Raw genomic sequence first — 288,358 nt, 5'->3', positions numbered from 1 at the left:
TTATAATAATCTGTTGTTTGATAAACCCAAAGAGTCCAGCCATTGGGATAAAAACTCCCTCTTGGATAAAAACTGCTGGGATAATTGGAAGTTAGTATGGAAGAAACTTAGATTAGACCAACACCTCACACCCTTTACCAAGATAAGATCCAAATGGTTACAGGACTTAGACATAAAAAACAATACTATAAGCAAATTAGAAGATCAAGGACTAGTTTACCTGTCAGATCTATGGAAAGGGGAGCAGTTTATGACTAAGGAAGAGTTGGAGAACACCACCAAAAATCAATTAGATGATTTCGATTACATTAAATTAAAAAGCTTTTGCACAGATAAAACCACTGTAACCAAGATCAAAAGAAATGTAGTAAATTGGGAAACAATCTTTACAACTAATGATTCTGACAAAGGACTCATTTCTAAAATATACAGAGAACTGAGTCATATTTTTAAAACAAAAAGCCATTCCCCAAATGACAAATGTTCAAAGGATATGCAAAGGCAATTTACAGATGAGGAGATCAAAGCAATCCATAGCCATATGAAAAATTGCTCTAAATCATTAATTATTAGAGAAATGCAAATTAAAGCTTCTCTGAGGTACCACCTCACACCTCTCAGATTGGACAATATGACCAGAAAGGATAATGATCATTGTTGGAAGGGATGTGGGAAATCTGGGACACTAATACATTGTTGGTGGAGCTGTGAACTCATCCAACCCTTCTGGAGAACTATTTAGAACTACGACCAAAGGGCAACAAAAATTTGCATTCCCTTTGACCCAGAAATACCACTACTGGGTCTATATCCTGAAGAAATGATGAAAAAGGGTAAAAACATTACTTGTACAAAAATATTTATAGTAGCCCTGTTTGTAGTGGCAAAGAATTGGAAATCCAGTAAATGTCCTTCAATTGGGGAATGGCTTAGCAAACTGTGGTATATGTATATCATGGAACACTATTGCTCTATTAGAAAGCAGGAGGGATGGGATTTCAGGGAAGCCTGAAGGGATTTGCATGAACTGATGCTGAGTGAGATGAGCAGAACCAGAAAAACACTGTATACCCTAACAGCAACATGGGAGTGATGATCAACATTGAAGGACTCACTCATTCTATCAGTGCAACAATAAGGAGCAATTTTGGGCTGTCTGCAAAGGAGAGTGTCATCTGTATCCAGATAAGCAGCTGTGGAGTTTGAACAAAGTTCAAGGACTATTCCCTTTAATTTAGAAAAACACAGATATCTTATTGTCTGATCTTGTTACCTCTTAGACTTCTTGTCTCTTCTCTAGGGATTTGATTTCTCTCTCATCACACCCAATTTGGATCAAGGTACAGCATGGAAACAAAGTAAAGACTGACAGATTGCTTTCTGTGGGGGGGGAGGGAAGTAAGATTGGGGGGAAAATTGTAAAACTCAAATAATATCTTTAATAAAAATTAATTTAAAAAAGTGACTCTCATTTAGCTCTGACAGGTTTTTTGTTTTTTGTTTTTTGTTTTAAACACAAGGTGTTGACCTTTTCCTATTAAAGGGCTTCTTGTCCTCTTTTCAAAGCCTCTTGAGGGCAGGAAGTCTACATTTACTAAATTTAAAGTCTCAATTAACCTAAGTTGAATATAGCCTTCAATCAATATTAGGTTAACAAAAACTTAGCTCACCGCTGAAATCATTTCACAAACTTTGCCACTTACAAACTTTCAAATGGTATAAGGGGATAGGCTCAGATTTCAACTTCAACAATTACTTAAAATTAGACCCTTTCAAGCAAATAAATTCAAAACCCAAACTAAAAGGAGTAACATTTAACTCAGGTAACTCTAACTATTTCAAATCTGAATTCACACACACACACACACACAGGCACAAAAACACACAGAAACAATTCTTTTGTATAAAGGTTTAAAATTTATCAAAGTGAGATTGTTGGATACCCTGAATCAAGTCTCAGGATATAGAAACATTTTCCCACCTCTCCAGGCCAGTAGAGAGATGTGAAAATGTCCCATTGATGTTTAAATACACATGTGCACACATATTATATTATTTTTTGAATGTACCAATTAAGACCAGTCAAAAAATAACTTTTAGAATCAATCAGAATTTCTTGAGGAACCTCATATATATTCATTAAGATTTTGAAGTAGCCAATCAATAGTTAAAATTGAATACATTAAGTAACTTTATAAAGTTCAAATCCAGTTACTCTTTTACAGAGATATTAGTTATCAGTACAGACTTAATTAAAAGATGAAATCCGAATTTCCTAGTCCCAGAAAAAAATTATCCTCCCCCCCTTTTTTTTCTTAACCAGGAGGCTTCTCAATCAACCTGCCCATTTCCCCTTACCTCTCCCAAGAGTGGGACTTTCTCAGCCCAGCTAAATGGGGCTTGGAATTGATAAACACTGCGTGTAGCCTAAAGAAAACATGGTCCCTACCCACAATGGGGCTAAAACAAGTTTTGGGGGGATCTTAACCTTCCTTCAGTCAAGTATGCATTCCATCTGAGACATAAGTTTGAGTTTCAAAGTTTTAAAAAGGAAGATTTCCCTTCTTCCTCCACACTCCCTCTGCAGAGGGTGGGGGCAGCAGAGGAGAGAAAGAGAGAAAAATAAAGTTCCAACCGAAGATAATTTCCAGGAGCTCAGGTGTTTTGCTTTTGTCAAATCTAACTCCTTCCAAGGAGCAAGCACACAACTGGGGATTGGGGTTGGGGGGGGATGCTCTTTCCTCCATCAATTTATAGGTAGGCAGACATGTTAATTGGATATATGCCAAATGTCCTTCCTTAACAACCCTCACTCTACAGTAGGATATAAACCAAACACACCTCAGAACTGCCTATACCAATTGGTCTGAACAATATAGGGCAGGCCCACACCAGGGCTACTGTGAAACACCACATGGGATCAATTTAGCTGACTCCCCACAAAATTCAACCTTTTTCCATTTTCAGGAAAAAGGGAAACACAGGAGGAAGGCTAAGTCCAATAATTTTTCTACTTTTCTAAAAAGCTAGGACCTAAAAAAGGGGTGTGCTTCTCACCTATGGAGCTCAATCCAATTTTCCAAGGCTAGGCAGAGTATCCTGGCTGACTCGCCATTATGTAGCTACTGGCTACTAGAGTTTGGTTCTTCCTATGAGGAATCTTTATTTAGACTCCAGAAAACAAGGATGGAAAGACAATAAAAATTTATTAAATAAGTTACAACACATAGGAAGGGATAGGTAGAGGAGGAGGAGGAGGAGGAGGAGGAGGAGGAGGAGGAGGAGGAGGAGGAGGAGGAGGAGGAGGAGGAGGAGAGAGAGAGAGAGAGAGAGAGAGAGAGAGAGAGAGAGAGAGAGAGAGAGAGAGAAATGAAAGAACAGCTAAGAAGCATTGGCTGGGCCAACAGATCAGAGAAGACTGCAGTCTGTCATATGGATTTAATGTATTCTTATTAAGATCATAAGACCTAGGGCTGGTAGAAATCTTACATTTTAAAACCGAAGAAAACAATGTCTAGATAAGACAGGTGTCTTGTCCAGATTCTTAATATTTATGTTCTGGACCTGTGATTTCATCAATACCCTGTGAAGGAAGGGATTCTATTCACCAATTTAGACTGGCAATTACTTTGCAAGTTACTGTCATAGTTGCTTGAGGCAACTAATCTAGATGTTTTTCAAGTCAAATATTATTATAATTTGTTGAAAGCAGGACTTGAACCCAGGTCTAGCACTCTTTGGCACAATTTCTCATTTTGATATAGATAGATAGATAGATAGATAGATATAGATATAGATAATATAGATATAGATATATGATTCTATTAAATTTAATATAAGTAACTGATGTATCCACATTGGTATAAGCTGTGAACTACCTGGAGTACCTATGTAGACAACCAACAGCTTGCAAACCACCTTAGAAGAAAATGAATTTGAAGAGCCATCACCCTTAAATGGCACATTTATTTCCTTTCCTATGAATGTGCAAAGACAAAATTATATATACACATTTTAAACAGAAAATAAACATTCATACTAATCGATGTTTTTCAGTTCAAGTATTATTATCAAAAGAATGTTCAGATGTCAAAATGAGTAGCTATGTGTTTGAATTCAAACATTAAAACACACTATATCTCAAAGTGTTTGCTTGGAATTGTTTTTACTAAGCTTTCCAGAAGCAATAAGGTAAGTCTAGTAATAAGGCAAATCTTGACTGGAATGTTATGATTATTGCTGTGAATTAGGTTGGAAATATTTCTGAGAAGTATATAACCCATTTATTTTTTCCCAAAAGTATAATTAAATTTGCAATAAAACAGAATTTAAGTATAAAATCTATCTAACTTGGACCCTACCCTTGAATCAAAGCAGTTAGCACAGTGTCTAATACATAGTAGATACGCTATCCAAAATAATTATTGAGGATCAAAGGATCTATTTTAAGACAGTTTCAACTATAATGTTATCTCATAACTTTTTCCCTAAAGATAATATATAATACTGGTGTTCTAGTGCATATAAGTCCATAAAATATATTTATGCTAAATCATATTCAAGATTTTCTCTCAATTAACTATTTCCTTTCTAATCTTAGCTGCATTGGTTTTCTGCAAAAAAAATTTATATTTTATATAATCATATCTTCTGTGGAGTTTTTTAAATCCCTATTTTTAGTCATGTAATATTCCCCTATCCAATCTAAAAGTCAGTTTCTTTTCTGTTTCTCTAATTTGCTTAACATGTCTCCTTTTTTTTTGTTTAAAATATTTATTCATTTGGATTTTATCCTGGTATATTGTGTGAGATATTGATCTACATCCAGTTTTTATTAAATTCTATTTTTTGAGTAGTTTTGTAGTAAATTCTAATCTCAGAGTTTCTGAGTGTATGAAACATCAGAATACTAAGTTCATCTTCTACTGTATGTTGTGTACTTAATATGTTCCACTTATTAACTATCCTGTTTCTTATTCAGTACCAAATTGTTTTGCTGATTGCTGCTTTGAAATATAGTTTGAGATTTGTTGCAACCAATTCCTTACTTCTCACTCTTTTTTATTATTTTCCTTGGAATTCTTTTGTTCCTTCAGATAAATTTCATTATTATTTTTTCAAGCTCTATAGAATAATCTTTTGATAGTTTTTAAATTTGGTATGGCACTAAATAAGTAAATTAATTTAATTAGTTTTGTCATTTTTATTTTGACAGTACTTCCATGAGCAATTAATATTTCTTCACTTATTTCTGTAAAGAGAACTTTATATCTGTATTCCCATGGTTCCTATGTATCTTGGTAGGTAGACTCCCATATATATTTATCTATTCTAAAGGGGTTTTTAATATAGCATATATCTTTCTGTCTCTCTTCTTACTGTATTTTGTTGGTAATATACAGAAAATCTTATGATTTATTAGATATACCGCCTGTTTGAAGCAGTTGCTTATTATTCCACTTAAATTTTAGTTGAGTGTAGAGTTCTCTAAGTAAATCAGATGTAGATCACACATCACATGCAAAATTGTTTCTTTGCCCAGGTTTATTCCCTTGATTTTTTCCCTTGCAATAATTTGCATTTTCATTTCTATCTCAAATAGTAGTGGTAAAGATGGGCATCCTATCTTTATCCTTTATCTTCTCTGTGATCTACCATTGTCAGGACTTTGCAAGAATGGTAATGTGAAGGGCTGGTTAACTCATGTGGTTCTGACTAGTGTGGGATTCCATACTAACACTAAGATTGTGCAGGAGAGTGACAGGAAGCTTTGGAAGAGCAGTTCCCTTCAAATATCATTGGCAGTGTGTGATGGAAACAAAATCAGAAAAATTTTGTAGAGGAATTTGAATTCAATGATTTTTAAAAGTCCCTTTCAGTTCCTGGATCCCTTTTAAACCTTAAATTAAAAAATTTGTTATTCCAGTTTAAACCCTGACTCAACTATGAAACTTACACCATCCAAGTAGTACATCTGCCCTCACAAGTTACTTTTTTAAAAAGAAAGATTTTATTTATTTTGATTTTTACAATTTTTTCCCCTATTCTTACTTCCCACCCCCCCCCAGAAGGCAGTCTAGTCTTTACATTGTCTTTGGACTTTGTTCAAACTCCACAGTTCTTTATCTGGATATAGATGGTAATTTCCAATGCAGACAGCCCAAAACTGTCCCTGATTGTTGCACTGATGGAATGATCAAGTCCATCAAGGTTGATCATCACCCCCATGTTGCTGTCAAGGTGTACAATGTTTTTCTGGTTCTGCTCATTGTGCTCAACATCAGTTCTTGCAAATCCTTCCAGGCTTCCCTGAATTCCCATCCCTCCTGATTTCTAATAGAACAATAGTGTTCCATGACATACATATACCACAGTTTGTTAAGCCATTCCCCAATTCAATGACATTCCCTTAATTTCCAATTCTTTGCCACCACAAACAGGGCTGCTATGAATATTTTTGTACAAGTGATGTTTTCACCTTTTTTCATCATCTCTTCAGGGTATAGACCCAGTAGTGGTATTGCTGGATCAAAGGGTATGCACATTTTTGTTGCCCTTTGGGCATAATTCCAAATTGCTCTTCAGAAAGATTGGATAAATTCACAGCTCCACCAACAATGTATTAGTGTTCCAGATTTCCCACATCCCTTCCAACATTGATCATACAAGTTATTTTTTAAAGAAACCTTTAAATTTATATTTTATTCTAAATGACTGAACCTCGAGGCATTAATAAGCCAATAAATTAATGAGCGAAAAATATTGCTTAATTTGTAGTAAATATCATGGAAATAAATGAACTAAAAGTATACCAAATGTATCACTCCACAATTTAAGGGCTTGAACAGGCAAGAAAAGCGATCCTTTGTCATATTAAATAGCAAGTGGGCTTAATCTTGTTCAACATCTACTTTGGTAACAATTACCCAAAACTTAACCTTGTCATGATGTAGAACACACCATTTTCAAACTATTCTCAAATATCCTTAGAGAAATCCTCAGAGAAGAGCTCCAATCACAAAATATGGAATGATATGTTTTTCAATGGCAAAATGATGTGCATTTCTGGTTTTCTTTAGATTTATAATTATAGTTCTGTTGACTTGGTATTCCATGATTTGCTACCAGATAACATCATTGGGAGAATAATTGTGTTTAAAGAGATGGACTTTTGCAGGGGTATGCAGTTTGGGATTGTTGAAAGCACTGCATAATTTCCCAAATGCAATCCAGTTCACCCTTTTCCTCCTACTTTCAATTCTGGGCTCATAATTCATCTGCAGCACTTGTCTAAGATATGCATGCATGGTGGTTGTAAACAGGCTTCAGCAGGTTATCAAGGATAAATTGCATGTAAGAAATTAAATGAAAGACATCACATATGTATGCATATATGTATATATGACTAAAAAAAAAGGAGAGAGGCATTGTGTGTCAAGAACAAAAGATAACAGATGGTTTACTAAAGGGTAAGCTTGGACTTTGAGATACAAGAACAAAAAAGAGGAAGACTTCTTGTCTAGTACACTGACTAAATTTGTTAAAATGAGGGCATTTATGGTAAAACAGAAAAGAATATAAATAGAATAATGAATTAACAAATATGTACTAACCCATTTACTTTTACTGTGCTCAGCATTAAGAATACAAAGAAAAAATTTAAACAGTCCCCTGTATTCAAGGAATTAATGGGAGACAGGTGTATATAAATGAATGTTAACAAGAAATACATAGAGTAGATTAAAATTAACCTTAAAGGAGTACAAACAGCTAGAAGGATCAAGAAAGGCTTCATGGAGGTTAAGATAGTATTTTGACCTGAGTCTTGCAGTCACAAATACTCGAAGTGAAGAAGAGGAGACAAAACATTCTAGAGTTGAGGGATAGCCAGTATGTAGGCACAAAGACAGAAAATGGAACTTTGTGTTTGAGGAATAGAAAATAAGCCATTATAAAATAACTAAACTGAAGACTGCATGGAAGTTGACATATGTATGAAAATACTGGAAATAAAGTTAGGGCTAAGTGGTGAATGAGTCAAAAATATCAAAAAGAAGAGTTTATATTTAATTCTAGAGATGAAAATGGGATGCCACTGGAGTTTAATGAGATGGAAGAGGGTGGGGATGATAGGTTCAGGTGTGTGCTTTATCACTTTTGCAACTGTGTGGTACAGATTAGACAAGACAGAGAATCCAAATAGGATGCTATTATAAAAACCCAGGTTGTGGCTGTTTAAGTGGGGAGAAGAGGACTTTAAAGAAGAAATTTGTAAGGAAAGAAATGTCAAGAGTTGGCAACAGATTGAATATGTTGAATGAGTAAGAGTGAAGAATCAAAGATAGGTGACTACAAGGGAAATAAGAGAGGAGTTTAGAAGAGAGGTGAGTTTGGGGCTTAAAGATTACAAGTTCTGTTTTTGGACATGTGAGTTTGAGATGTCTAAGGGACATAAGACTAGCAAAGTAAAGATAAAATAGTACTGATGGTAGCACCACTATAAAATGGAGGTCTTTATAATTTAAATATAGCCAAGCATACACCATTAAGAACACTGGAATAGAATTAGAGAACTCTGCATGCCTGCTTTTAAGCAACTATAATGTCAGATAGCAGCAAAAATAAATAATTTATAAATAAATTGATAGAGGATACTATTAAGTTTAACACTTTGTCCCTAACAAATCTGTTTTTGTTCTCTTTACTTTTTTCTCCTGTCTTAATATAAACACAATCCATTCAACATCATTATATTTCAGAGTTTATACAGATCAGCAGGGAAGTTATGTGATTAATCTCATTGTGCTATATTTTTCTTGGACATTTTATAAACTTGTAAATTTGGACATTAGTAAACTTGTACATTTAATTTTTATCATTTTTCACTTGTAATTAATCATTATTCCAGAATGTAAAGAACATTTTTTAGGAATAATAATGGTACCTAGCATTCATTATGGTGCATTGAAGTTTACAAAGCACTTTACAAATTTTATCTTATATGATCTTCTAAACAACCTCATGAGATAGTGTCATACATTTTACAGATAAAGAAACTGAGCTCTAGAGAGGTTAAAAAGTGTACACAAGGACAGTATAGCTGGTAAGCATCTGAAATAGGATTTGAGTGCAAGTCTTTCTTTTTTTGGTTTGTTATGTAAATACTATTTTATTTTTGTCCACTTGTAAAGATAATTTTCAACATTCATTTTTATAAGATTTTGAGTTCCAATTTTTTTTGGAGAAGAAGTAGAAGAAAAAGAAAAAGCCACAACAAAAAAGTGAAAGTAGTATGCTTCATTCAGACTCATTTGTTCTTTTTCTGGATATGAATTTAATTTTTGATCATGAGTCTTTTGGAATTGTCTTGGATCATTGTATACCTAAGAAGAGCTAAGTCAAAATCAAAGTTGATCATTACACAATGCTGTTTTTAATGTGTACAATGTTCTCCTGGTTCTGCTCCCTTCATTCATCATCAGTTTATGTGGGTTTTTCCAGCTTTTTCTGAAATCCACCTGTTCATCCCTATAGCACAGTAGTATTCCATGATATCCATATACCACAACTTGTTCAACCATTTCCCATTTGATGGAATCCCCTCAATTTCCATTTCTTTGCCAGAACAAAGAAGTGCTATAAATATTTTTGTGCCTGTGCATCCTTTCCCCTTTTTGTGATCTCTTTAGGATACAGACCTAGTAATGATATTGTTAGATCAAAGGGTATGAACAGTCTGATTGACCTTTGGGTAAAGTTCCAAATTGTTCTCCATAATGGATCAATCAATTCACAACTCTACCAACAAAGTATTAGAGTTACAATTTTCTCAAATCTCCAACATTTATCATTTTTGTTTTCTGTCATATTGTTTTGATAGGTGTAAGGTAGTACCTCAGAGTTGTTTTAATTTGCATTTCTCTAATCAATAACAATTTGGAGCATTTTTTCATATGATTATAGATAATTTTAATTTCTTCACCTGAAAACAGCTTGTTCCTATCTTTTGATCATTTATCAATTGGGGAATGTCATGTATCCTTATAAATTTAACTATAATTTCAAGAAATGAGACCTTTATCAGAAACCTAGACTGTAAGAATTATTTCCCAGTTTTCTACTTTCCTTCCAATCTTGGTTGTATTGGTTTTATTTGTGTAAGAACTCTTCAATTTAATGTAATCAAAATTATCCATTTTGCATTTCATAATATTCTCTATCTTTTGTTTGGTCACAATTCTTCCCTTGTCCGTAGATCTGCCAAGTAAACTGTTCCTTGCTCTCCTAATTTACTTATGGTTTCACCCTTTATCTCTAAATTATGTACCCATTTTGACTTTATCTTGGTATAGGATGTGAAATGTTGGTCTATGCCTAATTTCTGCCATACTATTTTCATTTTCCCAGCAATATTTTGTCAAATAGAGAGTTCTTATCCCAGAAGCTGGAGTCTTTGAGTTTATCAAACATTAGATTATGAAAGTCATTTACTACTGTTTCTATAGTACTTAATCTATTCCACTGATTTATCACTCTATTTCCTAGTCTGTACCAGACAATTTTGATGACTGCCACTTCATAATATACTGTTAGATTTGTTATGCATCTAAATTCACCAATTTAGCACACCTTCCTTTGCATTTTTTCATTAATTCTCTTGATGTTCTTAACCTTTTGTTCCTATAGATGAATTTTCTTACTATTATTTTCTAGTACTATAAATAATTTTTGATAGCTTGATTGGTATGGCACTGAAAAATAAATTAATCTCTTGTGTTTTTAATGGGAACAGATGCTTCATTTTGTCAAAAGCTTTTTCTACAGCCATTGAGATAATCACATTATTTATTAGTTTTATTATTGATATAGTCAATTATACCAATAGTTTCCCTAATATTGAACCAGTCCTTCATTCCTAGTTTATTATTGCTGCAATCTTTTTGCTAATATTTTATTTAAAATTTTTGCATCAAAATTCATTAGGAATATTGTTCTATAATTGTCTTTGTTTTGAATCTTTCTGGTTTAGTATTAGCATATTTGTTTCATAAAAGTAAATGGTATACTCAGCCATTTTTCAAATAGTTTATATAGTATTGGAATCAATTGTTCTAGATTTGAACTCAGGTCCTCTTGACTCCAGGGCCAACACTCTATCCATTGTGTCATTTAGCTGCCCCCACAATACCTCTTTCTGAAATGGGGTTATTTTATTTGTTCTTCCGTTAATCTAGGCAATTTATATTTTTGTACATATTCTTCCATTTCATATAGATTATTAGATTTATTAGATTGTAGTTGAACAAAATAGCTAAGATTTATTACTTTGATTTCCTCTTCACTGATGGTGAATTCATCCTTTTCATTTTTGATACTTGTAATTTGGTTTTCCTTTCTTTTTTTAAATTAAATTAACCAAAGGTTTATCTATTTTAAGGTTTTTCCATAAAACTATCTCTTAATTTTATTTATTAGTTCAATCATTTTCTTATTTTCAATTTTGTTAATTTCTTCTTTGATTTTCAGAATTTCTAATTTAATGTTTAACTGGGGATTTTAAATTTTTTTCCATAGTTTTTAAATTGCATGCCCAATTCATTGATCTGCTTTTTTCTTGATTTTATTAAAGTAAGCATTTAGAGACATAAAATTTCCCCTAGGTACTGCTTTGGCTGTATCCCATGAATTTTTCTATGTTGTCTCTTTATTGTCATTCTGTTTGACAAAATTGTTGATTCTATGATTTGTTGTTTGATTCATTCATTCTTTAGGATTAGATTATTTTGTTTCCAGTTAATTTTAAATCTGACTTGACTCTTTATTATATACAATGTAATCATGAATCTAAAAAATGTGCATCTAATATTTCTGTCTTTCCTCATTTTATTATGAGGTTTTTATGACCTAATACATGGTCAATGTTTGTGTGTCATGTATTGCTAAGAAAAAGAGATGTATCATATCTAACTTTTCTGAAATTCTATTCACTTCCTTAACTCCTTTCTTGTTTATTTTGTTGCTAGATTTATCTAGTTCTAAGAGAGAGAGAGAGAGAGAGAGAGAGAGAGAGAGAGAGAGAGAGAGAGACTGAGGTCCCTTACAAGTATAGTTTTGTCGTCCATTTCTTCCTGTAACTCATTTAACTTTGTCTCAAGAATTTGGAGGATATATTACTTGGTGCATTTATGTTTAGAATTCATATTAGTTCATTGTCTATGGTGCCTTTAGGAAGATGTGGTTTCTTTCCCTCTCTCTTTTGATTAGATTTGATTTTGCTTTTGCTTTTTTTAAATTTTATTTATTATTCCATTTATATGCAAAGATAGTTTTTTGTTTTTGTTTTTTTTTTTAGTTTTTTTTGCAAGGCAATGGGGTTAAGTGGCTTGCCCAAGGCCACACAGCTAGGTAATTATTAAGTGTCTGAGACCGGATTTGAACCCAGGTACTCCTGACTCCAGGGCGGGTGCTTTATCCACTGCGCCACCTAGCCACCCCTGCTTTGTCTTAAATTAAGATCACGACACTTGCTTTTTTTAACTTCAGCTAAAGCATTGCTCTGTGTGTCTCTGCTGCTTCAAATCTAAATCTGTTTCTTTTTTTATATTACAATATGATTGGTATGGCATTTCACATAATCCCACACACACACAAAGAAAGAGAAACCTAAAGAAAAATAAAGTGAGAGAAAGAAAAAGTGTGCTTCATTCTGTATTCATTTTCAATCAGCTATGTCTTTGGGATGGATAGCATTCTTTATCATAAGTCCATCAGAGAAATTGCTTCAATTTTTTCCCCCATATGTGCTATTGCTAACTTGTATTCCCTCCATCCTGTTCCTCTCCACCTCCATTTATTCTATTCTCTCTCTCCTTTCACCCTGTCCCTCCACAAAAATGTGTTGTATCTGACTACCTTTGCCCTTGATCTCCCCTCTCTTCTATCACCTACAACCCCCTTCCTCTGTCCCTTTTCTCCTATCCCTTCCTCTTCTATTTTCCTCTAGAGCAAGATAGATTTCAATACCCAATTGAGTATGTATGTTATTTCCTTTCTGAGCCACTTCCAAGTGAAAGCTCACTCACTCCCCCTCATCTTTTCCCTTTCCACTCCATTGCAAAAGTTTTTTCTTGCCTCTTTTTATGTGAAATAACTTACCCCATTCTATTGCTCCTTTCCCTTTCTCCCAGTACATTCCTTTCTCATCCATTAACTCCATCTTTATAAAATATTATCCTTCATATTCAGCTCTCTCTTGTGCCTTGTCTATTTACTCCTTCTAACTGCCATCATAAATGAGAAAGTTCATATGGTTTATCAATATCATCTTCCCATGCTAGAATACAAGTAGTTCAACATCATTAAATCCCTCATAATTTGCCTTTCCTGTCTACCCTCTCTATGCATCACCTGAGCCCTGAATTTGAAAATCACATTCAGTTCTAGATATTTCAACAGGAAAGTATGAAAGTCTCTTATTTCATTGAATATACATCTTTCCTTTAAAAAAGTATTGTTCAGTTTTGCTTGATAGCTGATTCTTGGTTGTAATCCAAGCTCTATTGCCTTCCTGAATATTATATATTCCAAGTCCTATAAGCCCTAAATATAGAAGCTACTCTTTCAGGAGGTGATTAGTGGATTCCATCTATTTCTATTTTATTCTCTGCTTCTAGGATATCAGGGAAATATTCCTGGATTCTTTCTTTCCTTATTTCTTTTTTTTTGGGGGGGGGGGGGCTTGCAAGACAATGGGGTTAAGTAATTTACCCAAGTCATATAGCTGGGTAATTATTAAGTGTCTGAGGCCAAATTTGAACTCAGGTCCTCCTGACTCAGGGCTGTTGCTCTATCCACTGCACCACTTAGCTGCCCTCCTGGATTTTCTTGAAAAATGAAGTCCAGGCTCTTTTCCTGATAATGACTTTCAGGTAGCCCAGTAATTTTTGAGTTATCTCTCCTGAATCTGTTTTCCAGGTCAGTTGTTTTTCCAATGAGATAGTTCACATTTTCTTCTAGTTTTTCATTCTTTTGGCTTTGTTTTATTGTTTCCTGATTTCTCACAAAGTCATCAGCATCCCTTAGCTCCATTCTACATTTGAAAGAATTATTTTCTTCAGAGAGTTTTTGTATCTCCTTTTCCATCTGTTCAATTCTGTTTTTTTAAAGGCATTCTTCTCTTCATTGACCTCACTGTCCTCTTCAATGACCTCACTGACATTTTGAACTGATTTTTCCATTTGACCTAAACTGGTTTTTAAGATGTTAGTTTCTTCATTTTTTTTTTTGTATCTCTTTCATCAAGCTGCTGATTTGGTTTTCATGATTTTCCTGCATCACTCTCATTTCTCGTCCCAATTCTTCCTCTACCTCCCTTACTTGATTTTGAGCTCTTCCATAGCCTGAGACCAATTCATTTTTTTAAGTTTGTTTGTTTTTTTTGCAAGGCAATGGGGTTAAGTGACTTTGTCCAAGGCCACACAGCTAGGTAATTATTAAGTGTCTGAGGCCAGATTTGAACTCAGGTACTCCTGACTCCAGGGCCAGTGCTCTATCCACTGTACCACCTAGCTTCCCCCAATTCATTTTTTTTAAGGCTTTGGATACAAAAGCTTTGACTTTGCTATCTTCTGAGTGTTTATTTTGATCAAAAATGGGACCAAAGTAATTGTCTATGTTCAGATTTTTTTTCTTCTGTAGTTTGCTCATTTCCCCAGCCTGTGATTTGATTTTAACTCTTTGCTAAGGCAGAGGGTGGAGGGTGGAGAATGCACTTTCCCAAGTTTTTGAGGATTTTTGTAGCTGTTTCCAGGGACACCCCCCATGTACCTCAATTCCTTCAAGGTCTTATGAGAGTCTCTAACTCTTCTGGTCTGTGTTTGTGGTATGTGGTCTGTGGATGACCACAAGCCCTCCCCTATGCCCTGGAACTGTGAGGAGGGTCCCTGTTCTGCTATGGCAGTAAAGCTCCTTTTCTTGAAACTGGGAACTACAACCTGGATCTGAATGTGGGCAAAACAACAGAGTCTCCTTCTCAGAAATAACAAAGGGATCTCTGCAGTCTCCCCTGACTCCCTTTACTGTCCATGGGCTGAGCTACCAGCTACCAGTTTGCTCCCTCCCCAGTGCTCCCTAAGACTGCTCCTGTTTCCTGGGGCAAGATCTGGACTAAGGCCTGTGTTGGACTGGGCTCTGTGCTCACTCTGGTGTGGCAGAGTTTTCCCTCTGACCTTCCAAGCTGTCCTTGACAATCTCTGGAAACCACATTGCTAAGGACCCAGGCACTGTGAGGGATCCAGGCACCCCATTGTCTTTTCCTGGATGACTAAAGCCTCTTTGTTCTGGGACCCAGGCAGTGCTGTGTAACAGACAGGTATAATAGGCCTTTCCCAGGATCTTCCAAGTTGTCTTGGGCTTGAAAATTGTTTCACTAAGTCTTTCTATGGGTTCCGTCACTCTAGAATTTGGTTGGAATCATTATTTAAAGGTATTTGGAGTGATCTGAGGGAGAAATACCGGGATTTCCTGTCTTCACTCTGCCATATTGGCTCTGCCCCTTGTCTGGGATACTGTTTTTTAATCTACTTTATGGGAGAATTTGTCCATTCGTATTCACAGTCTTGATTACTGAGTGTTTTCCTCCATCTTATTTTTCCCTTATTAATATTTCTTTCTTTCTCCTTTCACCATATCCTTCCTTTTGCTTCTGACCACCAACTTCCTCAATCTGCCCTCTCTTCTATCACCTCCTCCCACCTTTTTCCTTTCTCCTTCCCCACTTACTTCCCTCTAGGGCAAGACAGATTTTTTTTGGCTTTTTTACAAGGCAATGGAGTTCATTGACTTGCCCAAAATCACACAGCTAGATAATTATTAATTATCTAAGGCTGGATTTGGACTCAAGTCTTCCTGACTCCAGAGCTAGTACTCTATTCACTGCACCACCTAGTTGCCCCTGTAGGATAGATTTCTTTACTCAGCTGTGTATATAAGTTATTCCCTCATTGAATCAAACCTGATAAAAGTAAGAGTCAAACAATTTTCTTACCCCCCCTTCTTTCTTCTACTGTAATAGGTCTTTCATGCCTCTTTATGTGATATACTTTATTCCATTGTGCCTCCCCCTTTCCTTTTCTCTCAGGCCAATACTTTTTTCACCCCGTAATTAGTTTTTTTAATCATCAAATCTAAAGCAATTTATACCCACAGTTTCTGTCTAGGTATGCTACTTACAGCTGCCCTAATAGAGTTACAGTGCTTATGAATTACAAGTATCATCTTCCCATGTAGGGGTGTAAACAGCTTAGCCTTATTGAATATCATGTTTTGTTTTGTTTTTCCTGCTTTTTTATGCTTCTCTTGAGTCTTATATTTGAAGATGAAATCTCTAGCTCTGGGCTTTTCATCAGGAAAGCTTGAAAGACCCCTCTTTCACTGAATAGTCATCTTTTCCCCTAATGCTCAATTTTGCTTGAAATCAAACCACTTTTACATTCTGGAATTTCATATTCCAAGCTCTCCACTTCTTTAATGTAGAAGTTGCTAAATCCTGTGTAATCCTGACTGTGAACCCTTGATATTTTAATTGTTTCTTTCTGGTTTCTTGCAGTATTTTCTCCTTGACCTTATAGTTCTGAAATTTGACTAAAAGATTTCTAGGAGTTTTCATTTTGGAAACTCTTTCAGGAAATGATTTATAAATTCTTCCAATGACTATTTTATGTGATATATTTTATTCCATTGTACTATTTTACTCCCTGGTTCTAGGATATCAGGGAAATTTTCCTTGATAATTTCTTGAAAGATGCTATCTAGGCTTTTTTTTTAAATCATGGCTTTCAGGTAGTCCAATAATTCTTAAATTGTCTCTTCTGGATCTAGTTTCCATGTCAGTTCTTTTTCCAATGAAGTATTTTACATTTTCTTCTATTTTTTCATTATTTTGACTTTTCTTGACTTTGATTTCTCATAGTTTTCTGCTTCCCCTTGCCCAATTCTAATTTTTTTAAGGAATTATTTTCTTCGGTTAATTTTTTTTATCTCCTTTTCTATTTGGCCTATTCTACTTTTAAAATAGTTGTTTTCTTCATTGAATTTTTTCCCCTTTGGTCAATTCTATTTTTTTTAATTGTTTTTTCGGTCAGCGTTTGTGTTTTCTTTTCCAAATTGTTGACTCTTGTTTTCATAATTCTCCTGCATAACATTTCTTTTCCCAATTTTTCTTCTCTCTCTCTCTAACTTGATTTTTTTAAATTCTTTTTGAGTTTTTCCAAGAGGGGTTTTTAGATTTGAGACCAATTTATAATCCACTTTGAGGCTTCAAATGTGGGCATTTTGACATTATTGTCCACTTATTAGTGTGTTTTGATTTTCCCTGTCACCATAGTAGCTTTTCATGGTCAAGGCTCTTTTTTAATTTTTTGCTTATTTTTAAAAGTTGACCTCTGCTCCTGAAGTACAAGATGCACTGTTCCAAGATTCTTGCTCTGGAGATCAGGTACCTTGTCCCTAGATTTCTGTACTAGGGCTTCTGAAGCTAGCAATTCATCCACTGTGCTAGGGTGGTCCATTCCAGTCACACCTGTTGGGTCCTGGGTTCTGGGGCTGGCAATTTGCCTGGTACACTGGGACTGGAAGCCTCACAGTTGGCCTGCTATTCCACTGACCTGCTAAGTTGGTAACATGGGACCTCAGTTGCTGATCTGTGCTGTGGCTAAGGATCTCCCACTGGCTTGCCAGGATGCTGTCCTGGATTGCAATCTACTTCTAACCAAATGTGACATCCATTTCCTGAAGCCCTTCTAAATTATCTTAGTCTAGAAAATTGCTTTATTCTGTCTTTTTATGGATTCTGTCACTCCAGAATTCTTTTAGAGGCTTGATTTAATGTTCTTTCTTAAAGAAGCTGGGGAGAGCTTGGACAATTTCCTGGCTTCAATCTGCCATCTTCTGAACTCATATCTTCTTAATACCAAGTCCAGGATTCTACTCAGCATGTTTCCTACCTGAATAATATTTAAATAATACTTAAAATATGAAAGTTATAACCAATAGAGGCTACATGACCTTAAAGTTATGAAGATCTGGATTTAGATCCTATTTGTGATGAATGACTTTATGTCCCTCAACGAGTTTCTTCATTGCTCAGTGTTCCCTATAGCAGAGAAATCATAGATCTGGTTCTGTCCTGCACCTCTCAAAATAAAATAAATACACTTTAAAATATTGCTTTTTTTTGGCATCTGGATTACATGAAATTCCCATCCTGGGGCTACAAAAATAAAAACAGTGATGTTTCATGTGTCCATATAAATAGGAATAAACTTGAATAAGGCTAATAAAAAGTGATTTGTACATGCAGTCATCTTGTTCTTAGAAGCAAATGGCATGTTGCTATCCAGGATAGTTCTCAGCATCATAAAATACAAATTTGTCATTGAAAAGACTTTTCTTCTTCCTTCTAAGCCTACTTTTTTCCTTCCTTCTTTCCTTTCTTCCGGTTTCCTTCTTTCTCACAAAGACAAGGAAAAAATCTATAAATGAAGAATTTAGTAAATTTTGGAGAAAAGTATTGAGAAGAAAAAGTTTCAGAAGAAAATAGAAGGAATGAAGAAATAATGGAATTGGACAACAATGTTGAAATGTAAAGAGGTAGGTGAGATACTGGTAAAAGATATAGCAAGACAGAGAGCAATAGAGTAAACAAAAAAATTTACTCAGAAATAAAATGGAAAACTATTAAGCATACTGCCACAAGATTTAGAAGCCACAATTATTTGTGTGTGATTCTTAGTTTACAAAATACATGCAAATAATAAAACCAGAAGAGAAGTAATTCTATTATTTGTAATTGATAAAAGAATCAAATCAATTCTAGCACTGAGCTCTTCAGAGATGGCTTAGTTGGACTCACACAGGCTGGAACATTTGCTTCTTCCCTATACTATACTCAGCCAATCAAGTTTGTAGATTCATTCCTGGAGAAGCCTGACCTCTAATTAGGGGAATTAAGCTCCCCATTTTCAAACTCATAGTCATTAACAAAGCCCATCCTAATGTGCTGGAGATGATCCTAATTATATAAAAAATTTTGATTCACATATAGGGCCCCCAAAGGTAGAGGCTGGTAGAATAGGTACTCAATGTACATTTACAAGCAGTTATGAAGCAAGTAATTTATTCTTGTTATAGAAAAGAAAGCTAAGCATAAAAGAATCACAGCATACAGTAACAGAATGATTATAACAGAATTCAGTAATAATTTATAATCATTATTATTAAAATACTGTTAATTAAGCCTTTTACATTTCACCTGGGCTGAAGCACCACCCAATCAAATAGCCAAGGTTGTTTGTGAGCAAGACTCACCTCACCCCTCTAGCCCTGATCTGATGCTTCTGTATGTACCCTCTTAGCCAACCTGGCCTACCCTTCCACCATAAATGGGGCAGGATCACTGTTTATCTCACATCTCAATGGAGCCCTGCCCCAGAATCTGCTCCATTGCTAAGCTTCCCTAAAAAGAGATCTCTTTCATTTCCTGGTCCCTTAGGCTTTCTTCAGGACAATTAAGACCCCTGGCTTCCCCCATCCCTCAGGTTCCCAATTCTCTACCTGCTCATGCCTACTATGAAGTGGGCTTCCTGAACTGAACTCATTATCTTTTTCTTAAAACCCTCCCCATTCCTAACTTCTTCATTACTGATAAAGGCACTATCATCCTCCTAATCACCCAAGCTTACAATATTACTCAACTCCTCATTCACACACCAGTATGACAATCCTATCAGTTCTACCTCTGTAATATCTCATATATACATGTATATATACATATATATGTTTTATATACATATATTTATATATACATATGTGTATGCATATACCATTTTCTCTTCTCTGACACTGTTATCAGGGTGCCAAAAGCCCTCATCAACTTATACCTACACTATTATATTAGCTTTCTGATTGACCTCTCAATTTCAGTTCATCCTCCCTTCAGCTATCAAAGTGATCTTCCTAAAATTCAGGTCTGACCATGTTACTCCTCATTTCAGTAAACTCTGGTGGTTCCCAATTGTCTCTGGGATCAAATATAAAATCCTTTATTAGGTTTTTAAAGCCTTTTGTTACTAGGTCTCTTCCTATCTTTCCATTCTTACATCATATTCACTTCCATATACTTTACAACCCACTAACACTGACCTCTTTGCTGTCTCTTGCATAGGGCATTTTATGCCCAAGTCTATGCATTTTCACTGACTGTCTCCCATGTCTAAATTCTTTCCCTGGTGACTTCCCTTAATTCCTTCAAGTATCAGCTAAAATTCCACTTTCTGTAATATGTCTTGCCCAGTCCTCCTTAATATTAGTGCCTTCTCTCTGAGATTACCCCAGTTACCCTATAAATAAATGTCTTGTTTCTATATAGTAGGTGTTTAATAAGTGTTTGCTAACTTGACTTTGAATCTTAAACTATCAATAGACCTCTTTTGGACTACTGACCCTCTAACTGGACTCAATAATTAATAGTTAACATCCCTCTATACTTATTCTATTCCAGTGACCCTGAACCCACTGCTACCAATGTAAAAAAATCTTCATTTCCCATTCTTGGTTTGACTGTGCCTCAGACCTATCCATCTCAAAACTGTCTTTCCAATGTGCCACTCCAGATCTCCCTCCTCATTCCACAGTGCTCTCTGAAATGCCTGCTCTATGATTAAGAAACTTTTCACATTAAGCTTTGTTCTTTTTTAAGTCTTTTTGGTTTCTAGCCCTTGCTGAGGCAGGGCTCTTTGCTGATAATATTGCTTCCCTCATTACTCGTTATAACACTATCTATATTTTCTCTCATAGCCTCTGACTCGTTGATCATATAAAGGAATCAAAATATTACTTGTTCCTTATTGTTATTTGAAATCTGTCTCCCAATTACCTTTTCTAAGCAATCTTTTTTAAGATTTATGCTACCTAAATTTATCATTCAATGCAGATCTTGATAGCCATTATGTGTGGCATCACAGGGCATTCTCCTTCCTTCCTCCACATGTTTAGTGGCTGGCTCATTATGCTTCTTTTTTCTCCATCCTCTGCCCTCATTCTAGTGGACTTCCACAGACATATTGAAAGAACTTCAAATTCTCCAGGTCTCTATCTCTATTAATTCCTCTGACCTACTCTTCCAATCCACAGAAATTGTTGTATCCTTGACTTTGCCATCACTTACAAGTATTGGTCTTTCAGGTTCATAAACTCTGAAATTTCTTTATTTGATTTTATCTTCTATCATTCCATGTGTCTATCTTACAACCTTTACCCCTTTGATCTCCATTTTCTCTGTCCCTCAACTTATTTTAACCTTTTTCTATAATTAATCATACCTTGCCATACTCCAGTTCTAGATTATAATCACCCACCTCCTCTATTCTTATTCACATGCTGCTGAATGAAATTAGAAAAATTCCTAAAATTATGCTGATTGGACCCACTACAGATGTACATGTGGAATCCCAACTGAGCCCTCACTGCATCAAGGCAAATATTGATTTGCTATTCAAGCCTACTACAGCACTTTTCTCACTATCTTCTCAACTGAAGACCATTTGCCAAAACTCCCCTTTATCTCCTTAGTTCTTCATCTCATTTCCTTCAGACATCTTCTACTATCTTCTCATTCACCCAAGTCTCAGATAAAGAGATGGACTTTCTCCTTGTCAAGAGAAATTCATGTAGATGAGCCCTTTATCCCATTCCCACCTCCCCAGCTTCTCCAGCAACTTTCCCACCATCACTCCTAGTATATCTCATTCTCTATTAACTCTTTCTCTACTGTAAACAAATATAGGCCTTTCTCTCATTTTTTTAAAATGAGTATCATAAAATTTGTTGAAGGAAGAATTCATCTTTTGACAAGATGTGCCATACAGTGATTTAAATACCTAACAATATTATGTTATTCACATTTCTACAGACTTAATAAGTGATGCTTAATGGTCTTTCCAATTTTCCTCCTTGAATAAGTTTTTCCTCTCTTGTCCCTAACTGTTTTAAAAACATAATACTAGAAGAAAAGGGAACCAATTCCAAACACAGTACCTAAGAATGAGGTCTTAGGAGTGGGTCTAAAATTGGGTAGATATTTGTGGTTCTTTTATAGGTCCCCTTGTGGTGAAGGTTTTCATACTGCAGAAGGTACTGGCTCTTGAGGCTGGTGCAGATGGTCAGCCATTCATGCTTCCGCTGGACCCAGACTATGTGTTGTACTGGACTGGATTGCAGGTGGGGGGCAAGGTGTCCAGCCAAGACAGGATGTACTGAGACATACATCTTGGAAGTGCAGCTAAGTGTGAGTTCTCTCTCATTCTTTACAAAAAGAATAAGTCTTTCTTGCTAGCTACTATCCTATATCTGTCTAAGAACTTAGGAAATCTACTATCCTCCACTTCCCCTCTTACTTTTTTTAACCCTTTAAAATTTGGCCTCTGATCTCATAATTTAACTGAAAATTTCCTTTCCAAATTTAACTATATATATATATATATATATATATATATATATATATATATATATATATATATATATCTTTACTGCCAAATCTAATGGCTTTTTTTCTCAGTTATTATTCTTCTTGACCTCTCAGAAGCATCTGACATGATTGATCAACTTCTTCTGAATCCCATTGTACCTTGTTACTTCCCCACTTCTTCCTTATACCTCTTAGTCAATCATGTGATTATTAAAATGTGTTCTGCCATAAAAAAATTGACCTTGAAAGGCATTCACTTTTTATATTTTCATCAAGGATACCCTAAAAAGGTGCATAGAACATTCTAATAAAGATTTTATGATGATGGGAAAATATATATGTATCTCTGTTTGCTGAAGTTGTTTAAGACATCACTAATCTTTTCTGAGGGGGAGGTGGGGGGAGGATGTTAACAATACCTCCAGTACTCTTTTTATTCTTTTATAATCTTTTATTCTCCAAGCTATCTTAAAAATCATTTCCTGAGTGATTTTAAAATTACCCTGCTGCAAGTATTGAAGTCTGTATTTTTTACCATTCTTTCTGATTTCATTTTCTTGAATGCCATTTTCACTTCACAGAATCAGCTTTGGAAGAAAACTTAGAGGCCATATAATCTAACTGAGAAAAGGATTCTCTTCTATAACATACCTGACAAATGACAGGTTTAAAAAGCTCAAGTGAGAAGCAACTCAGCACCTTCTGAATCAGTGCATTTCCCTTTTATATAGTGCTAATTGTTAAGATACTTTTGCTAATTAAACCCAAATTTGCTTTCTTGTAACTTCTACCTATTCATACCTCCAACTAATTAGCCCTTTCACCTAATTTCATTTGATTTGGTCAAGCAGCAAAAGTCTAATTCTCTTTCCACATGATAGCCTTTCAAATACTTAAAGACAGAAAGCATGTCTTCCCTAAGTCTTCTTTTCTGTAGTCAAAGAAAAACAAGTTCCTTCAATAAATTTTCACTATAATTGAATGTGAGACAAGATCACTATAAAAACACTGGTAAATCCATTTTATTTCATTTGTTTGTTGCCATTCATAGTTTCATCTAAAATCCTCTCAGAATAAGAAAATCAATGACCATTATGACCGACTGTAAGATCAATGATCAATAGCAATGATACTGTCAAAGAAAAAAAAAAACCTGGCTGCCTATTACAAAAGGAAAAAGTAGCATAGACCAAGGAGTCAGTAGATATCGGTTATAGTTCTGACTTGGCTACTAAATAAGCATGTGATCTTGGGCAAGTATATCAATTTCTTAGGGCTTTGGTTCCTTATTTATAAAATATATATTGAACTAGTTGATTTTTAGATTTCTTCTACCTTCAAAATTCTGCAATATTTTATTCTCATATTCATGATTTTTTTCATTTTTTTTTTTTTTAGGTTTTCACAAGGCAAATGGAGTTAAGTGGCTTGCCCAAGGCCACACAGCTAGGTAATTATTAAGTGTCTATGAGACCAGATTTGAACCCAGGTACTCCTGACTCCAGGGCCAGTGCTTTATCCACTGCGCCACCTAGCTGCCCCCATATTCATGATTTTAATAAAAAATAAAGCAACTGGGAAGATTTGTGTAAGAACATTTCACTGGGATAAAATGCAGAACACAGGTCAAAGTGTTCTGACAACCATTTTTATTGCTGCAAAAATCTTGTGGAAAAAAAAACTTGCATCTTTAGAAATGTAAGTTTTAATGCATATTGCAAAAAACAAGGTCAATTTGACCAAATTATGCCAGAATGCCACCACATACTACATGCATGATTTTATAACAGGGTGATTAAAAATAAAAATCTAATGAATAAAAATAGAAACATTCCTTATAACCATTTTTTAGGATAGAAATTGCTACAAAATTAGGCAATGAATTGATGATGAAGGGTTTTGTAGAAAAATATTCTTTTTAAAGCATATGGTTGAGTAGATCACCTCTGAGGTTTCTGGAAGAGATTCTGAGATTCTGTGAAATAAGCATTATGAAAATATCAAAAGAATTTCTCCCCAAAGAGAAATTTGTACATCTTAACAGCCTGATTTTGCTTTTTCTATCCCCACCTCCTCTCTAACAAGTCTCTTTTCAACACAGTTCAACAGAAATAAAATAACAAAATCTGACAGAAACTTCACATCTGAAATCAAATGAAACAAAAAGCATTGTGTGCAATTCAACTCAATAACAAGGTGGCCTTTCCATATTGGTGCAGAAATTGTAGCTCTAGTTGCTCTCAGTAAGAATGTAGCTTGGATGGGAGAAAATGCTAGCATTTTCCCATGAAAAAAATCTCTGAAGGGAAATAGAGTGGAACCAAATTTCATAGCTCAAAGAAAGAAAGCTGTTATGGATAAGTACTAAATTAATCTTCAAACACCTGTAACACCTGCAGAGAAACATATAATATCACAACAATATCATAACAGATGTGGAGGTTATTTTGGTTCCAGCAATCCAAATAGGAAAAATTTTCTGTGGTTTTGGTGGTATAGATTTTCTGCACCCTAGTCCAGATCAAATTGCCCAAATACAATAAATAGAATGAGAATGAACAAATACAGGAATCTTTTCAAATTCTGAGTGTTAAGAATATGAACCCCTGGGTTTTTTTTAAGAGAAAAGAATAATTATTGATGCTTTGTAAAATCGTCCTTTGTAATTTAATAAGGACTGTTAAAATGTGACTATAGGAAGTATAGAAGGATTAGCAACAGAAACTTCTGTACCTGGAAATCCCAAAATAGCAGTAACTACTTATACAGATCAAATAACCATCCTGTAGCTACTGAAGACATCATCCTATGCAATCAAGTCATCTGATATTAGTGCATCTGCTTTCACCTCAGAGGATGGAATACCACACAGGGTAACAGCAAACTTCTCCAAAAGGAGCTTCAGACTTGGGAGATCACAAATGGGCAAACACCATATGACCTTTACAGATCTTGAAAGAATTTGCTTAAACATACATCTTCTCAGCCTTCAATAGGAGGAGAGAAATAATCCAGTCTCTAGGATATGTGCCCCCCCCCCCCCCCCGCTGGAGTGACATTCAAGAAAATCATTGGAAACCTACAGCCAGAGCTTAAAGAGCTGCCCAGCTAAGACATCTTCCTTTGCCACTCATGTTATCATTTTGACAACCTGCCAATTGAAAACTGAATGTGGCATGCAGTGAATCCCCAAGAGAACACAGAGCCAGTAAAGCCGACAGTCACTGCCACACAGTGACTGCTTTACTCAGAAAACAGCGGGCAGACTTGGCGCTTAACTCCCTAACAACATTCTGTCTCTGAGACACTTCCCCCATCCCCATGAAAACTGTTCCAAATGTGGATACTGTTTCCTTGCATTTCTAACAACAGAAGTTTGTGCCAGCCAAAGGACGTGTTGACACATGTCACGTCAGAATGTCAAATCAGGTTGACTGTCTCCAGCCTTGTGCTCTTATCTGAATACCAGCCAAAAATAGAATGTTAGTGCATCCTTGAAGATGGGCACCCACAAACCTTAGGGACTCTAGGATTTGCGGCTGGTTTTATGTCATTTTTACTAGCAGCTATGGCAATACATCTAATGAGGGGGATGATTTGGAAATTAAAATATACAATACCAGGGTTAGGAAGAATAATGTCAAATTTTACATTGAAAATTTACCCTATGAGTTTGAAGTAGGGTGGTGATGATGATGAATTTCAATGCAAAGAGTTGGTATAACTTCTCTGGGTTAAAAAGCAGACTTCCTTGACAGATTCAGACTATTCTCTTCCATAGTATGAGTGATCATTTTTATTCATTGAATTTCTTCATCTATATGTTGGGGGTCAATCAAAGGAGCTTCCTAATAAGCTTCATGAACTTATACAAGATGGTTGATCTTCTATGAGGACTTTCACTGGATATGATATAAAATCTATAGAGGTTGAAGCCATGCCCACTGACAACTTCTTTAAGAGAACTGGGACATGTTTACTAAGACTATATTAAAGATGAAGATATCTCTTTAAGTCTAATGGGTAGGGAATGAATTAGTTGGCTCTTGTAGATCAGAGGTAACCTTTGTATTGGGTCTATAACAAAGGAAATCATTTGCAGAATTGGTTATTTTAGTATTCTGTTTAAGATATTTCCCCTAAACAGCAGATCCTGAGGCAGCTGAGCACAGAACAAAAGTGCAACAGAGCTAAGAGAGGTTCCAAGTCCTGGAAGGAACAAATCTATACATAAGTATTCAGGGTAACAAGGTACTGCCCTGTACCTGACTATATATAATATAGGACAGTCTTTTATTCATCTCCCAGTTAGAATGCAGCAAACACAAAGGATTCACAGTTGCCCATAAACAATTGGTACAATTCTTCTCCCTCTTTTGGGAGTCCTACCTTCTTTCCACTCCAGAGCTCACAGTGTCACTTGTAGTTTAGACACCTCTTAAAACAGAAATAAGCTTGAAGTTGCTAGAGAGGCAACCCCTTTCCTCTGTTATTCTGATGAGTTCCTTCTTCCCTCTAGAGACAAATATAGCTATCTAGCCTCAGAATAATACCCAAAGGGCCTAGAAGAAAAGTACCCACTAGGAAGAAAAAGAGCCTATAACCCTCCCCCCTCCATTAGATCTGTACCATCCAAATAGCTCATAGTAGTAAGTGAAAGGTAAATTCCAGTTCTTTTGCTTACCATATCATGGATCAGTTCCTTGTTATCCCTTTAGCTCCAAAGTCACGTGCTTGGTCCTCAGTCTAGAAACTCTTCTTAAATTATATCTTTTGGGTATAAATCACATTCATTTCCCACCCTTCCACTCAAACTGAACCCCCCATTTTGACCAAAAAAATTAAATGTGAGTAAAAATATCAATTATATAACTTACTGGGACAATGTGCTATATTAATAGCACCTGTTCTCTGCTGTAAGGGAAGAGAGATGGTTCCTCTAGAATCATCACTGGTTTTTTTTTTCACAATTCGAGGTTTATTTCCTCTTAGAGATGCTAGAAATTTGTTAGGAATTTGTATTATTATGGTCATTTTGTCTAGTATTCTGATTATTTTACCTTGAATCAACTCATACCAGTCTTCCAACTTTTTTCTGAATTCTTATCAATCACTTCATATATATATATATATATATATATATATATGATAATATTCTTTACATTCATAGACAATAGTTTCAACTTTTCACTAAACAATGGACATTTTGTTTCTCATTATTTGCTGTTGCAGAGAACAGCCTTTTATTCATCTCCATGCTATTAACATCCTGTTATACATTAAATCTTTTTCTGACTTTGACTTCCTAAGATTATATGCTTAGTAGAATTTTTAATTCAAAGGACATGAACTGTTTAGTTAACTTGTCTTACATAACTCTGAATTAAAATATAGAATTTTAGACCATATCATTATTAGACCAAATCAATTATTAGACCATAAATCAAAATGTTTATCTTTTCATAGCATCTCAAACATTGACCATTCTATTTCTGAAAAATCTTAGTCAATTAACATGGTACAATATAAAATCTCGGGATTGTTTTAATTTGTGTTTCTCTTAGTGATCTGGAACAGCTTTTCATGTGACAATCTAGGAACACTTGATATTCCTCCAGAAGGGTGGATTTTCAGGAAATCTCAACTCTCTTTCAGAAGTAGAAGTTCAGCAATTTCCACTACTCAGTCAATATGATTTCCCCTCACCATAGCTATACTGTTCTGATACATTATGTGACTGGCTCTCACAAATAGATTCAGGAATCCAGGGTTCAGAAACTCTCCTCTCAGGTTTTTAAAGTCAGAGCCCATTCAACAGCTATGGTATTTTTCTCCAAGGCAAATATTATCAGAGTAGAAAATGGACATATATATCAGTTTTTCCTCAACAGGATCCAAGTTTACTCCTAGCTCTTCTAACCCTCTTATCTGTATTCAACTCTCTAATGATCTTTCTGGAAAGGGACAACTGCAACTACAGGACTCCACTGCTCCTCTTTATAGATACAACAAAAAGGACAATACTCTAATCCATAACAATCCAAGTCAACTGATCCCCAATTCATAAGATTGAGATACATTTTTTTTCCTCAGTGTAAATAGGTTATGTCCCAGTAGGTATCACTACTTTGCCATGAGACTGTCGAATGAAATGTATATCTTAGCTGTGGAAAGATAAAAACAAAATCCCCAAAACTCAGTATCCTTTAAGCACATTAAAATGAATCCTCTACATTGTCCTTCCACCTAGGTAAATATTTAAGTCCCCCCCCCAAAAAAAACAGGGTGTCTTTAGGGATAATTGTCTATATCCTCAATTCTGGCTTGAATTCTTGTTGAACTGCTCATCTAATATAGCAGTTACCTTCTTTCCTAAATGCCTTACATCACTCCCAAGGAATCAGTTCATGTGCCAGGCAATGGGGGATATAATGAGAGACAAAAGACAGTCCTCAGGGAGCTCACAATCTAATGGGGGAAACAAAAACCAAACAAATATTCACAAAAAAAGCTAAATACAGGATAAATAGGAAATAATTAAAAATGGAAAGGACTAGAATTAAGAAGGATTAGGAAAGACTTCCTGTAGAAAGTGGAATTTAGTTGGGACTTGAAGGAATCCAGGAAATACAAGTGAGGAAGGAGAGCATTTTAGTCATGGAGGTCTGTCAGGGGAAATGGTCAGAATCAGGAGATGGAGTGAATGAATTAATGAATGTAATGTATAAGAAGGTGAGAAAGGTAAGGTGGAAGAGGAGGTTAATGAAAGGTTTTGAATGCAAGGTTATCTCTGTAATACACCCATAATTAATATAAGGCAGGAAAATGAAGTGGGTATTTGATGAACAGCAAGTAGTCTGGGTAGTTGGAACTCAGGTAATATGTAAGGCAGTAATGAGAAATAAAAAGAGAAGGAAAGACAGGTAGAGATCACACCATGAAATACCATTCTAAGAAACTTAGAATTATTTAGTAAGAAACATGCCATCATTAGTGTTCTCCATCCAGGCAGTGAAGTCAAGGGGAGTGGGAGGATGAGTGGTGGTTGTTAAATTTAAGTTCTCTATTAATTTGGATTAAGGACCACACTGTCCTGCTTACTAGATTTCAGAGGAAATTTTTTTTAAAAACCTGTAAAAAGAGAAAAGGAAATTAGAAAAGGAAGAAGGGAGTTTTTTTTAATGTAGAGAAAGGAAGAAAGGAAAGAAGAAACAGAATAGTATGAAACATTATGGTGTTCTAATAATCATCACCAAATAATTGACTATAAAATTAAGCATCACTATGGAGTGTGAGAAATCTACTCTCTGTCTTCCCCCTCTCATATTAGAAAGAGCAGATAACTCATAGATCACTCCTATCTTTACCTGGAGAAGAGACTTTCTCCTCTAATCCCTCCTAACTCCTTTCCTCTCATCTTGATGGACAGGGAAATGCCTAGTCTTCTAGACCCACTACAATGCTTTCCTAGTTAACTGAACCCACCTTAACAATGATAATGAAATTTTAGGCTTCTTTAAACTTGAGAAGGTAAACATCCTAAAGTCAACATGGAATCTTGTTCTTGTGGGTTTAAAAGGATTATAAAAATTATAATAAAATTAATCCATGATCACTCCAGGTTGCCTCAGTGATCATCAAGGAAGAATATAGGATCTAAGTTTATATAGTTTGTAAAACACAAAACTTCCTTACACTCTCCTCTCCTAACCTGCACACTCTGATCACAAGCAAAAATACATCTGCACAACAGAGATAATCCTTTAAATGAATCAAGCAAACAACATATCATATATTACAATGAGGAAGTAGTTTAATAGGGAGATAGGAATAATCTGAAAATTCCATTTTAGGAATGGGAGGTGGGGAGGAAAGGAGTAAAAGAAGATGGATAGGGGACAGAGCCTATATCACAACTGGAGATCATTCATAAATGCTTAGGGCTTATCTCCTGTTATGGTCAATGCTGATAATGCTGCCTCTGGCAGGGTATGAAGCATCTGGACATGCTGTGTGCTGGCCATTTTAATTTGACTCCTCTATTGCACCTCCCTCTCAGTCTCTTCTCCCCAGCCCTGCCTGAATCAAATTGCTTTTCCCAGTCCAAGATCCACTTTTTCAGCAAACTCTGTAAATTATAAGATATCCTATTACCCAATCTCCAAATTCCCCATGATCCTTTCATGATGGCAGCAAACTTAATATCAAAAGTTCTCATGGGAAAAGTAGAATCTTCCCATTTCTTTTAAGAGTGTTCTTCCAGAAGACTCACAAGAATCCCAAGCCTAAACAATGCAAAAGTCTGATATCCCCAACAATGTCACATCCATTTATATTATTTCATTTTTTAAATATTTCAAATAATCTATGTTCCCATCAATGTGAATATTCCCTCCAATGATGAAATCTGTCTATGTCTGCCCATTCTGTATAATTCTTGTCCATGTTCTCCTGTAAATTCTTCCTGGATGATCCATTCTCTTTTTTTTAGGTTTTTTTTTTTGCAAGGCAAATGGGGGTTAAGTGGCTTGCCCAAGGCCACACAGCTAGGTAATTTTTTTTTAAGTGTCTGAGACCGGATTTGAACCCAGGTACTCCTGACTCCAAGGCCGGTGCTTTATCCACTACGCCACCTAGCCGCCCCCTGGATGATCCATTCTATATGCCCTCCTTTGCTCTCTTGGCATTGCATAGATACCAACTGACCACATGGACTACATCAGTAATCCCCTCCTCTTGCTATAAGACAATACTATCTTGCTATAAAATTTTCTTTTTTATATGTATGAACACATACATATACATATTTTCCTTACCTTTTAGAACTCCATATAAACTTACATCATTTAGAAAAATCATTCTACAAAATGAACAACAGGAAAGTAAGTGAAAAGATGGAATAATTTGATCCAAAGTTGTGAAATAGGATGTAGAAAAAATTCTGTTTCCCAGGATTTCTTCTTCCCTGCACCATCTCCCCTCTACTACAGCACTGCAGTAAGACTTAGGCTTTCCAGCAGTATCTTTAAATATGCAGTCTTTCTTCTCTATATCTTAAGAACTTAGCCATAGATTTCATATAATATCTTGGACTACTGTAAAGAGTTGATTTTGTAGTAGTGAGGGAAGGTCCTTTCAAATTACATGCCCAAATCATACTACTTTGTCTACATGTAATGCTAGTCTTATCAAACTATTTTCTTTTCCCCAGATCTTCATGCCAATCAGAGTAACTAAAAAAAAAAAAAGATATTTGAAAAATAAACCTGTCCTTTCCACCTCCCCAAAAATGTTTTTATTTGAAACTTTGGAGACTGAATTGTGTAAAGGAAAGAGCACTCATCAATGAGTTAAAAGACCTGAGGTCATTCCAAGCTCTCATTTCCTGGTAACTTCTGGGACTCTATTCCCTGAATAATGAGGAGTTTTTATTAAATTAAAAAAAAGAATCTGAGATCTTTTCTAACTTTCACAAACTTGAATTCAAGTTTGAATCAGCAAGCTAAAGTTAAAACAGTTTGGGGGTTCATATTTAAGATAGCCTTGAGATGAAAAAGGAAAATTATGAGAAATTTACGTTAAATTTCTATTATCAGGAAAAGGAGGTCTATAGACCATATGAATGACCAGTCAAAGAAGGGGGGAAGTGGACATCCTCCATTGTTATCTCATATATCAAAAGCAGAAACTGTTAACATCATCTTTTCCTGATTTTTCATTTTTTTAAGTGACAGAGCTTTAGACATGACCTTGCACTGCCACCATCAGGACAATTCAGGGTCTGCTACATTTTACAGCAAGATTTCCATACCAGCTATATCCCTAGAATAGTACAATCCACTAACCATTTCTAACTTAAAATAGAAGAAAAATAAAAAGAATAAAACACTTTTAAGGGTTAGGACAAGTGCGTGTACTGAACACCAGATTGATTTGGTTGGTAAGAACTTTTCATTTTAATTGAAGCTATCTACATCCTGTGACCTTGGGGAAGGTCACCTGAACTCTTTAATTCCATTTCCCAGCTGTAAAAGAAAAATATCCACCATAGACCAACCTTATACATGCTACATATACAGAATAATAGCTTTTATTTATATAATCCAATGTTACAAAGAATTTTATAGCAAACACAGTATTTTATTTTATAAAATTTTAATGTGTAGAAAATATTAAACAGCAGAAAAATAAATTGTTAAATGGGGATATTAGAAAAACTGCATTTCCAGTTACCAGGGCAAGGGAAATCACTAATCACAGTCCATCTAGATCAAGTGCTATTAAACTTCTTTAATAGTTTATGGACCTTTTTAGCAGTATGATGAAGTTCATGGACATCTCAAAATGATGTTTTTAAAAGCACAAAATAAGACATTCAGTGATTAAAAAGGAAATAATTCTATTGAAATTCAGTTCTGAAAAAAAAAATTAAGTGCATTGGCTCCAAATAAGAACTTTTGATTGGGCTAGATAGAGAAAAAGGTAGAGAAAGTAGGAAGAAGATACAAAAAATTTAGATCAAAAGTTATGGTTATGATCTTCCCTTTAGGATGTGAAAATAAGAATTTCATCAAATAATTGAAGAGGGGGAAGCCAAGAAATTTTTACAATTAATTTTTTTTGGTAAGACAATGGAGTTAAGTGACTTGCCCAGGGTCACACAGCTAGGTAATTATTAAGTGTCTGAGGTCGAATTTGAACTCAGGTCCTGACTCCAGGGCCTGTGCTCTATATTCTGTGCCACCTAGCTGCCCCCACAATGAAATTTCTTTAAGAAACTTAGTAGGAAAACCAAAGAAATGAATACACCCTCTACCAAGCACCCCCTCCAAAGTTTCCAATACAATAAACAAAAAAGTTGGAGTAAAACAGAGGAGAAACCAAACTTCTCTAGAGGAAAAGAGTAACTATACAAAAACAACTGGAACTTCAGAAAATAGAAAGAAATAATTTACCAGAACTCTCTTGAGTAGCTGAATTTCATAATCCTTAAAAAAAATGAAATTGGACCTCTAGCTCAAAGGGTCTCAGTTTCCCGAGGAAATTGCTAAGGATGAAGAAGAATACCATCTTAAAAAACAACCTATAAATATTTATTAAATGTTTACTTATGTGTGTTGTGTTGGAAATACAAAGAAAGATAAAAGATATTCCCCTGCTAATAGAACAAAAGAAATACATCATTGAGCTCATTCATTTTATAGAAGACTACATAAACAGACAGGATCTGAAACAAGGAATTTCTCCACTTGTTTCCACATTCTGGGGTTGAGGGACTTCTCCTGATGTGGATTGTTTAAGAAGGCAGAGTGAAAGTAGCACAAAATAGGGATCTGAGAATAATAAACTGAGAGCTCAGCCTAAAGCCAGCATTTATAGTAAGTGACTGCTTAAAGAAAAGGACAATGAATTAATAATCAATTAAATAGGGATAGCTAAGTGGTGCAGAGGATAGAGCATCAGTCCTGGAGTCAGGAGAACCTGAGTTTATATCCTATGTCAGTTATTTAATAATTACCTAACTGTGTGACCCTGAGCATGTCGCTTAACCCCACTGCCTCACAAAAAAATAAATAAACGGACGAATAAATAAATAAATAATCAATTAAACAAGATTTATTAAGTGATAATTATGAGGCAGGTACTATTAAGCTAAGTGCTAGAAGAAAAGCAAAAATACACTTACACAAAAACTGACCATGTACTAGGACATTAAAAACCTAATGACCAATTGCAGAAAGGCAGAAATAGTGAATACATCTTTCTCAGATCACAATGCAATTAAAAATCATATGTAATACTGGGCCAGGGAGATATAGACCTAGAACTAATGAGAAACTAAATAATTTAACCTCATTTTAAAGAATGAGTGGATCAAGCAACAAATTATAGAAAGAATTAATTATTTTATCCTAGATAATGACAATAATGATAGAACATACCAAAACCTATGAGATACACTCAAGGAGGCTGTCAGGGGATATATTATATCTTTAAATGTTTACATGAATAAATTAGAGAAAGAAGAAATCAATGAACTAAATATGAAACTAAAAAATTTAGAGAAAGAACAAATTAAACCCCCCCATTAAATACCAAATTAGAAATTCTAAAAAATTAAAGGAGAAATTAATAAAATCAAAATCAAGAAAACTATTGAACTAATAAATAAAACTAAGAGCTGGTTTTATGAAAAAACTAATAAAATTGATAGCCCTCTGGTCAATTTGATTAAAAAAAAGAAAGAAGAAAACCAAATTGTTAGTATCATAAATGAAAAAGGTGAACTCACCACCAATGAGGAAGAAATTAAAGTAATAATTTGAAATTATTTTGCCCAACTCTATGCCAATAAATTTGACAATCTAAGTGAAATTGACAAATATTTACAAAAATATAAGTTGCCCAGATTAAAGGAAGAGGAAATTTAAAAATTAAATAACCCTATCTCAGAAAAAGAAATTCAACAAGCCATTCATTACTGAACTCCCTAAGAAAAAAATCTCCAGGGCCAGATGGATTCACAAGTGAATTCTATAAACATTTAAAGAATAATTGATTCCAATTCTATATAAACTCTTTGGAAAAACAGGTGAAGATGGAACTCTGCCTAACTCTTTCTATAATACCAATATGGTGCTGATACCTAAACCAGGAAGAGTTAAAACAGAGAAAGAAAATTATAGACCTATCTCCCTGATGAATATAGATGCAAAAATCTTAAATAAAATCTTAGCAAAATGATTACAACAAGTTACCACTAGGATAATACATTATGATCAAGTAGGATTTATTCCAGGAATGCAAGATTGGTTCAAAATTAGGAAAAACTGTTAGTATAATTAATTATATCAATAACATACTTATCAGAAATCATATGATCATATCAACAGATACTGAAAAAGTTTTTGATAAAATATAGCACCCATTCCTACTAAAAACACTAGAGAGTGTAGGAATAAATGGTTTGTTCCTTAGAATAATAAACAGTATCTACAAGAAACCATCAACAAGCATTATATGCTTGAGGATAGGCTTGAGGCATTCCCAATAAAATCAGGGGTGAAACAAGGATGCCTGTTATCACCACTACTATTCAATATTGTTATTAGAAATGTTAGCCTCAGCAATAAGTAAAGAAAAAGAAATTGAAGGAATTAGAATTGGGAAGAAAGAGACAAAACTCTCACTCTTTGTAGATGACCTAGAGAATTCCAAAAAGTCATCTAAAAAACTACTAGAAATAATTAGCAACTTTAGCAAAGTAGCAAGATATAAAATAAACCCTCATAAATCCTCAACATTTCTATATATGACTAGCAAGATACAACACAAAGAGCTAGAAAGAGAAGTCACATTCAGAGTAACCACAGACAAAATAAAATACCTGGGAATCTACTTACCAAGGCAGACTCAAAAACTTTTTAAAAATAATTACAAAACTCTTCTCACACAATAAAATCAGATTTAAATACCTGGACAAACATCAACTGTTCATGGATAGGTCAAGCTAATATAATAAAAATGACAATTCTACCAAAACTAAACTACTTGTTTAGCGCCCTACCAATCAAAATTCCAAAAAATTATTTTAATGAGTTAGAAAAAGTTGTAAGTAAATTTACATGGAAAAATAAAGTCAAGAATTTCCAGGGATTCAATGAAAAAAAGTGCAAAAGGAGGTGGTTTAAGCTTACCAGATCTAAAATTATATTAAAGCATCAATCCTCAAAACTGTCTGGTATTGGCTAAGAAATAGAGTCGTGGGGGCGGCTAGGTGGCATAGTGGATACAGCACCGGCCTTGGAGTCAGGAGTACCTGGGTTCAAATCCAGTCTCAGACACTTAATAATTATTACCTAGCTGTGTGGCCTTGGGCAAGCCACTTAACCCCATTGGCCTTCCCAAAAACCTAAAAAAAAAAAAAAAAATAGAGTGGTGGATCAGTGGAATAGACTAGGTGCAACAGCAGGAAATGATTTAAGTAATCTGCTGTTTAATAAACCCAAAGAGTCCAGCTATTGGGATAAAAATTCTCTCTTTGATAAAAACTGTTGGGAAAATTGGTAGTATGGAAGAAACTTAGATTAGACCAACACCTCACACCCTATACCAAGATATAAGATCCAAATGGATACAGGATTTAGACATAAAAAAACATTATTATAAGCAAACTAGAAGATCAAGGAGTAGTTTACCTGTCATATCTATGGAAGGAGAAACAGTTTATGACCAAGGAAGAGATAGAGAAACAAACTAGATAACTTTGACTACATTAAATTTAAAAGCCTTTGCACAGACAAAACCACTGTAACCAATATCAAAAGAAATGCAGTAAATTGGGAAACAATTTTTGCAACTAGTATTTCTGACAAAGGACTCATAGAACTGAGTCAAATTTTCAAAAAAAAACCAAGCTATTCCCTAATTGACAAATGGTCAAAGGATATGCCAAGGCAATTTACAGCCAAGGAAATCAAAGCAATCCATAGTCATATGAAAAATTACTCCAAATCATTACTTATTAGAGAAATGCAATTTAAAGCATCTCTGAGATACCACCTCACACCTCTTAGACTGGCCAATATGACCAGAAAGGACAATGATCAATGTTGGAAAGGATGTAGGAAATCTGGGACACTAATACATTGTTGGTGGAGCTGTGAACTCATCTAACCTTTCTGGAAAGCAATTTTGGATTATGCCCAAAGGGCAACAAAAATGTGCATGCCCTTTGATCAAGCAATACCACTACTAGGTTTATACCATGAAGAGATGATAAAAAAGGGTAAAATATACAAAAATATTTATAGCAGCCCTGCTTGTGGTGGCAAAAAATTGGAAATTAAGTGAATGTCCTTCATTTGGGGAATGGCTTAACAAACTGTGGTATTTGTATGTCATGGACCACTATTGCTCTATTAGAAACCAGGAGGGATGAGAATTCAGGGAAGCCTGGAGGGATTTGCATGAACTGATGCTGAGCGAGATGAGCAGAACCAGAAAAACATTGTACACCCTAACAGCAACAGGGGAGTGATGATTAACCCTGATGACTTGCTCATCCCTTCAGTGCAACAACCCAGGACCATTTTGAGCTATGTGCAATGGAGAATGCCATCTGTATCCAGAGAAATAATTATGGACTTTGAATAAAGACCAAAAACTATTACTGTCAAATTAAGAAAAAAAGTATTATATTATTATGTAATCTTACTATCTCATACCTTTATTTTTCTTCCTTAAGAGTATGATTTCTCTGCCCTCACATTCAACTGAGATCAATGTATACATGGAACCAATGTAAACACTAACAGATTGCCTTCTGTGGGGGGCGGGGGGGGGGGGGAGGGAAGCAAGAATGGGGGGAAAATCGTAAAACTCAAAATAAATAAAATCTTTTTTTTTTTTTTAGGTTTTTGCAAGGCAATGGGGTTAAGTGGCTTGCCCAAGGCCAGACAGCTAGGTAATTATTAAGTGTCTGAGGCTGGATTTGAACTCAGGTCCTCCTGACTCCAGGGTTGGTGCTCTATCCACTGCGCCATCTTAGCCACCCCTAAAATCTTTCTTAAAAAAAAAAGCAAAAATAAGTCCCAGTGTAACTCTCTGAGATGCCTCTACAAATACAAAATAACTCTGTCCCTGTAGGAATAGAAGGGATTCGGTCCCAATGCTGAGTCCAGTTTCAAAATACATCTCAGATGTGGTCCCAGGCAATCCCTCACCTACAGACCACCAGACTACAGGGAGAATGTGAGATCAAAACCCAGCTACTCCATCCAGGAGTGAGACAGGGTAGCAACTTCCAAACTGCATCAAGGGCAGGACCTATACAACAATGGGAGGCAGATACTTATCCTAGCAAAATCTTAATTCAAGAACTGAAGCTAATGGGGGGAAAAGTACTAGAATGAAGAAATATTGTTTAGGTTAAAAGAATCCCAAGAAAAAATTCTTAGAGGAAGTCAATGATTCCAAAACAATTATAAGTAGGGCTTCAGGGGATAAAGGTGAATTGGCCACAAGACCTCCTAGAGTGAATGGAAGACCTGGAAGATTTTTTTAAAAAATGAACTAAGAGGGGGTGGCTAAGTGATGCAGTGTGGATACAGCACCTACCTTGGAGTCAGGAGTACCTAAATTCAGATTCAGCTTCAGACACTAAATAATTACCTAGCTGCATGGCCTTGGGCAATCCACTTAACCCCATCGCCTTGCAAAAAAATCTAAAAAAAAAATGAACTGAGATACTTGAAAAGAAAATAGATTAGAGAAAAAAAAATGGAAAAGAAGGTATAAACAAGACCCAAAAGCAAGTGAACATAGTTAATCATTTAGATAGTAAATGAACATTTCCTAAGCACTTAAAATTACCATGTTAGTCCCTGGAAAAGGGATTAAATAAAACCAAAATATTTCCTACTCTCCAGGAATTCACATTCTAGCAAGGGAGACAATATGTAAATAACTAAGTACATGCAAATTTTATATAAAGTCAATGGAATATCATCTTGATGCTGGGAAAATGCAGTTGGCTAAAGGTTTGGGTAAAACATGAAAGAATTCATGTGAAAAATAGACTGACCCAGAAATTTTAAGGACAACAATGTTTATATGGCTGTTAGATAGAATATATGAGGTATAACAGAAGCTAAGGGAAAGAAAGCATTAAAGGCAGTTGGAAGCAGCTGCATCAATAAAAGTGGCCCTGAGAAGAAGAGCAAGAAAGGTATAGGAGCATGGAAGGTTATCTGGGGATCATGCTTCTCAAGAGCAGGCTAGTTTTACCAGAAGACAAGCCATCAGGGGATAGGCAATACGGAAGAGTATAGGGGCAGGAGAATTTGGTGGATCACACTCCCCAGTAGTGAGTTGCAACTCAACTGAGGAGTGAGTGAGCAGGGCAGGGGCAAGAAGATGATATAATTAGGTATGTGTTGATGGGGGCAGTAACTCAGAAGCAGAGATGAGGAAAGGAAGAATATATAGATGAGGGGTAGTAGCTCAAGGACTTAATCCTTTCTGGCTAAGGCAGGAATCTCCTTTTTTTTGTTTATAAGAGCTTGGTTTGTGCTTGAGGACAGGGATTTACTAGGAATTCTTGCCTACAGTACTTTACTAAAAGTTCATTGACATCATCTCATAACTTGGACAATGAGATTGGAGGGAGGAGGTGATCAGTGTCAATGTAAGGTACATGGTCAGTGCAGAGGTAACATTTTAATTATAAGACATATTTTTCTGTCCAATATTTTACCTACTTCATTCCAAAAGGGGAAACTACAGACAGGGGGAAGATGGGGTAGAAAAGGGATCTGAGCAGAGCCATGAAGGAAACCAAAGAAGCAAAGAGCATCTCCAGCGTGAAAGTCCGTACAAAGACATGGACAGGGGAAATGGGCTGCTGTGTGTGTGAGAAATAGAAAATAAGCCAGTGAAGCTTGATCATTGATGACAGGGGGAAAAAACTCACAACTGGCCCAGAAGTAGCAGAGAAATTCAAATCTTGTTATTCACAAACCTACAAAATTCATCATGGGTCCACAAAGCACAAACAGTTCACATAAACAACATACATCTAGGAAAGAATTTAGGTACAAGCCTAGGAAACCACATAGGAAAGAACTTGGAGAAAGAAGGGAGAAGGAAATGACAGGGAACTCGAGAGAGGAAAGAAGAAAAGCTTAGTTCATCATAAATAGGGCCACATGAAGCTGGGGCCATATTGCTCCAGCAGCATAGGTCAAATACATGGTTCTAACTTAGACAGAAAAAGTGACCATCCTGCCAAAAAATGAAAAGAAAAAATGAAATAAGTGAGATCTCTACTCCAGAGGACCTTACTTAAATACATTTTCATGGTGGGTGGAACAAGGGTGGTATTTGGGGAGTGGTTTAACACCTGGCTCCAAGTATTCTCCAATTGAAACTGATTTCCTTTTCTTATTTATTGAAGCTGATTTCTTTTTTTCTTCTTCTGCTTCTTCTTCTTAGGCGTCATATCCTTATATATGGGTGTTATGTGTATGTGAGAAATGTAGGGTGTTGGTCTTCACAGGGTGTGGAGGGGAGCCCTTAGGAAATCCATTACAAAGGGGGAACATCACAGCCAATCACAAAACTAGAAGAGTTTTCCTAATCCCATTCCAGGGATACCAAACCCCAAACCAGTTGTCAAGAGTGACCTAGAGATCTTGACCTAATGCTACTGAGTTTGCACAATTAGCTAATTGAATATTAACTCACACACCCCCTGTGACAATTGGGGTTCTTTAGCATATCATGTGTAGTATGATGTGGGGAGGATCATATTAGGGGCATATCATGGAATGGGTAGACCTTTTAGATTGTAATTCAAACTCTGAGAGCCTATGAACATCCAAGAGGGAGGGGAAGGAGTTTCTGAAGACCATTAAATTACCTGATTTTCAAGACTAATTCATGCCTCACGCCTAGGAGTGAGGTACCTGTATCTTGTAAGATGTATCTTGCAAGATTTGTGTATAAAATGTACAATTTTGTCTCACTCTAGCAGGTTTTTCTTTTCATTCATTTATAACAGTGTAGAGGAATATAATTTTTGGTCACATATTTTTTAAGATATTTTAAGGTTTGGGGACTAAAGTTTTTAAAAATTTCTATTTATTTTTTAATCTGGAATTAATTGTCCTATGCAGTTTTCATTTATGATTTCCTCAAATGTAGTTCTGAAAAAAAACTGGCTTTAAAAAAGCCTATTATGATTCAAATGGAAATATCTGACTAAACCTTTAAACCCAAATCACTCTAGTTTTCATTGAATGGCCAATAATAGGCTCCAGCTTAAGTTACTCAGTTTGGGATTTAATGGTTTAGAGAGTGCAAATAGCAATTATTTTCTGTTCCCCCAGAAACTCTGTGGATCTTTCCTTCCCAGAGGCATAATTTTTGTGATGGTAGATTAGGCAATCTTTTCTCAATTCTTACCTAGTCCTTAGACATAGAATGGGCATTATCTTAGAAAAACTGAGACCTGGAAAAGACTTTAAAGTTATAAAACTCAGATTCATCTACTGCATCCCAGGCCTTCACTAGTACTTAACTTTTGTCTTGCCATTGAACTTCAAAAACTGAAGAAGAGAGAGTGAAGCTAATATCTTTTCTCAGTTCTGCTTCACTTAAATTTAATTCATGTGCATGTCAAGACATTACCCTGGTGATATCATTGGTTCTTTTCAAGGAAAAAAGGACAACCACCAACAACAATTGAGTAATAGAGTGACATGGTTGAATCTGTGCTTTCAAAAGTTCATTTTGGCAGGTGAGTGTTGGATGGAATGGAAATTTGAGGCAGGGAGACTAATTACAAAACTATTGTAATAGCCTAGGCAAGAGATGATGGCAATTAGGTAACACAATGGATAGAATGCTAGCCCTAAATTCAAATCTGACTTCAGATATTTATTAGGGGTGTGACCCTAGGCAAGTTCCTTAAACCTGTTTGCCTCAGTTTTCTAAGCTTTAAAATCAGCTGGAAAGGAATGGTAAAGCACTCCAGTATCTTTGCCAAGAAAACCCCAAAATGAGTCACAAAAATTTAGACATGACCAAAACAAAGGCAAGGGGTAATGAAGTCCTGAACTAAGGAGGTAGCTATCTGAGTAGAGAAAGAGGTATTATACAACATAAATGTGAAAGAAGTGACAATAAGGTGGATATTTTAGATGAATGAGAATGAGAATTTGAGGATAATGAGGTTGCAAGTCAGAGTAGCTAAGAGTGATGCCAGGGAAAAAAACGTAGAGGGATAAAAGTTTGGTGGAACATAAAAGAATTCATGTAAAAGATGAACTGACAGAAATTTTTAAGGCTAAAAAGGTTTTAAAATTACTGAAGTCAAAGGAGAGGAGACAAAGGGAATAAAAGCAGCTGAGAGTGACTGATCACCTGAGGAATGAACAGCTGGTCAGTCAGACAATAAAATGGGGGGGGGGAGGGTAAGAGATAGAAACAGCTACCAACGGGCAGCTGGGCTGGTGAGAACAGCAACTTCATCTGTAAGGGCTGGACTTATATAGGGAAGTAGTATGTACTGCAAAAAGGTGGGGAGAGAGTTTGAGGCGATTCTCATCTTTAGTGGATTTACATCTCAGAAGGGGCTGAGGTATTTCCCACCCCCTACCTAGGTACCCTGTTTTCTATGGGAAAGACAAGATTTTACATTCCATTAGGGTCTCTGTGTCCCACAATGGGGCTATTTATCTAGTTAATAATGGAATGTTAATCAGAAACCCACAGAATGTGACCAGGTATGCACAAAAATATCTTCCTCTACCCACAAGGCATGCCAGGTGAGCACAGATAAATCTTTTCTTAATATCTCATTTTCATCAAGAGGATAGTGGAATAGAACAAGTCTGGAAAAGGGAAAGGTTTGAGAGATAATTTTTGTTTTGATCATATTGCATTTAATATGCCTAGTTCAGGGGCAGCTAAGTGGAGCAGTGGATAAAGCACAGGCCCTGGAGTCAGGAGTACCTTTGGTCTTTCTTTTACCCCTCTCTCCTGATTCATTAATTATCGTCCATGTACCAGGTATCGGAGATACAAAGAAAGGCAAAAGATAGTCTTTGTCTTCATGGAGCTCACAATCTACTGGGGAAGACAACAAACACATATGTATGAACAAGTTAAATGTAGAGTAAGGGGCGGCTAGGTGGCATAGTGGATAAACCACCCGCCCTGGAGTCAGGAGTACCTGGGTTCAAATCCAGTCTCAGACACTTAATAATTACCTAGCTGTGTGGCCTTGGGCAAGCCACTTAACCCGTTTGCCTTGCAAAAACCAAAAAAAAAAAATGTAGAATAAATAGAAAATAAGGCACTACAGAGGGATTGGAGAGGCTTCCAATAGAGTCTTCTTTGCTTTCCTCATGACATTGGGATCATGATATTGAGCTTTCTGGGTTCATATTGTTGAGGAACTGACAAACCATTTGATTCCAGAGTGCAAATATAAAAACAGAAAAAAAAATTTATTAGGAAAATTAGAGCAAACAAATCATAGATAGGACTTCTGGCCAAGATGGCGGAGAGAAGACACACAGTTCTAAAGTCTCCTGATCTCTTCCCCATCTATCACATGAAACAAACCTCTTAAAAGAAATCCAAACCAGGAAACCCAGAAAGAAAAGCCAGGAGAGGAAAATCTAGCTCAGGATTTGTCTCCTGCAGCAGCCTTGGCTGAGTACCAGCAGGTGAGTCTGAGCTCCGATGGAAGATCAGCCCGGGATCAGCCAGATCAACAGCTGAATCGGAACGGGGAGTCTGAGGGCCCGAGAGCCAGACCTGCTGGATCAGCGGTGGGGCTGGATGAAGGGAGCTTCGGTCCGCGGGGAAGCAGAGGTGCTGGTGTTGGTGCTGTACCCCTGGAGCTTGGAGAAGGGGCTGCGGGGAGAGGTCTGGTGCAGGAAAGCTGTGGACACCATGCCTGGGCTTCTCAGGTCTGAGAAACTCTGAAGCCACGCCTCCATTGCACTGAGGCCTCTTCTCAAACAAATGCAAATTACTTCTGCCTCAGGCCCAGGTGTGTGAGCAAAAGAACCAGCCCAGCTGAGGAATGACCTCAGGCCAGGGTAAAGCCCACCATTGATTGAAGGCAAAAGAATTCAATAGCTCCAATTCCCTCCCTCAAGCAAAGGGAGAAGGCCTCGCAACCAAGGTCACAGACACTCCAGATAAAGCAACCAGCACCTCCTACTGGCCAGCTGGAGAAACTGCACTCAGTAAAGCCTTTAGAGATCCCAAGCCCAGGTGAACCAGCCCCACCCAACTCAAGGTCTTAGCATAATGAAGAAGGGTCAGTGGAAAGGTGGATCCATAGAAAAATTCCTGGAAGGGAAAGACCCCAACCCAGAGAGAGCTGGAACATCTAAGGAGAATACAATCTGGTCTCCAGCACAGAAAGACTTCCTTGAAGAAATAAGGAAGTTTAAAAATCAACTGGAAAATTTGGGGGAGACAATTAATACCTTACAACAAGAAAACAAAACCTTAGAAAGTAGAATTGGACAATTACAAAATGAGAATAATTCTCTCAGATCCTCAAATGAGCAAATGCAAAAAGAAATTAATTCTCTCAAAACCTCAATTGGTCAAATGGAAAGCTCTTTCAAAAGTAGAATTGACCAATTGGAAAAGGTTAATGAAGAACCCCCCCCCCCAAATAATGGAGTCTACAGAAACTAATGACTCCATGAGACAGCAAGAATCAGTTAAACAAAATCAAAAAATAGAAAAAATAGAAGCAAATGTGAAATACCTCATCAACAAAACCACTGACCTCAAGAATAGATTGAGGAGAGGCAACCTGAAAATTGTAGGACTTCCTGAAAACATTGAAGAGAAAAAAAGCCTGGACTTAATATTACAGGATCTACTGATGGAAAACTGCCCTGACATCATGGAATCGGAGGGCAAAGTAGTTATTGAAAGAGTACATCGATCCCCACCAGAAAAAGATCCTAAAATGAAAACACCAAGGAATGTTGTGGCCAAACTCCAGAACTATCCGATAAAAGAGAAAATCCTGCAAGCAGCCAGAAAGAAACAATTTAAATATCAAGGAGCCACAGTAAGGATCACGCAGGACCTGGCCGCATCAACTTTAAGGGATCGAAGGGCCTGGAACGAGATATTTCGAAGAGCACAGGAGCTTGGAATGCAGCCAAGAATCTACTTTCCTGCAAAGCTGAGCCTTCTTTTCCAGGGAAAAAGATGGACATTTAAGGAAATGGAAGAATTCCAAAAATTTCTGATGAAAAGACCAGAGCTAAACAGAAAATTTGGATATCAAACAGGAGGTTCAAGAGACACATGAGAAGGTTAAAAAAAGGGGGGGGGGCGGTAAAAGGAAAAAAATGCAATCCAGTAAGTTGAAACTGGCTATATCCCAGCATGGAGGGGGGGGGGGAGAGACTCTCATAAATCCTGAGAAATGTAACTCTAACAGAGAGAATATACCTAGCCAGAAATGATGGACATCCATGACCTATCCATGAGACTGATATCTAATGGGATGTAACTGGCTTTAACTCCACTGGGGAGAAAGACTCTAATAACTCTCAGGAGTTTTGACTCTATTCAATAGAATATACTTAACTAGAAGGGATAGAAACTCAGAATTTTCTATGACTTAGATAGAATGATCTAAAAAATAATACACTACCTCCCTAAAAAGGGGCCAGGAGACAGGAGGAGGGAGGGGATTGAATGGGACAAATCTCATTACACTAAGAGGTACAAAAAACCTATGGTAATAGAGGGGAAGAAGGGAGTAGAGGAGAAACACCTGAATCTTCTTCTCATCAGACTTGGCTTAAAGTCAACCTACACATACTCAGTTAACTTATAAAACATCTAACCGTTCAAGTATTAAAAGGGGAAAAGGGGAGGGGGACGGAGAAAGGGAAGGGGAGTGGAGTGGAGGAAATAAGGGGAAATAACAAAAGGAAGGGAAGGGAACAGGGAAAGGGGAAAGAAAGGGGAGGGTGTGATATAGGAGGGCAAACACACCGAAGGGGGTGGTATTCAAAAACAAAATACTGGGGAATATAGATAAAAGAGGGGGAAAGGGGGAAAATACAAACAGAGGGAAGATAGCACAGAGGGCAATAAAGAATTAGTAATCATAACCTTGAATGTGAATGGGATGAACTCTCCCCTAAAACATAAGCAAATAGCAGAGTGGATTAAAAACCAGAACCCTACAATATGCTGCTTACAAGAAACTCATTTGAAGCAGAGAGATACATATAGAGTAAAGGTAAAAGGTTGGAGCAAAATATATTTTGCTTCAGCTGAAGTAAAAAAAAGCAGGGGTAGCAATCCTTATCTCAGACAAAGAAGCAGCAAAAATATGTAGCGTTAAAAGAGATAAGGAAGGAAACTTTATCCTCCTAAAAGGTACCATAGACAATATAAGTCATTTCAATATTGAATATATATGCACCCAATGGGACAGCACCCAAATTCTTAGAGAAGCTGAAACAATTACAGGAAGACATAGACAGCAAAACTCTACTAGTAGGAGACCTCAACCTCCTGCTATCAGATCTAGATAAATCAAATCATAAAACAAACAAGAAAGAAATTAGGGAGGTAAATAGATTGTTAGAAAAATTAGATATGGTAGGCTTATGGAGGAAACTGAATGGGGATAGAAAGGAATATACCTTTCTCTCTGCAGTACATGGAACTTATACAAAAATTGACCATGTACTAGAACATAAAAACCTAATGATCAACTGCAGAAAGGCAGAAATATTGAATACAACTTTCTCAGATCACAATGCAATAAAAGTCATATGCAATACTGGGCCAAGGAGATATAGGCATAGAGCAAATTGGAAACTGAATAACCTCATCTTAAAAAATGAGTGGACCAAAAAACAAATTATAGAAAGAATTAACCATTTTATCCTAGATAATGATAATAATGAAACAACATACCAAAACCTATGGGATTCATTCAAAGCAACTCTCAGGGGATATATTTTAGCTCTAAATGCTTATATAAATAAACTGGAGAAAGAGGAAATCAATGAACTAAACATGCAACTAAAAAAATTAGAGAAAGAACAAATGAAAAATCCCCAAATACCAAATTAGAAATTTTAAAAATTAAAGGAGAAATTAATAAAATTGAAAGCAAAAAACCTACTGAATTAATAAATAAAACCAAAAGTTGATAAACCTCTCATCAATTTGATTAAAAAAAGAAAGAAGAAAACCAAATTGCTGGTATTATAAATGAAAAAGGTGAACTCACCACCAATGAGGAGGAAATTAAAGTGATAATTCAAAATTATTTTGCCCAACTTTATGCCAATAAATTTGATAATCTAAGTGAAATGGATGAATATTTACAAAAATATAAGTTGCCCAGGTTAAATGAAGAAGAGATTAAATACCTGAACAACCCTATCTCAGAAAAAGAAATTCAACAAGCCATTATTGAACTCCCTAAAAAAAAATCTCCAGGGCCTGATGGATTCACAAGTGAATTCTACCAAACATTTAAAGAACAATTGGTTCCAGTCCTATATAAACTCTTTGGAAAAATAGGGAAAGATGGAACTCTGCCTAACTCTTTCTATGAAACCAATATGGTACTGTTACCTAAACCAGGAAGAGTTAAAACAGAGAAAGAAAATTATAGACCTATTTCCCTGATGAATATAGATGCAAAAATCCTAAATAAAATCTTAGCAAAATGACTACAACAAGTCATCACTAGGATAATACATTATCATCAAATAGGATTTATTCCAGGAATGCAGGGTTGGTTCAATATAAGGAAAACTGTTAGTATACTCAATTATATCAATAACAAATCTATCAGAAACCATATGATGATATCAATAGGTGCTGAAAAAGCTTTTGACAAAATACAGCATCCATTCCTATTAAAAACACTAGAGAGTGTAGGGATTAAACAGACTGTTCCTTAAAATAATTAGCAGTATCTATCTGAAACCATCAACAAGCATTATACTCAATGGGGAGAGGCTAGAGGCATTCCTAACAAGATCAGGGGTGAAACAAGGGTGCCCATTATCACCACTACTATTCAATATTGTATTAGAAATGTTAGCATCAGCAATTAGAGAAGAAAAAGAAATTAAAGGAATTAGAATTGGGAAGGAAGAAACAAAACTCTCACTCTTTGCAGATGACATGATGGTTTACCTAGAGAATCCCAAGAAATCATCCAAAAAACTACTGGAAACAATTAGCAATTTTAGCAAAATTGCAGGTTATAAAATAAACCCTCATAAATTCTCAACTTTTCTATATATGTCTAGCAAGAAACAGCAGGAAGAGCTAGAAAGAGAAATCCTATTCAAAGTAACCTCAGACAACATAAAATATCTGAGAGTCTATTTGCCAAGACAGACTCAGAATCTTTTTGAAAACAATTATAAAACACTTCTCACACAAATTAAATCAGATTTAAATAACTGGGCAAATATCAACTGCTCATGGATAGGTAGAGCTAATAGAATAAAAATGACAATTCTACCAAAACTAAACTATCTGTTTAGTGCCCTACCAATCAAAATTCCAAAAAATTACTTTAATGAGTTAGAAAAAATTGTAAGTAAATTCATATGGAGAAATAAAAAGTCAAGAATTGCCAGGAGCTTATTGAAAAAAAATGCAAACGAAGGTGGCTTAGCACTACCCAATCTAAAATTATATTATAAAGCATCAGTCATCAAAACTGTTTGGTATTGGCTAATAAATAGAGTGGTGGACCAGTGGAATAGACTAGGTGTAAAAGCAGGAGAGGATTATAGTAATCTGCTGTTTGATAAACCCAAAGAGTCCCGCCACTGGGATAAAAACTCCCTCTTGGATAAAAACTGCTGGGATAATTGGAAGTTAGTATGGAAGAAACTTAGATTAGACCAACACCTCACGCCCTTTACCAAGATAAGATCCAAATGGTTACAGGACATAGACATAAAAAAACAATATTATAAGCAAATTATAAGATCAAGGACTAGTCTACCTGTCAGATCTATGGAAAGGGGAACAGTTTATGACTAAGGAAGAGTTGGAGAGCATCACTAAAAACCAATTAGATGATTTCGATTACATTAAATTAAAAAGCTTTTGCACAGATAAAACCAATGTAATCAAGATCAAAAGAAAAGTAGTAAATTGGGAAACAATCTTTACAACTAATGATTCTGACAAAGGACTCATTTCTAAAATATACAGAGAACTGAGTCATATTTTTAAAACAAAAAGCCATTCCCGAATTGACAAATGGTCAAAGGATATGCAAAGGCAATTTACAGATAAGGAGATCAAAGCAATCTATAGCCATATGAAAAAATGCTCTAAATCATTAATTATTAGAGAAATGCAAATTAAAGCTTCTCTGAGGTACCACCACACCTCTCAGATTGGCCAGTATGACCAGGAAGGATAATGATCATTGTTGGAAGGGATGTGGGAAATCTGGGACACTATTACACTGTTGGTGGAGCTGTGAACTCATCCAACCCTTCTGGAGAGCTATTTGGAACTATGCCCAAAGGGCAACAAAAATGTGCATACCCTTTGACCCAGCAATACCACTACTGGGTCTATACCCTGAAGAGATGAGGAAAAAGGTAAAAACATTACTTGTACAAAAAATATTTATAGTAGCCCTGTTTGTGGTGGCAAAGAATTGGAAATCCAGTAAATGTCCTTCAATTGGGGAATGGTTTAGCAAACTGTGGTATATGTATATCATGGAACACTATTGCTCTATTAGAAAGCAGGAGGGATGGGATTTCAGGGAAGCCTGAAGGGATTTGCATGAACTGATGCTGAGTGAGATGAGCAGAACCAGAAAAACACTGTACACCCTAACAGCAACATGGGAGTGATGTTCAACCTTGAAGGACTTGCTCATTCCATCAACGCAACAATTGGGAACAATTTTTGGCTGTCTGCAAAGGAGAGTACCATCTGTATCCAGATAAGGAGCTGTGGAGTACAAGGACTATTCCCTTTAATTCAGGGGAAAAAAAAAAACCCAGATGTCTTATTGTCTGATCTCGTTACCTCTGAGAATTCTGTTCTCTTTAAGGATATGATTTCTCTCATCACACCCAATTTGGATCAAGGTACAACATGGAAACAAAGTAAAGACTGACAGAGTGCTATCTGTGGGGTGGGGGTGGGGGAGGGAAGCAAGATTGGGGGAAAATTGTAAAACTCAAATAATATCTTTAATAAAAATTAAAAATTAAAAAATAAAGAAAGTGTACTAGGTCAGGAGTCAAGAAACCTAGGTGTCTGTCCTGAGTCTTGTAATAATCACTATGTGACCTTCTGCAAACTATTTAGTTTTCTAATACTTTGGTTTCCTAACCTGTCATATGAGAACAAGCAATAACTAATTTTGCCTCTAGTTCTGAGGATCAAATGGGCAAAATGGATGTAAAAAGTTTTGAAAAATGCCCTGGAAACATGATTATTATTCATTTTTAAGGATCCAAGATATATATACAACCATGCTAGACCCTGTGTATGATAAGAACAAATTCAAATTTAAAAATGTTTTTGTAGGTCTATAAAAACCCATGAGGAGAAACTAATAAAATTATTTTTGATGCCTAAAAAAAACCAAATCATAGATAAATGGTAGAGTTAAGCATCTTTTAGAGAGTTAAGAATTCTTTGAGTACAGAGACAAAGGGCGGCTAGGTGGTGCAATGGATAAAGCACTGGCCCTGGAGTCAGGAGTACCTGGGTTCAAATCTGGTCTCAGACACTTAATAATGACCTAGCTGTGTGGCCTTGGGCAAGCCACTTAACCCCATTTGCCTTGCAAAAACAAACAAACAAACAAACAAACAAAAAAGAGTACAGAGAAGTGGAGAAAAATGCACAGAAATTAAACTAGGCAGGCCTGCTGCCTGTTGAGCAAGGCACAGGCCAGACAGTCCCACTAGGATCAGTGGAAAGGCAGGGTTTGGGGAGTGGTTAACACGTGGCATAGGAGGATTAAGGTAATGTTTATCAGACACGTGTAACTAGCCTGCCCCCTGGGCAAATGTGTGGCTGAGGTCATTTATCATACACTACTTAAATAGGTGTCCAGAGTGGCTTAGAATAGACAAGGACATTGTGGAGTGTCTGTTGCCAGAAAGAAACATTTTAACAGTGCAGAAAAGATTACAAAAATTTGTTTCCAGTATAAAAGATTACAATATTTCTCTATGGTCACCATTTCCCTGCATCAATCATATTCATTATTTTGCAGTGCACCAATATTCTATTACACTGGTTGTTTTTCAAGATAAATGTAAAGTGTACTTTTCTTAAGTTTCTTTTGCCTTCTGTTATTTACATTTCTAAAATGGCTTAATCTGGTTTTCTTTTAATTTCTCATTGTTGATGAATAATCCTTGATGATTCATACTGTGATTCTTCAATGAGTTGTCTCCTCCTGGTTGCTAGCCCTTCCACCTCTCTCACTTTTCCTCATCTATCTCAGGGATAGGGCAGTGGAGATAGCTACTGCACAATGCTTTGTCCATCACCCCTCTGGTCAGGTCATTTTGTCTAGGTAATTGATTCAAGATTCATAATTTAGCCTTCTTTCTCCCAGATCAAACAGAATATAGGCTCAAAGTAGAAAAAGTACTTCAATAATATTTTCAAGGTAAACAAGAAACATAGATTTAGACATTGTGGAAAAACCTTTTCATAAATTTTATACCACTGTCATTTCAAAGCCCAGGCTTTGAAAAATCTCTCATCTCTTCAATTACTACCACATAAGTTCTAAATGCAGAGAAACTCTTAAGTTGTCCTACTTTCTTTTTTTTAATATTTAATATTTATTCTCATTTTGTACAAATATTTTTTATACATTAATAAAATATTCCTGTTGAAGAGCAAACAAAATACCCCCTCCCCCCAAAAAATATAGACTCGCTTGAGCAATAAAGGGGAGAGAAAAAAATTAAAATTAAAAAAAATAATAGTAATGATTGTAGGTATGGCCAGGTGGCACAGTGGACGGAGCACCAGCCCTGGAGGCAGGAGCACCTGAGCCCATATCCGACCCCATACACCCAACAATCAACCAGCCATGTGACATGCAAGCCACTCCAACCCCACTGCTCTGCAAAAACCAAAAAAAAGAAAAAAAGAAAAAAAAAGACCCAAAATAAAATAAAATAGTAATAATAGTAGGGGTGGCTGGGTGGTGGACACAGCATTGGCCCTTGAGCCAGGAGCACCCAGGTCCAAATCGGACTTCGGACACCCGATTACCCTGCTATGTGAACCCAGGCAGGCCACCCAGTCCCATTTGCCCTGCAACCCCTCCAAAATAATAACAATTAAAAATGTACTTCAGTCTTTGTTCCAATACCAACAACTCTGTTGCAGGTGGATCACATTCTTTATGATAAGTCCATCGCAAAAGTTACTTCCATATTTTTCCAATGTTGCCATTACTGATCGCAACTCCCTCCTTTCGTATTTCTCCACTACCATGTACTACATTTTCTCTCCTTTCACTCTGACTCTACTGCAGGGTAGCTGAGTGGTGCAGCAGACAGATCCCTCATCCTGGGGCCAAGAGGCCCCGAGCTGCCCCCCTACCACCCCTTAGGCCCAGCATCCACCTGGCCCTATGGTCCTGGACAGGCCTTCCAATCCCAGCCCCTTGCAAAAAGTAAAAAAGAAAATGTGTTATATCTGACCACTCTCCCCCCATGGTCCATCCTCTCCTCCATCACTCACATCCCCCCTTCCCCCTGTCCCTGCCCTCTCCTTCTTACTCCAGATGCCTATACCCCATTTCTACCTGCTCTATTAACTGAGAAGGTTCATATGAGTATTATCAGTGTCATTTTTCTATGCAGGAATACATGCAGTTCATCATCATTAAGCCCCTCATATTTTCCCCTTCTCCACTCTCTATGCTTCACCTGAGCCCTGTATTTGAAGATCAAACCTTCTGTTCAGCTCTGGCCATTCCAAAAGGAACATTTGAAATTCCTCTGAGTCATGGAAAGTCCATCTTTTGTCCCTGGAAGAGGACATTCATTTTTGCTGGGTAGTTGATTCTAGGTTGCATTCCAAGCTCTTTTGCCTTCCAGTATATTATATTCTAAGCCCTACGAGCTTCTAATGGAGTTGCTGCCAAGTCCTGTGTGATCCTGGCTGCAGCTCCACAATATTTGAATTGTCCTTCTGGCTGCTTGTAATATTTTCTTTGACTTGGGAGTTCTGGAACTTGGCTGTAATATTCCTAGGAGTTGGTTTTTTGGGGTCTCTTTCTCAGGGGGATGGGTGGATTCTCTCCATTTCTATTTTGCCCTCTGCTTCTAGGATATCAGGGCAATTTTCCTGTAGTAATCCTTTGAAAATGATGTCAAGGCTCTTTTCCTGATCATGACTTTCAGGTATTCCAATATTTTTTAAATTATCTTTCCTAAATCTGTTTTCCATATCAGTTGTTTTTTCAATGAGATGTTTCACATTTTCTTCTGATTTTTCATTTTTTTGGTTTTGAAGTAATGAGTCCTGATTTCTCATAAATTCACCAATCTCCCTGAGTTCTTGTCTGAAGGATTTGTTTTCCTCAGTTTTCTTATCTCTTTTTTCCATCTGGCCAATTTTGCTTTTTAAAGCGTTCTTCTCCTCAATAACTTTTTATTAGGTTTTTTTTTTTTGCAAGGCAAATGGGGTTAAGTGGCTTGCCCAAAGCCACACAGCTAGGCAATTAATAAGTGTCTGAGACCGGATTTGAACTCAGGTATTCCTGACTCCAAGGCCAGTGCTTTATCCACTATACCACCTAGCCTCACTACTCAATAACTTTTTGAACTGTTTTATCCATTTGACGTAAGCTAGTTTTTAGCATGCTATTTTCTTCAGCATTTTTTTGGATTTCCTTGACTAGGCTGCTGACTTCATTTTCATGTTTTTCCTGCATGTCTTTTCTTTTCCCAGTTTTTCTTCTAACTCCCTCATTTGATTTTCAAAGTCGTTTTTGAGCTCTGTCATAGCCTGATCCAAATTTCTGTTTTTCTTGGAGTCTTTAGCTGCAGGAGCTTGTGCTTCTTCATCTTCAGACTGAGTGTTTTGATCCTTCATGGGATCATAATGTACTTCTCAATGGTGTTCCTCTTTTTTCTCTGCTTGCTCATTTTCCCAGCCTAAGCCCGTTTTGGGGGTGCTTCCTGAGCTTTTGGGACACTCCCACAAGGGTCTCAGTGTGTGAGGCTCTGTCCTCCCTCCTGGTCTGTGAATGATCATATGTGCCCCCCCCCTCTGATATGGGGCTGAGGTGGGGGGGGGGCCTGCTGTTCTATGGGGGGGCCTAGACTGCAATCAGGATCTGAATGTGTTCAGAGCCCCAGAGTCCTGTTCCAGGGGCAGAGGACAGAGCTTGGCAGTCTCTCTTCACTCCCCTCCCTCAGCTCAATGGGCTCATGCCCTGGGGGCTCCTTCTTACAGGCTCCGCCTGCTTATGTTTCCTGGATCTGGAATGCAGTGGCTACTGCTGGCTGTGTGCCCTGAGGGCTGGACTTCACATGCTTGTTCTGTCAGAGGACCCCAGCTGTTCCCCCAATTTGTGCCTGGTGCCCCCCCCACCCTGGGGCATAGCTCAGGAAACTCCCCTGCTACTGTGAGCAGTGCCCTGGGGCTGCCTCCAGGTTGCTGAAGTTCTTTCACTCTGGCAGGCCGCCCCTCCAACCCCGAGGAACAGAGCCTTTCTGCTCTTTTCCAAGTTACCTTGAGTAGGAGAACTGCATCACTTGGGTCCCTCTGTGGGTTCTGTCTCTTGAAAATTTAGTTAAAGTCCTTAGTTTCTAAGATTTATGAGAGAGCACCTAAGACAAGATCTGCTCTTGTCGCCATCTTGGCTCCTCCCCCTCAAGTTGTCCTACTTTCTTAGGATAGAGAAGTGAAATCTCCTTTTCTTGATTCAATTAAACAATGACAAGATTTAAAAGCTTAACCACTGACTCCTCCCTCCCCACCAATTATCCTCCATTTTTCTGTGTATTTGCAGATATATGTGCAGAAAGCATTCATACATGCACATGTGGTCTGCTTCTCCTTGAAGAGAGGAACAGTCTCATTTTTGTCTGTTTTCCCAGTTCCTCGATCATTTTAGGTACTTCATAATATGTCAGACTAAGAAAAAAATGAAACATGACAAAAAGACACACAATGCTCAAGATGACACAGCACATAGAAACAGAGAGACCTCTATTTAACCTTGATTCCTGGTTTTGACCAAGTCTCTCTTTAGTAATATCTCAGTCTAGAAGAGAGAGGAGGGTTCGAGAAGAAGAGACAAGATAAGTGTCCACTTAAGTTCCAACCGAAAACATCCCATTCACTATTGTCATGAGTCACATATAAAATGGCACCAAAGGCAAGATCAAGATCAGGGAAAATGGATCAAAAAGGAAGAAAAAAATTTTTTTCCCTTTTACTAAATACAAACATTCAACAAGGATATATACAGTGCAGCTCTCCAGGCCTCCTGCTCAGTGGACATAACCAGAGCAACAACTACAGCCCCCCAAGCAAACAATTCCTCAAATCCAAAGTTATTCCCAGCCCTTGATACCAGTTGATATGATGGTCTTACAGGCATTTATTTTATTTTATCCCCCCTTCCAGGTTTCCCAGACTAAGAGCTAAGAGAGCATTTGGAACCATCAATGGCCCATACATTTTAAGTAGACCCTTAAGTTCCAAGGCTTGGGCAAAATAAATAATGCCAAGGGCAGTCACAAAAATGCTTCCTGTGTGGGGCAACTAGGTGGTGCAGTGGATAGAGCACTGGTCCTGGAGTCAGGAGTACCTGAGTTCAAATCTGACCTCAGACACTTAATAATCATCTAGCTGTGTGGTCTTGGGCAAGCCACTTAACCCCGTTTGCCTTGCAAAAGCCTTAAAATAAAAACTGCTTCCTGTGATATACAAACTATTACAGTGAAACTTCTCACCAGAAAAAAAAAAACTAACCTCACTTAAGAATCACATATGAAACTGAGACAGTGCATGGAATATTTTTTATTGAGATAATAATGTTTTATATCCTATTTCAAGGATTCTTCACTTAAGAATTAGTAGTAAAATCGAGAATATAAAAGTATAATACAAAAGTAATATAGTCATATATACAGTTATATAGTATATAAAATATCAATGAGATTTTTCCATTAATTTATTTAAATTACAAAATTAAAAAATTTTTCTAACCTTTAAATAGATGTTGTACTTGAATTTAGAAGCTCAATATAATTTAAAAGTATCAATAATAGCAGTTTTGTAAGGCCATTACAAAACTACATTAAGCAGTGTATTTTTCCTCCCCTCTGTTTTTATTCTTGTGATATTTAATATAGTCATTGTACAATTCCTTAAATACTTCTCTCACACCAGGCTGTAATGAGGTCCTTAGGAAATGGATGTCCCGTTCAATGCAGAGGTCCAGTATAAGATAAATTCCTTCCTTCAGCAGGTTCTTCACAGCTGGATACAGAGTCACCTAGAAAGAGAAAAACTTTTATTTTTCAAAGTAGAAAACTGGGAAAAGTCAATGCGTGATTTAAAAGAAAATTTACTAAAGACAATATGATCTTAAGTATAGTTTTGCGTACAGTTTAAATTGTTTAATTTTTTAAAAGGGGATGTGGATATGTTTAGAAATTTAGACTGAGTTTTTTAAAAAGAACAATAGAATAATCATCTGGAATTAATTTTCAGAGGACTTGAACTGAGATCACAAAATAAATCTTAAATATTCACCAATAGCAAAAATTATCATAATTTCTAATTGCCAGAAGCACATTTGTCTAAAGTTTTCTACTTTGCCAATCACTACGTAAGTTGTACTCTTTCAGTCAGCTATGGAGCCCTTTTAATAAACAGTACAAAATAATAAATGCGGTAATAAACTGCCAGAAAACTGTTGAATTGAATAATACTTAATAGCCCAAGGGCTGTTTGGTATATACCCCACAAAGTTCAGGTTGAGAGAGGTTGTGCCCTTATTCAGAATTAGGGTTACTTCTTTGGTTCCACTATGAAAACAGGAACTCAGAAATAGGTCCTTGAATTCTAAAACAGAGTATTATAATTTATAAACCAGGTATAATGAATTAGCTTACTACAAGAGGAACAAATGTATGTCATTAATGATATTTTATGCCATAATGAAACTAGAAGACAAAAGGTAGGTGAAGCTAAATGGAAGGACAGCTCCTAGGTTCACCATTTATTTGGTGTCTTCAGGTAATAAAAAAAACATCATTTCATAGGACATTTAGTCACCTAGAATTACAGCATTCATGGTGAACAAAAGGACCACCATGAAGATAATTATAGTTTAGGTCCCTATAGCTTTTGAAGGATTAAAAATAAAGAAATTCTATGAACTACTCAAAAAGACCTTTCAAAGTAAATTAACATATATTTTTATACTTGGTGACTACAATACAAAGCAGGACAAAGGAATGTTAGGGAAAAAGTCTAAAATATGCTGCAGCATGAAGAAAAGGAAGAAACCAAAAGTTTATAGATTATATGTATATTTTTATAGCCACATACAATAATTTTTTTTCTAAGAAGAGAGTTAGGAAATGCTGCACAAAGCACCAAATACCATCTGCAAAACTACATCTTACATAGGAAGCAACTAACTCCTGATTAGATTTCCATCAAATCTGCTGGTTACTGTAAGACAATCAATTTATTTTTTTTCCTTTTTTTTTTAAAAGATTTTTGGCAAGGCAAATGGAGTTAAGTGGCTTACCCAAGGCCACACAGCTAGGTAATTATTAGAGGTCTGATTTGAACCCAGGTACTCCTGACTCCAGGGCTGGTGCTTTATGTACTGCACCACCTAGCCGCCCCAAGACAATCAATTTATAAGAACAAACATCAAAATCAATACCAATCTAGAAAAATAAAAACAAGAAGTTATGAAAGCAATTTTAACAGTTCCAATCTGTCCCCTAATATAAATAAGCTATTGATACAAAAAAATGGATATAGAAATAGACATCAAAACAGACTGTCACTATTTACTAAGGAAGTTTAAATCACCATTATCAGACAAAAGGAGTTTAGAAATTGCCTGTCAACAAATACTTGATAGATAAATGGCAATAAAAAGCAATACTAGTTTGGAAAATAATATTATCTGTAATATTATCTGTAAAATTATCATAACAGAATGAGAACTGGTGGATAGTTGAAAAGGAAAACAAGCTATATCAGATTATACTATAAACTGTTAAGGTGAAAATGGAGAAGTAACAAATGAGAAAAAATATATAACTGCCAAGATTTCTATAATAAACCATTTTCTTCATTACTGAAAGTGGGACTACCACATATGAACTCTTAATATTACATTCTTTGATGTATAAAACCTAAAAGGACTGAATAGAAGGAAGCAGTCAGTACAGGCCAGTTTCTTTCCTCCAACCACCATCATAAACAGCTACTCCAAGGAAGACCTAAAAAGAACCCTGAGCATTTGAAAAAGAAACCTAAGTCAGAGTGGGTCATCTTTCCAATCCCAAATCACAACTCTAACCCATAAAATGAAGAGGAGAAACTGTGGAACAGATTGAGCTAGCTGTGATGTTAAAAAACAAATTGCATCAATAAAAGGTTTTAAAAAATCTACATACTTACCAAGTCAGGGTCTTGATATTTCACTATGGTTATTATTATTAGTGAAATACTAAAAAAAATTAATTTGTTTAGTAGTGCAAAACACTATCTTCCTTTAAAGGACTCCCTGAACAAAATATTTCCCATGTATATGTTAAAAAAGTCAAAAAAGATTTCTTTAAATAACAATGGAACTTTGATTAATAACCCTCTGATTAATAATATCAAGAGACATAAAATAATTGCTAGCTATTATTATTTCCTTTTTTTCCCCCTATCAGCTATTCTGCTTTTGGACTTTTTTTTTAAAACTTCTCCATCATATCTTTCTTCCCCAGGAAATTCTTCATTAGGAAATCTTATTCTTTTTTTTTAAAGGATTTTGCAAGGCAAATAAATGGGGTTAAGTGGCTTGCCCAAGGCCACATGGCTAGGTAATTATTAAGTGTCTGAGCTCAGATTTGAACCCAGGTACTCCTGACTCCAGGGTTGGTGCTTTATCCACTGCACCACCTAGCCACCCCTAGGAAATCTCATCCTTCTGTAAGACTGAATCAGTACTCTGACTGCACCTTCCAACTAGAGGGCAAGGCCAAGGGGTTCATGGGTTCTCACCATTTCCCATCAGTTTCACTGCCCCCAAGTCAAGTATCTTTCCCCTGCTCCTCACAAGCTTCCTTTTAAGCTTCCTTCTGTGTGTTGTCTTCTCCCATTGGATTGTAAGCTCCATGAGGGGAGGGAGCATCTTTCTTTTTATCTAAACAGTATCTACAGCACTTAGCCTAACTGGTACTTAGTAAATGCTTCTTAAATGTTTGTTGATTGTTGATGAATTTGCAAAGTGCTATATAAATATTATGTTCTTTAGTCTACACAACAATCTTAGGAAATAAGTGAAATGATTATCCCATTTTATAGATAAGGAAATTAAATTGAAAAAGGTTAAGTGACTTGCTCAGTCACAGAGCCAGTCAGGGTCACCGGCAGAGTGACCCTTTACAGTTAAGTCTCTGACTTCAAATCAACACTCAGTTCATGATGCCTGTGAACAAGATGTATTTATGCTCCACAAAGTTGTCTGCCACTGTCAGGAAGTGTCCAGTGAAGAGTTCATATGGAGGAAGGCTCCCCTTCCCTGCAAGGGCCTCAAGATCTTCCTATTTAGGTGACATTATGCTGACTACATTAACGCCCACAACACAGCAACAGCTATAAATGAATTCCACAAACACTTGAGAATTCAGCCCATCATCCATATGAAAAAAATCAACCAGATGAAGAATGCCTGTTGTCCAAACTATGATTTTCAGTTGGGAGAAAGCCTACAGAGTTGGTCAATTAATAGATATATCATAATCAGAAAGAAACATGCTGAGCATGGGAAAAAAAACTGAACTTAGGATTATAAAGAGGTTCAATTTATATTGCTCCAAATCTAATGTTACAATGCTACAAATGACACCAAGCCTCTTCCTTCAACAGTGGCCTTTTTTAAAACCAATACTCTTCCATTGAAGCAACAAAGTTGTGAAGCCATCCCACCTCTTTGAGTGCTGTTTTTCAGCCTCCTTTGATGATTCCTCATCCACATCATACCCTCTACCATAGGAGTCTCTCAGGTCTTTTCTTCTACCCCTATACCATTTCACTTGATGATTTCATCACTCCTACGGATTTAATGATCATCTTTATACTGATGATTCTCAAATCTAACACACACACACACACACACACACACACACACACACACACACACACACACCTTTTCTTATTACACTAGTTCCTCAGCTCAAAGGTCACCCTGGTTCATCTGGTTCACAACCCAAAACCTATCCTTGAATCCTCAATACTTCTCATATCTCCCTTCTCCCTTAGCCAATCTGTTGCCAAGACCTATTGATTTCACCTCTGCAATAGTTCTCCTCTTCTCTCCTCTGACACTGTCACCACTGGTGACATTACCTTACTCCTAGACTGCTGGTGGGTATGTCTGCCTCAAGTCTCTCCCCAATTCAAACCACCCACCATCCAGCAATCATCAAAGTCTGACTATATCACTCAATACACTCTAGAGGTTCCTTTTCGCCTCCAGAATCAAATACAAAAATGCTCTATTTAACCTTTATAACATAGCCTCCTCCTATCCTTCCAGTCTTCTTACAGGTCACTCCCAAAGGTACTCTTTGATTCTTGTCTGATCCATGAGTAAGCCTCTCCAATTCTGGACTGCAGGTGTTTCGTTCTGTTTGTACCCCATGTCTAGAATGCTCTCTTTCTCCTTAACTTTGCTTACTGACTTCTCTGGCTTCCTTTAAATCCCAAGTAAAATCTGATCCTGTACTGGAAGCCTTTCCCAACTCCTCTTAATTCTATTGCCTTCCGGCTATTATTTTCCAATGATCCTATAAAGACCTTTCTTTGCATATACTGATTGACATATAGTCTCTCTCCCATTAGATCGTAAGTTCCTTAAGGATGGGGATTGTCTTTTGCTTCTTTTTTGCCTCCCCAATGTTAAGCACAGTGCCTGCCAATTGTAGGTCCTCAATAAATGCTTATTATTTGGGATGGGAAATATCCCAACATCTGAAAAATGGACATTGCAAGTCATCCAAGAGGTAATGGAAAAACTCAATATTATTAAATTGTATGTTAGGCTTTAGCAATTTCATTAAAGTGCTCAATGACTAGATGGGCCCCTATATTAAGAGTTAGGGATGGGGCAGCTAGGTGGTGCAGTGGGAAGAGCACCAGCCCTGGAGTCAGGAGTACCTGAGTTCAAATCCAGCCTCAGACACATAATAATTACTTAGCTTGGGCAAGCCACTTAACCCCACTGCCTTGCAAAAACCAAAAGAGTGAGAGATAACTGATGGCAGTTCCTATGCTGCATGGATACTCAACCATCGAGAAACTTGGACAAAGTTCCTTAGGAAGTTAGGCATTTCTGCTATGTTGGATTTATGGGAGGATATGGATAAAAAGATCTATCACCTGTAGTCCTGGCAGGACTGCTCATATCAGTAAGAGAATATAAACCACTGAATTATCACATTATAAAATATTACACATTCCATAAAAAAATTATAAGATAAGTAGACTCTATACTTTTATGAATATGGGATGAATCCTTAACACCCTGTCCTAGAAATTCTAAATCAGAAGTAACAGGAAGTCATGTCCAACTCCATCTCAGTTATGGCCAAAACTGTCTAAATTCACTACCTAAGGATGGGACAAAAGATGCAGCCTGGTTTAGAAATAAAGTAGAAAACCAACACATTATGGTCCTAGCTTACTAAGCTTTTTCATTTCTCTACCAACTTTAACCTGAACGTTAAATAATAATGAATAGCACTTTTTAAAAGCATTTTTTCCTACATTATCTCATTTGAAGTTAAAAATAGTGAGGAAGACAACAGTACAAGAATTATCATACTCATTTGACAAGAAAACTGCAGTTAAATGACATGCTGCTAGCTAAAACTCCAGACTTCTAGCTTCCAGTGTAGCATTTTCACTACATCATCCTGAGATTTAACTGCAAATTTACATCCACAGTAGGCCAATCCAAAAATCAGAAAGGGAGCTGATGAAATATGCCTGTAATTTTGCTTCAAAATTAGAAAATGCTCTCTGTCATTTTTGACCTGTGCATAAGTGGAATGCAAGTGAGTGTACCTTGCACAAAATAGTTTCTTTAAAAATTCTTTTGAATTGTTGTTGAATCACTAGATAAGTAATAAAAAATCCATAAATAGCTTGAAAATTCTTAGATTAAAAGAACTGAATAAATTATTTATTCTGTAGACTAATAATCTAGAGCAGAAGCTATAAAGCTGAACTAGGGAAAGTAGTTGAAAGTGGCAATAATTTCACTATCTTGCCAACATTACTGCAAGGAAGGATCATTAAAATTTTAATATTCTGTATGTCATGCCTTGCTACTTCTCTGGATTGTGCAAAGTCCTGATTGATTCTCTCACCCTGACCAGCTCTCCACCCCCCAAAAAATTTGAAGAAAAAATTAAAGGAAAGATTTAAACAGCTGCAACTGCTGTCTTGTTTTTAATTACACTTATAAATGTTTTATGGTCTACATGCATAGCAACACTCATCTGGAAAGATTTATGGTTCTCAAGCAGAAAACTCTAATGCATATGGAATTTTCTTCATTACAAAATTAAACAACAAATTAAAGCCCAAATGTGAAATGTGCTGCCAAGGGGGTCTGGAAGCCTGAAGGCTTTGATAACTCCCCAGGCATTCTGGCAGCCTAGATAACAAATTGAGGAGTGAAAGTCAGAAATAAAGAATGAAGCCAAGAAATTGTAGGCTTCTCATGCAAAATATATCCCAGAATAACAGTTAGCAACTCAGAAGTTCAAAATTTTGCTTTTCTCCATTAATTTACCATTAGGTAACTAGGTTTCATCATCTATAAAAAAAAAGGAAGAAAAAATAGCTTTCCTCATAAAAAAAAGCTTGAGTACTAATGACTCAATTACTTAAAAATATTTAGGGCTAAATAAATGCTGAAAAATAATTCTTGGTAAATTTTACTATTGCCCCAGAACTCACTGAAATAACAATAATTTTATGGAATTGCTTTGTGCTATTGCCACATTCACTGCCTATCATTATAACATGTAAAACTACAGTTTCAGTCCCTCTCAGGAATAATCTCACTTGCTGGGGTCAAAGTGGAGCCAGAAAGATGTGAGTTAGGCAGCAGTTAGGTCTTTTTTAGTTTTAGTTTTGTTGGGGTTTTTTTTTGCAAGGCAATGGGGTTAAGTGACTTGCCCAAGACCACACAGCTAGGTAATTATTAAGTGTCTGAGACTGGATTTGAACTCAGGTACTCCTGACTCCAGGGCCAGTGCTCTATCCACTGCGCCACCTAGCCTCCCCCAGTTAGGTCTTTTTAAAACAAGTTTTTTAATTGGTATTTTCTGTTTCTTTCAGCACCAAAGCATCCATGTACCTTTTCCTTTCTCCTTCCCCAAAAATTATTCCACATGACAAATGCTATTTCCTAGGGAGGGGAGGAAAATCAACACAATCAACACACTGAAAAAGTCTGAAAACATGTACAATGCGTAAGATCTGTGGACCTCCCAACTCCAAGGGTATTTCTTCTCATACTTCATTCTAATCCTGCTTAATCTTTAATAATTTTGTTATATTTACTTTTTGATTGTTTGGTGTGCCATTGTTCTATCCATTTTCAAGTCATTGTATTCACCCCCCACATTTCTTACAGCATATAAATATACTACTACATTCATGTACCACAATTTGTTTAAGCCAGTTCCAAATAAATGGGCATCTACTATTTTTTCCTATTTAAAATTTTGGAGGAATTATTCTTAAATAACATTATATTGTTTTTTATATTTTATTTTTGCACTGTTTGAGGTATTAGGACTGTATTTGCTTCATAAAATAATTCTGATAGAGTGCTTTCTTTTTAATTTTTTAAGAATAATTTGTACAGGTACAAACTTTAAAGTTTGACAGAATTTTCTCATATTCCATTGGGATAAGGAACACTTTTCCTTTGGTGATTCCTTCACAATAAGATCTATTTCCTTTTCTGAGGTTGGGTTATTTAAGATGTTTATCTGTTCTTTTGATAGTCTTGGTATTTTATATTTTTCTAAGTATTCCTCAAGATTAAAAGAAATGTAGTAAATGGGAAAACAATTTTTACAACTAGTGTTTCTGACAAAGGACTCATTTTTAAAATATATAGAGAACTGAGTCAAATTTATTAAAAAACAAGCCATTCTCCAATTGATAAATGTTCAAAAGATATGCAAAGGCAATTTACAGAGAGAAAATCAAAGCTATCCATAGTCATATGAAAAACTGCTCCAAATCATTATTGTAATTAGAGAAGTGCAAATTAAAGCATCTCTGAGGTACTACTTCACACCTCTCAGAACAAAAAGGATAGTATCAATATTGGAAGGGATGTGGGAAATCTGGGACACTAATGCATTGTTGGTGGAGCTGTGAACTGATCCACCCTTTCTGGAGAGCAATTTGGTGTTAGGCCCAAAGGGAAATAAAAATGTGCATACCCTTTGATTCAGCAAAACTATGACTGAAGAGATCACGAAAAAGAGTAAAAACATCACTTGTACAAAAGTATTCATAGTAGCTCTATTTGTGGTAGCAAAGAATTGGAAATCAATGGGATGTTCTTCAAGTGGGGAATGGCTGAACAAATTGTAGTATATGTATGTTATGGAACACTATTGTTCCACTAGAAACTAGTGATTTCAGAGAAGCCTAGAAAGACTTGCATGAATTGATGTTGGGCAAAATGAGCAGAATCAGAAGAACACTGTACACCCTAACAGCAACATGGGGGTGATGATCAGCCTTAAAGGACTTTCTCACTCCATCAGTGCAAAAATCAGAAACAATTTTAGGGTATTTGCAAAAGAGAATACCATCTGTATCCAGAGAAAGAATTTAAACAAAGACCAAAGACTATTACCTTCAATTTTTTTTAAAAAATAGTCTTATGTACTACATAATTTTATATCTCTAATATTTTATTTTTTCCTCAAAGATAAGTTTTTTCTCTCAACACATTCGATTTCAATCAATGCATAGCATGGAAACAATGTAAAGATTATCAGATTGCCTTCTGTTGGGGGAGGGGAATGGAGGGGAGGGTGGCGGAAAAAGTGCAAAATTCAAAATCTTATAAAAAAATAGGCAGAAATTACTATTTTTTTATTTTTTCCTCAATTAAAATTTTTAGCATTCATTAACAAAAAAGATTTTGAATTCCAAATTTTTTTCTCCCTTCCTCATCTCTCTTCTTGCTAAGATGGTAAGTAATTTGATATAAGTTACACATACATATTCATCACTGTCTTATGGTTTGTAAAGGAGATATTATTACTATTTCTGCTTTTTTACATTTTTTTACCTCTGTGCCCTAGTACATGGACAATTTTTGTAAAAGTTCCATGTGAGGCTGAAAAATATTTATATTCTTATAAATCAAACAAACACATACACACATACAAAATGTCTCCATATAAATATCACCTAAAATATGTAAAATAATTCTGTTTATTAAAAGTATAGTCATATGTATTAACTTATTTGATATTCACAAATAGCTAATTAAGAAAAGGAAGGATAAGGGGCGGCTAGGTGGCACAGTGGATAGAGCACTGGCCTTGGAGTCAGGAGTACCTGAGTTCAAATCCGGCTTCAGACACTTAATAATTACCTAGCTGTGTGGCCTTGGGCAAGCCACTTAAGCCCCTTGCCTTGCCAAAAAAAAAAAAAGGAAGGATAAACAAAGACCAAAGACTATTACCTTCGATTTAGAAAAAAAAAATTGTTATCTTATTATGTAATTTTGTTATCTCTTATACTTTACTTTTCTTCCTTAAGGATATGATTTTTCTTTCATCATATACAATTTGGATCAATGTATACCATGGAAAAAATGTATAGACTGGCAAATTACCCTCTTGGTTGGGGGGAGGGAAACAAGATTAAGGGAAAAACTGTAAAACTCAAAATCTTTTGAAAAAAAAGGAAAGGTACTTACTACTTGTGTCACCCTGGACATGTGACTTAATCTTGACCACCTCATTTAAAAAAAAAACAGGAAAGGTGGTGGTGATTATTCTCATGCCCTTGGCATGACCTGTGATTTCATTGGTGTAAAGAACTCCCAGGGAAGAAATTCCCTCTATTAAGGCAGCTCACTACCTCCACTAGAATTTAGTCTTAGAGTTGTCTTAGTCTTTGACAGGTTTAATAGGGTCTGTCACAAAGCCACCATGTGTGAGAGAGGCAGGACTTAAACCTAGCTCTCCTGATTCAGGTCAGCTCTCCTATCTACTATGCTTTTTAAAAAAATAAGCATTTATTTACATCATTTATTTTTATATTATCTACCTTTAAAAGTAGAAAAACAGTTCAACAAAACTAACAAACATGTTGAAAAAAAAATCTGACTTTATATACAATGTTTCACATCCACATCCTGCAAAGAATCAAAGGGAAGAGTATTTTCCTATCTCTTCTTTGGGATCAAAGTCAGTTATTATAATTACATACCATTTAGCTTCAATTCTTTTGTTATAGCTTTTTTTTCATTGTTGTTGAAATCACTATGTAAAACTGTCCCATTCTTTTTGCTTTGTTTTGAATTAGTTCATATAAGTCATAATAAGAAAGACAGTTCCTGCCCTCAAGATACATACATTCTAATATAGAAAGACTACAAATAAAAGGAAGCTGAAGTGGAGAGGGTTGAGTGCACTCCTTAAACGTAGGCTGTAACAACAATCAAATGAGAATCTACTCATTTTGGAGGAGAGTATTTCCAATTTGTAGATTCCAAGGCTAGACTGAATTTAAGACAAGCTGGGGGTGTGATAAAAAAAGTCTGAAGTACAGTCAATCATCAGTCTGACACAGGCATGCCCTCAAATCTTAGTTTTATCTCTTCCTATGACTCAGATGCAGCTTCTCCTGACTCTGAGGATGGCTTTCTAGCTATGATGCCAAATTGCCTCCCTACTTCTCACTCTGGTCCTCATCACCTCACTTCAGCAAACATTTAAGTACTTGCTTTGGAAAGAACAGTGTGCCCTCATTTTAGGAGACATAGAGCTTGAGTAAGATACAATGCCCTCATTCAACCTGATGTCTACAAAAACTACATCACAAAATAATACATCAAAAATGCATGGAAAGGGGTGGCTAGGTGGCACAGTGGATAGAGTACCAGCCCTGGAGTCAAGAATACCTGAGTTCAAATCCAGCCTCAGACACTTAATAATTACCTAGTTGTGTGGCCTTAAGCAAGCCACTTTAACCCCATTTGCCTTGCAAAATTCAAAAAAAAAAAAGTGCATAGGAAACATAAAAAAAAACGCTTTTCAATTAGATTCCTGCAGTTATTTAATAATTATTCTCCCTGGCTTCCCATTCTCTTCTTTCTCAATTTATCCTATACAATGCTCACAGATTAATCTTCCTAAAGCACCCTTTTATTGTTTTTTTTCCTTTTCAAGTCAAAAATCTTTACTGACTATCTATATTAATGAATCATGTGATCTCATTGATGTGAGAATTTTTTTTTTATTAGTACAGAATGAAATCCATCTCTGGCTTCTGATCCTGTATAATTCTGGGTCATGTTTTTCCATATGTTTTCTATAAAAGATGTGCTGAAATGTGCTAAATAGTCCTCAAATTCATTACTATTTCATAGATCTCAAAGCAGCATTTAGTTTGTCCACACAGGATGTTCCATAAGTCATTTTTTTTTGCAAGGCAATGGGGTTTAGTGACTTGCCCAAGGTCACACCGTTAGATAATTATTTAGTGGTTGAGGCCAAATTTGAACTCAGGTCCTCCAGACTCCTGGTCTGGTGCTCTATCCATTGCACCACCTAGTTGTCCCATTGTTCCATAAGTCATAATGCAGTTTTAAACTATTAAAATTTAAAACTTCACTAAGACTTTTGAGATGTATAATATCCTTTATTCCTTACGTAACATCTCCCTATTTCATTTTTCATCAAACATTTCCTTTTGGATGTCCCATATAGTATGCACAAAAACCTTGCTTATAATATGCTGCTTCCTACTTACAGCTGCCACATATCTTTTCATTATATCCTAGGTGTTCTAACAGTGTAAATTTTACAAGTTGGAACCATTTAGTATCATCAAGAGAATACTTACATAAAAAGGGCTAAGTTTCATAGCAGGGAGTAGCTTGAAATCCTTAGAAGCTATGTGTTGCTCCTGAAATGCACCTCACTTCCCATCTTTAGTGCTTTTACAAGAGTGATTCCAAGAATGATATACTAATTCAATGTGTTGATCAAACAATTCCATGTCATAATCTGTGATAAAATTTATTCTTCATTCACTTTGTACTTCCTCTGACCATTACTAGTCTAGTCTCTTTAGCAATATCATAGATTAACCTGAGGAGGTCCTACTATTATCCAGGCAAGTCAATACAACCTGCATGATGTCATTTTCAAATAATTTGCTTGGAGAACCTAACTTTCTATAAGCAATTACACTTCCAGATTAATTTTGATTCAATTAATTCTTTGATGGGGGTGGCTAGGTGGTGCAGTGGATAGAGCACTGGCCTTGGAGTCAGGAGTACCTGAGTTCAAATCCGGCCTCAGACAATAATTACCTAGCCGTGTGGCCTTGGGCAAGCCACTTAACCCCACTGCCTTGAAAAAGCTAAAAAAAAAAAAAAAAAAATTAATTCTTTATCCTTGGAGAGTATCTTAAATGAACACATTTCCATGCTTTATGACTGAAATGTTGAACTTATCTCTGTTAACTACTTATTATCATTTGTTGAAGTTATCATCAGTTCCCAACCAGCTGTCTTCCTGGACTTCATTATCTCCAAAAACATCATTTTGTAAGATAAAATCAACTCTCTGAAACTCACATAGAAATTCATTATGTCCCCACACTCAGAAGCCTTTCCTTCCCCATTCTCATTCTCATTTTAGTTTCCTTAAACATGTTTTCTTACCCTATTAGATTGTGAGCTCCTTGAGGGCAGGAACTGTCTTATGTCTTTCTCTACAGGCCAGTGCCCATCATAGAGTAGGATCTTAGCAAATATTCATTCATTCTGCATCTATCTTGAAATCTCATATGATTTTAACATACATACAGCAGATACCATATTGGAATAAAGTCGTTAAGGCTGAGATTTGTTCCACTGAATTAATTAAATGCTTCCTTATTCAACAACAAACACTGTTAGATCTTATCTTCTCTACACTTTTCATAACTCCTCTATACCCATTTTCTTTTCTGTGACTGTGAGAATATAGCCTATAGTAGAAAATCATGCACAATCTTAATTATATTAATTATCTTAAATTCTGTTAGCAATAAAAAGCAGCTCTGGGATGGTCAGAGTTGGTGCCTTTTAAAATGTATTTTTTTAAAAAAAATAGTTTATTCAATCTTTTCATGCATCTTATAATTTTCCCCTCTGTGACATATTAAACCTGGAAAAGAGCAGAAAGGCTCTGCTCCCCAGGGTCAAAGGGGCGGCCTGCCAGAGTGAAAGAACTTCAGCCTCCTGGAGGCAGCCCCAGGGAGCTAGCTGGGAGCCAAGGCTCACAGCAGCAGGTGAGTTTCCTGACCTCCATCCCCAGGGGAGCACCGGGCACAAATTGGGGGAACAGCAGGGGAACCTCTGCCAGAGCAAGCACATGAAGCCCAACCCTCAGGGCACACAGCAAGCAGCGTGGGGTTAAGTGACTTGCCCAAGGTCACACAGCTAGGAAATTATTAAGTGTCTGAGGCTGGATTTAGAGTCAGGTCCTCCTGACTCCGGGGCTGGTGTTCTATCCACTATGCCACCTAGCTGTCCCAATCCAGACTTTTAAAACATGCCATACAGATCTCTTTATCCTAGAAGCTCACTCTGCCCTAGGACTTCACAACTGGAAGCACTTTCTGACTTTTTTGACCTCTCCTACTACTTGTCTGGTTTCTCCAAACACCTCCATTTTAAGGAGGGTGCTCAAGTCAGCCATATTTTCAATCCTCACTTTCACGACTTCCCTCCTGCTTTTCAGCTTCCTCCTATGTTATCTTCATCATTAGAATGCAAAGTACTTGAAGGTAGGAACTATCATGCCTACTGTTAACATTTGTATTCACAGCACTATGCTTGTTGAAGTGACTTGTCAAATGACTTCTATATAGACTTTCCTATTACAACAATTTCATTTATATTCTCATGTTTTTGAGAAAACAACATACTGGGCCTCTGACTGCTCCTTGATATATGGTTATGATATACAGATAAGAAATTTGTAAATTTCTGTTTTGGTAAGGCAATGCGATTGAGTGACTTGCCCAAGGTCACACAGCTAGGTAATTATTAAGTGTCTGAGGCCACATTTGAACTCAGGTCCTCCTGATTCCAGGGCCGGTATAACCATCCACTATGCCACCTAGCTGCCCCCAAAGTTTGTAAATCTTTTATAAAACTTTGGCTGCTTTTTTCATTTCTTAATTCTTAAGTATATTTTCTAAAACATTTCACCTCCTTCCCCAGGTCTACCTTTACAATGTATAAAAGCTTATATATTATGTATAAGTATATTAAACCATATATTAGTTGATTTGGTTTAGAGGAATTGAATGAGTTTTTGATAAAAAATTTCACTAATTCTTCATTTTCTACGATAGTGGCACAAAAGCTAAAATTGCTATCAAGGTCTTATCTGAAATGATGTTTGTTATCCTACATATGATAAAATTAACTCTAGTAACCTATTTAATCACTTCTATAAAGCATCTTTTTCTATTTAGCTGTAATTTCTTTTTTCCTCTAGTTTCATAGGTTGTTGTGAGAATAATTTTACATATAAAATGCTTTCATAAAGGGCAACATGTTAATTAATATTATCCCGATTACTTACTCATTTAAACTTAAGAGTATCAATATGGATGTGGTTTAATTAGTTCTTGGACAAAGTTCATATTTAGATAGCAACAATTAATGTTGTAAATTAATGTTTATACACATTCTAAAAATACTAATATAACACCCTTTCTTTTACATCTTCCACCAGCATCAAAGAAGCAAAAAGCATAGGACAGAAGAAATATTTTTTATCTATTTCGTGGCTTAACATAGTAAAGGAATTCATCATTTAGGAGTCAATATGATGGTGATGATCTACATAATGATCTTGTCTAGTCCTCAGACAGCAGAAAGAATTATCATTAGAACTATAACTGGGGGTGGAGCCAAGATGGCTACATGAAGGGATCGAGTCTTAGGAGCTCTCTGATAAAAACTCATAAACTAAAGACTCTAACTAAACTTTCGAGAGGAGGAACCCACAAAGGGACCCAGTGAGGCAGTTCTCCTACTCAAGGTAACCTGGAAAAGAGCAGAAAGGCCCTGCTCCCCAGAGTCGGAGGGGCGGCCTGCCGGAGGGGTGGCCCACCAGAGCCAAAGAACTTCAGCTTCCCGGAGGCAGCCCCAGCTCACAGCAGCGGGGGAGTCTCCTGAGCTGCACCCCGGGGAGCACCGGGCACAAAGTGGGGGAACAGAGAGGGTCCTCTGCCAGAGCAAGCACGTGGAGCCCAGCCCTCAGGGCACACAGCCAGCAGCCTGGTCTTTCTGCAGCCCAGACCCGGAAACAGAAGCAGGCGGCACTTGTAAGCAGGAGCCCCCAGGGCATGAGCCCGATGAGCTGAGGGAGGGGAGTGAAGAGAGAGAGACTGCAGAGCTCTGTCCTCTGCCTCTGGAACAGGACTCTGGGGCTCTGACCACATTCAGATCCTGATCGCAGTCTAGGCCCCCCTATAGAACAGCAGCGCCCCCCCACCCCAGCCCCGTGGCAGAGGGGGGCGCTTATGGTCATTCACAGACCAGGAGGGAGGACAGAACCTCACACACTGAGACCCTTGTGGGAGTGTCCCAGAAGCTCAGGAAGCACCCCCAAAAGACAGGTTTAGGCTGGGAAAATGAACAAAGAAACAATAGGAAGACCACTGAGAAATATTTTGCAAATGAGCCCAAGAAGGATCAAAATACTCAGTCTGAAGATGAGGAAGCACAAGCTCCTGCATCTAAAGACTCCAAGAAAAAACAGAAATTGGGCTCAGGCTATGATAGAGCTCAAAAAAGACTTTGAAAATCAAATGAGGGAGTTGGAAGAAAAATTGGGAAAAGAAAGGAGAGAGAGATGCAGGAAAAACATGAAAATGAAGTCAGCAGCTTAGTCAAGGAAATCCAAAAAAATGCTGAAGAAAACAGCATGCTAAAAACCAGCTTAGGTCAAATGGATAAAACGGTTCAAAAAGTTATTGAGGAGAAGAATGCTTTAAAAAAGCAAAATTGGCCAGATGGAAAAAGAGATAAGAAAACTCTGAGGAGAACAAATCCTTCAAAGAAAGAATAGAATTCAGGGAGATTGATGAATTTACCAGAAATCAGGAATCAATACTTCAAAACAAAAAAAAAAATGAAAAATTAGAAGAAAATGTGAAATATCTCATTGAAAAACAACTGATATGGAAAACAGACTTAGGAAAGATAATTTAAAAATTATTGGAATACCTGAAAGTCATGATCAGGAAAAGAGCCTTGACATCATTTTCAAAGAATTACTAAGGAAAATTGCCCTGATATTCTAGAAGCAGAGGGCAAAATAGAAATGGAGAGAATCCACCGATCCCCCCAAGAAGAGATCCCAAAAAACCAACCCCCAGGAATATTATAGCCAAGTTCCAGAACTCCCAAGTCAAAGAGAAAATATTACAAGCAGCCAGAAGGACACAGTTCAAATATCGTGGAGCTGCAGTCAGGATCACACAGGACTTAGCAGCAGCTACATTGGAAGCTCATAGGGCTTGGAATACAATATACCGGAAGGCAAAAGAGCTTAGAATGCAGCCAAGAATGAACCACCCAGCAAGGTTGAATGTCCTCTTCCAGGGAAAAAGATGGACTTTCAATGAACCAGGGGAATTTCAAAAGTTCCTTTTGGAATGGCCAGAGCTGAACAGAAGGTTTGATCTTCAGATACAGGACTCAGGTGAAGCATGGAGATTGGAGGAGAGGGGGGAAATATGAGGGACAATGATGATGAACTGCATGTATAGAAAAATGATACTGATAATATTCATATGAACCATCTCAGTTAATAGAGCAGGTAGAGGGAGCTTTTATAGTTGAAGCACAGGAGAAAGCTGAATTCGAAGATAAAATATGGTGTAAAAATGGAGTCAATAAGAAAAAAAAGGGAAATGGAATGGGAGAAAGAAAAAGGAGGGGGGATAGTCCAAGCCATTTCACATAATAAGATTTTTTTTTATTACAATGAGCTATTGCAATGATATGGAAGGGGGGAGGCAAGGGGGAATGAGGGAACCTTTGCTCTCATCAGAGATGGCTAGGAGAAGAAACAGCAAATATACTCAATGGGGTATAGACAACTGGAGTAAGAAGGAGTGGGGAGCAGGGGGAAGGGGTGGGGATGTAAATAAAGGAAGAGAGGATGGACCATGGGGGACAGTGGTCAAATATAACACATTTTCTTTTTTACTTCTTGCAAGGGGCTGGGATTGGAAGGCCTGCCCAGGACCATAGGGCCAGGTAGATTCTGGGCCTAAGGGGTGGTATGGGGGCTCAGGGCTTCTTGGCCCCAGGGCCAGGGATCTGTCTGCTGCGCCACTCAGCGACCCTACAGCAGAGTCAGAATGAAAGGAGAGAGAAAATATAGTACATGGTAGTGGAGAAATAAGAAAGGAGGGAGTTATGATCAGCAATGGCAACGTTGGAAAAATATGGAAGTAACTTTTGTGATGGACTTATCATAAAGAATGTGATCCACTCACGACAGAGTTGATGGTGGTGGAACAAAGACTGAAACACATTTTTTGTTATTATTATTTGGGGGAGGGTGCAGGGCAAGTGGGGCTGGGTGGCCTGCCTGGGGCCACATAGCAGGGTGATCATTGGGTGTCTGGGGCTGGATTCGGACCCAGGTGCTCCTGGCTCAAGGGCCAATGCTCTGTCTGCCACCCAGCCACCCCTACTATTATTACTATTTTATTTTATTTTGGGTCTTTTTTTTTTTTCCCTTCTTTTTGGTTTTTGCAGGGCAGTGGGGATTGGGTGGCTTGCATGTCACATGGCTGGGTGATTATTGGGTTTATGAGGCTGGATATGGACTCAGGTGCTCGTGGCTCCATTGCACCACCTGGCCATACCTACAATTATTACTATTATTTTTTTTAATTTTAATTTTTTTTCTCCCCCCTTTACTTTTTTGCCCAAGCAAGTCTATCTATATTCAATGGGGGGAGGGGTATTTTGTTTACTTGTAAACAAGTATATTTTATTAATGTAAAGAAAAACATTTGTACAAAATGAGAATATAAAATAAATTTTAAAAAAAGACTGAATGGGCTGGCAGAGAATGGCATGTGCCCCAAAACAGGAAGTTCTGATGCCATCTTAGATTGTGGAATCTATCTCACTCTGGAAGTAGAAGAAATATATTTGTTTAGATTTTTCAAGGCAATGGGGTTGAATGGCTTGCTCAAGGCCACATGGCTATATAATTATTGGGTGTCTGAGGTCAGGTTTGGACCCAGGTGCTCCTGACTCCAAGGCCAGTTGCTCTATTCATTGTGTCACCTAGCCACCCCAAGAAATATTTTTTTTAAATGAACTCCCTATAACTGGCCATATGACAGTAAATGTTAAAAGAAAATTTCTTATTTGGAACTATGCCCAAAGGGCAACAAAAATGAGCATACCCTTTGATCCAGCAATAACACTACTGGGTCTATACACGGAAGAGATGATGAAAAAGAGTCAAGATATCACTTGTACAAAAAATATTTACAGCATCCCCGTTTGTGGTGGCAAAGAATTGGAAATCAAGTAAATGTCCTTCAATTGGGGAATGGCTTAGCAAACTGTGGTATATGCATGTCATGGAACACTATTGTTATATTAGAAACCAGGAGGGATGGGAATTCAGGGAAGCCTGGAGGGATTTGCATGAACTGATGCTGAGTGAGATGAGCAGAACCAGAAAAACTGTACACACTATCAGCAACATGGGGCAACAATCCACCTTGATGGACTCGCTCATTCCATCAGTGCAACAATCAGGGACAATTTGGGGCTCTCTGCAGTGGAGAATACCATTTGTATACAGAGAAACAACTGTGGAGTTTGAACAAAGATCAAGGACTACTGGTCCTTTAATTTAGAAAAAAAACTGGTATCTTATTGTCTGATCTTGTTATCTCTTTTACTTTTTGTTTCTTCCTTAAGGATATGATTTCTCTCCTATCACATTCAATTTGGATCAATGTACAACATGGGAACAAAGTAAAGACTGATAGATTGCTTTCTGTGGTGGTGTGGTGGGAGGGAAATAAAATTGGGGGAAAATTGTAAAACTCAAATAAAATCTTTAATAAAAGAAAAAAAAGAACTATAACTGAAGCCTTTTCAAATTGGTACAACTTTTCAGATTTATGCTTTGCTTATATAATCCTAGAAAGCACAGGGTCACCTCTAAGAATGATGGAGTATTAGAAAAGGACTTTGGTGGAAATTTGACATTATCTACTAATAAAGGCCAACCTATTTAGCTTAGCATTAAATACCCTAACCTATCTTTTCAGCATTTTCTCCCACTATCTCCCTTCATAGACCTTCTATTTTATACTAGAGAATATTTCGTTAATCAAAGCATATCTTAAACATTCCTCCCTTCATTCATGCCTTTGTTCACATTCTTCCCTCTGCTTTGATAAATACTTGTTTATATCTCTGAATATGAGAAGTTGGAGAAGAAGAAAGAGGCCATGGGTGTGGAACACTGTTTTACTGTCACATATGGTTAATGGGTTGATTTGTTTGACCAAATTGATTTGTTTTGGAATTTGGGGGGCTTCTTTTGGTTAACCAAAAAATGTCTCATTAAGGGTTAGAATAAATTCTGAATTCAAGGTGATGCAAAGAAAAAACTCAATTTAAACAAAAGAAAAAGACAAATACTTATTAACTGACAAAATCCTTTCCCCATCTCTGTCCCCTAGTTCAACCTCCTCAAGTCTTATCTTTCCTTCAAAGCTCAGATTAATATAACATTGATAATGATCATGATGATGGCAGTGGTTGTAGTGGTGATGATAATATATTCACATTTATATAGTTCTTTAAAGGTTTGCAAAGTACTTTTCTCAGCACAACCCTGAGAGGCAAGTAATGCAAGAATTGTTTTCCACATTTTTACATGAGGAAAATGAGGCTCAAAAAATTTAAATGACTTGCCTATGGGTATACAGTAACTGACAAAGAGGGAAATGATTCATAACTTCAAGTCTAGTCCTCTATACACTACACTATGCTATCTCTCTAAATCACATTGGTTTTTTTTTTTTGTTTGTGACATCAAATCACATTGCTGCTCCATACTGAGAATAAAACACTAGGATCTAGTTCAGACAAACTGCTGTCTAGTCACATCTTCTCATCATGTATTTGTAGAATTGATTTTTGGAAAGCAAATGTAAAGATTTATAATTATCTCTATTAAATTTTAACTTATTAGATCTAACTCAACATTCTAGTCAATCATAATCTCCTAGTGATTCTGTCCCCGATTTTACAGATTAAATAAGGGTGCCATCAATACCTTTATCCAAGTTATTGATTAAGTATGTTAAAAAGAATAGGTCTGGGGCAGCTAGGTGGCACAGTGGATAGAGCACCAGCCCTGAAGTCAGGAGTACCTGAGTTCAAATCTGGCCTCACACTTAATAATTACCTAGCTGTGTGGCCTTGGGCAAGCCACTTAACTCCATTACCCTGCAAAAACTAAAAAAAAAAGAATAGGCCCAAATATGGATCCCTTTTTACTTTACTAGAGATTTCCTTCCATGTTGGACATTAAACCATTAATAGCTACTGTCTGGGTAGAGTCATTATGCACTTCCAAATCTACTTTGTTACCTTCCTATCTAATTTATACCTTCCCATTTTAGACTAGAAGAATAACAGGGTGCTGGTGTCAAATGCAATGCAAAAATCTACAACATTCTCAATATACTAACACTGTCCCAAAAAAGAAATGAATCAATCTAGAATGGACTATACTTGGTGAAATTCCGCTGGCTCTTTATGATCACCATTTCCGTTGCCATCATGATCTCCTTTGCTATCATATTTCCATTGCTATCATATCATTATTTTACTTTAATAATACATTCTAATACTTTGTTAGGAATATATGTCAAGTTTACTGGCATTTAATCTGAAACATTAATGTTTTCATTAAAGAAAAAAAAGTATATTTGCCTTTCTCCATTTTCTTTCTCATGTTCCAAGACCTTTCAAAGATCACTGACAGTGGTTTAGCAATACCACTTGCCAATTCATTTAGTGCCTTCTGATATGGTAACTTGACCTTATCAAAGGAAGCTAGATGCTCTCTTTCTATTGTATTCAATCTGTATAAATCTCAAAGTAAAATATGTATGGATATCTTCCTGAGTCAGAGTTTCAAATTCAAATACAATTGTCATGTTTCTTACAAGTTGGAATTTTGAACACAGGCTTAATGATGGAATGTCCGATGGTGGAGCGGTGAGCAAAGAGTAAAGAAGGGAGTGGAAGTGTGAACAGATGCATGCAAGCAATAGGCACTGGAAAGGGGGAAAAGGGGATCCCAGGAGACTTTTCATTCTAATGAAGCCAAATAAATGGTTTCCAGAAACAATACTATGCTTTTCCTAAGCTATCTTAATATCATTATATGATCGATCAAAACATACCTTTATTCTCCTAAAGACACAGACACTAACTGGTGATATAAAAGGCCTACTGACAATCAGTTATACCAAATATGAAAGTAAAATGGAAACCTGTGTTTATCTTTTTCTACCTCTCTGAAACTTAGTGTCCATTTGTGAAAAGTACCAGGTAAAATAAAGAATTGTAATTCTAAAAATATACATTGCATAAATATCTTTAAAAAAGGGGGTTTAAGTATATCAGTAACCTGACATGAATAAGCAATGTTCTTTAAACCTATCAAATTTCTACTCTTCCCCCTTCCAATAAACTGATCTTTTTTTTTTCCCGAGAGTTTTTAATATAGCAGAAGGAATGGAGGAATTAAAGTCAAGAAAAACCCATGTCCCCAATTCTGATACATCTATTAGTGGTCTGGGCCCCAGTTTCCTGTAAAAGAAAGAGTGATTCCTTGTCTTACTTTTCCTCAAAAATAAGCCCTAGCATGAATTTTTCCAGAATTCTCCTAATATAAGCTCTACCCCCCAAAAAAGCCCAGATAAGCTCATCAGACAGATGCATTTAGTACATCTGTTGCAATTCACAATAGATGATTTGAATTACAAAATAATAATATTAATATATAATCAAATATAAATAAATCTCATTGACATTAATACTTAAAATAAACGATAATGTAAATTATAATTAAGTATCTGTAAATAACCAAGCAAGCACCTTTGGAAAAGAAACAATGTCTACGTGTAAACAGATAAATATGAAATTCATGGCTGAATGATCAACCAGAATACAGACACAATACGTGAATAATGTCTGAACTCGATAATGTCTAGATGGAAAGAAAGCCTCACCTCTAATCATCACTAAGGGTAAGAAAGATAAAACTGAATGTGTTTCAGACATTTATATTCTAGCACCCACAGCTAAAAGGAAGTGGGTCAATTTAATGCTGCCACTTTTCGAGGTGGCCAAAGAGGACTGCTATTCTGGGATTCAGCAGCGCTGGTCTGGGATTCCGACAGTGTTCACCACACTAAAGACACTGAAGAACTTCCTAGCAAAGAGAAGAAAAGATCAAATAATGATTCCCACAGGAATGACTGCCTATCTCCAAACTGTTGATATTGCAATAAGCCATTTAAGGACCATTTGCACATAGAAATCAATGACTACCTAGAAAATAGAATGGAGAAAAATCGGTGTGGAAACTTTGTGAAGCCTAGACTGGACGAGGTTATGACTTGGGTGAAGAATTCATGGAACAATATCTCTGACACCTGTGTTGCAAATGCACTACAAGCAGGTTACATGGACAAGAAGTACTCAATTAAGGAGAGGTCTATTGCTGGACATGAGAGATGGGGGGGCCAATGGTTCTGCAAGAAATGGTCATAAGAAATTCAGGTCTGGAATTAGGGGTTTGGAGAATTATGACAATGTTCCAGAAGAAGATGACATGACTGTATTTGAATACATGTAGATTTCTGTACATGAATAAATGTACATTTTTGAACATTGAAAAAAAAAATTTTTTTTAAAAAATACATCTGAAAATAAGCCCTAATGTGTCTCTGGAGCAAACAAACTTTAAGACTTGGTCTTATTTTGGGAGAAATATGATACCTACTTCATTCACTTGAACATTGTTTGGTTAGTTCAAAGGGAGTATAAATAGCAATTATTTCTGTTCTGGCCAAAAACCCTGAGGGTCTTCCCTCCCAGTTTAATTTTTTTTCTTTTTCAGTAGGCAAACTAGGCCATCTTTTGCCTCATTTCTTACCTAGATTTAAATTCCTGAGTGGATGTTGCCTCAGTTAAACTGAGGCCAAGATCTCCCACTGCATCTGGGATCATCTCCAGTCATCCTCATCTATATCTTGGTCACTGGACTCAGATGACCCTGATGAAGAGAGTGAGACTGATGGCTTTGCCCAGCTCTGTCTCACTTAAATCCAACTCACTTGCAAATTAAGATAGCACCCTCCTGATGTTATTGATCCTCTTCAAGGATGCAGGATAAACAACAACCACCTACCTCCTACGTCTGTGGGAAGCACTTTGAAAACTTTAAAGTATTCCATAAATAATAGCTATTATTATTGTTGTTCATTTACAAAAGTAGCCTTTGAGTCATCTTCCAATGGAAGGTTACAGGTAAAAAAAAACTCTGGATGGATATTTGGTCTTACCTTTTGCAGCTCATTCACATACTGGGCCACCATGAAAGAAGAAAACATTGTAAAGTCTTCAGACTTTGCAGCTATGTGACTATACATTCTTTCTACCAAGCGAGCACATTCCAGTACTGTGGTCAGGTCTTCTGTATTCCCTAGAAATATTAAGACATCACAAAACATTACGGCAAAGTTCTGCATATATCAGTACGTTCTTATTGTCTGATTTTATATATGCACTAATTAACTTAATGTTAATTTAATTTTGGGGATGGGGGGGTGAGGTAGTTGGATTTAAGTCACTTTCCCAGGGTCACACAGCTAGTGTAAAGTGTCTGAGATCAGATTTGAATTTGAATTCTCCTGATCCCAGAGGCAATGTTCTATTCATTGTGCCATCTAGTTGTCCCACTAATGTATTTTTTAGACTGATTACCTAGCCCCCCCTTGAATAAAGAAAAAAATAAAAAGCTAAAAACATGGGTTTCATTTGGAAGTGACTAATAGGGATGAAGTATTAAGACTTTTGAAGGCTGAATCTGTGAGACTATGGCCTAGTCTCCTAAAGAAAAGTAAAAATCTCCATTAGAAATGTGAGTTTGTAAAGCAATGGGGGAAGGGGAAGGGAAGAAAATGGGCATTTCTAGAGCAGCTATTCTATGTCCATGTTTTTTCTCACAAGTAGTAGTTTGTTGATCTTCACAGCAGCTCTGTGAGGCAGAGTGAACAGAACACGGCATTTAATTATTATTTTACAGCTTAGGAAACCGAGGGAAGAGTTAAGGGCCTTGTTCCAGGTCACATAACTAAGAAGTATCTGATGGTGCCTGATCTGAACTCAAGTCTTCCTGGCTGCGAATAGACTCTGGGAAAATTACAGTTTAAGAAAAAAAAAACTGGTTTGTTGATTATCAAATTGACAAGATATTTTAGTGTGCCTTTATTTTCTCTGCTCTTTATTTTCACAACTTTTTTTTTTAGACAGCTATCTGATTCCTAATCAGATTCTGTGAAGAACATGCTTCTACTCCTAAAATCAGAGAAAAGTATGTATGTGTCACCCAGCCCAGGTCTTTGTTAGATATATGAATTCCTTTTACTAAATCCTGAGATCACAAGCTACCAACATTCTTCAAAGAGAGGGAGTTCTTTAAGTACCTCTTCCAAATTCCACCAAGAATGCCAGGGATAGCATGACATCTCACACAGGTGGGTAGGTATCCATCACGTTTCTTTCTCTCCCTATAAAAATCAAAATGACTGTAGGATCTTTCCTGTCATTATTTAAGTTGTTTGAGTTATTTAGCTGTTAGACATACTGTATTCCAAAAAGATCATAAAAAGGGGGAAAGGACCTGCAACATGTAAAAAAAATATTCATAAAAGTTTTTTCTGTGGTGACAAAGAACAGGAAATTGAGGGGATGTCCTTCAATTAGGTAAAGGCTGAATAAATTGAGGTGTACATGAATGAGCCAGGAGCACCCGGGTCCAAATCCAGGAGGTATATGAATGAGATTGAGTACTACTGTTCTGAAAGAAATCAAGACTGGACACACCTCAGAAAAACATGTGAAGACCTGCATGAACTGATGCTGAATGAAATAAGTAGACTCTGGCGAACATTGTACACACTAACAGCTATATCATTAGATGATCAACAATGATAGACTTAGCTCTTCTCAGCTGAACAGTGATCAAAGACAATGCTAAAAGATTTATGATGGAAAATGCCATCCACATCTGGAGAAAGAACTTTGGAGTTTGTATGAAGATTAAATCATGCTATTTTCACTTTTTACAATTTTTTGTTTTTTCTTTCATGTGGCTTTTGACTTTTGTTCTGATTCTTCTTTCACAATATGATTAAAATGATGATATGGCTGACATGATTGTACATGTACAAACTATATCAGATTGACTGGAGAAAGGGGAGAAAAGTTTGGAACTCAAAATCTTACCAAAAAAAATTGAATGTTAAAAATTATCTTTACATGTAACTGAAAAAAAGAAGAAGAGTAAAACCCATGGAGTTTTCATCAAAAATGTACACTCTTTCATACTTTAATAGATCAAATTTACATATGATTGAAAACCTACAAATGGCATTTAAAAAGAAATATATTCAAATTTAGATAAACAAATCTAACTCATCATGACATGGCAGTGATCTTGAATTATCAAACTTAAGTTAACAGAACACAAGTTCTGTTGAGTCTTAGCAGATAGAAATGCTTTTTTTATTTATAAATTGTTTTTTATTAAAGATATTATTTGAGTTTTACAATTTCCCCCCAATCTTACTTCCCTCCCCCCACCCCCCCACAGAAAGCAATCTGTCAGTCTTTACTTTGTTTCCATGTTGTATATTGATCCAAATTGAGTGTGATGAGAGAGAAATCAAGATAGATATGCTTTTAAGAAATCTTTCTATTTATCTTATTTTTAATATATGGAACAAAACAAGTATTTCCATAATATAGTATAATAAAAAAGATGATTACACATGAAATTGCAAATAAAAAAGATGATTACACATGAAACTGCAAATCTATTATGTGTAACTTGCTATTTCTTTTAAATATATAATAAAATTATCATGTAAATTGATTTTTTCCATTTTTTTATTGCCCTAGAGTTGCGTCATTAGACACAAATGTGTTATATGAAAAATCATTTTATATATATTTCTATTCATCAGTTCTTTCTCTGGATGCAGATAGCATCTTCCTTCCTATGTCCTTTGAAGTTAATTTGGGTTTTATAATAGTTGAAACAACTTATTCACTCAAAGTCATTATTAAAACAATATTGCTATTTACTGTGCACAACATTCCCTTGGTTCTACTCATTATGCTTTTCATTATTTTGTGAAAGGCTATGGATGTTTTTCTAAGCTCATCAAGAATTCACAATTTTGCTTAGCAAGCTATCACAATTTTATACAACAACTTGTTCAGTCTTTCCCAATTTTTTCTTTTGCCACCAACAAAGAGAGCTGTTATAAGCATTTTAGAATATATAGATTCATATGTGTATGTTTGTGTTCTTTTTCTATTTCCCCTAATCATCACAGAAATCTAAGTCTGGGGAAGGACTGTTTATCTAATATTCAAAAATCAGCCCAGTCTAGTTGGAAGACTCATCACTAGAAGACTGACCACTAGATGGTATCTTTTGCAGCTACAGCAATTTCTGAAGATCATCTTCTAAAGTAGAGAAACAACTGTTATTTGTATTAATTGAAGAGGTATTCCTCCTATTGATGAATTTATAGATGCATGATGTGAAGCAAGTAGAACCACTCCATTCCAACTTGTATAAGCTGCATTCTTATTTCAGATCCCATGACAAATTTTAAGAGTCTACATCAAATAAGAAATAAACAGTCCTATGCCAGCAGTAAGCCTACATCAGCAGGAAGAAGATTCAATTTGCTCAGATTTTTTTCCTCACATTTACAATCTAAGTTATTATATATTTTTAAATTGCACTCTGAAGATGCCACATATACACATACTGAAATGCATAAACTGCATAACTAAACATCAACTGTGTCTAAAAAAATGAAAATTTGGTAACAGTGCTAGAGTTTCCAAATCTGACTAAAATTGGTTAAAAAGGATAAAGGAAATAGGTAAATAAAAGAAAGTGAGAAATGAATGATATAGGCTGGATACTAAGAGTATGGCACCCAGAGGATACTGAATTAATGCAGTTTATAGGTCAATTTATTTATGTAGAGTAAATATATAAACTCTTAGTGTCACATAACTCACTTATCTAATATTTCTTCTTTTAACTTTTGAAGTATACCGATGTGTACTCATATGGTTATAATGATAGGATGTGGCATATTAAGATAAATGTAAACATTTGAATAAGACACATAAAACTAAAAATTCACTCAAGAAAATAATTTAGGAAAAAAATTAGAAAAATTTATGGTAAATCCATGGTAATCAGACTACTGCAAAACATTCAGTGAACAAAGGCAGAGTCTAATATCATATCTACACCATGTTATAAAATACATGATAACAGAGAAGTTAAAAACTGTAAGGAAAACTTTTACAGATAAATCTTTATTATCTTTGATGTAATGTTTCCTATTTTCCATACACTAACAAGATCCCAGATTCCAAAAGTAATACCACGCTAGAATAAAGTCAAGAACAGTCATAGAAGAGAGTGAGTTGTTGACTGGATAACAATGCCAAAGTATTTGGTAACACTGATTTGTGTTAACCACACTTCTCTATTCCATGGGCAGAAATAATGGATTATGTTAATAATTAGTTTAAAATAATATCTTAAATAATCAAAACTACTAAAATATGAAATAGCTGAGCTCCACATAAATGTATCAGTTCTTTTAAAGCAAGAATTAGTCTTAGTGAGAGATGCAAGCTCCATCTAGTGATGGAACTGATGAAATTGTGGTTTTTCAAGCACAATCTTATTTTGAGAATTCATTCTATAGGGTTTTTTCCATAAGTTATCTAGAGGACTCAAAAAAATCCCAAGTATTATATCATGACACTTAGTAATTCAGTGCATTCTTTCCTAAAATTACAGAAGCACACTAGCTTTCTCATTTAATTACATTAAACGACAATATCTTCAAAAGAAAAAAAGAACAAACTCACAATAAGTATCACTTGGTACAGACAAAGGGAATCTGCCCAAGATTTCCTCTGATTTCTGGGATATTAAATCTGTTTCAGTTTGAACTTATGTTCTGTTGCCCCTAATCTTGTCAAGGGGAGGGGATGAGAGCATCCTTGACAAATGGAGAAGACACTGGCATTTTGGCTTCATCCTTATTCATACTGCACAGACAGAACCCCAGGCTAGTTAGGTTGAACTGTCTCTTAGAACATTCCCATTGGATTCTTCAAGTTCCCTGATGGATCCCCTCTACATCAGGATTTCTAATTTCAGCCTCCACCACTTCCCCATTGCCAAAAGCTGAACTGGTTCCTGAATTTGGGGACTAACTCTTAGATTCAAATAAAATCTGATGAGCACTAATTTAGACTCACCTGGGACCCAGAAACAATGGATAGTGCACTTTCCTTTTAACAATTCATATATACAAAACCATATACCAAATACTATAAATATGTGAAATACCTTTGTCCTTCTGGCGGCCTTCATACATAACTGAAAACACTAGTCTATAAAAACTGTTCAAAAAAGAAGGCAAGGTTTTCAGCATCACCTGCAAAATAAAAGTTCAAAGACTTTAAGCCAACTAATTCATATTTGATTTTAAAATATCTTTTCAATGAAAAGTATATGCTCACTTAAAAGTACAATGCATCTAAGAGTTAAGTAGTGTGCCCCATATGGAATTAGGGAATTACAGATTTTTATAGTATCATTAATTCCTAAAAGTATTTCCATTCAAGTAGGTAGAAACATTTTGTTATAAAACTGGATATCCTAATTAATGGAAAACAAAAATAAAAATTTTGATTCCTTTTTGAGTTGGAAAAGAAAAACTGTTGGTCTTTTTTTAAAATAAGAAAACTGAAACACAGCAATGAAATGACCTCCCAAAGTCACAAAAACAGTTAATGGCAAAACCAAGACTTGGGTCTCCTAACTTCAAGTTTTTAACTACATCCTGATGCCTTATCAAGAGAATCAGACAACTGGAATGATGACAACATTCAAAAGATTTACTGTACCAATAGTTCAAATAACAAATATACAATCAATAACACCTCATCAGATATGGCATTCAAAATCCACCAGCTAAAGAAGTAAGGTACTCCTGAAGAAATATGCCAAGAATTCAAATCTCCACCACCACCACCTTCTTCTCTCAGATACGGATGGAGGTGGTACAGAACTGATCCCAAGAACTCTGAGAACAACAATATTCCCTAACCACTAGCCCTGCTTCCAGCCTGAGTCCCACAGCCATCATTAAGGAGAGAAATCAATACAGAAAAGGTCTGCCACCAACACCAACTAATGATGTCTCCAACTAGCAAAGTTCAAGAGTCCTGGGAATAGCAGCACCCCCTAGATCATTGGTCCTGCTTCTAGACCAATCCTCAAAACCAACAACCTGAGAAATAATACCCTTGGAGACATGTAGCAATTGTTTTTGAAAATGATACAGCCACAGCTGCTGAAAATAAACATCAGACATTGATAAGCAGCTAGGCAGCACAATGGATAGTGCACTGGACCTGGAGATGGGAAAACTTCAGTTCAGATCTGACCTCAGAAGCCTCATGACTGTGTGAGCCTGGGCAAGTATCTTAATCTCTGTCTCAGTTTCCACAACTAAAATAAGGATTATTACAGCACCTACTTCCCAGGATTGTTGTGAGAATCAAATGCGGTAAGCTTCTACTACTTAGAAAGATGCCAAGAATATTTGTTATTGTTTAATCATTTTCCAGCCATGACTGACGACACTTCATGACCCCAATTTGGGGTTTTCTTGGCAGAGACCTTAGTTTTCCATTTCCTTCTCCAGTTCATTTTACTGTTGAGTGTGAAGTGATTTGCCCAGGGTCACAGAGCTAGTAAATGTATGAGGCCAGATTTGAACTCAAGTCTTCTGCCTTCAAGTTTGGTGCTCTACCCATTGTGCTACCCAGTTGTCCCACTCTGACACATGGTTGATGTTTAAGAACTACCTGCTTCCCCTCCCTTCTGATATGAATGAAAATGATACTAACTATGCAGGAGAAGACGTGGTTTTGGACATGGTCAATATGAGGATTGGATTTGTTTCACTATATACATTATTACAATGTTTGTTCCCATCCTCCACCCCCTAGCCCCTGAGGAGGGGGAAGGAAAAAAAAATTTGTCCATTGGAAAGAGAAAGGATTTTTAAAAGACATAAAAAAGAAGCACTTTTCCCCATAGCTTCTTATTTTTTCTCACTGATATTTGCATGCTTATATACATCCTTGTTAGAATGGAACTTCAGACTACAGTATCTACATAATTTTTAAATCTCTGTATTATCCAGCACAATGTATTGAGAGCAGAAAGTGCTTAATAAATAGCAAAGTGAAATTCAATGGAAAACCTTTAGCTCAGGAACACAACGCCTTCAATTTTTCAACTTTGAGTTCATTTCTGAGACCATGTTTTCATGGTGTATTATAAAGTAAACAACACAGCAGTGAAGAGGCCCAACTACAATTTCAAAATGTTTAATATTATGACATATCTATACAAGTTTCATTTGTACCGAGGTACTCCTGACTCCAAGGCCAGTGCTTTATCTACTACGCCACCTAGCCGCCCCTCAATTACTCTTACATCAAGAATTCAAAGAGTACATCTACAAGAGATGCTTCAGTTATTTCTGTATCTTTTTTTTTTTTAGGTTTTTGCAAGGCAAATGGGGTTAAGTGACTTGCCCAAGGCCACACAGATAGGTAATTATTAAGTATCTGAAGCCACATTTGAATTCAGGTCCTCCTGACTCCAGGGCCAGTGCTCTATCCACTGTGCCACCTAGCTACTCTTCTGTATTCTTTTTTATTTCCAAACAAGTTGGGGTTATTATTCAGAGATGTCAAAAAGCTTGCTATGTTAAAGTTTCAAAAGAATTTTTTTAAATTTCAATAGTTCCTTATAAATTTTAAATAAATATGGTATAGAGGCACGAGGTGTCTCAATAAATAGAACACTGGGATGGAGTCAGAAATACCTGAGTTCTACTCCAACCTGAAACACATCCTAGTTATGTTAACCTTAAGCAAGTCATTTATCCTCTGATTACCTAAAATGGATCCATTCAAGAAGGAAATGGCAAACCATTTGAGTATCTCTACCAAGAAAAGCCCAAATGGAGTCAAAAAGAGTGGGACATGACTAAAACAACTCAACAACAATAACAAATATATTGGAAATGTTGCTGGACTGGGAGTCTTGGATTTATCATTTTGTGATCATGAACTAATAACTGCATGTGTTTGGACTCTAGTTTCATAGTATGTAAAATAAAGAACAGATTAAATGATATTTAGTGTCCTCAAGCTCTAAAACTCTATGATACTAAAATAATAATGCTCAAAAAATGTCCTGGTACCTGTCCTCTCCTTACCTTTGAATGACACTGCAGGATGGAAAAGAGTACTTCATGTATCCCTAAGAAGATGCTACTATATTCCTGGGGTTTCAGGTGATCCAAAGGGACTGCCAAAAGAATACTGAATGCCAGGCTGACATGATGTGGATTTTTAATTATGCTTTCTCCTTGACGAAGCAAAGAAGCCACTGTATCTAAAATAGGTACAACAACAGTGAGAAGCAAGGACTGGTCCTGACAAGCTTCTTTGTTTTGAAACTGAAAAGACAAGGAAAAAGAAAGAAAATAAAGCTCCATTTGAAAAAAACAAAGAATTAAAGATAAAAATTTATATAATAAACATAAAAATAAAACCAATATAACAAACTGAAGTAGGTTAATAGGCAAAGAAAAGCCAAGGAGATTGGTAAATAAATTTTAAGGTCCTAAAATATGAATTTCACTCCCTTTGCCATTAATGTGCACTGTCATCATCAGCCTTGGAAAGAAGTGCTTTGCTAGCAAGAGTTAATTTGTCAATCTCTCTCAAAAAAATGAAACGTGAGAGCTTGTCTCAGAACACACAAAACACAAGTTATATTTTCAACAAACAAAAATATGAGAGTTTGTTTACTTTTTACATTTCTCAGAAATTAATTAATGGTGAGAGACAGTAAATTAATATCTTTGGAAATTAGATCAAATATTCAAAGAATCAACTATTGCCTGACCAATCATGGTTTAATTAGAATGAAAATTAATTAGAATCCAACCCAATACTAAGCAGATTAATTCTTTTTAATTTTTGATTTCTACAAGGCACTGAGATTTTGCAAGACCTAAGGTCACACAGTTAAGTAAGTATTAAGTGTTTGAGGCTGGATCTGAAATCAGACCCTCCTGATTCCAGGGATGGTGCTATCCATTGCACTACCTAGCTGCCCCAAGTAGACCAATTCTTATGGTTGAAATGGAAGTTCCAATATCTGTTTTTATAATATAATTTTAGGAATAACTTTCAGAAATAATCAGGACTAAAAAATTATACTATAAATTTTACTGTGAAATTCATCAATGCCATTCTTGGCATCAATGCCAAGGCTTCCAGAGACAGATTAAATTTAAAGATTGCACCAGTAATTCATATTCTAATGGAAATTCAACATAAAGAGACTAGGACAATCTAAGAAAATATATTAAGTTTCTTAGTCCCCTTTTTAAAATCTCCTCCCACCATAAATGAAGAAAGACTTAATAATGTACTTTTTTTCATGATTAGGGTACTCTGCTCTCTTGTATATTAAAAAATTTAAGTGGGGACCAATGAAGGTACAATTTTTATTAATTTCAGGATCTTTAGAAAACAGGAATATTACTTATCCCCAAACTAAACCACAGTAATTTTAGCATAAAATAAGTTGTGATGCATTATGGATCTCTTCAGACTGCCTAAGTGTACTCAAGGATGTCAAACTATGACAATTTTCGTAAGAATTTAAGAATAACTTCTGATCTGAAGCATAAAAGTCCATTTAAAAAAATCTACTTTCTTATACACAGTAAATATTACTAATTCAACTACTATCAATTTCAGCAAAATATTCTACAGTAAGAGTTCACCAAATCCTTGCTTAGTTATGCTGAGTTGGCAACATCAGCAGAAAGACATACTATGTTCATTTTTTGCTATTCTGAATTCACAACCCTGGACACTTTCTTTTCATGGACAGAACTGTGATTTCATAAATGTTAAGCAAGTCACAATATAGAAATGCTCTTCTACCAATGGCAGACCAGCAATTCAAATACAACTTAAAGTTTTAGAAAGTTGCCTGGGAAACTAGGAAGTAAAATAACTAAAGGCACAGTTTCATATGTAATATCTATCAGAGATCTTTCTAACTCCAAGACAAGTCCATGATACCATGCTGCTTATCTTTCAGGTCATTTCATGTTGCCTAATAAATACTAAAGCTTTCTTCCCCCTGCCTTCTTTACCTACTAATGCTATGGATTCAATTCAACACATAATTGAACAACACTTTACACTGTCAGAACACTGCATGTACTTTAGGTAATTAAGTTAGTAAATACTCTTAAAAGTGATCACCTTCATATCACAGTCTCGAGGAATAAATATTATACAAAAGATATAGGCTTTCATCCATATCCAAAGAAGGAACTATAGAGTTTAAATGCTGACCAAAGTTTACTATCTTCAATTTTTAAGTTATCTTATATATTATTACTTTTTCTCTCTAATGGTTTTTTCTGTTTTGATTTGATTCTTCTTTCACAACATGATTAATATGGATCTATGCTTAGCATGGTTATACATGTATAACCTATATTAGTTCGCTTTCTGCCAAGGGGAGAGGGAAGGGCAGGGATGAAGAGAGAAGAATGTGAAACTCAAAATTCTGCAAAAAATGATTGTTGAAAACTAACTTTGCATGTAGCTAAAAAAATAAATTAATAAAATACTAAAAAAAGAAAAAAGAAATAGGTTACATATTTTCTCTGTTTTAACTCATAGAAGAAGATAATTACAAAAAAGGAAAGTATTATTTAAGGGAGGAGTTCTTAACCTCTTCAATGTCCTTCTTTAGAACAATGTTTTTAACTATATAAAATAAAATACCTAAGATTACAAGGAAAACAATAATATAAAAATACAGATATCAAAATATTAAAAAAAAATAAACATACTAAACAAATGACTCCCAGGTTAAGAATCCCTGGCTTAAGGACTACTAAACAATTGTCTCAAACAACAAGATACTTACAGTTAAAGCTGAGATTATTTGAGGGCAAACCACCCAGAAAGATCTTATTTTCTCTCCATTTGAAGGGCATTTGAGTAACAACTTGATCAATTTAATAGCTGACAACATATCCTGAGGCAAAAAAACATCAAAAAGAAGGAAATGAATCTATTTAAAGAAGAAACATTACTAGAATGTCTTTTTAAAAGAACTCCAATATAATACTGATGTCAAGGGAAGTGAATAACACAAATTTCTATGTATTGTGAATGAGTTGTTCTTAATATTATTAAGTTGGTAGGGGCCAAGACATAACCAAACAGTATAATCAAGACTTTAAAAGGTGTTATTATAACAAAAATATTGCATAAATATCCCTTTGAGCTTACATATATTGGTGAAGGATCCCAGGAAATAGAGGGAATAATAAAGATTATAGGACAATGTAAAGAAGAATCAATTTTCTCACAAAATCTGTCAACCATCAATACCCTCATGTAAGTTAGCATTAGTGATTACTATCTACAATACAAAATACAGTAACCTTAAAAGACTTTGAAAAATAAAGGATAAGTAACTTAAGAGAAGGCATTCAGTTTTCATGCTTTGACCATTCCAATATACTAAAAATGACAATACCATCAATACCATAAATTTATGTTATACCAATTAAACTAGCAAAGGAATACTTTGCAGAGCTAGGTCTAACAATAAAATTTATTTGGGGGAGACAAAAGATCTAGAATATAAAAAAAAAGGTAAGGGGGAAATAGTTAATCAGATTTTAGGTTATATAATAAAATAACACTCAAACCATTTGGTAATAGTTAAAAAAGAGAAAAAGTAGTTCAATGGAATAAACTAAATAAGGAAAAAAGAAATAACAATTCATTATAACTGCATTTGAAAAACTTAAAATATTTATGTATGTATGTATGTATGTATATATGTAATATAGAAAAGGATTCCCTACTTGAAAAGAATTACTAAGAAAACCCGAAAGTAGTCTGGTGGAAATTAGGGTCAGACCAACCATATTCCACAATAAATTTTAAATGGTTATTTGTCCTGAATATTAAAGGTAATAATATTTTTTCCTTTATTTTTTTTATTTACATGTTACTATTCTTGGTTAAGAGTAAACATAATACTCCCTCCCCCACAAAAATATTAAACCTCATGAGGAATAAAACCAAAAGATAGAGAAAAAAATGTGTTTCAGTCTGTGTTCTGATACCATCAGCTCGATCTTGGGTGGATCACATTCTTTATCACAAGTCCATCACAGAAGTTACTTCCATATTTTTCCACAGTTGCTGTTGCTGATTGTAATTCCCTCTATCCATTCATCCCCACTACCATCTATTATATTTCCTCTTTCCTTTCACTTTGTCCCTCTTCTAAGATGTACTGTAGGGCAGCTGAGTGGTGGAGCAGACAGAGCACCAGCCCTGGGGTCAAGAGGCCCCAAGTCCACATCCCACCCCAGAGATGCAGCAAACCACCTGGTCTCCTGGTCCCAGACAGGCCACCCAATCCCAACACCTTGCAAAAAGTAAAAAAGAAAATGTGTTATATCTGACTATCCTCTCCTATGATCTACCCTCTCCTCTATCACCCACATCCCCCCACTTCCCTGTTCCCATTCTCTCCTTTGTTCTCTAGATGACTATATCCTATTGAGTGTGTATAGTGTTTACTCTGAGTGATTTCTAATGGGAGTGAAGGTTCCCTTATTGCCCCTCGCCATCCCCCCTTCCAAACCACTGCAAAAGCTCATTGCAAAAAAAATTATCTTTTACATGAACTATGTTAGCCCATTCCACCTCTCCTTTCTCTTACTCTCAGTACAATTTCCCTTTTAGCCATTGACTCCATTTTTACAATAAATTATATCTTCAAATTCAGCTCTCTCTCCTGTGCTTCATCTAGAAAAGCTCCTTCTACCTGCTCTATTAAATGAGAAGGGTCATATGAGTATTATCAGTATCATTTTTCCATGCAGGAATACATGCAGTTCATCATCATCATCATTTAGTCTGTCATAATTTACCCTTCTCATCCACCCTCTCTATGCTTCACCTGAGTCCTGTACTTGAAGATCAAACTTTCTGTTCAGCTCTGGTTGTTTCAACAGGAAGATCTGAAATTCCGCTGTTTCATTGGAAGTTCATCTTTTTCCCCTGGAAGAGGACATTCAGATTTGCTAGACAGTTGATTCTCGGTTGCATTCCAAGCTCTTAGAGCCCTTGATGTAGCTGCTGCTAAGTTCTGTGTGATCCTGACTGCAGCTCCATGATATTTGAATTGTGTCCTGCTGGCTGCGTGAAATATTTTCTCTTTGACTTAGGAGCTCTGCAACTTGGCTATAATATTCCTGGAGGGTTTTTTTTTGGGGGGGGGATCTCTTTCCAGGGGAGATCGGTGGATTTTCTCAATTTCCATTTTACCCTCTGCTTCTAGAATATTGGGGCAATTTTCCTGTAGAAATTCTTTAGAAATGAGATCAAGGCTCTTTTCCTGATCATGACTTTCAGGTATCCTAATAATTTTTAAATTATCTTTTCTGAATCCATTTTCCAGATCAGTTGTTTTTTCAACGAGACATTTCACATTTTCTTCTAATTTTTCATTCTTTTGGTGTTGAACTATTGTGTATTGATTTCTCACAAAGTCAACAGCTTCCTTTAGCTCTATTCTACATCTGAAGGATTTGTTTTCCTCAGAGAGCTTTCTTATCTCCTTTTCCATCTGGCCAATTCTGCTTTTTTAAAGCATTCCTCTCAGTAACTAGTTTTGTGGGGTTTTTTTTAGATTTTTGCAAGGCAATGGGTTAAGTGGCTTGCCCAAGGCCACACAGCTAGGTAATTATTAAGTGTCTGAGGCCAGATTTGAACTTAGGTACTCCTAACTCCAGGGCTGGTGCTCTATCCACTGTGCCACCTAGCTGCCCCCTCAATAACTTTTTGAACTGTTTTATCCATTTGACCTAACCCTCCACTCCAACCAGTGCAAATAATTAAAGAATGGTTAGGGGTAGCAAGGTGGTGTGATGGATGGAACACGGGCCCTAGAGTCAGGAGGACCTGAGTTCAAATCTCACCTCAAACACTTAGTAATTACTTAGCTGTGTGACCTTGGACAAGTCACTTAGCCCCATTTGCCTTGCCAAAGGGGGAAAAAAAACAAATTATTTATAGCAGCTCTTTTTGTAAGGGCCAAGGAAATGGAAATTAAGGAGATGTTCATCAAATGGAGAATGGCCGAATAAGTTATAGTATATGAATGTTGTGGAGTAGTATTGTTCCATAAGAAAACATGAACAGTCAAACTCTAGAAAAGCATAGAATTACACTGATGCTAATGCTGATGCTGAGCAAAGGGAAAAGAACCAAGAGAACATTGCACACATTAAAAACAACACTATAAGTTGATCAAATATGAGGGATACAGCTCTTCTCAGTAGTTCAGAGTTCTAGGACAATTCTGGAAAACCTGTTATAGATAACACCATCCACATCTAGATGAAAAAAATTTAAAACAAAAAAAAATTTGAATAACACTGTATTTATGTATACTATTCTCTTTATGTTTTTCTTTCCTATCCCATGATTTTCTTTCTTTTCCCTTAGTCATAATTCCTCAAAAACAAAATGACGAATATGTAAACATGCTAAACATAAATGTACATGTACAATGTTCAGTAGTCTGCTGCTGAGAGGAGGGAGGGGAATGGAAGGTGGAAGAAAAATGTGTAACTTCTAAATATGCAAATTGCTGAATACTGAAAATTTTTTTATATCATTTAATTAGAAAAATAAAAAATATCAATAAAAAAGCTTTCTGCCTGGAAAAAATAAAACAACTAAGTGAAGATGTCATAATGGGAAACAAATTCTTTATATCTAATATCTGATTAAGAGTGTAATATCCAAATGCTTCTTCTCAATAGACAAATAGTCAAAGGATAGAATTAAACAGGTCTCAAAAGAACTGCAAACTATCAACAACCACATGAATGTTCTAAAGTCGATATAATAAGAGATAATAAGAATAATAAGAGAAAATGCAAGCCAAAACAACACTGAGGTTCCATATCACACACAGTAAATTGGAAAGAATGATAAAAGATGAGAATAGTATAGGTTGGAACATCTGTGGAAAGATAGGCAGGACTAATGTATTTTTGGTAGAGTTATGAATTAACACAATCATATTGGAAAGAAATTTGGAATTATGCAAAGTGAGTGAATTTCTACCCTTTGACCCAAAGAGTGTACTAATGGGTATGCCCCAAGGAGGTAATATATACATCAAAATATTTACAGCAACACTTTTTGTGGAAACAAAGAACTGGAAACAAAGTAGATCTGTCAGTCGAAGAATGGCTAAACAAATCATGGCAAATGAATTCGATGGAATATTTCTGTGTTATAAAAAACAATGAACACAATTATTACAAAGAAGCATGGAAAGACATATAAATTGATGCAGAATGAAGTAAGTGGAACAAGGAAACCAACCTATACAATGACTTCAACAATGTGAATGAAAGGTATAACAAAAAATAATCAAAACTGAATACTAGCCCCTCCAAAAAGATAAAAGAGGGGGTGGCTAGGTGGCGCAGTGGACAGAGCACCAGTCCTGGAGTCAGGAGTATCTGAGTTCAAATCTAGCCTCAGACACTTAATAATTTACATAGCTGTGTGGCCTTGGTCAAGCTACTTAACCCCCATTTGCCTTGCAAAAACCTAAAACAAAAAAAAAAGATATAAGAACATCCACAATTTTTTTGCATAAGTAGAGAACAATGGATATGGAAAAAACTATATATGTATATATATATATATATATATATATATATATAGAGAGAGAGAGAGAGAGAGAGAGAGAGAGAGAGCTATCTGATGTTTGTTTGTAGTTTAAAAACTCTTTCACTATAAGGAATGATTCTCGGGGTAGCTGGGAGAGAGAAATACTAAGGGAAATGTAAGTGATGTTAAAGCAAAGTGATATTGGTCAAAAAAAAAATATTGAAAACCAGTACAAGAAAGCAGGATTCAAAAGTAATAAAACATAGTGACCTAGTTTTGTTGAATCTAAGAAAATAAACTATTGGGAGGACTCTAAGAACTGTTAGGAAAATCAGAAAGAAATATGTACAGTTCAGTTAAGTTGCTGCAAAGAATTAATAATCAAAAAAAAGATAGCGATCACAAAAGATAAAACAAATGAATTTCATCATTACTTTTAATCAGACCTATGAGCTCTCAAAAAGGAATTTCTTCAACCAGTGAAGATCTATACTTGCTCTAAAACTTAGTCTCAAGTTATTTGAAGCATTGAGAGGTAAAGGATAATGATCAGGATAATGATCAGGCTAATGCAACCCACATGTGTCAAAGTCAAACACCTTAGAAACAGAAAAAAGAATCACTCACATTTATATCTGGTTTCCAAATGTTACTGATCTCTAGGCCATGGAGTATATGCTGCATTATCATCTGGAATTCTTCAGTGGTAACTTCAACTAGTAAATGGTTGAACAATGCCACCATAAGAGGTTCTATATCCTCATTGACCTGTATTCCAGGATCTGCAGAACAGAGAAAGAAAAATCCATCACTTGTCAGAAGAAAAACTATCATAACTTTAAAGTTTATCAGAATTTGGGGGGTTTTTTTAATTCTGAAGAGGAAAAATGCTTTTTTCCTCTATTAATATGTTCAGGAAAAAACCTAAACAAATTTATGAAGTAGTCAAGTGATTCCAAGGGATCTTCTTTTTATACCATCCACCCTGCCCATTCAGAGATGTAGACCTCTATTGTTCTCACCTTCCTCCCCCATTAACCCCTCATAACTATGTGAATTTAAATGTTTCCTCTCTGTGGGATATTTTTCACTTTATCCTAATCTCTAATAGCTGAATTACAGGCTGGAGGTGACCCTTCGAGGACCCCTAAAATCATTTCTGCAAAGTTGGTTCACGTAGACTTTTTTTTTTTGGTTTTTGCAAGGCAAATGGGGTTAAGTGGCTTGCCCAAGGCCACACAGCAAGGTAATTATTAAGTGTCTGAAACCGGATTTGAACCCAGGTACTCCTGACTCCAAGGCCGGTGCTTTATCCACTATGCCACCTAGCCACCCCTCATGTAGACATTTAAAAAAAAAAGAACCAGTACAATTCTTTATTTAAAAAAAAAATAAAGGGGGCAGCTAGGTGGCATAGTGGATAGAGCACCAGCCCTGGAGTCAGGAGGACATGAGTTCAAATCTAGCCTCAGACATTTAATAATTACCTAGCTGTGTGACTTTGACCAAGTTACTTAACCTCATTGCCTTGCAAATCCCCCCCCCAAAAAAAGTCTACTAAATTGTATCCTCATTGTAGATCAAGTTTCACTTCTGTGTTCTGGTTCTATGTGACTGAATTAGTTGTATAACCTTGAGCACAGTATTTAACTATCTACACCTCAATTTTGTCATCTGTAAAATGGAGGAAAGAAGGGAATGGGAAAAATAATTTTGAAGATCCTATCTATAAGTCTGATAGGTTACAGACAGCTCCATCTTGAAAGGCCTGGCTCTGGACATATTAAAAACCTCAATTTTAAAACTAGAATGATCTTAAGAAACTCACACTTCATCACCCTCATTTGACAGAAAACTGAATCACTTGCCTAAGACCATGTGACCAGACAGTGACAGAACTCCTGATGTATAGATAGGGATATTCCCAAAAACCATTCAATTTCTGACTCCTTCAGAAGTGAGGAGAGAAAAGGGGAAGGGGGAAAATCTCACAAAACAAAGGTACTAGATGGTCTAGTGACTAGAGTGCTGGGTCTGGAGTAAAAAAAAAAAATCTGAGTTCATAGAAAGATACAGCAGAAAGAGCTAGAAAGAGAAATTACATTCAAAGTAACCTCAGACAAAATAAAATACCTGGGAGTCTATCTGGCAAGGCAGACTCAAAAACTCTTTGAAAACAATTACAAAACTCTTCTCACGCAAATAAAATCAGATTTAAATACCTGTGCAAACATCAACTGTTCATGGATAGGTCAAGCTAATATAATAAAAATGACAATTCTACCAAAACTAAACTACTTGTTTAGTGCTCTACCAATCAAAACTCCAAAAAACTACTTTAATGAGTTAGAAAAAGTTATAAGTTAATTTATATGGAGAAATAAAAAGTCAAGATTTTCCAGGGATTCAATAAAAAAAAAGTGCAAAAGAAGGCAGCTTAGCCTTACCAGATCTAAAACTATACTATAAAGCATCAGTCCTCAAAACTGTCTGGTACTGGCTAAGAAATAGAGTCATGGATCAGTGGAATAAATTAGGTGCAATAGTAGGAAATGATTATAGTAATCTGCTGTTTGATAAACCCAAAGAGTCCAGCTATTAGGATAAAAACTCTCTCTTTGATAAAAACTGTTGGGAAAATTGGAAGTTAGTATGGAAGAAACTTGGATTAGACCAACACTTCACACCCTATACCAAGATAAGATCAAAATGGATAAAAGATTTAAACATAAAAAAACAATATTATAAGCAAACTAGAAGATCAAGAAGTAGTTTACTTGTCAGATCAATGGAAAGGGGAACAGTTTATGACTAAGGAAGAGATGGAGAACATCATCAAAAATAAACTAGATGATTTCGATTACATTAAATTAAAAAGCTTTTTCACAGACAAAATTAAGAGTCACTAAGATCAAAAGAAATGCAGGGAATTGGGAAACAATTTTTGCAACTAGCATTTCTGACAAAGGACTCATTTCTAAAATATACAGAGAACTGAGCCACATTTTCAAAAAAAAAAGCCATTCCCCAATTGACAAATGGTCAAAGGATATGCAAGGGCAATTTACAGCTGAGGAAATCAAAGCGATCCATAGTCATATGAAAAACTGCTCCAAATCATTACTTATTAGAGAAATGCAAATTAAAGCATCTCTGAGATTAAAGCACCTCTCAGACTGGCCATTATGAAAGAGGGTGAAAACATCACTTGTACCAAAATATTCAGAGCAGCCCTGTTTGTGGTAGCAAAGAATTGGAAATTAAGTAAACGTCCTCCAATCAGGGAATGGTTTAACAAACTGTGGTGTATGTATGTCATGGAACACTACTGTTCTATTAGAAACCAGGAGGGATGGGAATTCAAGGAAGCCTGGAAGGATTTGCATAAACTGATGCTGAGCAAGATGAGCAAAACCAGATAAACACTGTACAGCTTAACAGCAACATGGGGGTGATGATCAACCTTGATAGACTTGGTCATCCCTGAAGGGCAACACCAGGGACAATTTTGGGCTATCTGCAATGGAAAATATCATCTGCATCCAGGAAAAGAATTATGGACTTTGAACAAAGACCAAAGACTATTACCGTCAAATTAGGGGAAAAAAAAGTTATATAGGGGAGGGAAGCACGAATGGGGGGAAAAATTGTAAAACTCAAAAAAGGGGGGGGGGGAACTAGGTGGTGCAGTGAATAGAGCCCTGGAGTCAGGAGTACCTGAGTTCAAATCCAGCCTCAGACACTTAATAATTACCTAGCTATGTGGCCTTGGGCAAGCTATTTAACCTCATTTGCCTTGCAAAAACCTTAAAAAAAAGAGAAGAGAAGAGAAGAGAAGAGAAGAGAAGAGAAGAGAAGAGAAGAGAAGAGAAGAGAAGAGAAGAGAAGAGAAGAGAAGAGAAGAGAAGAGAAGAGAGAAGAGAAGAGAAGAGAAGAGAGAAGAGAAGAGAAGAGAAGAGAAGACAAATCTGAAGAGAAAAAAATCTGAGTTCAAATATAGCTAGTTTTGACCATGGGCAAATCACTTAACCTCTGCCTCAACTTCTTTATCTGTTAAGTGGGGATAATAATAGCACCTACCTCCTTGGATTGCTGTGGAAAAATAAATTACTTTTGTAATGCTTTTAGGATCTTGAGAAGGAGCAGTAGACAGAACAGTGGACCTGTAGTCCGGAAAATCTGAATTCAAATCCAGCCTCAGATACTTACTAGCTGTGTGAACCTAGGCAAGTCACTTCACCCTATTTGCCTCAGTTTCCTTATCTATAAAATGATCTTGAGAAGGTATTTTTAAGCCAAGAAAACCCCAAGTGGGGTCACAAAGCGTCAGACACAACTGAAACAACTTACCACAAAAAAAATCTATGCTTTGTCTGATCTAAAGGGTTGAGGAGAGGTTTCAGACTAAGGCCTACTAGACCTTTGGTTTATAGAACTGATAAAGCCAGTCTAAAGAAGCCTAAGAAGAAACCAACTTTGGTTCAAATTCACTGTTTTCTCCTGGATTTCTGGGGTTAGATCAGAAACATACTGACTATTGGAAACAGGGCAGGGAAATCAAAACTGCTTGTCTTACTGCATTCTCCTGTCATCCTGTATATGGGCATTGGAAAGAAACAGATCAGACTACTCATTGGGCAGGACTTTCAAGATTATTTTGCCCATTCCTTCCTTCCCTTCATTTTACAGATGAGAAAATGGAGGTGTAGATGGTTAAGAGCTGTGCTCAAGATTATACAACTGGTCCAGTTAACTAGAACCAGAAGAAAGAAGTGATACTTGGTCTACAATGAGGATACAATCCAGTTGATTTTATTTTTTTTTAAAAAAAGAATCCTACTGGTTCATTTTTTTCAGTCTACTTGGACCAACTTTGCAGAACATTCAAAAGACAAATCACCCTTCACATTTTCACAGCCTGAAAACATATCTACACTACTGATACTTATAAATACAAACCAATCATTCTAAACCACTTCCAGATACTCCAACTGCTCCTGAAATCATACACTAACAAAGTGCTCTTGTTGTGGCATATACACACACATACACACACCCAGACCAAACATCCAAAGATTTCCTCTGTTTAAAAAAAAAAAAGGAAAAAAGAAAAAGGAAAGATGGACTATTTTTAATTATCTGAAAACTCATGGTATGACTTTTTTTATACTTAAGTATGATCTGAAGATATGAATCACCTCTTAAGGAATAGCTATTATCTTTCTTCTTAAGACATTAAAAGTGAAGTTGATAGTATCAAAATGCAAAAATAATCCTAGAAACTTCCTGTTGAAAGGAAACTGAAAGGATAATAAAACCAACTACAAATAAATCCATTCTGGAATGTTCCTTACAGATAACCAATGAATTGTATACTTCCAATAGAGAAGTATTCTCACAAGTCAATCCACTCTATTTTTAAATCTCTTAAATATTTTTTAAAGGAGTTCTTCCTTATATGAAACTAAAATCAACTTCCTGTTAGATTACCATCTGAGGCAACATGGTGCTTGAGTTTACATCTCACCTCTAATACTCCCTGGGGGGCCACAGACAAGACACTTCATGTATCTGTGCCTCAGTTTCCTTAAAAATCTGTAAAATAAGGGTGTTGGATTAGCTATTTTTGCTGGCATCTATGGTCCCTTCCAGCTCAAGGACTATGTTCCTAGGACCCAATTCTCTGGAGACACACAAGACTAACACTCTTTTTCAGATAATGACTCTCCAAATCTCTGCAGACAATGATCATATTTCAGTTCTACTCCATGCTAAGCATCTCCTTCTGACATGGTTTCCAAGACTACCACGTTCCTGACCACACTCCTCTGAACACAGATTCCAGTTTGTCAATGTCTCACTTAAACAGAGTGCCCAGAACTAAATGAAAATTCCACATGTGATTTAAATGGCAGACAATTTACTAGAACAATAATCTCCCTTGATCTGAACATTCTAATGGAGCTTGAGATCACATTAGCTTTTTCAGCAACCAATCAAGAGTTTTGAGTACTACTGAGTCCAGGGAACTATGAGGTTAAGGCTAAAAAAATGGCAAGGATAAGGTTCTGCATTTAACAAAGGGCAGAGGAAGCAGTACTTCAGATACTATTCTGACAGGCAATCCATTTCAGATCCCTATCACACACCTTAACAAATGACCAAATTTTAGCTCTATTAGAAGATGAATGTCTTTCCTAGGGTAAGTGATATAAAAGCACACAGTAAAGAGATATCAAAGCATTTTAAATTAACTTACAACTGAACTGGAACTACAGAGAGGCTTTTGAAGCCTGGGATAATACTAGTGCTATTCAGGCCACAATACTCAAACTCTGGCTTTGGGCCCAGACAGTCCAGGTGGCTTCATTTTCAAGACTGTAACATTTACTTGTTCATATAGTCCTGCCTTGAATTTGAAGCAAAGTTTTGTACCATCAATAGATAAATCAGAAAAGATATGGGCTCACAGGCTAGGAATTTGTCACCTGGGAGAAAGAAAGCTATACCTTTACTGTAAGAGCTACATTAGATTTAATGATCTTATCTGCCCTACCCTCTACCTCTAAGTGATGGCATAAATAACTAAATACAAATTACAGTTTTTCCTTATTTGTAGATAAATTACTTCCTATCAACAATTATTAGCTTTAAGAAAACCTAATAAATCACTACAGAACATCATGGCCAGAATGCTTTATGAAGTTCTACTTAATACTTCTAATTCAAGGATTATTAACCTGGGATTCATTAACTTTTAAAAAAATATTTTCATAACTGCATTTTAAAAATTAGTTTCCTTTGGAATCCTATGTACTTTATTTTATGGATTTAAAAGTATTATCCTGAGACTAGGGGAAGGTTGTTCCCCAGGAATAACACTTAAAAATAGGTGATTGGTCAAATATTATTACAATAGAGTTTCATGGCTATGGTTAGCTTTTGTTACCAGTAGTAAGAGTTTACATTTATATAACTTATAGGTTTAAAAAAATGTTTGTTTCACAAGAAGGAAGCAAAGTAGATAATGCAAGCAATAACAGATCACTTTTCCAGACAAGGAAACTTAAGAGAGATTAAACCTGGCTCAGGTCACATAGCTAAGTGTCAGACTCTTGAATGGAACCATGGTCTCCCAATCTTAAATCAAAAGTTCTCTATACCACACAGTGAGTGGTATCTCTCTATAGAAAGGTCATCATTCAGAGCAACCTTATACAGAGTATGCCAGTATTAAGAAACATCTAAAACATACTTGTCTTTTCTCGGAAGAGTGTGGAAAAAAAAGAGCCATCACTAGTGAAATGGAACAAGTGGAATTGGGTGGATGGGTAGCTGGACATTAAGAAAGAAAAGAAAGCAGTAGACTTCAAAATTGTACTTAGTTAAATATTAAACAAAAGGCCCAGAAACATCTGTTCACTATACTTCAAGGTATATAATACAAAATTAGCTGAAGGAAAAAAAAGCAACATACCAGCAAGTACTCTTTTTATGGAATGAAATATGGGAACAAAAACTGTATCCTTGCTAGGATGCAACTCCCGAGTCGAAGAGAACAGTATCAAGAACTGCAAGGCTAACTTGAAGGACTGGTCATTTGCTGCCAGACTTGGCAATTCTGTCAATATCTGAGAATAAACTTCTCTATACAAAGCAGTATGGGAAAGCAGCATGCTGTCTTTGGTTTCTGAACATGTTGCATCACTGGCCCTGGACTTATGATGGCCCAGTTCAACTTCAAGAAGGGTAGTAACAGATGAAATGAAAACTGAAGGAAGGAGCCAGTTTTTGTTCTCTGAGCAATGCCGGATGAATACTCCGGTATGGAGGATGGCTTGCTGCAACAAATCAGACAGCCTACTGGAAAACTTCTGCTCCACATAACAATTCAAAATTTGGCACAATTTAGTTAAAGAAACCAAAAGAAGCTGTCCGCTTAAGGAATCTAGGTTTTCCAATGGCTGGTCTGAGGTTGTTTCCTTGTATACTGGGCAATTTGAGAGAAATGCTAAGATTTTCTCAAAATTGAGGACAAGACTCAGCTTCAACTGAATGGTCACTTCAAAAAAATGTCCTAAGAAAGTCCCTACTACATGGAGGAACTCCAACCAGGAAGGTGTGTCCACATCAATGAGAAATCTCTTGTTCAAATTAAACAATGAAGTCAATATGACCTCAAATATATCACTAGCATACATGATTTTAAACATGAAACGGGCATTTTTGCCCTTTTGTAAATAATTAAGAAGCTGATAACAAGTCATCAGATATTTGAGATTCCCTATAGAGAAGCAAGAGCTATCAGCTTTGGTGCTGGTTGCCATGGACAGCAACAGAAGAAAACAATGTACATGATGTGATGGCAAGAGAGAGTCCAGTTTTAGAACAGAAAAAAATTCCAATATATCCATGATTCTTTCTAGTTGGTCTCCCTTCAAAATGATGGGAAAGTCTGTTTTTGCTAATATCAGTAAGTTCTGAGCAACTTTTTCCTTTGATTCCAAAGGTTCATGTCCATCTTTTTCAGATTTCTTTTCCCACTGCATTATAAGTCTGTGATCCTTTTCAAAAAGCCAGGGTAACTGTTGATTTAGGAGTTTCTTGTCATTATGGTCACCAGAAAACAGAATCCTAGTGCTTCTCTCAATTACACAGCTTAAGAAAGCAGCATGGAGGGATTGCATTTCTGGAAAAAGGGGACTGTAAAACAAAGCTTGGGATAGCTGTCCAATTGTGAGAGATGATTCTTCCTCTACTAAGCCTTCCTGGGTTTTAGAAGTAGGCAAAGTCCTGAGCAGTACATTGGCTATATAGGTCACATCATCTGAAGAGAGATAGGAAATAAGAATTGTAAGATTTGACACAATCAAATGCCAGTGTGCAACTGGGTAAGAAGAAGCATCCAGTGTCCCTATTTGGTGATTCCACATAGTTATCTCCCCTCGTTTCATGTTTTTTTTGCCAGAATGGAGAATGAAGGCAGCATCATCCCTTAAAGTTTGGAGGTCTCTGTCAGACTGGAAGCTCACTCTCATTAAAGTCCTTTTCATTTTCTGCACATACAGCAGTTCTAGGCAATATCTGCTAGTGAAGGCAAATGGATTGGTAAGTTCTTGCACCTTTTCCCACTGCTTCACATTGATACCTTCAAGGAAGGAAAAGAGGTTCAAGCTCTCCAAGGAAATGTCTGTGCCAGCCCCCACCATGGGGACATATTGCCTGCAGTTCAAACTAAGCATAGTGTCGATTTCTGCCCATGTATAGGACAGCAGGAGAACAGAATCTCTGGCCTTCTCCAGCCACAAATCAAGCTTTGAAGTCTGGGACTGGTAATTCTTTAGAAGGTCAAGCAGAGGTTGAATGACCTCTCGAAGCATCTTCTCCATCACCTGCTGAGTGCACTTAACAACAGAGAGTGGAGTGCCAGCATCCAGACATCTCATGTTGAACAAGATCCCATGCAGCAGTAAACTCAAGGACAGCAACTTAAGGGCCATGTCAGAATCATCCTTCACATAAGGCAGCACTAACGTGTGGCACTTCTCGAGCAAAAGGGACCAAGTATCCAGGATCTGACTTGGAGGTAACTCCATGAGACAATCCCGAAGCACTATTGTCAGGTTCAGAGTCAACATGGGCTGCCTCAGATGCTCAGCAGCTGGTCGACAAATCACACCCAGAACTTCTTCAAACAACCGAGGTACCTGTCGGAGTTTGGCATAAGTCTGGAACAGTGCATTGATAAGGGTTTCCTGAGATTTCTTGGTTCGAGGTTCAGTTACTTCTGCATCGATCCAGGCTGAAGCCACTAGGTCATCTAGATCTGGCTCCACAATCAGATGGTTCAAGGAGATCAAAGTCTTGAGACATCGGAACCATGCTGGCACAGAGGCCTGTGAATGTTTTATCAGAAGCTCGGCAAGTCGGCGGTAAAACTGGAACTGAATTTCCTGGTGCCGGATCCGGTCAGTAGCCACATTGTAGACATTATTGCTAGCCACCAAGTTCAGGAGTTGTTCTACAACCAAGAGTTCAGTAGTCCAGTCTGACTGAGAAAGGGCCTCTACCTGTTCATCAGGCAGGCATGAAATCCTCAGGCAGTCAAAAAGTTTAGGAAGTAAATGGAAACAAATGAGTTGATTTTCTTCCTTAGAGTAAGAATCCAGAAAGAGTTTATATAGTAAAGACACTGAGTTAGCCACAACAGTTACATGGAGAGATGGTTCACAGGAGCCCACTTCAACCAGTTTGCTGATCACGGTGTTGGTTGGGGTCAGGATATTTTTAATAGCCTCCTTCTTCTTGTCCTTTGGTTGCTCTTTCAATAGGAGCTCTTCTTTGTAAGAGGACAACAATTCTGGCTGAAAGATTCCACCTCGAATGACCAATTCAATCTGATTCCGAACTTCCCTACTCAGGTATTGCCGCACACGGCCTTGGTCACATTGTGCCCAGGTACCAACAGAAAGCAAGTGCCTTAAGACAAGGCACGGCTGGAATAAGTGCCCAAGCACTTCCCCAAACACACGGTTTGGATTGACTTGCTGACGCTGGATCAGAAGATACTGACTAAAGGCCAAGTGAAGGACTTCAAACAACTGGCATATAAAGGTTCCTTCTGGATGTCGACATGCCAGCCAGCACAATTCATTTAATAATTCCAGCATCAGCTCATGCTTGGCTGTGTAAACGACAGCAAGACCAGGTGTAGAGAGAATACCTTGGCAGCAGCTCAACACAGCACACACATATCTTTGAGCAACAGAAGCAGAGAACTCAGCTATTCTTTCATTTATAATCTGAAGAGGAAAATAACAATAATGATAACAATAAAACAATATCCCATTGGCACTTCCCTAATGGCACAAAAGTACAACATGAGGATAACATAAAGCCATCCTGACAACTACCTAACTCATTTTATAATGGGGACTAGACTTTTTCTTCAAAACACTTTTTAAGATCACATCTAAAACATAAAAAAATAAGTCAAAGCATACTGTATAAATGGGGATCTTTTTCTCATCATCATGCCCAAAAGTCACTCCAAGTGACTTGTGAAATTAACAAAACTAAAGCCCATTTTGCATTTGTTTTGGTCATTATGCAAAAAAGGTCAAGCTTTGGCTTACAAAAAGACCCGTGGCTATCTTCCCATATCCAAATTTCAGTCAATTATCTATAAAAAATCACAGCAACCCTGGGAGGTGGATGCTGTTATTATTCCCATTTTACAGATGAGGAAACTGAGGCAGGCAGCAGTAAGATGACTTGCTCAGAGTTACACAACAAATAAATGTCTGAAACTGAAATTGTACTTGATCAAGACATACTGACTCCAAGCCTGGTACTCATTCCATTTCTAAGGACTTCACTTTCCTTCTCTGTAAAATGAGGTGACTTGATAGCTAAACTTCCCCTAACTTTAATAGTCTATGAGGATCACAGCCCAGTCGATATAACTCTCAGTCTTAATTTTTTATCTTCTATCTACTCTGTATTTGGCCTGCATTTATTTTTCATAAGTAGTTTCCCCCTTAAAAATGTAGAAGGTAAACTACTTATGAGCATGGGCTATTTTCCTCTCTTTCTCTGTATCCCCCAGAGTCTAACTTAGCACAGTGTCTGACTTTTAAATATTTAATAAATGCTTACTGAATGACTTTCTTTGTGGGGGGGGGGGATTTTTGCAAGGCAATAAGGTTAAGTGACTTGTCCAAGGTCACATGGCTAAGTAAGAATTAAGTGTCTGAGGTCACATTTGAATTCAGGTCCTCCTGACTCCAGGGCTGGTGTTCTATCTACTGTGCCACCTAGCCACCCTTATAAATTGACTTTCAAACAGAAAATCATTTCACACTATCTTGAGAAGTGAGACAGCAGCAACTGGGTGCTGGGGGAAAGCAAAGTTACCTTAGCTAAGGAAAAATGGAGATTTACTGTCTTTCCATTCTTGATAAGATTCTGTAATTTTCTGCTGCGCAGGATGTTATCCAGGTAGATCCAAAGTCTTTCAACAATGTCCTCTTTCAGATCAAGTTTTTTCTTGTAATATGTAACCAGACTGTGTCTTGCCCAATCAAGTAATACCTACATTTGAAGGGAATTAATTTTATTTAAAAAATATTACTTTACTAAGGGGAAAAATGATGACATATAATATTTATAACATAATGTAAGAAACTTGGTTTAAGAAATTTTTAAATCAATTTTTATTTAAGCTCAAATTTATCTGTCTTAGAAAAACCACTTTTCTTAACTCAACTCTGGTAATAAAGGTACCAAGAGAACATACTTCATTTATCTAAAAAAAGTAATAAAGGAAAAAATCCCTCTGAACTATTTTCTCTTTCAAAGAAAGCTGAGGGGGAAAAAATAATGCTGAAGCCCTTACATTTTTCATCATTAAATTACATTTCATTTCAAAAGAACAGTAAAGTTGCAGGGGAATTATCAGACTTCAAGGCAGATAAAGGTAAAACAAACTGCACCTATAAAATAAGATTTATTCACCACTAACAAAAAATTGAAGGAATATTTCTAATGAGATAATAAATATGAGGAATAGGATGAATTGAGATAAGTACTATGGAAGGACAACCACCGGAGCCAGGCACAGTTCTCTTGGGTGTTCCTATTAAGGATCCATTTTTATTTCACTGTTACTTAAGGGAAAGGAATAAGAAGTTATTAAGGACTTATGCTATAACATTACTCAAGATTCAGGAGTTCTCCTAAAGAATTCTAAGATTTTATTTGTCCATTATTTGCCTTCCTTTCCCAACCATCTATCTATGTTAGGCCAGGTTTTCTTCATATAAATTACTAAAGGAACACTGCAATAGTTTGTACAAGCAGGTATGAGAATCTTTTTTTTTTTTTAGGTTTTTGCAAGGCAAATGGGGTTAAGTGGCTTGCCCAAGGCCACACAGCTAGGTAATTATTAAGTGTCTGAGACGGAATTTGAACCCAGGTACTCCTGACTCCAGGGCCAGTGCTTTATCCACTGTGCCACCTAGCCTCCCCTAGGTGTGAGAATCTTGTTAACTTCTATTAATAAGCCAGATATTAAAGAGATTTGCAAAAATGTGTAAAACACTTCTACTCTTCACAATTTTTTCTTTTAGAAAATGCTTATTTTGTATAAAATATTAATTGTATTAACATGTAAAGGGTTTATTATTGTCATTTAAAATGAATTAATAAACCTCTTTTAAAATTTATTAGTCTTAATTTCTAAAAACAGCAAAAATTAATAGATATATATCACACATAAAAATTCTTTGGAGTCCTCAATTTTTAAGCCCCAAGACCAAAAAAGGTTAAGAACAGCTGCTCTAGATGCAGTAGAAGTAGAATTCTGCCAAATAGCATTCAATAAAATAGTCAATGAAAACTTAAAGGGAATTTCATCTGTGGCTAAATATAGCAGAAAGTGAACTAGTGGTATTAATAAGAACAAAGACATCAGTACAAATCCAACAGGCCAAAGTCCCACTTTGTTCCAAAGCCTGGACCACCTGTCTAGCACCAACTCTTGAAAAATGTATGCCTTTGATCTCAAAGGGGACCAGGAAAGACAGTGTAGTGAGTTCACGGCCAAACTGTCACTATTCCTGGAAAATATCTCAATGTATATGTCCGAATGATAGTGGATAAGGAATATCATTTACATATTACTGATCATATTTTTATTACTAGTTAGAATATATGGCCTCTAACTTTAAGCAGCTTAAAATTTCAAAAAATATGACTGCTCATCATAAACATTTTTTCCTCCTGACAAAACTATTTTTTGATCAAATTTTCCAAGTTGTTCCACATGGATAAACCTCTTAACCTAAAGATCTTCAATGATTCCCAAGAACCTAATGATAAACCTAACTTCCTAAATGAGGTTTATAAAAACCAGAAAAAAGAAATGCTCTTGTTTTAGAGAACAATGATCAGCCCAAATGCACCGGACTCGGAAAATAATTAAAATTTTCTATCATAATACTGTACCATCAGCTCACATTTATGAGCACTTTGCATGGGTTTTCCCTTTTGATCCTCACAACAGCCCTGTGAAGTAGGTGCTATTATTATCCTCAGTTTACAGAAGAGGAAACTGAGACTCAGGGAAGTGATGCTACTTTCTAAGATCATACAGCCATTAAATATCTAATGACATTCCATCTTCTTTAGCAACTCAATTCTTTGTGTATGCCTCAGTTTCCCTATCTTTGCAACAGTCCCAAGAATTAACTGATAGGCTTATTCAAAAGGTTGTGAGCATAAAGTGGGGATGAGACACATTAAAATATTTTATAATTATTAAAGTACTATATAAATAAGCAATTATTATTATTATTGTTGTTGTTGCTGAAGTACAATAAACAGCAGAAAAAGTTTCTAAATAGAAATAACCTAGTTTCTGTTATTAGATTCACTATGTGACCTTAAAGAAATGTCTTCTTTATCCAGTTTATCTACATTTTAATTATCACAAGTGTCAACATGACACTTAAGAAAACTGGTTGCTGAGTCAGGAAGATCTGGGTTCAACACTGATGAATATTGGCTGTGACCACAGAGAGTCATTTAACTTTTCAGTATTCCACACAGTTCTAAGCCTCTATATTGCAAATAAAATACTGAACTGCAATAATTCATAGTTAGGGCATAACATAACAAGTGACACAACTAAAAACAAAAATTTTTTAAATCTTGTTAAAAACCTCAGCTTAGACTTACTTGTTCTTTATTTGGAAGAAAACACTGTTGAGAAATCCATGCAAAGTGAGCCAATTTCAGTTTGTCTTCCCATGCAGTTTTGCTACTTTTCAGTTTAAGTGATATACCAGAAAAAATAGCAGCCATTCTGACAAGTAGTCTCTCTGTAATACAAAATATAGGGGAAAATATTAAGAACAAACTTAATAAACACTAAAAAGCCAATAAGAGACAATTTTATTAATTGTGTTTATAATGAAGAGTCTAACTAGGTTACTACTGTCTTTAGAAAAACTAAATTAAAATCTCAACAAAAATAAACATAAAAATACTGTGATTCTATTAACAGAGCTCCATGAACTACAGGAAAATTCTGACAAAAACTCACTACACTAGGGGGCGGAGCCAAGATAGCAGCGTGAAGGCAGCATTTCCCAGAAACTCTTTTCCCCACCAAAACTCCAAAAGCTGTCAAATTATGACTCTAGCCAAAATTTAGAGTGGCAAACCCACAGAAAGACTGAGTGATACATTTTCCCAGTCCAAGATAACTTAGAAGTTCCACAGGAAAGGTGTGTTTCACCAGGACTGGGAGTTAGAAAAAGCCCCTGTCGCAGAACAGCTTTGGAACAACTTGAAGGGACAGGGAGAGAATTCTGCTAACCAAAATGAGTGTGGAATGAGGAACACTGGCCACAGAACCTACAGTGAGAATGGGAGAAACCAGCCTGCACTTCCAAAGCACAGCCCACAGGCAGAAAGGGGGGTCAGGGGAGACTGCAGAAATTTCTCTGCTCTGCCTGGGGGCAGGAATCTGCTGTTTGCCCACACTCAGATCCAGGTTGCAGTTTGGGCTTCCATACTAAGATAGCTGAGCTGGGCCCCCGTTACAGCTCCATGGAAGAGGGAAGTGTGGTGGTCATCCACATATCAAAGCACAGGCAAGAGAGCATAAGACCTTGGAGGAATAAAGTTCCCAGTGGGGTGTCCCCAAAAAAACCCCAGTCTTGGAAGTGCTGTGAATTAGTCTTGGGCTGAGGAAATGAGTAAACAACAGAAAAAGAAGAATCTGATTATAAAGAATTCCTTTAGTCCCATGGAAGATCAAAACACATACTCAGATGACGACAAAAATCGAAGCTTCTGTGTCCAAAACCTCCAAGAGAAATAGAAAATGGGCTCAAACTATGGATGAGCTCAAGAAAAGACTTTGAAAAGCAATTAAGGGAGGTGGAAGAAAAATTGGGAGGAGAAATGAGAGCAATGCAGAAAAATCATGAAAACCAAATCAAAAGCTTGGTGAAAGAAATACAAAAAATACTGAAGAAAACAATGTTAAAAAAAAAAAAAAAGAAACAGTTTAGGCCTAATGGAAAAAGCAAAACAAAAGGCAAATGAGGAGAACGCCTTAAAAAGCAGAATTAGCCAGCTGGAAAAGGAAATAAAAAAGCTCTCCAAAGAAAATAACTCCTTGAAATGCAGAATGGAACTAAAGGAAGCTGATGACTTTGCAAGAAATCAGGAAGAAATCAAACTCTTCCAAAAAAGCCAAAAATCAGAAGAAAATGTGAAGTGTCTCATTGGAAAAACAACAGACCTCAAAAACAGATCCAGAAGAAATAATTTAAAAATTATTGGGCTACCTGAAAGTCATGACCAGGAAAAGAGCCTAGACTTCATTTTTCAAGAAATAATACAGAAAAATTGCTCTGAGATCCTAGAAGCTGAGGGTAAAATAGAAATTGAGGGAATTTACTGGTCACCTCCTGAAAGAGATTCCCAAAGGAAAAACTTCCAGGAATATTATAGCCAAATTCCAAAACTCCCAAATCAAAGAGAAAATTCTAAAAGCTGCCAGAAACAAACAATTCAACTACAGAGGCTCCATAGTCAGCATTACACAGGATCTGGCAGCATCTACATTAAGGGCTTGTAGGGATTGGAATGATATTCTGGAAGGCAGAAGATCTTGATTTACAACTGAGAATCAACTACCCAGCAAAGCTGAACATCTTCTTTCAGGGGAAAAGATGGACTTTCAATGAAACAGGGGACTTTCAACTTTCCTATTGAAACAACCAGAGCGGAACAGAAAGTTTGATCTCCAAGTATAGGACACAGGGGAACCATAAAGGGGGTGGATGAGAAGGACTAACTATGAGGAACTTAATGGTATTGAACTGTTTGTATTCCTGCATGGGAAGAAGATATTGAAACTCATATAGACTTTCTCATTTATAAGAGCTGTTAGAAGGAGCATATATAGACAGGGCACAGGAAGGAGCGGAATATAATGGTACAATTTAGTAAAAAGATGGAGTCAATGGGTGATAAAGGAAAGTACTGGGAGGAAGGGAAAGGAGATGAAGAAGCTAAGAAATTTCACATAAGAGTCAAGAAAAAGCTTCTTCCATGGAGTGGAAAGGGGGAAGGCAAGGGGGAATGATTGAGCCTTCATTCTCATTGTAAATGCTCAGAGAGGAAATAATATACACACTTAATAGGGTATAGAAATCTATCTTACCCTAGAGAAAAATGAGAAGAAAGGGATGGGAGGAGGGAAGGTGGGGAATAGGTGATAGAAGAGAGGAAAGATTGTGGGAAAGAATATTCAGATACAACACACTTTTGGACAGGACCAGGATGAAAGGGGAAAGAGAGAATAGAATAAATTAGAGTGGGGAGGAATAGAGTGGAGGGAAATACAGCTAGTAATAGCAACTGTGGGAAAAATATTGAAGCAACTTCTCTGGTGGACTTACAATAAAGAAAGCAACTCGGAGCAGCTAGGTGGCGTAGTGGATAAAACACGGGCCCTGGAGTCAGGACTACCTGGGTTCAAATCCAATCTCAGACACTTAATAATTACCTAGCTGTGTGGCCTTGGGCAAGCCACTTAACTCATTTGCCTTGCAAAAAAACCTTAAAAAAAAAAGCAACTCACCCCAGAGACAGAACCATTGGAATCTGAACACAGACAGAAGTAATTTGTTTTTCTCTCTCGCTATTCTTGAGGTTTCTCATCTTTTTGGGGGGGAGGGGGGTTTATGTTTACTCTTATAACAAGATTATTGTAATAATATAAATATAAAATAAATAAATCTAGATCCTTCACTGAAAAAAATCAACAAGAAGTCATGGAAGATTTTGAGTTGGGGGTCTAACAGGTTGTTTACTGATACTGAGAAATAGTAGAAAATGGTTTATTTAAAAGATAACCATCATGTGAACTCATACAACCTTCCTGGACAGCAATTTGGAATAAAAATGTGCATATCCTTTGATACAGCAATGACATTACTAGGTGCATACCCTGAAGAGAACATGAAAAAGGGTTAAAAACATCACTTGTACAAAAATATTCATAGCAGCTCTGTTTGTGGTGGCAAAGAAATGGAAACTGAGTGAATATGCTTCATTTGGGGAATGGCTGGACATATTGTGGTATATGTTTGGAACACTACTGTTCTATTAGAAACCAGGAGGGATGGGAATTCAGAGAAGCCTGGAAGGATTTGAATGAAGTGATGCTGGCAGAAATGAGCAGAACCAGAAAAACCCTGTACACCATAACAGCAACATGGGGTTGATGATCAATCTTAATGGACCTGGGTTATCTGCCATGGAGAATACCATCTGTATCAAAGAAAGAATCGAAGAGTTTAAACAAAAACCAAAGAGTATTACCTTTAATTTGAAAAAGGTAATGTTCTTATGTAATTTTGTTATCTCTTATGTTTTATTTTTTATATCTAAGATTTCTCTCTCAACACACTCAGTTTTGATCAATGGATGGCATGGAAACAATGTAAAGATTATCAGACTGCCTTCTGCGGGGGGGGGGGGGGGGGGAGCGAGAGTGGGGGAAAATTGTAAAATTCAAAAAAACAATTAAAAAAAAGACATGGGAAGGATTAAAAAAACTCACTTCACTCCATGCACACACATAAACATTCTATTTTAATGAGTTTCCAGAATTACTCATTCCCCAACTTTTCCTCTAGTCTGGACATTTGACTTATTTTCAAAAGTCCTCCATAAACCAAAACACTCCATTTCGTTTTCACATTTCTTTTTTTAAATTAAAAGAAAATTAAGCGATGAATTTCTCTACGCGTCTTCCAGGAAAACAGCGCATTTTCCATGTTTCAGACTGGAAAGATCAGATGTGGAAAACCAGGCCGCTTCCAACTCGTTTTGTTTACACCCACGCTTCAAAGCCCCCTAAAGTCGACCTGGCCCCGGCCCGGGCGCGGGGGCCGCTGCCCCGGTGCTCCACGGCCCCGGCGGCCCTCCGTGGGGGAGCGGCAGTGGGCCGCATGAACCCGGCGCGCAGCAAGCCGCGTACGGAACAGCACGGAGGAGGCTCGATTAGTGCTTTACTCAGCTGATTCCCGGAGGAGGGAGATGGGGTCGGGAAGGAGCGCCTCCGGGCCGCCCCCACTACCTCGGGCTACACTTACCAGACCCGGCGTCCGGGGAAGCGCAAAGCGGAGCGCCGCAGCCGGGGGGCGCCGGGATTCCCACGTTGCTGACCACGTGGGGAGGCTCCCGGGGCCTCCGCCTACGCTCCTTCCGCCCCGACGCCGCCGGCCGGCTGGGGGGGGCGTCACGCACGCCAGGCATCGCCAGCCAATCGCCGAGCTCGCTCGCCCATTGGCGGAGGGGGCTGCGCGTTCCGAGGTCTGAGCGGCCCAGCCCCGCCGGCCCGCTCCGTGTCAGTCAGTCATGGAGCGGGCGCCTCGAGCCGCGGCGGCGGCGGCGGGGACCGGGAGCCGGGGGCCGGGCTGAGTCGGCGGCCCGGGCGGGAGCGCGTCGCGGAGGCGAGGGGAGCAGAGGCGGCGGGTTCCGGGTGGCGGCGGCGGCAGGAGGAGCCGGAGCCGCCTGGGATGTTCAGTGAGTGTGGGGCCGGCGGGAGGGCGGGAAGGAGGGGGGGTCGCGAGGCTGAGCGCGCGCAGGCCGAGAGCGGGGCCGCCGCCGCCGCCGCCGGAGCCGGCGCGCGGGGGTGAGGCCTAGCGCGGAGCACGCGCCGCGGCGGCCGCGTGGGGGTGGGGGAGGCGGCGGCCCCCGGGCTTCCCCCGGCGCCCGGCGGCCCCTGCCGGCCTGCGAGGAGGCGGACGGCGCCGCGGCCGCCCCGGCCCGGCTGCCCGGCGCTTCCTGCGCGCCGCGGCCGGGAGGCGTGCAGCCGGCCGGGATGGAGCCGGGCGCGGGGACAGCTCCCCGCAGCCCGCTCTCAACTTTTCGGGAGCCCCCTCCCCCCGCCGGGGCATCTCGTCAAATTCAAGGTCACGCCGAGCGGCTTCCACCGCGGGCTCGCGCCAGGCTCCCCGGCGGCCGGGGGCAGTCGGGCCCCGGGGCGGCCGCTCCTCGGGACCAAACGCAGACTCCGGCTCAAACTTGTGCGCTCCGGGGCCCAGGCTCCAGCAAGTCCGTTAAAGGAAGGTGTTGGGGCGGACGTTGCCGGCGGAAGTCCGTGCCCGGGGTCCGGGACCCCCCTCCCGCGCCCTCAGACGCGTCAGGGATCACCTCTGACCCCTGACCTCGGCCTCGCAGCCCCCCGGCCCGGAGCTTGGGTGGGAGACCCGCAGCTGAGGGGTGACGGGGAACGCGGGCTCCGGGGTTAGCCCGGCTAAGAAGGAAAATGAAACCGAGGAGCCAAGTTGACCGAAGGCACCAGATCAGCTGCAGCTTGAACTCTGTTCTGGGGTGTTGGGGGGCTTTTTCCTTCCTTTTTGACTTCTGTTCAGTGTTGATGGTGCCGTAGAACGGAAACTTCCTTGAGGACTGTAATTTACCTGTGACTCCGGTGTCTCACACACACTAAGCACTCTTCATTCCTTGTTTTGTATCTGTAGCCCGTGCATGGCATATGATGGAGGCTTAATAATTCAATTTAAGTTTTCTTTATTGATCATTAGTACTTTTTAAAAAAAATTTTAGGGGCGGCGAGGTGGCACAGTGGATAGAGCACGGACCCTGGAATCAGGAGTACCCGAGCTGTGTGGCCTAGGGCAAGCCACTTAACCCCATTTGCCTTGCAGAAACCTTCAAAAAAAGTGTTTTAGATTGTTGGTAAGAACGGAATCTTGTTTTCTCCTATTGAAGAATCGACCCACAAATAAGATGAGGGACCTTTAATCCATCGCGTTGCTTCTATTTTGCAAAACAGTCAAACTTTGTGTTTACTTCTCAAGGTTTTCCCAACATTGCTTCTCCTTCCTCCTGGAGTGCTCCTCTGACTTTGCTCCAAGTCACACTTAACTGTGAGTGTGTCCAAGGCCTTTCCTGGGCTCTTTTCTTGCTCTATTCTCAGTTATCTCCTCAGCTTCTATGGGTTTAGTTATCATCCCTTTGCAGATTATTTTAGATCTGTATTTCCTGTTAAAGTCTCTTATCTGAGCTCTGGGCCTATATTCAATCCGAATGAGTCATTGGCATCTAGAATTCAGATGTCCAAAACAGCTTATTATCTTTCCCAAAAAAACTTTCCCTAAGGATTCACCTCAGGGTTCACCTCTACTGCTCTCTCATACAATACATTCAAATGCTAAATCTTATCTTTTCTAATTTAGTAATCTCACTCCCTGTGTATTCCTGACTATAATGGTTTACCCTAGTTCAAGTTCATAACCTCCTGCTAGACTTTTGTCTTCTGATTGACTTGCCCTATGTTTCTTTCCACTGGGGTTATCCACTGAACATCTGCCAAAAGGATTTTCCTACCACACAATTCTGATCATTTTACTCCTATGCTCAATAAGCATTGGTGGATCCTTTCTATCCTCCAGGATCAAATATTAGGTCTTTGGTTTGACAGTTAAAGATCTTCATAACTTCCTACTATTTATTTCAGTCTTACTCCTCTCTGTTCACTCTGTGGTCCAATAATACTATCTACTTACTGTTTCTTGCCCTTGTTGAATTTCTTTCCTCATTCCTGGAATGCTTTCCTTCTTCACTTCCATCTTTGACATCTCTGGCTTCTTTTATAATTCAGGTCGAATGCTACTCTGCAGGAGACCTTCCCAGTTCTCTCAGCCGCTTGAGCTTCCTCCTCTAAACTTACCTCTTTTCTGTTCTATATATTATATGTGTATATATATGCCTGTTTATTTGCAGATTATCTCCTCCATTGGTGTATGTGGGGGGTTTTTTAGGGGGTTTTTTTTTGCAAGGCAATGGGGTTAAGTGGCTTGCCCAAGGCCACACAGCTAGGTAATTATTAAGTGTCTGAGGTCAGATTTGAACTCAGGTACTCCTGACTCCAGGGCTCGTGCTTTATCCACTGCACCACCTAACCACCCCAGTGTATGTGTTTTTTAAGGTCATGGACTCACTGTCTTTAGCCTAATGTCTGATTCTTAGGTTATGTTATGTTCAAAGGCACTGCCTTTGAAGCTATTTCCCTTCCTTTGCCTACCCATTTAACTATTTGACAAGTTCTTTCAGCAGGTAATCTTTCTAGTATGTACCTTACTTTCCATTTTCATAAAAATAGTTCTGGTTCTCACCTAAATTATTTCTTAAATTTCTTTGCCTTCACTCAATCTGATTTTCATTTCACTAACAGTAATCGTCCTTGTGAGATCATGGAATGTAAGAGCTAGAAAGGATATTGGGTATTATGTAGACCAACAAATGAGGAAAACTTAACCCAACTCTTCTTGGCACTCCATTGCCTGCCCCAGGTCTCCCTATGCTGGCTTTCAAGATCCTCTACAATCTACCCTTTGAAGTCTTAGTTACATACTGTCACCCATCACATACTTTATTCCTGACCAAATCAAAATTTTTCTTTTATTTTGCCATTTCATTCATCAAACATCTGCCTTATGGCAGGAACTACACAGCACTGGGAAGAATAAAAGAAACAGTCCCTGCTTCAAGGAGCTAGCATTCTGCCAAATAATAAACATTAATTAAGCACCTACTATGTGTCAAGCACATAGTGCTAAATATGAATACAAAAGGAAGCAAAAGATGGTGCCTGCCCACATTACAATCTAATGGAGAAAACCTGCAAACAAATAGATACAGATCAAGCAACTTGAGGGATAAATAAGAAGTGTTTAACAGAGGGAAGGCACTAGAATTAAGGCTAGGGAAGACTTCATGTAGAACAGTTGGGGGACCTTTTTTCTGCTAAGGACTATTTGGATATTTATAAAATTTTAGGGCCATACAGAATTATCAACTTAAAAATTAACCTGTATTTGATTAAACATTTAATTAATTCTTCCTTAAAAAACTCCTAGATTTGTTTTTTTTGAAATTCAAGTCCTGTTTCAATTGCCATGGTCATGCCAAACCAAATGATTTTGAAAGGCAGGATATCCCCTGCCCCTGCTATAAAAGGTGGGATTAGATTTGGGACTAAAAGAAGGCAAGAGGTCAGTAATTGGAGAGGAGGAGAAAGAACATTCCAGACATGGGACAAATGAGCATTTGTCGTTCATGGAACAACCAGGAGGCCAGTATCACAGAGTCACATAGTATATGTGGAGAAGTAAGGTAGAAGAAATCTGGAAAGGTTGGAAGAAAGTGGCTAAGTCTTGAAGGCTTTGAGTACCAAATAGAGCCCTTTTTATTTGATCCTGGAGCAATTGGGAGCCATTGGGGTTTATTAAGTATGAGCGTGACATGATTGGACCTGCATTTTAAGAAAATCACTTCAGGGGCAGCTAGGTGGCATAGTGGATAAAGCACCAGCCTTGGAGTCAGGAGTACCTGGGTTCAAATCCGGTCTCAGACACTTAATAATTACCTAGCTGTGTGGACTTGGGCAAGCCACTTAACCCCATTTGCCTTGCAAAAAAAAATCACTTTAGTGGCACAACAAGGAAAGATTTGTATAGGGGAGAGTCTTGAGATAGGTAGACCCACCAGCTATTGTAGTCATTGAGAGGTGAGGTAACGAATGAGGACCTGCATTGGAGTTATAGCAATGTCAGAGCTATTGCAAAGGTGAAAAACAGGTATGCAAGTAAGTAATAGAAAATATATACAAATTCATTTTTATTGAGATGTCTCCCAATATCGAGTAGCAATTGAGCTGAACCTTTAGAAAACCTAATATGAAAGGAGTATGTTCTAGGCCTGGGTGAAAATCTGTGCAAATCTTTTCCCAGCTCCATCATCTTTGCTTATGGTATCCATAATACTTGGATACTCTTGATATCTATTTAAATCTTTCTCACCTTTCCTGAAGATCTAAATCAGATATCTGTCTTGAACAAAGTCTTCTATAATCTACCTCACCCCTCACCTCCAGGTAAAAGAAGTCAGTTTTCTTTCCCCAATGATTTTGGTGTGTATATTCCCATGTTTTTATAGAATTGTTTCAGTCACATCCAAAACTTTGCAACCCCATTTGAGCTTTTCATGACAAAGATACTGAAGTGGTTTACCATTTCTTAAGTTCATTATATAGTTGAGGTAAGTGAAGCAAGCAGAGTAAAGTGCCTTACCCAGGGTCACATAACTAGTGTCTGAAGCCAGATTTAAACTCAGGAAGATGAATCTTCTGACACCAGATCTGACACATCCATTCACACTTTCCCTGTTTGTTACCATGATTGTTTTGCCAATATTGCCAGGCTGATACTTCATTATAACAAAAGATACTTCCCCAAAAACCCTACAAAATGCATTGTCCAAAACATTTAAGTAGAAACGTGCTAATAATTGCTCATTTGTAACTAATAGTATTTATCACTTTCTATTTTGGTAGTTTATTGTTAAGGTAATGGAAGAATGTGTCTCTTTTGAGCCTCCTTAAATTTCTTGTGTGTCATTTTGTCTCCATTTGTCCATCATACTTAATTTCTTCCTTTGTATACTTCTCTTTTCTTCCTTCCCTACCCCTGCTCCCAGAAAATTATAAATTCCTTAGGAGTAAGACCTTCATCTTTATCTGTAAATTCACTATGTCTGGCACAATGCCTTACATCCATTAGATTCTTAATGGATTTTTTAAAAACTATAAAATATCAGCAGCTCTAGGAGCTATCTGAGCTGAAAACCCTTTTGTTAGGGTTTGTTTTAATCTTGAATAAACTATGAACCTCATTATTTGTCTCCTTATTTTATTGATGAGGAAACATAAAATCTCAGTGACTTGCTTAAGGTCACATAGGAAAAGTAGGAACAGAATTGGAACTCAAGGCTGACTTCCATTTCAATAATAACTCAACCAAACTTCTTTGGTATAATATTGGGGGTTCTCAAAGCAGGTAAAATATGACTCCAGAAAATGATTACTAAGGGATGCCAGTTAAGGTGATGTTAATTTGTCAGCATAATCTCTGTTTCTATTCCTAAAAAGATTTTTAATACTAAAATCAAATAACACAAGAAAATGAAGTTGCTTTTGTATATTTTCAGATATAAAAATATATCTTATTCTATACTGAAAGCAGTTTAAATTAAGATGAAGAGATAAAATATTGAAACCAAATTATTTTAGTTTAATTATTTGTCTTAAGTTGCTTCTTCTCTCCTCCAGCCCCTCACAGTTGACTAGAAAGTAAAACAATATACACTTCTCACACCTTCAATCCCACAGTAAAACCCTCAATTAAAAAAAAAACTTAGTTTTCTTTGGTAGTAATAATGGATTTGTACTAGTTTATATACATGTGACCATATGGATGCTCATTCCAAAAATGTAGAAAGATCAGGGATGGATGGGTTGCATCTTATGCAATTTATCATTGTATTCCCATAATTTTACCACAGGGGGTTCACCCAATGTGTAAGAGATCTTTATTTTCCTTTGACATCATTTGGATACTTGCCTGGAAAGCCCTCCAAAAATTAGCCTTCACTTGTGCCATATGGTCAAGCTATTTAAAAATATATATAAATTTCTTTGTTGGCATCCTTTTCTCCAGTTCTCTGCAGTTCCTTATGATGATGCAACCTGCTTGCACTCATCCTGACCATGACCTTTACTTTCGTTCGATATTCAATGTAAATTTTTCAGACACTGAAATGTTATATGACTTGCAGGCTTGTAATAACAATAGAATATTGGTGTAGTTACAAAAAAAAAGATGTTCATCCTCCACTTCTTTGCAGAAGTGGGTGTGGAACACTGCAGATAATATCAGACTTTTTTGATGTTTTGATTTATTTTATTATAAAAGATGAGTTTTTTTTGCAAGGCAAATGGGGTTAAGTGGCTTGCCCAAGGCCACACAGCTAGGTGATTATTCAGTGTCTGAGATTGGATGTGAACCCAGGTACTCCTGACTCCAAGGCCGGTGCTTTATCCACTATGCCACCTAGCTGCCCCTAAAAGATGGCTCTTTAGTTAGATGTAAGGGAAAGGAATTCAGGAATCTAGGAATTATAAAAGCAAAAGATAGCAATAAGGGGCAGCTAGGTGGTGCAGTGGATAGAGCACCGGCCCTGGAGTCAGGAGTACCTGAGTTCACATCCAGCCTCAGACACTGAATAATCACCTAGCTGTGTGTATTTGGGCAAGCCACTTAACCCCATAGCCTTGTAAAAACTAAAAGAAAAAAATTCTGAACACAACTCAGTTTCCATTTGCAGTGTTGGGTAAACTCTAGATTAGGTTGTCTTTCCATCCAACTGCATGGCATAGAGGATAGGCATTTTTACCCTCTTGGTTTTTTCCTAAGTGACTTGTCTGAACAGACTCTTCTAAGTGGTTATGGATCTTGTCCAGGAGACTCTGTAGTGTTTAGGGCTTGCTCCAACTAGCACTATGCCATCTAAACACATATATCTAGAGGACTTCATGTATAGAGAATCCCTTTTCAATATTGATCCTTCACTAGAGCTCCTGCATGACATTAGTAAATACCTTTGGTGAACAGATTTCCATTTGTATACCTTACTTGATAATCAGAAGATCATTGGACAGTGTTATTCCATTGAGTTTTATAGTTTTGACATACCTGACAGGAGCCTTTTGGAAGAAAATCTTTAAGGCTTCATCTTTACTGAAGCAAAAGTTTTCTATTTAACACACAATGGAAGTTTGTATTCTTTGCAGCTTTTAGTCAGTAGTATAATGATAAAGATGTGATTTACTGTGGACTATCATTTGTCAAAGTCTGATTGTTCCCTATTAATACCCTCTTCAAGGATGTGCTTGTTTCAGGGTCTGACTGTGTAGGTGTTTTTCTTGTGTTTCCAGCTGAGCTCTCCTCCTTTATCCCAGGAGAGGAGACATGCACTGATTCTCTCTATTCACTTAAAGGGAAGGGAGAGCAGCTGGAAATCATGTGGACAGCTCAATATTGTGGCAGAAAACTAAAGAGAGGGAGACTTTCTTTTCTGAGGAAAAAGGGACTGTGAAGGCAGCTGTTTTATTCTTATCAGAGATCCAGCCCCCATCTAGGGCCCCTGCAAATCTCCCCCACCCCTCAGGTGAAAAGAGAATAGGAATCTGTGCAGGCAGTAAAAGAGGAAAGACTGAAGAAGAAAATCAGAGATAGGTTCCTGGAAACACACAAAAAAAAGGCTAAAATACCAGAAGGTCAAGGAAGAGAAACTTAAAGTAAATAGTGGAAAGGCACATAAGGACAGAATGAAAATAAATAAATAAAAATGTAGAAAGAGGCCAAAACACCTTGAACCAAGTATACTCTGAAAAAAAGGAAACAAAATTCCCCCATGAATATGAGAATCCTGCAGCTTTTCCAGAACAGGAAGAAATTCCAAAATGGGTCAGTAGAAAAAAGCAAATTTCTTTTTTTACAAGATATTAAAAAGGAAATTTGATTGGAAATCACAATTCTGAATGCAGAATTTTAAAACAACAGGGCAGAAAAAATTGAAAACATGATGAATTGAAATTCAAGGAGAGAAAATAAAATTTGGCACACAAAAATACCAATAAAGTGGAAGAAAATGTTGACAGAAGGACATCATTAAAAAACAAACTTGAATTCTGTTAAGCCAAAGCAACTCACTTGGAAGACTTGATGTACTGAATTAACCTCAGGATCATAGGTATTCTAGAAGAGCATAAAAGAACTTATATACACTATAGAAAATAATGCAAATAAACTGTTCAGAACTTTTAAATAGAAGCAAGAAAGCAATGATTTTTTGGATCCACAGATCCAATAGAAGAAAACCTCTGTGCTTGAAATACTTAAAATATGTAGTGTTTTTTAATGATCTTAACATAAGATTTACAGATAATCAGGAGAACTTTAAATGTGAAAGATCCCAAATTTGATTAATTCAGTATTACTCTGTAGTTGTGAGAAATCAGAGGAAGGAATGGAATATGATTGCCTAAAAAAGAAAAACAACTCCTGCTGCAACCCATAAGTTATCCTGAAAAATTGAGCCTAATCATCTATTTAACATTATGGACTAATTTTAAAAATTCTTTTGAGATATTTCTGTAAAAAATAAACCCAAAAATAACAGAATATTCAAATTGCATATATGGTGATCAAGTAATTAAGTTCATTCTATCATATTTGCAACCTTTAAAAAAAAAGACCAAAAATGAGGTGTAAAAGGACAATGACAGTGTTGATCAGCAGATAAAAAGGAGCCTATGGGACTAAAGAATCAGGAGAATGGAAGAAAAAAGGTAAAACTCCATAGACTAAATTCTACACGTTTTATACCTTTTGTGGGAGACAAAAGTAGAAAATTGCATATTTGAAGAAGGGGGGCATTGAAGTTACATTCCCCACCCCCACCCTCCAAGGGAAAAAATGAATATTTTAATCTTTCTACTGGTATAAGATGGTTCAGGATAATTGGATAAAAGCAATAAAGAGATGAGTTGGAATGGGGGGAAAGATGAATGTTCCACTAAAGTGTACCAGTGGGAAAGAGGCCAAAAAATGTAACCACCACTAACTATTCCCCTTCATTGCAAGAGTATAAAACTTGGGATGCAGAATATCATACATAGATATAGATATACACATTACCAATATATTGATTAGTTTATTAAACTGATTTTTTTCTTCTCTTTAAATCTTTATTACAAAGGATGGCTCAATGGAGATGAATGTATGTGGAAATAAATATAAAAAATCAGTAAAATAAAATTTAAATAAGAAAAAAATGGACATTTCTTTGGGACTAAGTCTTTTTTCATGAAACAGAAAGTCATTTTAAAGGCAAATATGTATTCATCTGTGAATCTTACTCTTTTAAGGAAATAAATATTGAGAAGAAAATTTGTTTTGCTACAAAGTGAAACTAGTTATGGGTGTGGGTGTATTTAATTCATTTAAAATGTGTGCATTGGAAACAACTGTGCAAGTAAATGGATTGTTTCTTTTCATAATATTTTATCAGTATAGTTAAAGCAACAGATTAATTGTTAGAACTTTTTAATTAAGTTCTTCAGTTGGTTTACCGCCTGACCTTAAAAAAGATGCCATTATAATTTATAGGAATTGATTTTATAGAAAATACTGTTTATAAATAATTTAGAGAGAAAATCTTATCCTCTACAATTTTGCTTCCAGTGGATGCAAATAGTTTTTGTTGTCATTGTTCTTTACATACATCTAATCTCTTCTGCCCACCTTGCATTTCTCTTCTACCTCTTCTTTCCCTTCTAGTCAGATAGCATTTATTAAGCAGCTTCTTTACTAGATGGCTAGAATGCCTGTGCTAGAGTCAGGAAGACCTCCTTACAGATCTGACTTCAGACATTTGCTAGCTGTGTAACCCCAGGGAAGTCATTTCACCCTATTTGCCTCATTTCCTCATCTGTAAAATGAACTGAAGAATGAAATGCAACCCACTACAAAATTTTTGCCAGAAAAATCCTAAAATGTCCCCAATAGCAACATAAGTAAGTGCTTTGCTAAGCACTGGAGATAAAAAGGGACCAAAATGAAATAAAGCCCTTTACTTAAGATGCTCATCATCTAATGGAGGAGACATTCAAACTAAGATATGTACAGAATAAATTGGGGATTGACTTAGAAAAAGCACTAGATTAAGGAGGGGTGAGAAAGACTTCTTGTAGAAGGCTGGACTGCAGCTGAAACTTAAAGGAAGCCAGGAGGCAAGAATAAGGAGGGAGAGCATCCCAGTTAGTATAGGGTAGTATCTTGTGCAAGAAATAGTAAGGAGGCCAAGGTCACTGGATTATAGAGTATATGGAGGGCAATAAAGTGTAAGAAGACTGAAGTTAAGAATAAGTCAGGTTATGAAAGGCTTTTAAAGCCAAACAGAGGATTTTATATTTAATCCTAGAGGTAACATGGAGCCACTGAAGTTTATGGAATGGGTAGAGGGAGGTGTTATAGTCAGTCCTATGCTTTAGAAAGATTAATTTGACAGCTGTGTGGAAGATAGATTGGAGTAGAGAGGGATAATAACCAACATGCTTTTAAATAGTCCAGGCATGATGTAATGAGGCCTGTACCAGAGTAATTAAAGTATCAGAGGAGAGAAGAGAGTTATGTGCAAGAGATGCTTGGAGGTAGAAATTGATGAGGAGCTGAGAATTGATTTCAGATGGGGGGGGGCTATCAACCTAATTTTCTGGGAAGATAGTAGTATCATCAATAGTAATAGTAAATGAAACACAGCAGAGAATAAAGAGTAGAGGGTTCAGTACAAAACCTTGGGATTCCCCACAGTTATTGGACATGTTCTAGATGAAGTTTCAGCAGAGTATTCAGAGTTGGAATAGTCAGTTAAGAGAAGAGAGAACTAAGAGAAAGCAGTGTTAATAAAAATTTAGAGAGAAGAGAATATCAAAGAAATGAAGGTGATATACAGTGACAGATCTGCAGAGAAGTCAAAAAGGATGAGGATTAAGTATCTACTATGTGCTTAAGTACTTTACAGATATCTCACTTAACTTTCACAACAATCCTGAAATGTAGGTGTTAGATGATCCCCATTTTACAATTGAGAATATTGAATTAGCCAGACTTGGTGTGACTTGCCCAGGGTAACAAGTGTCTGAAGCTAGATTGGTAAGCAGGTATTCCTGACTCTGGGCCCAGTATTCTTATCAGCTATGCTACCAGCTTCTCTAAGATGACTGGAAAAGTGAGGGGACTTGGAACTATGCCATGAAACAATTGAAAGGAAAAGAAGATACAGTGTATCATGATAGCTATCTTCACATATTTGCAGGTCTGTTAAGTAGGAGAAGGATTAATTAATCTTTACTTGACTCTAAAGGGTAGAATTGGGAACAATGAATAGAAGTTGTAGAGAAGTAGATTTTAGGTCCTTATGTGGTTTTTAAAAAAAAAAACTTTAGAGGTGACTAGGTGGCACAGTGGGTAGAGCACTAGCCCTGGAGTCAGGAGGACCTGAGTTCAAATGTGGCCTCAGACACTTAATAATTACCTAGTTGTGTGGCCTTGGGCAAGCCACTTAACCCCATTGCCTTGCAAAAAAAATAATTAATTAAAAAAACTTTAACAAATTCAAAGCTTATATTAAGGTGGATTGGTCTTTGAAAGGTATTGAGTTTCCCATCATTAGAGATTTTCATATAGATATTAATCATTGGCATAGGGAAGAGTGCTATAGATGGAAATCCTAGATGACTTCTGAGGTCCTTCTCTACTTTTATATTCCAAGACCCTCATTCCATCTTATATCTAGCACTCCCCATATTCCTTTGATATACTAATGTTTGTCATTCTAAATTAAGCTTGAGATTGAATCTGAATTAATAACCAGGAAACTGGAAAAGTTTGTAAGCCAAACCAAGGTAGTGGTTGAGAGATTATTAGACATATTTGAAAGTTCTGACTAAGAAGAGGGCTTATGGGTTAGTCTTGATGTGTACCTTTCAGAACAGCTTAAGAGATATTGGTATCAAATCTAGATATTTAAGATTGAGTCTAATTAGGAAGCTACAAAGCTATACTTTTTATCTGTGTAGCATGTTTTAGTTCTGCAACAGAAAAAACACTGTCTAGAGTCAGATACCTAGCTTCAAATCCCAGCTCTGGTGCTTGTTAATTTGTGGCATTAGATAAGTTACTCACAGTTTGGACTGAGGTTCCTTATAGTTCTAGATTTATGGTTTTGTGAACTAAACTAAAAAGGATTTTCCCAACAATACCATAAAGATCTTCTGGTCCATCTGGAAGAGGTCCAATGTTATTACTGCTACTGAAGGACTACTTCCTTTTCCTCTAGCCCTCCCTTCCCAGGATTTCCAGAATGAGAAGAGAGGGAATACAGCAGATCTTTTCTGCTTTATTATTCAGGATCTTGACTTAGTCTCTACTTCGCACTCTGCAAGACTTTGAGGATATGAAGAGTATCCCCTCACAGAAAGATTATGTATCTATTCTTTTTTTTTAATGTGAATAGAATATACAATTAGAAAAATGACATGTATTCCTTTTGTTTGTTTTTTTGTTTTTGCAAGTTGATGGCATTAAGTGGCTTGCCCAAGGCCACACAGTTAGGTAATTATTAAGTGTCTGAGAGCAGATTTGAACTCAGGTCTTCCTGACTCCAGGGCCAGCGCTTTATCCACTGCACCACCTAGCTGCTCTGAAAAATGACATGTATTCTAAATTCAATTATCATTAACTATAATCCTGCTCTGGGCCTTCATTTAGTTAGACAGGTGCCAGATATGCTTATCTTTGTACAATAATTAGATGTGAAAAACATTTTTACTTTTTGGAGGATAGAAAATTAACTCTACCTTTTTTTTTAAGGCTGCTTTTTCTAAACCTAATTTCAACACATACCAATACTTTGGTACCATGTTGTTTTTATATAAATAATAACCTAATAATAAGAGAAGAAAAATGATATTCAAGCAGTGTTTTCAGAATAATAGAATGTTGGCAGTCTTTTCCTATGATTTGAAATAGATATATTTGATAGACTGCCAAATTACTATTGCTCAAAGTAGTTTCATGTTTTCTAGAAGATTTTTTTCCCCATAACCTCCTGTCTAGTTTTAGAGTTTTTTTGTATGTATGTGATTTGAGTGCTAATTAGAATCTCTTCCAGTCAAGAGAAGTAAGATTCAGACAGTCACATTTATTCCTTGTTAGCAGTTCTAATAAAAAATCTTGGTGGGGAAGATTGAAATTTTTGCCTACTATGTAATTTGTTGGTTACCTTAATTATATTCTATCCATGGTCTTTATAACCGATACTGGCTCATATTATTTTTTAAAAAGGTTAAAAATGGAAGATTTGCATTATATGTGGTTTATTACCTTTTTTCTCCTTTTGGAGGTCATGAAACGAGTACGCACAGAACAGATTCAGATGGCAGTGTCCTGCTACCTCAAACGACGCCAATATGTAGATTCAGAAGGCCCCTTAAAACAAGGATTGCGGCTGTCTCAGACTCCTGAAGAGATGGCAGCTAATCTCACAGGTAATGAATAGTCTAATAGTCCAGTCTCCACACTTTCCCATCTTTGTCCTCTTTAGTTCCATTTCTCCTGCTTGTAAAAGCACATGTGGAACTGTGATATTATAGTTCAAATGAGGTGGTTCCCCTGCCCTTAATGATGAAAACAGTTTGTTAAAGCAATTTCTGTAGATATTTTCTGTTGGTCATTATTCTACTTCTACAATTAAATGCCCTTGGGATAACTTTGCTTAATTGAATCTCTTGCCTAGCTTTCTTTAAATTGATGATTATCCTCACTACTTTGTCCACCATATATAAAATAATTTGTTATATTAAACTCCTTAGGAAAAATGATTTTTTTTTTACTCCTCAATATTTAACATACAGTGCCTCAAATGTAGCAGACACTTAATATTTATTGACTTAATTGTCTATCATCTTCCAAACTGCTGTTGCTTTTGACTACCATTGCTTGCCACTTAACAAGTAAGCTAAATATTTGCTGATTAAGGCATGAACTGATTGGGTCTTCTTGTGACATTAATTTTATATTGGTTAAATTTTGGTATAGTTATTATAATCAGTTTGAATATTATTTCAGTTGTCTATTTCCATTTTTATGCTATCAGTTAAATAGCTCAGAATTGAGTTGTTTCAATTTCATATCATATCTTTCATTATTCCTACAAAGTTTTGCTCTGATAATTTATTGTGGTTTGAAGGTGATCCTGAATTCTTTTTTTTTTCACAAGTATATATATATTTTTGGTTTTTGAATTTTACAATTTTTCCCTCAATCTCTTTTCCCCCTCTCCCCCTCCCCCCATAGAAGGCAGTTTGATAGTCTTTACATTGTTTCCATGCTATACATTGATCAGAATTGAATGTATTGAGAGATATCCTTAAGGAAAAAATAAAATATAAGAGGTAGCAAAATTATGTAAGAATATACCCCTTTTTTAAAAAATTAAAGATAATAGTCTTTGGTCTTTGTTTAAATTCCATAATTCTTTCTTTGGACGCAGATGGTATTATTCTACATCACAGATAGACTAAAATTGTCCCTGATACTGATCAAATGAGCAATCCCATTAATCCACTGATGAAAAAGTTCATGAAGATTGATTATCAACCCCATGTTGCTATTAGGGTGTACAGTGTTCTTCCAGTTCTTGTCATTTCACTTATCATCACTTCATGCAAATTCTTCCAGGCTTTTCCGAATTCCCATCCCTCCTGGTTTCTAGTAGAACAATAATGTTCTATAATGTGCATATACCACAGTTTGTTCAGCCATTTCCCCAGTTGATGGACATTTACTCAATTTCTAATTCTTTTTCCCTACAAACAAGGATGCTATGAATATATTTGTATAAGTGATGTTTTTACCCTTTTTCATGATCGGTATAGACCCAGTAATGGTATTGCTGAATCAAAGGGTATGCACATTTTTATTTCCCTTTGGGCGTAATTCCAAATTGCTCTCCAGAAAGGTTAAATTACTTCACAGCTCCACCAACAATGTATTAGTGTCCCAGATTTCCCAAGTCCCTTCCAACATTGATCATTGTCTTTTCTGTCATATTGAGTAATCTGAGAGGTGTGAGGTGGTACCTCAGAAATGCTTTAATTTGCATTTCTGTAATCAGTAATGATTTAGAGCAATTTTTCATATGACTGGATCACTTTGATTTCCTCAACTATAAATTGGCTCTGCATATCTTTTGACCATTTGTCAATTGGGGAATGGCTTGGTTTTTTTTGTAAATTTGACTCAGTTCTCTATATATTTTAGAAATGAGTCCTTTGTCAGAAATACTAGTTGTAAAAATTGTTTTCAAGGGGAGCAGCTAGGTGGCGCAGTGAATAGAGCACCGGCCTTGGAGTCAGGAGTACCTGGGTTCAAATCCGGCCTCAGACACTTAATAATTACCTAGCCTTGTGGCCTTGGGCAAGCCACTTAACCCCATTGCCTTGAAAAAAATCTAAAAAAAATTGTTTCCAATTTACTTCATTTCTTTTGATCTTGGTTACAGTGGATTTGTGCAAAAGCTTCTTAATTTAATGTAATCAGAATTATCAAGTTTGTTTCTAATGATGTTCTCCATCTCTTCCTTGGTCATAAACTGCTTCCCTTTCCATAGAACTGACAGGTAAACTATTACTTGATCTAGTTTACTTATAATATTGTCTTTTATGTCTAAATCCTGTGTCCATTTTGATCTTATCTCGGTATAGAGTGTGAGATGTTAGTCTAATCCAAGTTTCTGCCATACTAACTTCCAATTTTCCCAACAGTTTTTATCAGAAAGTTTTTAATCCAAGAAACTGAACTCTTTGGGTTTATCAAACAGCAGATTACTACAATTTCCTGCTATCTCTTTGTGATCCTGTATTCTTAAAGCATATATATCAATGAAACATAAGCTCTGCCTGGTTCTAGCCTTCCGTAAAGGCATCACATTTGACACCAACAATCTGAGTCTATTTTTTTGTTTTTAGATTTTTGCAAGGCAAATGGGGTTAAGTGGCTTGCCCAAGGCCACACGGCTAGGTAATTATTAAGTGTCTGAGGCCGGATTTGAACCCAGGTACTCCCGACTCCAGGGCCCGTGCCCTATTCACTGCGCCACCTAGCCGCCCCCTGAGTCCATTTTCTGAGGACCAGCTAAGTTTTTGCTTTTGCAGGAAAAAAAAAACTGGCAAAGGCTGCTAAAGTGTCATGCAAGTTTTAAAACTATGTATAAATTTATTTCATTGTTGTTATTCAGTCATTCAGTCATGTCCAACTCTTCATTACCCTTGTTGGGTTTTCTTGGCAAGGATACTAGAGTGGTTTGCCATTTCTTTCTACAGTGGATTAAGGCAAAGAGGTTAAGTAACTTGCCCAGGGTCACACCACTAATCAATATCTGAGGCCAGATTTGAATTCAGATCTTCTTGACCATAGGACAAACACCATCCACTAAACCATCTAGCTGCCTTAAAATTTTACTTTGATTAGTATACTAAATGTGAGATCCTTGAACCATGAACAAATGGACATATTACTGGAAGAACTGAAATGTATCAATCTTGACATTTTTTCTATAAATGAAAATAGAAGAAAGAAGCATTGTAGCTAAATGGAAGTACTGTCTCCAAGATACTCCTCAGAGAGGCAGAGTTGATGAAATTTTATTGTGCTAGAAAAGTCACAAGAAACTATTTCATAAAGTATTTAGTCATTATCATAATGCCGATAAGTATTTGCAAAAAACCATCATTAAAATAATTGCAGCTTCTGCACCAACATTAGTTGCTGAGGTTAAAGAGGTAGAACAGGTCTAAAAGGAACACAGATTCCCTTCTTCCCCTTCTCCCAAATTAGTCCATTTACATTCTTATCTGGTGATGACTTCTGTGTGAAGGTGGATAAGAATAAGGGTGATGAGAAATGCATGATTTAGGAAGAACAAATGAGAGAAAAACTTGTAGACAAGACAGAATCTTACACCTTTATATACCATGAGCACTTTTGAGGGAGGGAAAAATATTAGCAGACAAAAGACATGTTAATGTCTGTACAGAAGACAAAACAACCATTTAAAGTGGAGATTGCCTGATGTAAATTCACCAATGACTTAGAAATAGAATGAATTTCCTACTTTTTAAGAGTTTTCACTTCCTATATACTCAACTGCTTAGATTCTGGGACTTGATTCCTCATGTGTTCTTTTGGTGAAACATTTTTACATTTCAAAGAATAATCATATTCTACAGGAAGTTTGGTTTAGCCAGGTAACTCCTTTTAGAATTTGGAAATATGTAAACAAAAAATTTATTGGTATTCAGGTGACAATCTAATTTTTATTGTAATCTTTTAGAAAGGGATAGATTCACTTCAAATGGGCAGATACAGTAGGAAGCCATTGCTCTTATTGACATAGTTTTGTTTTTGTTTAAAGTATTGTCTTAAAGTATGGCATGATTAAAAACATTTTCAAATATTTGAAATACTGATAGCAGGTGAATTGACAAAACTTAGATATGTTATTATTCTTGGAAGAGAGCAATTATCTTTTTAAAGATAATGTTATGGGGCAGCTAGGTGCCACAATGGATAGAGCACTGGTCCTGTAGTCAGGAGGACCCAAGTTCAAATCCGACTCAGACACTTAATTACCTAGCTGTGTGACTTAACCCCATTGCCTTGAAAAACTAAAAAATAATAATAATATCATAGTATTTTATTTACACATTTGTTTTGTTTATTATAGAATAGGAGAGAGCCTGTTAGGAATGAATCTTTAACAGAAAGTAAAAGTGGAATGTGGTTTTACAAGTTCCTGCAGGTGTTAGAAAACTTGTCTTAAATTGACCTTTCTGATTGTGTTCTGAATGGGCTTGTGGTTAATTTTTTAACAATACCAAATGGTTAGATGGTTAATAATTGTAAATCTTTGTTTATTTCTGATGGATGTTTGTCTTCTTCCCTAGTCCAATCAGAGTCTGGTTGTGCCAACATAGTGTCTGCAGCCCCCTGCCAGGCTGAGCCTCAGCAATATGAAGTACAGTTTGGACGATTACGGAATTTTCTCACTGGTGAGTCTTTTGTCTGGAGTCACTTCCTTTTATGCAGATTTCAACCATGTTTTTGATACTTGAAAATAAATCCATCAACTTGACAAAAAGATTTGAGATAATAAAGAACAAAGAACTGGAAAGTCTAGTGGTTTGTACTCTTGTCCTAGTTTTACCACTATCTAGCTTTTGGTGGCTTGTTTTCTAGTCCTAACTTCACTATTATTTAGCTTTATAACCTTGTATTAGTCATTTGACTTCCTAAACTCTTTATTTTCCCAGTTATAAAATGAGGATAGGCAAGGTGAAGGTACCTGGACAAAGATCCTTCCAAAACTCTATGGTTCTCATCTTAAATTTAATTGAAAAGAAATTATATGGGAAACCATTGATCCTACTTATTAATCAATCTGTTATTTTCTGGGTGCTTGATATGTGTAGTTGATTGTATTAAATGTAATACAGTGTATAAAGTAAGATTCCTATCCTCTAAAAGCTTACCATTTCATTAGAGATAATGTTCAGAAAAAACTTGGGAGACAAGATGAGAATATTTCATTTCTGGCCTCTGTTTATTTTATTTCTTGTTTGAATATTTTCAGTCTAAAGTAGTGTATTTAAATTGGAAGTAAATGTAAAAGACCACAAGTTATGAAACCACATTACTGTAATTTCAATTTTTAATTCACTTTGACCTCAAAATAGAAAAGGTTATTGGTAACTTACAGATAATATAGTACAATGGAAGGATGCTGGATTTATAGCCAAGGGATATTACGAGATCCAGAATGAGTCATATACTATATATGTGGCATATTATTGAAAAAGCAGGATGCCGGAATTCATTAGTAGAAATGTGACAGGTCCAGATTCTGAGCTAATTCTCTATTATAGTTACTATAATAAAAATCATTTATAGAATACCATCCTTCTTTAGTGTCATAATGTTAGCATTGGAAGATGTTTTAGTAATAATCATTTAACATCTTTATCTTACTGATGAAGACTCAGACACCACCACCCCCACCACCACCACCCCGGAAGGTCAAGAGACTTGACGAAGGTCCTGTCCAAATCATTTCTTGAACCCAGCATCCCTTGAATCCTAATCCTTAATCTGTATACCATTAAAATATTTATCTATATAAATAGTAGGTGCTTAGGAATAATAATGAACTGCTTTCTCAGCTGAGAACAGAAAAGGATGGAATTGATTTATATTTAAGAATTTGCCTAGCTGCAGAGGCAGCTAGGTAATGCAATAAATAGAGCACTTGCCCTCTAGTCAAGAGGACCCTAAGTTCAGATCTAGCCTCAGACACTAAATAATTACCTGTGTGACATTGGGCAAGTCACGTAACCCCACTGCCTTACATAAAAAAAAAAGAATTTACCTAGCCGTATACTTTAGTTTATTAAGATAATTATACTCTCTTTTCCTTAAAAGAGAGAAATGTTCATCTCTCCAATAGATGTAGTCTTCCATAATATGAAAGTGGGTTTAAAAGATTAACAGACAGGGCCAACTAGATGGCACAGTGGATAAAGCACTGGCCCTGCAGTCAGGAGGATCTGAGTTCAAATCCAGCCTCAGACACTTAATTGCCAAGTCACTTAACTCCATTGCCTTAAACAAAAAATAAATAAATAAAAGTAAAAAAGAGATTAAGGGACAGACCCAACCCAAATTAGACTATCTTCCACCACTCTGCCCTCAACTATCCTGAGGTTGCAGTGTTCATGCAGGAACTGAAAAACAGGTAGAAAAAGGTATCCAAGGATGATAAGGAACAGGATTTAAGGAAAAAGATGTCAGTTCGTTAAGGAATTCTACCATTGACTGTACAAAGCACTTTTTAAGCACATCTTTAGTGTTTTGAGTATGAGTTTAATTGTAATAATGTATACTACTTTTTTTTTTTTTTTGCTTAAGTATTCATGACAGTAGAGAGGTGCTTTGTAGGTCAGCATGGTTTGTTTCCCATTATCACTGAAACTTGGATATGTTTAGGTGCTATTATATACTAGGCTTTCATAGCTTTTTAGCTGACAGCTGCTTTTCTCTATATATTCTACTCTTCTTTAAAATCACCAATAGCTAATAATAATATCCAAATCAAAAATTTTAATGATTTTGCTATTCATTTTTATTATATTAGACTCTCACATTCCTAGAAAAAAAAAACTGGCTACTACCTGTGCTGCCTAACTTCTTATTTTTCAGTCCCTTGAAATTTGAGTTCTAATTTCATAAATCAAACTGAAATTGCACTCTTCAAGTTTATAAGCAATCCCTTAAGTCCTAAGTTCTATAACATTTTTTTTTCATTCAGTGTTCTCCATGATCTTTCTGCAGCTTTTGATGCTACACTCTCCTAGATCTCCAGAATGTCTTTCTTCTCAGTTTCCTTTGCTGGGTCATAATCCATGTCTAAAACCTTTGTATAAAAGGTTTGCTGCCATTACCCTAGATCTTCTATTCTGCATTTGCTTAGAGATCTGATCACAGACTTGAATATTATCTCTAAGCAGATAACTTTCAAAGCTATTTATCCCTAAATTATATCTATATATGTACACACACACATATATGCGTGTGTGTGTGTGTGTGTGTGTGTGTGTTGATGAGGTCATGATGGACTGGAATTTAAGTGTTTCATATATATATATATATACACATACATTCCTAAATTCCAGTCCTTTATCATCACCTCTCTACTGGTTCTCTCCCTTTTATGTCCTATAAGTATCTGGACCTCTACGTATCTAAAATATATCTTCCTTTCTAAAACTATTCTTCCTTGATGCTTGCTTATTTTTCTTAAAGGCACACCTAAATTCATTTCCCTCTAAGTTTCTATCCTTAATCATTGTCTGTTGGTCATCAAAGAGAGGGGGAAAAGAGTCATCTGATGCCATGGGTTCATTTCTTCTACCTTCACAATATCTTTTGCATCCATGTCTTTACTCTCACAGCCACTATCCTAATTCAGCTCTTCATTACTTCAAATTCAAACTATTGTAATAGCTTTCTAACTGGTCTTCTAATTTTCATTATCAGTCTTCTCTAGTCCTTTCTCTGCCTAGCTTCTAAAATGGGGTGGGGTATATCTGTCCCGAGTGCCTTATATTTGTTCTGGTGATGCCATAGTGATCTCAGGCACTCTGTAGGGATGAGTTAATTGTTTGACCAAATGTAGTAGACTAATTTTTAAGTTGATAATTTTTTTAGGGCTTTTGGATGATATTATAACTATCCAAATAGCCCTTCAGCAAAAAAAGCTTCCCCATCCCTGCTTTAAAGTAATCTTCCTAAGACACAGGTCTGACTATCTCATCACTTGCTTCCAGTATAAAATGCAAACCATTTAGCCTGGTATTTAAATCCCCAACGATGTGGCTCCCATTTTGCCTTTCTAGACTTATTTCATAGTATCCGTTTCATAAAATCTAATTTTTAGCCATACTGGACTAGTAGATAGATGCTGCCCAGACTCAGTACTCCATCTCCCACTTTTGTGTATTAGATAAATGCCATGCCAGGTAACAGTCCCTTCTCACATTTACTTTTCACATTCTTTATATATTAGACAGAACTTTTATACTATTCCCCTGTAAAACTTTTTCTTGTCCATCCAGATATTAGTGCTCTCTTCTTAGTCATCCTAGAAAGAGAGATTTATATTGGTAGATAGAGAGGGATAATGATAAAGATATATTTATATGATATACATAATTTCTAGGCCTTATTTTTATCTTCTATAAGCTGAAATTAGAGAAGGATTTAAGGTTTCTTCAAGATGGAAAATTTTGTGACTTTTAAATGCACCCAAATAAACATATATTAGGGCTGTGTGACACTGGACAAATCACTTAACCCTGTTTGTCTCAGTTTCCCCATCTGTCAAATGAACTGGAGAAGGAAATGGCAAGTCACTACAGTGTCTTTGCCAAGAAAATCCCAAATGGAGTCATAAAGAGTTAGACACAGCTGAAGAATGACTTAACAAAATGCATATAGTAGCATCCACAAATAACCTGCCAAGTGTTGTTTTGTTTTCTTTTTCTGCAAAGATGATGGTAGTATTTTTATCAAAAGATTTGTTTTTGCTTTCATTGTAGATTCTGATTCCCAGCACAGCCATGAAGTGATGCCTCTCCTATATCCTCTCTTTGTCTACCTCCATCTTAACATGGTCCAGAATGGCCTGAAGAGCACAGTGGACAGTTTTTACAGCCGCTTCCATGGAATGTTTTTACAGAATGCCAGCCAGAAGGATGTCATTGAGCAGCTACAGACCACTCTGACCATTCAAGACATCCTGTCCAACTTCAAGCTCCGGGCATTCCTGGATAACAAGTATGTGGTCCGCCTCCAAGAGGACAGCTACAATTACCTTATCCGCTACCTCCAAAGTGACAACAACAGTGCCCTGTGCAAAGTTCTCACCTTACACATTCATCTTGATGTGCAGCCTGCCAAGAGAACAGACTACCAGCTTTATGCCAGTGGCAGCTCCTCACGTAGTGAGAGCAATGGCCTGGAGCCAGCAGATATGCCCACGTCTATTTTGCAGAATGAGGCTGCTCTGGATGTCCTGCAAGAGAGCATTAAGCGAGTCAAGGATGGACCCCCTTCACTTACCACAATTTGTTTCTATGCCTTCTATAACACTGAGCAATTGCTAAATACTGCAGAAATCTCCCCAGACAACAAGCTGCTAGCTGCTGGGTTTGATAATTCCTGTGTAAAACTTTGGAGCTTGAGATCCAAGAAGTTAAAATCAGAGCCCCATCAGGTGGACGTGTCCCGCATCCGCTTGGCTTGTGATATTCTGGATGAAGAGGTCTGAGAATCATTTATTTTTACCTTAGTTCCTCTCAGTTCATTTTGGGGAATATTTAGCTAATTGGAATCAGCTGTAACAATCTACCCAAATTTTATAGGCATAGAGTTACATTATTTGGGTTTATTTGGGGCACAGTCATGTAATTATTGATAGTAACAAAATTTGCTGTTAGAAGTAAACAATCTAATTTTAGCCAATAGTCATATTAACCAGAAATCTCTGGTTAAATCAAATAAAATAACAGCTATAAAGTGCTTTGCCAACCCTGCTATGCTATTCAAATACTGCTTTATAGTTATTAGTGTTGAAACTGAGGGTAGAGATGAAATTTTTTATTCAATATTTGTTAATACCCATATGACTAGAAAGTTATTGTTAGCATCTATTCAGTAATCAATAATTATTAACATTTGGTGTATGGGTAACATCTAAGGTTAGTAACATTTGAGGTGTGAGCTTGAACTAGAACATAAAGGTTTATTAGTTGAGATTTCCTCAAAAGATGAAAGAGTAGAAATTCTCCTATAGAACACAGTAGGCATAACAACCCAGAAAAATATCACAAAGGAACCTTCATTTTACTTCCTAACATCTCTAATGACTAGTACTCTTGTAGATTAAGCTATTTTCCCTCAGGAAATGCCAGGTCAATGAAAGGTAGAGATTTTAGTTCCTTTAATTTATAAACATATAATATTTTCATATTTTAAAGCCTTCTATAATCACTAAATTTAAAATACACACTGATCTGTCTAAAAATTCATCCGTTGTTCTGCCTCTGTCCACAATTTTTTTTCGTCCCCTAAGATGAATGACCATACCATCACATCTAGTGTATGTAGTATCAGAGTATAGGTACTAAGAGTACCCAGAAACTCTAGCTTAGAACTGAAGAAAATAAGAGATTCGGAGTATGTTGACTTTTAAATGCCCAATATTAAAATTTATGGTCATTAACTAATGATAGATATGGAGCTTCCATTGGCCAAAAGTCTCAGGCAAAGAGAATTCTACTTTCAGGCCATTCCTCTACAGAGAGACTTTAGGGTAGGAGTTTGGACCAGCAGGACCTAGGATATCAAATTGATTTGGGTATGACGAGGGAGAATACAACTTGGGTTTCTTGGAAATCCATGATGTAAGGTTTCTGTGGATCACTTCCCACATCAGCATGAGCTTTGGTGCAGTGTTGTAAAATGGTATAGGAGGCATTCATTCAGTTTTAAAAGAGCACAGGTTTTCAGGCTATGATTTGTTAATATTCCAGCCTTGCTGCCTGAAGTTCCTTATAGGACTCAAATGACCTGATGTAGCCAAACAGAAGAACTAAGTTAGTTTAAGCTGTGACCCAGTAGTCCTAGTGATACCTGAAAGCCAACAGAAAAGTTCTCATCTCCATCTCTTTGACTGCTAAAATCAATTCAGCTTTATTCATAGGAATGCAATCTTATTATCTTATTCATTTCAATCTGATATTTCACTGCTAAGTTTTACCTTCTCTCCACAAAATCTTCACCTACCCCTCACTGGTTTTTAGGCTCCCACAGATAAGATCTGTAGAGCAGTTAAAAGATCAGATTTAATATGTCCTAGTTCACAATTAACTTTAAACAAATCTTTGTATAATTAAAATTAGACCTTTTTAAAAACAGTTCTTATATAAACTTTCAAGATTATGAGGAAATGAGTCATTCATGTAATTCATAAGTGTATTATAACCTTTTGGGGGAAATCATTAATGTTAATAATAGCATTCAGTAGAACAATGAACTGAGAGAAGACACATTTTTAATATTGAATATCTGTGGTGTATATTTTGAAAAAATCAGTAATGAATGTGAATTCTTTTTCCTTATAACTCTTGACCTTCAATATTTCACACTTATTAAACACAGGCATAGTAGCTTTAGTTTGCATTGACAATATCCCTTTTCCTAAAAAGGAAACATAATGGATTCTTGCCTATCCCCATTTCTTCTCTTTTCCACTTATTTATTTACCTTAAATTCACTGTGACCAGTAGCATCACAAGGTATTGCTGCAGATTTGAATGCTACTCTGAAATGGTCCCTGAATAAGTGAGGGGGAAATGAAGAATTTTGGTTGAAGAGGACTTTCTAGAGCAATGCTGCCAAACTTAGAATTAGGGACCACTAAAATGTATATAAAGAATCCTTACTGCATATTGAATTAGAAAAGTAATATATTAACATTATATACAGTCTATTGAATTTTTATTTATTTTGTAAATATTTCCCAAGTTTATTTCATGCTGGTTCAGTTCCTTGGTATATTTGACTTCTTCACGTAGTAAAAAAAAATGGTATCTATTTAATTGTTGATCTGTCGTTTTTCAGGGAATCTTTGACACTTGGATAACAAGTCATGTTCTTTAGAATTTTACCTTCATCTTTTCTTGTCCTTCAGTTTATGGCTGCTAAAGATATCACATAAAAACTATATCTGTCCAGTTAGTAGCAAAACTATACCATTCTTGAGGAGATTAGGTGGCGCATCGGATAGAGCACCGACCCTGGAGTACCCGAGTTCAAATCCAGCCTCAGACACTTAATAATTACCTAGCTGTGTGGCCTTGGGCAAGCCACTTAACCCCATTGCCTTGCAAAAACCTTAAGAAAAAAAAGAAAAAGAGAAAAAAAACCTTAAAAAAAGAGATAGGAAAAAAACTATACCATTCTTTCATTTCTGTTTTTTTGTTTAAAACAAGGATATTGCCATACTAACCTTAGACTAATACTACTTCAATTATTTCTGTCCTCAGCATTGAAGCTAAGTGGGAAATGCCAATGTTTTTGTCCTAAGTTTATTTTTTTTAATATAATGGACTTAAATCTCTCTCCTCCCAAGAAAAATTTCCATATGCACAGCAGAACACAAAATAAATTATTTATAAAAATAATTCTCCACTTCACATTTTTAAGCATGTAATAAATTCTGCATGTTAATTTTGAAACTATCCTGCTCATAGGACTTCATTTTGAAATTTCTTCAATGAATTTTTGAAAATGTTTCAATGGTCCTTTTTTTCCAAACACCTATTACTAATTTTCTTTTTCTCCCTAAACCTCCTCCAAACCAAATATCAAAACAACTTTTAAAAAAATTAAACCTTGTAACAACTAAATCTAAGCAAAATTAATCTATACACTAGCTGTGTGGCCTTGGGCAAGCCATTTAACCCCATTTGCCTTGCAAAAAAACTAAAAAAAAAAAATTATACAGTGAGAATGTCCAGAAATGAATGTCATGTTCTGACCCTTAAGAATATCTCTCTAGGGGTGGCTAGGTGATGAAGTAGATAGAGCACCGGAGTACCTGAGTTCAAATCCAGCCTCAGACACTTTCTAATTACCTAGCTGTGTTGTGGCCTTGGGCAAGCCACTTAACCCCATTTGCCTTGCAAAAAAAAAAACCTAAAAAAAAAGAACATCTCTCTATCAAGATGTATAGATAATATGCTCTTTCATAAGATCCTCTAGGTAGGGTTGATCACTGGATGAATGAATAAATGAAGGCACAGCTGGTGGTCTAATGAATAGAGTTCTAGGCCCATAGTCAGGAGAGCACTGTATTTATGTGTTGTAGAAATAGAATAGTAAGACAGAAAAATAAAATAGACCCTGCTCTCAAAGACCTCATGTTGTAAGAGAAAGACTACATATGATAAAATATCAGTTTTTTATGTCGAACTACAACTTTGGTGGCAATAACTTTCTCTTCTGGGACTTAGTAGCTGTGACTGTAGCACTTAGAAAAGCAGTTGCCAGGCTGTATCTCAGCAGGGGTTCCTCCCCTAGATGATGGCTGTAGGCACTGTGCTAGAAGCATTATTATTTCCAAAGCTTCTGGGTTCAGGAGTTAGTTCCAGGGCTATCTCTATTAAAGTCTGACAGGAGATGGTGATTAAGTTGGTTGTTGTGATTTGATTTGCCTGGCATAAGCTGCCTTCTGTCTCTCCCTTAAGGTGTCCCACTGCTTCAGCAAGGCTGACTTTCCTGCCTTGGCTGCCCTCTTTTGCACAGGACTTGCTTCCCAAATGATGGCTGTATGATTCGGGCTGGAAGGAGGACTGGTAGTCTTGGGGGTGCTACCACTTTCAGGACTTGTGCTTGCCTTTTGGTTAGTAGTTGGTCAGCTGTTACTGCTGCTAGTGAAACAAGGTGGACCCCTTCTCCTCAGTGATCACTATAGTGATCAGTTAGGTTTTCCTATTATCTTTTCCTTATAAAATTGTTCTCCTGTACTTTACACTGCATATTCAGGATTCTCTGAAATTTTCTTTTATCACTTCTTATAGAACAGTATTATTCTATTACATTCATATACCACAATTTGTTCGTCCATTCTCCAGTTGATGGACAGCTTCCCATCCTTACTATATCTATTTCATTTTTCTCTTTTCCTTTTAATAACCCCTTCTGGTTCAAACACTTTGTTTTACTTACTGTTCCTTCCCTAGTATTATCCTCCATTTGTTTCATTTTTGAATTTGATATATTCCTATGACATCCTGTGCTCAACCTTCATTCTCCTTTATGATGAATGAGGTTCAATCATATGCCTTTGCCACATACTTACATACTTACATACCCTTTCCTCCATGTTCGTATATTTTTCCCCACATACTCCAATTACAAGAAATAACAACTTTCCCTTCTTTTTACTTTCTTCATTAATATATTCCTTTTACCCTCTTCTCCCTTTTCATTTCCTTTCAAAATAGAACCAATCCACCCCCAGTTCTGTTTTCCTTTAGTTTCTTCATTTTGAAGACATTAAGATTCTGAAGGGACACTTCTATTAAAATGGTAACCTGTCTGTTATGCGGTTCTTTCAAGTTGATAAATAAATTTACTTTTCTAAATTTTGCTGAAATGTCTGTATTTTGAAATTCCTGCTTAGTTATGATCTATTTATCAGAATTGTCTGAAAGACTTTTGTTTTCCTTATAAGATTGTACTTAGTTTTCCGGTTAAGTTTTTCTTAGATGTAAATTAAACCTATCTCTTTTGCAGTATTATTTTCCAACATGCATCAGATAGAAACTTCCAGGTCCTAAATATGGTTCAAACTTCTTTGAGGTTACTTGTCATATTTACCTTAGGTATGTAACCTCTGGATTTTGACTATGACTTCCCTGGAACTTCTCCTTTGGGGTTGGAGGGGTCTTTCAGGAGATGATTAGTGGATTCTTCCTTTCTTTTTACTTCCCCTTTTGGGTCTAATAAATCTGGGCAGTTTTTAAGATTTTTTTTTTGTCAACTTTTTTTTTTTAAATCGTGATTTTTCAAGGAGCCCATTGATTTTTAAGTTATCTTTCCTCGACCTATTTTCCAGGCCAGTTTTTTATATTAACTATCTTACATTTTCTTCTATTAAAAAAAAACTGTTGATCTTTGTTGTATTATTTCTTACTTTCTCATAGAGTCATTGATTTCTATTTGGTCTATTCTAGTTTTCAGGAAGACCATTTCTTGGGTAAGTTTTGCCTCTTTTCAAAACTTTATTCTCTATCTGATTCTTTCTTCCAGAGCTTTTATTAATTTTTTTTCTCTTACTTCCTTGTGGAAAAAGTTCTGTTTTTCTTTTTAATCCTTTGAGTCTCTGCTTGAAGTTGCTACAGTAACTTTCTCCTAAGCTGATTAATATCCAGTTTTTTGTCAATGCATCTCTTCAGCCTTGCAATCGGATGTTATGCAAGGGTCCTGCTCAGCTCCACTGCTATACTTTAGGGTAGAGTGATCTGCCCTCATTGTTCTCACTGTGGATCATGTGAATTCCTTTACAGTCCTCCCTTTCAGGTTTAGGCCTGGATCTTGAAGACCTTTGGTTTTTCCTTAGGACAGAGTGCTAGAAACCTGAGAGTTACTGGGCCTAAGATATCTTGGTTTAAGGGCTACCATAACATACTGATCACAACTGCTCCTGGTTTTTTCCAGCACCCTATCCCATGAATTTCTTAGAGGATCCCTGTACTCCAGATAGAGAACCTAGCAGGCTATAAGTGTGAACTGCCAGCTTGTTGACTTGAGCTGGTACTGACTTTGCTAACAGCCTCCTTTCTTATTGCCCATGTTTCTGAACTACTTTTTGTGCACTTCTGGAGAGGAAGAAGTCACTTTGGGTATTGTCTCAATAGATTTCTTGAACATTACTTGCTCTGTTGCAATTTTTAGGTTTTTGGTGGAACATGTTTAGGAGAAGAAGATGCTGTAGTGTCTCATTGTATTATTGCTTGATAATTATCTGGTCTGATGAACATTTTAGGTTTTTCCTGGAGTAAGTGGAAGTTGTGGAAGCTGGGCAGTCTACTTCCATTCAGGGAAATATTTTATCTGAAAGTATTAAATTTGTAACAAAAGTTTATCTGGTTTTACTTGTCAATTAGAAACTAGCAGATTAAGACAGGCAACTGGAATATGAACATTAAATTTTAATATAATTTTTCTTCTAGGGTACTACATAATGCCAAAATAGTAATAAAACTTACAATTTGGTCCATTTCCTGACCTAAAGCACTTAGTAAAATTTCTATTAATACTCTAAAACAGTCGTGTATTTCTTCAGTTTTTGAGACTTGAATAACTATTGCATGTATATATATAGCCCAGGAACTGTGTATATTTATAGTATCCAAGATAAAAAGAAATTACTATTTACAGGATTCCTTCTTTCCTTTTCTTTTCTTATAAGCAGATATTTTTCCCCTCCACAAAACACAAAACTTTTTAATATTGCCATAACTCTAAACTATTTTTTCCTCTTTCTCCCTATCTATTGTTGTTCTAGGAAGATGATGATGACAACATGGGCACAGAAATGAAGATTTTGAGAGGGCATTGTGGGCCCGTATACAGTACAAGATTCCTATCAGACAGCTCAGGGTTGCTATCTTGCTCCGAAGATATGTCTATTAGATACTGGGACCTAGGAAGTTTTACCAATACTGTATTGTACCAAGGACATGCCTACCCTGTCTGGGATCTGGATATCAGTCCATGCAGTTTATACTTCGCAAGTGGTTCCCATGACCGCACTGCAAGACTCTGGTCATTTGATCGGACGTACCCATTGCGAATATATGCAGGACATCTAGCAGATGTGGACTGTGTAAAATTCCACCCCAATTCAAACTACTTAGCTACAGGCTCAACTGATAAGACCGTTCGTTTATGGAGTACTCAACAAGGAAATTCTGTGAGGCTCTTCACAGGTCACCGGGGCCCTGTGCTTTCACTTGCATTTTCTCCAAATGGTAAGTACTTGGCATCTGCCGGTGAGGACCAGCGGTTGAAGCTGTGGGACTTGGCATCCGGTACCCTCTACAAAGAATTGAGAGGCCACACAGACAATATTACCAGCCTTACTTTCAGCCCAGATAGTAGCTTGATTGCCTCTGCATCCATGGATAATTCTGTTCGGGTTTGGGATATTCGGAACACTTATTGCAATGCTCCTGCAGATGGTTCTTCCAGTGAACTTGTTGGTGTATATACTGGGCAGATGAGTAATGTATTGAGTGTTCAGTTTATGGCCTGTAACCTTCTTCTAGTGACTGGAATTACACAAGAAAATCAGGAACATTAATTTTTTTTTCTTTTTAATGAATTGGGATAGTGGTGGAAGGCTTTGCAATTTTAAGAGTCTTACTACAAACTGAGATTAAATCACTGACTGTGAAAGAGACTTCCTCCCCTTCTTTTTTTCCTTTCTCCCATTGGCAGACAGGTCTTTGGTATTGCAAATACCATAATGTTGTTCTGCCCAAAAATGTCCTAAAACACTGAGGTTGGAGAAGGAGAGGCTGAAGAAAGATAGTATATAGGCTTGAGGCAAGGATTTAAGGTGCATCTGAGGTCAGATAGAATTTCATAGAGATCTTGTTGTGACCTTAACAGGTACCTTAATTTCTGTCTCACTTTTCCCATTCATAAAATTGGGATAATAATAATATTCCCTCACCTCAAGGTGTAGGGATTTTTGATTGGATGATGTTTGCAAAGCACTTTGAAGATAAGCAGTGCTAAAAGTGTTAAGTATTATCATTCACTTTGGTTGAAGGGAAATCCTTTTGGCTTAGGAATGCAAGGGTGGGAGTTGGGGTTGGGGGGGAGGATGGGTAATCCTGGCAGAAAGTCTTTCATTTTCTGCAATTGCAAAGAACCAGGATTTTTTTTATTATTGTTATAATTATTATTATTATTTTATTATTGAGAAGAGGAAATCTAGCACTGGCAGGGTTCCATCTCTGCTTTTATCTTTCAGGTTTGATTCCTGGCACTGGCTGTGATACTTGGAATTTTGAGGTTCAGGGACTTAGAAAATTTGGTCGCACAGTGTGTTGGGAGAAAAGGGCAATTTTGGGTGGTGCTTAAATCACCCTGGATGAGGTGTTATGGGTGGGTGGGTTGATTGAGAAAGTTTTGGGCTCCTGCAGTGATGGTGGGAAGGGAGGGTTCTCTTCCTAGTTGCACCTCTCCATGAAAGAACATTTTGTTGCATGGGGATAAAAGTAATTTGCAATGGTAAGTCATAAATTGAAATTGGAAAAATTTAATTCCCATATTATTATATGTTCAGGGGTGTAGCTTTTTTGCAAATGTTTTTTTCCTTCCTGAATCTCCTTGCTCCCACCTCCTGCATTGCAATACCAGTTTTATGAACACTTTGTGAAACAAGTCTTAGCTATATAAAACCATGCTTTGAGGATAAAGCAAGTTCTAATTTGTTTGTGGAGAAAAGGATTAAATATTTCTGTTTTCTGAAAAGAGTTATTTTGTATTTTGTTTTCTATTAAAAAAGCATTTAGTTTAAAAAAAAGTGTTGATACCTTTTTTGGGCATTGAGGAAAGGAGGGGTTGTGTGTGTGTGTGTGTGTGTGTGTGTGTGTGTGTGTGTGTGTGTGTGTGGTTTTATTTAGAGAGCATTATTGATGGGGAGACACTATTTGGTCATCAATCTGGGCAGGCCGATGAACAGAATGTTTACTGTAGAACAATTTGTCTGTCATCAAAATAATAACCAATTAAGAAGATTAGACTGACCCCAATAGGTTTTTCCCTCTCCTATTACATGTTCTTCAGTGAATTTTGCCTCAGGATTACAGAGAGCATAGCATTCAGTTTGGCCGTTGAGAGCATTTATACTATAAGCCCATTTAGACTTAACAATTGTTGACAGATGATAGAAGCTTAAGACTTTTATATATCTGGGGTGGCTAAGTGATGCAGTGGATAGAGCACTGGCCTTGGAGTCAGGAGTACCTGAGTTCAAATCCGACCTCAGACACTAATAATTGCCTAGCTGTATGGCCCTGGGCAAGTCACTTAACCCCACTGCCTTGCAAAACCCAAACAAATAACATAAGGTTGCCAATTAGTTAAATTGTGACAATGCTTAAGTTGTTTGTTTTTTTTTTAGTTTTTGCAAGGCAATGGGGTTAAGTGGCTTACCCAAGGCCACACTGCTATTTAATTATTAAGCGTCTGAGGCCGGATTTGAACTCAGGTACTCCTGACTCCAGGACCGGTGCTCTATCCACTATGCCACCTAGTCGCCCCAATAATGGGAGTTGCAAAAGAATAATTTCTCCATCACAGTGTTTCAGATACAATGAAAAAAAATGACTTAGAAAAAGTGTTTACCTTTCCAAAGTCATAAAAATATGGAGCTTTAGAAAGGTCTCTAATCTGTGAGAGGTACTCATCCAAAAGTTCTAATCCTGTGGTTAAGTTAGAACAAAGCATCGGTAGCTTCCAGGTGTTCTGTATTAAAATCTGGAATTGGGATGTGCTCTTAATTCTTTACTCTTGAACTGTCAGATTTTGAAGAGCAGTACTAGGAATGTTGAATATTCACAACTTAAACTATATCTTTTCAGAAATGAATGGTATGGGTATCTCTCAAGGATTATTTTTTTTTTGTAGTCCTAGATAGCTTGCCAAGACTAAAGAAGATGAGCAGAATTCTCTTTTTTTTTCAGGTAAAATAAAAAACTAATCAACTCAGTAAATTTCCACCAATCTTACCCATCCATTCATATTTGGCAATACCTATAAGTGGCATAAAAATAATATTACAAGCAACATGGATCATAAATTCACCTTTGTGACATTGGTCAAATTCCTACTGGCCTATGTTTTTAATTGGAGGTTTATACTTGTCTTTAAGACCAAAATTTTGATCTGTTCTAATCTTGTGCCTGAAGATTTATTTTTTCTACTTCTGACCTCATATTTGACTATAAGATCTTGATTCTATAAATCATTTGCCATTGTCCCCAAAGAGTAGGGAATAATAGCAAATAGAGTTAAGACGTGTGTGTGTGTGTGTGTGTGTGTGTGTGTGTGTAATATGACTAGTATAGTCATTGTTTTTTAGATTGTTGTAACATCAACTGTCTCATCTTATCCTTCAACCTTGTGAAGCAATGAGGGAAATAAAATTTAACTATTCTATAAATGAGAAAACTGGATCCTTAAAACATGATACTACTTGTCCAGATGGATCATAACATGTGCCATTTATGTGAGGAAACAGAAATGGAGACTTAGTATTCCCAAAGTATCGAATCATAGATTTAAAAATAGAAAAAGCCTTAGGCAGCCATGTGATCAAACCCATAATTTTACATTTAAGAAAACAGTACAGGGAGGTTAATTGATTTGCCCAAAGTTACACAGGGACTTCATACTTTCAAAAGAATCTAAAAGATCAAGTAATTTCTCCTTCTGACCTCAAGAAACTATCATTAAAGTTGTAAATGCAGAGCTAACAGGAACCAGATATCTTGGAAAAACTGGTGAAATTCTTTATCATTTGTAAGTAAATTAATATCAGAGCAAAAAAAAGAAAAAGGCTGAAGGAAGGTAAAAAAATTTTAATTATTTCATTAAATATTTTCCAATTACATGTAAAGGTTTTTAGCAATCATTCGTTTAAATTTTGACTTTAAAATTCTCCTCTTCTAAAGAAGCCAAGCACTTGGTTTTCCATATTAGTTATGTTGCAAAAGAAAACAAAATAAAACAGTGAAAATAAAAGTAAAAAAGTATGCTGCATTCTGCATTCAGAGTTCATCTGTTCTCCATGGAAGTAGCATTTTTCATCTTGTGTCCTTTGGAATTGTCTTGATCGGGGATCTTCTTCAAAACATTTGTAATTCACTACCATCCACAACATCATTTTTATGATATTAGTTAGCCTGGGAACGGCTAACAATGTAGTTCTCCCCCATAAAATTCCATCTGCTAAGATTGGCTTAGCAAGAAAATAGCAGAAGTGAGAATAAAGATGGAGACAAAGGTTACAGGAATATCACTGAGTAAATCATTGAGTAAAATAAAAAATAGAAAAAGGAAAGAAGGCACTAAATTGTTTATTTCTGCTTTTATAGTAATACTTAAATAGACATATCAATGAATACAATATCATTTAATATCATTAAATCACATTAAACAAATTTAAATTTGGATGTGGCAAACATCTTTGGGCTCAACAGTACTTGTAGTCCTGGTTGTTGGCCCTAGTCCATGTGTAGTGTGTGTGTGTGTGTGTGTGTGTGTGTGTGCACGCGTGCCTTAAAAGATTCTTGGAACTCTAAGATATAACTTTCCAAGTAGAGCATTGTAATATAAACTGTAGTTACATTAAGTATTCAATATGTACATCCTATTATTTATTGCTTCATTGACTCAGGAGCAGGCAGAAAACATTTTTTAAGGAATGCATAAGTTTACTTTTTGGCTTCCTATCCTTGATCTATTCTATAAATCTAGTCCTACATACGTGTGACTGACAGAATATTGAAGAAGTAATTTCTGTAAGTGAAAATAATAAGCATAAAAGATAATTATGTCAAAACTGATGATTCCTTAGTGGTTTTTATTTCAGGGAACAGTGAACTTTGATTTTCCTTGTTGTGAATGTGTGTTGAAAAATGTGTTTGTAATCCCACCCAACAATTAAAAATACAAACATTAATGATGTTGAGCAAATTGCTTCATCCTTTAAAAAAAAAATCTGCTACTTAGGCACATCTCAACTAGTGTTCATGAGGTTACCAGGGCAAATTCATAGTAATTCTGAACTTTCTAACCCAGGGTTGAATTCCCTGCACTCTAAGTAAACAAATTACACTCTTTCAGTAATGAAGAATCCCCAAACCATTTCAGACATTATCAGTGACTCCTTGCTTTACACTTAAATTACTTTGTTCATACTTCAAGGTTGGAGGGCGGGGAGGACATAGTGGATTTTGAAGCTAGCTTTATAAATAACACTTTGGGTTTTGTCCAGACTTGCAATTTCATTTCTGTAGAGAAGGCCTGGTCTAGAAGCCCCTTTCAGCAATCTCAGCAGCTTTTCTCTAGTATAAATCTTTGGAAGTTATCTGGGATCACTGAGAGATTTTGTGGCTTGCTTACAATCACATAGCTAAGGTGAATTAGAGGCATGACTGTTACAACATCTTGCCTCTCAGACCAAGTGCTTTATAAAGTTCCACAAAACATTGTTAGGACTGATATGTGGATTTTAATCTGAGGGGAAAGAAGGGTATAATATCAATCGAATTGGGTATAAAGGGTATAAAATCAATTGGAATTACACTTAAAGTTTTAACTATCATTTGAAAAATAGCAAATAGAGACTTCCAGCCAAGATGGTGGAGGGAAGACAAGAAATGTGCCAAAGTCTCCTGATCTTCCCTCATATATAACATGAAACAAACCTCTTAACAGAGATCCAATCGACAACCCAAAAAGAGAAGCTAGGAGAAGAACCTGAAGGTTTGTCTTCTGGCATTATGGGTGAGCCGGGCACTGAGGGCAGACTGTGGGGAGCACAGGTTGGGTAAGAGCTTGAGAGCAAGACTGGCCTGGTCTGCCGGAGAGCCGTTAGCCAGCTAGGGAGCAGAGTCTTTGGCTGTGACACGGATAGACTGGAGCTTACCAGCAGGACTAGAGGCTAAGTTCCAGTGCTGGAAAGTTGCAGACATCAATCCCTGGGCTCCTCTGGTCTGGAGGAACTCTACCTTCATTTCAGCTGAAGCCTCTTCCCAAAACAAACACAGTTACAGCCCACTTCCACCCCAGGCTCAGGTGTGAGCAGCAGAGCTCCCTCAGCTGTGAATAGGAGGAGTAATTACCTTGCCTAGGGCATAGTCCATCATTGTTCAAAGATAAAAGTATTCAGCAAAAATTTAGGAGAGAAGATTAATACCTTGTAACAAGAAAACAAATCCTTGGAAAATACAATTGAACAAATGCAAAAAAAATAATTCTCAAAATCTCAATTGGTCAAATGGAAAACTTTCAAAAATAGAATTGACCAACTGGAAAATGAGTTGCAAAAGGTAAATGAAGAAAACTCCTCTCTAAAAAAAAAAGAAAGGAGTCTGTGGAAACTAATGATTTCATGAGACAGCAAGAGTCTGTTAAACAAAACCAAAAAATCAAAAAAAATAGAAGAAAATGTAAAATACCTTATCAGCAAAACCACTGACTTCAAGAATAGATCAAGAAGGGACAACCTGAGAATTATAGGTCTTCCTGAAAACATTGAAGAGAAAAAAAGCCTGGACTTAATATTACAGGATTTAGTGATGGAAAACTGCCCTGATATCATGGAACCAGAGGATAAAATAGTTACTGGAAGAATACATTTATCCCCTCCAGAAAGAGATCCTAAAATGAAAACACCAAGGAATGTTGTGGCCAAATTCCAGAACTATCAGATAAAAGAGAAAATCCTGCAAGCAGCTAGAAAGAAACAATTTAGATACCAAGGAGCCCCAGTAAGGATTACACAGGAGCTGGCTGCATCAACATTAAGGGATCAAAGGGCATGGAATGAGATATTCCAAAGAGCAAGGGAGCTTGGAATGCAGCCAAGAATCTACTATCCAGCAAAGCTGAACCCTCTCTTCCAGGGGAAAAGATGTATATTTAACAAATTGAGAGACTTCCAACATTTCCTGATGTAAAGACCAGAGCTAAATAGAAAACTTGGACATCAAACAGGAGGCTCAAGAGACACATGAAAAGATTAAAAAAAAATAAAGGTAAAGAAAAAACTGCTATCCAATAAGATGAAACTGGCTATATTCCCACCTGGGAGAAAGACTCTAATAACTTGAGAATTGTAACTCTATTACAGAAAATATACTTAGCCAGAAGTGATGGACACTCATGACTTTTATGTGACTCAGAGAAAATGATTTAAAAGCAATACACCCTTAAAAGGGGGGGATAGTAAGAAGACAGGAGGAGGGAAGAGATTGAATGGGGTAAATCTCATTACATTAAGAGGTACAAAAGGCCTATTATAATAGAGGGGAAGAAGGAAGGAGGAGCTGAGAATCACCTGAATCTTCCTCTCATCAGACTTGGCTTATAGTTAACTTACACTCAGTTAAGTTAAGAAACTTAACTTACCTTTCAAATATTAAAAGGGGAAAAGGTGGTGGGGGAGGGAGGGAAAAGGGGGTACTAAGAGAAAGAAGAAGGAAAAAAGGGAAAGGGGAAAGAAAGGGGAGGAGGGTTGATATAGGAGGGCAAACACTGAAAATGGCAGTATTCAAAACAAAATACTGCAGGATATGGATAAGGTGAAAAAGGGGGGAAATGCAAACAGGGAAGATAGCATGGAGGGCAATAAAGAGTTAGTAATTATAACTTTGAATGTGAATGGACAGAATTATTTTGCTCAACTCTATGCCAAGAAATTTGACAATCTAAGTGAAATGGATGAATATTTACAAAAATGTAAATTGCCCAGGTTAAATTAAGAGATTAAATACCTGAACAACCCTATCTCAGAAAAAGAAATTCAACAAACCATTATTGGACTCCCTAAGAAAAAATCTCCAGGGCCAGATGGATTCACAAGAGCATTCTATCAAACATTTCAGGAACAATTGGTTCCAATTCTGTACAAACTCTTTGGAAAAATAGGTGAACTCGGCCTAACTCTTTCTATGACACTAATATGGTGCTGATACCTAAACCAGGAAGAGTTAAAACAGAGAAAGAAAATTATAGCTCTATCTCCTTGATGAATATAGGTGCAAAAATCTTAAAATAAGATCTTAGCAAAATGATTACAACAAGTTATCACTAGGATAATACATTATGATCAAGTAGGATTTATTCCAGGAATGCAGGATTGGTTCAAAATTAGGAAAAACTGTTAGGTATCAGAAATCATATGATCATATCAACAGATGCTGAAAAAGCTTTTGATAAAATACAGCACCCATTCCTACTAAAAAACACTAGAGTGTAGGAATAAATGGATTGTTCCTTAGAATAATAAGCAGTATCTATCTAAAACTCAACAAGCATTATATGCAATGGGGATAGGCTAGAGGCATTCCCAACAAGATCAGGGGTGAAACAAGGATGCCCATTATCACCACTACTATTCAATACTGTATTAGAAATGTTAGCCTCAGCAATAAGAGAAGAAAAAGAAATTGAATGAATTATAATTGGGAAGGAAGAGACAAAACTTTCACTCTACAGATGGCATGATAGTATACCTAGAGAATCCCAGGAAGTCATCTTAAAAAATACTAGAAATAATTAGCAACTCTAGCAAAGTTACAGGATATAAAATAAACCCTCATAAATCCTCAACATTTCTATATATGACTAGCAAGATACAGCAGAAAGAGCTAGAGAGAGAAATCTCACTCAAAGTAACCTCAGACTAAAATATAGAAAAATCTGGGAGTCTACCTGCCAAGGCAGACTCAAAATCTTTTTGAAAACAATTACAAAACATTTCTCACGCAAATAAAATCAGATTTAAATAACTGAGGGAACATCAACTGCTCATGAATAGGTCAAGCTAGTGTAATAAAAATGACAATTCTACCAAAATTAAACTACTAAACAAAGTGCCCTACCAATCAAAATTCCAAAAACTTACTTCAATGAGTTAGAAAATATTGTAGCTTCATATGGAGAAATAAAAGTCAAAAATTTCGAGGGATTTAATGAAAATGCAAAAGAAGGTGGATTAGCCTTACTAGATCTAAAATTATATAATAAAGCATGTCATCAAAATTGCCTGGTAGTGACTAAAAATAGAGTGTGGATCAGTGGACTAGCCTAGATGCAATAGTGGGAAATGATTATAGTAATCTGCTGTTTGATAAACCCAAAGAGTCCAGCTATTGGGATAAAAACTCTTCAATAAAAACTGTTGGGAAATAGAAGTTAGTATGGCAGAAACTTGGATTTGACCAACACCTCACACCCTATACCAAGATAAGATCAAAATGGATACAGGATTTAGACATAAAAAAACAATATTATAAGCAAACTAGAAGATCAAGGAGTAGTTTACCTATCAGATCTATGGAAAGGACAAAGGAAAAGTTGGAAAAGATCATTAAAAACAAACTAGATAATTTTGATTACATTAAATTAAAAAGCTTTTGCATGGACAAAACCACTGTAATCAAGATCAAAAGAAATATAGTAAATTGGGAAACAATTTTTACAATTTGTATTTCTGACAAAGGACTCATTTCTAAAATATACAGAGAACTGAGTCAAATTTTTAAAAAAAGCCATTCCCAATTAACAAATGATCAAAGCATATACACAGGCAATTTACAGATGAGGAAATCAAAGCTATCCAGAGTCATGAAAAATTGCTCTAAATCACCATTTATTAGGGAAATGCAAATTAAAGCATCTCTGAGGTACCACCTCACACCTCTCAGATTGGCCAATATGACCAGAAAGGACAATGATCAATGTTGGAAGGGATGTGGGAAATCTGGGACACTAATGCATTGTTGTTGGAACTGTGAAATCATCCAACCTTTCTGGAGAGCAATTTGGAATTATGCCCAAAGAGCAACAAAAATGTGCCTACCCTTTTATCCAGCAATACCACTACTGGGTCTATATACCCTGAAGAGATTATGAGAAAGGGTAAAAACATCACTTGTACAAAAATATTCAAAGTAGCCCTGTTTGTGCTGGCAAAGAATTGGAAGTTAAGTGAATGTCCTTCAATTGAGGAATGGCTTAACAAACTGATATATGTATGTGGTGGAACACTATTGTTCTATTAGAAACCAGGAGGAGTGGAAGTTCAGGGAATTCTGGAAGGATTTGCATGAACTCATACTGAGTGAGATGAGCAGAACCAGAAAAACATTGTACACCCTAACAGCAACATGAGTGTGATGATCAACCTTGGTGGACTTGCAACAATCAGGGACAATTTTGGGTTATCAGCGATGGAGAATATCATCTGTATCCAGAGAAAGAATTGTAGAGTTTGAACAAAGACCAAAGACTATTACCTTTAATTTAGGGGGAAAAAACTTATGTAATTTTGCTATCTCTTATACTTTTTTTCTTCCTTAAGGATATAATTTCTCTCTCATCACATTTAACTTAGATCAATGTATACCATGGAAATAATATAAAGACTATCAGACTACCTTCTGTGGGCGGGTGGGGGGAGGGAAGCAAAATTAGGGTAAAAAAATGTAAAACTCAAAATAAATAAAATCTTTCTTTAAAAAAAAAGAACAAATAAGCAATGATTCCATCATCATACATTTGTAAAATACCAAGTAAAAAAAATGTAAAGCAATTAGCAGATTTTATTGAAAATTAATGAGAGTTAGAGCCTCAGTCCTAAAATGTGAAGAAGTCAATAGTTTGGGGGAAAAAAACCTTTTAAAATAAAAAGGTGGGGCGGCTAGGTGGTTCAATGGATAGAGCACTGGTCCTGGAGTCAGGATGACCTGAGTTCAAATCTGGCCTCAGACACTTAATAATTATGGAGCTGTGTGGCCTTGGGCAAGCCACTTAACCCCATTGCCTTGCAAAAACCTAAAAATAAATAAAAAAATAAAATTAAAAGGTAAGTGGGCAGCTAAGGGGCTCAGTGGATACAGCACTGACTCTAGAGTCAGGAGAACCTGAGTTCAAATCCAACTTCAGACACTTGATACTCCCTGTGTGAACTTGACCAAGTCACTTAACCCCATTGTCCCACAAAAGCTCAAAAATAAATAAAAGGTAAGTTTTTTTATTTTTTCCCCCTCCGATTGATTGTCTTATAGCATGTATGTGACATAAGTCTATTCTTGATGAACTTAAAAAAGACTTCATTAAACTATCTGAATAATTTCCTAAATTAAACTAACTACTACTAAAATGCATTCAAGTTTGTTTTGAATATTCTCATTTTTAAAGTTTTATTTTTTGATATTTGAAAATGTTTTTCTTTCCTGGAGGAACCTAGAAACAATCCAAAATGCTGTTTTAAACTCTTTTAGGGGCAGCTAGGTGGCATAGTGGATAAAGCACTGGCCCTGAAGTCAGGAGTACCTGGGTTCAAATCCGGTCTCAGACACTTAAAAATTACCTAGCTGTGTGGCCTTGGGCAAGACACTTAACCCGGTTTGCCTTGAAAAAACCTAAAAAAAAAAAAAGAAAGAAAAAGAAACTGTCATTTATTTTATTACTTGGATTGTCAACATTTCAAAGATTGCCTCATCTGTAAATCATTTAAAATTCTTTAATTCTAAGGGGGTATCTAAACATTTGAGTTAATTCCTGTGAAGTGCTTACAAAGGAGAAGTACTGGGCAAATACATAAAGCAAAATAAGTGAATTAATAGGATATTTAGGTTTCAGGTTAATTCAGAGGAGGGAATTCTTTTGAGATGTGGATAACTGTCAACAATGGCAATAGTCTCTCCTCACAAGAATCTATTCTGCAATAATCTTAACTTAAATAATTAGGAGGGCTATATTAAGATATGTATCAGAATCCAAAATTTCTACATGTTGATAAACTATTAGAGTATAAAAAATAAGTTTCAATACATTTGCCTTACAGTAAGATTTAAACTATTACCATTTCAGTTACACAATAAACGTTTTTTTCCTAGAAAGGGAATATAATCATCAAATTCTAGCATGCTGTTGAGTTTAAGCCTTTGATCTTAATTTGGAGATTCTCTGCCTTTAATATTCATCTCTCACTCTTTTCCAGCCAGTCCCCAAAACCTTACCTACTATATATGAACTGAAAATCATTTATTGAATTTCACAGAAATATACCTATCAGATACTTCTGACTTCAGACAAAATAAAACAAGATTACACTGATTGGTTTTCATTAGTTTGCATTAGGGCTGCCTGTAGCAGAGTACTTGGTGTTTCAGACTGCAATCTGTATGCAGCTCCTAGTGTGTGCCCCAAAGACACCTTCTTTTCCATGGCAAAATGCCAAAGAACTGAGTGCTCCATGAATTCTATTAATGGTTATCCTGTGAACAATAAAGGACAGAGAGGCTGCTGTGGAATAGGGTAAATGACTGTAGGCTTCCCTCCAGCTGCAGTCTGAAATCATGCCGATGCCAAAGCATACACAGGGCTTGCTGACTGCAGCCGGAAAGTCCTGAGATGGTCTTCTATTTGTTTGGAGAGACTTTCTGTGAGTGGGGATCTAAAACTGATTCATAGAGGAACACCTGTGATACTATTATTAACTGCAGCAATGCCTCCTTCAAAAAACTGTCTTGTCCTGCTTTGTGGTGCTCTTGATCAATTTAAAGTAAATTCAAAACATTCCAGAAATGATTCCTTTCTCTATTCTTCCATATATTCTCCCAGGAGATTATATCCTTGTGGCAGGTCCTTACAGCTAAGAGTAAATACATGCCCTTTATTTTGCTTTCTCATGTCTTAAACTATATAGTTGCCCAAAAGTGATTCACTGAGGGGGAAGGAGGAAACATAATTCTATATTCTCTTATTTTTCTCTCATTCATGGAATCCCATAAGTATAAATTCCCAGATCAGCTTTACATTAAGTAATGACAATTATATTGAAGTTATGTTAATGTTTTTGCAGAACTGTTTCCTAGTCCGGAGGAATCTTCCACCGTTTTCTTTGTTGTTCCATAGCAACTTTCTTATCCTGAGGATTCATAATCAGCAAGAAGATCAGTAACTGGCATTTATATATGACCTTAAGGTTTGCAAAGCATTTTTAATATATGCAATGTCATTTGATAGTATTATTTCATAATTGATAGTATTAATTCATAATCTTAACTTAATGCGCACCATCCACTGAGGGATAAAAAGTTTCCTGAGGGCAGCTAGGTGGTGTAGTGGATAGAGCACTGGCCTTGGAGTCAGGAGTACCTGGGTTCAAATCCAACCTCAGACACTTAACAATTAGTTAGCTGTGTGGCCTTGGGCTAGCCACTTAACCCCATTTGCCTTGCAAAAACATAAATAGATAGATAGATAGATAGATAGATAGATAGATAGATAGATAGATAGATAGAATGAATAAATGAACAAATAAATAAATAAATAGATAAATAGATAAGTGGATAAATAAATAAATTAGAGTGTAGTTTCATGGGGTTTGCTCCTTAGTGATATAGTGTGTGTGTGTGTGTGTGTGTGTGTGTGTGTCTGTCTGTCTGTCTGTCTACCTACCTTTTTGAATCCCTGGGCAGGGCCTGCAACACTTACCCAATTTGGTTGTTAAGGCTTAAAAAAGAAAAAAAAAAGGTAGCAAACTTACTCCACAACTTGTTGCCACTTTTGGCAAAGCATATTGTATTATTGCATATGGCAGGACTAGTTCCTGAGATTAAGTTGAAGGGAAAAAAATACAGCCCTGTTTTTGGGTTTTTTTCCCAGATCCAAATCTTGGTATATAGAGAGAGCATGCCTCATTATCTTTATTGAGTACTCATTAGTATCATACTAGACATAATCATAGAGCTCAATTACTTTTCATTTATATGTTCAAATCTTATAAAATATTCTATTATCCTCATGATCTGTGAGGAGGAAAAAATCAAATGGAAATTGAATCTTATTTGGGGTCACAATGGCAGAGCCAGAACTAACATCTAAAACTATTGATTTCAAACTAGCCAAGACCAGTGGCAATAAACTCAAATAGAAAAAAATTCCCAGGCAGCTAGGTGGCACAGTGGTTACAGTGCTGGCCCTGGAATCTGGAGGACCTGAGTTCAATTTTGGCCACAGGTACATAATAATTGCCTAGCTGTGTGACCTTGGGCAAGTCACTTAATCCCATTGCCTTAAATTTAAAAAAAAGATCCCTTGGTTGCATATTGATGTAGAAAACTACAAATTAACTTCTGTGTTATATTATATTTTTATTTATTAAACATTCCAAATTGGATTTCTTTTTTTCTTTAATTTAATGAGGCAATGGGGCCTCCTGGACCAGTGCTCTATCCACTGCACCACCTAGCTGCTGTTCCAAATTGCATTTCAATCTTCTTAAGGCTGTTGTTGCTGGATGGCTACAACAGACTATACTACCTCCCTTGGTTCATTGAAAAACACCTTGCAAGGCTTGAGAGCAATTAAGATAGGGAAAACATGGTACCATCTACCTGAATAACTAATCATAAGTAATAAAGCTAGGATCTTTTATCAGGGAGTACCTCTTGTATAAACCAAGAAAACTTGCATATAAGAAGTAGTCATAGGAATGCATTTGGATGTTTGTCTTTGTGTCTGTGTGTGTGTGTGTGTGTGTGTGTGTGTGTGTGTGTGTGTGATAGTTCTCACTATGCTTCATTTTTTTTAGAACTTCCAACCCTCTCTCCCCCAGTTTCTCATGTAATTTTAAGTCCTAGCTATAACTAGTTCTTGAATATTCATGACTTGTGACTTAGATACTGGTGGGATGTCAAAAAACAAATCTGTCAGTGACCATATAGGAAAACATGGCTACTAATTCAAAGTTCTACAAATTCAATGACAAAGGACTACATATAAGTGTATAGAGAACCAGCCTTCAAAGAAAAACCTATATTCAAATCCTGCCTCTAGTCCTTTTGACTGGAGGGTGGAGTCATTAAACCATATGTTTAATGAATTAACCTTACATTTAAAGAAGGCCCTTGGCTTGAAACTTCTCTTTATTTCTCCTCTGGCTGATCTACTTTGGGGTTTCTCTGGCTTATCCATTCCCCAGGAGGCTGATTATTGAGAAAATCTCATCATCCTATTAGCATTCTATCATCCTTGTTGCTGCAGCTCTTCACCGTGCTCTGATTGGATGGTATTGCCACAAATTCCAATACCTTCATTTAAGGAGGGATCTCTACTCACATATCTCTTCATTTCTCACCTGGCAGCACTACTTTGGGACTTCTTTGCATTCTTCCCCAATTACTGAATACTTCTTCAGAGAAATGATGTCTTCCATTTTATGTCTGTCACCCCAGGACTTAACACCTAGCACATAATAAATACTTAATAAATGTTTTTTGACTGACTGATTGACTGATACATACAAGCAATAAAAGTTACTTTAACCACTCAGTGTTCTAAGCAACTCCTTAAAATTAAGAATGAATTACATTAGATGAAAATTAGGAGGGGAAAAAAGTGTGTGCTAAGATTCATATAACTTTCACTTCAGCTAGTTCCTATCATTCTTTTTGTTTTGTTTTGTTTTTATTTTATTAAAGATTTTATTTGAGTTTAACAAATTTCCCCCCCCCCCCACAGAAAGCAATCTGTCAGTCTTTACTTTGTTTCCATGTTGTACATAATTCCTATCATTCTTAAACACTTTTAAGGTCAAAAAGCTTTCCTTGGAATATGAGACCAACAGTTTTTGCTATTTCCATTTCACAGCTAAGGAAACAGAGTTGAAGCAATTTACCTTAGTTCACCTGTAGCAGGTGATAGAACCATTTGGACTCAAACTTAATTCTAAGAGCAGTACTCTTTTCCAATTATACCAAAGGCTAAATTCTTTCAACTTTCAGGAAGTACCCACTTGCTAAAGAATGGATACCAGACTCATCTTAAAAATCTTGAATGTGATTCTGTGAATTGCTCCTGTTAGAAGATCTATTTTTCATTTAACAAAGGAACCTGTCTCTGAAGTTTGTTCTTAGCCAAAGTTTCTAGCTGATATCCTCCATGTGGGTCCAAACTGATAGGCAAAATTTCCTGGGAAATAAAAAAGGCTTATGTCTTATGTGATGATCTATTTGACTTAAAGAGACAGTGGTTCAACTGCCTAAGTCATTTCAATAGACGTTTCAATGAATCAGCATCTAAGAAGACTGAACTTCACTTCCTGTGGATTTGAATACTTATATCTTCTCTATCCGAGTCAAGACCCACTTAAAGTAATATTGGAATTTCGGTTTCTTGAGAAAAAAATTTCAAGTGAAAAAGAAAGGTGGCATGATTTGATTTACTCTGATTTTGCTTTTCCCATTAACAAATGTGTACTGAAATTGAATCTTTCTCAAACTGTTTTCAGTTCATGAACATTTTATCCTAAAGATTTTGCTGATTTTTATCTATGTCTTTATGAACCCATAGCAGAAAAAATAGGATAACAAATTCCTTTCTTTAGGGGGCATATAAGATGCTTCAGCACTTTAGGTCCATTTTCAAAATGACAGATGCAATCTTTTTCACAATTGAATGTCAGCATATCAACTGAGACTGAGACAACTCAGTCCAAGCTATAGTTCTAAAGAACTATATACATGACCTTGGGCAAGTCACTTCTCTGGAACTGTTTCCTCATCTGTAAAATGAACATTACAGTGTGGTCCCCTGTAGTTCTACATTTATAGTTCTATGACTAAATGATGTCTAAGGTCCCTCCACACAGGAGCTCTAATAAACCATGTGATCATAAAGAAACCACTTCTCTGAACCTCAATTTCCTTATCTGCAAAATAAGAACACTTACACAAACTACTTTGTGCATAAGAACTTAATCAAAATGAGACCACCTAAATCTTGCAACAGTGCTGATTTAATGTTACATGGTCTTCAGGATGATTTCTTGTATGTTGAGTGAATCTCCCAAGGAGGATTTCTGGGAAGAAGAGTCATAGAAGATGAAAAAGATATGGATGGATTGTATCCTGCAGCTTATGAATAAGTTTATAAGAGAAAGAACCTCTCCCATAAATTTGTAAGGAAATCTTGTATAAGCTTTGAAGTACAACATCAGAGTGAGTTACTAAAATTTAGGAGCAAACTTATTAGAAATTACAATTTCAGGTCTGCAGGAGTTGAAGATGAAAACATTTTTAATGTCCAGTTTCTTTGTAGTTAGTTAACTAATAAAAGTAAGTACCTCGAACTCAAGCAGGAAGGTATTTTGTACATACCTTCATTTCTTAACCCTGTTCCACATTATAACAAAATTTTTCAACACAAAAGCACTCTATAGAATTTCTTATAATGGAATTTCATTTTTACCACTGTTCAAAGGTCAAGTGTAGTCCCAAAATGCATAAACAAATGTTCAGCTAACCTTCTCTGGAGAATATCTTTCTGTTCACTCATAACAACATTGCAAAATGAAAGAAGCCTGCACTTCATGGTCTTTGGTTAGAATTATTTCCTAAAATTCAACAATTCAGTTATTGGGAAACCTCTTTAAAAAAAACTTCCTAGTTTACACTTTTGTGGAAGGTTTTGTTCTTTTTCAGATGCCTTTTATCCATCTTCCCTGCCTTTATCCAGTGATTCCATATATTCCCCACTTATTTCACTTCCAATTTTCTACCAAGAGGTGGAGGAATAGGATTCCTTATGTTCATCTGTGTTTCAAGAATTTATCCATGGGGCGGCTAGGTGGCGCAATGGATAAAGCACCGACCCTGGAGTCAGGAGTACCTGGGTTCAAATCCGATCTCAGACACTTAATAATTACCTAGCTGTGTGGCCTTGGGCAAGCCACTTAACTTCATTTGCCTTGCAATAAAACCTAAAAAAAAAAAAAAAGAATGTATCCACTCAAATTATAAATTTACCAGAAGTATTGCTATCTGCTTCCTTGGGGGGCATTCTTGTGACCAAACCTCATTCATATTGTTGGTGGAAACTACATTAACACTGGTAATTTGTCAGATATCTCTATTGTTAGTCTATAGTGAAAGAAAGGTGATAAAAGATGAATCACAGAATATGGGTTAGTAGCCTTCCAGTCCAACCTTTGCCTGAAAATAATAATATACTTCCCATTGTTCATCTATCCTCTGCTTGTAGACCACCAAGAGGGCTTAATTCATTGTCTCTCTAGGTAGCCCATTCCACTTTTGGACAGTTCTAAGCATTTGGAAATTGTTCTTAATAGCAATTCTATATTGCTTTTTAAAATCTTTTATCCATTCTCCTTATTTGGCCCTTTGGGGCCAACCAGGACAAACAAATTTGATCCCTCAAATACCTGAAGACAGTTATCCTGTTCTTAATGCATCAACAAGCATTTATTAGGCACTTTGAGTTACTATGTTAAGTGCTGAGCCAACACAGAAGGAGCAAAATTAATCCCTATCTTCAAAATGTTTACATTCTAATGGGAGACTCAACATGTACATGAAGTCATTCCTACCAACTACATACAAAATAGAGTAAATAGAAGGAAGACTTGGGGGCAAACACTGATAGGGAGGAGTCAGGAAGGTCTTGCTTCAGGAGAATGTGCTTGATATTCCATTATATACAAATGCTACAACTTATGGTAATAAAAAATGATCAGCAAGTGGATTTCAGAAAAACCTGGAAAGAGTTACATGAACTAATGCTGAGTGAAGCACACAGAATCAGGAGAACATTGTACACAGTAACAGTAACACTGTTCTATGATCAGCTTAGCTCTTCTCAGCATATAATGATCCAAGATAATTCCAAAAGACTCATGATTGAAAATGTTATCCACATCCGAAGAAAGAACTAATGGAGTCAATGCAGATCAAAGCACATATTTTCACTTTTTGCTGTTGGTTTAATTTTTTTCACATGTGGAAATGTTCTGCATAATTGCACATATATATAACCTGTATCAGATTGCTTGCCACCTTGAAAAGGAGGGAGAAAAATTTGGAACTCAAAATCTTTCAAATTATGAATGTTGAAAATTGTCTTTACATGTAACACCATTAATTTTTTTTTATTTTAAAAAGAAGATAATGCTTAAGCTAAACCATGAAAGAAGCTAAGGATTCTCCCTGGTGGAGATGAGGAGAGACATTAAATATGTAGTTTCTTCCAATGATCTTCATATAACATATTACAGCAGACTAGTTATCTTCAGGGCATTCTCCACATTAACAGTGGTTTTCCTAAACTTAGAATGTTCCCAGAATAGAGTGTAGGTCCTAGAGTCAAGAGGACCTGAGTTCAATTGCGGCCTCAGACTCTTGATACTTACTTAGCTGTATGACCTTTGGCAAGTCGCTTAACCTCATTGCCTTGCAAAAAAAGAATGTTCCCAGAACTAAACACAGTAATACAGATGAGGTCTGACAAGGGTAAAATATAGTTACAGTGGTAAATTGATGGAATGTCTAGAGCAAAATAGCCATTCTGATACATTGTTGGCATAGCTATGAATTTATCTAACTTTTCTTAAAAAATGATTTATGATACTAAGAGTCATTAAACTTTAATACCCCTTGATACTGAGATAGCCAAAGAAAGACTACGGCAGAGGGAAAGATGCCAAATTGATTAACAAGCATTTTTAAATACCTACTATGTTCCATAACTTATGGTAGGTGCTAAGGATAAAAAAAGACAAGAAAGTATATACAAAAGTATATATTGTAGCACTACTCTCTGTGGAAGCAAGGAACTGGAAATAGAGTAAGGGTTCATTGATTAGGGAAATGGGTAAATAAATTGTGGCATGTGATGGTTTGGGAGTATAAATAATTATGGTGTAAAAAAAGACAATAATTCAGGAAAATTTGAAAGCCTAAATAAATTAGTACATAGATTCCTCACCCTTTTTGTATGTTCAGATTCTCAAACTAATTTTGTTGTTTAAGTTTAGTAAGTCACTTCATAAACCACTTACTAAGCATTCAGGATGCTGGGGATACAGAGTAAGACAAAGAATAGTTCCTATTTTCAAAAAGTTCACCATCTAATGGAGGAGATAACATGCAAGTCAAGCTCTATGTACAAGCAGGCTCTATGCAGGACAAACTGGAGATAATCAACTGAGAGAAGGCACTAGAGTCAAGGGGCAACAGGAAACCCTTTCTATAAAAACAGATTTTTATCTAGGACTTGAAGAATGCCAGGAGGTTTGTTTGAGTGCTAATAGGGAAATGAGGAGAAAGCTTTCTAGGATGGAGACCAATCAGCAAAAATGTTCAGACTCAAAAAAATAAAATTGCTTCTTCTAGGTCAGTGTCACTGAATGGCAAGTTATACATACAGTGAGCTATAAAGTATAAGAAAACAAAAAAAGGTAATGGAGAAGGAGAGTTTATGAAGGGTTTTGAATGCCAAACAGAATTGATATTCTTTGCTAGAGAATAAAAGGAAGCCTCTGGAGTATATCAAGGCTGATGAGGAGTATGGGTGGGGGGAGAAGGCAGAATGAGGAGGTGTTTCAGGGAATATGATCTGACTTGACTTTAGAAAAATCAAATTGGCAGTTGAATGGAGGATGGACTGGAGCGGCAGGAAGACTAGCTAGATTTATTGCAATACTTAAGTATGAATTAATGAAGGCCTGCACCAGAGTGGTGTTAGTATGGGAGGGGGTGTAATGTGCTAGAGGTGTTATGAAGGGGCAAAATTGACAGATCCTGGTCGTTGATTAGATATGGGGGTGAGAGATGGTAAGAGTTGAAGATACACCCAAATTGAGAGAATGGGAGACTGGGAAGTTAGGGAAGTTAGAAAGAGAGCAAAGTTTGGGGAGAACATTAATTCAATTTTGGGAGTGTTATATTTGAGTTGTCTACAGGACCTCCAGTTACTGATGTCAGATAGTCGACTGGATATATGAAGACAGAAGAGAAGAGAAGTTAAGGGCTGGATAAGTAGATTTAAGAATCATTATCAGAGAGATTGTAACTGAATACTTGGGAACTGATGAATTACTAAATGAAAGAGTATAGAGAGAGAAGAAATACAGGCATAGAGTCCTGTGAGACATCTATCATTAAGGATGTTATCTGGAAGAGGATCCAGAAAAGGAGACAGAAAAAGAGTAGCCAGTAAGAGTGGTATCATAAAAACTCAGAGAGATAAAAGCATCAAGGAGAAAATCAACAGGGTATAGAATAATAATAAGCAGAACCAGAACAATTTACATTGACTAATCTTATGGAAAGAAAAAAATGACTCTGGAATACTGAATTCTAAAACCATGTCTTCAAAGAACTGACCATAAAGTAAACTTCCCTCCTCTTCACAGAGTGTTGGTGAATTGACTATAGGGGCAGGAATGAGGCACTCATTATCAAACCATGGCTAATGTATTTTTTTGTTTGACTTAACTAATTCTCATTTTTAGAAAGGAATATTGGTTGGGTAAAGGATATTTTTGAGAAATAACACTAATAAAATATTCATCTAAAATAATTTAACTGAGATGAAATAAAGAAAGGAAAGAAACATGAGTCTCATCAAAGACATACATAGAGATAATAATATGATTCTTGGAATGTATATTAGTTATCTTTACTCTACAGATGGGCTGAGGTGTGGCAGTAGTGGGGAATAGAAACTTAGAAAGCCAATTGTGAAGGGAGAATGGGGAAGGAATTTTTAAACAGAAATTGATAGTATTCTAATCCTAAGGATTAAAGGAAGCCTATGCTAGGGGCAGAGATCATATGACTACTAAAGAAACTAGGTCCAGGTGATAGCTCTGAACTAGAGAACTAGTTGAGTAGAGGAAGAAGTCATGAAAGGGATCAATCCAAATGACCAAATATTGAATGTGCTTTAGACTCACTGAATAGGACAGACCAATCACTCAACAAATAAGCATTTATTATGTGCAGACTCTAGACCTTTTATTGTGCTATACACAAATATAAAAATGTCTTCGAAAAGTTTGCATTTTATGGGGGAAACAGCATTTATTCATACATACAAGTGTACCCCCCCTTACACACACTTGGGACTCATGGTGGCACTAGCTGGTTTGATCCCCAGAAGGGCAGTTGCTGTTATTTTCAAGATTCTAGTCTGTAAGTACTTAACCTAACAGTTCATGAAACCCCCACTGGGGTGCTTTCTCTTAACAATTAGTAGATTCCTTTTTTTTTTAAGTAGTATAACAAGAACAATAGTAACAGAGGCAGACTCTCTCACCAACACACAGTCTTTTGGGGGGGAAATGTACAGTCAGGAGAAATACATGTAGGACTGAACAGGAATGGATTGGCCTGAGCAGGTTATTCAGCCACTGGACAGCTTCATTTTAAAGGAAAACATAAAAGTTACTACATCTTCATGCCTCTCCAGGCTCTATCCCTGATGTTCTGAACTTTCCCAAGTACCTTCTCTCCTTCCCTCCTCCCTCCTTTTTCCAGCTGTCTTTTTTTTTTTAGGTTTTTGCAAGGCAAACGGGGTTAAATGGCTTGCCCAAGGCCACATAGCTAGGTAATTATTAAGTGTCTGAGACTGGATTTGAACCCAGGTACTCCTGACTCCAGGGCCAGTGCTTTATCCACTACGCCACCTAGCCGCCCCCTCCAGCTGTCTTTGATGCATAATCTTCCCCCATTAGAATGTCATCTCTTTTAAGAACAGGAAACTTATCTTTGCTCAGGTATTCATATTTTCATCACTTAGCACAGTGTCTGGTACCTGGGTGGTTCTTAATAAATGCTTGCTGACTTGACATGGAGGAAATCATGGAATAATGTCACAACTCATTTCTATCCTGTTTCAGGACCAAGGTGGCAGATTAAGCACTTCTGTCTAAGGTATTAAGTTCATTTCAGGTTCATTTTCAGCCTCTGACTCTTGGGGATGAAGAAGAGGGAGAAAATGTTTGAATAAGAAAAAACAAAGAAAGGATTTAGAAAATAGTATTAGATTTTTCAGTGAGTTTGTTTAACCTTTGCTTCTTTTCAAGCCAAAAGGGAAAAAAAGTGATATTTGCTAAGGCAAAAAAATGTTGGATTAAACCCCATAGTCTGTTTTCATTCCCAAAGCTTTCAGTAGAACATTCCCAAGCAGTATTTCCTGCTAATTCAAGGTTCTGCATATATGCTAAAACCTAGTCAAGTCCCAGAGTTGAGTGAAGCTAGACAGAAAAGATGATGCAGTTCAGATAGGATCAGCAGCATCCATAGTTGTAGTTGATAAACCCAGTTGTTCATGTTGGTAATTCTATGGTTAAACATCTGTCATCAAATGCATCTTCAATATGCACTTAATGCCTTTTAACTATTGCCTTAACCAAAGGAAACACATCTTTTTGAAGACAAAAAAATGGCACCTCATTTTTTCCATTTTTTTCAGCTGCAACAAACGCAGACTTAAAAAGTCAAAAGAAATGGTGTTTTTAAAATTCGCTACTTTCAGCCTGAAAAAACAAATTTGCAAAAGAGATCAAATGACATACTTAGCACCAGCAAAAAGGACACAGCCCAAATGATTAAAGAGCTCTAATTCTACCTCTTGTGACGAAGTTGTAGCATCACTGCCCCTACTACAGTGGAAGTCTTTGCCTTGCATGCTTCAGTGACCAAGCTGCATACCCCACCTTCAGGGTTCATCCCACCACCCTGCCCTTTACAGAATGGGCTGCACGCTTGAGTTAGAAGGAAAAGAAATAGTCTAGCTGGAGTCAAATTACCACCCATCAGATCACAAACTGTGCCAAATAAAAGGCTTTTGTTTCGCTTTCTTTGGCTACCTGTTTTACTCCTGGGTGTCATAGCTCCTGCTGCCTATCCCTTTTGAAAGGTACAATAAATAGTAGGTGGAGTTGCTTTTAAAACACCCAACCAAGTTCAGATTTCTGTCAAATAAAGTCCTCTCTGGAATTCAACACCTGTTTGCAACTAAATCTATTTAGTTCATTCACGAAAGGCTAACAGATCCTGCCCTTTTGATGCATGCCTACCTTTAGCAAGAGGGCATTGTGTAACACAGGGGAACATTTAATCTTTTGCTTTTCATTGTCTGAATTAAGAAGTAGCCCTAGTTAGATGTCTCTAATTTCTAATCCTCTAATCTTCACATTTGAGCTCCTTTTTTACTAACAGCCTTAATAGCTCTTGTGGCCTTTTTTAGAGGAAGTCAGAACTTTATCCTGATCTGTAGTCTGCAAGGTAGGCAAAAATTAATTATCCTTATTTAGAATTGGAGGAAAAAATCCTAGAGATGTCAAGGGGACAATATAAGTTCATTTCTACTTCCCAACACTGATTAGATGATACTGCTTTTTGGAAGGACTTTATGGACAGAACTGTAGTTCTGTTTGTACTTTTTTTCTCCATCCCATTGCTCTTTCCTTCAAACCACAATTGTCAATCTTTTAAAAGCTAGGTGCTGCGATGAATAGCGTGCCAGCTCTGGAGTCAAGAGAACTGAGTTCACTTAACTGTTTGCCTCAGTTTCCTCCAGTATCTTTGTCAAGAGCACCTCAAATGAAAGTCATGAAAAGAACTGGGCATGACTAGTTGACAAAGCAGCAATCATATGCACCAAAATAGTGATAGCAGCATTTTGTTGTGATTACAAAAAAACTGGTTAAAAATATATATGCCCATTGATAGGAAATATATAAGCAAATTATGGTTTTTAATATAGTGGAATATTAATGTGTTATACGAAATGATAAATGTGAAGAATTCAAAGAAGCATGAGATGAACTAAAACAGAGGAGAATAAGCAGAATCAGAAAAGCAACATCCATAGTGACTACAACCATGTAAATAGAACAAAAACCAAAAGTGAACATTGCATAATTTTATACAATTGTATATTATTGTATAATTTTAATGACCAATCTTGGCACATCTTGTTTAATTTTTCCTTCTTTTTTCTTTGTTGCAAGGGATGAATTACCGAAGAAAGGAAGGGAAAGAATAAATTTGGAATTAAAAGTGATATAAAAATGAAAGTTTACAATAAATTTTTTTTAAAGCTAAGCTGTGTTAGCTATGTGCCTTGACCATGCCAAGGACTTTACAATTATTACCTCTTTTTGATCCTCATGACAACCTTGGGAAATAGATACTATTCTTATCGCCATTTTATCAATAGAAACTGAGGCCACATAGGTAAAGTGATTTGTCCAAGTTACTTTGGTAGTAAGTGTGAACTCAGGTCTTCCCGACTCCAAGTCCAGTATTCTACCCAATGAGCCCTCAAAATTTTCATAGCAGTACCTTTTATGGTTGTAAATAACTTGAAGGAAAATAGATTCTCAGTATATAGGAAATGGCTAAACAAATTGTGATAACCCTTTGGGGATTACTTCTCTAATATTCATTAGCTCTAACAGACTGTCTCCAGAGGGATTACTATTATTTCAGAAGTTATAGGGGTAATCCTGAGGGTTATTGTCTTCTTAACACTCATGTGCTTCCATCACATTGCTACCCTCTTGACAACCAACCAGTAAACTTGATTAACTTTTATTAAAGTGATTTATTGAGAAAGCATAGTGAGGGCAGCTAGGTGGCCCAGTGGATAGATTACCAGTCCTGGAGTCAAGAGGGCCTCAGTTCAAATCTGCTCTGACATTTAATAATTACCTAGCTGTGTGACCCTGGGCAAGTCACTTAACCCCATTACCTTAAAAAAATTAGAAAAAAGAAAAAAAGAAAAAGCACAGTGAAAACAGTTCTTTTTCCTTGCATAGACAAGGAAAAGGTAGACTCAGACTTAACATTTAATGGTTGTGAATAATATATGTATAGAACATGGAGTGGTAGGTGGGTACCCTCTGACTATCCATCCTTAAAGTACTTTTCCCCTCTCTCATGAAGTTTGCTGAAAGGTGAGGTGTTGGTGATGGACAGGTGGCTCAAGTGGGCTTGGGTCAGTTTCTCTTTTGAATTGGTTGACCTGCTACTTACTGGACTAGGCTGTTCAACTGCAACACACAATTTTCTTCAGACTTTGCAAATTCTCTCAAGGTTACTGTCAGCTTTTGGTTTCTGTGACTTCAGTGTATTATACCTCCAACTTATCAGTTAACAATAAGATCCTTACTGAAATCACTGGATCTCCAAAACTCACAAACTCAATGACTGGACAAGGTCACTTCCAGGTAGCTGTGCATTCATTTAATAAAGGAAAGAATATACACAAAGAGATAGAGGTAACCATATAATCAAAGTTGCCACTGCCAAGTAACAAATAGGGCAGCTGTCCAGGTCTCCCCAGTTTAGCAGCTCTAAACCTCTCATAACCAAAAGGAAAAAAAGCATATTTAAACATGCATGGATCACCTTTTATATACACATGAAGTTCTAGCTCAGAAATTCCCAAGACAGCAGTTTTTTTGGCTTCATAGACAATTAGACATTAAATCATCACAAATATAAACCTCTGAGTCTTCATGTCTTGTGACTGGCTCCACTTAAGTTTCCACATGGTTGCTTAGGCTGAAACTAGCTGTGTGGACTTGGGCAAGCCACTTAACCCCATTGCCTTGCCAAAAAAAAAACAAACCCAAAACCCCTAAAAAAATGACAAATGGGATAGTTTCAGAAAAACCTCAGAAGACTTGTATGAGCTGATGCAAAGTGAAATGAGCAAAACTAAAAGAATATTGAACACAGAAACAGCATTTTGTAATGACAATTAACTATGAAAGAATTATCTACTCTAATCAATACAGTGATCCACCACTCAAATGCTAGCCACCTCCAAAGATAGAACTGATGAACTTTGAGTGCAGACAGACACATGTTTTTCTTTCACTTTCTTTTTATTTCTTGTTATTTATTTCCTCACAACATGACTGTAGTGGAAATACATTTTGCAAGACTTCATATATATATATATGTATATAATGGATGTCATATTTCTTGCCAATTCAATGCATGGAGTAGGGATCAGAAGGAAGGAGAGAATTCAGAACTGAAAAATAATGGTTCAAAAAAATTTTTAAAGAGGAAAAAATAGAAAGTTGATGATTACAGTAATTTCAATGGACGCTTTGATTAAGGAGACTTTTATGATCTTAACAAATGCATGAAGGATTAGGTGTTGGAACTGAGCCATTAAACTGAATTTTGCAAATGGTTTCATTTGATAATTGACAAATAAGAAATATCATTGGATTTTTTATTTTCTTTACTTTTCATTAATTTCATTATTTTAGAGACAAAATGTAATAGAATAGGATCATGCTGTAAGAAGAAATAAATTTGAGAATTAAGAGAAGTTATTACACGTTAATGTTATTAATAACTTCCTATTAAACATAGAAAGACATGTGAAACAATGCAGAGTGAAGGAAGCAGAAGCAAGAAAATATGCATGATTATAAGAATGTAATGTGATATAAAAACAAAAAGATATCAATAATATTTACTGTTTGAGAAAATAATGTAAATGGAAAGAATTTTTAAAAAAATGAAAACTGTATGATTATAATAATCAAGCCTGACCTAAAGAGCTAAAAAAATTTTACTTCTCTTCTTTGCAGAGATGATTTGTCTGACAATTGATGTGTTGGTTGTGCTGGACTGCTCCCCCCCCCTTTTAACCTTTGTAACAGGGGAGCACTTGCTATGAGTTGGTGAGCATATCTGAAAATGAAAATAATGTAAAAACAAAAGAGATGAATAAAAATACATTTTTAAAATTCTATGATACTTCTAACATTTTAATCGAGTTATAGAACAACCACCCACCTTAAGTGTCTATACTATTTCTTTTATTGTATTTGGGAGGTTCTTGAGCATAAAATTATATCAATGGAAACTGTTCAGCTTATTTCACAAGGACTAATTTTTAGAAGTAAAAGCAAAATAAAAAAAAATTGAGGTGCCATAAAAAAAGTAAAACACCTGTGAGACCTGAATTGTTTTCTTGAAACTATAAGATTTTCCTCGAAGTCCTATTGAAGGAGAATAGTGGAAAGACCTCAGCAATCCCTCTGTTGGGCATATAACCCTAAGGAAGTCAAAAGATAAAAATAAATATTCATAGCAGTGCTTTATGTGGTCATGAAGAACCAGAAACAAGGTGGGCACCCATAAATTAAACAACAACCAAAAAAACCCAACACTATGATCTGTTAATATAGGAGAAGCAGCAGAGCAGAGTGGATAGAGAATTAACATAAGGTTCCCATGACCTTGAACAAGTGAATGAATTTCTCAATGCTTCCTGGTAGATCACAATATGAAATTATAGATCCAGACCAAAAAAGAAAAGAATTGGAATATTATTTTGCTGGAAGAAATAACAAGAAATTCAGAGAAACATTTCAACCTCACAGCATTGTTATGAAGTAGGTAATACTAAGAAGCAATAAAGCAATAAAGAATCAAAAACTAATTAGAATAGAATCCAGTATGGATACTACCTCAGTTCCAGTGTACTGATATCAGTTGGAAAGTGAATAGTCAAGCCTCTTTGGTATACAATTTCTTTGTAAGCTTGCTAATTATTCATTTACATTTCACTTCTGGGCACAATCTGATCTTGTTTCCAGTGGTCTTGCTTTCTTTTGGATTGCAATGCTTTCCTTGTTGAAGTTTAATCCCACCGCTGCTGAACCCACAAACCTGCTGTTTCTCATCCTACTTAGACCTTATAGAATCTTTTGAAGCTTTCCAGGTTAAAGGAAGGAAGCACAGCCTAGGTCAGATTCTAAATTGTATAACACAACAATCCTTCAAAGTACTGCAAAGGTTTGAGATCAAGGATTGTCAATAGTCAATTAGCATTAATTAAGCCCTTACTGATTGCCAGGCACAGTGAAAAGGTTTGGGGAGAATAATAGCCAGAAGAGAAGAAAGATTGAGGGGGACCAGATAGTAAGAAGCTCATCAAATATCTGGAGAGAAGCCAATGAAAAATGGGAGAGAAGGCTGAAAAATTTGGAGCCCTTTATAAAGGGAGGATTTGGGGAAGTTGTCTTTTTTTTCTCTTCCCTCTAATTAGAGAACAAAAGTAACAGAGTACTGAGGGAATTTTGAATACCAAAGCTGGAGCAGTTACCCTAATGATATTTCTTTTGATGAATTTATCCTAGAGTTTATCCTGATGAAGAAAGACTGAATTGGAGGTAGTCTATACTATTTCATCAGTATAGAAATTTCGTTCCTTTTCTTCTTATTCTGGGAGTTTAAGTAACTTAAATCAGGAGTTTAAGTGACTTGCCCATTTATGGGTAATGTCAGAGGCTGGTCTTGCACCTAGATCTTTACTACAAGGCAAGTATTCTATCCTCTGTATAAGAATTATCATGACCATTTTCAGATGAGAAAACTGAAGTTTAAAGAGATTGTTGACTTGCTCATTCAGCTAGAAATCCAAAGACTTGATTCAAGTTTAAGTACCAATCCCAGGTTCTTTCTTTTTTTTAAATTTATTTTTATTAAAGATATTATCTGAGTTTTACAATTCCCCCCCCCATCTTACTCCTCCCCCCCATGGAAAGCAATCTGTCAGTTTTTACTTTGTTTCCATGTTGTACTTTGATCCAAATTGGGTGTGATGAGAAAGAAATCATATCCTTAAAGAGACAAGAAGTATAAGAGGTAACAAGATCAGATAATAAGATATCTGTTTTTTTTTTTAAATTAAAGGGAATAGTCCTTGAACTTTGTTCAAACTTCACATTTTATCTGGATACAGATGGCACTCTCCTTTGCAGACAGCTCAAAATTGTTCCCGATTGTTGCACTGATGGAATGAGCAAGTCCTTCAAGGTTGATCATCACTCCCATGTTGCTGTTCCAAATAGCTTTCCAGAAAGGTTGGATGAATTCACAGCTCCACCAACAGTGTAATAGTGTCCCAGATTTCCCACAAACCTTCCAAAAATGATCATTATCCTTTCTCCCAGGTTCTTTCTATTAAATCCCATCTGCTTCTCAACCTTTAAGGTCACATCTCTCACTCTTTCCTCTAAATCAACCTTTATAATGGATTTCTGCTGGAGTCACTGTAGAAAAATTCCTGGATTCTTAAGTCAGAAGTCAGAATTACAATACTAGGAACTGCAGACCATGGCTAGGAGGAGCAATTTACACTTCAAAAGCACTTTCGGGGTAGCTAGGTGGCGCAGTGGATAGAGCGCTGGCCTTGGAGTCAGGAGTACCTGAGTTCAACTGCAACTTCAGACACTTAATAATTACCTAGTCCTGTGGCCTTGGGCAAGCCACTTAACCCCATTGCCTTGCAAAATCTAAAAAAAGAAAAAGAAAAAAAAAGACAAAAGCACTTTCAATAAAGTCTCATTTGATTCTCCCAACACCAATAAGAGGTAGGTATTTCTTTCTTTTCTTTTCTTTTCTTTTTTAGTTTTTGCAAGGCAAATGAGATTAAGTGGCTTGCCCAAGGCCACACAGCTAAGGTAATGATTAAGTGTCTGAAGTTGCAGTTGAACTCAGGTCCTCCTGCCTCCATGGCCCTTGCTCTATCCACTGTGCCACCTAGCTGCCCCTGAGGTAGGTATTTCTGCTGGCATTACTAATAAGAAAAGTTAGGATTTTTATAGCTTTTCATATATGCCAGGTACTTTACAAATAGTTTGTTATTTGATTATGGTTCCCATTTTATAGATGAGGTTCACTTAGTGAGGTCACACAACTGTTATTAGAGTCAGGACATAAAAACAAGCTTCTATCTTGCAGAGTTGTAGGAGACTGCTCAGTGATCCACCAAGATTTCTACAGCTGCACCCCAAAAGACTGCTTCTGTACCTCAAAAGGGGCTGGGGTTATTCACAGGAAGACCTGGCTTCAGGTTCTTACCGCCCCCCAACACTTACTCTGTGATTTTTGACCAAGTCTTTTAAGCTCTCAGCCTCAGTTTCCTCATGTGTTAAATGGTGATAATACCCCTGGGCTTATCTCTCAAGACTGTTGATTAAATGAGATGATGTATGTAAAAGAGCTACATCACTACCTCCCACAGCTGGTGCCATTCTTATTCTGCCTCAAAACCCAGAACTCTTTCTAGTCTAAATCCTTAGACAAAAATGAAGGTCTTCCAGGTGTGATTAGGAGGACCGGGAACTGGTGGGAGATGGAGGTGGGCCTGGTTGGGTTTGAGTCTAAGCCCTGGCACTTTGTTAGCTGTGAGAGCCTGAAAGACCCACTGCGACCTCAGTTCACTCAGCTGTTAAAAAGGGATAATGCCACTTGGGGTCCTTACGAGGGTCTGTTGAATGTGCCTAGATGTGTGAAAACAACCCCACACAAACGTTAGCTGCTTGTTTCTCTCCTCCTCCTCCGCCTGGCACCCCTCCCGCTGGACTTTGACTGTTTGCACGCCTGGCACTAGTGCTGGCACAGGGGGGCCGAGATATTGTCAGCTCGGCGCCCCAGGTAGGAGGCGTGATCCAAGCGGAGCTGCTCTTCATCCTTACACTCGGCATCGACTGATCGGGTCTGTCCTTACTGCCCAGGCCGCGCGGCGCGAAAAAGGGCACGCCCCAGTATTCCCAGATGGCGAGGGGGGCGTGGCGAGCCCCGGGAGAGCGCGAGAAGGATCGCGAGGGTCTGTCGTGCGCAGCCGCAGAGCGCAGTCCGAGCTTTCCGCGCGCTTCTTTCTGCTCGGCGGCCGGGCCCTTGGGTTCGCCCCCTAGCGGCGGCCGGGCGCAGCGCAGGTCCCGCCCGAGTCCGAGCCCCAGGGGAAGCGGCAGGGGGCGCCGTGGGGAGCCGAGTGCGGGCGGGGACCCCGGGGAAGGGACGGGACCCCGGGGCCGGCCGCTACGCGCGCGGGCGGGGATGGGGGGCCCGTGGCCCTGGGGGATGGGGGAGAAGCGCGTGGGCCGGCGCGCGTTCCTGGGCCCCGGGCCGGGACGTGGGCCAGACTCGGCGTTCGCGCCAGGGCCGGGGCGCCGGCGGCCCAGCGGCCGGGCCGAGGGGAGTGCAGCCCGGGGAGGCTGGGCCCGAAGGGGCGGCCCCGGGCCTCCGATAAGGAAGGATGACATAGCAGAACGCCGGCCGGCGGCTCCCCGGGGCGGGGCCGCGCGCGGGGCCGGGCCGGAGCCTCAGTAGCCGCCGCCGCTCCGCGCCGCGCGCCCGGCCCCCGGGCCCCATGGCGAGCTTCCCGGGCCCCAGGGCGAGCTTCCCGGGCCCCATGGCGGGCTTCCCGGGCCCCATGGCGAGCTTCCCGGGCCCCATGGCGGGCTTCCCGGGCCCCAGGGCGGGCTTCCCGGGCCGCGGCCTCCGGCCGCCGCTGCTGCTGCTGCTCCTGGGCCGCGCGCGCGGCTGCGCCTCGGCGGGGGCTCCGGCCCGCTCCCCGCCCCCCGGCCGCCCGCGCTGCTGCGGCGCCGGCCCCGGCGCCTCGGGCCGGGGGGCGCGGCTCGTGCGGCTCCTGGGGCTGCGCGCGGGGCCCTCCGGCGGGGCGAGAGGGGGGCCGGCTCGGGGGCTGAGGCTGGCCCCGGCCCGGCCGGGCGCGGGCGGCGACGGCCCCCCGGACCCCCCGCGCCGGCGCCCCGCGCCCCTCGGCGGCTCCGACGCCAGGAAGCTCCTGGGCTTGGCGTACCCCGAGCGCTGGAGGCTAGCAGGTAGGGCCCCCCGCGCCTGCCCCCCGCGCCTCCCCGGGACCCCGCGCCTGCCCCCCGGACCCCCGCGCCTCCTCGCTGACCGCCCGGCCGCCCGGAGCGAGGCGGGAAGGAGCCCGCGCCGGCCCGCGGCCCCGAGGGCTTGTCCGGCCCGCGGCCCCGAGGGCTTGTCCGGCCCGCGGCCCCGAGGGCTTGTCCGGCCCGCGGCCCCGAGGGCTTGTCCGGCCCGCGGCCCGCGGCCCCGAGGGCTTGTCCGGCCCGCGGCCCGGGCTCAGGGGCTTTGAGCTCCAGCTCCGCTCGAGCCGCCCCCTGGGGCCCTGGAGTCCTTGCCGAGGGCTCGGGCCCGAAGCCCGCGGGCCGGAGAAGCCCAAGTGCCCCGAACCCCTGTTCCCCAGTCAGCGCGAGGCCCCCGGGCTGCCGATGGAGCGGCCGCGCCTCGTTATCCCCAGTACTTCCAGGGTCAAACCGCTGTGTTGGGGAATTCTCTTTTTGTTTTTAGACCTTTTTTCCTTGCAATGTCACGGCTAGGTAATTATTACGCGTCCGAGGGGACTTGAACACAGGTCCTGACTCCGGGGCCGCTGCGCCACCTCGCTGCCCCTAGGTTTGCTGAATTCTCAATCAACAAGTGTGTATTTAAAGAACTCGGTTGGGGCAGACACTGCCCTGGGCACGTAGGAAAAGGCAAAAAACAGCCCCTGCCCTCAAGAAGCTGGTGCAGCAATGCGGGAGAGACCGTGAAGAGCACAGCATGGAGCTGGGCAAGGCTCAAGTATGCAGAGGGGAGGGGGGCTCCGAGCTGTGTCGTCAAGATGTGGGGGCCAGCAGACTTGGGGAGCAGCTGGGAGGGAGGAGGACATCCCCGCGCATGAGGAGCAGAGGGTCATAGGTCATGGCATGGAAAGGTAGTGAGGGGATAGTTTTTGCAAGGCAAATAGGGTTAAGTGATTTGCCCAAGGCCACACAGCCAGGTAATTAAGTGTCTGAGGCCAAATTTGAACCCAGGTACTCCCGACTCCACTGTCTAGTTTTTGAAGAGGATTTTCTGTTGGATTCTGGAAGCAATAGGAACCACCAGAGTTTATCGAGCAGAGCAAAATGGTCAGCAGACCTACCCTTTAGGAGAATAATTTGGTTGATTTTGTGAGGGACGAATTCCAGCGGGGAGAGATTTCAGGCAGTGAGAATATACAGAAAACAAAAGTTTGAACGAAGGTAGTGATTTTGTGAGATGATCAAAAGGAACGGATGCAAGAGATGGTATGAAAAGTAGAAGCTAGAAGACTTCCAGACTGGTTACATGAGGTAAGAGGGAAGAATCCAAGAAAATACTGAGGTTGGGAGTCTGGAGAAAGCAAGATGGTGGCATGCGCTCTAGTAGTAGGACAGTTCCAAGGAAGGGAAGATTGGGGAGAAAGATCATGAATTCTGTTTTTGGACTGTTCCTTTGACAATTAGTGATAAAGGACTAGTGTTTAGAAGAAAGAATAGGGCTAAATGTTTAGACCTGGGAACTATCTACAAAGAGATAGTAATTGGCCATATGGAGTTGATCACTGAAGGAGATGGTATATTCCCAACATTTATTGGTTAGCCCTAGTTATTAAACATACCCCCATTGTTAATGTACATTTTATTGTATTTGCTCAAGGAAAATGTACAAATCATACACTTATCTTTTTTCCCCCTCAGGGTAAAAATAAAAATCTTCCAACTCTCTGGTTACTCAATACTGTTTCTGCCTACTGAATTCCATTGCCTCATCTTGGATTAGTTTGGAACTTTTCAGGATAATTCAAAGATTTGGAAAGAAAAAAGTTTTGAGAAACTAGTTAAATCTTGGAAGCACTGAAAATAACCAAAATGTTTTTCATCCTCCAACTTATGACTGAAGTGTAGGACTTTCCAGTTAAGAAACCCTTTTATCAGCAATTTGGGGAAAATTAAGTAATTTCTTAAATAAATATCAAAGTATGCATTCATAGCTTTCCCCAAAATCATAATTCAAATGTTTAAAGGCAATTTTTATGGCTTAGTTTGCCCACCAGTATTAGGTATACAAGGTATGCTTTAGCTAGTAGAAAGGGTGCTAGCTCTGGAATCAAACTTAGGTTTATATCTTGATTCTACTACTTACTCATAGAGCATGGACAACTGGGGCTCATTTTCTCTTCTATAATATGTAGGTTGATTGAGGGTGTTGGGTTAAATGACCTATTATGCCAAGAGGTATAGTGGATAGAGAACTCTCTTCCAAACCAGGCCTGCCTTTCTGACATATTGTCCACATGCATAAGGTCACTTATGCTACAGTCAACTCTTACTGCTGACCTGAATTTGTAGAAGAAAATTCCTTATCCTAGAATTCCCTAAGCCAGTGAAATTACACGTCTAGTTGCCATCTCTGTTCCTAGGACATAATGCCAATTTTAAGGATGTTGGTTATAACTTCTATTCTACTTTAAGTGTTTTAGAAACTCCTTAAAAAAACTGACAGTTTGGTTGAGAATCTTAAAGAGACAAAGGAATGTGGAAGACTTTCTCTTCAAACCTTATATTTTATTAAATATTTATTGATTTGTTTCACTTGTGCTGAAACATTTGGGATTTTCTTGGCAAAGATACTGAAATGGTCTGCCATTTCCTTCTCCAGGTTATTTTACAGATGAGGAAATTGAAGTAAACAAGGTAAAGTGACTTGCCTGGGGTCACACAGCTAGTAGGTGTCAGATACCAAATTTGAACTCAGGAAGAAATCAGTTCTTCCTGACTTCAGGCCTGGCACTATCCATTGTGCCACTTAACCTGGCCCTTTATTAAATATGCCAATATATTTATATAGCATTGTACAAAACCATCCTGCCAACATTGAGAGTGTGACTTTTACCCATTTTGCAGATAAAAAGACAAGTTAAGATAGGTAAGTAGGATTATAAAATGTTTCTTCTAAAAGGGGTTTCCAGAGATCATCTTAATTCAATTCCCTCATTCAGTAGATGAGGGAAATGAGCCAGCTATTATATATAGTCATTCAAACTTAGGCCTTTAAGTCTTAAAATCCATTGTTTTCACTATACTGATTATTTGCCTTTGTTTATAAAACCAGTATGTGTTTGGATGGTAAATGCCCACAAGGCAGGTCATCAATCAGTAAACATTTATTAGGATTATTATTATTACTGCTGTGCCAGGCAGTGGGCATGCAAAAAGGAGCAAATAGTTTCTGCTCTCAAGGAACTCTCTAATGCCATATGGTAAAGAATTCTAGCCTTGAATCTTCCCTTCGGCACCTGCTAGCAGTGTGGTCACGGACAAGTTATTAAACCCCTCTGTTTCTCAGTTTCTTCATCTGTAAAATTGGGAGGGGGGCCTATAGCCTCTGAGGTCTCTTCTGATTCTAAGTCTGTGTCCCTACAACTCCATGGTTGTTTCATGATTATTAGTTATGAATATCTCCATACTGAGAGTACCCTTTACTGGGGGTTCCCTCCTGTGACTAAAACTAAGTTAACCACTGTTAGGGCTTATGGACAGGCTGGTATTTGTTGCCTGCATAAATGCTAAATTTCACTAAAGTTAGTGAAAATGAAGGTGTAAGTTTTTTTCCCTTCCACAATCTTGTAACCCTTGGAAGCTAGACACTGACTTCTTAGGAGACCCTGATCAGGTTAAGTAACCCTGGGCTAGACAAACAGCACAAAAAGTATTTTATTAGGAATTTGGAAAACTTAGCCTTTTCAGTCTTTTTTTCCCCTCAGAAATAGTTCTACTGGTCTTGCTGTAGTGCTATGAGGCTCCAGTGTATTTGGAAGCACTTGATATCAAGTATAAAGTGCTAGACAAATATAGGGCATTATCTTTGCTCTTATTATTGATTGGTGAGGATATGGTACATTTTTAATAAATATTCTGAGGAATTTTTTAGTAACTTGGGACAAAATGGTTTTTTTCCTTTTTCTTTCTTTTTAAGAAAATTTTAATTCTTCTACTATCAGGTCATCATATAATCTTGATCTGTCTTTCCTCTCCAGAGTGCATGCTCAGCCACGATGTGTGCTACTTTAAGAAAATAAAACTGATGATAACCTTAAAATAAATCAAAGCATATACCTCCTTTTCCTATAAAATGGGTTGATATTTTGATATATGGATTTGAAAATGTGTATTACAAAATAGGAGTCAGGGTGTTAAGGTAGGGGATATGGATTTTTCATAGACAATGTATTTGGGTTTTATGGTAATTAAATATTGGAAACCAAGGACAATGGCAAAACAAATTGGGGTACATGAATGTAAGAAAATATGTCCTTGTGCCATAAGAAATGATGAAATGGGCAACTTGAGTTGAAACTGGGAAGTCTTGTGAGCTGGCTCAGAGCAAAGTGAGGAAAACCAGGAGGACGATTTATAGGATGATAACTATAAAGAGAAAAACAGTTTTGAAAAGCTTTAGAACTGGTTAATTAAATGATAAATTGCAAATCCAAAAGAATAAAAATGAATTATGCCATTTTCCTTCTGACAGAGGAGTTCTGAATTTAAAATGCAGAAAGATATGTATTTGTATTGGGAATTTTAAAAATTTGCTTAAATTTAGTTGAAGATGGTTAAAAAGAACAAGATAAAAATATTGCTGTTTAAAAGAACATTCATTAGTAAAACAAACAAAAAAAAGAAAGCTATAAGCCATATGTTGCAGCATTATTGGAACAAATTTGTATAAAATCATAATGATTCATTGTATTATAGGACACATTCAAATTGATTAAGGTCTTGGCAATGTGGGTCCAAAGTGAAGTAGAGTTCATCAGTCATGAATCATTTTTTTAAAATTGCTTATAAGAGAACTACAAAGACAAAAATCATGGAATAATTCCATACCAACCCTTCAAAGATTGGCGTTTAAAAGTAGTTATTATTTTATTATTATTTTTCCAATCATACCCTTGAAATTTCTAAAATATAAAGCAAAAAGCAAGGCACAGATAAAAATTAGTTTTGAAAATGTAAATACTAAAACAGAATAGTGACAATTCTCTTTTTGGCCCTTTCTTCAGTGTGTTAGACAATTCAAACCAATTAAGCTGATTGCAAAAATTGAATCTCAAACTTGTATAACGTAAGTTATTTATTTATATCTTTTTAAAAAGATCCCCTCATTTGAATTTCTAACCTAAACTTCCACCACTGCTTTCCTTTTTCCTGATAGCAAAGGTTTCTTCTTGTGGTTAGTTAGTGAGTTGTGATGTGCCTTTTTTCCCTTGATAGTTTCTTTATCTCTTCAACCAAAAGGTGACTTGAGATTCTAGATGCTTGCTCCCTGACTTCAGTTCAGGGTGGGATAAGAGGGATAAGAAGGAACTGCTTCTTATGTTCTTGCTATCTGACTGATAGGAGGGACCATTGAAAGCTTAATCCTTCAACCACATTTTTTTTAAAAGAACTTTTATACCTTGCATAATTTGTGTGAAAACATGCTATTTTTCAATTTTCCAAAATTATTTGTACTCTGTAAACATAATTCTTTTTTAGGGTTTTCCTTTCTTCCTGCTGGTCCAGATTCCCAGGCAATTAGTGATAAATTTTTTTTTTTTAATTTAAGGCATCATTTGAGGGCTACAGAACACCTTTTAGGTTCTTGACAAAGTATTGTTGAGTGAGTTGATCTTGGGATTTTTTTTTTAACCAACCTCATTTGCATTCTTTGATCCATTTTTTAGTTATTTTGTTAAAATGAATGAGATATTAGTGAAGTTACAAGATTGATCCCAGAAATACCTTATCAGGAGGGGAGGGAGCAATATAGAGGAGTCAATAGAATCATCAAAAAGAGAACCTTCCCGTTGCCAATGCAGAGACTGTCTCTGAAATAAGCTGGGACCCTCCATGATCTTGTTAATGAACCATATCTTGACATTTCCCATTTTTGGCAAATGGGCTCTTCTTCTTTTGACTCTTTGGAATTTATGATCTGGCTAAATATCAGGAAAATAAAGTAAGAAATTTTGACACATTTTAAAGATCAAAAGGGGTGATGACTACTTAAGGACAAAGGTTGCTAGTTTAAGATTAGGTAATATTAGGGGTCTGTTGAGAATCTGAGGAATGCAGGAAGAAAGGAGATTAATTTAAGTATTGGTAGTGTATACTTGAGCCTCAAATGATACTTGAATTGCAGACTTAAGGGAACCTGAGACATTTGAATGAAGCAATTCATATTCATTTAATAAGTTTTTTAATTAGTTTTTTTTGCAAGGCAAATAGGATTAAGTGGCTTGCCCAAGGCCACACAGCTAGGTAATATTTAATAAGTTTTTAATAAAATATTTATTACCATGAACCAGGTACTATACCAGAACCTCCGAATAAAAAGACAAAGGAAAACAAAGGGGAGATGAGTTAAGAGGATAAGTAGACTGAGTATAATGGAAGGAGTCTTGACTTTAGGCAAGAATGCTTAACCTGGTGTCCATGAACTTTAAAAAGATATATATTTTGATAACTATATTCTAATAAAATTGGTTTCCTTTACAATCCTATGTATTTTATTAATCTAAAAGCACTACTCTGAGGAATCCATAGGTTTCCATAGGTTGTCAAAGGGGTCCAGGGTCATAGAAAAGATTAAGAACCTCTGCTTTAGAGTTAGGGGACCTGGATTTATTTTGTACCTCTCACTTACCTACCTATGTAGTCTTGTACCAGTCATTTATCTTCTCTGGGCTTCAGTTTCTTCACCTCTAAAAAGGATGTTTATGGGGTTTATAAGGGTCTTTCTTAGATCTTTGAACTTATGGAAAAATAACTGAAATGTTTGATCAAAAAAAGTTTTTTTACTTTGCATTTGCTTTTTACAAAAAAGAGGCAAAAAGCAAGAAAATAAATTGATATCAAACATTTAGTGAGAGATTGTGGATTGATAATTTGAAGATGGAGGAAATCTCCAAATTGGGGAAATCACAATTCTTATCCCAAATCCTTCACAGAAATATTTAGGTGTTTTGTTGTAATGCATTTAATAATGCAACAAAGTGTTTTAGAAAGTTTCTCAATTAATCAGAATTTCCCCCAGCACGCTTGCTAATGCAATTTAACAAACTTTTAACATACTTTGTTAAGCTCCTCCTGAGCCAAGGAAAGCACTGCTTTTTTGTTTTTTTTTTTAATAAACCAAGCACCATTCTGCTGAGAACACTAAGTTAGAGTCTCTTACATTTGTATTTCTAGCCCAGTTTCAATTATCTTTGTTAGCTTGGGGTTTGGAAACAGTGTTCCAAGCTTTGGAATAAGGCTTGTGGTCTTTGAGAATGAAGGTCAAACATTGTTATCATAATGGACTTCTTGAGTAGTACTGCAACATCCACTGGGGCCATGCTTATGATGGCTGAGTATCTAGGCCACAATATTCTCTGATTCAATTCTCATTTAGTTATAGTGAAGAACTGTGCTTGATGTCATAGAATCAGAATTTCCCTTAAGACATCTGGGGTTCAAGACAGTGGTCCAGATTTCTCCAGAGTTGGGCTTTTGAGGTTTTTCTTTTTGATGATGTGGACAATTTAATCATGAAATGTCAGAAGAGGTGCTCTATCTACTGATGATTATATAAAAGTGGTATCATAAACATAAATGTTAGCTAATCACAGCACGAGGTGGAAGGGGTGAGTTGAGAATAACTATTGTTAATAAAATGTTTGGGTAATTATATAAATGTTTCTTAAAAAGCTCTTTATCCGAATTGGAATCTAGCCATTGAAGCTGGTTACTTTTTCTCCTTTTGGCTGCCCTAGATTCTTTTTTTGGCTGTAATTTTATCTCCTCATGATACTATGTACTTTGTGTTATACAACTTGTATACTTCCAGATATATAGGATTGAAAGTCTTAGTGTAGTTTTAAACTTATTAAAGCTTTTGGAACATTTGGATCTGTGTTCACCGAAGATATCATCTATTCATTATGGCTATTACATTCTCCTCGATTGCAACTGTGAAAGGCATTTTGGGTGTTTGGTTACACAGTAGACATTCCTCCCTCCATTGGAGGACTCAGACCTAAGATTTCACTGGTACAGGGAATTCTTCACTGATGCAGATCAGCCTTGGTCCTTGATTGCTTGAGTGTGACTTACCCATAGTGCCACAAACTAGTCTTATGAAGAGAGACAGGACTGGAATTCATGTCTTGCTGCCTCCCAGGTCAGCCCTCTATTTCTTTTGCCATACTATGTCTCAAGAGCTGGTGGACCCTTATCACAAGTGAAGTGAATTTTAGGAGCTGGTTTCCGTCATTTATTTAAATTTAATTACATGAAGGACAGCTTGGTGGTACAGTCAATAGAGCACTGACCTTGGAATCAGATAGATGGGAGTTGGAATCCAATATCACACTTGACTCTTACTAGTTGTAAGTCACTTAATCTTGATTGCCTCATCAGAACCATCTCCTGATTCAAATCTGGCCACTGGACCCAGATGGCTCTGGAGGAAAAAGTGAGGCTGGTGACTTAGTACAGCAACCTTTCACTCAAATCCATTTCATGTGCTTGTCATGGTGTCATCTCCCTGATGTGGTCTTCTTTGAAAATGAAGGACTGGGGTGGCTAGGTGGCAGGTGGCACATTGGATAGAGCACCGGCCCTAAAGTCAGGAGGACCCAAGTTCAAATCCGGCCTCAGACACTTAATAATTACCTGCTGTGAGGCCTTGGGCAAGTCACTTAACCCCATTGTGTTGCAAAAACTAAAAAGAAAATGAAGGGAAAAAAAATTTAATTGCTTAATGAAAACTTTCCAGTACATTGGTTTTCATGAGCCATTAAGAGTTCCTCAAGTTTGTAAGTTAAGTATCACTTTGACTTCTTCCCTCATAAAATCTCAGTTTCTTTCTCTGCTCAGTAAAGTGTGCTACTGTACTTGTTAAATCGATCCTCTTCACTCTGTCTCCATTGAGACTCTCAGGTTGCCTCTAATGAGTTTAGCAACTTTTCCCCATTAGTCATCAATACCATCTAAAATAAAGTAGGCTACTTAAAGTCATAATTCCAGCTTTTTCCTAACTTCTTTCAATCAACAATTAATAAATATTTATCAAATGTCTGTTACATATATTACGTGCTGGGACTATAAATAAAAAGAATGAACTCTACATTTAGTTTGTCTGTATAGTAGAGTACAAGACTTGAGAAAAGAAGGGATTTATATCCAATGTGGTAGGAAAGCTGTTAGCATCAGGTTGTGAGGGGCTTTAAAAGATAAAGGAATTTTTATTTTAGAGGAAAGAGAAAGTCACTGGAGTTGAATAGGGGAGTCTGGTGGTCTCTTACAATAATGTGGGAGAGAGATGCTGAGTTCCTGAAATAAAGGAGATAGCTTTATGAGTGAAGAGATGAAATTGTTGGATAAGAAAAATGCTGTAGAGAGAGAGAAATGACAAGATTTGGCAATTTATTGAATGTGTAGGATGAGAGAGGGGGAATAATTTCTGTTGAGTGATAAGATTGAAAGCCATATTACAAAGGGATTGAACAGTGAGAGAATGGAAGAAGTAGATGAAGACAGAATAAAGTCAACTATCCCCAAATTGATGCATACCCCTTTAGTCTCTAGATCTTGGCTATTGTGGAAAGAGTGGCTGTAAAGTACTTATGCTTTAACTTTATCTGTTACTGTTTCCTCATGTAGAATGTTCCAATCAGGAAACCCATCCAGGAAATAAATCAGTGATGGCAACCCATCCAGGAAATAAATCAGTGATGGCGGGGCGGGGAGAGGGCAGATAAGAAGTACTCATACCTTTGCTCATCTGAATTACCACCACCTGGGTGTATGCTGGGGAAAGACAGTTTACAAAGTGGATTTTCCACAGGTATCTAATGGAGACATTTTCAGTGCCCAACTAAAGTTCTGGGCAGAGAAGCTAGTGTTCTTCCCTTCTTTGTTGCTGAAGCTCTTATGGGGATGTCCTTTGTTTTTCTTTTTTTAGCTGCAGTTGGATTCTTAACTGTGTCCAGTGTTGTTACCATGTCATCTCCATTCTTCCTGGGAAAGATTATTGATGTCATTTATACAAACCCTACTGGGGACTACGTGAGCAACCTGACCCAGTTCTGTATCCTTCTGAGTGGAGTGTTTTTATGTGGTGCTGCTGCTAACTCGATTCGTGTCTACCTCATGCAGACTTCAGGTAAAAAGAACCATTCACAACCTCAAAAATGTATTTCCCTCTAATATTGTAGATTTTAACTTTCTTTTTATGTTTCACCCAGACTTTGGCAGGATTGGCTTAGTAGAAGAAGCACTGGATTCTGATTGAGAGCCAAAGACAAAAAATATGGGTTTGAATCCAGCCCTACTGCTTATCAGCTGTGTGACTGTCCAAAATCACTTAATCTGAGCATCAGTTTCCTTCCAATTCTAAAATTCAGTAGTCATAATTGTTCTACTAGGCTGTTGTGAAGATTAGTTCAACAAACATTTATCAATTGCTTACTTTATTAGGCATTCTGATAGGCACTGGGGATACAAAGACAAAAAAAATGTTTTCTTCCCTCAAAGAGGGGAAAAATGGTAACAACTAGGGAAATAGGAAGAGGTCTGTATTCCCAAATGAGATCACATAAATGAAGAACTTTATAAATTGTGAATCAATATAAATGTTAGCCATTATTGTTATTACTTTTGCAGGTCATGATTTTCTTTTTTCTTTTTTTTTTAAGAAAGATTTTATTTATTTTGAGTTTTACAATTTTAGTCATCTACCCTCTCAGAGATTCAAACTCAGGACCTTCAGATTATGAGACTAAACCTGTTTCCTTCTGTTCTTCCTTCTATACTCTTTTTTTTATATTTAGGTTTTTGCAAGGCAAATGGGGTTAAGTGGCTTGCCCAAGGCCACACAGCTAGGTAATTATAAGTGTCTGAGACTGGATTTTGAACCCAGGTACTCCTGACTCCAAAGCTGGTGCTTTATCCACTACACTGCCTAGCCGCCCCCCTTCTATACTCTTGTACATTAAAAAAATGCTTCGATGACCTTAGTGCTAAGAAGGCAGTTAGGCCATGATTTTCTAATCAATTTTCCTGGATCCTTGAATATGAAATACATTATGGATAAACCCCAGTCTTTGTTTATTTAGTTTTATTGAGTAATGCTTATGTTTACTTTTATTTTTATATGATCATTAATTTCCTTGGATACAGAGTCTCTCTAATCTTGCCCTGCCCCAAATATACAAATCTAGCCTTCTGTTTCTTTCTTTTTTTTTTTTTTTGCAAGGCAAATGGGGTTAAGTGGCTTGCCCAAGGCCACATAGCTAGGTAATTATTAAGTGTTTGAGACTGGTTTTGAACCCAGGTACTCCTGACTCCAGGGCCGGCTTTATCCACTACGCCACCTAGCCGCCCTAGCTTTCTGTTTCTTAAAAAATTTTTTTTAATTTCTGAATTTAAGAAATACAAAATATTATGAGTGTTTCTATCTATAGAGTAGAACAGAAAAAGATGACCCTACATCAAGCTATGGATATTTATTATATGCAGCTTGCTTTTCCTTGAAGTTGATAGTAAGTTTAACCTGTAAACCTGTTTCCTTCTGTTCTTCCTTCTATACTCTTGTACATTAAAAAAATGCTTCAATGATCTTGTCTTCCTTCCATCCTTCCTCTCTTCCTTCTTCCACATCTTTTATCCCTACCCTTCCTTTTCTTTCCTCTCCCTCTCATTTTTTGGATTTATATTCCCAGCACCTTCCACAATGCCTGTCACATAATAGACACTTACTAAATGATTCTTTTTTTGTTTGTTTTTTTGCTTTTTAGATTTTTCGAGGCAATGGGGTTAAGTGGCTTGCCCAAGGCCACACGGCTAGGTAATTATTAAGTGTCTGAGGTCGGATTTGAACCCAGGTACTCCTGACTCCAAGGCCAGTGCTCTATGCACTGCGCCACCTAGCTGCCCCAATAAATGATTCTTAAATCTGATCACAACAGAGATGATCATATATTCCTTAAGAATTTTATTCTGGCATCTGTGTGAAAGATGGGTTGGAGAAAAGAGTAAAAGAAACAGACTAAATTTGAAGGTTATTATGATAGTCCGGGAGAAAGATGATAAGGGCTTGGACTATGATCATGACCATGTAAATGGAAAGAAGCATTATTGAGAGGCTTGGATGAACAGAATTTCAAAAATGTTTGTCTGAAGGGGAGGAAAGAGTCAAAGGATGAGTCCAGGGTTGTAAGCTTGGGTGACTGATGAGAGAAGAGTGGTATCATCAAGATTTTTAGTGAGATCTGAAGGAGGTATGCCTTTAGGAGGAGAAGATGATGAGTTCACTTTTGACCATGTTAAATTTGAAATGCTGATAGGGCATCCAGATAGTAATGCTTATCAGGCATCCTGCCCTCCTAAGAACTTGGAATTCACATTCTTGGAAGAGTTAACACTACAGATATCTATAATACCCATTATTGCATGATACAGTATTTCATTACAAAATAGTTCTGCAGGCAATTTTTGTGGGGAGATAGAAGACAAACTTGGTTGTGAGGCATCAGGGAAGATTTCTTGGAGGCGTTAGCCTTTGAATTGGATTTTCAAGGAATTCACAGTTTAAAGGCTTGGGAAGGAGTTTAGACAAGTTAGGCAAAAGCAGAGGAAGGAGAGCTTTTTTCCTAGGGCTTGGAGTCAGAGTATTTGGGAGCATATAAGTAGTTGCGAGCATATAAGAAGGGAAAGGAGAAGTATGAAACAATGCTGGAAATTAAAGGGAGCACCAGATTATGGGTTGAATTTTTATACAAAGAACATAATAGAACAGTTGGAAAATTTTCAGGAGAAGAGAGATCTTCATGAGTAGAAGAATGCTAATTCATGTATGTATCACAACCCCCATAAGATTGTTGATTCTATAAGGGTAGACATAATATTAATCTTTTTAGCTCACAACACCCAACATGGTATCCTGGACATAGTCATTACTTAATAAATGTTGCTGAATTAGAAGACTCTATAGGTCTTGATGATTGATTAGATAGAGGTGGAAAAGGAAATAGCAGAATTCATGATGGTTCAGAATTCAAGGGTTTTGAGCCTGAGTGATAGGAAAAAGAATAATATCACTGAAAGAAGGGAAAATAGTAGGGAAAATAAATTTGACAATTTGTTCTCTTTTCTAAAGCAAGATTTTGCCTTTTTTGCAGTTTGGGCTGGGGGGGCAGTGTTGGAGGGACTGTGGGAGAAGGGGATTAAAGCTTTTCTTTTCTTTTTTATTTTTTGGTGGTTGTTTTTTTTTTTTTTTGCAAGGCAGTGGGGTTAAGTGGCTTGCCCAAGGCCACACAGCTAGGTAATTAAATGTCTGAGGTCACATTTGAACCCAGGTACTCCTGACTCCAGGGCCCTGCCCTCTATCCACTGTGCCACTTAGCTGCTCCCAGGTTAAAGCTTTTCAAAAGAAATCTTGTGTTCTGAATAAATGTCAATCCCATTGTACTCATTCTTGGACAGTTCACCTCAGGAGTTTGATTAAGTTCTAGGTACCCTACTTTAGAAGAGATATTTATAAGCTGGAATGTATCATTCTCCCCATTCCCCCACTTCCTCCCATATACATACCATCTCCACCACCACCAAATAAGGTTGACAAGGAAAATATAAAAACTGTTTTCATATAATGTCCAGTTAAAAGAACTTCAGGATATTTAGCCTCAAGAAGAGAAGACTTAGAAGAAGTATTGTCACTCTCTTTAAATATTTGAAGGCTGTCAAACAAAAGAAGGATTATACTTATTTTGTCTAGACCTGTAAGGGCTGTAAAATTATAGGTGTAATTCTCTATAAATAAGAATAAAAATCTATTAGTTCATTTTTTATCTGTTCAAGCAGTATATCCCTCTTTTAGCTTCAATAGATTGTATTGCTAATAAAAGAAAAATAATATTCCTTCCAGTAACCTAACAAGTTGGGAGGGGGTTTTATTTTTTTGCTTCAGACCTCTAATTTCCCAGATATAAGGAACTCTTTTTTTTTTTTTTTTGCAAGGCAATGGGGTTAAGTGGCTTGCCCAAGGCCACACAGCTAGGTAATTATTAAGTGTCTGAGACCAGATTTGAACCCAGGTACTCCTGACTCCAGGGCCGGTGCTTTATCCACTATGCCACCTAGCCGCCCCCTATAAGGAACTCTTGAGTGAATATCTATAACTATCCTCCAATTTATAGGCTCAGAGAATTGTTTAGGAAACTGAAAGGGTGTGATTTGCTCAAGGTCTTAGAGCCAGTGTCAGATGCAGAACAGAACCTCAGACTTTTGAGTCCACTTTGGGTACTCTATCTTCTATTCCTTAGTGCTTCACATATGATTAATATATTGGGATATTTTTCTTCTGCCATATGAACAAGTAAAACTTGTTCTCCCAGATTCTGTCATAGCAAGTTAAATACCACAATGAATTTAGGCTCAAATGCTGGTTGGACTTTTTAGTAGGAGAATGATAATTACACCTGATACACTTTTGTTTCTTTTTTTTTTTTTTAACAGGCCAGCGCATTGTGAATAGATTGAGAGGGAATTTATTCTCCTCTGTTCTAAAGCAAGAAGTTGCCTTTTTTGACAAGACCCAGACAGGAGAGCTGATTAACCGCCTATCCTCAGATACAGCGCTTCTGGGGCGCTCAATCACTGAAAATCTCTCTGATGGGCTGCGGGCTGGAGCCCAGGCCTCAGTGGGCATTGGAATGATGGTATGTTTTCTGGGATCACCTATGTTATGTTCAGGGCCAGGAGGCTCCACTGAGCCCTTTTTGACAAATCTTGCCCTCAGCCCAGAGTTCTGACTTTAGACTCTCTACCCAGAGAATCTGCAGTGATATAAGCGCTAACAATTCATAGAGGTGTATAATGAAGTTCTCCTTATAAGCATCCACTCTACGTTTTCTGCAGCCTCTAAATCTTCCTTTCTTAAGATCTTGGTTCTAACACTGGATTCTTCTGAAAAAATGCAGCTCTCCTTTTACAGAAGATTAGGCAGTTAGGCATAGGCCTTGTACCCTGGATTTCCCAGGACTGTGCAGGCAGGGCTTAAGGGCAGTAAAGCTAAGGAACACTTCACATCCTGTTAAATGTTACCTTAATCTCACTGAGAGAGGAAAGCCCCAGAACATTCTTTTGCTATTTTGCAACATGATGACAATTTTTAACTTCTTCATAGGAAAAAAACTGGTAGTGCTTGTCTATCTGTAGCTCTCCAATGCCAGTATGATTCCATATAAGTGATGATTTAAATATCTGTTCTGCTGAGCCACTGTGTCCTTGGGAATATAAAGATCACATAAGACAGTCAAGTGAGTCGGTCTTTTGCTCTCAAAGAACGTGGGATCCAGCCAGGGAGAGAAGAGTGGACAAATAATTAAAATGTAATACAAATTAGACTATTCTAATGAAAAGGGAGATCCAACAAAAGTGAAAGATTAGAGCAGTTATGTAGTGAACTTCCTTGGGAGTTTGTCTAATTATCTCAAAAGCTGAGTTGCAAAGCTGTTAAATATTTCCTACTTTGTATATTTTTTCCTTTTGCATGAGATGTCCCTGAGTACTCTTCACATCCACTCTTTCCTTTCTCTCTCCACTGCACAGCAAAGTATTCATTCTAGAGATTATATTACAGTGGAGACTATAATCTTTTATTAATAAATTTTCAAATTTTTTTGTAAAAACTTGACTTTCCAGTTTCTTTTTGCTGTAAGCATTCTTCAAGGACAAAAATAGTAATTCACAAAAACCCAATTTCCTGGCAGCTTCAGAGAAGGAAGAACTCTTCAATTCTCTTTCTTTCCATTCAATAAACATTCAGCATTTACAGTGTAGAAGGTACTGTTAACCTTTTGGCATTCAATCCCTTTCTCAATTGAAGGAAGAAGACAATCTCCTGAAAGGAGACTCTTGCTTGTGCTTATCTAGTCTTTCCCATATATCTCACATCCATGTGTAGTTTTAGGTAGGGAGCAACTTTTCAATACTTTTCCTTCACAGGAGAAATTTATGGGTTTTTTCCATATTTAATAGTTAAATAAAGGTCAGCTGGTAACATCAGATTAGCTATCTCACTTCTTTAATTATGGAACAAGTTGTAGAGTAGAACTAAGAGATACAGTAAGCTACTGGGTTTCCTATTGGGAACCTGGATTCTGCTTTTGACTTTGCTTCAAGTTATTTAACTTTCTTTGAGTGTGTGTCTGAAAATCTCCTTTTGAGAAAAACTGGTCTATCAGGAATTTAATGAGCTTAAAGGACTTATAAAAGGAACAAATAAACTATAGAAAGACAAGAAATTATCCAGGCAGGAATTAATGAGTGGAAAACAACTGAAAGCTATTGAAGTAATAAAGGAAATCAGGAACTGGTTTTTGAAAAGATCAGCAATTCAGTACCTCTGTGAAGCTGATATATGATAAATCTCCAAAGACCAAGTCACTATTAACATTTAATTTAAAAAATAAAAGTTCTAATTCCTAATATTGTAAACATAAAATGGGTAATCTCAGTGAAAGTTAAATTAATAAATAATGTACGGACTGTATTATCATAGTTTTATACTAAGATATTTGATAACAAATGAAATGGATAAATATCTTAAAAAATATAAAATAGCCAGACTGACAAAAGAGGAAATGGATAACCTAAATAGACTGATCTTGCAAGGAAATATGAGATAATGTCTTTAATGAGTTGTCCCACAAGGAAATTCTTCCAAACTTCAAAAAAAACCAAATGATATTGGGGGTTTTTCCACCTTTAAAGAGGGCATGCTATTAAATTCTTTCTTTTGGTTCATTCATTCATTCATTCATTCATTTGCAAGGCAATGGGGTTAAGTGACTTGCCCAAAGTCATACAGCTAGGCAATTATTAAGTGTCTGAGGCTGGATTTGAACTCTGGTCCTCCTGACTCTAGGGCTGGTAATCAATTCACTGCGCCACCTAGCTGCCCCTATTAGACTCTTGGTTGAAAATGAAATTTTTGTTTCATGAGCCTGACAGGAATGAGCCTGAAAAAGAAAATTATAAGCTAAGATCATTAATAAGCATCAAAATAAGATAAAGCATTAAGAAATATATAATAAAAATAAAATATTGATAAAATATTTTCAAAGGTGTAATATATCCACTTATATCTCTAAGCCAAGGGCAATTTAATATTTAGAAGGGAAAATTTATAATAAATTGTATCTCTAAGAAAAATAATTCAAATGATTAGATATAAAAGACTTGATAAAAAAATTAAAAATAGGAATAAAGGAATTTCTTAATGATATGAGTCTCATTGAAGATAATATCTTATGTTTAAAATAGGGGGAAAAAATAATAAAATCAGCATTTTAGGCTGGGAAAGACCCTCAAAAGCCATGAGTCCAACCTGTACATGCATCAGAATTTCTTTCACCACTTGATTTTTGTTTGATTTCCATCTAGGTGCAGTTCTTCCTGAAGTGACTCATTCTACTTTTGGAAAGTTCTGATTTTTTGGAAGTTTTTCTTTACATCAGGCCTCCTTGTCACTTCCATTCATTGCTTCTAATTCTACCTTCTGTAACCATGTTGAACAAATCTAAGATGTCTTCCATAAAATGGCATTCCTTCAAACACTTTTGAGGACAGATTTCCTCTACTACCCCAACACCCACTCAGTCCTCTCCAGACTTATCTTTCAGTACTTAACACAGTGCTTGGGACAAAGTAGGTGCTTAATAAATGTTTATTGAGTGACTGAATGGTCCTTTATCATTATCTTGTTGTTATCTCTGATTTACTAATGCCCTTTCTAAAATGTGGAGCCAAAAAAAAATGAACAAAATGCTCCATAGCTGATCTGACCAAAGGAGAATGAGGTAGGATTATCACATCTAGTTCTGGATATTTCCTCTCATTGTATAGTCATTATAATATATAATTACATGAGCTTGTGGGACTATCATAGCTCATTGCTGACTCATTGAACTTCCCAGAAATGCTCAGATCATTTTCAGATGAACTATAACATCCTGCCATGATTTCCCACTTTGTACTTACAGAGTGTTCAAACCAAGAATGAGTTTATATTGATCTCTATTAAATTTCAGTTTTTGAGAGAGAGGATAGTATAATGCATAAAGAGCTGACTTCTGGTCAGGAAGAATTGGGTTCTCAAATTTTTCCTCTGTGTCCCCCATAAACTATCTAAGAATCTTAAGCTTCAGGACAGTTGCTGATTGCACTGATATGGGAATTTCCTTATGAGAAGGTCCCTACATCAATAAAATTATATTTAGCCTGCCCCCCCCCCCAAAAAAAAGCAATCAACATTTGATTCAGCCCAATGGTCCAACCTATTAAGATCATTTTAGATGTTGACTCCTGTTATTGTATGGTGGCTTCTCCTGCCAGTTTTGCTCCAAATTTGATAGATGTGTCCTCTATGCCTTTATCCAAGTCATTTATGATCATTAAATTATTTAACCAGTTTTTATTAAGCATCTACTGTGTACCAGGTATTTGGGGATAAGAAATATAAAAATGAGACAGTTGTTACCCATCAAGAAACTTATATTTAATAAGCATTAAACAGTATGAAGCCAAGGAAAGATCTGGGGCAACTCCCAAGGTTGTTGTGAGGATCAGATGAGATAATATTTGATCATTTTTTAAAATTTTGTTTTATTTTTCCAATTACATGATATGAAAGTTTTTTAGTGTTCATCCACTTGCATATTTATAAGTTACACATTTTTCTATTACTCTCCCTTCCCTCCCCTCTCCCCTCAGTTGTGAATAGTCTTCTATAGTCTTCTAAAAGTTTTGCATATACATTTAACATATTATATATTAGTCATTTTGTGTATGAGGTATTAGGAGTAAGGGAAAGGAAAGAAAATCATGGGATAGGAAAGAAAAGCCCAAGAGAAATTAAAAAAAAATAAATATAGTATCCATTCAGATTTTGTGGGGTTTTTTCTCCCCCTCTGGATATGGATGGCATTGTCCATAACAGGTCTCCCAGGGTTGTCCTAGCTCTCTAAACTGCTGAGAGGAGCTGTTTCCATCAAAGTTGATCAACTTTTACAATGTTGTCAATGTAATCAATGTTCTCCTGGCTCTGCTCCCTTTGCTCAGTATCAGTTCTTGTAATTCTTTCCATGCTTCTCTAAAGTCTGACCACTTGTGATTTCTTATTGAATAATAGTATTCATGTACCATAGCTTGTTTAGCCATTCCCCAATTGATAGGCATCCCCTCAATTTCCAGTTCTTTGCCACAAAAAAAAGAGCTGCTATAAATATTTTCTCATTTTTTTTATGATTTCTTTTGAATATAAAACTGGTATTGGTATTACTGGGTCAAAGGATAATGATCAGTTTTATTGCACTTTGGGCTTTTTTCCAGATTGCTCTCCAGAATGGTTGGATTAGTTCACAATTCCATAATCAGTACATCGATATCCCAACCTTCCCACACCCTCTCCAGCATTTTTCCTTTTAATCATCTTAGCCAATCTGATGAGTTGTTTTAATTTGCTTTTCTCTAATCAATAATGATTTGGAGCATTTTTATATGATTATAAATAGTTTTAATTTTTTCATTTGAAAACTGCCTGTTCATATCCTTTGACCATTTTTCAAATGGGTAATGACTTGTAAGATAATATTTGTAATATTTTTAACATAATGTCAGGCAAATATGTTAATAATTTTTGTAATTTTTAAATGAGATTCCATTTTTGATATTTAATACATATGAAGATTGATTTAAAAGTAGTATCTTAAATGTCTTAAAAGTGAAAGTTCCATTGTAAATGCAGTGTTTAATATATGATATTGCATATTTCCTAAAAAGCTACTTTTTAAAATTTCTGGAGAAAAAGAAAATAATCACAAAAAACAGATATGTGCATTTCATTTTTTTCTTTTTCCTACCAGAACTATATTTTATCTTTATTTACTTATCTGTTTTTTAAGCCTTTTTTAAACATCAAAGTTATTTAAGAATAGACTCCTAATTCCTAATCAGTGGGTCTTCCTTTGTAAGAGAAAAACTAAAACAAACTCACGCAATACAGACTATATCTTAGCCATCATATATACAACACTCATATTCCTCCATATTTACAATAAAAAAGAGATGCAAGATGTATTTATTTTTTCAAAAGTTTTTTTTGATCAAGAAAAAATAGATCTGGTAACATTAATTTGCATTACAGTGACTAGGACTTTCTTTAAAACGATAAATTGTTCCTTTTTTTCTATTTCTGCAGTTTTTTGTTTCTCCTAATTTGGCTGCATTTGTTTTGGGAGTGGTACCTCCTATCTCTATCTTAGCTGTGATTTATGGACGGTATCTGCAAAAATTAACCAAAATGACTCAAGATTCCCTTGCAGAAGCTACACAGGTAAAGCTTTTATTCCTTCCCTTTTTTTTTTTTTTTGAGATAAGTCTTTAGAAAATAAGGATCATGTGCTACTTCAGCTACAGGGGGAAGATCTTATGGTCACTTGACAACAGGGCAAGAGGTGATGCTTACATTCTTCTAGTGTCTTTCTTACAGCGACTACCACTCTGAAAATATATTCAACTTGACAGAAAATTCTTACGAATTTCTTACTTCCCTATGTCTCTGTTCCTTTTGCAGGGTTGAGGTAAGGTCAAGTAGGGAGGAGTTTATTTGCCAGCCAACATTACATACTTTTATTTAAGTAAGTTGGTTATTATGCAGTTAGCTTTAATAAGAAAAGCAAACTTACTGAATTTTCTCCAAAGATAGGAAGCAGTTCTTTTCTAATGGAAAGACCATGACTGGATTTGGAGTGCTAGGCTTTGGGTATGAATCTCAGTTGTGCCACTTTCTATATGTGTGTGACCCAGAGCAATTCACTTAATTCTTTAGATCTCTGTTTCCTCATCTTCATTAAAAAAAAAAAAGGTAGTTCTCTGGATGACTCCAAAGTTTCTGTACAACTCTAAATCTAAAGTCTATGGTCTTCCATGTAAAAATAGTTATTAAACACTTGTCAATTTTTTTCTTCCCTTATATTCCCATTCATTCTCTTGTATCTGCTTAGATTCACAGATCATGTAGTCTAAAGGAATTCAAGACCATCTAGACCAATCCCTAATTTAACCAATATATACAATTTTCCTTATCTATTTTCCTTTAGCCACATGTAATCAGTGACTGCATGAACTTTTTTGGTGGGGGGGAATTTGGGAGAGAAAATTTGCTTTTTGGCTTTCATATTAGTTTTTCTGTATTTTAAACTAAACCTAATATTTGTCATTATTTAAAGCTTTGGTAGTATTCTATTTTAGGTTTATGTAACGATTTTTTTTAGGTTTTTTTTTTTTAAGTTTTTGCATGGCAATGGACTTAAGTGGCTTGCCCAAGGCCACACAGCTAGGTAATTATTAAATGTCTGAGGTGAGATTGAACTCAGGTACTCCTGACTCCAGGGCCAGTGCTTTGTCCACTGCACCACCTAGCTGCCCCTATGTAACACATTTTTTCAACCAGTATATAGATGTTTAGATGCTGAACATTTAAATTGTTATCAGTTTTTCGTAATTATAGCTATTGCTAGTTATAACTTTGAATAGATAGCTTTTTACCCTGTTTGTGATAATGTTCTCCGGGTAAATTCTCAACTGTAGAATTCTTAATTTCTCCTCATATAACTATGTTTTAGAAATGGTTTTGAAAATTCCAATTTTAATGTTTATTAGCATTGCACTGATACCTTTTGTCTTTATATCACCTATCTCCCATATCTCTTCTCTCTTATTCTCCCACTTTTAATTTGAAAGAACATTGGAACTCACAATTGTCTTTGACAATTTGTACAGGTAGAGACCCTGTCAGAAGGTAGTTTATTGGGGAATGACCATCATTGGTTCAATCCAAATGAATTGTATTAGGGTGGTCCCTTTTAGGTTGATGGCACCTGGATATGTAACTTCAGGCAGGTCTGTAAGTAGGAGAGTTTACTTGGTCAGGTTCATCCCATTGTCTGACTGAATAAGTGTTCCAAATAATTTCACTGGCTCTGGTCAGATGAGTCATTTCTGAAGCTGAAAATTAGGAGACATTGTTTGGTCTCTATCTTTCCACAAAGTCTTCTGCACATTCCTTGTCTTTTACAGATTGCTTAGGTTTCCATTTCCCAAGGGAAGGAGGTATGGTGGTAAATATTTACATATGCAAAGCAAATCAGATATTAGGAGTGACTTTTTGACAAGTTGGAGACACAATTGGACTTCAAGCCCAGGCATATTTTTGTAAAATTTTGTAAAAGTCTAATCTTGGGTCACCAGGATACCACTTTAGAAATGACCAATGTAGCTAGGAATTGTAAATAAGAGAGCTGCCTATCAATTGAGGAATGACTAAATAAGTTGTGGTAGGTAACTGTAATGGAATATTATTGTGTTAGAAGAAGGGACAAGCAGCATGATTTAAAAAAAACAACCTGAAAAGACTTACATGATCTGATGCATAGTAAAGTGAACAGAACCAGGAGAACCTTGCACAGCAATATTGTTTGATGAAGGATTGTGATGATCCAAGACAGTGTCAAAGGACTGAAGCATACATTTCAATTCTAGAGAAAGAACTGATATTGATTGAATACAGACTGAAGCATGCTATTTTTCTTTCTTTAATTTTTTTCTTTTATTTGCAAAATAATTAACATGGAAATGCTTTACATAATTGCTTACCATCTCAGGGAGGTAAGTAAAAATGTTAAAATATGTTTAAATAAAAATGTTAAAAATTTTTAAAAAAAGAAGAGACTATTAAACAATTGCCTTTAAAGATTAGCAAAGCCACACTTTAATTTTACTTCTAGAAACTATTAGAACATGACTCTAGCAAAATATTGTTGTTCCACCCAGCTAGCTGAAGAACGAATTGGAAACATAAGAACTATCCGTGCTTTTGGGAAAGAACTGAATGAAATAGAAAAATACACCAGCAAAGTGGATCATGTGATGCAATTAGCAAAGAAAGAAGCATTTGCTCGGGCAGGCTTCTTTGGAGCAGTAAGTAAATCAGTTTTTGGAGAATGTAAAGAGATTTGGTATCATGTTAGAATTATGGTAGAAATGTGCAATCTTCTGGTAAAAGTCTGGGAGTAATTTCATGCCAAGTTAGGGTTGAAGATCCTTATATTTAAAACTCTAAATTGAGAGGAAAAAAGATAACAACAAATGGAGCAAATGAAGCCTGGGAAGTATGTATAAGAGTGATTAAGACAGGTGAGAATTACAGATTAATAGACCAGACTAGTGTCAACCATATATGACATATATTTAAAATATCCTAGTTCTCTACCTCTGTAAAGAGGGGAAAAAGAGTACATTTTCTCTATTCTAATCCAAGGCCAAGTTTGGTCATTAGGGTTTGGGTTTTTTGATTGTTGTCCTTTCCCTTATCTTTATATTTTTATGATGTTAAAGATTACTTCATGCAGTGATATTTACTAATAGATAGCATTTGAAAAAAGTTTTTTTTGTAATTGTTTACTGATGCTTCATGTGCCATGTTCCATTTGTTTTAATCTGATTTTTGTGTATTTTTCTTTTGACAGACAGGATTTTCTGGAAATCTGATTGTACTTTCTGTCCTCTACAAAGGTGGATTGCTGATGGGCAGTGCCTACATGACCATGGGTGAACTTTCTTCCTTTCTAATGTATGCTTTCTGGGTTGGAATAAGCATTAGTGGTAAGTAACATAAAATAGATTTTTAAAAAACAACCCCTAAATAATGAACTTAAAGGTGGAAAATTAATAGTTTGTGAAATAAAATCCAATGATTCTGTCATCATCACTCCCATCTCATTTTTGCTTTCTCTTGCCCTATCAGAATTGTTTTTGCAGCTCAGTGGAAAAAAGCCCTCTCTGTCCTAACTGAAAGTAAACAGTACTACTTCCTAAAGTCAGGGTAGTTTTCTTTCTTGAGACCTTCTTCTTCTTCAACCCCCTAGGGAGTCTTCTGTGTACTTATGAATTCCCAAGCTTTCCTGCCTTTTTCACACCCTCCCTACTAGTAAAATGTTGAAAAGACCTGCCAAGTGGTCATCAACACTTGTCGAGTCATTCACTGATCATGCTTTTTGCTGCAGCTAAATTACAGTTGAATGTAACTTTAACCTAATCCTTGACTTCTCTTACTCATTTTGCACCAAGATTCCAAAGTGTATATTTTTGTTTGTTTCCTGGCATTATTTTAGTTAAATTTAATGATTTTTCACAATGGGACTTTCTAGACCCTCAACCCACTGCCTGCAAATTTTGCATTATTTCTCATTCTGTTTACATATTTTGTGACAAAGAAGTATGATTTTGGAATATGGCTTGTTAATATATACGTGTGTGTGTGTGTGTGTGTGTGTGTGTGTGTGTGTGTGTATTTATTTCTAGTCTGTGACTGCCAGTTCCAGTCTAGTGAGTTCACATCCCTAAAGGTTGGAAAATATACCGTATCTTTATTGGAATGCCTTGATTTAGCCATTTAATTGGAGTACCGCCAATGAGGAAGTCAAGGTTATGAATGATAGCTCTTTCATTTCATGGCCACTCAGGGTAACACACCTTTGACCAAGCATTATAGATATGTGCTGCTGTCACACATGAATGTATGAAAAAGTACTTACCAAGGGGACAGCTGGGTGGTGCAGTTGATAGAGCACCAGCCCCTGGAGTCAGGAGGACCTGAGTTCAAATTTGACCTCAGAGACTTAATTATCTAGCTGCTGTGTGACCTTGGCAAGTCAACCCCACTGCCTTGCAAAAACTAAAAAAAAAAAAGTACTTACCAAGTGCTGTACTCAGTACTGGAGATTTGAACAACTTGTATTCTATTGGGCAAGAAAAGGTATCTGTAGATGTGGTGGCCACCGAGAGAAGGAGTTGATGCCAGGTTCGTTGTCTGACTTGGTTTGGTGGGAGAATGGGTGACCCAGGAAAGCTAGCCATGGGACCTCAGTTTCCTCAAGTGAGAAATGGAAAGTGTGAATTAGATTATTTCCAATTATTATTTCCAGTTATTTAAATTTACCACAGATGTCTCATTTTAGGCAATCAGCAATCCTTGAAAAGTATGCACATTTAATTTGGCAATTTTATTTTAACTACTTTATTTATTTTATTTTTATTTTAAGTACTTTAAGGAGACTTGGAATTTAAGAAGATCCTGTAGTGGATCTATAAAACAAAAACCCTTACTGTAATGATTTTTCATAGGAACCTAAACTTTAAAAACATTATTGCTGGGGCAGCTAGGTGGCACAGTGGATAGAGCACTGGCCCTGGAGTCAGGAGTACCTGAGTTCAAATCTTAATAATTAACTAGCTGTGTGGCATTGGGCAAGCCACTTAAACCCCATTTGCCTTGCAAAAACCTATAAAAAAAGTTATTGCTTAAAGTTAAATGTGCATATGCTAGAAAGACAATACCAAGCACACTGTAGGTTAGTAATATTCTATGAAGGACAAAATGTTTAAGAGATCCATAAGTCCTGGTGTTTTCACAATGTGATCTACTTAAGTCAACTGTGGTTTATCCACTTTATGATTGTGTCTACTGTGTCTTGCTTAACCTCCATCTCTTACTGAAAGAAGATTGTAAAATACATGTTCTTTCAGCTAACAATGGCTTGACTCTATTGAACACAAATACACAATGCTTGGAACATAACTTCTGAAGAGGTTGCTTTCAGATTTGTTCTTTTAAAATTCCTCTTTTTTTTTTTGGAGGAGTGGTTCAGACTTATAATTCCATTAATATAGGACAGTGGTTCTCTATTTTTTATGTTAAATTCCTTTAAACTCTCAAAAAATTATTGAAGTCTCCCTAAAGAGTTTTTATTTATATTGGTTATAAGCTATTTGTATTTAGTGTATTTGAAATTAAAATGTCTTAGTATTATTACAGATCCCCTGAAAGGGAGATACTTTGAGAACTACTGGAACAGGAAATTGAGAGTGATGACATTCCCTTAACAAATGTAGATGGGTTACTGCTCTGCAAAGTAGTGTATTAGAAAATTTTCTGGGGCACTGCAAGATTGACTGCTTAAAAATTACTCAGTTGAGGAGGTTTCAGAAGTGAAACTTGAATCCAAGGCTTTTCAGTTCTGAGACTGATTATCTGTATTTCATGACATGTTGCTTTTCTTTTTTTAACCCACTTTCAATTCTCACTCCATAGGAATGAGATCATGTTTTCTTGACTTTCTCTTTAAATAAATGGGAAATTTTATATAGCTTTTAACTATATGAAAAGCAAAAAATAGTTTTTCTATTAGAAGATTCTCTCTTAATTCCAATTTTCTCAGTTGTAAAATGAGTTTTCATAATTAAAAAAATACAGGATAAATATATACATACATATATGTGCACACAAATACAGTTATGCTTTAGGCTAGCTTATCTTTTTTACTTTTTTGCTGATTTATCTTTAAAAAGAGCCTTCTAGGGGCGACTAGGTGGCATAGTGGATAAAGCACCGGCCTTGGAGGCAGGAGTACTTGGGTTCAAATCCGGTCTCTGACACTTAATAATTACCTAGCTGTGTGGCCTTGGGCAAGCCACTTGGATTATAGGGTGAGAATCATAAATTGTTCCAGGATGTGAGATTTTCAGTTGAAGATATGATTACATAGAGTTGCTGATGTTCCTAGAAGTTTCTGGGAAATCATTCTTAACTTGATGTTTCTAAATTTGTAAATTTGTATTTCTTGCTTTCCCCCCAGGCCTGAGTTCTTTCTATTCAGAGCTAATGAAAGGTCTAGGTGCTGGAGGACGCCTCTGGGAACTCCTGGAGAGAAAGCCAGTACTCCCTTTTAATGGTGAGTTTACGTTGAATTCTCTTGGTGTTTAAAATGGAGTTGGTTCAAGAATTTGGCAGATGTGATTTTTGTCCCAAGTTGAATTTTCTATTAATATGACTTATGTCTTGCTTTCTATTTCAGAGGGTATTTTATTAGATGAAGAAAACTTTCAGGGTACTATAGAGTTCAAAGGAGTCAATTTTGCTTATCCTGCTCGCCCAGAGGTGAAAATTTTCCAAGATTTTAGCCTTTCAATTCCATCTGGATCTATCACAGCACTGGTTGGTCCTAGTGGTTCAGGGAAATCCACAGTGATATCACTTTTATTAAGGCTGTATGATCCTATGTCTGGTAAGTAATACATGTAGAGATTTTAGAAGATAGAAAGACTTTGGTGCTTCAGTTCTGTCCATCTATGTTCTTCAGGAGTGACCATAGGATCATAAAGTTAGAACTAGAAGGGACCTTAGAAGCCATTGATTCCAACTTGCTTGTTTTCCAGATGGGCAAAATGAAACCCAGACGTTAAATATCTTGTCCAATAACACTCAAGTGGTATCAGAATGGACATTTGGACCCAAGTCTTACTGATTTTTAAGTTGAGTTCCCTGTCCACTCTACACCTTGCTGAATCAAGCTCCAAATGGCACATACCCAACAAAATAATATCTTATCCAACATGATGACTACCTTGTGCAAGAAAGCCCCAGTAGGCATAATTACACTTCTCTATATTCTGCAAACCTCACATTGTGAATGGCTTAGAACTGGAAGAAACTTTAGTATTCACATTATCCAGCTCCCATATTTTATCTGTATGAGATAACTGAGGTCTCAGCAGCTGAAATGACTTGACCAGTGTTGCACAGTTGCAGAAGTAGAGATCTAATCCAGGTGCCCTGACTGTAAGCCCCATATAATTCCTACTTTGGAGGTCTGATTTTTTTTGTTCATTTGGACTTCTATCTAGGAAGAGGTCATTTATATACTTATTATTGTTGACACTAATGAAAACCCCTTACAAAATCATCTTATCTTCATCTTCTCACTTGTAAGGTGAAATACACTAAAATCATTATGAGAAGATATTCTTCAATTATTCAGAAAAAAAATTCACTTCTCTGTGCCCCAGACAACTCTTAAGTTGTGAAAAGCTACAGAAAAATGACAAATATGCAATTCTAGAGGGAATTTCACAGTTCCATATACCAGTGAAAACACAAGGCCAGACCAATAAAGATACATTCATGCCCTTTGTTAGTTAAAACACATAACTTGGAAACAGGAAGTTATTTTTAAGGTGTAACTTAAGTCAGATATGTTGCCCAAACTAAAAGCAAGATTATTGGGGGAAAAGGTAAAAAAATTAAAGTCTGTTTAATTCTAGGTAAACTTTAAAGTATTTAGCCTACTTTCCTACTCTTGAAAATACTACTCACTTTGCATATGGATCAAAATAAGATTTTAAACGCTCTGTCTCATTTCTAGAAGTGTGGGAATTGTTTTCATGAGTTGCCCTTGTCAGCAAATTAGAGCTAGAAAAATGCAGTGGATTCCAGTTCTCAGACACATGGCTAAAGCTCTGTCAGCCAAGAGTCTAAGAAAACCTGGACCCTGACCATTGCAGTCCTCTCACTAATATAGATATATATTTTAAAATTATACATAATTAGCTTACTCAATTTTCTTTGCCAGTCATTTATTTCAGTTTTGAAATTCTTTGTAAATAAAACTTAAATTAAAAAAGTTTAGTTTTTCTTTTTTTTGCTTATAGTTTTAGAATTGTATAACTTATTTTTTAAATGTACTTTAAATATTTTCAGCATACCTGGGCAGAACTCATCAGTGGTTAATATCTTTATAGTTGTTGATTTTTTTATGACCCTATTTGGGATTTTCTTGGGAAAGAGTGGTTTGCCATTCCTTCCTTATTTCACAGATGAGAACTAAGGCAGAGTAAAGTGATTTGCCAGGGTCACACAGCTGAGGCAAGGTTTGATTTGGGGAAGTTGAGTTTTTCTGATTTAAGTTCCAGCACTTTAGCCACTGCTCCACCTAGCTGATGTATTTCTTCCCTAGTAAAGAAGGCTCTTGTATGGGACCCTTTTGTACTAATAATATGGAGAGCTGACCTAACCCGTTACTTCATTTTGTGACCATTTAAAGAGATAATGACTTAATTGGCTCCTGGTGCATCCAAACCCATTGGTATTGTGGACTTTACCAGACTCTCCTTGAGCCTTTTCCTTTATAGAATCATTATACTGAAAAGTTTTCTGCTCTTTCCACTAATTTCTGATTTCAAGAATTCCTTGCCTAAAAAATAGTTTGAAGGAGTGTGATTAGTGAAAAGAGTGGCATTAGAGAGATAGAGTTTGCATCTCTACTTCTCTTGAAAATTCTTTTAACCTTCAGGAATCTTTTTTCTTATCTGAAATTAAGGGGATTAGACAAGATAGTCCCTTGAAATAATAAAGCTATGATCCTATGGTATTTCCATAATATAAGGTAAATACAGGTTTGGGACTCGTAATTGTTAACAAGTGGCACAGTGTTTTGTGTAGCCCATGACTTGTTCTTTTCCAAGAAAGGGGTAAACTGAGAAAGATTAAAAAGTTGCCAGTTAAATGTTTAAATCCAGATTTTATATCATCTTAAATGAGCATAAGAGAGAACATAACTTTGACCTTTGTTTCTTCAGATGTATCTTTTTTAAAAATTTATTTAAGGTAATGGGGGGTTACGTGACTTGCACAAGGTCACAGAGCTAGGCAATTATTAAGTGTCTGAGTTTGAGTTTGAACTCAGGTCCTCCTGACTCCAAGGCTGGTACTCTATCCACCTGCCCTCTTAAGGTGTATCTTGATAACTTTTCTTATCATCAGTAAATACTGACTAAAGGACATTTGCCCTAAGCACTTATGGTCTAGAGCTAATTTTGCTTGCTAAAATTTTAGGTTCCTTTTGGATTTGGTCTTTAAATTTGAACTTGAAATTTCCCCACAGAATTCTTCTACTATGTATTATGAATTGATCATTAGGCTCAAGAAATTCTTCACTTTTTCCTGATGCAATTTTTTTTTCCTTCTTTCTCCCTGACTTTGCAAAAGGAGCTATCAGTGTCGATGGCTGGGACATCCGTCAGTTAAATCCGGTCTGGCTGAGATCTAAAATTGGGACAGTGAGTCAGGTATGGGAGCTAGGACACTCCAGTTTTCCAGTGAATTCTTTCTTTTATGTTTCTTTCATGTCATTTGTTTTTATCTAGCTTGCTACCTTCCTATAAGGAAAAAATAGATATTTCACCGAATACTTCACTGACTTTTGTTTAAGCATTCAAGAAGAACAGTTCCTGAAGGTTGGGGTTCCTTCATACAGATGTAACTCTAAATTTTTACTGGGTACCAGAGGAAGAAGATGATGAAAAGAGTTGAAAGGGCAGTCAATATGTTTACAGTGATGAAAGGGTGAAACTCTTTTTTTCCTACCTTCTGTTACTTCCTAAATTACTTTGTATTTGCTTTTTCTGTTACCAGATCTTGTTCTGGATAGAATGCTTCAAAGATTAGCAAGGAAAAGTAGAGAAAATGAATCTCTGTAAAGGGTTGGGATTGTCATTGTCAGGTCAAGTTGTGGCCAGTAATCTCAGTCATTTTCCTTTGCTTTGAATCAAAGCTAGGGAACTTTGAAAATGCACTGTCAGATAAATCAAAATTCCTAAAATTGCTCAAGATCTGCCAGCTCCCTGTTACTCCCTGACTGTTGGTAAAGTTAAATGAGAAAGAGCAAAGATTAATAGGGAGCCCCTAGATGAGGAAAGTTCTTTTACCAATGTGTTCCATTGTCTTCTTTCCAACTTACAGTTGCAACACTTGCCCATTATGGTTCTGAGGTTAAACCTGAACTGTGGCCTTTTTGCCTCCAGGGCCCTCTCTCTGTTCATTACACCAGAAATGTCAAACTTAAGGCTTTCAGGCCCCCTTGTGGTCTGAACCCTAGTGAAATGTAATTAGGAAATACTTAATAAAAATTTTTTTAAAAAATAAGATGTATATAACATATTTTTAATATTGTTTCATATTAATTTTTAAATATATGTATTATTGTTTATTTCCCAGTTACATTTTTAAAACATTTTTAAAACATTTTTTAAACTTGTTTTTTAAAATTTCACCTTTCAAATTCTTTCCTTTCTCTTCTCCCTCTTTGAGGAAATAAGCAATATGATATTGATTATACATGTGAAGTCATGTAAAATGTATTTCCATATTAGCCAGATATCATTACATTTTAAAATTGAGTCAATTTGGGGCTAACAGTGATTCTTTTGTAAGAATTAGTGGCCCCTTTTCTAATTGAATTTGATACTACTGAACTATAACCATGCTTCCTCTTAATGATTAATAAAAATAGCTAACATTTACATAGCACTGGAAGGTTGGCAAAATATTTAGCATATATTTTATCTTATTTGATGCTCACAAAAATCTCGTGAGATAGATATTATTATCTTCATTTTACTGATGGGGGAACTGAGACTCAAAGTTAAGTGATCTGCTCAGGCATCACATAGTTAATAAGTATCTGAATCTGGATTCAAATGCATGTCTTTCTGACTTCAAGTGTAGCACTTAACTCTCATTTCATGTAGTTTAAATTTGGGTTTCTTAAATAAAGCCAGCTATATAAATTTATAGAGAATTTTGAAGTAGAAAGAGGAAAAATAATATCTTACAGTTCCTTTGTGAACAGTTACTTTACTTTAATAACATATCATGCTGCCTGAGTAATGGCTGTATTTCATCTAAAAGTTTAAACACTTAAGCTCAATTAGTTTCTTATAACAATCTGCCAGTGTGTGAGATATATTTAATATTTTTAATAAATTTGTTTAGCAATTTTCATGTAACAATATTTGTATAATGTTTTATATATGTGAGCATATATACACTTATATATAAAAAAATTTCATATATTTATAGTTTCTCATTGGATCCTCTTAATAAACCTTTGAGCTAAACAGAAATACAACATTACAGTCTATGGATTTTTTTTAATTGTTGTTGAGGGGTTTCAGTAACATCTGTCTCTTTGGAACCTGATTTGTGATTTTCTTTGCAAAGTTACTGGAGTTGTTTGCCATTTTCCCCTCCAGCTCATTTGATAGAGGAAGAAACTAAGGGTCAAGTGACTTGCCCAGGGTCATATCATTAGTGTGTGAGGTCAGATTTGTACTCAGGACAATGAGTCTTACTGACTCCAGGCCTGGCACTCTTCACTTCACCACCTAGCTGCCCTAATCTCTGTTTGTCATAGGAGGAAACTGAATCTCTCAGGGATAAAGTGACTTGCCAAAGGTCACATTCCTTGAAGCCCATTCCTTGGGATTAGAAGTACTTGTACTCCAATATCCCACTTGAAAGGGGGAAAATATAGACCAACGAGGGACTCAGTCAGGCAGGATGTTGGTACAGGAACCAAGTGTGTGAGTGTGGAAATGGATCACAGAGATCTCACTTCCTCAGTTGCTATGGATATTCTTGGCACTGCTAAGTGTGGGAGCTTTGGTGGATATGAGTGTTGACACATGTGTGTCTGCCAGCATCTTGGACGCCAGTTCAAGGTTCCGCTGAGACCTGGCACTCCTTTGATAAAGTAAGCTGATTTACCTCACCTATCACTTGCCTTCCCTCCTTACTGTCATATATCCTGAGAAACGATGTTGTGCATCAGACCCTTGAAAGTGTAAGCTTCATTAAATTATATTCATTATATTTAGCAGAAACTACTTTTCTATTTACAGTAAGAGATGTGCTTGAATCTGCAGGAGCCGATTCTGTTCTCTTGCTCAATTGCTGAAAACATTGCCTATGGTGCTGACAACCCATCCTTGGTGACTCCTGAAGAGATCCAGAAAGTTGCTGACATAGCTAATGCTTCTACTTTCATCAACAATTTCCCTCAAGGCTTCGATACTGTGGTTGGGGAAAAGGGTGTTTTGCTTTCAGGTATGTCTGTTTACTTTTGAAGCAAAAAAAAAAAATATTAAATTATTTATCGCATGTTGTTGTGAAACTTTCTATTTGACAAATGGGTTTGAATTAATATATTTCAGTTTATAGTATGCTCAAAAGTTTCTAGAGAATCTTATTTACATAAAAGTAAGCAAACAAAAATAACCCAAAAGAATCCATAAATAGTTATTGTGATTCAAGATAAAGGTATTTTGTAACTCGAAATGCCTAAGACAGGGTAATTTAATGAAAGTGATGGACATAATGAGTCCAAAGGGAAATTAGGATTCAACATTTTCCCTTTCTTAGCCTATGTTCTACCTGCTGAGAGAGTTTAGTTACTGGATAGAGACAGAAGGCACCCTGTGCTGTGCCAGATCACTTCTGGAATGCTGTCATCTCCAGGATTAGATATTGAATCCTCTGTTTGGCTTTCAAAGTCCTTGAAAACCTTCTCCACCCTACCTTTGCAGGCTTTTTATGTTTGTAGTCTGTGTTCTAGGCTATGTATTTTGTGATCCACCAATGCTGATCTCCTTGTTGTTTGTTCCTTGAACAGGAAAACTTAATCTCTTGACAGCAGGCATTTTCATGGCAGTAACACCTGCCCAGAATTATCTCCCTCTTCTTCTGTCTCCTGGCTTCTCTAACTTCTTTGAGTCCCTGCTAAAGATACGCCTTCTGCAGAGTGCCTTTCCTAATCCCACTTCATCTTGGTGCCTTCCCTGAAGTTCTCTCTACCTGTCTTGTCTAAATCTTATTTGTATTTACATGTTGTCTCCTGGATGAGACTGGGAACTCCCTGAGAGCAGGGACTGCCTTTTGACTTATTTTGTATCTCCAGCACCTAGAATAAGTGCCTGTCCCGTAGTTTGTGCTTGGTACTGCTGGTTGCCCAACTCCTGCGTCCTGTTCTGGATGCCACTCATCTGGAGGATGGCACTCAAGATGATACTTGATGTGGAGACTGTCATATGAGGAAGAGCTGAAGGAATTAGAAGGGTTTATTTACCCTAAAGAAAAAAAGACCAGCTATGGGGGAATTTGTGGAGGAGCTGTGTTGTGGAAGAGGCACCAGGTTTCATTTGTATTGCTCTAGAGGGCAGATTGTGCTGAGCACAGAGGTGCAAATAAATGGCAGAAATGACCCAGCTTTAAAGCAATTCATGTTCTAATTGGAAGAAACAACACACAAAGGCATGTTCAACCTGAGGGCAGATGCAAAGGTTTCTGGAGCAAAGGGGATAGCAAAGTCTAAGACTCCTTGGAGTATGTTGGCAGGTCATATGTCTGCCAGGGGGGCACTGGCACAAGCCAGTGTTCCTCTATCTTACTAGAAAGATTATAGTTGACAATAAACACAATACATAATTGTTCAAACAGTTGTAGTGGCTATAATTAATGTTAAGCCACCCATAAGGTTGATCTTCATTATTTATTACCAATAATAATAATATTAATAATTTATATTTGAATAGTAGTAATATTAGTATAGAAGTATTAGGCAGCTAGGTGACACAGTGGGTAGAATACTAGGCCCAGAGTCAAGAAAATCCAAGTTCAAATTTGGCCTTGGATAATTAGTAGCTGTATGACCTTGGGCAAACAACTTCACCTTGTTTGCTTCAATTGCTCATCTGTAAAATGAGCTAGAGAAAGAAATGGCCACTCCACTATCCTTGCTAAGATAACTCCAAATGGGGTTGTCATACCTGACATAACTGACCAGCAACAACAAATAGTGTTTTACCATTTTTAAAAAGTCCTTTCATATTTGTTATCTCATTAATTTCACCAATGCTTTGTCTTCTTCCATTGAGATAACTGATTTTTATATTCTTTTTGTATTTGTAGATATCTTTTTTTTTTTAGGTTTTTGCAGGGCAAACGGGGTTAAGTGGCTTGCCCAAGGCCACACAGCTAGGTAATTATTAAGTGTCTGAGACCGGATTTAAACCCAGGTACTCCTGACTCCGGGGCCAGTGCTTTATCCCCCACGTCACGTAGCTGCCCCCTCTAATTGAATATCCTAAGGAAAATAGGAAAAGATAAAATTCTATCTCCTTGGGGCAGCTAGGTGGCGTAGTGGATAAAGTACTGGCCCGGGAGTCAGGAGTACCTGGGTTTAAATCCAGTCTCAGACACTTAATAATTACCTAGCTGTGTGGCCTTGGGCAAGCCACTTAACCCCGTTCCTTGCAAAAAAAAAAATCTAAAAAAAAATTCTATCTCCTTTCTGATTATAATAGTGCTGGAAGGAACCTTGATCATTTGTTCTGTTGGTTTTTGAGAGATGTTGTGGTTCAAGAAGTATGATGAATTTCCTTAGGATCAGATTCTTCCTTTGCTTCTGTGGACACATCATATATCCTCTCTGAGCCTCACTTTTTCCTCTTTAAAATGTGGGGGTTGAACTAAATGACCTCTGAGGTCCCTTCCAATTCTCTATCTATGATTGTTCTGGATGAATAAAGAAAGGGGTCAGATAACAAGAGAGGTGATAATAGCAGTCCCACTTTGTGTTTCTTTCCATCAATAACAAACCTCTTCCTTGTCCCCTGTCCTCAAACATGCTTCCTTGCTTTGTTTAAAGCAGGGATTGAAATGTTAGGAAAAGGAAATAAGATCATAGGATTTTGAGCTGAAAGAGACCTTAAAGATGATTTAATCCAGCCTTTTTTTTTTTTATTTAAGTAGAAACAAATGCCCAAATCACCTGACTTGCTTAAAGTTAGTAGAAATAGATTGAATTTTATCTCAGGTTTCAGAATTCTAAACCTAAAACTTCCTCTATAAAACATGTGTACTGAAATGATTTTTGCATTCCTACAGGTTCATCTTCTACCTCCTTCCACTACCTATGTATTATCTGACCCTTAAGGGCAGAGTAGGGAGAATAGGGCCAGGTGAGAAGGAAAGGTATGATGGGTGAGTGCTCAGAAACACACACACACACACACACACACACACACACACTTTCATACATGAATTATCCTTTTACTCATTTTGTTCTGAAAAATTTGAATAGCCATGATTTAATCCTATGAGGTGGTCAAACTGATCTAATTCACTAGTAATGTGTGACTAGGAAGAAAAATATTGTTTAAATGATTTTCTTATGATTGTTTAAAAATGATTTTCATCATCAGGTGGGCAGAAACAGCGTATTGCAATTGCCCGGGCTCTGCTGAAGGTAAGCCTGAAACTCTGACTCTTATGTGATATTAGGGGAGATGTCAATTTAGTGGTTTATGGTTTGAAATACGAGTGTGAAGACAAAAGTTAAATATCTAGAAGAGTTTGAAGGTGCCCATGAGAGAATAGTAATGATGGTGTTGATAGTGGTACAACAGCAGGAGCATTTATAGGGTAATACTAGCTAACATTTCTATAGAACTCACTCTGTACTAGGAGCTGTGTTGAGTGTCTTATAATGATTATTTCATTTAATCCTCACAACAACTCTGGGAGGGAGGTGCTCTTGTTATCCCCATTTTACAAATGAGGAAACTGAGTCAGGCGTGTGTGTGTGTGTGTACTTAACTTTTATTTTATGTTATCTTTAATATTATCTTTAAACTTTGTTGTCCAGAATGGTATGAGATAGTCTAAACTTAATTTCTGCTATAATGCTTTCTAGTTTATCCAGCTTTTATTATCAAAATAGGTAGTTCTTTCCTGGGGAATTTATGTTAGGTTTTTGAAACACTGAGTTCTCATCAGTTATTGTTAAAAAGGGAGGTGAGAGTTTTTACTTATCTCCTAATTATATGTTTCCTTTTTTAAGAATCCCAAAATTCTTCTATTGGATGAAGCAACCAGGTAAGGATAATTGGAAAACATAACACATTTTTTTTTTTGCAAGGCAAACCGGGTTAAGTGGCTTGCCCAAGGCCACACAGCTAGGTAATTATTAAGTGTCTGAGGCCAGATTTGAACTCAGGTACTCCTGACTCCAGGGCCAGTGCTCTATCCACTGTGCCACCTAGCCGCCCCCAACATAACACATTTTTGTTAGATATATTCTAGCCTCGGCAAATGCTTTTGATTCTGTAATACAAACTGAAAAAATACAAAAATGTCCATTCCCCCCCATCTTAATTATTTTGTATAGTTATTGCAAGCAGTGTTTCAGTTGTAAAACAATATTCAGGAGAACTATAATTTGTCATTCTATTCCCCCCCCACAAATACTTGCTAATAAATCACTTAAACATCATTTTCTGCCTCATTTTCAATCATTGCAAACAATGAGTTTTTATTTCTAAAGAGTTTTAAGGCATACAGAGAACGTTTCTTCTAATTTTTGAGGTAGATAATATAAATATTATCACTGTTTTTCAGATAGTTAAACTGAGAACTGGATCAGTTTGCTTGGCTAAGTTTCAGTCTTACGGCCCTATGTGTACTGAAATGGTTTTTGACCCAGGTCCTCTTGGTCAGTTAATTCCATGTTCTTTCCCCATTATTCTGTCCTGAAAAATGCTTTTACTTACTTCTTTCACGAAGATAAGGAAGTTGTCAAGATTGTTTTTTATTTATAACAGGCTTCGCTTAGAAATTATAAAGCAATTTTGAGTATCAGAAAAATTCAGCACCAATGAATTCACACTGCTTCAAAATAAATACACAAGTATATTATGTGCATGGACTTAAATTTTATGAATAACATTTTGTTTTCTTTGTGTCTTTTTTTTTCTCTGAAAGTGCACTGGATGCTGAAAATGAGTATCTTGTACAAGAAGCTCTAGATCGATTAATGGAAGGACGGACAGTATTGATTATTGCCCATCGCCTATCTACCATTAAAAATGCTAACATGGTTGCTGTTCTTGATCAAGGGAAGATTACTGAATGGGGAAAACATGAAGAGCTTCTTTCAAATCCAGATGGGCTATATAGAAAATTAATGAAAAAACAAAGTTTTTTTCAGCAAAATGAAATGTACAATATACAATAGCTTTATGGCAGAGACTTTAAAAGAAAGCATCAGAGAGTGGGGGAAAAAGCTTGGAATATGTATAAAATCCATAATGTAAGCTTCAAGTTATTTGAAATATATATTTTTGCAAAGTGTACAAAAATACTGTTTTGAAACGTAACTGCGTTCAAAACCTTTTTATTCAGAGTTTTAATAATTGTAACTTTCTAAATGTCTAAACCACCAAAATTATTTTAAGGTTTTATATCATTTCTTTGTCTTGTTATACACTAGAATATAGCGTGGCATATAATTTTCATTTGCCTCTTGTTATATACAATGGAAACATTGTCAGTGACAATTTTTAAAAGGGAAATTAAATAGCCTTATTACTATAGGCCAGTTTAACCTTCTGTGTTAATTCCCTAAGCAATGTTTTGCTTGCTTCATAGCCTCATTGCTTTCTTGGGAGAACTATAAAATGAGAATGCTGACCTTTTTAAAAACACTGATTCTTTTTTTCCTTTTTATGTAATTGTTCATTCTTAATGATTGCTTCTAGCTCTCCCTTGTAAGTGTTCTCTCTCTCACTAAGATGGCAGAGGCAGTGTTTGCAGAAGGCAGATTTCACTGTAATTCCTTTGAAGTTATGAAAGTCTTTGCATCAATCAGGGTTCTGATGTCTTTCAGTATTGTTTCCCTTTATCATTACTGTGGTTATTGTATTAACTGTATGTGCCAAGCCTTTCTACACAATTTGAAAAATTTTGTATAAAATGAGAAACTTAAAATGTAAAGGATAAGTTGATATTGAATCACATTCTTTTATTTGAAGGGTCTGTGAATTTATTTAGAAATACATGGGGTGGTGCAGCTATATGGCCCAGTAGATAAGAGTACCTACCCGCCCTGCAGTCAGGAGGACATGAGTTAAAATCTGGCATCAGACACTTGATACTTACTAGCTATGTAACTTTAGGCAAAAAAAAAAGAAGAAATATGTGGGGCAGAAAAGAGGAGATATTTGTTTTATGATATCCTGGAGAGCTTTACCTTTGCTCTATGATATTCTGCAGAGCTTCAAAATAGGAGAAACTCATTCTATATATTACTATATCTGCCTTGAGAAACAAGAAAAGACCTGCCACCTCATTGCCACTTCTCCACTTGATATCGTGCAATGAATTTCACTTACAGACAGATTGAGGGTTTGATGAGTAAATGAAAAACTGGGTAATTTCTCAGGCAAATTAGAATTTTCAACTTTGTATACATTTGTTAAATTATTTTGAATTTAAGACTGAGACATTGAGATTTCCAACCTTAAAACATTTGGAGACCTTTTATTAGTAGTATTTTTATTTTATAAGTCAAAAACAATAATTATAATTAAAAAGTATTCTATTGAATATAAAACTTATAAACAGCCTGTTTTTCTTTCATTCATGGCAGTAATCTATATAGCTCAAATTTCTAAAAGCAAGGCTAAAAACCATTGAACTTATTTTCCATATCAGTACCATTAATTTTCATTTCAAACATGGTTTTTGTACTCATTTTAAGTTCATGTTTTAACTAGGAAGTGATTTTTTAAAATCAGACTTATCCTACATGCCGGGTCTTCATTAATTTTCTGGTTGTACTAGAAAGCTGCATCTGTGAGAAAGAGAGAGTTTGTGAACAAAAGAAACAAAAGCATCAAGTACCACATTTTATTTCCTCATAATAATAAATTGCCATATATTCTGAATCAACCAAAAAAAAAGGTGCTGTCTGTGACAATCACTTTAACAAGATTTATCTGTATTCTTTATTTTATATGTGTCACTACTGTGGTCCTGCAAAAGAAAAAAAATTAAGCACAATTAAAATGCTAAATCCATGAGAAATCTCCCTATGTTATAGAGATATTTCCAAATATGGTCACTTATATTTTATTTTCTATCATTGCCCTATTCAATTTTTCCTGTAAACTTTTGTATTATGGATTAAAATTTATATCTACTACTTAGTGTCATTTCTTATCTAAATGTTCATTAGGGCACCAACTAGACATTTCAGCTAATGCAGATTAGATTCTAGCATAAAAACAACAGCAACAAAACCTTGAGATATAAATTTGAAAAAACAGCAATTTTTAAAAGTTTTCTTAAAAGCACTCTTCTGATACTTCATCATGTAGATTGTTATTTTTCTTTTAAAATAGATTTTATTGGGGGTGGCTAGGTGGCGTAGTGGATAAAGCACAGGCCCTGGATTAAGAGATTACCTAGCTGTATGGCCTTGGGCAAGCCACTTAACCCCCATTTGCCTTACAAAAAAACCCCCTAAAAATAGATTTTATTAATATCTCATTACAAATCATGTATAGCATGCTACTGTAGTGACTATATAGGGTATTGATTGCCAAGGAAATAGATCCATTGTACAGGTTCTGACAACTTTTGAAAACAAATGACTGAAGACTCAAACCTGCTAACTCAGTTTATCCAAACTCTGAAAAATTAAATAAAACCAAAGGGCTAACAGTGGTCACAAGCAAAAAGCTTTCCTTATTCTACTAGAGAGGAAGCTAGACAAATATACACTGTTCTCCTCTAGAAGACCTTTATTTAGGTAGACCTAACCTTGATACATAGATCAAAAGCTACACAGTGAGCTGGAGCCATAGCAGTGAGGGGGTAACACCAACAATGAACTCAGTTTGATTCATAGGAGAGCTTTGTGACTGGAACATGGTTCCTACAGATATTTGATCAAGCTCAGGGACTGCCTGGGGCTGATGCTGAAACAATTTGGGGATTTTGCGGCCAAGTTTACCCAGAGGGTGAGTGCAAAGGATTGCTGTTATGCCAGCTCTGGACACAGCTTGCTGGCTGGGTCTTTGCTCTGGAAAACAGGGTGTCTCCTAATAGTAAAAAAGAGGAGCGGTCAGGGCTTGGAGATCCTGACAATAGTCAAAACTTTTATTAAGCACTTTCAATACAAAAAAAGAGTGCCCCAGCCTTCAAGGAACTTAGAATTTAGTAAGGGAAAACAATGTGCAAAAGAAGACTGAAAATGAGTGGGAGGAGCCAGGAGGGTACTGATAGTGTGGGGGGAAGGGAAAATGATGGAGAAGGCCAAAGAATTTTAAAATTAATACAAAGGGGAAATCTGTCCTGTTTCCTTCCTTAAATGAAAGTGAAGATAACTTGGTTTGAGGTACCTTTAAATACATCTGGATGTTGAAGGATTTATTGTTTAGCATTTCAAAATAGATTAAGAAACTAATAATAATCATACCTGATAATTGTTAAAATGGTTCACAAAACCAGAGTTTTTTAATTTTCCCTCTAATGAATAGGTTTCCCATATGACAATATATACAATAAACTAGGCCCTCCATTAAACACTTAAATATTATCAAGCCTTGATTCCTAGGGTCAGCTGTGATCTCTGAACACCCCTTCCTCACCATCTACCTGCAATCTTGACTTACAGCAGCATCTGAACAAATCAGCTATCCCCAAAGTAAATGCCAGTGGCTTTTTATTACTCCAGGATCAAATACAAAATCCTTTGGCTTTTAAAGCCCTTCCCAAACTGGTCGGGTCCTTTCTAATCTTTCACTTCACACTCAATTTCTTGCACAAGACCTCCATCTTCCAACTCTTTGTTTTTGTTGGCTGTCCCCCCAAGCTTAGAAAGCTCTCTTCCCAGTTTGACCTCCTGCCTTCAAAACTATGCTAAAAATCATACCTTATGCAAGAAGCTTCTTGTTCTCCTTGAGACTGGTATCATCTCTCTGAGATTATCTCTAATTCAACCTGTATGTATGTACTTCATTTGTTATTGTCTCCCCTACTAGAAAGTGAGCTCTTTGAGGGTTGGAACTATGTATGCCTTTCTTTATATCCTCAGAATTTGCCTGACACAGTAAACATTTAAAAACCAGATTTCAAAAATGCTGGTTGATTGTCAAACTTGGACTTGGGGCAGAGCTGTCATAGATAATATAGGCCATTATCCTATTGCCAACTTTTCTCCTCTAAATCTACTTAAGAAAGGTACATAGGCAAAAAAAATCCTTTCTCTACTGAAAGCTCTCTTTAATTACCAGCCACCTCAGCTGTCTCCTTATCTGTCTCTTTCCCATTCAACCTTCCCCTTCCATTTTTGCCCTTCAGAATTCCATTCTTTTAGACTCTTCTTATCAGTTTTTTTTATCTTAAACCCTAGAAACTTTAATTCCCTCCAGAAGGCATGTCTCTGCCACGTTCCAATCCTGTTCACATCTTATTTCAAGTCTCCTTTCCTCCTAGCAGCTCTCCAATCCTTTAAGTAACCTTGTTCTTCATAGTCACTATCAGACACTCTCCTTTGATACCATGGTTCAACAACCTCTTGTGCTTGTTATCTCCAGGCACTTGGGGCCAGTTTAGCCCTCCACTCTAGCTCTTGCTCTTATTCTTTTATTTTTTCATTTTTTTAGGTTTTTGCAAGCCAAACGGGGTTAAGTGGCTTGCCCAAGGTCACACAGCTAGGTCATTATTAAGTGTCTGAGGCCACATGTGAATTCAGGTACTCCTGACTCCAGGGCCGGTACTCTATCCACTGCGCCACCTAGCCACCCCTCTTGCTCTTATTCTTGAAAAATTCGGGGATGGCTAGGTGGCACAGTGGATAGAGCACCGGCCCTGGAGTCAGGAGTACCTGAATTCACATGTGGCCTCAGACACTTAACAATGACCTAACTGTGTGGCACTGGGCAAGCCATTTAACCCCATTTGCCTTACAAAAATTTAAAAAAAATTCAGTAAACCTCTGAACCTCTGATATCTCCTCTAACATCTTGTCCTTTCTCTTAATCAGTTCCAACCACCATGACCTGGCATCTTCATGATATCGTAGTCACAAAAAGGGATGGTCATACTTTTGATCTCTCCATCACCACCTCTAACTGTTTAACCTCTCTGAACCAGAACTCTGAAAATCCTTTTAAACTAGTTTGTTTTAAAATTTGATATTTTTTAAGGTTTTTGCAAGGCAAATGGGGTTAAGTGGCTTGCCCAAGGCCACACACCTAGGTCATTATTAAGTGTTTGAGGCCGCATTTGAACTAGATAAATTAAGGAGAGAGTCAGGGTCAGGAAATGACTTTGACCCCGGGTGTGAGGTGTGCTGGGGACTTGCACAAGGAAGGCGGTATTGCCAGAGGAGGGAAGGGGCAGAGCCTGTGTCCGAACTTCTCCACAGCATTCATCCCGCTGCCTCCAAGGGGCGGGAACGGTAACAGCTAGCACTTAAACGTCGCTTTAAGGGGGGCGAAGCATTTTATATTCCCTTCGCGTCCCCCCCGAGGAAGGGGCTGTTCTTATCCCTGTTTGAGGAAACTGAGTGACTTGTCCAGGGGCAAACTGCCAAGTATCCGAGGCAGGATTTGAACTAGAGTTCACCTACGTGCGCAGGTAAGGATTTGCCAAAGAATCCTTTCCCGCACATGGGCCGCTGGCGACGCCTCTCTCGTACCTCACGCTCCCGCGCTTCTGCCTGACGACCAGGATGTAGCTTCTGGGTAGCACGGGAAGGACCGAAGTTCCGGAACGAGAAGAGCGGGATGTCCGTCTCCGCTTCCTGCCTCACTTCCGTCAAACGCGACCCAATCATGAGGCCGGAAAGGACCGGGGGCGGGGCATCTTACGTCATCTCAGCGCGCCTCCTTTTCAATCGGCCCGCGTTCCTTCGGCTCTCGTGTTGTGGATCGGTACTGCCCGCCCGTCCCGTCATGTTCCCCACTGCCTCCGCCTCTCCGCGGACCCCGGGGCCCGGGGTCCGCAGGGGCCCGTTGGTGGGAACCACGCCGGGCTCCACGCCCCGCCCGGGGGGGAGGAAAGGCCTGACCCTGGGCTGCGTGGTGGGCTCTCCCGGGGTCTTCTCGCCGGCTAGCCGCCGGAGCTCCCTGAGCGCGCGGTAAGTGATTCTTCTCCCACCTGCCCCTTCCCCACGGAGGCCGTTCCGTGGCCGCCTCCCCGCGCGCATAGCCTTTCCCCTGCGTGGTCGTACAATAGTGTCAATCCGAGTGACCCGGATTGATGGGGATGAAGGGGGGGGTTCTGTGTGGGATGTGCTAATAAGCTTAAGATGTTACTAGAACATCCGACTGGAAAAGCCCTAAATGCACATCCATGTCCATAGAGATGTTAGTTGGACCCTTGGGACCTGACATTAACGACTGAGATGAAACAGAGGGAAAAACGGAGAGACCCAGACGGAGCCTGATTTTTTTTTCTTTTTGGTAAGGCAGTTGGGATTTAAGTGACTTGCCCGTGGTCACACAGTATATGTCAACTGTGTGAGACTGGATTTGAACTCAGTCCCTTCTGATTTCAGAGCTAGTGCTCTGAGTCTTTTTTTTGTTTTGTTTTTTATGTTTTTGCGAGGCAAATTGGGGTTAAATGGCTTGCCCAAGGCCATACAGCAAGGTAATTATTAAGTGTCTGAGGTCGGATTTGAACCCAGGGCCGGTGCTCTATCCACCGCGCCAGCTAGCCGTCCCCTGACTGAGTCTTGAGGGACATAGAACCAGGGAATAAGACCACTACCGCAAGAGAGCAGTCTCTTGAAAACCCAGAGAAGAAAGCATATCCAACTGATTGACATTGTGAATTAGAATTGAGAAAGAGACCTTTAGATTTAGCCTTTAAAAGATAGCGGCTCACTTCAGAGAATGGTTAACTGAGCGGCAGAGTGGATGGAGTGCCAGACCTAGAGTCAGGAAGACTCGTCTTGCTGAATTCAAAACTGGCCTCAGACACCAGGGCAAGTCATTTAACTGTTTGCTTCAGTTTCTAATTTGCCAAATGAAATCGCAAACCACTTCATTACCTTTGTCAAGAAAACCCTAAATGGAGTCACAAGAGTTGGACACGACTGAATAATGACTGAACAAAAAACTTTTGGAGAAGGTAGCTCCAGTTAAATGATGAATTTGGAAGCAAAATTGCTGAATATTTAGTGAAAAGGGAAGTAGAGACATTAAAATGAAGATCCCTTTCTCAAGAAATGTATCCTCAGAAGGGAAAAGGACAGTAGAAGATGTTAAAATAATTTTTTCTGAGCTGAGTTGGAACCAGGGCTTGACAGAAGGGGCAGAGACAAAGTACCAGTAATCAAGTAGTAATTTTTTTAATTAATTTTGTTGCAAGGAACCAATTCGAAAATCATGGGATTTCTCCTAATTGGAACCCCACCTTGCTGTAGTTCAGATACAAGATCATAAGTGGGCCGGGAGGGGGAAGGTGGTTCAAGGAACAATTAATTTTGGGCTACCATACAGGTCAATCAGCAGGTCCAGTAGGACAACACAGGTGTCCTCAAGTCCTGTGGGAATGGCTAAATTGATTGTATAGTTTTGGGAGTATATATTATTTTTGCTTCAGTACAGTACATAGTTCTCTAATTCACTTAACACAGGCCGGTAGAGTTCAGGAAAAGAATGCAGGACCTGTCTTGATTACAGATGGTTCCTACTACTTTGTTTTCACTTTTCCCAGGCCCTGTGAAAAAGATCTCTAAAACCTTAATTTTTATTATTAAATTCATTACATATTCATATATATTCATTATATATCATATTAATCAATATGAAAATCATAATTCTCTCGACAAAGAAAATATCTGTTGAAGATAGTATGAACAAGTAAAAATAGGACAGCCATACCTATGTTTATAGGCTACAGGGAATGGGCAGAAAATATTTAATTAATACCATTGTTCTTTGCTTTTTAACCTGAATTTGCATCTTTATGGGCATTTTAATGAGCAAAAGGGCTAGGAGAGAAGAAGTTGATTGTTTTCAAAATAACAGATATAAATCACATTCCTGTAATGCTTTACGGTTTTTAAGAATATTCCTTATAATCTGTAAATGAAGTCATGCAATATCCATTTTACATGTGATAAAAACTGAAGTTGAGAGGTCAAATGATTTGGCTTGAGAGACACTATAAAAATTATTCAATTTCTGCCCCCCCCCCATTTCCCATTAGACTTAGGGGAGATTACTAACATTAAGTCTATTTTAGGAATATAAGTTTGTCATCTAAGTGGTAGAGAGAATGGATGGTTTTCTTCCACAGTTTCACTTACTCATTTAATTGCTACTGATCAAGTAGCATAGGTAATCTCCTTTCTGCCTCACATCCTACATAGCACTTTGTTTTGCAACTTTTTGATGCACATATATAGTGTTGAAATTGACTGTACTTCAGTCTTAATCTTTTAGAAAGGTAGTCCTGATAAAGCAAAGGAGAGGTTCACATCTAGTCTCTGCCACTTGGCTTTTTGCCTAATTTTGGTCAAGTTCCTTTGTCTGAGCCTGAGTTTAAACTATGAAAAGTAAAGGAATGATTAGTTAGATATTTGAGGGAGCTGATGTTCTTCCTGTTTTGTATCTTTAGTAACAAGTTTTGGCCACGGTAGTAGTAGAGGGAAATCTGTCTTTAACTTAGAAGTTTTCTTTGAGCAGAATTTGCTATAGAGATTTTCCTTCTTCTAGAAGTAGGAATGCTTTGAATTACAGATTGGTACCTTTATAGTTTCTATGGAAAAGAAATAACATTTTGAACAAGTGACTTTCTCTGTAAGACATCTAGTTTGGCTAAAATGCTCTACAAAATGGTTTTGTTGCGTTACTGGTTGCTTTAATGAAAATGTGTAGTGAACAAAATCTGTGTCTTTAAGTTTCATTTTGTTTCTCAACTTCCCAAAGTTGAATTAATAACCCTACAGATAATGTAAGACCCCATAATAAGAGGCATTTATACAGCACAAAGAGTTTTAAATCACTTTGATCCTTACCAAAACCCTATTAGGAGATAGGTGCTATTGTTATCATTTTATAGATAAGGAAACTGATGGTTAAGAGGATAAGCAATTTGTTCTGGGCCCCACAGCTACTAAGTATCTGAGGCACAATTTGAATTGATGTTTTCCTAAGTCCAAGTCCAGCACTTTATCCAGTACAGTTCCATCTAGTTACTTAAAATTACATTATGGACTTTCATTCCTCATTTAGAGAGCACTGTGTACTTGGAAAAGATAAGTGAAGATCATTGAAATAATAAGCTATTTCCTGTAAAATGTAAGGTTCCTGAGGACAATGACTAGTAATTTTTAACTTTTTATCTCTCATGCCTTGTAGAATGCCTTGTACAAAGTAAGTGTTTTGTGAATGTTAAAATGGGAATTTTACTGCCTTTTGAATAATTTTTTAAAATGAGAAGAAAATCTTTCTACTCTACCATATTTGCTGTAAAGAATAATATAGCAACGAAAATCTCTTGAATTAGATGCTAATTGACTCATTGGTTTTCTTGCATAATATCATAAATTAACATATAGTTTTATATAAACTCATAATTTTAGAACTGGAAGAGGTCATATAGTCCATTTATATTTTACTGAGGCTTCAAGAGATAAATTACTTGCTCATGCCCAGATAGCTAGTTATTAGCAGAGCTGAACCTAGAACATAGGTTTCTTAATGGTACTTTTTCCACAATACCTCATCTTTCCTTGTCCTATCCCCTGTTTCTAGAGTTTCTTTAAGCTAAAATTATGTCAAAATTAATGGAATAAATTAAATTATAAAAAAGTTAAAAGCTGTATTTTATTTAGCGGAACACCCACAAGAATAGTACAGCATCAGTCTATCAGTGAGACTATCAACTATGATGTGAAAACTTTTGGATCTTCTCTTCCTGTTAAAGTTATGGAAGCTCTGGCGCTGGCTGAAGGTAGGTGATATTGGCCATTTTTCTGTTTTGGTAATTTTAAATGAAAGCCTAGGCTAAGAATAAAAAAAAAAGAAGTATGATTTTCATCTGTATTTGTTTGGCACTGCTTTTCATAGAACATGAGGGATGTAACTAGTAACTTAAATAACAAAATGACTTCCAGGGTTGATTTCAGAGTAACCAAATAAAACCTAAACAGCTTTAACTTTTATTTAGCCAAATTCTAAACCAATATCAAAAGTTGACTAATAAGAATCATAAGAGTTTCAACCTTGCAAAATAAGTCAATAGGATTTTGAAATGAAGGATATTAACAATTACAGTAGAAAGCAAGGAGAGCACAGATATTAATCAGGTCATACCTGAAGCCTTATTACCATAAGTGAAGGGACAGTCATCTCACAAAATTTTCTTTAGTGATCTTTGACATGTTTATACAAAGAGAATTTTGCCTTCAGATTGAGAAAGCTTTGAACAAAGATTCTATAGAGAGAAAAAAATTCCAAAGGAATAGAAAATAATCCACTTCTCTATCCTTAAATCAATCATGGCTATAGAGAAAATTTAGAGAAAGACAAGGATAAAGTTATGATATAATATGATCCAATAATATGATATGATATGATCCATTTAAGGATTCAATTCTTTGTTGTTGTTGTTTTTCACAAAGCAGTGGGGTTAAGTGGCTTGCTCAAGACGACACAGCTAGGCAATTATTAAGTTTCTGAGGCCAGATTTGAACTCAGGTTCTCCTGACTCCAGGGCCAGTGCTCTATCCACTGTGTGACTTAGCTGCCCCTAAGCATTCAATTCTAAATAATGACCTTTTTGGTTTTCTTAACCTTTTATCTTCCCATATACTCTATACTAGGACATTAGCTTCCTTCCTGTTCTTTGCACCTGATACTTTATTTCTCAACTCTGGGTGTTTTCACTTGCTATCCTTATGCTTATCACCACCACCTAGCTATTGCAATAGTCTAGGCATGAAGTGATTGAAGACTTACACCAGAGTGAAGTCTATGTTACAAGAGAGAAGGGGGACATATATAATAGTTGTTAGGATGATAAAATCTATAAGATTGGGCAACAGACTGGATATGGGAGAGAAGAAAGAGAGTAAGGAGCTAACAAGATTGTGAGCCTTAGGTGACTGGGAAGATGGTGTTGTCCTTGCAATAGGGAGGTTAGCAAGAGAAGAGGATGTGTTCTCTTAAATTTTATAAGTTTATGACTATGGAATATTCCATTCAAAATGTCCAGTAGGTGGTTGGATAAATAGATCAGAAAATGGTGATTGAATTACTGGAAACTAATGAGATCATAGAGTAAAAAAAGTGAAACAGGTCCAGGATGGAATCTTGGAGGATACCCACAGTTATCAGACAAGACTGAAAAAAGAGCAGTTAAATAGGTTGAGAAGATAATCAGGAAAGATCAGTGTTACAAAAAATCTAAAGAAAAGAGAGTGTCAAGAATAGGGTAATTGACAGTATCTAAAGCTACAGAGAATTCTAGAAGGATGAGGACTGAGAAAGGACCACTAGATTTGGTAGTTATATATAGTATAAAAAATATATATATATATATGCACACAAATAAATAACTTATTTGCTATGTGTGTGTGTGTCCATGCATATGTGCTTAAACTAATTTTAACCAATTACTCCACCAAAAATCTAATTTTGACCTTGATTACCCCCCTCCCCAAACCTTCAGAAATACCAAGGAAAGACTGTTTTGAAGTTTGAAAGTTAGAATAAATTTACTTTCGGGTTTTTTTTTTTTTGAAAGGCAGTGAGTGGAGTTAAGTGCCTTGCCCAAGGTCACACAGCTAGATAATTATTAAGTGTCTGAGGTCAGATTTGAACTCAGGTCCTCCTGACTCCAAAACTGGTACTCTATCCACTGCCCCACCTAGTTGCCCTCTTTTAATTAAAATAAATTAAAATTGGCATCCATTCAAAGTATGAGGAAATTCCAGGGCAAAACTATTTCTTTCTTCTAGTAAAGATAGCATTTAAGCATCCTATTTATGGATTTGTCCCTGCCGTTTGTTTTTTTCTTTTCCTTCATGTCCTTTGTTATTCTTTGTTAACCTTTATTACATGTAAAGGGAGACAGATAAACTCAAATCAATAAAATTTCCATAAATCTTAACAGGTAGCTAAATTTTTCCAATAATTAAAAATTGGGTGAATTGTGATTGCATAAAAACAAGAATTTTTAAGTGATGAAAGATTTTTCTTTTCCATGCTATCACTATTCTCTCATCATAATAAGTCAAATCAATATGCTAATTAAGTTTTGTCAAAAACATGCTTGACATGAAATGATTTGGGGGTAGTTTCAAATATAATACTAGAATATTAGGGTTGCAAGTCAATTTATTGAATACTTAGCATACTTAGCATTATCACCCTATTCTCTCCCCCCCCTTTTTTTTTTTTTGCAAGTTAGTGGGGGTTAAGTGGCTTGCCCAGGGCCACATAGCTAGGTAATTATTGAGTGTCTGAGGCTGGATTTGAACTCAGGTACACCTGACTCCAGGGCCAGTGCTCTATCCACTAAGCCACCTAGCCGCCCCTCTCCCTTTTTTAAAAAAGAAAACAGATAAAGCAATTGATGCCTTTCAGAGGTCCTTACTGAAAGGTCTTTTTTTTTTTTTTTTTTTTTTTTTTTTTTAGGTTTTTGCAAGGCAGTGTAGTTAGGTGGCTTGCCCAAGGCCACACAGCTAGGTAATTATTAAGTGTCTGAGGTCGGATTTGAACTCAGGTACTCCTTACTCCAGGGCTGGTGCTCTATCCACTGCACCACCTAGCCACCCCTGGAAGGTCTTTTTGTTTTTAATTTAGTGTTTTTTGCAAGGCAATGGTGTTAAGTGGCTTGCCCAAGGCCACACAGCTAGGTAATCATTAAGTGTCTGAGGTCAGATTTGAACTCAGGTACTCCTGACTCCAAGGCCGGTGCTCTATCCACTGCGCCACCTAGCTGCCTCCCTTTACATAGCTTCTTAGATGATTATAAAAAAAATAGAATTTTGAGAGTAAGTGATAATTATTGATTTTCTCAAGGATATTTTCTCTTTTCTAGTGTGGCTTTATTGTGATGTTGAGAATTTTGCTAACTTCTCTCTGGGAATTTTGAAGTTCTGTTTTAAGGCTTATCTTATAATTTCCCTTTTCTTTCCTAGCTGATGATCAGTTGACTGTCCATATTGATGAAAGAGGATGGGCATGGCTGGTTTGCAAAGAGAGACTCATTATTTGGCGGATTGGTCAGTCACCAGTTGCTAAGGTAAGAGTTTTGTAAGGCAGAGAAAAGTAAATAATTCTTTTACTTTTTATTTTATGTTTAAGTTTTATTTATATAAGGCAATTGGCAAAAGGCCGGATTTGTATTTAGGTCCTCCTGACTCCAGGTTTGGTGCTTTATCCACTACCCCAACTAGTTGCCTCCCAAATAAATAATTCTTTTTTTTTGTTTGTTTGTTTTAAGTTTTTGCAAGGCAAATGTGGTTAAGTGGCTTGCCCAAGGCCACACAGCTAGGTAATTTTTAAGTGTCTGAGGTCGGATTTGAACTCAGGGACTCCTGACTCCAGGGCTGGTGTTCTATCCACTGCGCCACCTAGCTGCCCCATAAATAACTCTTTAAAAAAAATTTTACTTTAAAATTGGAGATGAAATAAGCAAAACTGAATATTTTTATTGCTACTTTTTCTGAATATATGTCTTCATTAGTTTTGTAAAGTAATTGTGGTACTGTGGTATGTATATAAATATGTTGGGAAATAACAAATTGAGTCATTTTTTCCATGTCCGGCATTTTAGAGTTTCCAAACAGATTCATATTTTGTTAATTGGCTGTTAATTAATGGATAAAGAAACCTAGACATTTTTAATGAATGTGTTCTGGATTGAGGAAAATCTGGCCAAAACAGCATAGAAATATGATCATGTCTATAAAAATAAAGTAGAAAGCATTCCTATGTACTGGTCAGGAATGCTGAGATCAAATCAGAAACAATAGGTATTTAGGGAGGGATTGAAAGCCTATACTCGGTTTAGGATGTTAATGATCAGAGCCAAAGTCTTGTGTATCAGTATTGCCAAAATTAATTTATAGGAAATTGGGCAGGATAGACCGATAATCATAGATTGGTTTAAAAGTGCTGAACTGATTCCACTGTCTTTCAGCCATTATTTTAAAGCCCTTTCATGAAAGAATTAGAAAGAACTGACATAGGATTGGATCTACAGTTTATATATAAAGTATAATGCTTGATAAAAATTTTCAGGTAGCTTAAAACCATTCTGTTAGCAGAAGGAGCATAAATATGTCTGTATAAAAGTAATCCTTAGCTCCTGACTTTCTGATTATAGTAACTCCTATCATATATTTTTCTCACTGTTTTCAAAGTTAATTGGCTTCTTTGCTATCATTGATATCATTAGGCAAAGGGTCCTACTAAGCAGTTTGGGAAGAATTCTTGGTGCCTAGTCATGACAAGAAAGAGACAACCAAAAGCAAGAAATTAAATATTAATTAAAAATTGACTTCATAAGCAAACAGTCAAACAAACTGAGAGAACACTAGTTAATTTTTAAAGACAAAAAAATAATTACAGTAACCAAACAACTCTTATATTTCTTTAGTCATTCCTTTGAGCTACTTTTAATAGCATAATAATAAAATGAAAGTTTGATTTTTTTAATATCTCATAATTTATAGTGCAAAAAAAGAATGAAAAAGCATTTATTTCACTCTATGTGCAAAGCACTATTAGATGCTGAGGGTAAAAACAGAAAAGTAGTCTTTGCCCTCGAGCCCATGATGTAATAGGGGACAATTGCAGTTGTAAGTTTGATAGAAAGGCTCAGTGGATGGGGCGGCTAGGTGGTGTAGTGGATAAAGCACCAGCCTTGGAGTCAGGAGTACCAGGGTTCAAATCCGGTCTCAAACACTTAATAATTACCTAGCTGTGTGGCCTTGGGCAAGCCACTTAACCCCATTTGCCTTGCAAAAAGAAAAAAAAACCTTAAAAAAAGTCTCATCGGTCTTTAGAAAGATAAAATGGCATAGCAGTTGATAATGCCTCTTGTCATTTTCATGAATAAAACCCCAGCATTTTTTTATCTGGAATCATATGACAGAGCCAAAGACTAGAGGGGAAAACTTTCATTTTCTGGGTCTTCAGGAGCTATGATTGCTTAAAGATGTAAGGCTGCAGTTGAAGTTGGGAGATCACATCTCTGTGGGTAGTGGCTGAGCAGATACTACTGGCCTGGTTGTAAAGGGTTTTTGATTATTTTCCTTGAGGGGTTAGGGGAGGTGGTGACAGTGTTTGATTCACTTGGACCATATGTTGAGCAGTGGATTAGAGTTCAGAATTTCAGAGAAAGAGAGAAATCTCATTTATGTTTTTATTTCATCAGAGGAGTTTTATGTTTTGGTACTTCTTACAGTTATCAGTTTGCAAAGAACTTCAGCTACCACCCAGTGATTTCCAGTGGAGTGCTGATTTGGTAGCCCTCTCCTGCCCTGAAACTTTTAAAGTCCATTCTATTCAGGTAAATAACTTAAACCTTTATTAATTACTCAAACTTTAATAGAAATATTTCTTTAATGCACTGTTGGTATAGTTGTGAACTGATCCTACCATTCTAGAGAGCAATTTGAAACCATGCCCAAAAGGGCTTTAAAATTTGATCTAGCAGTACCACTACTAGGTCTGTATCCCAAAGAAATTTTTTTTAATAAAGGAAAAGCACTATTTGTACAAAAATATTTATCACAGCTCTTTTTGTGATGGCAAAAAGAATTGGAACTTGAAGGGATGCTTGTCAATTGGGAAATAACTCAACAAGTTGTGTTAGATGAGAGTAATGAAATGCTATTGTGTTAGAAGAAGTGAGGAGCAGGACAGAAAAACTTGGAAAGATTGACATGAACTGATACAAAGTGAAGTGAGCAGAAAACCAAGAGAACATTGTACACAGTACTAGGAGTACTGTATGATGGGGATCAGCTGTGATTGACCTAGCTTTTCTCAGTAATTTAGTAAGCCAAGACAATTCCATAGGAGTTATAAAAATGCTGTCCACTTCCAGGGTAAAAATTGATGGAATCTGAATACAGGTGGGAACATATTATTTTTCACTTTATTTTTTCATGTTTTTTTTGTTATTGTTGATGGTGGTCTGTTTCTCTTACAAAATGACTAGTAACATGGAAATATGCTTTTCATAATTGCACATTTATGACATCTCAAATTGCTTACCATCTTAAAGAAGCAAGGGAAGAAATTTGAAACTCAACATTTAAAAAAATTGAATGTTAAAAATTGGTTTATATGCCACTGGGAAAAAATAAAATTTTATTAAAAAAAAAAATAAGGTGTTCCTGACAACCCTCTCAAGACTCTTTATAATTAATGAGCGGAGTTCCCACACAGCATGTTTCCTCCAAAGTCACATGAATTCACAAGTCTGATTCAAAAGCAAAAATATTTAAATAGTTTCATTTAACCTTTTTCAGTATTCAAATTATAAATGAATATCTTTACCAGTATTGTGAAATCATTATATCAGGAGTTATAATTGCTAAGTGTATTTTAATATAATTTAATTTCAAGTCTGTGGCTGTAATGGTTGCTACCAGAGAAGGATCTGTTCGATACTGGCCCAGCCTTGTGCATGAAGATAGCTATGTAGAAACTTCTGTAGACTTCGGAAGTACAGACAAAGTATGGAGTTTTCTAACAGCTGTACAGGTATAGTGCATATTTTTTCCTTTGTATCATAGGAATGTATGTGGAACATCTGGGAGGTAGAAATTGGATGGTTGAAAAATGGGACAGTGATCAAGAAACCAGAAGAAAGAAAAGTAGTGAAGTAGACTGGGGAAAGGCTTCAATTCAGGCCTACATCTTTACTTGTCAATATGGGTAGTAAATGCTATAACAGGATTTTAACACATTAAAAAAAAATAGGAGAGCCTGGGATTGTTTGAACCAGCATTTTAATGAAATCTGTTATTTTTTTTTATCAGGGGACTAGATAGCATAGTATAAATTATGAAGAATAACTTTTTCTTATGATTAAATTGATGGACATACAAATATTATCATTAATTGACAATCGAACAATCTAATTTATAAACTAGATCATGGTTCTTGGAGAAGTTGGGGATTTTTATTGCAGAAAATCCTTTTTCTGTAAAATTTATGTATGCTATTATGTAAAGTAAACAAAAACAATAGGGCTTTTTAAAAAATAATAATGATACTTATTTTTACTTGTATGGGGGGTAGAGATTCAAAAGAAATGCTTGGGGTGAAGCAGCTACTGAAATAAATAAAAAATGATGTTTTATTGCATTTTCCTTGTCAAATACTTGGGGCAAACCCAAAATGTGCTAGTATTTAATTTAGCTGAAAATGTCAAACTTCTAAAAAAGTAAATAAAGAAAAATCTTAAATTATATTAAAACCAAACATTCTTTCCAAGGCACAATACTGGCATTTTCAGATTGACAACAATATGAATGTTTCCTGGAAACAAAATCTTGAGTCCAAAGTCTGCCTCTGAAAAAGTTCCATGCTTCCTCTCAGAAATTTCACCAGGCTTAGGGAACTATACTTGTGGCCTTTCTCAGGGCCAGGTAGCCTGTAACTACATCTGAAGGGAGCATCCGAATATAAGCAGATTCTTCAATCGTGCTGAATCTTAACTTGCTCTGAGGATCTGTATAGTTTGCAACAATTCCTGAAATATCAGAATACTTCCTAGCTGGTTTAAAGGAAGGGGGAGCATCTATATTGAAGTAGCTAGGATCATTGAGTTGCCATGGCAATGCTCTTTCAGAAGTGAGAATTTGTTTTAGGTTCTTCCAGGTCCTGTTCTTGCCTGCCATTGCTCCCCCAATGCCCGAGTGCACAAAGTTGGGATCCTTAAATGGCAACGGCTTAGGGGTGACTTCCACAGGTCCTGTGCTAAAGTCAGGGGCCATAACCTTACTTTCACTTGCAGTCTCCATGCTGACACCCAGCGAGAAGCCGGCCGCCCCCACCTTCTTGCCACCGCTACGTTGTTGGCAGGGCCAGCCGGCCTTTTCTTGCTGTTTCTCGCCGTGGCGCGGAGGTTGCAGCGGCCAGCGCTCCCTTCCCCCCCGCCCCTCCTCTCCTCCTCTTCTTCCGGGCTTTATTTTTAATACTTGAAAATTAGTTTTAGGATTCATATAATTTTGCTTGTGGTGAGCATTCTTTTTGTTGTTATTATTCATTTTCTTAAAAATTTCCTTGTTAGGAGTTATTTTGATTGCAGTGTCATTTTTCTTAGGGTGGAAGCTTTATTTTGGCCTCTTCAAGGACTCATATAATTCGATTGATACCTGAGAACTTGGGCAAGATTCATCAACATGTCCTTCCTCAGGGTCAAGGCATGCTTTCAGGAATTGGTCGAAGAGTTTCTTCTCTTTTAGGAATTTTGTCTCCCAGCAGTGACCACACAGTAAGTCGAAAAAATGAGGGTAAAAGATAATAATGTGAACCTAATCAGTTTTCCACTTAAATTTAATGTTCTGATGACTCAGTATGTTTTTCTCTTTAATAGTAGTTCAGTCTCCTTGAATCCTTCAAGAAGCGCAACTCTGAATCCTTATCAAATAATATTAAGAACTTATCTGTGTAGACCTTCAAAATAACCAGATAGTATAACTTTAAAATCATATATTCATTTTACAATGTTTTTAAAAATTAAGCTATTTTAATAAAAACATTTTTAAATTGATTATAGAATTGTTACATCTAAGAGGATCTAAGAAATCCTCGTAGTTATTTTACAGGTTAGATATCCTTTTACTGCTTTAACTACATCATAGCTTAAATACTTAAAATACTGGTTAAAAGTCACATTTTGGATTACCAAGGTAAATTTATGCAGTCCTGAATTCTGTAATGTTATCTTAGAAATGATTGTTTTGGAATTATAAATGAAATAGCCCAAAACCTTAAAATATGGAGTTTGTGATAAAAATTGTATTTCTTATAACTCTCACTTAAGAATGACTTTTCCTTACCCATACAGCTTTCCAGTGTCCTCTGGGACAAAGAGAAGGCAAGTTATTACACCCTTACAAGTTCAACCCTGAGCAAATGGGAAATAGATAATACTTCAGAAAGACAAGGCCAAAGTTGGGACATAAATAAAGCCCTTAAGGAAAATATCACAGATGCAATTTGGGTAAGAGAGAAAATATTTTCTAGTGAATTTTTTCAGCCTTGGTTTTGTGACATTTTGCTTTGCTTTTATTTATCTTTTACAAAATGTTTTATTGATACCTTTTGTTTTTTACATAGTAGTCACTTTTGTATACCCTCCAGCACCCTCCAAGTACTGAGCCTTTTCCTTGAAATAAAAAAAAGGAGTCAATAGCAAGTGATTTAGTGACTTTGTTTGGCAGTGTATTCACTATTCTCTACTAATCATCCCTTGCTTTCCCAAGACAAGGTTGCCTCCAATTATTTTGAAGAGTATCTAGATATTTCAAAACAAAATTAATTTTGATTTATCTTTTTTTAAGTTTTCTTTATCTTTAAAGATAAATGTAGCAGTAATGAAGAAAGAAGAGTACTTACAGGCCACTTTTGCAAAATCAAAGAATATGTTCATTTATCAAAATTCCAGGAGCTTTAGGACCATTGATTTAACCTGTTCATTTCTTAAAAATTTAATCACATTCATTATTGTAATTCTTACCTTGCTCTAGGGGTCAGAAAGTAATTATGAAGAAATCAAAGGGGGTGTCAACATTGAATATTTAGATTTGCAGCAGAACTGGTAAGCAATTATTTAATCTTTCACAGGGAAGAAAGAATATTAGTAGGAGTTTGTAAAGATCATTGGTACTATTGTAAAATGATGAGCATTCTTTACTTTTGCCTTTCCACATATTCCATATTTTCTCTAGCTGAATGGACATTTTTTGAAATGTTAATCTCTTACATGAATATCCAACTTTTTACAGACCAAAGAGATTATTTGTGTGCTGTCTCTTGAATTATTTGGAGTCTTTCTTTTATTCACACTCCCCAGTGTTGCAGACAACCTTAACAATGATGTTTCTCTGCCTGTCTCTTAATATGGAAGGATAGGGGGATGAATAGCAATGTATTCCAAGATGAAATTCAATGACATTTCACATAGAAGTACTAAAGTTCAAGCAAGCTACCTTCTGTAGGTGGATCTGGGGCTAGCTTTCTGGTAATGGTGTATTATAGGAAAATATAGATCAGAAGTTAGAATTAGAGAACCTAGATTTAAAATTAATTCTGATACTTGTTTTATGGATAAACTTCATATTCTTTACCCTCTCAAGACTTTATCTCTAAACAGGCCCTACAGCCTCTTCCTCTGATTGGTTGTTTTTCCCAGAACCTCCATTTTAAGAAGAATCCTTGGTCAGCCATAATCTTCATTCCTCTTTGTTCTGTACTGTTGATTCTGGACTATAGCTACCCCAATAGGTTGTACATAATTTTTCTTTTCAGGAGCTACTTTGTCTTTATTCCAATGGGTTGCTTTTATTTAAGTGTTTAATGATATTGCCCTTTTACAGATTTGCTCTATTTTGAGATATGGTTTACTGATCTGGATCCCCTTTATGGATAGAAGTCATATTCACAAAACATCATTGGACTAGTGGCCATTTATAAATAACAGGTCATTAACTTTGATCAGTAAGCTCCCTTTATTTTTTAATTTTTTTGAACACTAGTGGAATAAATAAAATGCAGTAATTGAAGTTAATTAATTTCTCTATACTTTCATTACTATGCTTTAATATTTAGGGTTTATAGTTTTTGTAAGTTTGACAGTTTTTACGTGTGTGTTTTTCTTATATAAAATATTTTGAAAAATAATACTTAATTTGTTAAAGTTGTTATATTCTTTTTTCTTTCTTTTGATGATTGTTAGCAGTAGGAAGTTGCCTTTTTGTTTTGATTTTTTTTTGAACTCAGGTCCTCCTAACTTCAGGACCAGTGCTCTGTCCATCGAACCATCTAGCTACCCTTTTCATTTTTTTTGCATTGAATAGAAGTGTTACTGATTCTAATAGATGTTAGGGGTTGGAGGGCAAGAATAAGTTTTTTGTTAGTTGAGGCAGTGTTTGACCTGAAGAATCAGTGACTTAACTTTGTGTAATTGATTTTTAAAAAATACTCTATTTCTGAGGTAAGATATATGAACAACTAAGTAGAGGCTTCACAAACTTGAACATAATCAATATTGCTGTATATTTTGTTCTATTGAGTCTTTTTCTCTTTAATTGAATAGTGATGGACTTGTGATTTTAGCATCAGCATGGCACCCTGGAGATAGCCCATGTCTCACGTATTATTCTTTAATAACAGTAGAGGATAATGGTTACCAGCTTTCTGGGGAAGTTACTGTAGAAGTTACTCAGTATAATCCACCTTTTCAGGTAAGGAATTATTTGTAATTTTCTTTAAATCATTAGTGTGGAATTGCATAATTATGTTGATTTTGTTTTGAAAGTAGAAATATTCTTGCATTTAAAAAAATTATTGAAAAACTGTCTCTGGTTGCTTTAAATCTTTTGTCTTTCCATGCAATAAAATGTTGGAGTTTGTTGGGATTTTTAAGGCAGTCTAGTTAGTCAAACATTTATCACATTGTGCTAAACATGGGTAATGTTAAAAAAAAAAAAGGCAAAAATCAGCCCTTCCTATCTAGGACTTTACATTATTTTCAGACAGATAACATGTAAATAACTAGGCATGTACAAACTATATGCAAGAAATGCAAGGTCATCTGAGAGGGTAAAGTGCTTGAAGTCAATAGAGTGGGAAAGAACTTTGGACAGAAAATGAAATTTAAGCTGAATATTGAAACATACTGGCAAACCAAAGGTCCGATGTGTGAGAGCAGAGTATTCTGGACATAGGATGCAGCAAGTATATGACTTGGAGATGAAGGATGTGGTCATGACAAGTAAGCCATTGTGTCTGGATCATGGAGTACAAGGGGGGGTGGGTGTTGTGAGAAGGGCTGGAGAGAGTTTTAAATGCTAAATAGAGAAATTTATATTTAATCTGAATGTTAGAGAAAGCTACTGGAGCTTTTCAGTATGAGGAGTTGAGAAAGGGGAAGTGAATTAGGAAGCTATTGCAATAATCCATGTGAGAGGTGCTATAAAGAATTGAGCTAGAATGATGTCCGTGGGTGGGAGAAAGAAAAGGGTTGTAAGAGATATTTTTAAGATAGAGTTAACAAGACTTAATTGATTTAACATGGGAGGTGAGAGAGAGAGAAGGCTCAGGATGAGGTTAAGAATCAGATGGATGGTCATAATCTTCCTTAGAAATAAAAAGGTTAGGAAGAAGTGAGAGTTTAGGGCAGGGTTTCTTAATCTGGAGTCTGTGAGCTTGTTTGGTTTTTTAAATTTTGGTAACTATTTCAGTGTTTCCTCTTAATTCTTCATGTACTTAAACACATTAGTTTGAAAAAGGCTCTTTAAGAGATTTCCAGAGGGAGAAGATGAATTCTATTTTGAACATATTCAATTTGAGATGTTCATTAATCATTGAGGTAGAGATATCCAGGAATCACTTGGTGATCCAGGCCTGGAGTTTAGATGAGGTATGTAAATTTGTCATTTATATAGAGATGGTTGCCCATCTGATGAAATCATTAAAGAAGAGAACCCAGGGTAGAGTTGTGAGGTACATTCTGCCAGAGAGGCCAGGACAAGCATCATGATGAAGGAGACTGAGAAATCATCAGACAAGTAGGAGCAGAACTAGACCTTTATGAAAATTCTGGCAGAAGCTTTCAGAAATATTAAAATTAAAATTTATCAGTATAAATTAAATTGTATGCTATAATCTTGTTATTAGTTTGTTTAAGGTCTTTAACATGAAAATTATTACTTTAAACCATGCATTTTGTGAGACTTTTTCAAAATTTGGATTCTTAGTATAGAAGCAATTTAATAAAATTCCAACAAATATTGTAATGCCTCTATGTTTAACTAGAAAGTAAAATGTTGCCTATCAATAACAATAAATCATCTGGTAATTTGATCATTCTTTGAATTATTGATTAGTTGAGAATCAACCTGTGTTTATTTCTAGTTCTGACACATGAATTTGGACAGGTTGCTTAGTTTTTCTTAGTCTTAGGTTTTTGATCAGGGAAATAAGAATAAAAATGTTCTTCCTATGTCAGTGTCATTTTTAAATTAAAATAGCAGGTTTTTTTTAAAATTAAAATAACAAGTTGTTTTAAATTATATTAAATATTCTAAATTATCTGGGGTTTTTTTTTTAATTCACATTAGTGTTAGACTTGGAGTCAGGAAGCTCTACATTCACATTTGACTCCCTACATTCATTCCCTTTGTGTCTCAGTTTCTTTACCTGTAAAATTGTGATGATAATACCTATAGTTCCTATCTAGGAATTAAACAGTTAATGGCTCAGTGCATGAGCACTGGACTAGACTTAAAGTCAGGAAGTCTGTAATTCAAATTCTTCCTTAGAGACTTAGTACCTGTTTGACACTGACCTGGCCTTAATTTTCTCATCTGTAAATTGGGAATAATAATCATCATCTATCTTAGAGGATTTTGTTATAATCAGATGAGGTGATATCTGTAAAACACAATATATGTTTAAGCACCTTATGATTGTTAACTATTTTTTACTGTATGGAGTTAGTTTTTAGATTTTTCTGGTTATAATAAATGATTTATTTTCCAATACTTGTATATACTTTCCAACACTGTTATATAAACTTATTTTTTAAGTTTTCTATGACTCATTTATCGTAAATGGCTTTAGAGTTAGATTTAAATTTTTAAATATTGTTCTTGTATAGATGCATATATAATATGAAATTGGTTAACAAAAAGTAATTTCTTTTTGGCTTTTTTTTGGAATCTTAAATGAAATTATTCAGTCTGGAGAACTGGTGATGTCCCGATTGTTGGTCCCTGATTTTTCAAACCAAGCTGCCTATCTCTATGGTGAAAATGCCGTCTTTGCCTGTTCCACAGGAACTGGAAGATGTTCTTTACCTCAGGAAAAAATTATCTTCAGTGCTCATGGTAAAGTAGTAATTACAGGAAAGTAGCTTATACTTCTTAACCATCTTTACCAGTCTTCTTTATTGCCTAATCTACTAGTTCTCTATATAATGTCCTCAAAGGCTTACAGGACATTTATCCTTACTTCCATAATGGACATTAGCCTTTACTGGGAAAAAAAAATATGTGACAAAATTTTCACGATGTTAAGAGGAAGAAAATAATAATTTTCTCTAGAAGAGAGAAGCAGATAGGGAAAAAAATTGATGAGAGATGATCAAAGCCCATTCAGTGAACTCATCATGGTAGACATTATGTAAATATTACTAAATTACTTTTGACAAGATAGAGAAAATTGTAAAATAGAGAGTTCATAATTGTATATAATTCTGCAAAGAATCTCCAAGACCCCCACTTCGCCATAAGGCATGGTATTAACTTTGTCATTATTTTACTTATTGCAGTATTATCTTTAAGAAAGAAGGATATAAAGCCACCTTTTTTCCTCTACTATTATGACTTTTGGGAAGGGATGTTAGAGGTGATTTTTTTTTAAACTCTTAATTTCTCAGAGGATTACATTGAAGTCCCAAAAAGTTAAGCAACTTGGCTAAAATTGACAGCAGAACTAATTGGTGGAAGAGCCAGAATAGAGGTTCCCCTAGGGCTCTTTGTGTTGCACCAAACTGCCTCTTTGACTTTGAAAACAACATTTATGTGGTACTTTTAGTTTTACAACAGTTTTAAGAAGTAAGTAATACTATTGTTATTTATTATCTTCATTTTACAGTTGAACATTCCCTGGTCACACTAAGAATTGTCAGGAATCCAGATTTCAACTCAGATCTGTAGATTTAATTAAATAAAAGTTTTTCTAGACCAGTGCTGCTCCTTTTCTTGCCTAGATTGAAAATATAATGGTTACTGATGGGCTTGATCCAACTACTGATTGGGCTGGGAGTTTTGATCTGCTTTATTTTAGACTTGGATCACTTTTCCTCTCTGCAAGCATTGTGGTTACTCTTGGCCTTCCAGGGGCTTACCATATTGATGTCAACATGGTACAGCACTTAATTGGCCTAGCACACTGTATCTTAACAGTTCTCAAGCTCAAGAGATTGATTGCCCTCAGCCATCCCATTTAGGGATTCTAAGTGTAAGCTGGCATGCCCAGCATCCCTGTTAATTTTCAGTTCAACTCCTTTTCCCACTCCATTGTCTAAAATTTTCTTGAATGTTGGTGTGCAGAAATATACTAAAGAGAAAAAAAGTTTTTGAAATATTATTTTTAAAAGTTTGTAATATATTATTTATGTTTTATTCTTAATATATGCGATTGATTCAAATAATGGTTGACAGATGAAGTTTTATTTGTGATTAAAGATAATTTCTGAATCATAAACTACTTAGTGAAAAATATTTCCTTTTTGTTATATAACTCCCTTCCCTCCTACCTACCTTCTTTCTTTTCTTTTCTTTTCTTTTCTTTTCTTTTCTTTTCTTTTCTTTTCTTTTCTTTTCTTGTCTTTTCTTTTCTTGTCTTTTCTTGTCTTTTCTTGTCTTTTCAGGAGATAGTATTTTAGGAGCTGGTTCCTGTGCTGGTCTTCCAGTTTTTTTCTCTAGGAACAGTGGACTAGTGGCAGTTGTTTCTAGGGAAAATGTGTCAGTATTACCAGAAGATCTTGAAGATTCCTTGGCATCTTCAGTTGTTGGACCAAACAATGAGGTATCATATTGGCCCTTGAGTTAATGGGTTAATATTAATGAAAAGACTAAAAGTAAAAAGTGGTTTGGATTAGTTCATTATTTTTTATGCTTCTAGTAAAATAGACCAGAGCTGTACCTATGTAATATAAAACATCTGATCAGCTTAAAATTTAAAAGTTTATTTGGGAAAATAGGAACAGTTCGATTATATTTTTGCCTTTGGACATGTTAATATTGCATTTATTTAAACTTAGAAATTATAAGAAATTTTGATATTCAATGGAATACAATGTATATATATATATATATATAGAGAGAGAGAGAGAGAGAGAGAGAGAGAGAGAGTGTGAGTGTACAGCAAAAAGAAAACCTTAAGATAATGGTAACATTAATGAAGATAAATATTTTGCTTATAATATGGTTTGTTATAAGCATATAAAGGTAATTATATGTTGTAAAATAATTATTTCTTTATTCTTATTCTTAAGTCTTTCAGAGGAGTTACAAATAGTGGTTTTAGCCATGACCTATATCCTTGAAATGTTTGAATCTCTTTTATAGTACTTTAGTTTATCTCTTTAAAAAGACTAATCTTTATTGATCTCCTTTACTAATTTGATCCTCTTGCTACCTAAGTGAATGTTATCCTAAAACTCTGCCTATGTTCTTATTGTTTTTTCTATTCTAATGTTCCCTTAATGTTTTCATTTGTTTCTACAAGTTTAGTTATCTGCTCTGCAGAAAAATTCTAAAATCTTTATATCCAACTCTAATCTCTTAACTGAAATTCAGACCTGCATCTCCAACTATAATGTCCCTTACACCTCAAGCCAACTAAATTGCCATTTGCCCTACACCTGCCCTACTTCCCTTTTTCTCTTATGACTCTATAATCCTCCAAGACTGAAACTTCAGTCATTTTTTATTTTATTTTTTCAATTACATGCAAAGAGTTTTCAGCAACCATCTTTTTATAAGCTTTTGAGTTCGACATCTTTCTCCTTCCTTCCTTTCTCCTCATAACATCCAATAATCTGGTATAGATTATTCATGTATAATTAAATTAATCATATTGTAAAAGAAAAATCAGAACTAAGTGGGGGAAAGTGTGGGAAAGAAAGGAAAACAACACAAAAGAAATTTTAAAAAGTGAATATAGTATGCTTTGCTCTGCACTCAGACTATAGTTTTTTTTTCCTCTGAATGTAGACAGCATTTTCCATCACAAGTCTTAGAATTGTCCTTGATCCCTGAATTGCTGAGGAGCTAAATCGATCAGAGTCTATCATCTTAATGTTGTTGTTAATGTGTACAGTGTTCTTCTAGTTTTGCTCACTTCACTATGCTTCAGTTCATGAAAATCTTTCCAGGCTTTTCTGAAGCCATCCCACTTACAATTTCTTATACAACAATAGCACTCCACATACCACAATTTGTTCAATCAGTCCCCAATTGATGAACATCCCCTCATTTTCCAGTTCTTTGCCACTGTTAAAAAGAACTGCTATAAATATTTTTGAACATGGGAGTCTCTTCCTCTTTTTTATGATCTCTTGGGGATACAATAGTATTGCTGGATTAAAGGGTGTATGCACAGATTTATTGTCTTTGGACATAGTTCCAAATTGCTCTCCAGAATGATTTGGATCAATTCACAACTTCACCAATAGTGCATTAGTCTCCCAGGTTTCCCACGTCTCCTTCAATATCTGTTATTTCCATTTTTGACCTTTTAGCCAGTCTTATAGGTGTGAAGTGGTAGAAATGTTTTAATTTGCATTTTTCTAATCAATAATGATTTAGAGCAATTTTTCATGATTATAGATAGCTTTAATTTCTTGATCTGGAAAAATACCCATTCATATCTTTTCACAATTTATCAATTAGGGAATGACTTATATTCTTATAAATTTGACTTAGAATCATTTCTTATTCTTCACTCCCTTTCTTACTATCCTCCAGAGCCATCATTTCTCAAATTCTGTCTATTCTACCTTCACAGTATCTCTGGTATCTATGTTTTCTATATTACTCATTATACCATTATCCTGGTTACATGTTTGCATCATTTTACCTAGGCTATTGTTTAGATATCTACCTGGTCTCCTTGTCTCCAATCTTTCCTTTCCCTGATACAAACTTTACATAGCTTTCAACATGATCTTCTCATTACAGGGTTTTGATCATATCACTGTTTTGCTCAAATCACAAGTTGACTTGGAATTGCATACATGCAAAAATCCTTTTTCATAATAGCTCTAATTGGATTACTTTCATGTCCTTCCTATATCTTTTCTTCTCCAGGCAAACTATTTTCAGTTCCTTCAAGTTCTCACTGGATACTCATGCTCCTCTTACCTTTTACCATCCTGATTACCTTTCTCTTGATATTCTCTTGCTTATCAATATTCTTCCTAAAATGTGACTCCCCGAACTGAACAAAATGGTTCCTGATATGCTTTGACTAGGATAGTCTCTCAGCTTTGTAGTTTGGGTATCAGGATCCTTTTTTAGTCTTAAGATCACATCTGTTTTGTGTCTCATATCACATTGTTGACTGATTATGAATTAGTTCACTATTACTTTGGTGTGCAACTCAAATTGAAATAGAGACCACTAAACTGCATATAGATACCTACTGTTGCATTTTAACTTTAATTTTAAAAATATTATCTATTTTACTGTATTTTCATTTTGTCAAATATTTCTCTGTTAGATTTTCATTTACTTTGAACTGCACTCTGGAATGAGTATTACTAACCAGAAACCACATGTTTAATTCCTCTGGCCTGGAGGACAGAATCATAACTTTTAAGTTTGAAATTTTTTAAATTTATTTTTTTAAATTTGTGGAATAGATCAGTAATTTAAATTACAGTATAATAAAAATGTTGATTGCATATGAAACTGCAAATCTATAATATATAACTTGCTATTCCTTTTTCATATGTAATAAAATCATTAAATAAACTTAATTTTTCTTCATATTATATAGGAATTATTCTGCACATACTTATAAATTTTTTCTCTGGATGCAGTTAGCATCTTTCTTCATATGTTCTTTATTGTTAATTAGGGTATTTATATTAGTCAAAATGACTTATTTGCTCATAATCTTTAAACAGTATTGCTGTTATTATATACAGTGTTCTCTTGGTTGTGCTCATTTCACTATTATTTCATGCAAGTCTTTCAATGTTTTTTAAGAGCTCATCATTTCTCATAGCATGGTGGTATTCAGTTACAATCATTTACCACAACTTGTTCAGCCATTGTCCATTTGTTGGGCATCCACATCAATTTGCAGTTCTTTGCCATCCCAAAATTGCTGCTATAAATCTTTTAGAATGTATAGATTCTTTTCCTTTTTCTATTTTGGAAATTGCTGAGTCAAGGGTATAAACAATTCAATAACTTGTTGGCCATAATTCCAGATGGCTCTCCAAAATGGTTAGATCAGTTCACAATTCCACCGACAATGAATTAGTATCCAAATTTTTCCACATCCCCTCCCAACATTTGTCACATTCCCCTTCAGTTATCTTAGTGAAGCTGATAGATGTAAAATGATATCTCAAGGTTGTTTTAATTTGCATTTCTCAAATTATTCCTAAATGATCAAAGGATGTGAGTGGGCAGTTTTCCAATGAAGAAATCAAAACAATTTATAGTAATACGAAATAAAAATTTCATATTTAAAGTCCTACACAGCCTAGTTCCAAGCTACTGTTCTAACCTTATTACATTTCTTTGCTTTATGTGTTCTGTTCCATACAAACTTAACTATAACTTCATACTGACTCATCCTCTCTGCTTAGAATAACCATAGGATCATAGGTTTAAAGTTGAGAGGGATGTGAGAAATTATCTAGTCTTAACTGTATTATTTTGCAGATGAGGCCCAGAGAAGGCCACACAAAAAGTAAATATAAATAATTTGAAAATAGGTCTTTATTTTTTTCTAAAATCTGATTTTTTTTTTCTATTGTGCTATGGCCCTCCTCCTTTCTCCTGTTAGAATTTTATACTTTTTATCTAGGTTCAATCTAAGGTATATTCTCTAATCCCCTCCCCCATAGAGGAAAAGCTTTCTCTCCTTAATTTTCCTAGAAAATCTCTAGTTTGTCCCAGTTAATAAGGGTATATTTCCTGTGGAAGATTCAAGCACTTTGAGAATAGCAACTTCAGTTTTTAATTTTATATCTCTTGACAACTAGCATGGTTCCTGGCATAGAGTAAGTTCTTAATAAAAGATAAATGAATCAAATTAAGATTCATATTTCTTAGGTTGCTTTTATAAATAGCTCAAGAAATATGCTATGTTCTGCATATGTTTGGATTTTATTTTTGTTAGAAGTCAATGTATTTATGTCATTAATTGTAAATGTTATAGATTTCATATATAAAATATAATTTGTATTCTAGAGTCCAGTTTTTGAAAACCCAACAAAAATGGATATCATAGCACAAGAAGATAAGACAAGATTGTTAAAAGCTGCTTTCCTCCAGTACTGCAGGTATAAAATATTTGTGAAACTTGATTACAAGTCTAAAGATAAATTTTATTTCAGTATATCACTTAAAAAAAACTACAACAACTTAATAAGTTGGAGAGACAGGATAGAGTAAAGAAGAAAGTAATGAATTTGAAATCCATAGGACCTGGATTCATGTCCTTGGGATCACTTCTGTGAACCTGGGAAAATTTCTTTCTTTTCTACACTCCAGTTTCTTCATCTATTAAAAGAGAATTTTAAAGTAGATGGACACTAATGTCTATGCTACTTCTAAATCGTATGATTCTGTTACAGTCAGATCCTTAAAGAGTAGAAGTTGGAGGTTTTCTTAATGATATTGAATTGTGACTTTGAGCTTTACAGTATTGTTGGAGTGGGAGTGGTCTGTATATGTATATTTAAAAACCAGACTTTATACACAGAAGATTAGTCTAATGTACTTTGATATGAAATTGGAAAAAAAAACAACTTAAGTTTACATCCTTCAGGTAGAATGTGAAATAATGGTCTTCAGAGCATATTTGAAAAATTTTTAGTAGATATATGGGATTCTTGATTCTGATTCTAGCTTTGTCACTAGTGAGGTATGCGATCTTGAGCAAGTCTAACTTCTCAACTTAACTTTTGCTGTCTTTAGAATAAGGGCCCGGTCCAGATCAAGGGTTTTTTGCCAGTAGTTTAGGACCTGCTAAATGTATTATATCTGAGAACTTTATGTGGTAGTTCCACAAGCCAATTACTATTATTACACTTTGCTCCATGTGCTACTCTCAGTGAATGAGGGAATTTTCAGAAGGAAGAGAATATAGTAGTTTATATCGTCCCCTTTGTGCTGGTCAGAGATTTTAGCGTTAGTATGTTTCTTCCCATGTATAGTTTTGTGATTTCTAGAAAATGAAAAGTAGTTCTCTCTTTCCTCCACTCCAGATTTGAGAATCCCTGGATTAGCATTCTTATGTACTTACCTTTCTAAAGTTAGTGTTTTTTATATTTATCCTTTATAGTATTATTAAGTTTAAGCTTCTTCCCCAAGGTCACATAACTAGGTAATTATTTTTTAAATTTATTTTTAATTTTAATTTTATTTTATTAGGTAATGGGGTTAAGTGGCTTGCCCAAGGCCACACAGCTAGGTAATTATTAAGTGTCTGAGACTGGATTTGAACCCAGGTACTCCTGACTACAGGTCCGGTGGTTTATCCACTGCACCACCTAGCCACCCCCTAAATTTATTTTTATTAAAGATATTATTTGAGTTTTACAATTTTCCCCCCAATCTTACTTCTTCCCCCCCACCCCACATAAAGCAATCTGTCAGTCTTTACTTTGTTTCCATGTTGTACTTTGATCCAAATTGGGTGTGATGAGAGAGCAATCATATCCTTAAAGAAGAGACAAGAAGTCTAAGAGGTAACAAGATCAGACAATAAGATATCTTTTTTTCTAAATTAAAGGGAATAGTCCTTGAACTTTCAAATTCCACAGCTCCTTATCTGGATACAGATGGTATTCTCCTTTGCAGACAGCCCAAAATTTTTCCCTATTGTTGCACTGATGGAATGAGTGAGTCCTTCAAGGTTGATCATCACTCCTATGTTACTGTTAGGGTGTACAGTGTTTTTCTGGTTCTGTTCATCTCACTTAGCATCAGTTCATGCAAATCCCTCCAGGCTTTCTTGAAATCCTGTCCTTCCTGATTTCTAATAGAACAGTAGTGTTCCATGACATACATATACCACAATAACTAGGTAATTATTAAATGTCTCAGGCCCGATTTGACCTCAGGGTCTCCTGATGTAGGACCAGTGCTTAATCCACTGCGTCATCTAGCTGCCCTCCTTTATACTGTTTTCAAAACTGTATTCCGTCTTCTGGTCAATAGAGGGGGCAGTGAGACAAGCTTTTCTGTTTTCAAAGACCCAGCCCTTAAGCTATGATTTCTAGTTTTTCCTTCTTCTGGCCATCCTTATGTGTTGTAAAAATATTGTGACTTCACTGTGAAAGTTCTGGGAGATTTTCAGTAGAACAGATCAAGATGGAAAACCTTGCACAGCTTAAGGAGACCTTAAAAAACCCTCTAGGTCAATCCTCTTAGGTACAGATAAGGAAATTTGAGGCCCATTGATTTTACCAAGACTATTTTAACCAAACGCTAAATAGTGGCATAACTGAGACTAAATTTTAATTTCCAGTTGAATTCTTTTCTTTTGGACTACACTGATAATAACATAGTAACTTACTTCATAACAAATCCTAAGGTTTTTATTGGAGGCCCCAGAATGCAACATTATCAGGAGCAATGTATATCCTATGCTTGCATAATAAGACCCTATCTTTTTTAGTCTTTTCATTCCTCACAACATTTAATACCTTACACATAGTATTCACTGTTGAATACATGAACAATTCTTAAGACATTACTATCCCTTTAGATTTTACAGAATACTACAGGGTTTTAGGGTTTGAGTAGGTGAATAAGTTGGTTTAAACTTTTAAACCTTCTATGTAAGAAATTATCCCAAGTATTTCTTCCACTGAATGAGACTGATAACTATTAAGTTATACTTTTTGTTTTCTGGGACTTTGAGAGATGCTATGACTTGTTCATGACATGCTGCTGGTATATGTCAGAGATCTGACTTGAAATTCAAGTCTTCCTGATTTTAGGACCACTTCTCTAAAGGTGAAAAAAATATACTTCACTCTGCATTCTTTCCATATAAACCATCCAGGGGTGGGGGTGGGGGGATGTTTGCAAGGCAGTGAGGTTAAATGACTTGCCCAAGGTCACACAACTAGGTAATTAATAAGGGTCTGATGTCAAATTTGACCTCAGGACCAGTGTTCTATCTACTGTGCCACCTAGCTGCCCCCATATTAATCATCTTATGAAAGAAAACACAAAATAAAGCAAAAATAAAGAAAGTGAAAAAATATGCTTCATGCTGCGTTCACCATCAGTTCTCTTTATGAAGGTGAAGCATCTTTCATCATGAGTCCTTTGGAATTATCATAGATCATTGTCTTGATCAAAGTTTTTCACAAGTGATCATCCTCAGAATAGTGCTGTTTGTTTCTGTGTATATTTTCTCATAGTTCTGTTTACTTCACTTGATATTAGTTCATATAAGTCCTTTTAAGTTTTTTCTGATAGTATCCTGCTTCTCATTTCTTAGAGCACAATAATCTTCTATCCAATCATATACTGCAGCCTGTTCAGCCATTCCTTTTTTAATGGGCACTTATTTTTTATGAAACCAACTCCTAGTTTTATAAATTTTATTAATTTCTTCTTTGATTTGTTAGGATTTCTGTTTTGGTGTTTAATTGGGGATTTTTAATTTTTTTAGTTTTTTTAATTGCATGCTCAATTCATTGATCTGCTTTCTTTTATTGTACACATTTAGAGATATAAATTTTCCCCTAAATACTGCTTTGGCTGCATCCCACAAATCTTGGAATGTTATCTCATTTTTGTCATTCTCTTTAATGATGTTATTGATTGTTTCTTTGATTTGTTTTTCGACACATTCATTCTTTTTTTAATTTAATTTTAATTTTTTATTGAAATTTTATTTTTTTCCCATTTACATATGATAGTTTTTCATCATTCATCCATTTGCAAATTTGTGAATTCCACATTTTTCTACCACCCTCCCTTCCTTCCCTTCTTTCCTCCCCTTTCCCCATGGTAAATGTTGTACATATGAATTTGTGTTTAACATATTTACATATTAGTAATGTTGTGAAAGAAGAGTTAGAATTAAAGAGAAAGGAAAAACATAAAAGAAGTTTTTAAAAAGCGAACATAGTATACTTTTTTTTTGACAACCCCTTTGGCAAGACAATGGGGTTAAGTGATTTGTCCAAGGTCACACAGCTAGGCAATTAAGTAGTATTAAGAAGTATGGAAAGGCTTGCAGGAACTGATGCTGAGTGAAGTGAATAGAATCAAGAGATCATTGTACACAACAACATTGTGAGATGATCAACTATGATGGATGCAGTTTCTCTCAGCTGTGCATAGATCAGGGACAACCCTGAAAGTTCTGCTATCCTGCTCATACTTCTCTAAAGTCTGACTGTACATTATTTCTTATAAAACAAAAGTACTCCAAACCATTAATTTAACTTGTTCTGTCATTCCTCAATTTCCAGTTCTTTGCCACTACAAAAAGAACTGCTATAAATATTTTTAAGCATGTGAGACTTTTTTTCATTGTTTTATTATTTCTTTTGAATATAAATCTAATATTGGTATTGCTAGGTCAAAGGGAATGATCAGGTTTATTGCTGTTTGGGCATAGTTCCAGATTGCTCTGCAGAATGACCATATCATTTCACAATGTCACCAACATTGATCATTTTCCTTTTTTTGTCATCTTAGCCAATCTGCTAAGTGTGAGGTAGTATCTCTGACCCATTCATTCTTTAGTATTAGCTTATTTCAGTTCCAATTAAATTTTAAACTATACTACCATATAGCCCTTTATTAAATGTAACTTTTATTACATTATGGTTTTTTTAACTTGCATTTAATATTTCTGCTTTTCTACATTGTTGATATCCTAATTCATGGTAAGTTTTGGTGAAATTGCCTTGTACAGCTGAGGGAAAAGTATACTCCTTTTTCTTCCCATTCAATTTTTCTCCAGCAATCTTTTTAAAGATACTGTCTATCTCTTACTTCTTTTTTATTTATTTTATGGTAAAATGCACCTAGATCTGAGAAGGGAAAGTTGAAGTCCACCATTTATATAGTTTTACTGTCTATTTTCTTTTTTTTTAATTTATTTTTATTAAAGATATTATTTGAGTTTTACAATTTTCCCCCAATCTTGCTTCCCTCCCCCCACCCCCTACAGAAAGTACTCTGTCAGTCTTTACTTTGTTTCCATGTTGTACCTTGATCCAAATTGGGTGTGATGAGAGAGAAATCATATCCTTAAAGAGAAGTGTAAGAGGTAACAAGATCAGACAATAAGCTGTCTGTTTTTTTTTCTAAATTAAGGGGAATAGTCCTTGCACTTTGTTCAACTGTCTATTTTCTCTTATAATTCATCTACCTTTTCCTTTCAAGAATTTGGTAGCTAAACCATTTGGTGCATATATGTTTATTATTGGTAGTTCTTCATTGTTTATGGTTTCTTTTTATAAAATATAGTTTCTGTAAAGCTTATCTTTTTTTTTTTAATTAGGTCTATTTTGCTTCCCTTTCAGCATAGTAACTTTTTGTGGTCAGATTCTTTTTTGTTGTTTGCTCATTTTTCACCTTATTTCTTGATTTAGAATTTATGTTGTTATTAGGTATGAGAGTAAAGGGGCACTATTACAGATGACAGGCTTTTTCACACTGCTGTTTACAGTGCTAGTTCTGAGGGTTGTAAATTTTGGGTACTTTGAGTTGATATGATTTATGACTTCAAAGTGGGCATAGGTTAATAGAGTTGCCAGACAAGATACTAGTCCTGCCTCCAATGCTAGTTCCCCGTAGTCTGACCAGTTTCCAGGTCACCTTACCACCTCTGACTTGGTAGTTCCCAAAACTGCTGCTTCTGTTGCCACCACATAATCCTAATCAGTGGTTTTTCATTTATGAGGACTCCAGACCAGTGTCATTGGGTTGGAAGAATGCCTCATTCTGATCTTTTGTTACTCTACCCTCCAGAATTTGATTTGAGGCATTATTTTAAAGTTGTTTCGAGTGGAACATTAAGAGGGCTTTGTTTGATTTCTTTTAAAGGTAAAATTGATCTCAGTGCTAATTTCTTGTTCAAATAGATGAAAATTTCAATTATGCATTGTATGTTTTTCATTATTAGTCTTCTTGCTTTTTACTAATTCTGATTTTTATTCTGACCAGTCAAAAACTATACGGAGATTGCTGAGTTAAGGATGGTTTCTACTTCCTCTCTTTTAAAACATAATCTATTTCCCCTTTTAATGATATAATTCATGCATATCACAGCCAGCACTAATTTCTTGAAGAATGTGTTCATGCCATAAAGACAAGAGGCTTTAGTGTAATCTACAGTGCTTTAGTCTCTTAAATTTTTTTTTACTGAATCATGCTATTTCTTACCACCTTATCCTTCCCCCTCCTTTTATTTAAGTCATTAAGTGTATAGATTTAATTTGGAGGGTGACAGCAAGTTCTTCATAAAATTCTCTACCTCTTTTGTCTTAGCAGTTAATGTGGATGCATAAGTTACAATATTTTTCATGGTATTTTTTTTTGCATGTATTTATCAGAGTTACAATATGAGATCAGTCAAATAACAAACACTTATTAAGTATCTATTATATGCTAGGCACGTCACAAAGACAAAAATAAAACTGTTCCTATCTGTGGCAATAACACATACACATATATAAATATACGTCATATACTTAATCACATACTCCTTAATCTATTTGTATATATATATATATGCAGTCTCTTGCTAGGAATATACAGATTCAAAGTTTCTTCTAAATATGAGATAAATATTTTTTGGAGAAAAGTACTACATGCTGTGGAAATCAGGCTAGATTTCATTTAGAATGTAGTGCTTAAGCAGAGTTTTGAAGGAAGCAAAGTATTTAAGGGGCACGATGAGGTAAGAATTAGGAAGGCACTGAAGGATTAATATGTAACATAACTGAAAGATATTCAAGGTTTGGAAATATGTTCAGATTTTATATTCAGAAAAACTTACTCTCTATTTTCCCAATTATGAAAAGCATCTGAATGTTGTTCATATTTAGGATAATGTTAGCAAGAATCAAACTGTCATCTTTCAGTACTTTAATTACATATGCATTGAGAGGCTAGCAACAATCCCCTTGTTCCCTCCTGTGACTTAGAAATATTCATTGTTTGAGTCTACCTGCAAGGTGAGAGATGGCGAACCAGACTTCTTTGGACAACAAACTAGACATCCTTGAAGAATAACTTGGTGCTATGAAGAGACTACATCAGATTCCCTGTTTGCAACCCTCAAAGATAATAGATTTCCTTGAAGCAAGAATAGAACAATGATTAGCAGGAGAACCAAACTTTTAAAAAATTTTTATATTTTATTTTTATCATTATATTCTATTTTTATTTTATTTTTATTTTATTATTTTTTTAATTGCAAGTAAAGATAGCTTTTAACATTAATTTTCTGTAATATTTCAAGTTTCACATTTTTCTATCTCTCCCTTTCCTCCTTCCTATGACAGAAGTAAGCTGATATAGGTTAAACATGTACAATCATGATGAATATATTTCCATATTAGTCATATTGTGAAAGAAGAATCAGAACAAAAGAAAAAAACATGAAAAAGAAAACAACCAATTTTTAAAAAATGAAAATAGTTTACTTTGGTTTGTATTTAGATGCCATTGTTTTAATATAAATATGGATAACAGGTCTTTGATCTGAGAGGAACTAAGTCTATCATGGTTGATTATCACACAATATTACTGTTATTATATGTTAAGAGACTGAACTTCTAAACTTAGCTCATAAACAAAGAAATATGCCTTAAACAATCAAAATTGTGACAGTAATACAGAACTAGCTCAATTACATAATAGAATTAAGTTAAAAATGATACAGAATCAATTTCTTCAGAATTGTTCTCTTAATCAGATTAAGCATCTGTTAAATTCTTTTATTCTTTCAGTAAAAGAAATGTTATGGGTGATTATGGATTTAAGTAATTTAAGATCTTTTCCAAATTTTATTGCAGAAAAGATCTAGTTCATGCTCAAATCATGGTTGATGAGCTGTTTTCATCTCATCCTGATTCGGATTCTGACATGCAGCTAGATAGAGCTGTGACCCAGATCAGTGTTGACTTGGTGGATGACTATCCGGCTTCTGATCCACGATGGGCTGAATCTGTCCCTGAGGGTAAGAAAATTAAAAATAAACTCTTAACATTGATATTAATATTATTCTGTCAAAGAAAGGGGTTATATTTTCTTTAACAAAAAAATTACAGCTGTAACCACTATTACAAGAAGTTTATGAAATCACAAGACATAATAGTCATTGAGTATTTATTAAGTACCTTTTACTCTGTGCCCTAACCCTAGGGGGATACAAAGAAGGGCAAAAGACAGTTCTTGTCCTTGAGAATCTCTCAGTTTAACTGGGGAGACAACATGCAAACAAACTATATACAGTATCAATAAGAAATAACAGCAGAGGAAAGTCACTAGAATTGGAATAGGGGAGGCTTTCTTGAGAAGATGAGATTTTTAACCAAGGGAGCCAGAAAAGTCAGAAGGTGTAAATGATGAGGGAGAGAATTCCAGGAACAAGAGGCAGCTAGTGAAATGTCCAGAATTGAGAGATGGAGTGTCTTGTTGATGGACAACAGTTTGATGGCCAGTGTCACATAATTTCATGATATTTTATTTCACTTTTTTTCCCCAGATCTGAAACCATCTTTGCATTCTACTTCTAAATTCTTTTTAACATATACTGTTATATTCTATTTGTAGATATTTTATTTAGTATTTTATGTCTGTATAAATTAGTGCCACTAGTCCATGCTTTTCTTTCTTAGCTTTACTTTTGGTGTGAAGACCAATATCTTAATTGTTTTTGGAAGGATTTGGGTAGTTTAACATTTATTTCTATGTTTTTGAGAAGTTTTATTATTTTAGGAGTTATTTGTACTGTAAAAGTTTGATAGAATTTAATTTTGAATATCTGGACTGCTCTGAGCTTGATTACTAAACTATAATTTTAAGATAATTGACAAAAAAAACTAAAAAAAAAAAAGAAAATTTGGGGGCAGCTAGGTGGCATAGTGGATAAAGCACCGGCCTTGGAGTCAGGAGTACCTGGGTTCAAATCCAGTCTCAGACACTTAATAATTACCTAGCTGTGTGGCCTTGGGCAAGCCACTTAACCCCATTTGCCTTGCAAAAAAAAAAACTAAAAAAAATAATTGACATATAGAATCAGGAACTAAATGATGAATTTAACATAGTTATTGTTTTAGCTGACATATATGTATATGTGTGTATGTGTGTGTGTATGTGTGTGTGTGTATATATATATATATGTGTGTATATATATATATATATATATATCCACAGAAGTGACAAATTTTGTTGTCACTCTCCTTTACTCTGTTAGGTGTTATAAAAGACTGCCAGAGTTTGCATTTTAGCTTTATTTTGAGTAGTTTCCCCATTGCTAAAATTAAGAAAATTTAGTATACTTACTTTCTTCCCAGTTGACTGCTTATCTTCTCTAAAATTGTCAGTTTTTAACTGCTATAAATATTTTAGTGAGGTGATTGTACAAAAATATCAAAGGGATGTGCCTAATGTTTGATTTCTATTTTGACTATTTTTATTAGCAATAACATAAAAGTGGAACAGACTCAGTATTCAAATGTTATTATTATTATCATTATGTTTTAACAGAAGCACCAGGATTCAGTAATACATCACTTATTATTCTTCATCAACTAGAAGACAAGATGAAGGCCCATTGTTTCCTTATGGATTTTATTCATCAAGTAAGAGTCTTAAGTTGTTGAGAACTTCAGGCACCCAGTACAAAAACACTCCTGGGGGCCTGTGGGTTTACTATATCTTTTTAAAAACAGATGTTTTATTAATATTTTTAAAACCAATACTGTCATTTCCCACTATCTTTACTCCTCCCCTTCAGTAGATCTCTTTTGTGTAACAAAGAAATGCAATTAAAACAAACTGATATATTGATAATGTCTGACAGCATATAATCCATTCAATACTTATACTCCACCTCCTTTCTACTGAGAGCAGAGAGGTAAATTTCATCATTAAATCTCCTGGAGTCAAATTAGTAATTGCATTGATTTAAATTCTAATGTCCTTTAATGTTTTTCTCTCAAACATTGTGGTCATTTTGTATATTGTTCTCTTGGGTTTATTTACTTCACTCAATGTCAGTTCATACAGGTGTTTTCAAATTTTTGAGTTCTTCGTGTTTTTTCTTATGACGTAGTATTCCATTACATTCAAATGCTTAATTTTATTTCTAGTTTTTGGCTACTGAAAAGAGTGCTGCTTGGGGGGGGTGCATGTCTGTCTGTCTGTATGTATGTATGTATATATGCCTTTGTGTGTGTCTGTGTATCTGTGTCTGTGTGTGTATGTGTTCTGTCAGTGATTTTCCTGGATTATATGCTCGGTATATATACTGTAGTAGAGAAATTATTGGGTCAGAGCATATGAACAATTTATTGCCTTTTCTATAGTTTCAAATTGTTTTCAAGTCATTACACTATTCAGAACTCTCCCTTCCACTACTGTTATTGTGCCTGACTTCTAGTTAGTCCTCCACCATTTTATCTAATTATGTTTTTTTAAATCGTTTTTACCTGTTTAACAGTCATAAGGTACTACAACTTTCTTCCAATCATTACAGTGAAGACAAGGGAAAATTCAGTCGCCTTAATGTATTTTGTTGAGAGCACTGCCATTGTGGATATGATCTATAGTCATAAATGAATAATATCCTATACTTCCTGTATATAAGAAGAAAAAATTCTGGAAATTTGGGGAGGAACTTTCTAACATAAAAACAAGTTTGAAATTTAGGAGGGGAAAGTAAGAAGAATTGGTTTATGGAGGATGGCAAAGTCACATTTATATGTTGCTTAAAACTTTATATGGTTTCACAACAACCCTTTCCAATTCATATGAATAGTATTATTTTTATTTATGAAAGACCAAGTTCAGAGCTAATAAGTGGCAGAGATAGCACTTAAATTCAGCTCTCCCAATTCTATCAAAAGAAGAAATAATTTGTTTGCTCAGATTTTGGAATTTTCTTAAATATGGATTAGGAAGAATGTTTGTGCTGGATATAATTATCCCACAATTATTCTCTTTCAAGAAATAGTAATTGCCTTTCAAAGAAAAAAAACACTCATTCATTAACATAGATATTTTTGAGTGTACAATCATTAAAGGTCTGTAATGGACTTTTCTGTTCTGAATTTTACATTCTTTTAATTTAGACTGGCAAAAGAACTTTAGTGTTTAATTACTGGTACAGTTCATCCCCTTAACTTTCTGTCTTTTAAGAGGAATTTTTAAAAATTTCCTGCAAGGATTTGCATATGTCTCTGTTTTACTCTTTTTCTTTCAAGTTACATAGTTTTTTATGTCAGAAGTTGAAGTATCTTGAGTGTATTTTTTTGTTTATTTTCATTAAATAGATGTACTGAGAAATCTAAACTGAATATGTAAATACAGTAACATAATAAATGTGATAATATATTGTAATTTAATCTAATTTCATTATCTAGAGTGAGTTTCACAATATAAAAAAATCATCTTTCATAAAAATAAATGTCTGATAAATACTATTGAGACAAGGATATACCTGAAAATTTAGAACTGCCAATTCTGTTGCTATAAGCTAAATAGATGATAATGTCAGAAATCAAGACCAGAAGAAAAAATTGATGCTAGAAGGTCTACAAGGTGTAGGAAAGGGTATTTCCAAAAGAAGATGTGGAAGTGGTTTCTCAGGTTTAGTTTGCGTCTTTGATATTTCTGATAGAAAGAAGATGAACAGTACAAGAACTCTCCAACCATCTAACATAAGAATCAAGGGGAATATCTTAAACTTGCCTTGGTTGAATGTTGCTATATAAGCCCTTTTTAAGAGTATGTGTTCTTATGTTTTTTACAAGGTTGGTTTATTTGACCGTCTGGGAACTTTTCCATTAAGAGGGATGCCCATGGCAACACGGCTGTTGCTCTGTGAACATGCTGAAAAGTTGTCAGCTGCCATTGTTCTCAAGAACCATCATTCTAGATTTTCTGACCTGGTGAATACTTCTATCTTAAACGCTTTAAACAAAAGGGAACGTGATGTCCCACCAAGTCTTACTCCTGCAGATGTCTTTTTTAGAGAGGTAAGATGTCATCTTTTTGGTATTTTATCTATTTACTAAATCTACAATGTGTGTGTATATATGTATATATATATATATATATATGTGTGTGTGTGTGTGTGTGTGTATGTACTTATATGTAAATATATAATATAGCAAAAAATTCTGTATGGTATACATGCATTTAATATAAAAATAATGCTTAATTCTTAAAATAGGAAGGGAGAGTTTGTGGAAGAAGGTAATGAAATCTAGTTTTTACATGTCAAGTTTGAAATGCCTTTAGGACAAATAAATCAGACTTAAAAAGAGAGATGGTGATGCAGGACTGTAGCTCAGGAGAGACTTGCTGGAAATAGAGCTCTTGGAGTTACCTGCATAAAAATAATTGAACTATGGATGCTGATGAGATCAGTATATCAAATAGTATAGAAAGAATAAAGGTAAAACGTGGGTTAGATTTTTGTAAAATATGCTTGGGGAGTGGGCATGGCAACAAAGAGGACCATGAGAGAACGGACAGATAAATAGGGGGGAAACAAAGAGGAAGCAGTGTTAAGAAAACCTAGAGGAGAGAAAAATCAGGTGAAGGTAAGGAACTATCTTTTTTTTTTTAGGGTTTTTTTTTTTGCAAGGCAAATGGGGTTAAGTGGCTTGCCCAAGGCCACACAGCTAGGTAATTATTAAGTATCTGAGACCAGATTTGAACCCAGGTACTCCTGACTCCAGAGCTGGTGCTTTATCCACTGCACCACCTAGCCGCCCCAGGAACTTTCTTAAAAACTGCAGTTAGTCAGGATGAAAATCAAGAAAACCTTTTGAATTTAGTAACTAAGAAATCATTGATGACTTTGGAGAAGAAACTTTCAGATGAATGATAAATTTGTTTTTGTTTGTAAGGCAATGGGGTTAAGTGACTTGCCCAAGGTCACAGCCAATTAAGTGTCCAGGGTTGGATTTGAATTCAGGTCCCCCTGAATCCAGGGCTGATGCTCTATCCACTGCGCCACCTAGCTGCCTCTGAATGATAAAGTTGGAACCAAGATTGCAGAGGATTTAAAAGCAAGTGTTAGGAGAGAAAATGTAGACACCTAGCTGAAGAATGTAGCAAAGAAAGGGAGGGGTGAAGTAGGATGAAAACCAGTTGTGATGGATAAATTGAGGAATTTTTAAGGATGGAGGAGCCATGGGTGTTTCTAGGCAACAGGGAGGAGCCAGGAGATAGATGATGAAAATTTGGAAAAGAGTATAAATGGTAGTGAAGATAGTGTTTTGAAGAAGACAGGAAGGAATAGGATTGAGGGTGCATGTAGGAAAGCCTGAGTTTAAATCCGGTCTCAAATATTTGATACTTACTAGTTGTGTGACCTTGGGCAAGTCACTTAACCCCACTGCTTTGCCAAAAAAACTCAAACACCCCAAAACCAAAAACAAATAAAAAATAAGGCTCAACATGGTGAGTTCCAAATATTATCACTCAGGCATCTCCCTTTATCTCTCATTTCTACTTTGAATAAAGAGGAAAGAATATGTAAAATGCTTTGCAAAACTTAAAACATTATATAAATGTTAGCTATTGTTATTTTAAATTGAATTTCTAATTTAATTTCTTCTTGGCTTTTGTTAATTTGTTTAAACTACCAATATAAGTTCTTTGATGTTAGGAACTCCTCTTCGAATACATTGGGACCTTCTTTACAACTTATATAGTGTTGGAGATGTAAATGATTTTTATGAATTTACATTTGCATTCTGCTACTTTAATGAAGCTATTGATAATCTTTTTCTTCATTAATTCTCTAAAGTTTGCTTAATAAATCATCATGTAATCTGAAAATAGGAATAGTTTATATTTGCTAATATTTTACCCTAAGTTACTATATTTCCTTCTCTAATTTTTATAGTTAGCATTTTTAGAACTGTGCCAAACAATAGTAGGAAGAGGGACCATCTTGGTTTTGCCCCTGTTTACGCTGGGGAAATTTCCAGTGCTTCTCTATTGCAAATCTGTCTCTTGGTTTTAAATATATGATTTTGATCATGTTAACAAAAAACTTTTCATATCTGCTATTTAAGCTGTTCAACATAAATGTATCTTATGGCAAACCGTTGTGTGTAGCTTAGTAAGACTTCTGTTTCTTTTCACAGGTATCGCAGATAGATACTATATTTGAATGCTTATTGGATCAAGAAGAACAAGTCTTGAAAGAAACCCCAATGGAATCTGTTGAATGGGCTCAGGTGGTGGTCAATGTGAACAATATTCTGAAGGTACTAAAACATAGTGTAGGAAACTCACTTAAAGGACAGATGAAAAGTCTAGATTTCAATAAAATAAAATATCAAACTAGGAAAGACCTATTTGTAAGTGTAATTTGAACTGAGTCTTAAAGGAAGCCATGAGGCAGAAGTAAGGAAAGAGAGCATTTTGGACTTGGGGTCAATGAGTGTGGAAAGAAATGAAAAAATTGGATCCCAGATATTCCATTCTAGTAAGTATTCAGGAATTTGTCATTTTAGCCACATTTATTATGAATTTTTCTTTCAGTGATAGCTGTACATCAGTACTTCAAAAGATCTGTTGTTTCTTTATTGTATGGACCCTCTTTCCACAATGCAGATTAAAACTTTTCTATATTACAGGAGATAAGTCCATTCCTGAGATCAAGAAGTCAGGTTGCCAGCCTATTCAAACTTAGGCTTTCCCTCAAGACAGTCTTGGTCAGTGCTGAAAGTATTTTTAGGTTGTTAGGACTCATTTTCCTAAATGTATACTCCCATTGTGACTTAGCTTTTAAGAATACTGAGTACCTTCCCTCAGATTAAGCATCATAGTAATACTTTATTGGAGGAGTAGTTACAAATCCCTAACACATTTATTAAAACACTTAACTATGTTCATAATAGTACCAATGAATACTATCTTTGGGCTAAGTTTAGTTGTTGCTTTATTTCTTCTTTGCATTTTAAAGTATTTTATTTGAAAGGAATGTCTAGAATTTTCAAATTTTTTTAAGGTATTGATATTTATATTTTGAAGTCTAATATTCATTTACACTCCATTATTACAATTCTGGATAAAATGTCATTACATAGAATGGATGATAAGGATAAACTGGCAGATTGGACCAGATGTAGATAGAGGACATTCATACTGAAGGTGATAAATTATGAAGGCACTAAGGAATCCATTCTCAAGGTATCTGGAAGAGAGGGGAAAATAGCAAAAGTGTAGGGAAAATGTCTCATATTACTTATGCCCAAAAAAAGGACAACTGGGACAGCACCATCTCTATAAAATATGAACTTATTTTATACATGAATTAAGGGCCTCCTTGATGAGAAGTTTTAAGAAGGAAACAGGTAAATTTTCACAAATGCTGTTCTGTAACCTGGGTTCTTAGTCTTTTTTATGTCATGAACCATTTGGTAGTTCAGGGAATCTCTTGAACCTTTTTCAAACTAATGTTTTTAAATTCATAAAATAAAATACATAGTGTTACAAAGGTAACCAGTAATAATGAGTAAAGATACAATTTTTCTCCCATTCAGGTTTATGAAATCTGACCAAGGACAGACTTTTAAAGGTCTTTGGACCCTAGGCCAAGAATTCCTGTCGCACAAATAATATTCTTTTCTGTTTCAAAGTTGATGGAAAGCTATATCTTTGCTCTTCTTATTGTTCAGCGATTCAGGAGAACATAATACTTCCTTTGAGGTTCTCTTTCAGCCAAATAACTAGCATCCATACAGCAAAATCATTGAGTCCATAAAGTACATATTCGCACATTTTATGTGTGTGTGTATATACATATATATATGTATATACACACACATACATGCATATGTATGTATATATATTTAAAATACAAACCCAATTTTAGTGACTAGTCATAAATGTCAGATAAAGCATATAAAATAAGAGATTTTTGCCTATCACATAGATGTAGGAAATCTAGAGCATATCAAAGAAGAATTTTCTATATCAAGTGAGATCCTCCAAATATTCCTGATTGTGTGTGACATTGTGTTGCTTGCATCAGTTCCTGAAATATGAAAGAGCTTCCTAGAAAAGAATTGGTACCACCCAAAATAAGTACACAAAGGAAAAACTACATAGATGAAGAATATATCTTGAAAGAGATATGCCATGTGATTAAATGGGTAGCCTTTACAACTTGAACTAATTCGGTGATTGAATAATGCACTAGATGTGAAGTCAGGAAGAATTGAGTTTGGTTCTTGCCTTAGATACCTACTATCAGTAATTGCTCATATAATGTGCTAAGGACTTTTCAATTATTATCTCATTTGATCCTTACTATACCCCTAGGAAGTAGCTAGATATTTTCATATCCTGTTTACAAATGAGGAAACAGAGGCAGGTAGATTTAAGTAATTTGCTTTTAATAGCTTTTATCACAGATGGTTGACTGCTACTTTTTTATGATGCTACTGAGATATGTTTGGACAGTTTTTTTTTTCCTTTTTACTATCTGATGATAGAAAACAATGTTATCCTCATTTAATCTTTCACAATTCTTTACATAAAGTTGAATTTGCATAAAATAAATTTGGCTAAAATGAGAACTGTCTGTATGGGTGTTATTGTTTGAGAAATATGCAACATGTTAATTTCAGAAGAATTGAAAATAAGTATCACACAGAGGCACATTATGTTGGGTTTGGGTAGGTTGCACCACATAAACAATGAGAACTTTAAGGAATAGTAATAAAAGGTGTCAATAAGAAAGTCAATGATGAGAGTCAGTGTTACCACATAGGCAGTTTGATTGTGCCGCTGTCAACCAGCTGTCTTGAGAAAGTGAAGCAGGTCTCCAGATTTTGGGCAGATAATTTTTTAAATGTTATTTTATTTTTTTCCAATTACTTGCAAAGATAGTTTTCAATATTCATCCTTTTGCAAACTTTTGAGTTCCACATTTTCTACCACCTTCCCTCTGATCCCTCCTCCCCATGTCAGCAAGCAGTCTGATATGTAGATGCTGATATTTTCATATTAGCCATGTTGTGAAAGAAGAATTAGAATTAAAGGGGGGGAAACCATGAGAAAGAAACAACATAAAGAAGTTTTAAAAAGTGAATGTAGTATGCTTTGCATGACATTCAGACTGTATAGTTTTTCCTCTGGATGTGGACAGCATTTTCTAACACAAGTCTTTTAGGATTATCCTTGATCACAGTTCAGAGAAGCTGAATCCATTATGATTGATCATCATAGTGTTGCTGTTAATGTGTACAGTGTTATCCTGATCCTGTTCACTTCATTCAGCATATGTTCATACAAGCTTTCCAGACTTTTCTGAATTCCTGAGCAAATTTTTTTAGGTGTTTTTTTTTTACAAGGCAAATGGGGTTAGGTAGCTTGCCCAAGGCAACACAGCTAGGTAATTATTAACTGTCTGAGGCCAGATTTGAACTCAGGTACTCCTGACTCCAGGGCTGGTGCTCTTTCCACTGCACTACCCAGCCACCCCAGCAAATTATTTTTCATGAATTTATTTGAGGACATGGTCAAGAGCTGCACAAGCTTGGCAGGCATGACTTGCAATTAGTGTCATTGGAAGGAACATCCATATTGATAAGATCACATTGATTTGAGAATATTCCAGTACATGTATGAAAATACAGTATTTAATTTTTAATTAATCTTCTTTATAAGTTGCTTGTATTTCCATTTTTTATCATTCTTTTAAAAAACTGAAATTTATGTATTAGAAATGTAAAGTAGAGGGAATTATTTTAGGTGTACATATCCTACATTAATAGTATATAGTTATTTTTTTTGTTACAGGTTAAATTAAAAAATATTTAGAATTTCCATTTCAGAAATAGGAATCTCTTATTTTCCTAGGATATGCTGCAAGCAGCCAGTCAGTATCGCCAAAGTAGAAATGCCTTATATAGAACAGAAGAACTTCTGGAAAAAGAACCTGAATATGTTCCTTGGACAGGTAAGCTTCTAAATATGTTTAATTTTATTATTTCTTGTTCAAAAATTTTATTTCCTTTGGTATATTGTATCTATGAATTATTATTTCCATAGGCTAATTTTATAAATAAAAAATAAAAATTCTACTACTCCCTTCCCAAATAGTGCTTGCTTAGACCGGGGCATCACTAAATGTAAACAGGAGAGCTCAGCTAGAAAGAACTATTAAAGTACAAAGGAATTGGGGTAGGACACATGTTGACAAAGTGTGATACTCTACTAAGCCTGGGAAGAGAGCCTATTATCCAATGGGGGGCCAGTTTATCCTCCCATAATACACTTGGAACAGAGATAAAAACTGGAGAGCCATAAATTACCAACATGGGAGAATACAGCCCCCAGGGAACCAACAACAAAGAGGAAGAAGTCAGAGGGTAAGTAATAGGGAAAAATAAGGGGGAAAGAATGAAATTTCCAAACATCATGAGAGGAAGAGAACTCAAAAGACTTTAAGCATAATCATATAACAGGGAAAATGTTAATAATAGAAAGGAATATGACCATTTAGTTTTTGTATATGGGACATGATTGATTTTTCTCCTGTTATTTTTTCTCTTTGCTTTTGTAGCAACCAGTGGCCCTGCTGGCATACGAACTGCAATATTGCGACAACATGCAATTGTTTTAAAGGTGGTTTATCCTCAAGTAGATACCAATCTGAGAAACATACTGACTGAACAGCTTGTAGTACTGATTGACTCTTACCTGGATAGCTATGTTTCTCAGCTTAAATCTGTGGACAAACCTAGTGATCAAGAAAGATATAACAATCTGGAAATGGAGTACATTCAGAAAAGAGCAGATATTTTGTCTCCTCTTCGTAAGTACTCATGTATATTTGCAGAAAATACAAAGAGAAAGCTACATATTTAGCAAAATTCTTTGGTTAGATCAATTGCCACTTTAATGTAATTTCCCCAATTGAAACTAATCACAAATCTCCAGTAATCTGTTTTTCTTCATATGTAATTGGAGTGATTGTATCTATAATAAATTTGTATAGTACATGAAATTAGAGGCAGCTAGTTGGTGCAGTGGATAGAGCACTAGCCCTGGAGTCAGGAGTACCTGAGTTCAAATCCAGCCTGAGACACTTGATAATTACCTAGCTGTATGGCCTTGGGTAAGCCACTTAACCCCATTGCCTTGCAAAAAACAAAACAAAACCCTATAGTACATGAAATTAAATTCATTAACTAAATTTCTCATTATTTAGCATTTTAATTTTAAAATAGATTAAAGATAGACATGTATATAAATTTCTTGCAATGGTGAAATCACTGAAAATACTGAAATCATTTAAGTATTTCCACCTAAGTAGTATAGTTATTATGCTTTTCTCTAGTAATTTCTTTAAAGTAATTTCTTTATACATTTTTCCTTCTCTTTTTGGTTTCCATAGTTTCTCTTGGACAACACCAGTGGGCTGCTTCTTTAGCAGAGAAATACTGTGACTTTGATATCTTGGTTCAAATGTGTGAGCAAACTGATAACCAGAATAGATTACAACGTTACATGACTCAATTTGCTGATCAGGTAACATAGTTTAATATTTAAGCACAGAATTTTACAGTATAACATCAACATTCTAAATCTAATATTGTTTTGGGGCAGCTAGGTGGTGCAGTGGATAGAGCACTGACCCTGGAGTCCGGAGTACCTGAGTTCAGATCCAGCCTCAGACACTTAATAATTACCTGGCTGTGTGGCCTTGGGCAAGAGCCACTTAGCCCCATTGCCTTGCAAAAACCTTAAAAAAAAAAATCTAATATTGTTTTGAAAAGAAAACAAATGCAGCAAAAGTAATTATGCTTCATGAACATTTAGAGAATATAAGATATATACACACACACACACACACACACACACACACAGATACATGAGGATGCTTTAGACAGAAAATTTAAAGATTGCCTTTCTCAGATTTGGCCATCTTCTTAAAGACTTCCTGTTGCACCAGTAAGTTTAACTGGTTCATGACTCAGATCGTGAGACATTGAAATTCCTAGTTATGTAACAGTGCTCAAACCTAATCATTTGTCCTTCATTTTACAAGCTCAGAGCTTGTTAGTCCATTAAAAGAAAATTTTTTATCTTTTTTTCTCCACTTAATGAGGTCTCCCTATTAATTTTAAAATCAAATTCCTTTCAACCAGTTGCTTTCTAATTTGTTTAGCAAATTACAACTTCAATGAAGAAGAGAAAAACTGTTAAAAATAATACAGGTATACGGTACTTTCAAAAGTTCATCTATGTTTAATGTTTGCCTTCTTTACTCCTATAAGGGAAGAATAATAGTAGTTTACAACTACATGGTGCTTCAGACTTGATGTATATCATCTCAGGGCATTTCATGCACTGGATTCTTAGAACACTATTGGTTAATTGCTAAAAGGAAACCTAAGAGGTCCAAAAACAACCCTGACAGCTAGGTGGCACACTGAATGGAGCATCGACCCTGGAATCAGGAGGACCTGAGTTCGAATGTGGCCTCAGACATTTAATAATTACCTAGCTGTGTGACCTTGTACAAGTCACTTAACCCCATTGCTTTATAAAAACTAACAAAAAGAAAGGTCCAACCCTTTCATTTTATAGTGGAGGAAAGTGATACACAGAGAAGTTCAGGTACATGCCCAAGGTCACTCAGTAAGTGACAAGGCCAGGATTTGAAATTAGTTCTTCTGTCTCCTCAAGATCTTTCAAATGTAAATTCTCTTTCTCTTTCACCTGGCAGCTGGTTTCATAGTAGACAGAGCATAGGGTCTGGAGTCAGGCAGACTTGAGTTCAAATTTAGCCCCAGACTAGCTGTATGTCCCTGAAAAAGTCACCTAATCTCCATCTGCCTGTTTCCTTGTCTGTAAAATGAGAATAATAACAGCACTTACCTCCCAGAGTTGTTGTGAGAACCAAATGAGAATATTTCTAAAGTATTTAGAAGAGTACTTGGCATTTAATAGGTCCTATATAAATAATGCAAATATCAGTTCCCTCCTTTTCTTATTAAAAAAATTAATATTTGCCATAAAATAAACCCTCATACATCCTCATCATTTCTATATATGGCTAGCAAGGTGCAGCAGAAAGAGCTAGAAAGAGAAATCCCATTCAAAGTAACCACAGACAATATAAAATACCTGGAAGTCTTCCTGCCAAGGCAGACTCAAAAACTTTTTGAAAACAATTACAAAACACTTCTCACACAAATAAAATCAGATTTAAATAACTGGGCAAACATCAACTACTCATGGATAGATCGAGCTAATATAATAAAAATGACAATTCTACCAAAATTAAACTACTTGTTTAGTGCCCTACCAATCAAAATTCCAAAAAATTAATTCAATGAGTTAGAAAAAATTGTAAGTAAATTCATATGGAGAAATAAAAAGTCAAGAATTTCCAGGGATTTGAAAAAAAGTGTAAAAGAAAGAGGCTTACTTAGCCTTACTAGATCTAAAATTATATTATAAAACATCAATCATCAAAACTGTCTTGTATTGTCTAAGAAATAGAGTGGTGGATCAGTGGAATAGACTAGGTGCAAATAACAGTAAATGATTATAACAGTCTGCTGTTTGATAAACCCAGAGTCTAACTATTGGAATTGAAACTCTGATTAAAAAACTGTTGGGAAAATTGGAAATTAGTATGGAAGAAACTTGGATTAGACCAACATCTCACACCCTACACCAAGATAAGTTCAAAATGGATATAGGATCTAGACATAAAAAACAGTATTATAAGCATAGTAGAAGATCAAGGAGTAGTTTACCTGTCAGATCTATGGAAAGGGAAGCAGTTTATGACCAAGGAAGAGATGGAGAACATTATTAAAAATAGACTAGATAATTTTGATTACATTAAATTAAAAAGCCTTTGCACAGACAAAACCATTGTAACCAAGATCAAAAGAAATGTAGCAGCATAGAAAGAGCTAGTCAGAGAACCTGGGTTCTCGGAAGAATGTTTGATCTTGGGCAAATCACTTACCATTCCTAGACCAGTTTCCTCTTCTGAAAATGAGAGTGGTAACCCTAAAAAACTTTTGACACATCCTTCTTAGATCTATGATCTTGTGATTTTTATGTATACAGATATAGACAGACATACAACAATAGCGATAGATTGATAAGATTTCATTAGTCTCATGAACTATGTGCAAGAAATGGTCATGCCTAACTCTACCACTCTTCCACCCCCCTTATGAACTAATTCTATTGGTTAATCTTCCTAATTGAATTTTCATCTTTACCAGTCAAGGTCTTCTTTGTGATTGAAGGATGACTATCAGTTACCAGGACACCTTGTACAGTAGTTGAGGGTTGCTGAGTGGCTTCACAGCTCAGAGCAGCAATTAATATTTTAATGTTTGTCCTTCATTTTTGAAGAACAGCCCAATATCAGAGAAGTGATGGCATGACAAGCATATGAATTAGATTTGAGTGAGCAGGGAGGTACTGTGAAGTCAACAGACTCATTTTTCTCCTCCAGAGCCATCTGGGTCCAGTGGCCAGATATGAATCAGAATAACTGGATATGGCCCTGTTGAGAGGCAGTCAGGGTTAACTGACTTGCCCAAGGTCACACAACTGGTAAGAGTCAAATGTTTGAGGCTGAATTTGAACTCTGGTCCTTCTGACTCCAAGACCAGTGCTCCACCTTTAGGGTGACAGAGAATCAAATTTGAACCCCCACTCTTACTGACTCTTGGCCTGACTCTCCAACACATTGTGACACCACTACCAACACCACCCCCAACGTGTGTGTGTGTATAAAATGACAATTCTGCTTCTGTAAAACCTCTTTCCTTAACATAGGATGGACTCACTTTCAAAGTGAGTGGGCTATATTGATTAAGCAAAGTAATCTACAGTTTGTAAGACACTTTTCCTTTCTCTTTGTTTTCTTTGATCATTGTTTTATTAAGTACTCTTGGTTAGTCAGTAGGATATATGAAATAGAGAACTGTGGGAAAAGTGAGAAATTCTTGGATCTAGACTTGCATCACTGTTAGCTCTGTGGCCCTAGGCGAATTCCTTAGCCTCTCAGGGCCTTATTTTCTCCTCTCAAATGAGAACATTAGCCTGATCACTTCAAAAGTAATTTCCAGCTCTCACATTGAGGCTTTATATCATGTATATCAAACCGATTTTTAAAACACTTCTGTTTTAATAAAAGTAAATGGCATTTTATTATGGCATATCTTTTATTCCAAGTGTACTTATTATATGTTAATGTGTCCTTGGATTTATTTCTAATAGAATTTTTCAGATTTCCTCTTCCGTTGGTATTTGGAGAAGGGAAAGCGTGGCAAGTTATTATCACAACCCATTTCTCAACATGGACAGCTAACAAATTTTTTGCAGGCCCATGAACACCTCAGCTGGCTACATGAAATCAATAGCCAGGACTTTGAAAAGGTAAAGAAGGTATTTTTACAGAACAAATAGATGTAGTTTTGATTTTTCTTTATTTTTTAGATTTTTCTTTATAGAAGTATTAGTATAAATAATTGATAACTTACCTCCTTTCAAAGAAGTTTGAGGTGGCTCATCTATTTGATTTATTAGAGCTGGTTATCAGATCTTTTCTATGGAGGTTGAAGAGAACTGGCTTCCAGTCTTTCCCAGGCAGCTAACAACTGCTTTGTGATGGCAAAGAGAAGAAATAGTTGTTCACACAAAAATTCCAGAAAAATCAGAACCTGCTTACTCAAGTTTATAGTGACTATTATTAGACTCCTATGCCAATTTAAATTTGAACTGGTTTGGTAAAATATTCTACCCAAAGTTTCCATAAGTGGATCCTTGAAGAATCCTCACTTTCCACAGATTAGAGAAAGTGACATGCTTATATTGATAAGTCTTGATATAAATGACACAGCAATAATGAAGTGGATAAGTCACTGAACTTTTAATCGGGAAGACTTGGCTTCATATCCTGCCTCAGAAACTTATTCTCTTTTAGTTGAATCTCTTGTGGTGTAGATTTTTGTATCTGTAAGTTGAAGAATTTGGACTTTATGGCTTAAGGTTCCTCCCAGGTCTGAATCTATGAATCTATGTAGAGTAAAAAGAAATTGTATGTTTGAATTTTCTCCATTCTTAATTTCAGTTTTCTGAACGTAATAAATTTTTACCTGTTATCTTAATCTGGTCTTATGTTTGGTTTATTCTAGGCCCATACAACACTTCTGGGCTTGGCAAATATGGAGACTCGTTACTTTGCAAAAAAGAAAACACTTCTTGGCCTGAGTAAATTAGCTGCTTTAGCTTCAGATTTTTCAGATGATTTAATTCAAGAAAAAATTGAAGGTAAGAAAAGGACTGAGTGTTCTCTAAGGGCAGAAGAGACAATTTAATAAGTCGAATTCAACCAACATTTATTAATAGAGGCCTCATGGCATAGTGGAGAGGGAGTTGACCTTGGAGCCAGGAAGACCAAGGTTCAAGTCCTGTCTTTTGACACATAATGACTGGGTCATCTTTTCAAAGACTGCAAAGTTTTTACCTGCATTGATAAAGGGAACATCCATTGTTGTTGAAATTATAGGTGTCTCTGTTCTTATTATTTATGAGGCCCTCTATTGATCTCAGGAAATAAATTCTTTTTGGGGGTGGGTGGGGGGCAGTGGAGTTAAGTGACTTGCCTAAGGTCACACGGCTAGGTAATTAACAAGTGTCTAAGGAGAGATTTGACCTCAGGTCCTCCTGATTCCAGGACTGGTGCTCTATCCACTGTGCCACCTTGCTGCCCCAGGAAATAAATTTTAAATCAGTATCAAAACAATTGTACTGTGATCATGGATTCTTGTGAAAGCACATTCTGGGTTGGATATTTTCCTGGTCATAGAGGAGTTCATATTTCTTCTTGAAGGGATATATGACTTATACATAGATAAGTATGACACAAAACAGTGATGGGCAAAAAGAAGACAATGTGAGGAAGGAACTAGCCCTTTAAACTTGAGAAATACAGGAAGGCTGTTGATGAAGAGAGTGGTACCTGACCTGACCCCCGAGAGAATTGGAAGATTCTGAAAAGAAAGATGAGGATGGTAACCATTCTTAGCCTTGCAAAGTCTTCTGTTAATTAGTGGAGGCAAGAGATGGATTATCTGCTTTGAGAAATAGTAATAGTACAATTTGACTGAAATGAGAGCATATGGATATTAGTAATGAGAAGCAAAGTTAGTCTGGTAACAAGGATCCAGATGGTAGCAGGTCTTGAATGCCAGACTAGGAGCTTTTAACCTGCAGGCCACCAAAGGTTTTTGAATAAGGAAACGACATGGTTATTCTTGTGCCACAAATTGTTTTAGCAGCAATGTTATGGATGACTCGAAAGGAGAGAGAAACTAGAAGCCTATTAACTGTAGTCTAGATGAAAGGTAAAGGCCTGAACCAGGAGGTAATATGAGTAGAGAGGAGATGATCATCATAAAAGATGTGTAGATAGAATCTGCAGAACTTAGTAACTAATTAAATGTGAGGGGGGATGGGAAGAGCTATATCAAGGTTCATCAATTATTCTAGTATAAAAAAATTCTATTATCTTTTAATTATATATGTTCCAATTAGTCTATATCAGGTTTTTCTTTTAAGGGAAATTTTTTCCTTAGACTTAGTGTATTATTTCTATATATCTTAAATATCAACACTTAATTTTAAGTTCTATGACTTACTGATTTTTGAAAAATAAATTCACAAATACATTTTAAATTCATATGGATTAAACACATTTATAAGTCAGGTATACTTACAACCACTAATGTAGTAGAATGTAGTATAAATAAATTTGCAGGTGTAAATTATAATAAAAAATATTCACCTCTGTAAATAGATAGGGACTGGACTTAAACTCAAATATTTCTTTGTAACAGGTAGAAAGGAAAAGACTTATACATGAATTTCTATTATCCTTAACTTGCTTTTCTTTTTGAATATATAATAAATTCTGCATGTTATTTTCAGAGCTGTCTTGCTTAACTGTATTCCTTCTATTCTCTTCAGTGCATTTAACAAAGGCTTCGATACAGCTCCTTTTTTTGAAGTCCTACCTATTGCCATTCTTCCTCTTTCCCCATCAACCCTGAATGGGGGGGCGGTGTGAAGAGGAGAAAAATAAACCCTTTGGAACAAATGTTCTTGGTAAAGCAAAACAAATTCCCATATTAAGCATATTCAAATTTTTATTTATATTTTATTGTCTTATTCTCTTCTACTTTCATTAGGCCATCACATCTCTGTAAAGTTCCTCATTTTTTTCCTTTAACAGGAGTCTATTGGTCATTGTATTTAGTTATCAAAGATTTTTTTTTTTGAGTTTTTTTTTCAAGGCAACGGGGTTAAGTGGCTTGCCCAAGGCTACACAGCTAGGTAATTATTAAGTGTCTGAGGCTGGATTTGAGCTCAGGTCCTCCTGACTCCGGGGCTGGTACTCTATCCACTGCACCACCTAGCCGCCCCCTTTTTTTGAGTTTTTTTAACCATTGTTCCTGTTACTACATAAGTTACTTTGGTTCTGCTTTCTTCACTCCATTAATTCATATGGTCTTCCCAGGTTTCTCTGACACAATCCCTTTTGTTATCTCTGTGTTGTTGTACTCATGTGCCATAATTTGTTTACCCTTTTCCAATAATGGGAGTATCCTTAGTTTCCAGGTTATTTTGCACATTTTGATCTATTTCTTCTTTGATTTCTTTATGATATGACCTTCTATATCCCAAGAATAAAGCATTTTACTTTGATTTGATCAGTTTGACATAAACCATTCCATCTTCTTCACCGTAGTCTTCCAGATTTATCTTTCTTCATGACTTAGTTCAGGTGACATCTCTCCAATGTTAACCTTCCTCATTCCTGTCCTTAGATTTTGTAACTTGTCCTCATCACTTGGTGTTTTTATTATACTTAATAATATCTGTGCTACATTCACTTGAGGGCAGCTGATATATTTTTTTTTAATCCTTAGTGCCAAGCATAATAATTTTGTACTAATCACTTAATAAATGCTTGATTGAATAACTTTGAAATATTTCAATATTGTTTTTAGATATTTAGATATTTCAATATCATATTTAGATATTTAAAGTCATTTTGTTCTACTGTACCACATTTAAAAAATTTTATTATTTTTTAAATTTTCCTTTATTGATAGTTTGTTTCTGCAACAGATATTACCCAATGGACACCCAGAACAACTTTCCTACAGAGTACTCTTCCAGAATTAAGCAAAGTCATGTAATATAGTCTTTGTTATTAATTCAACATACTAGGAATAAATTTCATGAATTAAAATCATAACCACAATTATGAACATTATTCTGAAATAATTAGAAATTCCTATAAATTTGTAACATTAGTGGGCTTTTATATTCTTTTATCTGTGTTCTTCAATGACATTCTAAAAATTTTGTTCTTTAAAATTTTTAAGAAATGGCCATGCTAGTTGTCTTAAAGTGTGTGTGTGTGTGTGTGTGTGTGTGTGTGAAATCTGTAATGTAATTACAGATAAATTAATCTTTATTCCAGTTTCTTTCCTTCCCCCCCCCTTGTTTTTGAACATTTTGGTAAAACCCATTAAATGTAGCAATATCAGGGCAGCTAGGTGGCACAGTGGATAAAGCACTGGCCCTGGAAGTCAGGAGTACCTGGGTTCAAATCCTGTCTCAGACACTTAATAATTACCTAGCTGTGTGGCCTTGGGCAAGCCACTTAACCCTGTTTGCCTTGCAATAAAAAACCTTAAAAAAAATGTAGTAATATCCATTACTTTATCATGTAATCAGAAGGCTTTTCAAGACTTTCAGTGGTGACAGTTTGATATTTAATATTTGTACTCTAGTGACAGTTTGATATTTAATATTTGTGCTTTAGTTATTTTGCCATAAATTTTTTGGTGTTCTTTTCATCCTATGTCATATGGGCAAGCTTTTCTTAAAACTTTTAGAGAAGAACATTTTTCTTCTTTTAATCAAATTGTTCTTTGATAACCTCACTAGGGGAAAGCATTTTTTAGTGGGGGGAGGAACAAAAACACGTAAATAGTGCTATAAACACACTACCCTCCAAGGCTATGGGATCATTATCAGCCTACCCTTCGACAGTCTGACTTTGGTGCTACTCCAGGAGAAGCAAAGAAGTTTTTTTCTAGTGCCTTTTCTGTTACCAGCACTTTGCCTAGAGCCTTTGGTTCCTGTCCACTTTGTATCTTAAACTATATACATAAGACAATACAGTAATAGATCTGAGAAGGTCTTTGAACTTTGTTACAAAAATTGACATTTTTTTCCACAACAAAGTAGACCTAGAAGTTATGCTGATATTTCTTCTTTTTGTCCTTTGTATGCTAGAAATGTCTGAGCAAGAACACTTTCTACTACATCAGGAGACCTTACCTGAGCAGCTACTAGCTGAAAAACAGTTTAATCTCAGTACAATGCCAGTATTGACTGCACCACAGCTAATCAATGTATGTATTTTGCACCTCATTGAATCTACCTGTCCCAGAAGCCCCTTATAGAAAGGTGGGAACAGTACTGGTTTGTAAGTTAGATACCTTAGTTCAGAACCCAACTTTGTTATATGCCATGTTGAGCAAGAATTTCTGGGTTCCTCATCTGTAAAGTGAGGGGTTTGGACTAAGTGACCTACATTTATTAAGCATCTTTACCAGCAGTGTGCTAAACTCTGGGGATAATAATAAATGCTGTTATCCGGTGATCTTACTAAAAATAATCCTCATTTTTTTTTTACTTTAGCTGTACATAAGTGAGGAAAACCGAAGAGCCAATGAGTATGACTTCAAGAAAGCATTAGACTTGCTAGAATACATCGATGAGGTAAATTGAGGAAAATCAATTGAGATTATATACAGTGAAAGAAAATCCCTTTAAAATTCCTCACCAGTGTAAAATTTTTTTAACCTCTTTATGAAGAAGGGAACAACTATAAAGTGGCGAGGAGAACCTAATAACCAATTTGATTGAAATATTTAGATGATAATTGTTTAAGACACTTTATCATTGTTTAAAAAAATGATTAATATTTGATACCAACTCTTCAGGAAAACTATTCATTTGGAACCAGTTCTCTTTTTTATTGTATTCTACATAGAAGTCATCTTTTTCTATGTTCTCAAAAAAAATCCCTTGATTTGAAACATGTTTGACATATTTCATGTGCACTAATTCCAGACTTAATCCCAATCTCAATCCTCTTGAATAGGTCTCAAGAATTTCTGCTAAACCACACATTATAGTCTATATACAATTTCCCTGATATTCAATTCAAAATGTCTCTGAATCATCACCAAGATTTGTTCTAAGGAAGAAATGCTTTAACTTCTTGCTAAGTGTAACCCTTTCATTTTCTTGATCTATGTGTTCAATTTTTTATGTACTTATTAAGTATGTTAGATTTTAGAGATATGGAGACAAAAGTGCCAAGCAGTCCCTTTCCTCTAAGAACTAGCATTCTGTTCAGGAGAAACAGTGCTCACTTCTATAGGTATATAAAAAGCCATAGAAAACACATGAGATAACATTGACGTTGGGAGGCATTCATCACTGGAGAAGCCATATTCATACAGGTGTTAATTAAACCCATCGAGTTCACAAGATTACTGTGTAATGAAAAAAAAGTGAAGAGGGCCCAAGACAGAGCCTTGTTGTAAAGTCACAATTAGAGGGGGTGTCCTTTATGGTTTAGCTTGAAGACATTGAAAATGAGTAGTGAGATAGGTAAGAGAGAGCAGTTATGACAGCTCAGGGAGGAGATAGTGTCCAGAAGGAGAGGGTATTCAGAAGGTTCAGCATTACATAGAGATCACAAAGGTGAGTATTCTCTCTCTCTCTCTCTCTCTCTCTCTCTCTCTCTCTCTCTCTCCTCCCTCCCTCCCTCCCTCCCTCCCTCCCTCCCCCCCCCCCCCCCCCCCCCCCCCGTCTTCCTCCCCTCCCCCTCCTACAATAGGCCCTTAAAGTTGACAATTAAGAGATAGGTCATAATATTGGAGGGTTTTGGTTGATGAAACTGAGACTCAAATTGAAGAAGGTTTTAAAGAATGGAAACATCAATTATAAATGCCTTTTTCAATGAGTTTGTTTGAAAAGAAGGGTTAGCTGTTTGGACAGGCAGGATCTAAGTAAGAGTTTTTAAGAAGAGGAGGAAGCCTGGAAAAATTTACATGAACTGATGCTGAGTGAAGTGAGCAGAACCAGGAGAACATTGTACACCTTGTGTATGATCAAATATGATGGGCTTAGCTCTCCTCAGCAGCACAATAATCATAGACAGTTCTAAAGGACCTATGATGGAAAATACTATCCACATCCAGACAAAGAATTATGGATTCTGAGTATGTACCAAAGCATACTATTTTTCCTTTTTAAAATGTTTTATGTTTTGTTCGCCCCCCCCATGTTTTTTTGTTCTTTTTTTGTATCTTCTTCTTTCACAACCTGACTACTATGGAAGTATGTTTAACATGGTTATAGGTATATAACCTATGTCAGATTACTTACTGTCAAGAGGAGGGAAGGGAGAGAAGGGGAGGGAGAGAAAAGAAGGAGCGAGAAAAATGGGGAACTCCAACTCTTATAAAAAAATGAGTGATAAAAATTATTACATGTAATGGAATAATAAATAAATTTAAATTAAAATAAGAAGAGGAAGTTTAGGCATCTTGTAGATTTTAAGAGAAAAGCCAGTAGATAGGGAAAGATTGAAGATTAGAGCAAAGCTGCTCCAGAGAGGAGACCATTAACCCCAGAGTACCTGTCAAGGGTTAGTCTTGGTAAGTGGAAGGGTCACTTCATCACCAAAAACTAGAGAATAGGAGCTATTAGGGGTATATGTCAGAGCTATATGAGATGAGATGAACCAGAAGAAAAGGGAACACAATGACATTAACGTTTCTCAGTAAAGAATGAGGCAAGATTCTCAATGGACAGATTGGGGAAAATAGGAAGTTTGAGAGAGAAAAAGGATTTTAATAGCCTCTGTGATAAGTGGGATAAATGGTGGAGATAGCAGGAAGTAGTACATCAAGTTTCTCCCCACAACACCTAAACACAGATCCAGAAAATTCATTAGACTAAATCTTGGGAGAGAAATATGCAAAGAAGTCAGTCACTTTTGCAGTCCAGGTCCATATAGGGAGGGAGATAAAGAGGTATGTGGACAACAGGATCAGGGATCCAGCCAGGAGCTCCCTTTGCATGAAATGTACCAATGAAGGGGGGAGGGGAGAGACTGTATACCAGGACAAGAAAAGGTCCTAGATGCACATCAAGATAGTGCAATGGAAACTGGTGCCATCTGGAAGTATTGTCATTCATAAATCCAGGGCAGATTGAGGAAGAGATCTTCACCCAAGAGTGTCATTTTGGGGGAAGGAGTGGTTACAAATCCTAGCAGTATATTGAAAGGGGAAGCTCAAAAGCAAGCAGCAGCAATGGCCCAGGTATCCATCACTTCTAGCCCAGTCTGTACCCTGAAGTAGAATAACCTGGGCAGGCATCCCTGACAAGAGGATTAGTTCTGTCATTGAACCAAAGAAATGAGTACAACCGCAATCTATTGTTACTCCAGTCCAGGATCTTGCAGAGCTCAGACCAGGAGGGAAGCAGTCAGACTTTACTGGATCTTGCCACTTAAGGAGCACTGAAAACTGTCCCTGAGATCCTGGAATAAAAAAACACTCAATACTGCCCGAAAGTAGCATCAGGACTGGACCTGACATTCTCTCTTAATGTCCTAATATCAAATCTGAAGTCAAGAATAATAGATGACCACCAGCCCTGGAGTCAGGAGTACCTGAGTTCAAATCTGGCCTCAGACACTTAATAATTACCTAGCTGTGTGGCCTTGGGAAAGCCACTTAACCCCATTGTCTAGCCAAAAAAAAAAAAAAAAAATAACAAATGACAAACATGAATTCCGCTATAAAAGCTATAGGGAATCTCAAGACACAGTCCCTCAAAAAAAGAATGACACCAGATTATCACAAGATAAAAAATCAATGATTGTGGATATCAGTTTGTAAGAAATACTTAAGAATTAAACTCTTAAAATTCTAAGGAAGGGAGAAAGGGAGGGATTGGAAAAGAAATGAAAACTATGAATGAAATAATTGGAAGGAAATAAACCGATTAACAGCTTGGCAGAGGAGATAGAAAAACTTGCTCAAGCAACAAACTCATTAAAAATTAGAATGAACCAAATAGACACCAATGATTGCTTGAGACAATGAGAAATATTAAAGTCAAGAGAGTGAAAAAAATAAAGTCTAAAGTACCTCAGCAAAAACATAATCTAGAAGAGAATTTAAGAATTTTTGGAATATATGAATGCTATGACTTAAGAAAAAAGATTCTAGAAATTGTATTTCAAGGAATCTTAAAACTGCTCAGATCTCTTAGAACCAGAAGGCAGAGAGAGTGTAAATAGAAATAATGTATATACCACTCAATGCTTGAAAGAAACTTCCAAATGAAAACTCAGAAAAAAATTATAGGCAAAAATCTAGAGCTTCTAGTCAAAGAAAAAAAAGTTGCAAATAGCCAGAAAAAAAAAGAATTAGAGTATCAAGGAATCAGTCATGATCACACACAATTTAGCAGCTACCCCTTATAAAGGAGTAGGTAATATTCCAGAAGGCAAAAGATAAGGGCTTACATTCAAAACTAATTTATCTGGCAATAAGAAATATACTACACAGGAAAAAAAATGGATCTTTAATGAAATAGAAGACCTTGAAGCACATTGCTGATGAAAAGATCAGAACTTTGTATGATCTTTGAAGTTCAAATTCAGTAATCAAGGCAAACAGTAACTACAAATGAAGAAACTTTTTACTTTCAAGTATTGGGAGATGATACAGATGTCCTTTCTGAATCCTGTTATCATCAGGGATCATAGATCGATTCTATTTGGACAGAGGATGTGCCCAGAAGTTGTTCTTTTTTCTTGATAACTTAAAAGAAGAGTGGAAAGAGGAGGGAAGAGAGGTACTCTGAGAAGAAGAAAGGAAAGGAAGGCCAGTGAAAATTATCTCACATAAGCAGGTTGCATAAGTAGACATCTACAAATGCAGAAAGAATATGGGGAATGGACAGACACATGACTCTCACTCTCATCTGAACTAGGAAAGAAGGGGAAAATGCATGCATGTAACACACACACAGAATTGGGTACAGAAATACATTTTACTCAACAGAAAGCAGGGAGGAAAAGAAAAGAGGAAATTGGAGGGAGGATAGTTTAAGTGTTGGATGAATCTTTAGCAAAATCATAGAATAATGTGTGAAAATATTTATAGCTCTTTTTGAGGTGACAGAGAATGTGAATTTAAGGGGGATGCCCATTAAAGAGAAATAACTGAACAAATTATGATATACAACTCTGATGGGATACTAATTGTGCTATAAGAAATAGAGGATGGGGGTGGCTAGGTGGCGCGCAGAGGATAGAGTACTGGCCCTGGAGTCGGGAGTGCCTGAGTTCAAATCCGGCCTCACACACATAATAATTACCTAGCTGTGTGGCCTTGGGCAAGCCACTTAACCCCATTGCCCTGCAAAACAAAAAGAGAGGATTGTTTTAGAGAAACTAGGGAGACTTATATTAACTGTTGCAGAGCAAAGTGAACAGAACCAGAAAAGCAATTTCACACACACATACATACACATACCTAATCTTAACAGCAATGGGAAAACCCACATTTCTGTCAGTAAATAAAGGCATTATAAGGGGAATATCCAATACCTTTTAAATTTTTCTCTCATTTTCAGTTGGGGGAGGGGGATAAGGATGTCAGAGAGAAAAGGTATACTTTTGCTGATTGGAAAATAAAATTGTATAATTTTTTTAAAAAAAGAATCAAGTAGGTTTATGCAAAAAGATTGCTTTACTGCAGTGAGGCCCCAGTGGAAATTAGATTTGAAATTTATAGTGAACCCATTCAGCAATTTTTTTATTTCCTCCAACTTCATTCAGCACCACATAAGAAGTAGAAGTGGAAGAAGTATTTGGGGGTGAAAGTAATCAAATTTGGGGTTTGACAAAATATGATTGGTGAAAGGATAAAGCAGTCAGGGATTAGAGGCTAGAGGACAGTGAATAAGCAGTAATATAAAGCTTTTTTATACTTATTTATATGACTTCCAAAATATAGTAAATTTTTTAGTTTTATGACTTGAAACAGTTGATAGTATGTTACAATGCACAGCTTTTACAGATATTTGTCCTTTGAATCCTTTTTTAATTATTATAATTTATCAAACTAAGGACAATAGTTTTGCCACTTTTATTGTTAGGCACATTTAGAGAGTGAGTTTCCTTTATTTTAAAAATACAAAGGATTTAGATGTGTCTTTATTGAAATTTCTTTGTTCCATTGGTTGAGGCAGTCCATACAATATTGGAAGAATAAATGCAATCTGAACAGCAGTGGAAAAGACCACATTTCTATCAGTAAATAAAGGGGCTAAGAGTGGAATAGCCAGTACCATTTTAAGGCAATGAGATACTTTTGACTATTACTTGTGTCACTGAAGCACAGTGAGGATAACTTCACACCTCTGTCCTCCATCCACTTATTTCTGGGGTATATAAATGTAAATGTGCTCTGAAAACATAGTCATTTGGGTGCGCTGATAAAGTATTCTGTATTTGATGCTTTCAATCCTAAAACTTTGGTGAATCAGTTTGTACTTTTTTTCATTTTAAAATGTGCTATGATCTGATATTTTAAATAATGTTTCAGAAAATCATGTATAGATGAACCTTCAAAGATAGAGATGATATAAGTGTGAATTTTCTTAATTGAAGGAAACTTTAAAGATGACCTAGCTTAACCCTTCATCTTTGAGTGGCAAAGAAGCTCAATGACTCACAGCTGAGTGTATTTTTCAACTTTTTTTAACATAATTTTAAAATGTTACCAAAATGATTCATCTTTTCAACTGCACAAATTAAATAATTGTCATTCAAAGATGACAGTACTTGCAAGCATTTGGGATCCTATATAGGTGTAAAGTTGTGAAAGTAATTATGTGACTAAAAAATTAAGTTTTCTTAGTAGGCCATTTGGTAGTTGTTTTGATTTGAATTAGTCAATAAGTAAGTATTTATTAAGTGGTTACTATTATGTTCCACTTAGCTAAAAAACAAGCATGAAACAATTCATACCCTTAAGGAATTTATATTCTAATTGGAGACCATGTATCTACCACATGTTTCTTAGTTTTGAGAGGGAGAGATGTATAAGCAACTGGAGGGTGAAGGAAAGAAAGGATCAAGAAAGACTTTCTGTAGAAGATAGTTCTTGAAATCAAGGATTCCTAGAAGTACAGGTAAGGAGGGAGCATATTCTAGATAAATGGGACAGCCATCAAAAAGTCACAGAGATGGGAGATGTATGGTCAAGTGACCAGAACAATAAGTAAGCCAGTATTGTGGGGTTGCAAACTGTTGAGGATGGGAATAAAATCTTAAGATTGGAAAGGTAGGAGTAGGCCAGAGAGTGAAAACATTTTAATGTCAAATAGAAGAGTATTTAATTTTAGAGACAGTGGGGAGTCACTGGTGATGTTTGAACAAGAGGGTGGCATGATCCAGATTTACATATTAGGATAATTTCCTAGGTGGTTTTGTGATGGATGAATTGAAATTGAGAGAGACTTAAGGCAGGGAGAACAAATTGAAAATTGTTTCATTAAACTTGCTGAAAAGTGATAAGGGCCTAAACTAGGGCAACATCGTTGTTTTGTTTTCCCATTTAATATTTTATTTTTTCCAATTACATGTTATAAAAGGTTTTCAGCATTCATCCACATGCATATGCATATTTTTAAGTTACATAATTGCTTTCCATTCTGTCCTCCTCTTAGAGGGGTACAGACTGATGAATATTGTACATACATGTTTGTGTTTAACATGTTTATAGATTACTCATTTTCTGAATGAGGAATTAGGATTACAGAAGAAGAAAGGAAACCATAAGAGAAACTTTTAAAAAGTGAATGTAGTATTTATTTAGATTTTGTAGGGTTTTTTGGTTTTATTTTAATTTGCTTTTCTTCCTCTGGGTGTGGATGGCATTGAACAGAATAGGTCTCTCAGGGTTGTCTTTGATCTCTGAATTGCTAAGAGAGCTGCATCCATCATAGTTGATCATCTCACAATATTGCTGTTAATGTGTACAATGTTCTTTTGGTCCTACTCAAAAAACATCAGTTCATGTAATTCTTCCCAGGCTTCTCTAAAGTTCAATCAACTCATGATTTCATATAGAGCAACAGTATTTCATAATATTCACATCCCCTAACTTGTTCCTCTCGATTTCTAATTTTTTGCCACTATAAAAAGAGCTACTATAAATATTTTTGAACACATAAGACTTTTCCCATTTTTTATGATTTCTTTTAGATAATAGTTTTATTGGTATTGCTAGGTCAAATGGTATGATCAATTTTTATTGCTCTTTGGGCATAGTTCCAGAGTAAATATGTATTTTTAAGGATACAAATCTGAACAAATGGTTCATAATAATTTAAAAGCAGTAAAAATCAGAGACTGTCTTTGCGTTTATAGTAATGGTTTTTCTTTTTTCAAAAAATGAATTTGTATTAGGGCTTGCACATTCTCTCTACCCTTATCACATGTGACTGTCATTTTTTTTCTTTTTGCTTGCATAAACTTCTACCTGGGCATAGCATTGGGACTCTACTGTAATTATATTTCACTAGTGAACAAGAAGTATAACTATATTTTATCACCAAGTAACCAAAATAGAATAAGAGTACATAATTATGAGCTGATGTTGCTTAAATCTGAATGTGGTGGGAAATTTTAGAGAGAGACAGATGATATTTATAATTCTTTTCAAAATCAGGTTTTAATCATTTTTTCCCCTTTATGAAGGAGGAAGATGCAAACATAAATGACCTCAAACTTGAAATACTTTGCAAAGCTCTTCAAAGAGACAAGTAAGACCTTAGACACAATGTATTTTCTCCATTTGTATTACTCAGCAGACTTTGTTAATATAGTTTTTCTTATGTTATTTATAGTTGAACATATCTTGCTAATTTTAAAAACAAAACAAAAAACAAGCTGTAAGGCCTTGATTTTAAGGCTTGGTTTCAGAAAAATAGTATAATCCTATTTTTAAGGGCAAAAATGAAACATTTCAAGGATATAAGTCTATTCGTATTCAGAATTTATGGAAATCCAGAATGCATAGCAATTCTATATTTTCTTTATGACTTCTACATTTTCTGTATTAACTGGTGGGGAGAAATGTAAAAATTATTGGGGTGGGGTTTCCATCTTATAAATGGCCATATTGGTCAGAGATACCAGTTTCATTTTGATTGATCTTAAACTTGAGAGTATATTATCCACATTTTCAAGGCTTTTGTTAAGTAACCTTTCTTCCTAGATATTTTTCATTTCCATCTATGGAGATGGATTTCTTTAAAACTTACCATGTGAGAAGGATTAAAGACAGTCGTTATGGGCATAGGTCTCTTCTCTTGCTTACCATTTTCCTTATTGGAAGAAATAGAGCTATTTTTACTTAGTCATCTACTCCCTCCTCTGAGCACTCCCAAATAGTTAAAATTGTTGTTAATTTGGTCTCAGAAGCCATCTTCGAAATGTCCATATTACTTGATTTCTGTGCCCCACCCTACTCAAGCAAAGTTACTCTTCTTGGCTGCTTGTTTTTTTTTTAAATCATTGTTGTAATGGAAAATGTAGTATGTTATAGAATATAGGATTGTAACTGACCATGTTGGTCTGTGATTTATGTTTAGATGCTTTCAAACATTAATAATTTTCCCAGTTTCATATGTGTAACCCTATTCAACTCATTTTGCTTATTGGCATCAGCATTTCCTTAGGAAAGTTACTTAAGTGGTATTTTTAAAAGTATAATTTTCTGGTTAATTATTTAACCTGAACTTGTTCCATTCTGGTTAAATGTCTAGGTAATGGACAATAGGGAAAATTTAAGTTTATACATCTTTTACATTCCCCAATTTTTTTTTTAATTAAAGATATTATTTGAGTTTTACAGTTCATTCCCAAATCTTTAATTAGTTTTAGATATATAATTTTCTGTATCTTTGCCCCATTCCATCTCCCTCCCCATGACTCCATATTTTTAGTTACCTGTAAGGTTTTAGTGGTAGATTTCAAACCTAATGATTTTTTTTTAAATCTATAGTTGGTCCAGTTCAGAAGGTAAAGATGACCCAATTGAAGTATCTAAAGACAGTATATTTGTGAAAATCTTAGAGAAGCTTTTAAAAGATGGTAAGTGATTTATTGCAGTTTTTTACTTTTGAGAGCAGGAATGTTCTTAGTTTTCTTTGTTTTCCCCCAGAGTTTAACCCAGTGCTCTGCACACTTTCATTGCTTAACAAATATTTTTTGAATGAATGAACAAATGTTGAATTAGAAATTATAATTTCACCATCACTTTAAAACAGTTCTTTAAAAATTTTATTTATTATTCCTACTACATGCAAAGATGGTTTTCAACAATCATTTTTTAAAGCTTTGAGTTTCACATATTTCTCCCTTCCTTTCCTCCCCCATCTCCTGACAGAGAGCAATCTAATATAAGTTATATGTGTATGATTATATTAAGCATATTTCCATATTAATTATGTTGTGAAAGAAGAATCAGAACAAAAAAGGAAAAAACCACCATAAAATATAAAACAGATTTTAGAAATTGAAAATAATAAGCTTTGTCTGCATTCAGACTCCATAGTTCTTTCTCTGAATGTGGATAGTATTTTCTATCACAAGTCCTTTAGAATTGTCTTTGATTATTGTACTGCTGAGATGAGCAAGTCCATGGTAATTGATCATTACACAATCTAAAAACACTTTTAGCAGCTAGTTAGAGAAATAGGTTTAATTTCTTTTTAAGTGGTTAAACATATCATAAAATTTATATCGTCAGTCTCACAGTCAGAGAATTAAACACAGAGGGCATTCAAAAATTATCTCAGGCTTAGCTAGGTGGTGCAGTGGATAGAGCATTGGCCCTGGAATTAGGAGGACCTAAGTTCAAATATGACCTCAGACACTTGATAATTATCTAGCTGTGTGACCTTGGGCAAGTCACTTAACCCCATTGTCCTGTAAAACCAAAAAAAAAAAATCTAAATTAATGGGAGAATGTAACATCTGTTTAGGGGCAAGATATATGATAGGCCTTCTCTCTACAAATAATGGTTACAGAGGCTAGAACTGTTTCAGAAATTAATTCCCCATATTTGCCTTTTTATTAGTCAGGAAATATTTGGGCCAAATTCTTTAGTATCTCCCAGTCCCTGCAAAAGATTTGGTGCCTTGTGTTCATTTAAGTTGCTAAGCTAACTCGGCTCTTCAGTTTTCTGAAACCCCAAATATATTGCTACCCACAGTTGGAAGACTAGACTGGACCTACTTTATAAAAGATTTTAAGATTTGACAGTAAGGGAAGATAAATTAGAAACCCATGTACTTTTGTTGTATCAGTAAGCTAAGATCACAGGATCATAAATTTAGAGGTGGAAGGGACCTTAGAAGTCATCAGGTTCAAACCTCTTACTCACTGAGGTCCAGGGAATACAAGTCATTTGACCAGCATCACAGTAAACAATAAGAGGCAGAAACAACTCTTTTCTTCTTTCTGCTCCATTCTGCCATCCTCATGGCTAGTCTTGATACTTGATTTTGACATTTGGTATCTTTAGGTGTAAGCATGTCATGCCTTTATTTGTCACTTTTCTACTTATGTATTTAAGGATTCTCTCTAAACTGCTTATACAATTTTCCCTTTGCAAAATATGCCTTTAATTCTGCAGGAACAACAACATTAAATCAATGAGGGACTTGGACTGGTAACCTTGCAGATCCTTTCCAGTTTTAAATATATGATATAATGACCTTATGTTAGGCTTAAACATATATTTTAACAAGTTATACTTTAATAAGGAAGTTCACCATTATGTTATATATTTTCTCACAAAAATGGTTACCCCTTTACAAATTAATGGGATACCTTCATAAATATGATTAGCATCATTTTAATAATGAAATTAAGGAGAACTAAAGTCTTCTGTAAGTATTAATAATTTAAGTTAAATTCTTTTAATTTAAAGGTTTACTCTCTTAATATGAGTCAATTCAAAACATTTGCTGCATATAAAAGACCCTTAAGTATAATACAGTCCCTGATTTTTGACAACCTTGTAGTCTAGTATCTTAAGTGACTTGTTTATATGAATCTGAAGTTTGACTAATAGATCTTTTTAGTATTAAATGAAGAAAAAGCATACACTTGTTTTTGAAATTATTTATGAAAATGGACTTGTCCCCACATAGACATTTTTATTTTAGAATAATTAATAGACTTTTTAAAAAATCATTACTTGGACCTTTGTCATTTTTGTATACTAGAAAAATATCTTGATTTAGTTAAAAATTTCAGTCAGTTTTTTTTAAAGCAGAGTTTAACAAAATGATTCCTTAAATCTGGGTTTTTAACCTTACAATTTCAAAATATTATTTGTTTTTAAATGTGGATATCTTTCCAAATGAAACAAAAAAAAGATCAGATTTTTAGGAAATACTTTAAAAAGTAATTCTAAATTGTAACAGTTTTTTGTTTTAAATGAAAGCATAAAGTGAGGGCAAAAGTAAAAAACTAATATTTCAGAACCATAGCATGGATTTCAGATGTAATCTATGATTTAACTTTTTAAATAGTTTTGTCATTTCATCTCTTGGCATAATCTCTACCAATGTGTCTCATAACCTCTCTTCTTTTTTAATCTTCTTGAGTTAGTTCATTTATGGTGATGAACCATTCCATAGTTTACTTAGGTTAGTCCCTGGTGAAGATACACCATTGCTGGTCTGAAGTCCATTGCCAATGCATATAATAAAACCTTTCCCACTTGAGAGCTTATATTTCTCTGACACTGATTTTTCAGGATTCCTGTGACTTCCTCCTCATCAGTGAAACCTTGGAATAGAACCTTAATGGTTTAAACTAATCCAAAACTATTAATTCAGCCCCTTAAGAATATTATGTTTTTAGAATTACTAAAGTACTTTTTTAATTGAAACAGAATTAGGGCAGCACCTCTCTCAAATTCAAAAGAATGATGTAATTTGAAGTGGAAATATAGGTGTTTCTAACATTCAACCAGATTAATTTATTTTTATGTTTACAGGTATTCAGCTTAGTGAATATTTACCAGAAGTGAAAGACTTATTACAAGCAGAAGAACTTGGAAGCTTAAAGAACAATCCTTATTTTGAATTTGTTTTGAAAGCAAATTATGAACATTATGTCCAAGGGCAGATTTGATTTCATTTTCAAAAGCTTTAAATGTTTCTAATGAATTTTATTATTGTGTAAATTTGGAGCATTTTGGTCTTGTATTGAATATGTTTAAAGGTTTGTGACTACATGGTGTGATGTTTTCTTTTGTACTCTGGAAACTGACATAAAATCTTTATGCCTTCATGGAATTTTGGTTTTCAGTTACTGCAGTATTTTGTTTCCTTTTTCACTCAGAAAAAATCTCTCAATTCTAGAAATACCATTTAATATTGTTTGGCTACTCAGCTGTTGACCTTTGTTTTTGATATATTTTAATTTATTTAAGGCATTGGGGTTAAGTGAATTGCCCAAGATCACACAGCTAGGCAATTATTAAGTGTCTGAAGTCGGAGTTGAACTCAGGTCCTCTTGACTCCAGGGTCGTTGCATTATCCACTGTGCCGCCTAGCTGCCCTTTAATATTTTTTTTTAAAGACTAGATTGTGAGTCAGGAAAAACTTGGGTATTTATCCTGGTTCTGAGTTTCCTTAGTTCTAAAATGAGGGATTAATCTAGACTTCTTACCACTAAAAGTTTGTTGTAGTACAGTCTAAAGACAGAATTTTTGAGTGGCTTTTTTTTTAAATTTAAGGGGACAAAAAAAAGGTCTAGTTTATATAAGATAGGTGACAAAACTGAAATAGGTTCTAATTCTTTCACCTAATAGTTCAAATTAAAAAAATTTTAAGTGAGTCTTCATTAAATTTGAGATAAATAATCAAATTAAATGTAATTCTGTTTAGTAAAAGAGTAACTTAAACCAGAACTCATAAGCATATCCTGCCCCCCAAAACTACATTTTTAGGATGGGATCCAACTTTATTTGTTATTCTGAATATGAAATTGCCCACAGATTAGCCCCAAATGATAGTTTATCATTGATTTTGGTTTCCTTCTTTGTCTAAGACTCTGATACAATTTAATTTAATCTATAAAGTGAAGATAGTAGTTAAAGAACTGGATATTTTTCTGACTAATGTTATCAAATGATCTTTGTCTAACAGATGATTTAACATTAAGCTAGAGATGGGATAGAAAGTTGTTACCATATCCACACTTTGTGGTTCTCTGGCCGGTTGCCTGCTAAAACAACTTGATCCCATGGCTGAAAAGGTCATAAGTTAATTAGTTGAAGAGAGATCAGTTCTTAGTTCTATAAAATGCAGTCTTTTTGTATCTCGAAGATTATATACTGAAAGATTGAATGTGTTTAGAAGAATAGGCTAATGATATGATTGCTAACAAAGGAGTTATCCCTCAATTTAATTCTAATTGT

General features: G+C 36.3%; 5 protein-coding genes across 6 annotated transcripts; 3 read left to right on the top strand and 2 right to left on the bottom strand.

The window, feature by feature from the left end:
• Positions 1–56,205: 56,205 nt before the first annotated feature.
• On the bottom strand, positions 56,206–115,157 carry URB2 (URB2 ribosome biogenesis homolog). Its single transcript, XM_074223033.1, has 10 exons — positions 115,076–115,157; positions 110,634–110,776; positions 107,811–107,987; positions 103,372–106,696; positions 96,522–96,676; positions 91,099–91,209; positions 88,349–88,591; positions 85,396–85,483; positions 80,276–80,415; positions 56,206–56,597 (listed from the first exon to the last, which is right to left on the bottom strand). Exons 2-10 carry the CDS (start codon positions 110,757–110,759, stop codon positions 56,400–56,402), a joined length of 4,563 nt encoding a protein of 1,520 aa, XP_074079134.1. The 5' UTR covers positions 110,760–110,776; positions 115,076–115,157; the 3' UTR covers positions 56,206–56,399.
• A 199-nt stretch (positions 115,158–115,356) lies between these two features.
• Positions 115,357–149,233, top strand: TAF5L (TATA-box binding protein associated factor 5 like). The gene is made up of 5 exons (XM_074223032.1): positions 115,357–115,508; positions 128,814–128,958; positions 133,417–133,521; positions 137,623–138,347; positions 145,161–149,233. The coding sequence occupies exons 2-5, from the start codon at positions 128,817–128,819 to the stop codon at positions 145,956–145,958; spliced, it is 1,770 nt and encodes a 589-aa protein (XP_074079133.1). The 5' UTR covers positions 115,357–115,508; positions 128,814–128,816; the 3' UTR covers positions 145,959–149,233.
• A 28,161-nt stretch (positions 149,234–177,394) lies between these two features.
• On the top strand, positions 177,395–216,754 carry ABCB10 (ATP binding cassette subfamily B member 10). 2 transcript variants are annotated; one of them, XM_074223030.1, is made up of 13 exons: positions 177,395–177,881; positions 187,861–188,061; positions 192,414–192,616; positions 198,160–198,294; positions 200,793–200,939; positions 201,488–201,623; positions 204,656–204,751; positions 204,875–205,084; positions 207,844–207,923; positions 210,561–210,741; positions 213,897–213,940; positions 214,535–214,569; positions 215,455–216,754. In XM_074223030.1, exons 1-13 carry the CDS (start codon positions 177,410–177,412, stop codon positions 215,705–215,707), a joined length of 2,193 nt encoding a protein of 730 aa, XP_074079131.1. In that variant the 5' UTR covers positions 177,395–177,409; the 3' UTR covers positions 215,708–216,754. The 2 variants fall into 2 exon arrangements, with proteins under 2 accessions (XP_074079131.1, XP_074079132.1); XM_074223031.1 differs by lacking the exon at positions 177,395–177,881 and adding an exon at positions 178,718–187,743.
• A 4,614-nt stretch (positions 216,755–221,368) lies between these two features.
• Positions 221,369–287,231, top strand: NUP133 (nucleoporin 133). The gene is made up of 26 exons (XM_074223028.1): positions 221,369–221,620; positions 225,329–225,447; positions 228,641–228,744; positions 230,914–231,018; positions 232,083–232,220; positions 233,788–233,958; positions 234,535–234,690; positions 235,217–235,287; positions 236,785–236,932; positions 239,431–239,578; positions 241,126–241,283; positions 245,690–245,781; positions 253,501–253,664; positions 255,197–255,291; positions 257,464–257,688; positions 259,816–259,938; positions 263,543–263,642; positions 264,249–264,500; positions 265,083–265,216; positions 268,946–269,104; positions 269,863–269,998; positions 274,040–274,158; positions 274,448–274,528; positions 282,612–282,676; positions 283,921–284,009; positions 286,931–287,231. Exons 1-26 carry the CDS (start codon positions 221,436–221,438, stop codon positions 287,065–287,067), a joined length of 3,474 nt encoding a protein of 1,157 aa, XP_074079129.1. The 5' UTR covers positions 221,369–221,435; the 3' UTR covers positions 287,068–287,231.
• On the bottom strand, positions 232,911–233,518 carry LOC141513317 (INO80 complex subunit C-like). The gene has a single exon (XM_074223029.1). The coding sequence runs from the start codon at positions 233,483–233,485 to the stop codon at positions 233,075–233,077; it is 411 nt and encodes a 136-aa protein (XP_074079130.1). The 5' UTR covers positions 233,486–233,518; the 3' UTR covers positions 232,911–233,074.
• Positions 287,232–288,358: the final 1,127 nt, after the last annotated feature.

This window comes from Macrotis lagotis, chromosome 2 (assembly GCF_037893015.1).
Source record: "Macrotis lagotis isolate mMagLag1 chromosome 2, bilby.v1.9.chrom.fasta, whole genome shotgun sequence".
NCBI classification, from domain to species: domain Eukaryota; kingdom Metazoa; phylum Chordata; class Mammalia; order Peramelemorphia; family Peramelidae; genus Macrotis; species Macrotis lagotis.
Note: the sequence above shows the minus strand (reverse complement) of the source record. Positions and strands in the feature narration are given on the sequence as shown.

What these genes read in the sequence shown, in the direction of transcription:
- URB2 (XM_074223033.1), bottom strand. Translation starts at nt 110,759, where the DNA reads ATGGCTGCTATTTTTTCTGGTATATCACTTAAACTGAAAAGTAGCAAA. An exon ending in TCCATTTTTCCTTAGCTAAG is followed by an intron (nt 106,697 to 107,810) that starts GTAACTTTGCTT and finishes TTTCCTCTTCAG; the next exon opens with ATTATAAATGAAAGAATAGC. An exon ending in AGGCCGCCAGAAGGACAAAG is followed by an intron (nt 80,416 to 85,395) that starts GTATTTCACATA and finishes TAATATTTCTAG; the next exon opens with GGAATACAGAAGACCTGACC.
- TAF5L (XM_074223032.1), top strand. Translation starts at nt 128,817, where the DNA reads ATGAAACGAGTACGCACAGAACAGATTCAGATGGCAGTGTCCTGCTAC. An exon ending in GATGGCAGCTAATCTCACAG is followed by an intron (nt 128,959 to 133,416) that starts GTAATGAATAGT and finishes CTTCTTCCCTAG; the next exon opens with TCCAATCAGAGTCTGGTTGT. An exon ending in ATTACGGAATTTTCTCACTG is followed by an intron (nt 133,522 to 137,622) that starts GTGAGTCTTTTG and finishes CTTTCATTGTAG; the next exon opens with ATTCTGATTCCCAGCACAGC.
- ABCB10 (XM_074223030.1), top strand. Translation starts at nt 177,410, where the DNA reads ATGGCGAGCTTCCCGGGCCCCAGGGCGAGCTTCCCGGGCCCCATGGCG. An exon ending in CAGTGGGCATTGGAATGATG is followed by an intron (nt 192,617 to 198,159) that starts GTATGTTTTCTG and finishes CTATTTCTGCAG; the next exon opens with TTTTTTGTTTCTCCTAATTT. An exon ending in AAATTGGGACAGTGAGTCAG is followed by an intron (nt 207,924 to 210,560) that starts GTATGGGAGCTA and finishes TTGAATCTGCAG; the next exon opens with GAGCCGATTCTGTTCTCTTG.
- NUP133 (XM_074223028.1), top strand. Translation starts at nt 221,436, where the DNA reads ATGTTCCCCACTGCCTCCGCCTCTCCGCGGACCCCGGGGCCCGGGGTC. An exon ending in GGCTGAATCTGTCCCTGAGG is followed by an intron (nt 253,665 to 255,196) that starts GTAAGAAAATTA and finishes ATGTTTTAACAG; the next exon opens with AAGCACCAGGATTCAGTAAT. An exon ending in CTGCACCACAGCTAATCAAT is followed by an intron (nt 274,159 to 274,447) that starts GTATGTATTTTG and finishes TTTTTACTTTAG; the next exon opens with CTGTACATAAGTGAGGAAAA.
- LOC141513317 (XM_074223029.1), bottom strand. Translation starts at nt 233,485, where the DNA reads ATGGAGACTGCAAGTGAAAGTAAGGTTATGGCCCCTGACTTTAGCACA.